Below are 288358 nucleotides of genomic sequence, written 5' to 3'. Positions count from 1 at the left end.
ATTTATGACTAAAGGTGGCGCTACTGAGCCCCTCACCACGCCTGTTTCTGAAACTTTGCACATGTCTACGGGCTAATAAATGTGATGTGTCTGTCGAGTTTCATCCAATTTCAAGTATGTTAAGAGTCTCAAAAGCATCAAAAAAGAATATTAAAGTTTGAAGCGTTGCCATGGCAACAGTATTAAAGATATCAAAAATCCTTTCACAGGTCTACATCTGCCGTGTGTTTACATTATACACATAAAGTTTGAAGCAAATCTGGTAAAAATAAGAGGGTGATTTCAAAGCATTTTGAAAGTGACACACTTCCTGCTGCCAGTTGGTGGCGCTATAACTTTGACTCACAATAGTCACATCAATGTGATCGGCCTCTGACCACGAACACACTGCTGAAGTTTTATCAAGATCAGCCAATGTATGCAGAAGTTATAATACACTTCCTGTTTATCTTTTCTCGCTATAAATTCGTTTCATCGCCACGGCCAAACCGTTCGAGATATCAAAAATCCGTCCGCAATTTAGCATCCTCAATGTCTTGACTTCATGCACACAGAGTTTTGAGGCGAATGGATGAATTTCCTAGGAGGAGTACATCAAATTCCACAGCATGCGTTTTCCAAACAACCCATAATAGCCGACTTCCTGTTGGGCTGGCGTAAAACTTAGAGCACGAAAGTTGTTCAGCCCAATAAGATCTATATGTGTACCGAGTTTCATATTAATTCATGCAAGTGTGTTTGGTATATGGACCAAGTTTTCGGACCGCACTCGGACCCCATTCAAGGGGGCGCTGTCGAGCCCCCCTGCCACGCCCAGGTACCATCTTCAGCCCGGCCCTAATGGCCGCAGCTTCTGACCTGTGTGCAAAGTTTCATGAGTTTTTGAGCACGTTAAAGGCCCCAAAAGCCCCCGAACCCTTGAACAATAATAATAATAATAATAATAATAATAATCCTAACGAAAACAATAGGGCCTTCGCCCTTTCAGGGCTTGGGCCCTAATAATAATCCTAACGAAAACAATAGGGCCTTCGCCCTTTCAGGGCTTGGGCCCTAATAATAAATATAGCTGCGAGCAGTGATTGCGGGCCCAAGCCGGTGGCACCGCCACCCTGGTGCCTTAGTGTAGGCACCGGGGTGGCGGTACCGCCGGCTTTGGCCCTCCATCGCTGCTCGCAGCTATATTTATATATATATATATATATTATACAAACATATATATGTATATATATATATATATATATATATATATATACAGTGAGGCAAATAAGTATTTGAACACCCTGCTATTTTGCAAGTTCTCCCACTTGGAAATCATGGAGGGGTCTGAAATTGTCATAGTAGGTGCATGTCCACTGTGAGAGACATAATCTAAAAAAAAAAATCCAGAAATCACAATGTATGATTTTTTAACTATTTATTTGTATGATACAGCTGCAAATAAGTATTTGAACACCTGAGAAAATCAATGTTAATATTTGGTACAGTAGCATTTGTTTGCAATTACAGAGGTCAAACGTTTCCTGTAGTTTTTCACCAGGTTTGCACACACTGCAGGAGGGATTTTGGCCCACTCCTCCACACAGATCTTCTCTAGATCAGTCAGGTTTCTGGGCTGTCGCTGAGAAACACGGAGTTTGAGCTCCCGCCAAAGATTCTCTATTGGGTTTAGGTCTGGAGACTGGCTAGGCCACGCCAGAACCTTGATATGCTTCTTACAGAGCCACTCCTTGGTTATCCTGGCTGTGTGCTTCGGGTCATTGTCATGTTGGAAGACCCAGCCTCAACCCGTCTTCAATGCTCTAACTGAGGGAAGGAGGTTGTTCCCCAAAATCTTGCAATACATGGCCCCGGTCATCCTCTCCTTAATACAGTGCAGTCGCCCTGTCCCATGTGCAGAAAAACACCCCCAAAGCATGATGCTACCACCCCCATGCTTCACAGTAGGGATGGTGTTCTTGGGATTGTACTCATCATTCTTCTTCCTCCAAACACGTTTAGTGGAATTATGACCAAAAAGTTCTATTTTGGTCTCATCTGACCACATGACTTTCTCCCATGACTCCTCTGGATCATCCAAATGGTCATTGGCAAACTTAAGATGGGCCTTGACATGTGCTGGTTTAAGCAGGGGAACCTTCCGTGCCATGCATGATTTCAAACCATGACGTCTTAGTGTATTACCAACAGTAACCTTGGAAACGGTGGTCCCAGCTCTTTTCAGGTCATTGACCAGCTCCTCCCGTGTAGTTCTGGGCTGATTTCTCACCTTTCTTAGGATCATTGAGACCCCACGAGGTGAGATCTTGCATGGAGCCCCAGTCCGAGGGAGATTGACAGTCATGTTTAGCTTCTTCCATTTTCTAATGATTGCTTCAACAGTGGACCTTTTTTCACCAAGCTGCTTGGCAATTTCCCCGTAGCCCTTTCCAGCCTTGTGGAGGTGTACAATTTTGTCTCTAGTGTCTTTGGACAGCTCTTTGGTCTTGGCCATGTTAGTAGTTGGATTCTTACTGATTGTATGGGGTGGACAGGTGTCTTTATGCAGCTAATGACCTCAAACAGGTGCATCTAATTTAGGATAATAAATGGAGTGGAGGTGGACATTTTAAAGGCAGACTAACAGGTCTTTGAGGGTCAGAATTCTAGCTGATAGACAGGTGTTCAAATACTTATTTGCAGCTGTATCATACAAATAAATAGTTAAAAAATCATATATTGTGATTTCTGGATTTTTTTTTTTTAGATTATGTCTCTCACAGTGGACATGCACCTACGATGACAATTTCAGACCCCTCCATGATTTCCAAGTGGGAAAACTTGCAAAATAGCAGGGTGTTCAAATACTTATTTTCCTCACTGTATATATATATATACCGTTCAAAAGTTTGGGGTCAGGAAGATTTTTAATGTTTTTAGGAGAACTCTCTTCTGCTCACCAAGGCTGCATTTATTTGATTAAAAATACAAACAAAAACAGTAATATTGTGAAATATTATTCCAATTTAAAACAGCTGTTTTCTATTTTAAAATATTTTACACTGTAATTAATTTATGTGATCAAAGCTGAGTTTTCAGCATCATTACTCCCGTCTTCAGTGTCACATGATCCTTCAGAAATCATTCTAATATGATGATTGATGGTCAATAAATATTAATTATTATTTTCAATGTTGAAAACAGTTGTGTACAGATTTTTTTTCAAAATGCGTTGATGAATGTAAAGTTCAAAAGAACAGCATTTATTTCAAATATAATTTTTTTAAACATTATAAATGTCTGTACTGTAACTTTTGATCAGTTTAACTCATTCTCGATGAATAAAAGTATCGATTTATTTTATTTCTTTCCCCCAAAATTAAAATTAAAATTATTACTGACCCCAAACTTCTGAACGGTAGTGTTTAATGTTACAAAAGCTTTAGATTTCAGATAAATGCTGTTCTTTTGAACTTTCTATTCATCAAAGACTGTACACAACTGTTTTCGACATTTAAAATAATAATGAATGTTTCTTGAGCATCAATCATCAGATTAGAATAATTTCTGAAGGATCATGTGACAGTGACGACTGGAGTAATGATGCTGAAAACTCAGCTTTGATCACAGGAATAAATAACAGTTTAAAATATATTAAAATAGAAAGCAGCTGTTTTAAATTGGAATACTATTTTACAATATTACTGTTTTTGTTTGTATTTTTAATCAAATAAATGCAGCCTTGGTGAGCAGAAGAAACTTCGCTTAAAAATCTTACTGACCCCAAATTTTTGAACAGTAGTGTATATATATTATATAAAAATGTAAGGGATAAGACACAGATAATTTTACTTGCCTGACCTGATTAGAATAATGAAAAAACTTAAATGAAAAAATAACTTGGGAATCACTAAAACGAGGGCGCGATTGAACAGTGGACACATAAAAACATACTCTGTCATTTTGTTCAGAACATCATTCAAACTGCAAAGTGTTAACTTATATTTTTGTACAGTAGCAATAAAACACAACATTGTGCTTTTTTAAAATACATTCAAGCAATCCGCCCCGAAAATGAAACTAAAATGCTCACGGCTGCACAGGCATTCATAATGGTGCGCGTCCTCAGCGAGGAACGAGCAGAACAGAGTCAACGTTTTTTAGGTCATTCCTCCTTCCATAGGAATTTATTGAAAAAGCTCGCTCTGCTCCGCACCATTATCAATGTCAGTGCGGACGAACATATTTTACTTTCGTTTTTAAGTTAGCTATTAAAAAGCCCCCAGCGGTGTCACACGTCAGTTAACCGGTGGTAAAATATTCTCACCGTCACATACCTAGTATATTTTTATATAGATATAATAGGCCTACCTGATTTTGAACACAAGAGGGCAGTATAGCACTATGTTTGACTTTATTTATTTATTGTTTAGACTAAACAACCATTCTGGCAGTTTTTAAACTTAAACTTCATTCTTAAATTGAAAAAAAAGAATAAAATGAGTTAAGTTCTGATATTTGTATACTTTTATATAGTAATAAATGGTGTATAATTACATTTTTAGAATATATGAGCCTTTTAGTGGTTCCTTTTTTGACATTACTTTAATCCCTCGCCATAGCAAAACCGTTTGAGATATTTATTATCCGTTCACAATTTAGCATCATTAATATATTTTTATCACGTTGAAAAAGTTTGGTGGGAATAAAATAAACCACTTAGATAAAGGTGGCTAAAAATTCAAAGGCTGATTTTGCAAAAAAATCCACATTCAGACCAAAATATCTGACTTCCTGATGGTCACAGCTAATGACTTTAAATTAGAAAGTTATCCGGGTCGATGAGATCAATATAGGAACTGAGTTTTTTTTACTGTAGTTAAAAATAACCCCCCCACTCTTGATGAGAACAATACACATACCAAGTTTTGTTGCTGTTGATAAAACTAACCCCCCCACTTATGACTAAAGGTGGCGCTACTGAGCCCCTCACCACGCCTGTTTCTGAAACTTTGCACATGTCTACGGGCTAATAAATGTGATGTGTCTGTCGAGTTTCATCCAATTTCAAGTATGTTAAGAGTCTCAAAAGCATAAAAAAAGAATATTAAAGTTTGAAGTGTTGCCATGGCAACAGTATTAAAGATATCAAAAATCCTTTCACAGGTCTACATCTGCCGTGTGTTTACATTATACACATAAAGTTTGAAGCAAATCGGGTAAAAATAAGAGGGTGACTTCAAAGCATTTTGAAAGTGACACACTTCCTGCTGCCAGTTGGTGGCGCTATAACTTTGAATCACAATAGTTACATCCATCTGATCAGCCTCTTACCACGAACACACTGCTGAAGTTTCATCAAGATCAGTTAATGTATGCAGAAGTTATTCCACTTCGTGTTTCTCTTTTCTCGCCATAAATTCGATTCCTCGCCACGGCCAAACCGTTCGAGATATCAAAAATCCGTCCGCAATTTAGCATCCTCAAAGTCTTGACTTCATGCACACCGAGTTTGGAGGGGACACAGTGAATTTTCTTGGAGGAGTACTTCGCATTCCACAGGAAGCGTTTTCCAAACAACCAATAATAGCCGACTTCCTGTTGGGCTGGCGTAAAACTTGACAGGGGGAAAGTTGTTCGGCCCGATGAGATCTATATGTGTACCGAGTTTCAAATTAATTAATGCAAGCGTGTTTGATCTATGGACCAAGTTTTGGGACCCCGTTCAAGGGGGCGCTGTTGAGCCCCCCTGCCACGCCCGGGTACCAGCTTCAGCCCGTCCCTGATGGCACGGGGTTCTGACTTGTGTGCAAAGTTTCAAGAGTTTTTGAGCACGTTAAGGACCCCAAAAGCCCCTGAAACCTTGATTAACAATATAAAAGCAATAGTCAAATCCCCCCCCCCCCCCCCTCCCCTCACACACACAGAGACACAGAGAGAGGGAGAGAAAATTCTTCAGAAAATCCACATTCAAACCAAAATATCTCTCTTCCTGTTGGTCGGAGGTAGTTAATGTCAATTAGAAAGTTGTCCGTCTTGATGAGAACAATACACATACCAAGTTTTGTTGCTGTTGATAAAACTAACCCCCCCACTTATGACTAAAGGTGGCGCTACTGAGCCCCTCACCACGCCTGTTTCTGAAACTTTGCACATGTCTACGGGCTAATAAATGTGATGTGTCTGTCGAGTTTCATCCAATTTCAAGTATGTTAAGAGTCTCAAAAGCATAAAAAAAGAATATTAAAGTTTGAAGTGTTGCCATGGCAACAGTATTAAAGATATCAAAAATCCTTTCACAGGTCTACATCTGCCGTGTGTTTACATTATACACATAAAGTTTGAAGCAAATCGGGTAAAAATAAGAGGGTGACTTCAAAGCATTTTGAAAGTGACACACTTCCTGCTGCCAGTTGGTGGCGCTATAACTTTGACTCACAATAGTTACATCCATGTGATCGGCCTCTTACAATGAACACACTGCTGAAGTTTAATCAAGATCATTTAATGTATGCAGAAGTTATAATACACTTCCTGTGTCCCATTATTCGCCATAAATTCGTTTCCTCGCCACGGCCAAACCGTTCGAGATATCAAAAATCCCCTGGCAATTTTTCATCCTCAATGTCTTGACTTCATGCACACCGAGTTTGGTGCCGACCGGGTGAATTCCCTAGGAGAAGTGTTTCAAATTCCTAAGCATGCGTTTCCAAACAACCCTAAATAGTCGACTTCCTTTTGGGCTGGCGTAAAACTTAGAGCATGAAAGTTGTTCGGCCCGATGAGATCTTTATGTGTACCGAATTTCATATTATTACATGCAAGCGTGTTTGATTTATGGACCAAGTTTTCGGACCCCGTTCCAGGGGGCGCTGTCGAGCCCCCCTGCCACGCCCGTGTCCCAGCTTCAGCCCGGCCCTGATGGCCGCGGGTTCTGACCCGTGTGCAAAGTTTCAAGAGTTTTTGAGCATGTTAAGGGCCCCAAAAATGCCCGAATAGTCGTAAGAAAAATAATAATAAATATAGCTGCGAGCAGCGATTACGGGCCCAAGCCGGTGGCACCGCAACCCCGGTGCCTTTAGTTACCTAAAGGCACCGGGGTGGCGGTAACGCCGGCTTTGGCCCTCCATCGCTGCTCGCAGCTATATTTATATATATATATATATATATATATATATATATATATATTTATTATATATATATATATATATATATATATATATATATATATATATATATATATATTATACAAACACATATATATATATATATATATATATATATATATATTATACAAACATATATATATACCGTTCAAAAGTTTGGGGTAAGGAAGATTTTCAATGTTTTTAGGAGAAGTCTCTTCTGCTCACCAAGGCTGCATTTATTTGATTAAAAATACAAACAAAAACAGTAATATTGTGAAATATTATTCCAATTTAAAACAGCTGTTTTCTATTATCAAATATTTTACACTGTAATTAATTTATGTGATCAAAGCTGAGTTTTCAGCATCATTACTCCCGTCTTCAGTGTCACATGATCCTTCAGAAACCATTCTAATATGATGATTGATGGTCAATAAATATTAATTATTATTTTCAATGTTGAAAACAGTTGTGTACAGATTTTTTTTCAAAATGCGTTGATGAATGTAAAGTTCAAAAGAACAGCATTTATTTCAAATATAATTTTTTTTAACATTATAAATGTCTGTACTGTAACTTTTTATCAGTTTAACTCATTCTCGATGAATAAAAGTATTGATTTATTTATTTCTTTCCCCCAAAAATAAAATTAAAATTATTACTGACCCCAAACTTCTGAACGGTAGTGTTTAATGTTACAAAAGCTTTAGATTTCAGATAAATGCTGTTCTTTTGAACTTTCTATTCATCAAAGACTGTACACAACTGTTTTCGACATTTAAAATAATAATGAATGTTTCTTGAGCATCAATCATCATATTAGAATAATTTCTGAAGGATCATGTGACAGTGACGACTGGAATAATGATGCTGAAAACTCAGCTTTGATCACAGGAATAAATAACAGTTTAAAATATATTAAAATAGAAAGCAGCTGTTTTAAATTGGAATACTATTTTACAATATTACTGTTTTTGTTTGTATTTTTAATCAAACAAATGCAGCCTTGGTGAGCAGAAGAAACTTAGCTTAAAAATCTTACTGACGCCAAATTTTTGAACAGTAGTGTATTATATATTTATATAATTATATAAAAATGTAAGGGATAAGACAGATCATTTTACTTGCCTGACCTGATTAGAACAATGAAAAAAACTTAAATGAAAAAATAACTTGGGAATCACTAAAACGAGGGCGCGATTGAACAGTGGACACATAAAAACATACTCTGTCATTTTGTTCAGAACATCATTCAAACTGCAAAGTGGTAACTTATATTTTTGTACAGTCGCAATAAAACACAACATTGTGCTTTTTTTAAATACATTCAAGCAATCCGCCCCGAAAATGAAACTAAAATGCTCACGGCTGCACAGGCATTCATAATGGTGCGCGTCCTCAGCGAGGAACGAGCAGAACAGAGTCAACGTTTCTTAGGTCATTCCTCCTTCCATAGGAATTTATTGAAAACGCTCGCTCTGCTCCGCACCATTATCAATGTCCGTGCGGACGAACATATTTTACTTTCGTTTTTAAGTTAGCGATTAAAAAGCCCCCAGCAGTGTCACACGTCAGTTAACCGGTGGTAAAATATTCTCACCGTCACATACCTAGTATATTTTTATATAGATATAATAGGCCTACCTGATTTTGAACACAAGAGGGCAGTATAGCACTATGTTTGACTTTATTTATTTATTGTTTAGACTAAACAACCATTCTGGCAGTTTTTAAACTTAAACTTCATTCTTAAATTGAAAAAAAAAAGAATAAAATGAGTTAAGTTCTGATATTTGTATACTTTTATGTAGTAATAAATGGTGTATAATTACATTTTTAGAATATATGAGCCTTTTAGTGTTTACTTTTTTGACATTACTTTAATCCCTCGCCATAGCAAAACCGTTTGAGATATTTATTATCCGTTCACAATTTAGCATCATTAATATATTTTTATCATGTTGAAAAAGTTTGGTGGGAATAAAATAACCACTTAGATAAAGGTGGCTAAAAATTCAGAGGCTGATTTTGCAAAAAAATCCACATTCAGACCAAAATATCTGACTTCCTGATGGTCAGAGCTAATGACTTTAAATTAGAAAGTTGTCCGGGTCGATGAGATCAATATATGAACTGAGTTTTTTTTACTGGAGTTAAAACTAACCCCCCCACTTTTGTCAAAAGCATGTTGAAAGTGACAAACTTCCTGCTGCCAGTTGGTGGCGCTATAACTTTGAATCACAATAGTTACATCCATCTGATCGGCCTCTTACCACGAACACACTGCTGAAGTTTCATCAAGATCAGTTAATGTATGCAGAAGTTATTCCACTTCGTGTTTCTCTTTTCTCGCCATAAATTCGATTCCTCGCCACGGCCAAACCGTTCGAGATATCAAAAATCCGTCCGCAATTTATCATCCTCAAAGTCTTGACTACATGCACACCGAGTTTGGAGGGGACACGGTGAATTTTCTAGGAGGAGTACTTCGCATTCCACAGGAAGCGTTTTCCAAACAACCAATAATAGCCGACTTCCTGTTGGGCTGGCGTAAAACTTGACCGGGGGAAAGTTGTTCGGCCCGATGAGATCTATATGTGTACCGAGTTTCATATTAATTCATGCAAGCGTGTTTGATCTATGGACCAAGTTTTGGGACCCCGTTCAAGGGGGCGCTGTTGAGCCCCCCTGCCACGCCCGGGTACCAGCTTCAGCCTGTCCCTGATGGCAGGGGGTTCTGACTTGTGTGCAAAGTTTCAAGAGTTTTTGAGCACGTTAAGGACCCCAAAAGCCCCTGAAACCTTGATTAACAATATAAAAGCAATAGTCAAATTCCCCCCTCCCCTCTCACACACAGAGACACAGAGAGAGGGAGAGAAAATTCTTCAGAAAATCCACATTCAAACCAAAATATCTCTCTTCCTGTTGGTTGGAGGTAGTTAATGTCAATTAGAAAGTTGTCCGTCTTGATGAGAACAATACACATACCAAGTTTTGTTGCTGTTGATAAAACTAACCCCCCCCACTTATGACTAAAGGTGGCGCTACTGAGCCCCTCACCACGCCCGTTTCTGAAACTTTGCACATGTCTACTGGCTAATAAATGTGATGTGTCTGTCGAGTTTCATGCAATTTCAAGTATGTTAAGAGTCTCAAAAGCATCAAAAAAGAATATTAAAGTTTGAAGCGTTGCCATGGCAACATTATTAAAGATATCAAAAATCCTTTCACAGGTCTACATCTGCCGTGTGTTTACATTATACACATAAAGTTTGAAGCAAATTGGGTAAAAATAAGAGGGTGATTTTAAAGCATTTTGAAAGGGACACACTTCCTGCTGCCAGTTGGTGGCGCTTTAACTTAGACTCACAGTAGTCACATCCATGTGATCGGCCTCTTACAACGAACACACTGCTGAAGTTTCATCAAGATCAGTTAATGTATGCAGAAGTTATAACACACTTCCTGTTTCCATTATTCGCCATAAATTCGTGTCCTCGCCACGGCCAAACCGTTCGAGATATCAAAAATCCGTCCGCAATTTAGCATCCTCAATGTCTTGACTTCATGCTGACTGAGTTTGGAGGTGATTGGATGAATTCCCTAGGAGGAGTACATTAAATTCCACAGCATGCGTTTCCAAACATCCCATAATAGCCAACTTCCTGTTGGGCTGGCGTAAAACTTAGAGCACGAAAGTTGTTCGGCCCGATGAGATCTATATGTGTTCCGAGTTTCATATTATTACATGCAAGTGTGTTTGATTTATGGACAAGTGTTCGGATTCCGTACCAGGGGGCGCTGTTGAGCCCCCCTGCCACGCCCGGGTACCAGCTTCAGCCCGGCCCTAATGGCCACGGGTTCTGACATGCGTGCAAAGTTTCATGAGTTTTTGAGCACGTTAAAGGCCCCAAAAGCCCCCGAACCCTTGAAGAACAATAATAATAAATATAGCTGCGAGCAGCGATGGCGGGCCCAAGCCGGTGGCACCGCCACCCTGGTGCCTTTAGTTACACTAAAGCCACCGGGGTGGCGGTGTCACCGGCTTGGGCCCTCCATCGCTGCTCGCAGCTATATTTATATATATATATATATATATATATATATGTATATGTAACAAAAAAAATATTATATATACATTATATATGTAACAAAAAATAAATAAATAAATAAATATATAAATATATATATATATATATATATATATATATATATATATATATATATATATATATATATATATATATATATATATTTTTTTTTTTTTTTTTTTTTTTTTTTGGACATTCGTTTTTGGACATTCATCATATTGCATTGGTTTTCATTTCTTGTCTTCAAACCAAGCACTAATCTGTTTATTTTTAAGTCACACATTCTCCATTGATTAAAAAAGACAATCAAATGTATTTTTTAATGGTAGTATTATTTTATACAGAAATAAATTATTTATAATTCAGATGAGAATAAAGTTAGTGTTAATTAAAATTGTAAGGAAAACAAATATATTGATCTAAAATCTACTATCATTTGCTGCAAATAGGTTGACTATTTATATTTATTATTATATTTTATTACGGCTGTAATGAACCGGCTGCGATGTCAAGATTGCAATGCTGGAATGCACAGTGTGTGTGTGTGTGTGTGTGTGTGTGTGTGAGGCGTGGGCGCGATCGAACAGTGGAAACATAAAAACATAGGCTACTCCGTCGGTTTGTTCATACAGGACATCATTTAAACTGCACTGTGTTTACTTATATTTATGTACACTCGCAATAAAACACAACATTGTGCTTTTGTAAAAAAACATTCAAGCAATCCCACCCCCGAAATGGCGCTATTTTTTAAATGAAACTAAAATGCTCACGGCTGCATGGGCAATAACACGTCTACAGCGAGGAATGAGCAGAACAGAGTGAATGTTTTTTAGTTCATTCCTACTGGACGTCCGTATTTCACTTTCGCTCATCATATACTCACCCTCATGTTGTTTTAATCCTTTATGAATTTCTTTCTTCTGCTGAACAGAAAGGAAGATATTTAGGAGAATGTCAGTAACCAGACAGTTTCTGATCCCATTGACTTCCATAGTAGGAAAAAAATGTATACTATGGAAGTCAATGAGACCAGAAACTGTCTGGTTACTGACATTCTTCTAAATATCTTCCTTTCTGTTCAGCAGAAGAAAGAAATTAATAAAGGATTGAAACAACATGAGGGTGAGTATATGATGACAGAATTTTCAATTTAAAGTGGAGTATCCCTTTAAGTTAGCGATTTAAAAGCCCCCGCCGCGGTGTCACACATCGATTAACCAGTGGGAAAAAATTCTCAGTCACATCGCTATTATATTTATATATAAATACAATATACAATGGGCCTACCTGATTTTGAACACAAGAGGGCAGTATAGCCCTATGTATGACTTTTTTTTTTTACTAAATAGTGCATTCTGGCTGATTTTAAACTTGTACATAATTCTTGAATTGAAAAAAACTGAATAAACCCAAAACTAGTTCTGTTTCAGTTTAGTTCTGATATTTGTATAATTTTATATAAAAATAAATGGTGTATAATTAAATTTTAAGAAGATATGAGATGTTTTCTGATTCCTTTTTTGACATTATTTTAATCCCTCGCCATGTCAAAACCGTTTGAAATATTTAATATCCGTTCACAATTTAGCATCTTTAATGTATTTTCATCGTGTTAAAAAAGTTTGGTGTGAATAAAAAAAAAAAAACACTTAGCAGGAGTGGGTAAAAAGCAGAGGCCGAATTTGCAAATTAATCCACATTCAAACCAAAATATCTGACTTCCTATTGGTCGAAGCTAATAACTGTATATTAGAAAGTTGTCCGGCTCGATGAGACCAATGTACGTACTGATTTTTGTAACTGTGGGTAAAACTAACCCCCCCACTTTTGTCAAAAGTATTTTGAAAGTGACACACTTCCTGCTGCCAGTTGGTGGCGCTATAACTTTGACTTACAATAGTTACATCCATCTGATCGGCCTCTTACCACGAACACACTGGTGAAGTTTCATCAAGATCAGTTAATGTATGCAGAAGTTATACCACTTCGTGTTTCTCTTTTCTCGCCATAAATTCGTTTCCTCGCCACGGCCAAACCGTTCGAGATATCAAAAATCCGTCCGCAATTTAGAATCCTCAATGTCTTGACTTCATGCACACCGAGTTTGGTGGGGATTGGATGAATTCTCTAGGAGGAGTACTTCGCATTCCACAGCAAGCGTTTTCCAAACAACCCATAATAGCCGACTTCCTGTTGGGCTGGCGTAAAACTTGACCGGGGGAAAGTTGTTCGGCCCGATGAGATCTATATGTGTACCGAGTTTCATATTAATTAATGCAAGCGTGTTTGATCTATGGACCAAGTTTTGGGACCCCGTTCAAGGGGGCGCTGTTGAGCCCCCCTGCCACGCCCGGGTACCAGCTTCAGCCCGTCCCTGATGGCAGGGGGTTCTGACTTGTGTGCAAAGTTTCAAGAGTTTTTGAGCACGTTAAGGACCCCAAAAGCCCCTGAAACCTTGATTAACAATATAAAAGCAATAGTCAAATTCCCCCCTCCCCTCTCACACACAGAGACACAGAGAGAGGGAGAGAAAATTCTTCAGAAAATCCACATTCAAACCAAAATATCTCTCTTCCTGTTGGTCGGAGGTAGTTAATGTCAATTAGAAAGTTGTCCGTCTTGATGAGAACAATACACATACCAAGTTTTGTTGCTGTTGATAAAACTAACCCCCCCCACTTATGACTAAAGGTGGCGCTACTGAGCCCCTCACCACGCCCGTTTCTGAAACTTTGCACATGTCTACGGGCTAATAAATGTGATGTGTCTGTCGAGTTTCATCCAATTTCAAGTATGTTAAGAGTCTCAAAAGCATCAAAAAAGAATATTAAAGTTTGAAGCGTTGCCACGGCAACAGTATTAAAGATATCAAAAATCCTTTCACAAGTCTACATCTGCCGTGTGTTTACATTATACACATAAAGTTTGAAGCAAATCGGGTAAAAATAAGAGGGTGATTTCAAAGCATTTTGAAAGTGACACACTTCCTGCTGCCAGTTGGTGGCGCTATAACTTTGACTCACAATAGTCACATCCATGTGATCGGCCTCTTACAACGAACACACTGCGGAAGTTTCATCAAGATCAGTTAATGTATGCAGAAGTTATAACACACTTCCTGTTTATCTTTTCTCGCTATAAATTCGTTTCATCGCCTTGGCCAAACCGTTCGAGATATCAAAAATCCGTCCGCAATTTAGCATCCTCAATGTCTTGACTTCATGCTGACCGAGTTTGGTGTGGATCGGATCAATTCCCTAGGAGGAGTACATTAAATTCCACAGCATGCGTTTTTCAAACAACCCATAATAGCTGACTTCCTGTTGGGCAGAGCTAATAACTTAGAGTGCGAAAGTTGTTCGGCCCGATGAGATCTATATGTGTACCGAGTTTCATACTAATACGTTCTTGTATGTGTCCAAGATTTAAGATTGTGTTCTAGGGGGCGCTGTTGAGCCCCCCTGCCACGCCCGGGTACCAGCTTCAGCCCGGCCCTAATGGCCGCGGGTTCTGACCTGCGTGCAAAGTTTCATGAGTTTTTGAGCACGTTAAAGGCCCCAAAAGCCCCCGAACCCTTGAAGAACAATAATAATAATAATAATCCTAACGAAAACAATAGGGCCTTCGCCCCTTCAGGGCTTGGGCCCTAATAATAATAATAATAATAATCCTAACGAAAACAATAGGGCCTTCGCCCTTTCAGGGCTTGGGCCCTAATAATCCTACCGAAAACAATAGGGCCTTCGCCCTTTCAGGGCTTGGGCCCTAATAATCCTACCGGAAACAATAGGGCCTTCGCCCTTTCAGGGCTTGGGCCCTAATAATCCTTAGAAGAACAATAGGGCTCTGCGCCCTTTCAGGGCTTGGGCCCTAAATATAGCTGCGAGCAGCGATTACGGGCCCAAGCCGGTGGCACCGCAACCCCGGTGCCTTTAGGTGGCGGTACCGCCGGCTTTGGCCCTCCATCGCTGCTCGCAGCTATATTTATATATATATATATATATATATATATATATATATATATATATATATATATACATACATACATACACACACATACATATATATATATATATATATATATATATATATATATATATATGTATATGTATATGTATGTATATATATATATATATATATATATATATATATATATATACATACATACATACATACATATATATGTATATATATATATATATATATATATATATATATATACCGTTCAAAAGTTTGGGGTCAGGAAGATTTTTAATGTTTTTAGGAGAAGTCTCTTCTCCTCACCAAGGCTGCATTTATTGATTAAAAATACAAACAAAAACAGTAATATTGTGAAATATTATTCCAATTTAAAACAGCTGTTTTCAATTTTAAAATATTTTACATAGTAATTCATTTCTGTGATCAAAGTTGAGTTTTCAGCATCATTACTCCAGTCTTCAGTGTCACATGATCCTTCAGAAATCATACTAATATGATGATTGATGCTCAATAAATATTCATTATTATTTTCAATGTTGAAAACAGTTGTGTACAGATTTTTTTTTTTTTAAATGCTTTGATGAATGTAAAGTTCAAAAGAACAGCATATATTTCAAATATATATATATATTTTTTAACATTATAAATGTCTTTACTGTAACTGTTGATCAGTTTAACTCATCCTTCATAAATAAAAGTACTGATTTATTTTATTTCTTCCCCCAAAAATAAAATTTTAATTATTACTAACCCAAAACTTTTGAGCGGTAGTGTTTAACGTTACAAAAGCTTTAGATTTCAGATAAATGCTGTTCTTTTGAACTTTCTATTCATCAAAGACTGTAAACAACTGTTTTCGACATTTAAAATAATAATGAATGTTTCTTGAGTATCAATCATCATATTAGAATAATTTCTGAAGGATCATGTGACAGTGACGACTGGAGTAATGATGCTGAAAACTCAGCTTTGATCACAGGAATAAATAACAGTTTAAAATATATTAAAATAGAAAGCAGCTGTTTTAAATTGGAATAATATTTTACAATATTACTGTTTTTGTTTGTATTTTTAATCAAATAAATGCAGCCTTGGTGAGCAGAAGAAACTTCTCTGTTATGTGCGCGCCACAGACTGCACGCACGTCCGCTTAGAGTTCCGCCTTTTGCCTTCCGTCAATATTACGTTATTAGAAAAAAATTTTTTTACAGAATCTATTTTTTGACATTTGTGAATCGATTCAGAATCGTCCACGTCCGCATCGCGATGCATCTAAGAATAATTTTTTTCTCCCACCCCTAGATTTCATACAACAGGTTAATAAACAGTTACAATTAAGTCACTTACATTTTAGATGCAATGTTGACTGTTTTTGTTCTGTTTCAGCAGCGAAAATAGTTAAACAAAGATCACGGCAGAACGTGCTCACGTGTTTTCTCATAACTGAACGATTCAGCATTTTTAACGAATCGGTTGACTCAAAGATTGAATGATCAATCCATAAACATCTGTCTTAATCATGATCGACTCATTCGAACGAATCGTTTGAACGAATGAATCAATGACTCGCTTATTAAGATGGATGCCTGGCGACACCTAATGGCGGTTTAGTGTTGTTTAAAAGCATCATTCTTTCCCACATGTGTGTGATTTGTGTGTGCAACATTATCATTATTTTTCTTTCACTATTATATTAGCGATTTAAAAGCACCCACTCGTGTCACACGTCGATTAACCGGTGGGAAAATATCCTCAGACACATACCTAATAAATGTATATTTAAATACAATATTGGCCTACCTGGTAAAAAGTTTTATATACTATTTTGATGTCCTTTTGGACACAAGAGGGCAGTATAGCCCTATGTTTGCTTTTTTGTTGAACCAAATAGCACTAAATAGCCTGTTTTTAACTTTTTCATTCTTCTTGAATTGCAAAAACAGAATAAAATGGGTTTAGTTGTGATATTTGTATACTTTTATATAGAAATAAATGGTATATAATTACATTTTTAGAAGATTTTTACTTTAATCCCTCGCCATAGCAAAACCGTTTGAGATATTTATTATCCATTCACAATTTAGCATATTTAATGTATTTTCATCATGTTGAAAAAGTTTGGTACGAATAAAATAAATAGTTTAAGAGGAGTGGCTTAAAATTCAGAGGCTGATTTTGCAAAAAAATTCACATTCAGACCAAAATATCTGACTTCCTGATGGCCAGAGCTATTGAATGTAAATAAGAAAGTTGTCCGGCTTGATGAGAACAATATACAAACTATTTTTTCTTTACTGTAGTTAAAAGTAACCCCCCCACTTTTGTCAAAAGCATGTTGAAAGTGACACACTTCCTGCTGCCAGTTGGTGGTGCTATAACTTTGACTCACAATAACTACATCCATCTGATCGGCCTCTTACCACGAACACACTACTGAAGTTTCATCAAGATCAGTTAATGTATGCAGAAGTTATTCCACTTCCGAGTTTCTCTTTTCTCGCCATAAATTCGATTCCTCGCCACAGCCAAACCGTTCGAGATATCAAAAATCCGTCCGCAATTTAGCATCCTCAAAGTCTTGACTACATGCACACCGAGTTTGAAGGGGACACGGAGAATTTTCTAGGAGGAGTATTTCACATTCCACAGCAAGCGTTTTCCAAACAACCCATAATAGCCAACTTCCTGTTGGGCTGGCGTAAAACTTGACCGGGGTAAAGTTGTTCGGCCCGATGAGATCTATATGTGTACCGAGTTTCATATTAATTCATGCGAGCGTGTTTGATATATGGATCAAGTTTTAGAACCCCGTTCAAGGGGGCGCTGTTGAGCCCCCCAGCCACGCCCGGGTACCAGCTTCAGCCCGGCCCTGATGGCCGTGGGTTCTGACCTGTGTGCAAAGTTTCAAGAGTTTTTGAGCACGTTAAGGACCCCAAAAGCCCCTGAAACCTTGATTAACAATATAAAAGCAATAGTCAAATCCCCCCTCCCCTCACACACACACAGACACAGAGAGAGGGAGAGAAAATTCTTCAGAAAATCCACATTCAAACCAAAATATCTCTCTTCCTGTTGGTCGGAGATGGTTAATGTCAATTAGAAAGTTGTCCGTCTTGATGAGAACAATACACATACCAAGTTTTGTTGCTGTTGATAAAACTAACCGCCCCATTTATGACTAAAGGTGGCGCTACTGAGCCCCTCACCACGCCCGTTTCTGAAACTTTGCACATGTCTACGGGCTAATAAATGTGATGTGTCTGTCGAGTTTCATCCAATTTCAAGTATGTTAAGAGTCTCAAAAGCATCAAAAAAGAATATTAAAGTTTGAAGCGTTGCCATGGCAACAGTATTAAAGATATCAAAAATTCTTTCACAGGTCTACATCTGCCGTGTGTTTACATTATACACATAAAGTTTGAAGCAAATCGGGTAAAAATAAGAGGGTGATTTCAAAGCATTTTAAAAGTGACACACTTCCTGCTGCCAGTTGGTGGCGCTATAACTTTGACTCACAATAGTCACATCAATGTGATCGGCCTCTGACCACGAACACACTGCTGAAGTTTTATCAAGATCAGTCAATGTATGCAGAATTTATAATACACTTCCTGTGTCCCATTATTCGCCATAAATTTGTTTCCTCGCCTTGGCCAAACCGTTCGAGATATCAAAAATCCGTCCGCAATTTATCATCCTCAATGTCTTGACTTCATGCACACCGAGTTTTGAGGCGAATGGATGAATTTCCTAGGAGGAGTACATCAAATTCCACAGCATGCGTTTTCCAAACAACCCTTAATAGCCGACTTCCTGTTGGGCTGGCGTAAAACTTAGAGCACGAAAGTTGTTCAGCCCAATAAGATCTATATGTGTACCGAGTTTCATATTAATTCATGCAAGAGTGTTTGGTATATGGACCAAGTTTTCGGACCGCACTCGGACCCAATTCAAGGGGGCGCTGTCGAGCCCCCCTGCCACGCCCAGGTACCATCTTCAGCCCGGCCCTAATGGCCGCAGCTTCTGACCTGTGTGCAAAGTTTCATGAGTTTTTGAGCACGTTAAAGGCCCCAAAAGCCCCCGAACCCTTGAACAATAATAATAATAATAATAATAATAAATATAGCTGCGAGCAGCGATTACGGGCCCAAGCCGGTGGCACCGCAACCCCGGTGCCTTTAGTTACCTAAAGGCACCGGGGTGGCGGTACCGCCGGCTTTGGCCCTCCATCGCTGCTCGCAGCTATATTTATATATATATATATATATATATATATATATATACATACATACATACATACACACACATACATATATATGTATATATATATATATATATATATATATATATATATATATATATATATATATATATATTATTGTTCAAAAGTTTGGGGTCAGTAAGATTTTTAATGTTTTTAGGAGAAGTCTCTTCTGCTCACCAAGGCTGCATTTATTGATTAAAAATACAAACAAAAACAGTAATATTGTGAAATATTATTCCAATTTAAAACAGCTGTTTTCAATTTTAAAATATTTTACATAGTAATTCATTTCTGTGATCAAAGTTGAGTTTTCAGCATCATTACTCCAGTCTTCAGTGTCACATGATCCTTCAGAAATCATACTAATATGATGATTGATGCTCAATAAATATTCATTATTATTTTCAATGTTGAAAACAGTTGTGTACAGATTTTTTTTTTTCAAAATGCTTTGATGAATGTAAAGTTCAAAAGAACAGCATATATTTCAAATATTTATATTTTTAACATTATAAATGTCTTTACTGTAACTGTTGATCAGTTTAACTCATCCTTCATAAATAAAAGTACTGATTTATTTTATTTCTTTCCCCCAAAAATAAAATTTTAATTATTACTAACCACAAACTTTTGAGCGGTAGTGTTTAACGTTACAAAAGCTTTAGATTTCAGATAAATGCTGTTCTTTTGAACTTTCTATTCATCAAAGACTGTACACAACTGTTTTCGACATTTAAAATAATAATGAATGTTTCTTGAGTATCAATCATCATATTAGAATAATTTCTGAAGGATCATGTGACAGTGACGACTGGAGTAATGATGCTGAAAACTCAGCTTTGATCACAGGAATAAATAACAGTTTAAAATATATTAAAATAGAAAGCAGCTGTTTTAAATTGGAATACTATTTTACAATATTACTGTTTTTGTTTGTATTTTTAATCAAATAAATGCAGCCTTGGTGAGCAGAAGAAACTTTTCTGTTATGTGCGCGCCACAGACTGCACGCACGTCCGCTTAGAGTTCCGCCTTTTGCCTTCCGTCAATATTACGTTATTAGAAAAATATTTTTTTAGAGAATCGATTTTTTGACATTTGTGAATCGATTCAGAATCGTCCACGTCCGCATCGCGATGCATCTAAGAATCAATTTTTTCTCCCACCCCTAGATTTCATACAACAGGTTAATAAACAGTTACAATTAAGTCACTTACATTTTAGATGCAATGTTGACTGTTTTTGTTCTGTTTCAGCAGCGAAAATAGTTAAACAAAGATCACGGCAGAACCATCACGCATCACGTGTTTTCTCATAACTGAACGATTCAGCATTTTTAACGAATCGGTTGACTCAAAGATTGAATGATCAATCCATAAACATCTGTCTTAATCATGATCGACTCATTCGAACGAATCGTTTGAACGAATGAATCAATGACTCGCTTATTAAGATGGATGCCTGGCGACACCTAATGGCGGTTTAGTGTTGTTTAAAAGCATCATTCTTTCCCACATGTGTGTGATTTGTGTGTGCAACATTATCATTATTTTTCTTTCACTATTATATTAGCGATTTAAAAGCACCCACTCGTGTCACACGTCGATTAACTGGTGGGAAAATATCCTCAGACACATACCTAATAAATGTATATTTAAATACAATATTGGCCTACCTGGTAAAAAGTTTTATATACTATTTTGATGTCCTTTTGGACACAAGAGGGCAGTATAGCCCTATGTTTGCTTTTTTGTTGAACCAAATAGCACTAAATAGCCTGTTTTTAACTTTTTCATTCTTCTTGAATTGCAAAAACAGAATAAAATGGGTTTAGTTGTGATATTTGTATACTTTTATATAGAAATAAATGGTATATAATTACATTTTTAGAAGATTTTTACTTTAATCCCTCGCCATAGCAAAACCGTTTGAGATATTTATTATCCATTCACAATTTAGCATATTTAATGTAGCTTCATCATGTTGAAAAAGTTTGGTACGAATAAAATAAATAGTTTAAGAGGAGTGGCTAAAAATTCAGAGGCTGATTTTGCAAAAAAATTCACATTCAGACCAAAATATCTGACTTCCTGATGGCCAGAGCTATTGAATGTAAATTAGAAAGTTGTCCGGCTTGATGAGAACAATATACAAACTATTTTTTCTTTACTGTAGTTAAAAGTAACCCCCCCACTTTTGTCAAAAGCATGTTGAAAGTGACACACTTCCTGCTGCCAGTTGGTGGCGCTATAACTTTGACTCACAATAGCTACATCCATCTGATCGGCCTCTTACCACGAACACACTGCTGAAGTTTCATCAAGATCAGTTAATGTATGCAGAAGTTATTCCACTTCTGTGTTTCTCTTTTCTCGCCATAAATTCGATTCCTCGCCACAGCCAAACCGTTCGAGATATCAAAAATCCGTCCGCAATTTAGCATCCTCAAAGTCTTGACTACATGCACACCGAGTTTGAAGGGGACACGGTGAATTTTCTAGGAGGAGTATTTCACATTCCACAGCAAGCGTTTTCCAAACAACCCATAATAGCCGACTTCCTGTTGGGCTGGCGTAAAACTTGACCGGGGTAAAGTTGTTCGGCCCGATGAGATCTATATGTGTACCGAGTTTCATATTAATTCATGCGAGCGTGTTTGATATATGGATCAAGTTTTAGAACCCCGTTCAAGGGGGCGCTGTTGAGCCCCCCAGCCACGCCCGGGTACCAGCTTCAGCCCGGCCCTGATGGCCGTGGGTTCTGACCTGTGTGCAAAGTTTCAAGAGTTTTTGAGCACGTTAAGGACCCCAAAAGCCCCTGAAACCTTGATTAACAATATAAAAGCAATAGTCAAATCCCCCCCTCCCCTCACACACACACAGACACAGAGAGAGGGAGAGAAAATTCTTCAGAAAATCCACATTCAAACCAAAATATCTCTCTTCCTGTTGGTCGGAGATGGTTCATGTAAATTAGAAAGTTGTCCGTCTTGATGAGAACAATACACATACCAAGTTTTGTGATTCTAGGAAAAACTAAACCCCCATTTTTGACTAAAGGTGGCGCTACTGAGCCATTCCACCACCCCCGTTTCTGAAACTTTGCACATGTCTACTGGCTAATAAATGTGATGTGTCTGTTGAGTTTCATGCAATTTCAAGTATGTTAAGAGTCTCAAAAGCATCAAAAAAGAATATTAAAGTTTGATGCGTTGCCATGGCAACAGTATCTAAGATATCAATAATCCTTTCACAGGTTTACATCTGCCGTGTGTCTACATTGTACACATAAAGTTTGAAGCAAATCGGGTAAAAATAAGACACTGATTTCAAAGCATTTTGAAAGTGATGTACTTCCTGCTGCCTGTTGGTGGCGCTATAACTTTGACTCACAATAGTCACATCTGTGCGATCGGCCTCTTACAACGAACACACTGCTGAAGTTTCATCAAGATCAGTTAATGTATGCAGAAGTTCTAACACACTTCCTGTTTCATTTTTTCGCCATAAATTTGTTTCCTCGCCACGGCCAAACCGTTCGAGATATCAAAAATCCGTCCGCAATTTAGCATCCTCAATGTCTTGACTTCATGCACACCGAGTTTGGAGGCGAATCGATGAATTCCCTAGGAGGAGTACATTAAATTCCACAGCATGCGTTTCCAAACAACGCTAAATAGCCAACTTCCTGTTTGGCTGGCGTAAAACTTAGAGCACGAAAGTTGTTCGGCCGGATGAGATCTATATGTGTACCGAGTTTCATATTATTACATGCAAGCGTGTTTGATTTATGGACACGTGTTCGGATCCCGTTCCAGGGGGCGCTGTCGAGCCCCCCTGCCACGCCCGGGTACCAGCTTCAGTCCGGCCCTGATGGCCGCGGGTTCTGACGTGTGTGCAAAATTTCAAGAGTTTTCGAGCATGTTAAGAGCCCCAAAAGTGCCCGAAAGGTTGACAAAATAATAATAATAATAATAATAATAATAATAAATATAGCTGCGAGCAGCGATTGCGGGCCCAAGCCGGTGGCACCGCCACCCCGGTGCCTTTAGTTACCTAAAGGCACCGGGGATGGCGGTGCCACCGGCTTTGGCCCTCCATCGCTGCTCGCAGCTATATTTATATATATATATATATACACACACACACACACACACACATATATATATATATATATATATGTATATAAATATCTATATATATACATATATATATATGTATATAAATATATATATATATATATATATATATATATATATATATACTTATATATATACGTATATATATATATAAAAATATAAGACAGAAAATTTTACTTGTCTTACCTTATTCTGATTTTATGATACACCCAAAATATTCCACAACAAATCCTTTAAATTTAATGTAAAAATAAAAACGAAAGTAAGCAGTGTTGGTCTCACGTAACCCTCTCATTAGAATCAAAATGTTTCAATATTTGCGATGTATTTGGATGCTAAACTATTCTTTATTATAGGCTTTGTACTTCACTCGTGTTCCAATATCGATGGAAAAAATCATCCTCTTCACACGCGCAAAAATGTTCTTGGAAACATCACAGTGGAGCTCTGCTTACTGTGAATGGTACAGATTGTACTACTGACTATTTAAACAGAGCAGTGTAATTCGTTTATGTTAGGTTGACTATTTTTATTATTATATTGTATTAGGGCTATAATGAACAGGCTGCGATGTCAAGATTGCAATTCTGGAATGTGTGTGTGTGTGTGACGCGGTTGCGGTTGAACAGTGGACACAAAAACATAAATAAAATGTTTTAGTTAATTCCTACATCCATAGGAATAAATTGAAAATGCTCGCTCTACTCCGCACCATTATCAATGTCTGTGCGGACGTCTGTATTTTACTAGTATATAGTATACTATAGTTAGCGATTTAAAAGCGCTCAGTGGTGTCACACGTCGATTAACCGGTGGGAAAATGTTATCACAGTCACATCCCTAATATATTTATATATAAATACAATAGGCCTACCTGAAAGAGAATTTTACTTGCCCGACCAGAGTATAGCCTGATTAGAACGTCAATAACAAAAAAATAACTTGGGAATCACTAAAACAAGAGATTATTCTAATTTCATTACATTCATTTTAGATTAGATTAGATTAGATTCAACTTTATTGTCATTACACAAGTACAGGTACAAGGCAACGGAATGCAGTTTAGGTCTAACCAGAAGTGCAATAGCAGCAAGTGCAGGATATACAGTGGTTCCATAAGTGCAGAACATGGATATGTACTGAATAAATATAGAGTTGAATACTATTATAAACAAAAATTTACAGATAGATTGTCCTATGAATATAATATACAGATAACTATTACTGTGAACAGAGTTTACAGCTAGATATGTACTGAATATAATAATATACAGATGGCTATTACTATAAACAGAATGTTTACAGATAGATATGTACTGAATATAATATACAGATGGCTGTTACTATAAACAGAATTTTACAGATAGATATGTACTATGAATATATATACAGATGGCTGTTACTATAAACAGAATGTGAGCATAATATACAGATGGCTATTACTATAAACAGAATTTAACAAATAGATATATGTATAAGTTAGGCTAATGAGCAGTATAACAATGGATTTAAAGTAGTGCAAATAAAGTTTGGACAGAAGCTATCCGAGTGAAAGTGCAGTGGAAAGTAATTGCATATTACAGTTAAGGTACGATATTGCAATGTATATATAAACAGTCGGTACTGTAAATAAACAGTCGGCAGTGCAAATTGAGCATATTCCAGTCAAGGTAGTAGTGCAAGATGCATATGTAAACAGTTGTTACTGTAATAACAGTCAGCAGTGCAAATGAACATTATAGTATTGCAAATAACAAAAATTTTAAGTTGCAATCAGCAGTTAATAATAAATGTATTACTGATCAATGGTAACAAGGTTGCACTGCTGAGGCTCATGCTGCTTCTCCAGGAGAATTGTAAACAAATGAGCGCAGCACACAAAAAAGCAACCCAGTTAACAACATACTGACTATAAAAATTACAAATATGGAGTTTTTATATATTTTATAACATATGATAGAGTTAAGCAACCTCACTTGACAAGTAGGCAACTATTTCCTGAATACAATCACGATTGAAACTGTGACATTGATTTCATACAACAGGTTAATAAACAGTTACAATTAAGTCACTTACATTTTAGATGCAATATTGACTGTTTTTGTTCTGTTTCAGCAGCAAAAATAGTTAAACAAAGATCACAGCAACTTGTTTTCTCATTACTGAATGATTCAGCATTTTGAAACGAATCGCTTGACTCAAAGATTCAATGGTCAATCCATAAACATCTGTCTCAATCATGAATGACTCAGTCATTGGAACGAATCATTTGAACGAATGAATCAATGACTCGCTCATTAAGATGGTCGCCTGGCGACACCTAATGGCGGTTTAGTGTTATGTTTAAAAGTATCATTCTTTCCAACGTGCACCATTATCAATGTCCGTGCGGACGTCCGTTTTTTTACTTTCACTTTTATATTAGCGATTTAAAAGCACCCACTCGTGTCACACGTCGATTAACCGGTGGGAAAATATCCTCAGACACATACCTAATAAATGTATATTTAAATACAATATTGGCCTACCTGGTAAAAAGTTTTATATACTATTTTGATGTCCTTTTGGACACAAGAGGGCAGTATAGCCCTATGTTTGCTTTTTTGTTGAACCAAATAGCACTAAATAGCCTGTTTTTAACTTTTTCATTCTTCTTGAATTGCAAAAACAGAATAAAATGGGTTTAGTTGTGATATTTGTATACTTTTATATAGAAATAAATGGTATATAATTACATTTTTAGAAGATTTTTAGTGTTTCCTTTTTGGACATTAATCCCTCGCCATAGCAAAACCGTTTGAGATATTTATTATCCATTCACAACTTAGCATATATAATGTAGTTTCATCATGTTGAAAAAGTTTGGTACGAATAAAATAAATAGTTTAAGAGGAGTGGCTAAAAATTCAGAGGCTGATTTTGCAAAAAAATTCACATTCAGACCAAAATATCTGACTTCCTGATGGCCAGAGCTATTGAATGTAAATTAGAAAGTTGTCCGGCTTGATGAGTACAATATAGAAACTATTTTTTCTTTACTGTAGTTAAAAGTAACCCCCCCACTTTTGTCAAAAGCATGTTGAAAGTGACACACTTCCTGCTGCCAGTTGGTGGCGCTATAACTTTGACTCACAATAGCTACATCCATCTGATCGGCCTCTTACCACGAACACACTGCTGAAGTTTCATCAAGATCAGTTAATGTATGCAGAAGTTATTCCACTTCCGTGTTTCTCTTTTCTCGCCATAAATTCGATTCCTCGCCACAGCCAAACCGTTCGAGATATCAAAAATCCGTCCGCAATTTAGCATCCTCAAAGTCTTGACTACATGCACACCGAGTTTGAAGGGGACACGGTGAATTTTCTAGGAGGAGTATTTCACATTCCACAGCAAGCGTTTTCCAAACAACCCATAATAGCCGACTTCCTGTTGGGCTGGCGTAAAACTTGACCGGGGTAAAGTTGTTCGGCCCGATGAGATCTATATGTGTACCGAGTTTCATATTAATTCATGCGAGCGTGTTTGATATATGGATCAAGTTTTAGAACCCCGTTCAAGGGGGCGCTGTTGAGCCCCCCAGCCACGCCCGGGTACCAGCTTCAGCCCGGCCCTGATGGCCGTGGGTTCTGACTTGTGTGCAAAGTTTCAAGAGTTTTTGAGCACGTTAAGGACCCCAAAAGCCCCTGAAACCTTGATTAACAATATAAAAGCAATAGTCAAATCCCCCCTCCCCTCACACACACACAGACACAGAGAGAGGGAGAGAAACTTCTTCAGAAAATCCACATTCAAACCAAAATATCTCTCTTCCTGTTGGTCGGAGATGGTTAATGTCAATTAGAAAGTTGTCCGTCTTGATGAGAACAATACACATACCAAGTTTTGTTGCTGTTGATAAAACTAACCGCCCCATTTATGACTAAAGGTGGCGCTACTGAGCCCCTCACCACGCCCGTTTCTGAAACTTTGCACATGTCTACGGGCTAATAAATGTGATGTGTCTGTCGAGTTTCATCCAATTTCAAGTATGTTAAGAGTCTCAAAAGCATCAAAAAAGAATATTAAAGTTTGAAGCGTTGCCATGGCAACAGTATTAAAGATATCAAAAATTCTTTCACAGGTCTACATCTGCCGTGTGTTTACATTATACACATAAAGTTTGAAGCAAATCGGGTAAAAATAAGAGGGTGATTTCAAAGCATTTTGAAAGTGACACACTTCCTGCTGCCAGTTGGTGGCGCTATAACTTTGACTCACAATAGTCACATCAATGTGATCGGCTTCTGACCACGAACACACTGCTGAAGTTTTATTAAGATCAGTTAATGTATGCAGAATTTATAATACACTTCCTGTGTCCCATTATTCGCCATAAATTCGTTTCCTCGCCTTGGCCAAACCATTCGAGATATCAAAAATCCGTCCGCAATTTATAATCCTCAATGTCTTGACTTCATGCACACCGAGTTTTGAGGCGAATGGATGAATTTCCTAGGAGGAGTACATCAAATTCCACAGCATGCGTTTTCCAAACAACCCATAATAGCCGACTTCCTGTTGGGCTGGCGTAAAACTTAGAGCACGAAAGTTGTTCAGCCCAATAAGATCTATATGTGTACCGAGTTTCATATTAATTCATGCAAGAGTGTTTGGTATATGGACCAAGTTTTCGGACCGCACTCGGACCCCATTCAAGGGGGCGCTGTCGAGCCCCCCTGCCACGCCCAGGTACCATCTTCAGCCCGGCCCTAATGGCCGCAGCTTCTGACCTGTGTGCAAAGTTTCATGAGTTTTTGAGCACGTTAAAGGCCCCAAAAGCCCCCGAACCCTTGAACAATAATAATAATAATAATAATAATAATAATCCTAACGAAAACAATAGGGCCTTCGCCCTTTCAGGGCTTGGGCCCTAAATATAGCTGCGAGCAGCGATTGCGGGCCCAAGCCGGTGGCACCGCCACCCCGGTGCCTTTAGTTACCTAAAGGCACCGGGGATGGCGGTGCCACCGGCTTTGGCCCTCCATCGCTGCTCGCAGCTATATTTATATATATATATATATATATATATATACACACACACACACACACACACACATATATATATATATATATATATATATATATATATATGTATATAAATATCTATATATATACATATATATATATATATGTATATAAATATCTATATATATACACACACACTCACACACACACACACACATATATATATATATATATATGTATATAAATATCTATATATATATACATATATATTAGGGATGGGCATTCGATTAAATTTTCTTAGTCGATCGTCGGGAGAATTAACGATCGACTATCGATTAATCATTAATATTTTTATATTGAAATTCATTATTTCTTTAACTTTTTATAAATTAAAAATGCAATGAAAATACAAAAATAGCCTACAGTTTGTTTGTCCTCGATGAGATCTTTATTACAAGAAGATCAACTTGTGGCAGTGAAACTGGACGTTCGGTAGACTTGAAGATATGCCCTGCGGTGCTCTAAAACAGCGGAACCTGCAGCTGCGAGCCGGCGTTCTTAAACAGAGACCCATGGCCACTTCATCCGTTTTCTGTGATCGGATAGCTATCCGATCGTGAAAAGACCAAATGTAAATGCCCTCCGAAACGCATTCGAGACGGATTTAAATCCGATCGCTCAAACCACTTCAGGAGGAGATCTGAGACGCATTCCAGACGAAACTGGACAAGTGTAAATGCATCTGGTTGTTGAAACCACATATGTAAATTTGACTTATCCCAAAAATGCTAAGAAATAAACGTGTGAGAGCGTGTTATAGGCTATATGTCATGTTATAGCCAGATATGACGACGCTACTTCAACACGCATCACCACAGATGAGCATCTATCAAGCCAACGTGCAAACTATCGCAAATCAAAGTGAAAGCCATTCATCAACACACAATCATCTTCATTAAAAGTAAAGAACCGAAATGATCTTACCAGGGCTGTTGCCGCAATATCTTGTTGCGGTCTTTGATTTAGACATTTTCGCTGATGATCAATAAAATGCAGCTCGTTGCTTTCGGTGACGTGCAACAATTTAAATATGCATATAGCGCGGGAATTCAAGATCGGATTTATATCCGTTTTGCAAAAACACATTTATGTGACCAGGTGTGGCCTAAATGGAATCGTTTTGATAATTCAGATAGCTATCCGATCTGAGAAAACGCATGACGTTCCCATAGAACTTCTGCACCAGTCTGATTTCTGTTGAGAAAGATAAGCATGTTGACATGATCTGGGATCAGACGCGACCGCAACCTGGTGACAGCCAGTCCAGCCGCCGAAAACACCCGCTCTGAGGGGACTGACGTTGCCGGGATGCACAGGTAGCTCCGCGCTAAAATTAATTCCATTGCTTCAAGACTCACACTCTACGCAACGCAACCTGCATTAGTTTAATCGATAACAAATAAACGTGATCGACGAAATTCTTAACGATCAATTATCGATCGTCGATTAATCATGCCCATCCCTAATATATATATATGTATATAAATATCTATATATACACACACACACACACACACACACATATATATATATATATATATATATATATATATATATATATATATATATATATATATATATATACTTATATATATACGTATATATATATATATATAAATATAAGACAGAAAATTTTACTTGTCTTACCTTATTCTGATTTTATGATACACCCAAAATATTCCACAACAAATCCTTTAAATTTAATGTAAAAATAAAAACGAAAGTAAGCAGTGTTGGTCTCACGTAACCCTCTCATTAGAATCAAAATGTTTCAATATTTGCGATGTATTTGGATGCTAAACTATTCTTTATTATAGGCTTTGTACTTCACTCGTGTTCCAATATCGATGGAAAAAATCATCCTCTTCACACGCGCAAAAATGTTCTTGGAAACATCACAGTGGAGCTCTGCTTACTGTGAATGGTACAGATTGTACTACTGACTATTTAAACAGAGCAGTGTAATTCGTTTATGTTAGGTTGACTATTTTTATTATTATATTGTATTAGGGCTATAATGAACAGGCTGCGATGTCAAGATTGCAATTCTGGAATGTGTGTGTGTGTGTGTGACGCGGTTGCGGTTGAACAGTGGACACAAAAACATAAATAAAATGTTTTAGTTAATTCCTACATCCATAGGAATAAATTGAAAATGCTCGCTCTACTCCGCACCATTATCAATGTCTGTGCGGACGTCTGTATTTTACTAGTATATAGTATACTATAGTTAGCGATTTAAAAGCGCTCAGTGGTGTCACACGTCGATTAACCGGTGCCCGGTGGGAAAATGTTATCACAGTCACATCCCTAATATATTTATATATAAATACAATAGGCCTACCTGAAAGAGAATTTTACTTGCCCGACCAGAGTATAGCCTGATTAGAACGTCAATAACAAAAAAATAACTTGGGAATCACTAAAACGAGAGATTATTCTAATTTCATTACATTCATTTTAAGTTGCAATCAGCAGTTAATAATAAATGTATTACTGATCAATGGTAACAAGGTTGCACTGCTGAGGCTCATGCTGCTTCTCCAGGAGAATTGTAAACAAATGAGCGCAGCACACAAAAAAGCAACCCAGTTAACAACATACTGACTATAAAAATTACAAATATGGAGTTTTTATATATTTTATAACATATGATAGAGTTAAGCAACCTCACTTGACAAGTAGGCAACTATTTCCTGAATACAATCACGATTGAAACTGTGACATTGATTTCATACAACAGGTTAATAAACAGTTACAATTAAGTCACTTACATTTTAGATGCAATATTGACTGTTTTTGTTCTGTTTCAGCAGCAAAAATAGTTAAACAAAGATCACAGCAACTTGTTTTCTCATTACTGAATGATTCAGCATTTTGAAACGAATCGCTTGACTCAAAGATTCAATGGTCAATCCATAAACATCTGTCTCAATCATGAATGACTCAGTCACTGGAACGAATCATTTGAACGAATGAATCAATGACTCGCTCATTAAGATGGTCGCCTGGCGACACCTAATGGCGGTTTAGTGTTATGTTTAAAAGTATCATTCTTTCCAACGTGCACCATTATCAAAGTCCGTGCGGACGTCCGTTTTTTTACTTTCACTTTTATATTAGCGATTTAAAAGCACCCACTCGTGTCACACGTCGATTAACCGGTGGGAAAATATCCTCAGACACATACCTAATAAATGTATATTTAAATACAATATTGGCCTACCTGGTAAAAAGTTTTATATACTATTTTGATGTCCTTTTGGACACAAGAGGGCAGTATAGCCCTATGTTTGCTTTTTTGTTGAACCAAATAGCACTAAATAGCCTGTTTTTAACTTTTTCATTCTTCTTGAATTGCAAAAACAGAATAAAATGGGTTTAGTTGTGATATTTGTATACTTTTATATAGAAATAAATGGTATATAATTACATTTTTAGAAGATTTTTAGTGTTTCCTTTTTGGACATTAATCCCTCGCCATAGCAAAACCGTTTGAGATATTTATTATCCATTCACAACTTAGCATATATAATGTAGTTTCATCATGTTGAAAAAGTTTGGTACGAATAAAATAAATAGTTTAAGAGGAGTGGCTAAAAATTCAGAGGCTGATTTTGCAAAAAAATTCACATTCAGACCAAAATATCTGACTTCCTGATGGCCAGAGCTATTGAATGTAAATTAGAAAGTTGTCCGGCTTGATGAGAACAATATAAAAACTATTTTTTCTTTACTGTAGTTAAAACTAACCCCCCCACTTTTGTCTAAAGCATGTTGAAAGTGACACACTTCCTGCTGCCAGTTGGTGGCGCTATAACTTTGACTCACAATAGCTACATCCATCTGATCGGCCTCTTACCACGAACACACTGCTGAAGTTTCATCAAGATCAGTTAATGTATGCAGAAGTTATTCCACTTCCGTGTTTCTCTTTTCTCGCCATAAATTCGATTCCTCGCCACAGCCAAACCGTTCGAGATATCAAAAATCCGTCCGCAATTTAGCATCCTCAAAGTCTTGACTACATGCACACCGAGTTTGAAGGGGACACGGTGAATTTTCTAGGAGGAGTATTTCACATTCCACAGCAAGCGTTTTCCAAACAACCCATAATAGCCGACTTCCTGTTGGGCTGGCGTAAAACTTGACCGGGGTAAAGTTGTTCGGCCCGATGAGATCTATATGTGTACCGAGTTTCATATTAATTCATGCGAGCGTGTTTGATATATGGATCAAGTTTTAGAACCCCGTTCAAGGGGGCGCTGTTGAGCCCCCCAGCCACGCCCGGGTACCAGCTTCAGCCCGGCCCTGATGGCCGTGGGTTTTGACCTGTGTGCAAAGTTTCAAGAGTTTTTGAGCACGTTAAGGACCCCAAAAGCCCCTGAAACCTTGATTAACAATATAAAAGCAAGAGTCAAATCCCCCCCTCCCCTCACACACACACAGACACAGAGAGAGGGAGAGAAAATTCTTCAGAAAATCCACATTCAAACCAAAATATCTCTCTTCCTGTTGGTCGGAGATGGTTCATGTAAATTAGAAAGTTGTCCGTCTTGATGAGAACAATACACATACCAAGTTTTGTGATTCTAGGAAAAACTAAGCCCCCATTTTTGACTAAAGGTGGCGCTACTGAGCCATTCCACCACGCCCGTTTCTGAAACTTTGCACATGTCTACTGGCTAATAAATGTGATGTGTCTGTTGAGTTTCATGCAATTTCAAGTATGTTAAGAGTCTCAAAAGCATCAAAAAAGAATATTAAAGTTTGATGCGTTGCCACGGTAACAGTATCTAAGATATCAATAATCCTTTCACAGGTTTACATCTGCCGTGTGTCTACATTGTACACATAAAGTTTGAAGCAAATCGGGTAAAAATAAGACACTGATTTCAAAGCATTTTGAAAGTGACATATTCCTGCTGCCAGTTGGTGGCGCTATAACTTTGACTCACAATAGTCACATCCATGTGATCGGCCTCTTACCACGAACACACTGCTGAAGTTTCATCAAGATCAGTTAATGTATGCAGAAGTTATAACACACTTCCTGTTTCATTTTTTCGCCATAAATTTGTTTCCTCGCCACGGCCAAACCGTTCGAGATATCAAAAATCCGTCCGCAATTTAGCATCCTCAATGTCTTGACTTCATGCACACCGAGTTTGGAGGCGAATCGATGAATTCCCTAGGAGGAGTACATTAAATTCCACAGCATGCGTTTCCAAACAACGCTAAATAGCCAACTTCCTGTTTGGCTGGCGTAAAACTTAGAGCACGAAAGTTGTTCGGCCCGATGAGATCTATATGTGTACCGAGTTTCATATTATTACATGCAAGCGTGTTTGATTTATGGACACGTGTTCGGATCCCGTTCCAGGGGGCGCTGTCGAGCCCCCCTGCCACGCCCGGGTACCAGCTTCAGTCCGGACCTGATGGCCGCGGGTTCTGACGTGTGTGCAAAATTTCAAGAGTTTTCGAGCATGTTAAGAGCCCCAAAAGTGCCCGAAAGGTTGACAAAATAATAATAATAATAATAAATATAGCTGCGAGCAGCGATTGCGGGCCCAAGCCGGTGGCACCGCCACCCCGGTGCCTTTAGTTACCTAAAGGCACCGGGGATGGCGGTGCCACCGGCTTTGGCCCTCCATCGCTGCTCGCAGCTATATTTATATATATATATATATACACACACACACACACACACATATATATATATATATATATATATATATATGTATATAAATATCTATATATATACATATATATATATGTATATAAATATATATATATATATATATATATATATATATATATATACTTATATATATACGTATATATATATATAAAAATATAAGACAGAAAATTTTACTTGTCTTACCTTATTCTGATTTTATGATACACCCAAAATATTCCACAACAAATCCTTTAAATTTAATGTAAAAATAAAAACGAAAGTAAGCAGTGTTGGTCTCACGTAACCCTCTCATTAGAATCAAAATGTTTCAATATTTGCGATGTATTTGGATGCTAAACTATTCTTTATTATAGGCTTTGTACTTCACTCGTGTTCCAATATCGATGGAAAAAATCATCCTCTTCACACGCGCAAAAATGTTCTTGGAAACATCACAGTGGAGCTCTGCTTACTGTGAATGGTACAGATTGTACTACTGACTATTTAAACAGAGCAGTGTAATTCGTTTATGTTAGGTTGACTATTTTTATTATTATATTGTATTAGGGCTATAATGAACAGGCTGCGATGTCAAGATTGCAATTCTGGAATGTGTGTGTGTGTGTGACGCGGTTGCGGTTGAACAGTGGACACAAAAACATAAATAAAATGTTTTAGTTAATTCCTACATCCATAGGAATAAATTGAAAATGCTCGCTCTACTCCGCACCATTATCAATGTCTGTGCGGACGTCTGTATTTTACTAGTATATAGTATACTATAGTTAGCGATTTAAAAGCGCTCAGTGGTGTCACACGTCGATTAACCGGTGGGAAAATGTTATCACAGTCACATCCCTAATATATTTATATATAAATACAATAGGCCTACCTGAAAGAGAATTTTACTTGCCCGACCAGAGTATAGCCTGATTAGAACGTCAATAACAAAAAAATAACTTGGGAATCACTAAAACAAGAGATTATTCTAATTTCATTACATTCATTTTAGATTAGATTAGATTAGATTCAACTTTATTGTCATTACACAAGTACAGGTACAAGGCAACGGAATGCAGTTTAGGTCTAACCAGAAGTGCAATAGCAGCAAGTGCAGGATATACAGTGGTTCCATAAGTGCAGAACATGGATATGTACTGAATAAATATAGAGTTGAATACTATTATAAACAAAAATTTACAGATAGATTGTCCTATGAATATAATATACAGATAACTATTACTGTGAACAGAGTTTACAGCTAGATATGTACTGAATATAATAATATACAGATGGCTATTACTATAAACAGAATGTTTACAGATAGATATGTACTGAATATAATATACAGATGGCTGTTACTATAAACAGAATTTTACAGATAGATATGTACTATGAATATATATACAGATGGCTGTTACTATAAACAGAATGTGAGCATAATATACAGATGGCTATTACTATAAACAGAATTTAACAAATAGATATATGTATAAGTTAGGCTAATGAGCAGTATAACAATGGATTTAAAGTAGTGCAAATAAAGTTTGGACAGAAGCTATCCGAGTGAAAGTGCAGTGGAAAGTAATTGCATATTACAGTTAAGGTACGATATTGCAATGTATATATAAACAGTCGGTACTGTAAATAAACAGTCGGCAGTGCAAATTGAGCATATTCCAGTCAAGGTAGTAGTGCAAGATGCATATGTAAACAGTTGTTACTGTAATAACAGTCAGCAGTGCAAATGAACATTATAGTATTGCAAATAACAAAAATTTTAAGTTGCAATCAGCAGTTAATAATAAATGTATTACTGATCAATGGTAACAAGGTTGCACTGCTGAGGCTCATGCTGCTTCTCCAGGAGAATTGTAAACAAATGAGCGCAGCACACAAAAAAGCAACCCAGTTAACAACATACTGACTATAAAAATTACAAATATGGAGTTTTTATATATTTTATAACATATGATAGAGTTAAGCAACCTCACTTGACAAGTAGGCAACTATTTCCTGAATACAATCACGATTGAAACTGTGACATTGATTTCATACAACAGGTTAATAAACAGTTACAATTAAGTCACTTACATTTTAGATGCAATATTGACTGTTTTTGTTCTGTTTCAGCAGCAAAAATAGTTAAACAAAGATCACAGCAACTTGTTTTCTCATTACTGAATGATTCAGCATTTTGAAACGAATCGCTTGACTCAAAGATTCAATGGTCAATCCATAAACATCTGTCTCAATCATGAATGACTCAGTCATTGGAACGAATCATTTGAACGAATGAATCAATGACTCGCTCATTAAGATGGTCGCCTGGCGACACCTAATGGCGGTTTAGTGTTATGTTTAAAAGTATCATTCTTTCCAACGTGCACCATTATCAATGTCCGTGCGGACGTCCGTTTTTTTACTTTCACTTTTATATTAGCGATTTAAAAGCACCCACTCGTGTCACACGTCGATTAACCGGTGGGAAAATATCCTCAGACACATACCTAATAAATGTATATTTAAATACAATATTGGCCTACCTGGTAAAAAGTTTTATATACTATTTTGATGTCCTTTTGGACACAAGAGGGCAGTATAGCCCTATGTTTGCTTTTTTGTTGAACCAAATAGCACTAAATAGCCTGTTTTTAACTTTTTCATTCTTCTTGAATTGCAAAAACAGAATAAAATGGGTTTAGTTGTGATATTTGTATACTTTTATATAGAAATAAATGGTATATAATTACATTTTTAGAAGATTTTTAGTGTTTCCTTTTTGGACATTAATCCCTCGCCATAGCAAAACCGTTTGAGATATTTATTATCCATTCACAACTTAGCATATATAATGTAGTTTCATCATGTTGAAAAAGTTTGGTACGAATAAAATAAATAGTTTAAGAGGAGTGGCTAAAAATTCAGAGGCTGATTTTGCAAAAAAATTCACATTCAGACCAAAATATCTGACTTCCTGATGGCCAGAGCTATTGAATGTAAATTAGAAAGTTGTCCGGCTTGATGAGAACAATATAAAAACTATTTTTTCTTTACTGTAGTTAAAACTAACCCCCCCACTTTTGTCTAAAGCATGTTGAAAGTGACACACTTCCTGCTGCCAGTTGGTGGCGCTATAACTTTGACTCACAATAGCTACATCCATCTGATCGGCCTCTTACCACGAACACACTGCTGAAGTTTCATCAAGATCAGTTAATGTATGCAGAAGTTATTCCACTTCCGTGTTTCTCTTTTCTCGCCATAAATTCGATTCCTCGCCACAGCCAAACCGTTCGAGATATCAAAAATCCGTCCGCAATTTAGCATCCTCAAAGTCTTGACTACATGCACACCGAGTTTGAAGGGGACACGGTGAATTTTCTAGGAGGAGTATTTCACATTCCACAGCAAGCGTTTTCCAAACAACCCATAATAGCCGACTTCCTGTTGGGCTGGCGTAAAACTTGACCGGGGTAAAGTTGTTCGGCCCGATGAGATCTATATGTGTACCGAGTTTCATATTAATTCATGCGAGCGTGTTTGATATATGGATCAAGTTTTAGAACCCCGTTCAAGGGGGCGCTGTTGAGCCCCCCAGCCACGCCCGGGTACCAGCTTCAGCCCGGCCCTGATGGCCGTGGGTTTTGACCTGTGTGCAAAGTTTCAAGAGTTTTTGAGCACGTTAAGGACCCCAAAAGCCCCTGAAACCTTGATTAACAATATAAAAGCAATAGTCAAATCCCCCCCTCCCCTCACACACACACAGACACAGAGAGAGGGAGAGAAAATTCTTCAGAAAATCCACATTCAAACCAAAATATCTCTCTTCCTGTTGGTCGGAGATGGTTCATGTAAATTAGAAAGTTGTCCGTCTTGATGAGAACAATACACATACCAAGTTTTGTGATTCTAGGAAAAACTAAGCCCCCATTTTTGACTAAAGGTGGCGCTACTGAGCCATTCCACCACGCCCGTTTCTGAAACTTTGCACATGTCTACTGGCTAATAAATGTGATGTGTCTGTTGAGTTTCATGCAATTTCAAGTATGTTAAGAGTCTCAAAAGCATCAAAAAAGAATATTAAAGTTTGATGCGTTGCCACGGTAACAGTATCTAAGATATCAATAATCCTTTCACAGGTTTACATCTGCCGTGTGTCTACATTGTACACATAAAGTTTGAAGCAAATCGGGTAAAAATAAGACACTGATTTCAAAGCATTTTGAAAGTGACATATTCCTGCTGCCAGTTGGTGGCGCTATAACTTTGACTCACAATAGTCACATCCATGTGATCGGCCTCTTACCACGAACACACTGCTGAAGTTTCATCAAGATCAGTTAATGTATGCAGAAGTTATAACACACTTCCTGTTTCATTTTTTCGCCATAAATTTGTTTCCTCGCCACGGCCAAACCGTTCGAGATATCAAAAATCCGTCCGCAATTTAGCATCCTCAATGTCTTGACTTCATGCACACCGAGTTTGGAGGCGAATCGATGAATTCCCTAGGAGGAGTACATTAAATTCCACAGCATGCGTTTCCAAACAACGCTAAATAGCCAACTTCCTGTTTGGCTGGCGTAAAACTTAGAGCACGAAAGTTGTTCGGCCCGATGAGATCTATATGTGTACCGAGTTTCATATTATTACATGCAAGCGTGTTTGATTTATGGACACGTGTTCGGATCCCGTTCCAGGGGGCGCTGTCGAGCCCCCCTGCCACGCCCGGGTACCAGCTTCAGTCCGGACCTGATGGCCGCGGGTTCTGACGTGTGTGCAAAATTTCAAGAGTTTTCGAGCATGTTAAGAGCCCCAAAAGTGCCCGAAAGGTTGACAAAATAATAATAATAATAATAAATATAGCTGCGAGCAGCGATTGCGGGCCCAAGCCGGTGGCACCGCCACCCCGGTGCCTTTAGTTACCTAAAGGCACCGGGGATGGCGGTGCCACCGGCTTTGGCCCTCCATCGCTGCTCGCAGCTATATTTATATATATATATATATACACACACACACACACACACATATATATATATATATATATATATATATATGTATATAAATATCTATATATATACATATATATATATGTATATAAATATATATATATATATATATATATATATATATATACTTATATATATACGTATATATATATATAAAAATATAAGACAGAAAATTTTACTTGTCTTACCTTATTCTGATTTTATGATACACCCAAAATATTCCACAACAAATCCTTTAAATTTAATGTAAAAATAAAAACGAAAGTAAGCAGTGTTGGTCTCACGTAACCCTCTCATTAGAATCAAAATGTTTCAATATTTGCGATGTATTTGGATGCTAAACTATTCTTTATTATAGGCTTTGTACTTCACTCGTGTTCCAATATCGATGGAAAAAATCATCCTCTTCACACGCGCAAAAATGTTCTTGGAAACATCACAGTGGAGCTCTGCTTACTGTGAATGGTACAGATTGTACTACTGACTATTTAAACAGAGCAGTGTAATTCGTTTATGTTAGGTTGACTATTTTTATTATTATATTGTATTAGGGCTATAATGAACAGGCTGCGATGTCAAGATTGCAATTCTGGAATGTGTGTGTGTGTGTGACGCGGTTGCGGTTGAACAGTGGACACAAAAACATAAATAAAATGTTTTAGTTAATTCCTACATCCATAGGAATAAATTGAAAATGCTCGCTCTACTCCGCACCATTATCAATGTCTGTGCGGACGTCTGTATTTTACTAGTATATAGTATACTATAGTTAGCGATTTAAAAGCGCTCAGTGGTGTCACACGTCGATTAACCGGTGGGAAAATGTTATCACAGTCACATCCCTAATATATTTATATATAAATACAATAGGCCTACCTGAAAGAGAATTTTACTTGCCCGACCAGAGTATAGCCTGATTAGAACGTCAATAACAAAAAAATAACTTGGGAATCACTAAAACAAGAGATTATTCTAATTTCATTACATTCATTTTAGATTAGATTAGATTAGATTCAACTTTATTGTCATTACACAAGTACAGGTACAAGGCAACGGAATGCAGTTTAGGTCTAACCAGAAGTGCAATAGCAGCAAGTGCAGGATATACAGTGGTTCCATAAGTGCAGAACATGGATATGTACTGAATAAATATAGAGTTGAATACTATTATAAACAAAAATTTACAGATAGATTGTCCTATGAATATAATATACAGATAACTATTACTGTGAACAGAGTTTACAGCTAGATATGTACTGAATATAATAATATACAGATGGCTATTACTATAAACAGAATGTTTACAGATAGATATGTACTGAATATAATATACAGATGGCTGTTACTATAAACAGAATTTTACAGATAGATATGTACTATGAATATATATACAGATGGCTGTTACTATAAACAGAATGTGAGCATAATATACAGATGGCTATTACTATAAACAGAATTTAACAAATAGATATATGTATAAGTTAGGCTAATGAGCAGTATAACAATGGATTTAAAGTAGTGCAAATAAAGTTTGGACAGAAGCTATCCGAGTGAAAGTGCAGTGGAAAGTAATTGCATATTACAGTTAAGGTACGATATTGCAATGTATATATAAACAGTCGGTACTGTAAATAAACAGTCGGCAGTGCAAATTGAGCATATTCCAGTCAAGGTAGTAGTGCAAGATGCATATGTAAACAGTTGTTACTGTAATAACAGTCAGCAGTGCAAATGAACATTATAGTATTGCAAATAACAAAAATTTTAAGTTGCAATCAGCAGTTAATAATAAATGTATTACTGATCAATGGTAACAAGGTTGCACTGCTGAGGCTCATGCTGCTTCTCCAGGAGAATTGTAAACAAATGAGCGCAGCACACAAAAAAGCAACCCAGTTAACAACATACTGACTATAAAAATTACAAATATGGAGTTTTTATATATTTTATAACATATGATAGAGTTAAGCAACCTCACTTGACAAGTAGGCAACTATTTCCTGAATACAATCACGATTGAAACTGTGACATTGATTTCATACAACAGGTTAATAAACAGTTACAATTAAGTCACTTACATTTTAGATGCAATATTGACTGTTTTTGTTCTGTTTCAGCAGCAAAAATAGTTAAACAAAGATCACAGCAACTTGTTTTCTCATTACTGAATGATTCAGCATTTTGAAACGAATCGCTTGACTCAAAGATTCAATGGTCAATCCATAAACATCTGTCTCAATCATGAATGACTCAGTCATTGGAACGAATCATTTGAACGAATGAATCAATGACTCGCTCATTAAGATGGTCGCCTGGCGACACCTAATGGCGGTTTAGTGTTATGTTTAAAAGTATCATTCTTTCCAACGTGCACCATTATCAATGTCCGTGCGGACGTCCGTTTTTTTACTTTCACTTTTATATTAGCGATTTAAAAGCACCCACTCGTGTCACACGTCGATTAACCGGTGGGAAAATATCCTCAGACACATACCTAATAAATGTATATTTAAATACAATATTGGCCTACCTGGTAAAAAGTTTTATATACTATTTTGATGTCCTTTTGGACACAAGAGGGCAGTATAGCCCTATGTTTGCTTTTTTGTTGAACCAAATAGCACTAAATAGCCTGTTTTTAACTTTTTCATTCTTCTTGAATTGCAAAAACAGAATAAAATGGGTTTAGTTGTGATATTTGTATACTTTTATATAGAAATAAATGGTATATAATTACATTTTTAGAAGATTTTTAGTGTTTCCTTTTTGGACATTAATCCCTCGCCATAGCAAAACCGTTTGAGATATTTATTATCCATTCACAACTTAGCATATATAATGTAGTTTCATCATGTTGAAAAAGTTTGGTACGAATAAAATAAATAGTTTAAGAGGAGTGGCTAAAAATTCAGAGGCTGATTTTGCAAAAAAATTCACATTCAGACCAAAATATCTGACTTCCTGATGGCCAGAGCTATTGAATGTAAATTAGAAAGTTGTCCGGCTTGATGAGAACAATATAAAAACTATTTTTTCTTTACTGTAGTTAAAACTAACCCCCCCACTTTTGTCTAAAGCATGTTGAAAGTGACACACTTCCTGCTGCCAGTTGGTGGCGCTATAACTTTGACTCACAATAGCTACATCCATCTGATCGGCCTCTTACCACGAACACACTGCTGAAGTTTCATCAAGATCAGTTAATGTATGCAGAAGTTATTCCACTTCCGTGTTTCTCTTTTCTCGCCATAAATTCGATTCCTCGCCACAGCCAAACCGTTCGAGATATCAAAAATCCGTCCGCAATTTAGCATCCTCAAAGTCTTGACTACATGCACACCGAGTTTGAAGGGGACACGGTGAATTTTCTAGGAGGAGTATTTCACATTCCACAGCAAGCGTTTTCCAAACAACCCATAATAGCCGACTTCCTGTTGGGCTGGCGTAAAACTTGACCGGGGTAAAGTTGTTCGGCCCGATGAGATCTATATGTGTACCGAGTTTCATATTAATTCATGCGAGCGTGTTTGATATATGGATCAAGTTTTAGAACCCCGTTCAAGGGGGCGCTGTTGAGCCCCCCAGCCACGCCCGGGTACCAGCTTCAGCCCGGCCCTGATGGCCGTGGGTTTTGACCTGTGTGCAAAGTTTCAAGAGTTTTTGAGCACGTTAAGGACCCCAAAAGCCCCTGAAACCTTGATTAACAATATAAAAGCAATAGTCAAATCCCCCCCTCCCCTCACACACACACAGACACAGAGAGAGGGAGAGAAAATTCTTCAGAAAATCCACATTCAAACCAAAATATCTCTCTTCCTGTTGGTCGGAGATGGTTCATGTAAATTAGAAAGTTGTCCGTCTTGATGAGAACAATACACATACCAAGTTTTGTGATTCTAGGAAAAACTAAGCCCCCATTTTTGACTAAAGGTGGCGCTACTGAGCCATTCCACCACGCCCGTTTCTGAAACTTTGCACATGTCTACTGGCTAATAAATGTGATGTGTCTGTTGAGTTTCATGCAATTTCAAGTATGTTAAGAGTCTCAAAAGCATCAAAAAAGAATATTAAAGTTTGATGCGTTGCCACGGTAACAGTATCTAAGATATCAATAATCCTTTCACAGGTTTACATCTGCCGTGTGTCTACATTGTACACATAAAGTTTGAAGCAAATCGGGTAAAAATAAGACACTGATTTCAAAGCATTTTGAAAGTGACATATTCCTGCTGCCAGTTGGTGGCGCTATAACTTTGACTCACAATAGTCACATCCATGTGATCGGCCTCTTACCACGAACACACTGCTGAAGTTTCATCAAGATCAGTTAATGTATGCAGAAGTTATAACACACTTCCTGTTTCATTTTTTCGCCATAAATTTGTTTCCTCGCCACGGCCAAACCGTTCGAGATATCAAAAATCCGTCCGCAATTTAGCATCCTCAATGTCTTGACTTCATGCACACCGAGTTTGGAGGCGAATCGATGAATTCCCTAGGAGGAGTACATTAAATTCCACAGCATGCGTTTCCAAACAACGCTAAATAGCCAACTTCCTGTTTGGCTGGCGTAAAACTTAGAGCACGAAAGTTGTTCGGCCCGATGAGATCTATATGTGTACCGAGTTTCATATTATTACATGCAAGCGTGTTTGATTTATGGACACGTGTTCGGATCCCGTTCCAGGGGGCGCTGTCGAGCCCCCCTGCCACGCCCGGGTACCAGCTTCAGTCCGGACCTGATGGCCGCGGGTTCTGACGTGTGTGCAAAATTTCAAGAGTTTTCGAGCATGTTAAGAGCCCCAAAAGTGCCCGAAAGGTTGACAAAATAATAATAATAATAATAAATATAGCTGCGAGCAGCGATTACGGGCCCAAGCCGGTGGCACCGCAACCCCGGTGCCTTTAGTTACCTAAAGGCACCGGGGTGGCGGTACCGCCGGCTTTGGCCCTCCATCGCTGCTCGCAGCTATATTTATATATTTATATATTTATATATATATATATATATATATATATATATATATATATATATATATATATATATATATATTATACAAACATATATAATATTATACAAACATATATATATATATATATATATATATATATATATATATATATATATATATATATATATATATATATATATATATACCGTTCAAAAGTTTGGGGTAAGGAAGATTTTTAATGTTTTTAGGAGAAGTCTCTTCTGCTCACCAAGGCTGCATTTATTTGATTAAAAATACAAACAAAAACAGTAATATTGTGAAATATTATTCCAATTTAAAACAGCTGTTTTCTATTTTAAAATATTTTACACTGTAATTAATTTATGTGATCAAAGCTGAGTTTTCAGCATCATTACTCCCGTCTTCAGTGTCACATGATCCTTCAGAAACCATTCTAATATGATGATTGATGGTCAATAAATATTAATTATTATTTTCAATGTTGAAAACAGTTGTGTACAGATTTTTTTTCAAAATGCGTTGATGAATGTAAAGTTCAAAAGAACAGCATTTATTTCAAATATATATATTTTTTAACATTATAAATGTCTGTACTGTAACTGTTGATCAGTTTAACTCATCCTTCATAAATAAAAGTACTGATTTATTTTATTTCTTTCCCCCATAATTAAAATTAAAATTATTATTGACCCCAAACTTCTGAACGGTAGTGTTTAATGTTACAAAAGCTTTAGATTTCAGATAAATGCTGTTCTTTTGAACTTTCTATTCATCAAAGACTGTACACAACTGTTTTCGACATTTAAAATAATAATGAATGTTTCTTGAGCATCAATCATCATATTAGAATAATTTCTCAAGGATCATGTGACAGTGACGACTGGAGTAATGATGCTGAAAACTCAGCTTTGATCACAGGAATAAATAACAGTTTAAAATATATTAAAATAGAAAGCAGCTGTTTTAAATTGGAATACTATTTTACAATATTACTGTTTTTGTTTGTATTTTTAATCAAATAAATGCAGCCTTGGTGAGCAGAAGAAACTTCTCTGTTATGTGCGCGCCACAGACTGCACGCACGTCCGCTTAGAGTTCCGCCTTTTGCCTTCCGTCAATATTACGTTATTAGAAAAATATTTTTTTAGAGAATCGATTTTTTGACATTTGTGAATCGATTCAGAATCGTCCACGTCCGCATCGCGATGCATCTAAGAATCAATTTTTTCTCCCACCCCTAGATTTCATACAACAGGTTAATAAACAGTTACAATTAAGTCACTTACATTTTAGATGCAATGTTGACTGTTTTTGTTCTGTTTCAGCAGCGAAAATAGTTAAACAAAGATCACGGCAGAACCATCACGCATCACGTGTTTTCTCATAGCTGAACGATTCAGCATTTTTAACAAATCGGTTGACTCAAAGATTGATCAATCCATAAACATCTGTCTTAATCATGATCGACTCATTCGAACGAATCGTTTGAACGAATGAATCAATGACTCGCTTATTAAGATGGATGCCTGGCGACACCTAATGGCGGTTTAGTGTTGTTTAAAAGCATCATTCTTTCCCACATGTGTGTGATTTGTGTGTGCAACATTATCATTATTTTTCTTTCACTATTATATTAGCGATTTAAAAGCACCCACTCGTGTCACACGTCGATTAACCGGTGGGAAAATATCCTCAGACACATACCTAATAAATGTATATTTAAATACAATATTGGCCTACCTGGTAAAAAGTTTTATATACTATTTTGATGTCCTTTTGGACACAAGAGGGCAGTATAGCCCTATGTTTGCTTTTTTGTTGAACCAAATAGCACTAAATAGCCTGTTTTTAACTTTTTCATTCTTCTTGAATTGCAAAAACAGAATAAAATGGGTTTAGTTGTGATATTTGTATACTTTTATATAGAAATAAATGGTATATAATTACATTTTTAGAAGATTTTTACTTTAATCCCTCGCCATAGCAAAACCGTTTGAGATATTTATTATCCATTCACAATTTAGCATATTTAATGTAGTTTCATCATGTTGAAAAAGTTTGGTACGAATAAAATAAATAGTTTAAGAGGAGTGGCTAAAAATTCAGAGGCTGATTTTGCAAAAAAATTCACATTCAGACCAAAATATTTGACTTCCTGATGGCCAGAGCTATTGAATGTAAATTAGAAAGTTGTCCGGCTTGATGAGAACAATATAGAAACAATTTTTTCTTTACTGTAGTTAAAAGTAACCCCCCCACTTTTGTCAAAAGCATGTTGAAAGTGACACACTTCCTGCTGCCAGTTGGTGGCGCTATAACTTTGACTCACAATAGCTACATCCATCTGATCGGCCTCTTACCACGATCACACTGCTGAAGTTTCATCAAGATCAGTTAATGTATGCAGAAGTTATTCCACTTCCGTGTTTCTCTTTTCTCGCCATAAATTCGATTCCTCGCCACAGCCAAACCGTTCGAGATATCAAAAATCTGTCCGCAATTTAGCATCCTCAAAGTCTTGACTACATGCCCACCGAGTTTGAAGGGGACACGGTGAATTTTCTAGGAGGAGTATTTCACATTCCACAGCAAGCGTTTTCCAAACAACCCATAATAGCCGACTTCCTGTTGGGCTGGGGTAAAACTTGACCGGGGTAAAGTTGTTCAGCCCGATGAGATCTATATGTGTACCGAGTTTCATATTAATTCATGCGAGCGTGTTTGATATATGGATCAAGTTTTAGAACCCCGTTCAAGGGGGCGCTGTTGAGCCCCCCAGCCACGCCCGGGTACCAGCTTCAGCCCGGCCCTGATGGCCGTGCGTTCTGACCTGTGTGCAAAGTTTCAAGAGTTTTTGAGCACGTTAAGGACCCCAAAAGCCCCTGAAACCTTGATTAACAATATAAAAGCAATAGTCAAATCCCCCCCTCCCCTCACACACACACAGACACAGAGAGAGGGAGAGAAAATTCTTCAGAAAATCCACATTCAAACCAAAATATCTCTCTTCCTGTTGGTCAGAGATGGTTCATGTAAATTAGAAAGTTGTCCGTCTTGATGAGAACAATACACATACCAAGTTTTGTGATTCTAGGAAAAACTAAACCCCCATTTTTGACTAAAGGTGGCGCTACTGAGCCATTCCACCACCCCCGTTTCTGAAACTTTGCACATGTCTACTGGCTAATAAATGTGATGTGTCTGTTGAGTTTCATGCAATTTCAAGTATGTTAAGAGTCTCAAAAGCATCAAAAAAGAATATTAAAGTTTGATGCGTTGCCACGGCAACAGTATCTAAGATATCAATAATCCTTTCACAGGTTTACATCTGCCGTGTGTCTACATTGTACACATAAAGTTTGAAGCAAATCGGGTAAAAATAAGACACTGATTTCAAAGCATTTTGAAAGTGATGTACTTCCTGCTGCCTGTTGGTGGCGCTATAACTTTGACTCACAATAGTCACATCTGTGCGATCGGCCTCTTACAACGAACACACTGCTGAAGTTTCATCAAGATCAGTTAATGTATGCAGAAGTTATAACACACTTCCTGTTTCATTTTTTCGCCATAAATTTGTTTCCTCGCCACGGCCAAACCGTTCGAGATATCAAAAATCCGTCCGCAATTTAGCATCCTCAATGTCTTGACTTCATGCACACCGAGCTTGGAGGCGAATCGATGAATTCCCTAGGAGGAGTACATTAAATTCCACAGCATGCGTTTCCAAACAACGCTAAATAGCCAACTTCCTGTTTGGCTGGCGTAAAACTTAGAGCATGAAAGTTGTTCGGCCCGATGAGATCTATATGTGTACCGAGTTTCATATCATTACATGCAAGTGTGTTTGATTTATGGACAAGTGTTCGGATCCCGTTCCAGGGGGCGCTGTTGAGCCCCGCTGCCACGCCCGGGTACCAGCTTCAGCCCGGCCCTGATGGCCGCAGGTTCTGACCTGTGTGCAAAGTTTCAAGAGTTTTCGAGCACGTTAAGGGCCCCAAAAGCCCCTGAAACCTTGAAACACACTGAAATCAATTGGAAATTCCCTCCCACCCCTCACACACACAGAGACAGAGAGAGAGAGAGAGAAAATTCTCCAAAAAATCACATTCAAACCAAAATATCTGACTTCCTGTTGCTCTCAGCTAATAAGTGTGAATTAGAAAGTTGTCCGGTTTAATGAGAACAATATACATAGCGAGTTTAGTGACTCTATGTAAAACTAAGCCCCCATTTTTGACTAAAGGTGGCGCTACTGAGCCCCTCACCACGCCCGTTTCTGAAACTTTGCACATGTCTACTGGCTAATAAATGTGATGTGTCTGTCGAGTTTCATGCAATTTCAAGTATGTTAAGAGTCTCAAAAGCATCAAAAAAGAATATTAAAGTTTGATGCGTTGCCACGGCAACAGTATCTAAGATATCAATAATCCTTTCACAGGTTTACATCTGCCGTGTGTCTACATTGTACACATAAAGTTTGAAGCAAATCGGGTAAAAATAAGAGGGTGATTTCAAAGCATTTTGAAAGTGACATATTCCTGCTGCCAGTTGGTGGCGCTATAACTTTGACTCACAATAGTCACATCTGTGCGATCGGCCTCTTACAACGAACACACTGCTGAAGTTTCATCAAGATCAGTTAATGTATGCAGAAGTTATAACACACTTCCTGTTTCATTTTTTCGCCATAAATTTGTTTCCTCGCCACGGCCAAACCGTTCGAGATATCAAAAATCCGTCCGCAATTTAGCATCCTCAATGTTTTGACTTCATGCACACCGAGTTTGGAGGCGAATCGATGAATTCCCTAGGAGGAGTACATTAAATTCCACAGCATGCGTTTCCAAACAACGCTAAATAGCCAACTTCCTGTTTGGCTGGCGTAAAACTTAGAGCATGAAAGTTGTTCGGCCCGATGAGATCTATATGTGTACCGAGTTTCATATTATTACATGCAAGCGTGTTTGATTTATGGACACGTGTTCGGATCCCGTTCCAGGGGGCGCTGTCGAGCCCCCCTGCCACGCCCGGGTACCAGCTTCAGTCCGGACCTGATGGCCGCGGGTTCTGACGTGTGTGCAAAATTTCAAGAGTTTTCGAGCATGTTAAGAGCCCCAAAAGTGCCCGAAAGGTTGACAAAATAATAATAATAATAATAATAATAATAATAATAAATAATCCTACCGGAAACAATAGGGCCTTCGCCCTTTCAGGGCTTGGGCCCTAATAATATAGCTGCGAGCAGCGATTACGGGCCCAAGCCGGTGGCACCGCAACCCCGGTGCCTTTAGTTACCTAAAGGCACCGGGGTGGCGGTACCGCCGGCTTTGGCCCTCCATCGCTGCTCGCAGCTATATTTATATATATATATATATATATATATATATATATATATATATATACCGTTCAAAAGTTTGGGGTAAGGAAGATTTTTAATGTTTTTAGGAGAAGTCTCTTCTGCTCACTAAGGCTGCATTTATTTGATTAAAAATACAAACAAAAACAGTAATATTGTGAAATATTATTCCAATTTAAAACAGCTGTTTTCTATTTTAAAATATTTTACACTGTAATTAATTTATGTGATCAAAGCTGAGTTTTCAGCATCATTACTCCCGTCTTCAGTGTCACATGATCCTTCAGAAACCATTCTAATATGATGATTGATGGTCAATAAATATGAATTATTATTTTCAATGTTGAAAACAGTTGTGTACAGATTTTTTTTCAAAATGCGTTGATGAATGTAAAGTTCAAAAGAACAGCATTTATTTCAAATATAATTTTTTTTAACATTATGAATGTCTGTACTGTAACTTTTTATAAGTTTAACTCATTCTCGATGAATAAAAGTATTGATTTATTTTATTTCTTTCCCCCAAAAATAAAATTCAAATTATTACTGACCCCAAACTTCTGAACGGTAGTGTTTAATGTTACAAAAGCTTTAGATTTCAGATAAATGCTGTTCTTTTGAACTTTCTATTCATCAAAGACTGTACATAACTGTTTTCGACATTTAAAATAATAATGAATGTTTCTTGAGCATCAATCATCATATTAGAATAATTTCTGAAGGATCATGTGACAGTGACGACTGGAATAATGATGCTGAAAACTCAGCTTTGATCACAGGAATAAATAACAGTTTAAAATATATTAAAATAGAAAGCAGCTGTTTTAAATTGGAATACTATTTTACAATATTACTGTTTTTGTTTGTATTTTTGATCAAATAAATGCAGCCTTGGTGAGCAGAAGAAACTTAGCTTAAAAATCTTACTGACGCCAAATTTTTGAACAGTAGTGTATTATATATTTATATAATTATATAAAAATGTAAGGGATAAGACACAGATAATTTTACTTGCCTGACCTGATTAGAACAATGAAAAAAACTTAAATGAAAAAATAACTTGGGAATCACTAAAACGAGGGCGCGATTGAACAGTGGACACATAAAAACATACTCTGTCATTTTGTTCAGAACATCATTCAAACTGCAAAGTGTTAACTTATATTTTTGTACAGTGGCAATAAAACACAACATTGTGCTTTTTTTAAATACATTCAAGCAATCCGCCCCGAAAATGAAACTAAAATGCTCACGGCTGCACAGGCATTCATAATGGTGCGCGTCCTCAGCGAGGAATGAGCAGAACAGAGTCAACGTTTCTTAGGTCATTCCTCCTTCCATAGGAATTTATTGAAAACGCTCGCTCTGCTCCGCACCATTATCAATGTCCGTGCGGACGAACATATTTTACTTTCGTTTTTAAGTTAGCGATTAAAAAGCCCCCAGCAGTGTCACACGTCAGTTAACCGGTGGTAAAATATTCTCACCGTCACATACCTAGTATATTTTTATATAGATATAATAGGCCTACCTGATTTTGAACACAAGAGGGCAGTATAGCACTATGTTTGACTTTATTTATTTATTGTTTAGACTAAACAACCATTCTGGCAGTTTTTAAACTTAAACTTCATTCTTAAATTGAAAAAAAAGTATAAAATGAGTTAAGTTCTGATATTTGTATACTTTTATATAGTAATAAATGGTGTATAATTAAATTTTTAGAATATATGAGCCTTTTAGTGGTTCCTTTTTTGACATTACTTTAATCCCTCGCCATAGCAAGACCGTTTGAGATATTTATTATCCGTTCACAATTTAGCATCATTAATATATTTTTATCATGTTGAAAAAGTTTGGTGGGAATAAAATAACCACTTAGATAAAGGTGGCTAAAAATTCAGAGGCTGATTTTGCAAAAAAATCCACATTCAGACCAAAATATCTGACTTCCTGATGGTCAGAGCTAATGACTTTAAATTAGAAAGTTATCCGGGTCGATGAGATCAATATATGAACTGAGTTTTTTTTAACTTATTTAAAACTAACCCCCCCACTTTTGTCAAAAGCATGTTGAAAGTGATACACTTCCTGCTGCCAGTTGGTGGCGCTATAACTTTGAATCACAATAGTTACATCCATCTGATCGGCCTCTTACCACGAACACACTGCTGAAGTTTCATCAAGATCAGTTAATGTATGCAGAAGTTATTCCACTTCGTGTTTCTCTTTTCTCGCCATAAATTCGATTCCTCGCCACGGCCAAACCGTTCGAGATATCAAAAATCCGTCCGCAATTTAGCATCCTCAAAGTCTTGACTACATGCACACCGAGTTTGGAGGGGACACGGTGAATTTTCTAGGAGGAGTACTTCGCATTCCACAGGAAGCGTTTTCCAAACAACCAATAATTGCCGACTTCCTGTTGGGCTGGCGTAAAACTTGACCGGGGGAAAGTTGTTCGGCCCGATGAGATCTATATGTGTACCGAGTTTCATATTAATTCATGCAAGCGTGTTTGATCTATGGACCAAGTTTTGGGACCCCGTTCAAGGGGGCGCTGTTGAGCCCCCCAGCCACGCCCGGGTACCAGCTTCAGCCTGTCCCTGATGGCAGGGGGTTCTGACTTGTGTGCAAAGTTTCAAGAGTTTTTGAGCACGTTAAGGACCCCAAAAGCCCCTGAAACCTTGATTAACAATATAAAAGCAATAGTCAAATTCCCCCCTCCCCTCTCACACACAGAGACACAGAGAGAGGGAGAGAAAATTCTTCAGAAAATCCACATTCAAACCAAAATATCTCTCTTCCTGTTGGTCGGAGGTAGTTAATGTCAATTAGAAAGTTGTCCGTCTTGATGAGAACAATACACATACCAAGTTTTGTTGCTGTTGATAAAACTAAACCCCCCACTTATGACTAAAGGTGGCGCTACTGAGCCCCTCACCACGCCCGTTTCTGAAACTTTGCACATGTCTACTGGCTAATAAATGTGATGTGTCTGTCGAGTTTCATCCAATTTCAAGTATGTTAAGAGTCTCAAAAGCATCAAAAAAGAATATTAAAGTTTGAAGCGTTGCCACGGCACCAGTATTAAAGATATCAAAAATCCTTTCACAGGTCTACATCTGCCGTGTGTTTACATTATACACATAAAGTTTGAAGCAAATCGGGTAAAAATAAGAGGGTGATTTCAAAGCATTTTGAAAGGGACACACTTCCTGCTGCCAGTTGGTGGCGCTATAACTTTGACTCACAATAGTCACATCCATGTGATCGGCCTCTGACAACGAACACACTGTTGAAGTTTCATCAAGATCAGTTTATGTATGCAGAAGTTATAACACACTTCCTATTTCCATTATTCGCCATAAATTCGTTTCCTCGCCACGGCCAAACCGTTCGAGATATCAAAAATCCCCTGGCAATTTTTCATCCTCAATGTCTTGACTTCATGCTGACCGAGTTTGGAGCCGATTGGATGAATTCCCTAGGAGGAGTACATTAAATTCCACAGCATGCGTTTCCAAACAACCCATAATAGCCGACTTCCTGTTGGGCTGGCGTAAAACTTAGAGCACGAAAGTTGTTCGGCCCGATGAGATCCATATGTGTACCGAGTTTCATATTATTACATGCAAGCGTGTCTGATTTACGGACAAGTGTTCGGATCCCATTCCAGGGGGCGCTGTCGAGCCCCCCTGCCACGCCCGGGTACCAGCTTCAGCCCGGCCCTGTTGGCCGCGCGTTCTGACCCGTGTGCAAAGTTTCAAGAGTTTTCGAGCATGTTAAGGACCCCAAAAGTGCCCGAGAAGTAGAAAAAAATAATAATAATAATAACAAATAATCCTACCGAAAACAATAGGGCCTTCGCCCTTTCAGGGCTTGGGCCCTAAAAATATAGCTGCGAGCAGCGATTACGGGCCCAAGCCGGTGGCACCGCAACCCCGGTGCCTTTAGTTACCTAAAGGCACCGGGGTGGCGGTACCGCCGGCTTTGGCCCTCCATCGCTGCTCGCAGCTATATTTATTTATATATATATATATATATATATATATATATATATATATATATATATACATACATACATACACACACATACATATATATGTATGTATATATATATATATATATATATATATATATATATATTATATTATTGTTCAAAAGTTTGGGGTCAGTAAGATTTTTAATGTTTTTAGGAGAAGTCTCTTCTGCTCACCAAGGCTGCATTTATTGATTAAAAATACAAACAAAAACAGTAATATTGTGAAATATTATTCCAATTTAAAACAGCTGTTTTCAATTTTAAAATATTTTACATAGTAATTCATTTCTGTGATCAAAGTTGAGTTTTCAGCATAATTGCTCCAGTCTTCAGTGTCACATGATCCTTCAGAAATCATACTAATATGATGATTGATGCTCAATAAATATTCATTATTATTTTCAATGTTGAAAACATTTGTGTACAGATTTTTTTTTTTTTCAAAATGCTTTGATGAATGTAAAGTTCAAAAGAACAGCATATATTTCAAATATATATATTTTTAACATTATAAATGTCTTTACTGTAACTGTTGATCAGTTTAACTCATCCTTCATAAATAAAAGTACTGATTTATTTTATTTCTTTCCCCCAAAAATAAAATTTTAATTATTACTAACCACAAACTTCTGAACGGTAGTGTTTAACGTTACAAAAGCTTTAGATTTCAGATAAATGCTGTTCTTTTGAACTTTCTATTCATCAAAGACTGTACACAACTGTTTTCGACATTTAAAATAATAATGAATGTTTCTTGAGTATCAATCATCATATTAGAATAATTTCTGAAGGATCATGTGACAGTGACAACTGGAGTAATGGTGCTGAAAACTCAGCTTTGATCACAGGAATAAATAACAGTTTAAAATATATTAAAATAGAAAGCAGCTGTTTTAAATTGGAATACTATTTTACAATATTACTGTTTTTGTTTGTATTTTTAATCAAATAAATGCAGCCTTGGTGAGCAGAAGAAACTTCTCTGTTATGTGCGCGCCACAGACTGCACGCACGTCCGCTTAGAGTTCCGCCTTTTGCCTTCCGTCAATATTACGTTATTAGAAAAATATTTTTTTAGAGAATCGATTTTTTGACATTTGTGAATCGATTCAGAATCGTCCACGTCCGCATCGCGATGCATCTAAGAATCAATTTTTTCTCCCACCCCTAGATTTCATACAACAGGTTAATAAACAGTTACAATTAAGTCACTTACATTTTAGATGCAATGTTGACTGTTTTTGTTCTGTTTCAGCAGCGAAAATAGTTAAACAAAGATCACAGCAACTTGTTTTCTCATTACTGAATGATTCAGCATTTTGAAACGAATCGCTTGACTCAAAGATTCAATGGTCAATCCATAAACATCTGTCTCAATCATGAATGACTCAGTCATTGGAACGAATCATTTGAACGAATGAATCAATGACTCGCTCATTAAGATGGTCGCCTGGCGACACCTAATGGCGGTTTAGTGTTATGTTTAAAAGTATCATTCTTTCCAACGTGCACCATTATCAATGTCCGTGCGGACGTCCGTTTTTTTACTTTCACTTTTATATTAGCGATTTAAAAGCACCCACTCGTGTCACACGTCGATTAACCGGTGGGAAAATATCCTCAGACACATACCTAATAAATGTATATTTAAATACAATATTGGCCTACCTGGTAAAAAGTTTTATATACTATTTTGATGTCCTTTTGGACACAAGAGGGCAGTATAGCCCTATGTTTGCTTTTTTGTTGAACCAAATAGCACTAAATAGCCTGTTTTTAACTTTTTCATTCTTCTTGAATTGCAAAAACAGAATAAAATGGGTTTAGTTGTGATATTTGTATACTTTTATATAGAAATAAATGGTATATAATTACATTTTTAGAAGATTTTTAGTGTTTCCTTTTTGGACATTAATCCCTCGCCATAGCAAAACCGTTTGAGATATTTATTATCCATTCACAACTTAGCATATTTAATGTAGTTTCATCATGTTGAAAAAGTTTGGTACGAATAAAATAAATAGTTTAAGAGGAGTGGCTAAAAATTCAGAGGCTGATTTTGCAAAAAAATTCACATTCAGACCAAAATATCTGACTTCCTGATGGCCAGAGCTATTGAATGTAAATTAGAAAGTTGTCCGGCTTGATGAGAACAATATAAAAACTATTTTTTCTTTACTGTAGTTAAAACTAACCCCCCCACTTTTGTCTAAAGCATGTTGAAAGTGACACACTTCCTGCTGCCAGTTGGTGGCGCTATAACTTTGACTCACAATAGCTACATCCATCTGATCGGCCTCTTACCACGAACACACTGCTGAAGTTTCATCAAGATCAGTTAATGTATGCAGAAGTTATTCCACTTCCGTGTTTCTCTTTTCTCGCCATAAATTCGATTCCTCGCCACAGCCAAACCGTTCGAGATATCAAAAATCCGTCCGCAATTTAGCATCCTCAAAGTCTTGACTACATGCACACCGAGTTTGAAGGGGACACGGTGAATTTTCTAGGAGGAGTATTTCACATTCCACAGCAAGCGTTTTCCAAACAACCCATAATAGCCGACTTCCTGTTGGGCTGGCGTAAAACTTGACCGGGGTAAAGTTGTTCGGCCCGATGAGATCTATATGTGTACCGAGTTTCATATTAATTCATGCGAGCGTGTTTGATATATGGATCAAGTTTTAGAACCCCGTTCAAGGGGGCGCTGTTGAGCCCCCCAGCCACGCCCGGGTACCAGCTTCAGCCCAGCCCTGATGGCCGTGGGTTTTGACCTGTGTGCAAAGTTTCAAGAGTTTTTGAGCACGTTAAGGACCCCAAAGCCCCTGAAACCTTGATTAACAATATAAAAGCAAGAGTCAAATCCCCCCCTCCCCTCACACACACACAGACACAGAGAGAGGGAGAGAAAATTCTTCAGAAAATCCACATTCAAACCAAAATATCTCTCTTCCTGTTGGTCAGAGATGGTTCATGTAAATTAGAAAGTTGTCCGTCTTGATGAGAACAATACACATACCAAGTTTTGTGATTCTAGGAAAAACTAAGCCCCCATTTTTGACTAAAGGTGGCGCTACTGAGCCATTCCACCATGTCCGTTTCTGAAACTTTGCACATGTCTACTGGCTAATAAATGTGATGTGTCTGTTGAGTTTCATGCAATTTCAAGTATGTTAAGAGTCTCAAAAGCATCAAAAATGAATATTAAAGTTTGATGCGTTGCCACGGTAACAGTATCTAAGATATCAATAATCCTTTCACAGGTCTACATCTGCCGTGTGTTTACATTATACACATAAAGTTTGAAGCAAATCGGGTAAAAATAAGAGGGTGATTTCAAAGCATTTTGAAAGTGACACACTTCCTGCTGCCAGTTGGTGGCGCTATAACTTTGACTCACAATAGTCACATCAATGTGATCGGCCTCTGACCACGAACACACTGCTGAAGTTTTATCAAGATCAGTCAATGTATGCAGAAGTTATAATACACTTCCTGTGTCCCATTATTCGCCATAAATTCGTTTCCTGGCCTCGGCCAAACCGTTCGAGATATCAAAAATCCGTCCGCAATTTATCATCCTCAATGTCTTGACTTCATGCACACCGAGTTTGGAGGCGAATGGATGCATTTCCTAGGAGGAGTACATCAAATTCCACAGCATGCGTTTTCCAAACAACCCATAATAGCCGACTTCCTGTTGGGCTGGCGTAAAACTTAGAGCACGAAAGTTGTTCAGCCCAATAAGATCTATATGTGTACCGAGTTTCATATTAATTAATGCAAGAGTGTTTGGTATATGGACCAAGTTTTCGGACCGCACTCGGACCCCATTCAAGGGGGCGCTGTCGAGCCCCCCTGCCACGCCCAGGTACCATCTTCAGCCCGGCCCTAATGGCCGCAGCTTCTGACCTGTGTGCAAAGTTTCATGAGTTTTTGAGCACGTTAAAGGCCCCAAAAGCCCCCGAACCCTTGAAGAACAATAATAATAATAAATATAGCTGCGAGCAGCGATTACGGGCCCAAGCCGGTGGCACCGCAACCCCCGGTGCCTTTAGTTACCTAAAGGCACCGGGGTGGCGGTACCGCCGGCTTTGGCCCTCCATCGCTGCTCGCAGCTATATTTATATATATATATATATATATATATACATACATACACACACATACATATATATATATATATATATATATATATATATATATATATATTATTGTTCAAAAGTTTGGGGTCAGTAAGATTTTTAATGTTTTTAGGAGAAGTCTCTTCTGCTCACCAAGGCTGCATTTATTGATTAAAAATACAAACAAAAACAGTAATATTGTGAAATATTATTCCAATTTAAAACAGCTGTTTTCAATTTTTAAATATTTTACATAGTAATTCATTTCTGTGATCAAAGTTGAGTTTTCAGCATCATTACTCCAGTCTTCAGTGTCACATGATCCTTCAGAAATCATACTAATATGATGATTTATGCTCAATAAATATTCATTATTATTTTCAATATTGAAAACAGTTGTGTACAGATTTTTTTTTTTCAAAATGCTTTGATGAATGTAAAGTTCAAAAGAACAGCATATATTTCAAATATATATATTTTTAACATTATAAATTTCTTTACTGTAACTGTTGATCAGTTTAACTCATCCTTCATAAATAAAAGTACTGATTTATTTTATTTCTTTCCCCCAAAAATAAAATTTTAATTATTACTAACCACAAACTTTTGAGCGGTACGTGTTTAACGTTACAAAAGCTTTAGATTTCAGATAAATGCTGTTCTTTTGAACTTTCTATTCATCAAAGACTGTACACAACTGTTTTCGACATTTAAAATAATAATGAATGTTTCTTGAGTATCAATCATCATATTAGAATAATTTCTGAAGGATCATGTGACAGTGACGACTGGAGTAATGATGCTGAAAACTCAGCTTTGATCACAGGAATAAATAACAGTTTAAAATATATTAAAATAGAAAGCAGCTGTTTTAAATTGGAATACTATTTTACAATATTACTGTTTTTGTTTGTATTTTTAATCAAATAAATGCAGCCTTGGTGAGCAGAAGAAACTTCTCTGTTATGTGCGCGCCACAGACTGCACGCACGTCCGCTTAGAGTTCCGCCTTTTGCCTTCCGTCAATATTACGTTATTAGAAAAATATTTTTTTAGAGAATCGATTTTTTGACATTTGTGAATCGATTCAGAATCGTCCACGTCCGCATCGCGATGCATCTAAGAATCAATTTTTTCTCCCACCCCTAGATTTCATACAACAGGTTAATAAACAGTTACAATTAAGTCACTTACATTATAGATGCAATGTTGACTGTTTTTGTTCTGTTTCAGCAGCGAAAATAGTTAAACAAAGATCCCGGCAGAACCATCACGCATCACGTGTTTTCTCATAACTGAACGATTCAGCATTTTTAACGAATCGGTTGACTCAAAGATTGAATGATCAATCCATAAACATCTGTCTTAATCATGATCGACTCAGTCGAACGAATCGTTTGAACGAATGAATCAATGACTCGCTTATTAAGATGGATGCCTGGCGACACCTAATGGCGGTTTAGTGTTGTTTAAAAGCATCATTCTTTCCCACATGTGTGTGATTTGTGTGTGCAACATTATCATTATTTTTCTTTCACTATTATATTAGCGATTTAAAAGCACCCACTCGTGTCACACGTCAATTAACCGGTGGGAAAATATCCTCAGACACATACCTAATAAATGTATATTTAAATACAATATTGGCCTACCTGGTAAAAAGTTTTATATACTATTTTGATGTCCTTTTGGACACAAGAGGGCAGTATAGCCCTATGTTTGCTTTTTTGTTGAACCAAATAGCACTAAATAGCCTGTTTTTAACTTTTTCATTCTTCTTGAATTGCAAAAACAGAATAAAATGGGTTTAGTTGTGATATTTGTATACTTTTATATAGAAATAAATGGTATATAATTACATTTTTAGAAGATTTTTACTTTAATCCCTCGCCATAGCAAAACCGTTTGAGATATTTATTATCCATTCACAATTTAGCATATTTAATGTAGTTTCATCATGTTGAAAAAGTTTGGTACGAATAAAATAAATAGTTTAAGAGGAGTGGCTAAAAATTCAGAGGCTGATTTTGCAAAAAAATCCACATTCAGACCAAAATATCTGACTTCCTGATGGCCAGAGCTATTGAATGTAAATTAGAAAGTTGTCCGGCATGATGAGAACAATATACAAACTATTTTTTCTTTACTGTAGTTAAAAGTAACCCCCCCACTTTTGTCAAAAGCATGTTGAAAGTGACACACTTCCTGCTGCCAGTTGGTGGCGCTATAACTTTGACTCACAATAGCTACATCCATCTGATCGGCCTCTTACCACGAACACACTGCTGAAGTTTCATCAAGATCAGTTAATGTATGCAGAAGTTATTCCACTTCCGTGTTTCTCTTTTATCGCCATAAATTCGATTCCTCGCCACAGCCAAACCGTTCGAGATATCAAAAATCCGTCCGCAATTTAGCATCCTCAAAGTCTTGACTACATGCACACCGAGTTTGAAGGGGACACGGTGAATTTTCTAGGAGGAGTATTTCACATTCCACAGCAAGCGTTTTCCAAACAACCCATAATAGCCGACTTCCTGTTGGGCTGGCGTAAAACTTGACCGGGGTAAAGTTGTTCGGCCCGATGAGATCTATATGTGTACCGAGTTTCATATTAATTCATGCGAGCGTGTTTGATATATGGATCAAGTTTTAGAACCCCGTTCAAGGGGGCGCTGTTGAGCCCCCCAGCCACGCCCGGGTACCAGCTTCAGCCCGGCCCTGATGGCCGTGGGTTCTGAACTGTGTGCAAAGTTTCAAGAGTTTTTGAGCATGTTAAGGACCCCAAAAGCCCCTGAAACCTTGATTAACAATATAAAAGCAATAGTCAAATGCCCCCCCTCCCCTCACACACACACAGAGAGAGGGAGAGAAAATTCTTCAGAAAATCCACATTCAAACCAAAATATCTCTCTTCCTGTTGGTCGGAGATGGTTAATGTCAATTAGAAAGTTGTCCGTCTTGATGAGAACAATACACATACCAAGTTTTGTTGCTGTTGATAAAACTAACCGCCCCATTTATGACTAAAGGTGGCGCTACTGAGCCCCTCACCACGCCCGTTTCTGAAACTTTGCACATGTCTACGGGCTAATAAATGTGATGTGTCTGTCGAGTTTCATCCAATTTCAAGCATGTTAAGAGTCTCAAAAGCATCCAAAAAGAAAATTAAAGTTTGATGCGTTGCCACGGCAACAGTATCTAAGATATCAATAATCCTTTCACAGGTCTACATCTGCCGTGTGTTTACATTATACAGATAAAGTTTGAAGCAAATCGGGTAAAAATAAGAGGGTGATTTCAAAGCATTTTGAAAGTGACACACTTCTTGCTGCCAGTTGGTGGCGCTATAATTTTGACTCACAATAGTCACATCAATGTGATCAGCCTCTGACCACGAACACACTGCTGAAGTTTTATCAAGATCCGTCAATGTATGCAGAAGTTATAATACACTTCCTGTGTCCCATTATTCGCCATAAATTTGTTTCCTCGCCACAGCCAAACCGTTCGAGATATCAAAAATCCCCTGGCAATTTTTCATCCTCAATGTCTTGACTTCATGCACACAGAGTTTGGTGCTGACCGGGTGAATTCCCTAAGAGAAGTGTTTCAAATTCCTAAGCATGCGTTTCCAAACAACCCTAAATAGTCGACTTCCTGTTGGGCTGGCGTAAAACTTAGAGCATGAAAGTTGTGCGGCCCGATGAGATCTATATGTGTACCGAGTTTCATATTATTACATGCAAGCGTGTTTGATTTATGGACCAAGTTTTCGGACCCTGTTCCAGGGGGCGCTGTCGAGCCCCCCTGCCACGCCCGGGTACCAGCTTCAGCCCGGCCCTGATGGCCGCGGGTTCTGACTCGTGTGCAAAGTTTCAAGAGTTTTTGAGCATGTTAAGGGCCCCAAAAATGCCTAAATAGTCGTAAGAAAAATAATAATAAATATAGCTGCGAGCAGCGATTGCGGGCCCAAGCCGGTGGCACCGCCACCCCGGTGCCTTTAGTTACCTAAAGGCACCGGGGATGGCGGTGCCACCGGCTTTGGCCCTCCATCGCTGCTCGCAGCTATATTTTTATATATATATATATATATATATATATATATATATACACACACACACACACACACACACACACACATATATATATATATATATATATATATATATATATATATATATATATATATATTTATAAGACAGAAAATATTACTTGTATTACCTTATTCTGATTTTATGATACACTCAAAATATTCCACAACAAATCCTTTAAATTTAATGTAAAAATAAAAACGAAAGTAAGCAGTGTTGGTCTCACGTAACCCTCTCATTAGAATCAAAATGTTTCAATTTTTGCGATGTATTTGGATGCTAAACTATTCTTTATTATAGGCTTTGTACTTCACTCGTGTTCCAATATCGATGGAAAAAATCATCCTCTTCACACGCGCAAAAATGTGCTTGGAAACATCACAGTGGAGCTCTGCTTACTGTGAATGGTACAGATTGTACTACTGACTATTTAAACAGAGCAGTGTAATTCGTTTATGTTAGGTTGACTATTTTTATTATTATATTGTATTAGGGCTATAATGAATGTCAAGATTGCAATTCTGGAATGTGTGTGTGACGCGGTTGCGGTTGAACAGTGGACACAAAAACATAAATAAAATGTTTTAGTTAATTCCTACATCCATAGGAATACATTGAAAATGCTCGCTCTACTCCGCACCATTATCAATGTCTGTGCGGACGTCTGTATTTTATTAGTATATAGTATACTATAGTTAGCGATTTAAAAGCCCTCAGCGGTGTCACATGTCGATTAACCGGTGGGAAAATTTTATCACAGTCACATCCCTAATATATTTATATATAAATACAATAGGCCTACCTGAAAGAGAATTTTACTTGCCCGACCAAAGTATAGCCTGATTAGAACGTCAATAACAAAAAAATAACTTGGGAATCACTAAAACGAGAGATTATTCTAATTTCATTACATTCATTTTAAGTTGCAATCAGCAGTTAATAATAAATGTATTACTGATCAATGGTAACAAGGTTGCACTGCTGAGGCTCATGCTGCTTCTCCAGGAGAATTGTAAACAAATGAGCGCAGCACACAAAAAAGCAACCCAGTTAACAACATACTGACTATAAAAATTACAAATATGGAGTTTTTATATATTTTATAACATATGATAGAGTTAAGCAACCTCACTTGACGAGTAGGCAACTATTTCCTGAATACAATCATGATTGAAACTGTGACATTGATTTCATACAACAGGTTAATAAACAGTTACAATTAAGTCACTTACATTTTAGATGCAATATTGACTGTTTTTGTTCTGTTTCAGCAGCAAAAATAGTTAAACAAAGATCACAGCAACTTGTTTTCTCATTACTGAATGATTCAGCATTTTGAAACGAATCGCTTGACTCAAAGATTCAATGGTCAATCCATAAACATCTGTCTCAATCATGAATGACTCAGTCATTGGAATGAATCGTTTGAACGAATGAATCAATGACTCGCTCATTAAGATGGTCGCCTGGCGACACCTAATGGCGGTTTAGTGTTATGTTTAAAAGTATCATTCTTTCCAACGTGCACCATTATCAATGTCCGTGCGGACGTCCGTTTTTTTACTTTCACTTTTATATTAGCGATTTAAAAGCACCCGCTCGTGTCACACGTCGCTTAACCGATGGGAAAATATCCTCACAGTCATATACCTAATAAATTTATATTTAAATACAATAGGCCTACCTAGTAAAACGTTTTATATACTATTTTGATATCCTTTTGGACACAAGAGGGCAGTATAGCCCTATGTTTGCTTTTTTGTTGAAACAAATAGCACTAAATAGCCTGTTTTTAACTTTTTCATACTTTTTGAATTGCAAAAACAGAATAAAATAGGTTTAGTTCTAATATTTGTATAATTTTATATAAAAATAAATGGTGTATAATTAAATTTTAAGAATATATGAGATGTTTTCTGATTCCTTTTTTGGCATTATTTTAATCCCTCGCCATGTCAAAACCGTTTGAAATATTTAATATCCGTTCACAATTTAGCATCTTTAATGTATTTTCATCATGTTGAAAAAGTTTGGTGTGAATAAATAAACCACTTAGCAGGAGTGGGTAAAAATTCAGAGGCTGAATTTGCAAATAAATCCACATTCAAACCAAAATATCTGACTTCCTGTTGTTCAGAGCTAATAACTGTATATTAGAAAGTTGACCGGCTCGATGAGACCAATGTACGTACTGATTTTTAAAACTGTGGGTAAAACTAACCCCCCCACTTTTGTCAAAAGCATTTTGAAAGTGACACACTTCCTGCTGCCAGTTGGTGGCGCTATAACTTTGACTCACAATAGTTACATCCATCTGATCGGCCTCTTACCACGAACACACTGGTGAAGTTTCATCAAGATCCGTTAATGTATGCAGAAGTTATTCCACTTCGTGTTTCTCTTTTCTCGCCATAAATTCGTTTCCTCGCCACGGCCAAACCGTTCGAGATATCAAAAATCCGTCCGCAATTTAGCATCCTCAATGTCTTGACTTCATGCACACCGAGTTTGGTGGGGATTGGATGAATTCTCTAGGAGGAGTACTTCGCATTCCACAGCAAGCGTTCTCCAAACAACCCATAATTGCCGACTTCCTGTTGGGCTGGCGTAAAACTTAGAGCACGAAAGTTGTTCAGCCCGATGTGATCTATATGTGTACCGAGTTTCATATCATTACATGCAAGTGTGTTTGATTTATGGACAAGTGTTCGGATCCCGTTCCAGGGGGCGCTGTTGAGCCCCCCTGCCACGCCCGGGTACCAGCTTCAGCCCGGCCCTGATGGCCGCAGGTTCTGACCTGTGTGCAAAGTTTCAAGAGTTTTCGAGCACGTTAAAGGCCCCAAAAGCCCCTGAAACCTTGAAAAACAGGAATTTTAAACAAATCTCACTCAAAAGACAAATCCCCCCACCCCTCACACACACAAAGACGCAGAGGCAGAGAGAGAGAGGGAGAGAATTCTACAAAAAATCACATTCAAACCAAAATATCTCACTTCCTGTTGGTCACAGCTTATGACTATAAATTAGAAAGTTGTCCGGCTTGATGAGAACAATATACATAACGATTTTTGTGACTCTACTTAAAACTAAGCCCCCATTTTTGACTAAAGGTGGCGCTACTGATCCCCTCACCACGCCCGTTTCTGAAACTTTGCACATGTCTACCGGCTAATAAATGTGATGTGTCTGTCGAGTTTCATCCAATTTCAAGTATGTTTAGAGTCTCAAAAGCATCTGAAAAGAATATTAAAGTTTGATGCGTTGCCACGGCAACAGTATTTAAGATATCAATAAACCTTTCACAGTTCTACATCTGCCAAGTGTCTACATTATACACATAAAGTTTGAAGCAAATCGGGTAAAAATAAGAGGGTGATTTCAAAGCATTTTGAAAGTGACACACTTCCTGCTGCCAGTTGGTGGCGCTATAACTTTGACTCACAATAGTCACATCCATGTGATCGGCCTCTTACAACGAACACACTGTGGAAGTTTCATCAAGATCAGTTAATGTATGCAGAAGTTATAACACACTTCCTGTTTATCTTTTCTCGCTATAATTTCGTTTCATCGCCACGGCCAAACCGTTTGAGATATCAAAAATCCGTCCGCAATTTAGCATCCTCAATGTCTTGACTTCATGCTGACCGAGTTTGGTGTGGATCGGATCAATTCCCTAGGAGGAGTACATTAAATTCCACAGCATGCGTTTTTCAAACAACCCATAATAGCTGACTTCCTGTTGGGCAGAGCTAATAACGTAGAGTGCGAAAGTTGTTCGGCCCGATGAGATCTATATGTGTACCGAGTTTCATACTAATACGTTCTTGTATGTGTCCAAGATTTAAGATTGTGTTCTAGGGGGCGCTGTTGAGCCCCCCTGCCACGCCCGGGTACCAGCTTCAGCCCGGCCCTAATGGCCGCAGGTTCTGACCTGCGTGCAAAGTTTCATGAGTTTTTGAGCACGTTAAAGGCCCCAAAAGCCCCCGAACCCTTGAAGAACAATAATAATAAATATAGCTGCGAGCAGCGATTACGGGCCCAAGCCGGTGGCACCGCAACCCCGGTGCCTTTAGTTACCTAAAGGCACCGGGGTGGCGGTACCGCCGGCTTTGGCCCTCCATCGCTGCTCGCAGCTATATTTATATATATATATATTATTGTTCAAAAGTTTGGGGTCAGTAAGATTTTTAATGTTTTTAGGAGAAGTCTCTTCTGCTCACCAAGGCTGCATTTATTGATTAAAAATACAAACAAAAACAGTAATATTGTGAAATATTATTCCAATTTAAAACAGCTGTTTTCAATTTAAAAATATTTTACATAGTAATTCATTTCTGTGATCAAAGTTGAGTTTTCAGCATCATTACTCCAGTCTTCAGTGTCACATGATCCTTCAGAAATCATACTAATATGATGATTGATGCTCAATAAATATTCATTATTATTTTCAATGTTGAAAACAGTTGTGTACAGATTTTTTTTTTTTTCAAAATGCTTTGATGAATGTAAAGTTCAAAAGAACAGCATATATTTCAAATATATATATTTTTAACATTATAAATGTCTTTACTGTAACTGTTGATCAGTTTAACTCATCCTTCATAAATAAAAGTACTGATTTATTTTATTTCTTTCCCCCAAAAATAAAATTTTAATTATTACTAACCACAAACTTTTGAGCGGCAGTGTTTACCGTTACAAAAGCTTTAGATTTCAGATAAATGCTGTTCTTTTGAACTTTACATTCATCAAAGACTGTACACAACTGTTTTCGACATTTAAAATAATAATGAATGTTTCTTGAGTATCAATCATCATATTAGAATAATTTCTGAAGGATCATGTGACAGTGACGACTGGAGTAATGATGCTGAAAACTCAGCTTTGATCACAGGAATAAATAACAGTTTAAAATATATTAAAATAGAAAGCAGCTGTTTTAAATTGGAATACTATTTTACAATATTACTGTTTTTGTTTGTATTTTTAATCAAATAAATGCAGCCTTGGTGAGCAGAAGAAACTTCTCTGTTATGTGCGCGCCACAGACTGCACGCACGTCCGCTTAGAGTTCCGCCTTTTGCCTTCCGTCAATATTACGTTATTAGAAAAATATTTTTTTAGAGAATCGATTTTTTGACATTTGTGAATCGATTCAGAATCGTCCACGTCCGCATCGCGATGCATCTAAGAATAAATTTTTTCTCCCACCCCTAGATTTCATACAACAGGTTAATAAACAGTTACAATTAAGTCACTTACATTTTAGATGCAATGTTGACTGTTTTTGTTCTGTTTCAGCAGCGAAAATAGTTAAACAAAGATCACGGCAGAACCATCACGCATCACGTGTTTTCTCATAACTGAACGATTCAGCATTTTTAACGAATCGGTTGACTCAAAGATTGAATGATCAATCCATAAACATCTGTCTTAATCATGATCGACTCATTCGAACGAATCGTTTGAACGAATGAATCAATGACTCGCTTATTAAGATGGATGCCTGGCGACACCTAATGGCGGTTTAGTGTTGTTTAAAAGCATCATTCTTTCCCACATGTGTGTGATTTGTGTGTGCAACATTATCATTATTTTTCTTTCACTATTATATTAGCGATTTAAAAGCACCCACTCGTGTCACACGTCGATTAACCGGTGGGAAAATATCCTCAGACACATACCTAATAAATGTATATTTAAATACAATATTGGCCTACCTGGCAAAAAGTTTTATATACTATTTTGATGTCCTTTTGGACACAAGAGGGCAGTATAGCCCTATGTTTGCTTTTTTGTTGAACCAAATAGCACTAAATAGCCTGTTTTTAACTTTTTCATTCTTCTTGAATTGCAAAAACAGAATAAAATGGGTTTAGTTGTGATATTTGTATACTTTTATATAGAAATAAATGGTATATAATTACATTTTTAGAAGATTTTTACTTTAATCCCTCGCCATAGCAAAACCGTTTGAGATATTTATTATCCATTCACAATTTAGCATATTTAATGTAGTTTCATCATGTTGAAAAAGTTTGGTACGAATAAAATAAATAGTTTAAGAGGAGTGGCTAAAAATTCAGAGGCTGATTTTGCAAAAAAATTCACATTCAGACCAAAATATCTGACTTCCTGATGGCCAGAGCTATTGAATGTAAATTAGAAAGTTGTCCGGCTTGATGAGAACAATATAGAAACTATTTTTTCTTTACTGTAGTTAAAAGTAACCCCCCCACTTTTGTCAAAAGCATGTTGAAAGTGACACACTTCCTGCTGCCAGTTGGTGGCGCTATAACTTTGACTCACAATAGCTACATCCATCTGATCGGCCTCTTACCACGAACACACTGCTGAAGTTTCATCAAGATCAGTTAATGTATGCAGAAGTTATTCCACTTCCGTGTTTCTCTTTTCTCGCCATAAATTCGATTCCTCGCCACAGCCAAACCGTTCGAGATATCAAAAATCCGTCCGCAATTTAGCATCCTCAAAGTCTTGACTACATGCACACCGAGTTTGAAGGGGACACGGTGAATTTTCTAGGAGGAGTATTTCACATTCCACAGCAAGCGTTTTCCAAACAACCCATAATAGCCGACTTCCTGTTGGGCTGGCGTAAAACTTGACCGGGGTAAAGTTGTTCGGCCCGATGAGATCTATATGTGTACCGAGTTTCATATTAATTCATGCGAGCGTGTTTGATATATGGATCAAGTTTTAGAACCCCGTTCAAGGGGGCGCTGTTGAGCCCCCCAGCCACGCCCGGGTACCAGCTTCAGCCCGGCCCTGATGGCCGTGGGTTCTGACCTGTGTGCAAAGTTTCAAGAGTTTTTGAGCACGTTAAGGACCCCAAAAGCCCCTGAAACCTTGATTAACAATATAAAAGCAATAGTCAAATCCCCCCCTCCCCTCACACACACACAGACACAGAGAGAGGGAGAGAAAATTCTTCAGAAAATCCACATTCAAACCAAAATATCTCTCTTCCTGTTGGTCGGAGATGGTTCATGTAAATTAGAAAGTTGTCCGTCTTGATGAGAACAATACACATACCAAGTTTTGTGATTCTAGGAAAAACTAAGCCCCCATTTTTGACTAAAGGTGGCGCTACTGAGCCATTCCACCACGCCCGTTTCTGAAACTTAGCACATGTCTACTGGCTAATAAATGTGATGTGTCTGTTGAGTTTCATGCAATTTCAAATATGTTAAGAGTCTCAAAAGCATCAAAAAAGAATATTAAAGTTTGATGCGTTGCCACGGCAACAGTATCTAAGATATCAATAATCCTTTCACAGGTTTACATCTGCCGTGTGTCTACATTGTACACATAAAGTTTGAAGCAAATCGGGTAAAAATAAGACACTGATTTCAAAGCATTTTGAAAGTGATGTACTTCCTGCTGCCTGTTGGTGGCGCTATAACTTTGACTCACAATAGTCACATCTGTGCGATCGGCCTCTTACAACGAACACACTGCTGAAGTTTCATCAAGATCAGTTAATGTATGCAGAAGTTATAACACACTTCCTGTTTCATTTTTTCGCCATAAATTTGTTTCCTCGCCACGGCCAAACCGTTCGAGATATCAAAAATCCGTCCGCAATTTAGCATCCTCAATGTCTTGACTTCATGCACACCGAGTTTGGAGGCGAATCGATGAATTCCCTAGGAGGAGTACATTAAATTCCACAGCATGCGTTTCCAAACAACGCTAAATAGCCAACTTCCTGTTTGGCTGGCGTAAAACTTAGAGCACGAAAGTTGTTCGGCCCGATGAGATCTACATGTGTACCGAGTTTCATATTATTACATGCAAGCGTGTTTGATTTATGGACACGTGTTCGGATCCCGTTCCAGGGGGCGCTGTCGAGCCCCCCTGCCACGCCCGGGTACCAGTTTCAGTCCGGCCCTGATGGCCGCGGGTTCTGACGTGTGTGCAAAATTTCAAGAGTTTTCGAGCATGTTAAGAGCCCCAAAAGTGCCCGAAAGGTTGACAAAATAATAATAATAATAATAAATATAGCTGCGAGCAGCGATTACGGGCCCAAGCCGGTGGCACCGCAACCCCGGTGCCTTTAGTTACCTAAAGGCACCGGGGTGGCGGTACCGCCGGCTTTGGCCCTCCATCGCTGCTCGCAGCTATATTTATATATATATATATATATATATATATACATACATACATACATACATACACACACACACACACACACACACACATACATATATATGTATATGTATATATATATATATATATATATATATATATATACATACATACATACACACACATACATATATATGTATATGTATATATATATATATATATTAGGGCTGTCAATCGATTAAAATTTTTAATCGCGATTAATCGCATGATTGTCATGAGTTAACTCGCGATTAATCGCATTTAATCGCACATTTTTTATTTGTTCTAAATATACCTTAAATTAATACTTTTCAAGTTTGTAATACTCTAATCAATGTGGGCATGGATAAATATAGACGCTTTATGCAAATGTATGTTTATTATTGAAACCATAGTCAATATAGCATGAAGACGAGACATGTTTCAAAGGCCATAGATGTTTTTCAAAGAACTTGTTCATGTCTATTAGACACATGTAGAAAGAACAAAGAAATACCAGGTTCCCATTACTTCTCTTTCTTTGCACTGAGCAATTAACACAAACATGTTTAGATTTTTGCATGACAGGGCAGCTCTTCTGAAAATGCTAAATGTACATTTAGCATTTATTATTACATTGTAGTTTGTCTCTCTCTGTGCCCATTTTGATAAAGCTAAATTCTCAATAAATTCTCAATAAAACGTATATTTTACTGTTTCTGTTGTCAAACAACGGAATGAATTTGAAATGGTGACTGAAACGCGACCAAATAAACATAACCAGCTCTCCCTTCCAAGACGTTAATCTGCACAAAAATTCTGATAATCGAGCCGTCGTCTGGTGAAATCAAATACACATAAGCTAAAGACAATATCCGTGCTCTGATTTCGGCTATTTGTAAAATTAGAGAACAACATAATATCTGTGTTTAACTGAATTAAAGCGCTGCTCCTCCGCGTGAGACGCAGAGAGAGAGAGAGAGAGAGAGAGAGAGAGAGAGAGAGAGAGAGAGAGAGAGAGAGGCGCGCGCGCGTGCTGAGAGAGCAGTACCGGCGATTCTCAGAAACTAAATAAGGTTTGGGCGCTTTGTTGAAGGGAAAAAAATCGCTAAAGGGGTCTGCAATGTCGCTAAGTTGCCAACACTGTGTATGTCCATTTCTCCAACTAGGGGTTGGGTCACGGGTCAAACAGAAAATACGCGCTGCGTTAATCGTCCGTTAAAAAAATTAGTGCCGTTAATATGATTTTGCGTTAACGCGTCATTAACGCGCTAACTTTGACAGCCCTAATATATATATATATATATATATATATATATATATATATATATATATATATATATATTATTGTTCAAAAGTTCGGGGTCAGTAAGATTTTTAATGTTTTTAGGAGAAGTCTCTTCTGCTCACCAAGGCTGCATTTATTGATTAAAAATACAAACAAAAGCAGTAATATTGTGAAATATTATTCCAATTTAAAACAGCTGTTTTCAATTTTAAAATATTTTACATAGTAATTCATTTCTGTGATCAAAGTTGAGTTTTCAGCATCATTACTCCAGTCTTCAGTGTCACATGATCCTTCAGAAATCATACTAATATGATGATTGATGGTCAATAAATATTAATTATTATTTTCAATGTTGAAAACAGTTGTGTACAGATTTTTTTTTTCAAAATGCTTTGATGAATGTAAAGTTCAAAAGAACAGCATATATTTCAAATATATATATTTTTAACATTATAAATGTCTTTACTGTAACTGTTGATCAGTTTAACTCATCCTTCATAAATAAAAGTACTGATTTATTTTATTTCTTTCCCCCAAAAATAAAATTGTAATTATTACTAACCCAAAACTTTTGAGCGGTAGTGTTTAACGTTACAAAAGCTTTAGATTTCAGATAAATGCTGTTCTTTTGAACTTTCTATTCATCAAAGACTGTACACAACTGTTTTCGACATTTAAAATAATAATGAATGTTTCTTGAGTATCAATCATCATATAAGAATAATTTCTGAAGGATCATGTGACAGTGACGACTGGAGTAATGATGCTGAAAACTCAGCTTTGATCACAGGAATAAATAACAGTTTAAAATATATTAAAATAGAAAGCAGCTGTTTTAAATTGGAATAATATTTTACAATATTACTGTTTTTGTTTGTATTTTTAATCAAATAAATGCAGCCTTGGTGAGCAGAAGAAACTTCTCTGTTATGTGTGCGCCACAGACTGCACGCACGTCCGCTTAGAGTTCCGCCTTTTGCCTTCCGTCAATATTACGTTATTAGAAAAAATATTTTTTTAGAGAATCGATTTTTTGACATTTGTGAATCGATTCAGAATCGTCCACGTCCGCATCGCGATGCATCTAAGAATCAATTTTTTCTCCCACCCCTAGATTTCATACAACAGGTTAATAAACAGTTACAATTAAGTCACTTACATTTTAGATGCAATGTTGACTGTTTTTGTTCTGTTTCAGCAGCGAAAATAGTTAAACAAAGATCACGGCAGAACCATCACGCATCACGTGTTTTCTCATAACTGAACGATTCAGCATTTTTAACGAATCGGTTGACTCAAAGATTGAATGATCAATCCATAAACATCTGTCTTAATCATGATCGACTCATTCGAACGAATCGTTTGAACGAATGAATCAATGACTCGCTTATTAAGATGGATGCCTGGCGACACCTAATGGCGGTTTAGTGTTGTTTAAAAGCATCATTCTTTCCCACATGTGTGTGATTTGTGTGTGCAACATTATCATTATTTTTCTTTTACTATTATATTAGCGATTTAAAAGCACCCACTCGTGTCACACGTCGATTAACCGGTGGGAAAATATCCTCAGACACATACCTAATAAATGTATATTTAAATACAATATTGGCCTACCTGGTAAAACGTTTTATATACTATTTTGATGTCCTTTTGGACACAAGAGGGCAGTATAGCCCTATGTTTGCTTTTTTGTTGAACCAAATAGCACTAAATAGCCTGTTTTTAACTTTTTCATTCTTCTTGAATTGCAAAAACAGAATAAAATGGGTTTAGTTGTGATATTTGTATACTTTTATATAGAAATAAATGGTATATAATTACATTTTTAGAAGATTTTTACTTTAATCCCTTTCCATAGCAAAACCGTTTGAGATATTTATTATCCATTCACAATTTAGCATATTTAATGTAGTTTCATCATGTTGAAAAAGTTTGGTACGAATAAAATAAATAGTTTAAGAGGAGTGGCTAAAAATTCAGAGGCTGATTTTGCAAAAAAATTCACATTCAGACCAAAATATCTGACTTCCTGATGGCCAGAGCTATTGAATGTACATTAGAAAGTTGTCCGGCTTGATGAGAACAATATAGAAACTATTTTTTCTTTACTGTAGTTAAAAGTAACCCCCCCACTTTTGTCAAAAGCATGTTGAAAGTGACACACTTCCTGCTGCCAGTTGGTGGCGCTATAACTTTGACTCACAATAGCTACATCCATCTGATCGGCCTCTTACCACGAACACACTGCTGAAGTTTCATCAAGATCAGTTAATGTATGCAGAAGTTATTCCACTTCCGTGTTTCTCTTTTCTCGCCATAAATTCGATTCCTCGCCACAGCCAAACCGTTCGAGATATCAAAAATCCGTCCGCAATTTAGCATCCTCAAAGTCTTGACTACATGCACACCGAGTTTGAAGGGGACACGGTGAATTTTCTAGGAGGAGTATTTCACATTCCACAGCAAGCGTTTTCCAAACAACCCATAATAGCCGACTTCCTGTTGGGCTGGCGTAAAACTTGACCGGGGGAAAGTTGTTCGGCCCGATGAGATCTATATGTGTACCGAATTTCATATTAATTCATGCAAGCGTGTTTGATCTATGGACCAAGTTTTGGGACCCCGTTCAAGGGGGCACTGTTGAGCCCCCCTGCCACGCCCGGGTACCAGCTTCAGCCTGTCCCTGATGGCAGGGGGTTCTGACTTGTGTGCAAAGTTTCAAGAGTTTTTGAGCACGTTAAGGACCCCAAAAGCCCCTGAAACCTTGATTAACAATATAAAAGCAATAGTCAAATTCCCCCCTCCCCTCTCACACACAGAGACACAGAGAGAGGGAGAGAAAATTCTTCAGAAAATCCACATTCAAACCAAAATATCTCTCTTCCTGTTGGTTGGAGGTAGTTAATGTCAATTAGAAAGTTGTCCGTCTTGATGAGAACAATACACATACCAAGTTTTGTTGCTGTTGATAAAACTAACCCCCCCCACTTATGACTAAAGGTGGCGCTACTGAGCCCCTCACCACGCCCGTTTCTGAAACTTTGCACATGTCTACTGGCTAATAAATGTGATGTGTCTGTCGAGTTTCATGCAATTTCAAGTATGTTAAGAGTCTCAAAAGCATCAAAAAAGAATATTAAAGTTTGAAGCGTTGCCATGGCAACATTATTAAAGATATCAAAAATCCTTTCACAGGTCTACATCTGCCGTGTGTTTACATTATACACATAAAGTTTGAAGCAAATTGGGTAAAAATAAGAGGGTGATTTTAAAGCATTTTGAAAGGGACACACTTCCTGCTGCCAGTTGGTGGCGCTTTAACTTAGACTCACAGTAGTCACATCCATGTGATCGGCCTCTTACAACGAACACACTGCTGAAGTTTCATCAAGATCAGTTAATGTATGCAGAAGTTATAACACACTTCCTGTTTCCATTATTCGCCATAAATTCGTGTCCTCGCCACGGCCAAACCGTTCGAGATATCAAAAATCCGTCCGCAATTTAGCATCCTCAATGTCTTGACTTCATGCTGACTGAGTTTGGAGGTGATTGGATGAATTCCCTAGGAGGAGTACATTAAATTCCACAGCATGCGTTTCCAAACATCCCATAATAGCCAACTTCCTGTTGGGCTGGCGTAAAACTTAGAGCACGAAAGTTGTTCGGCCCGATGAGATCTATATGTGTTCCGAGTTTCATATTATTACATGCAAGTGTGTTTGATTTATGGACAAGTGTTCGGATTCCGTACCAGGGGGCGCTGTTGAGCCCCCCTGCCACGCCCGGGTACCAGCTTCAGCCTGGCCCTAATGGCCGCGGGTTCTGACATGCGTGCAAAGTTTCATGAGTTTTTGAGCACGTTAAAGGCCCCAAAAGCCCCCGAACCCTTGAAGAACAATAATAATAATAATAATAAATATAGCTGCGAGCAGCGATTGCGGGCCCAAGCCGGTGGCACCGCCACCCCGGTGCCTTTAGTTACCTAAAGGCACCGGGGATGGCGGTGCCACCGGCTTTGGCCCTCCATCGCTGCTCGCAGCTATATTTATATATATATATATATATATATATATATATATATATACACACACACACACACATATATATATATATATATATATATATATATATATATATTTATAAGACAGAAAATATTACTTGTATTACCTTATTCTGATTTTATGATACACTCAAAATATTCCACAACAAATCCTTTAAATTTAATGTAAAAATAAAAACGAAAGTAAGCAGTGTTGGTCTCACGTAACCCTCTCATTGGAATCAAAATGTTTCAATTTTTGCGATGTATTTGGATGCTAAACTATTCTTTATTATAGGCTTTGTACTTCACTCGTGTTCCAATATCGATGGAAAAAATCATCCTCTTCACGCGCGCAAAAATGTGCTTGGAAACATCACAGTGGAGCTCTGCTTACTGTGAATGGTACAGATTGTACTACTGACTATTTAAACAGAGCAGTGTAATTCGTTTATGTTAGGTTGACTATTTTTATTATTATATTGTATTAGGGCTATAATGAATGTCAAGATTGCAATTCTGGAATGTGTGTGTGACGCGGTTGCGGTTGAACAGTGGACACAAAAACATAAATAAAATGTTTTAGTTAATTCCTACATCCATAGGAATACATTGAAAATGCTCGCTCTACTCCGCACCATTATCAATGTCTGTGCGGACATCTGTATTTTACTAGTATATAGTATACTATAGTTAGCGATTTAAAAGCCCTCAGCGGTGTCACATGTCGATTAACCGGTGGGAAAATGTTATCACAGTCACATCCCTAATATATTTATATATAAATACAATAGGCCTACCTGAAAGAGAATTTTACTTGCGCGACCAAAGTATAGCCTGATGAGAACGTCAATAACAAAAAAATAACTTGGGAATCACTAAAACGAGAGATTATTCTAATTTAATTACATTCATTTTAAGTTGCAATCAGCAGTTAATAATAAATGTATTACTGATCAATGGTAACAAGGTTGCACTGCTGAGGCTCATGCTGCTTCTCCAGGAGAATTGTAAACAAATGAGCGCAGCACACAAAAAAGCAACCCAGTTAACAACATACTGACTATAAAAATTACAAATATGGAGTTTTTATATATTTTATAACATATGATAGAGTTAAGCAACCTCACTTGACGAGTAGGCAACTATTTCCTGAATACAATCACAATTGAAACTGTGACATTGATTTCATACAACAGGTTAATAAACAGTTACAATTAAGTCACTTACATTTTAGATGCAATATTGACTGTTTTTGTTCTGTTTCAGCAGCAAAAATAGTTAAACAAAGATCACAGCAACTTGTTTTCTCATTACTGAATGATTCAGCATTTTGAAACGAATCGCTTGACTCAAAGATTCAATGGTCAATCCATAAACATCTGTCTCAATCATGAATGACTCAGTCATTGGAATGAATCGTTTGAACGAATGAATCAATGACTCGCTCATTAAGATGGTCGCCTGGCGACACCTAATGGCGGTTTAGTGTTATGTTTAAAAGTATCATTCTTTCCAACGTGCACCATTATCAATGTCCGTGCGGACGTCCGTTTTTTTACTTTCACTTTTATATTAGCGATTTAAAAGCACCCGCTCGTGTCACACGTCGCTTAACCGATGGGAAAATATCCTCACAGTCATATACCTAATACATTTATATTTAAATACAATAGGCCTACCTAGTAAAACGTTTTATATACTATTTTGATATCCTTTTGGACACAAGAGGGCAGTATAGCCCTATGTTTGCTTTTTTGTTGAAACAAATAGCACTAAATAGCCTGTTTTTAACTTTTTCATACTTCTTGAATTGCAAAAACAGAATAAAATAGGTTTAGTTCTAATATTTGTATTATTTTATATAAAAATAAATGGTGTATAATTAAATTTTAAGAATATATGAGATGTTTTCTGATTCCTTTTTTGACATTATTTTAATCCCTCGCCATGTCAAAACCGTTTGAGATATTCAATATCCGTTCTCAATTTAGCATCTTTAATGTATTTTCATCATGTTGAAAAAGTTTGGTGTGAATAAAAAAAAAAAACACTTAGCAGGAGTGGGTAAAAAGCAGAGGCTGAATTTGCAAATAAATCCACATTCAAACCAAAATATCTGACTTCCTGTTGGTCCAAGCTAATGACCTCAAATTAGAAAGTTGTCCAGCTCGATGAGACCAATATACTTACTGATTTTTGTAATTGTGGGTAAACCTAACCCCCCCACTTTTGTCAAAAACATTTTGAAAGTGACACACTTCCTGCTGCCAGTTGGTGGCGCTATAACTTTGACTCACAATAGTTACATCCATCTGATCGGCCTCTTACCACGAACACACTGGTGAAGTTTCATCAAGATCCGTTAATGTATGCAGAAGTTATACCACTTCGTGTTTCTCTTTTCTCGCCATAAATTCGTTTCCTCGCCACGGCCAAACCGTTCGAGATATCAAAAATCCGTCCGCAATTTAGAATCCTCAATGTCTTGACTTCATGCACACCGAGTTTGGTGGGGATTGGATGAATTCTCTAGGAGGAGTACTTCGCATTCCACAGCAAGCGTTCTCCAAACAACCCATAATTGCCGACTTCCTGTTGGGCTGGCGTAAAACTTAGAGCACGAAAGTTGTTCAGCCCGATGTGATCTATATGTGTACCGAGTTTCATATCATTACATGCAAGTGTGTTTGATTTATGGACAAGTGTTCGGATCCCATTCCAGGGGGCGCTGTTGAGCCCCCCTGCCACGCCCGGGTACCAGCTTCAGCCCGGCCCTGATGGCCGCGGGGTCTGACCTGTGTGCAAAGTTTCAAGAGTTTTCGAGCACGTTAAAGGCCCCAAAAGCCCCTGAAACCTTGAAAAACAGGAATTTTAAACAAATCTCACTCAAAAGACAAATCCCCCCACCCCTCACACACACAGAGACGCAGAGGCAGAGAGAGAGAGGGAGAGAATTCTACAAAAAATCACATTCAAACCAAAATATCTCACTTCCTGTTGGTCACAGCTTATGACTATAAATTAGAAAGTTGTCCGGCTTGATGAGAACAATATACATAACGATTTTTGTGACTCTACTTAAAACTAAGCCCCCATTTTTGACTAAAGGTGGCGCTACTGAGCCCCTCACCACGCCCGTTTCTGAAACTTTGCACATGTCTACTGGCTAATAAATGTGATGTGTCTGTCGAGTTTCATCCAATTTCAAGTATGTTAAGAGTCTCAAAAGCATCAAAAAAGAATATTAAAGTTTGAAGCGTTGCCACGGCAACAGTATTAAAGATATCAAAAATCCTTTCACAAGTCTACATCTGCCGTGTGTTTACATTATACACATAAAGTTTGAAGCAAATCGGGTAAAAATAAGAGGGTGATTTCAAAGCATTTTGAAAGTGACACACTTCCTGCTGCCAGTTGGTGGCGCTATAACTTTGACTCACAATAGTCACATCCATGTGATCGGCCTCTTACAACGAACACACTGCGGAAGTTTCATCAAGATCAGTTAATGTATGCAGAAGTTATAACACACTTCCTGTTTATCTTTTCTCGCTATAAATTCGTTTCATCGCCACGGCCAAACCGTTCGAGATATCAAAAATCCGTCCGCAATTTAGCATCCTCAATGGCTTGACTTCATGCTGACCGAGTTTGGTGTGGATCGGATCAATTCCCTCGGAGGAGTACATTAAATTCCACAGCATGCGTTTTTCAAACAACCCATAATAGCTGACTTCCTGTTGGGCAGAGCTAATAACTTAGAGTGCGAAAGTTGTTCGGCCCGATGAGATCTATATGTGTACCGAGTTTCATACTAATACGTTCTTGTATGTGTCCAAGATTTAAGATTGTGTTCTAGGGGGCGCTGTTGAGCCCCCCTGCCACGCCCGGGTACCAGCTTCAGCCCGGCCCTAATGGCCGCGGGTTCTGACCTGCGTGCAAAGTTTCATGAGTTTTTGAGCACGTTAAAGGCCCCAAAAGCCCCCGAACCCTTGAAGAACAATAATAATAATAAATATAGCTGCGAGCAGCGATTACGGGCCCAAGCCGGTGGCACCGCAACCCCGGTGCCTTTAGTTACCTAAAGGCACCGGGGTGGCGGTAACGCCGGCTTTGGCCCTCCATCGCTGCTCGCAGCTATATTTATATATATATATATATATATATATATATATATATATATTTATTATATATATATATATATATATATATATATATATATATATATATATATATATATATATTATACAAACACATATATATATATATATATATATATATATATATATATTATACAAACATATATATATACCGTTCAAAAGTTTGGGGTAAGGAAGATTTTCAATGTTTTTAGGAGAAGTCTCTTCTGCTCACCAAGGCTGCATTTATTTGATTAAAAATACAAACAAAAACAGTAATATTGTGAAATATTATTCCAATTTAAAACAGCTGTTTTCTATTATCAAATATTTTACACTGTAATTAATTTATGTGATCAAAGCTGAGTTTTCAGCATCATTACTCCCGTCTTCAGTGTCACATGATCCTTCAGAAACCATTCTAATATGATGATTGATGGTCAATAAATATTAATTATTATTTTCAATGTTGAAAACAGTTGTGTACAGATTTTTTTTCAAAATGCGTTGATGAATGTAAAGTTCAAAAGAACAGCATTTATTTCAAATATAATTTTTTTTAACATTATAAATGTCTGTACTGTAACTTTTTATCAGTTTAACTCATTCTCGATGAATAAAAGTATTGATTTATTTATTTCTTTCCCCCAAAAATAAAATTAAAATTATTACTGACCCCAAACTTCTGAACGGTAGTGTTTAATGTTACAAAAGCTTTAGATTTCAGATAAATGCTGTTCTTTTGAACTTTCTATTCATCAAAGACTGTACACAACTGTTTTCGACATTTAAAATAATAATGAATGTTTCTTGAGCATCAGTCATCATATTAGAATAATTTCTGAAGGATCATGTGACAGTGACGACTGGAATAATGATGCTGAAAACTCAGCTTTGATCACAGGAATAAATAACAGTTTAAAATATATTAAAATAGAAAGCAGCTGTTTTAAATTGGAATACTATTTTACAATATTACTGTTTTTGTTTGTATTTTTAATCAAACAAATGCAGCCTTGGTGAGCAGAAGAAACTTAGCTTAAAAATCTTACTGACGCCAAATTTTTGAACAGTAGTGTATTATATATTTATATAATTATATAAAAATGTAAGGGATAAGACAGATCATTTTACTTGCCTGACCTGATTAGAACAATGAAAAAAACTTAAATGAAAAAATAACTTGGGAATCACTAAAACGAGGGCGCGATTGAACAGTGGACACATAAAAACATACTCTGTCATTTTGTTCAGAACATCATTCAAACTGCAAAGTGGTAACTTATATTTTTGTACAGTCGCAATAAAACACAACATTGTGCTTTTTTTAAATACATTCAAGCAATCCGCCCCGAAAATGAAACTAAAATGCTCACGGCTGCACAGGCATTCATAATGGTGCGCGTCCTCAGCGAGGAACGAGCAGAACAGAGTCAACGTTTCTTAGGTCATTCCTCCTTCCATAGGAATTTATTGAAAACGCTCGCTCTGCTCCGCACCATTATCAATGTCCGTGCGGACGAACATATTTTACTTTCGTTTTTAAGTTAGCGATTAAAAAGCCCCCAGCAGTGTCACACGTCAGTTAACCGGTGGTAAAATATTCTCACCGTCACATACCTAGTATATTTTTATATAGATATAATAGGCCTACCTGATTTTGAACACAAGAGGGCAGTATAGCACTATGTTTGACTTTATTTATTTATTGTTTAGACTAAACAACCATTCTGGCAGTTTTTAAACTTAAACTTCATTCTTAAATTGAAAAAAAAAAGAATAAAATGAGTTAAGTTCTGATATTTGTATACTTTTATGTAGTAATAAATGGTGTATAATTACATTTTTAGAATATATGAGCCTTTTAGTGTTTACTTTTTTGACATTACTTTAATCCCTCGCCATAGCAAAACCGTTTGAGATATTTATTATCCGTTCACAATTTAGCATCATTAATATATTTTTATCATGTTGAAAAAGTTTGGTGGGAATAAAATAACCACTTAGATAAAGGTGGCTAAAAATTCAGAGGCTGATTTTGCAAAAAAATCCACATTCAGACCAAAATATCTGACTTCCTGATGGTCAGAGCTAATGACTTTAAATTAGAAAGTTGTCCGGGTCGATGAGATCAATATATGAACTGAGTTTTTTTTACTGGAGTTAAAACTAACCCCCCCACTTTTGTCAAAAGCATGTTGAAAGTGACAAACTTCCTGCTGCCAGTTGGTGGCGCTATAACTTTGAATCACAATAGTTACATCCATCTGATCGGCCTCTTACCACGAACACACTGCTGAAGTTTCATCAAGATCAGTTAATGTATGCAGAAGTTATTCCACTTCGTGTTTCTCTTTTCTCGCCATAAATTCGATTCCTCGCCACGGCCAAACCGTTCGAGATATCAAAAATCCGTCCGCAATTTATCATCCTCAAAGTCTTGACTACATGCACACCGAGTTTGGAGGGGACACGGTGAATTTTCTAGGAGGAGTACTTCGCATTCCACAGGAAGCGTTTTCCAAACAACCAATAATAGCCGACTTCCTGTTGGGCTGGCGTAAAACTTGACCGGGGGAAAGTTGTTCGGCCCGATGAGATCTATATGTGTACCGAGTTTCATATTAATTCATGCAAGCGTGTTTGATCTATGGACCAAGTTTTGGGACCCCGTTCAAGGGGGCGCTGTTGAGCCCCCCTGCCACGCCCGGGTACCAGCTTCAGCCTGTCCCTGATGGCAGGGGGTTCTGACTTGTGTGCAAAGTTTCAAGAGTTTTTGAGCACGTTAAGGACCCCAAAAGCCCCTGAAACCTTGATTAACAATATAAAAGCAATAGTCAAATTCCCCCCTCCCCTCTCACACACAGAGACACAGAGAGAGGGAGAGAAAATTCTTCAGAAAATCCACATTCAAACCAAAATATCTCTCTTCCTGTTGGTTGGAGGTAGTTAATGTCAATTAGAAAGTTGTCCGTCTTGATGAGAACAATACACATACCAAGTTTTGTTGCTGTTGATAAAACTAACCCCCCCCACTTATGACTAAAGGTGGCGCTACTGAGCCCCTCACCACGCCCGTTTCTGAAACTTTGCACATGTCTACTGGCTAATAAATGTGATGTGTCTGTCGAGTTTCATGCAATTTCAAGTATGTTAAGAGTCTCAAAAGCATCAAAAAAGAATATTAAAGTTTGAAGCGTTGCCATGGCAACATTATTAAAGATATCAAAAATCCTTTCACAGGTCTACATCTGCCGTGTGTTTACATTATACACATAAAGTTTGAAGCAAATTGGGTAAAAATAAGAGGGTGATTTTAAAGCATTTTGAAAGGGACACACTTCCTGCTGCCAGTTGGTGGCGCTTTAACTTAGACTCACAGTAGTCACATCCATGTGATCGGCCTCTTACAACGAACACACTGCTGAAGTTTCATCAAGATCAGTTAATGTATGCAGAAGTTATAACACACTTCCTGTTTCCATTATTCGCCATAAATTCGTGTCCTCGCCACGGCCAAACCGTTCGAGATATCAAAAATCCGTCCGCAATTTAGCATCCTCAATGTCTTGACTTCATGCTGACTGAGTTTGGAGGTGATTGGATGAATTCCCTAGGAGGAGTACATTAAATTCCACAGCATGCGTTTCCAAACATCCCATAATAGCCAACTTCCTGTTGGGCTGGCGTAAAACTTAGAGCACGAAAGTTGTTCGGCCCGATGAGATCTATATGTGTTCCGAGTTTCATATTATTACATGCAAGTGTGTTTGATTTATGGACAAGTGTTCGGATTCCGTACCAGGGGGCGCTGTTGAGCCCCCCTGCCACGCCCGGGTACCAGCTTCAGCCCGGCCCTAATGGCCACGGGTTCTGACATGCGTGCAAAGTTTCATGAGTTTTTGAGCACGTTAAAGGCCCCAAAAGCCCCCGAACCCTTGAAGAACAATAATAATAATAATAATAATAATAATAATCCTAACGAAAACAATAGGGCCTTCGCCCTTTCAGGGCTTGGGCCCTAATAATAATCCTAACGAAAACAATAGGGCCTTCGCCCCTTCAGGGCTTGGGCCCTAATAATAATAATCCTAACGAAAACAATAGGGCCTTCGCCCTTTCAGGGCTTGGGCCCTAATAATAATAATAATAATAATAAATAATCCTACCGGAAACAATAGGGCCTTCGCCCTTTCAGGGCTTGGGCCCTAATAATAATCCTAACGAAAACAATAGGGCCTTCGCCCCTTCAGGGCTTGGGCCCTAATAATCCTACCGAAAACAATAGGGCCTTCGCCCTTTCAGGGCTTGGGCCCTAATAATAATAATAATAATAATAATCCTAACGAAAACAATAGGGCCTTCGCCCTTTCAGGGCTTGGGCCCTAATAAATAATCCTACCGGAAACAATAGGGCCTTCGCCCTTTCAGGGCTTGGGCCCTAATAAATAATCCTACCGGAAACAATAGGGCCTTCGCCCTTTCAGGGCTTGGGCCCTAATAATCCTAACGAAAACAATAGGGCCTTCGCCCTTTCAGGGCTTGGGCCCTAATAATAATAATCCTACCGAAAACAATAGGGCCTTCGCCCTTTCAGGGCTTGGGCCCTAATAAAGAATCAATAAAGAATCAAAACAAATAAAGTCTCGCTTGTCACGGGACTCAAACTGCGTCAGAAAAAGCCGACTTCTTACGTCTTATTATGATGAACTATTACATAGGAAGGTAACATAATATAAGCGGTCATTAATGTACAAATCATTCAAAAGTAGCTATTAGTAAAACCTATTCTTTAGTTCATTATGGGAAGGGATCGGCTCAACGTGTGTCTCACGCTCACAAGCGGATAGTCACATTATCACACGTTAATAACATGTTTAATAACATTATGCATTGCTGCTGCTGCCCCAAATATTACACGCCATAAAAGCACACTTCATAAATCACCTACTCTATTCACCTGCATTTTATTCTAAAACATGAATTATTGCAAAACGCCGGTTCCTGAAATGGACAGACGCGGTTCGCAAAATCAAACGAATTTCCAGTTATTATTATCAGCATTGCAAATCAGGTTTACAATAATAAACCTGGGACTTTCCCCAGCATAAATGTATTTATTTCCCAGCCAGCAATGACATGTGAGGCCCAGATGAGGGCTTAATGGGCGGCAAATGTGGGCCCCATTGCACCGGGATCCACATTGGGGCAAGCCGTGGAAGCCCAGACGTACTAAAAGTGGGACCTGTCAGACCCATTTGGGCCCCACATGTCATTGCTGGCTGGGTGGTGACTAGCGTGACTTGAAATGTATTGAGTTACAATTACACTGTAAAAAATAAAATCGTAAAAAAACGGTCAATGACTGTCAGCTGCAGCTGTCAAACAAAAACCGTAAAAATAAAGTAAATTAAATGAGTGCAAAATACTTTTACAGAAATCTTCATAAATCTTTTTTAACAGAAACACACAGTTAAAACACAGTTATTTCACATTTATTTTCAGATTTTTTTTACTGAAAAACATGCAGTATATCATCAGTGTTTCTCTGCTCATCCTGGACTGAAGCTCAGGCTCTACTCTTCAACACAATGGTGACACACGAAACACACCATACAGAAACACTTTAAACCCCAACAGAACATTAAACACTAACAGATCTCTCAGGATCTCAGCATCTTCACTTATTACAATCCAGACTTTATTTCTTTCATACTAACATTCTTATTGAGAATTAACAGAGGTTTAGAAGTTGAAGTTTTATTGAAAAGAATAAAGTTTGATGTCACCATGATGGAGATCAGTGTTTGCTTTAGTTGGGCTCTTGACCTTTTAGTGTTGTTCTTGACCCCTAAGTATCAGGTAAGCATCCATTTTCAACCTTCTACTAAAAAGGTAAACTGGTAATACAAACATTCATATATAGCATGTATAATATGTATTCATTACCTCAGTAATAATATAAAATATACATGGGCAACATAAATACATTATTAAAGACAATTTTGGCCGTTTCCCCCTCCCCACACATAAACACTAGAATGGTCCAGCCGGAAGACGATTCACGCATGCGCAGCACGGGCAGGCTACGATTTAAAAACGTTTATGAATCGCCGCCGGTGTTTTGACCTTTTTCACTTGCCGTACTGACGGCATATCAACAAGGAAAGACGACACCCGCAAGACACTTCACAGCACAAACAAAGACACTTACAAACAGATATGCAGATAAGTAAATAAAGGTGTTATAATTTAAATTGTCTGGTGTGTGTGTGATTTTTGAAACATGGTTTGATAGCGGGAATATTAGAGGGATAATGACTGTGTGTGCGTGTGTGCAAAACTATCGGTAGCACAAACCCAAGTGTGCACCCGAGGGAAAGGCTACGAGCGGAAAATGAGTAACTTAATGTGTAGACTTATATGTGAATGGGAGTGCAAGTGTAACCACCCCAATAGCATAGAGTGAACTACAGGTTCTCTACTGGACCAATGATTTTCTGTGGCTCAACAACCAAGGAAAACACTCAAGTACACAATTTCTTAGATATAAATTTAACAATTTTATTTTTGGACAAGCATAATAGTAAAACCCAGGGGGGGACAGCAGGTTGATGCAATGACAGGTACGATTATAATCATGTATTTGTAATTAATGATAACATTTAATCAATAAGCTTAAAGAGAAATAAAGCATCAATCAAACAGGACAATATATTCAGCACGAGGTTACCAAGGTTGTTAAATACATGCATTAAATCAATTCATGTGATCACCCATAACACGCATAATTTCATTGCACTGCAAACCTCATATAAAGTTGTATAAATCACTTAAATACCACACCAATAAATACACACCAAATATCAGGACATACCATCAATACCACTCACGCTAAATACATAGACGTCGTCAATAGCTGTACAGTATAAGAGTCATATGGGAGGTAACCTGCTCTCCTACCCCCTTACGCACACGCACTCACTTTACACACAAATGGCGCTGGGGGACCGGTAATCACACACATAAGTAAGGCCTCCCCAGCGAACATAGCACTACCAAGACACACATCAATAACCTTAAAAATGAGAGTGTACTGCTGGCTTCCTTACCCGCTACCGGACGTGGGTTCACGCATTCAAGGAAATCGATGGCGGCCGCCAAACTTTACGGGGAAAAGCCCCAACAAAATATCCCTCCCAGTCACACGCGTCTATCTCCAACCCACGTCCCGGCACGGCAGCCTCGGCAAAGAACTCAGCAGCACGCACAAAACCCTCCCAAACAACAAATTCATCATACCTTTATGGCTTTGATCCCTGATTGATAATGAAACACAGGTGTTTCTCTTCCCCGACACATCATGAGGAAAACACTGTGGACGCTACTAGCGTTGCCACTCCCCTTATTTGGGGACGAGCAGCTTACATCCGCCCCCCCTACTCTAAATGTGTCCGCACATTCCCACTCGAATACTTCACATTCTATAACGTTGAGGCAACAGGCCTTTCGTGGCCCGAGTGGACCGTCTTGAACATTCGACCTGTGAAGCAGGTGAACATGAGGGATTTCCCCCCTGTGCAGTCTGTAATGTTACTTCATCAGTGTCCATATTACGGGTTGCTTCATCAATGTCCATATTACGGGCAGTCTCTCCGTCCTTTTGTGTGGGTACTGGCAGACCTGTAAGACCGCCCCCCACCCAAGGATACATACACCAATTACTGTTCATAGGATTGACATCAGAATTAGAATGCAATACCTCTACTTCTTCCTCCTCTGAGGGCAAGGAAATTTCAAACTTACATGGGCTTAACATATTGCGATGCAACACTCTCTCGCCACCATCACCCCTTTCCTTCTTAACCACATAAACAGGTATATCTTGATTAGGTTGTGACGCCACTATGTATATATTACATTCCCATTTATCATCCAATTTACCCTGTCCCCTGGCCCTCTTATTCAATACCATAACTCTCTGACCCACCAACAAAGGTTCCCACTTGACCCTACGGTCAAACCCCTTCTTTTGATGCACTTGAGCCTTCTGAATGTATTTTCTGGCTTGATTATAGGCAGTCACTAGTCTTTCATGGTGGTGGTGCACCCAGCTACCTGTTGTGCCTGAGAATTCATCTCCCCGGCCCAGCATCACATCAATGGGCAATTTCGCATGACGGCCAAACATTAGAAAATAAGGGGTATACCCTGTAGAGGAATGGGGTGAATTATTGTATGCCTGTACCAACTCTGCCACATACTGATCCCAGTTCTCCTTCTGGTCGTCCCTTAATGTCCCCAGCATACTCAGCAGTGTCCGATTAAAACGCTCACATTGTCCATTTCCTGCTGGGTGATAGGGCGTTGTGTGAGACTTACTGATGTTGTACAACGAACATAATTCTTTGATGACTTTTGATTCAAAATTGGGGCCCTGGTCAGAGTGCAGCTGATCAAACCCCCCAAAAGGCTGTATAAAATGTCCCCACAACACCCTTGCGGTAGTCACTGCTGTTTGGTCCAAAGTTGGCACTGCAACTGCATAACGAGTGAAGTGATCCATCATTACTAGAATATTGCACATTCCACTGCGTGAAGTCTCCAGTGACAGGAAGTCGACAGAAACAATCTGCAGAGGATATTCTGATTGTATAGATACAAGGGGAGCACTCACTTTATTAACTGGAGTCTTATGCAGATTGCAACGAGCACATTGGAGGCACCACTTCTCCACTCCTCGCGCCAGTCCTGGCCAAAAGAAACGTCGGCGTGCCAAGCCCAGGGTCTTTTCCATTCCAAGGTGTCCTGCGTGGTCATGCACCCATCCCAGGACTTGATTCTGCAGACACTGAGGTACAATCACTTGTTTCCATGTGTCAAATGTCTTTGGATCACATACCTCCCTGCACAACAGCCCCTGATCCACACAGAGGCGGGCCCACTGTCGCAGCAGCACTTGAGTGGGCCGGTCTTCAGCTGCTCGCTCTTTTGGAACTGGCCCTCTTCCTCTGTCCATATAGACCCACAGTCGTGACACCACTGGACAATTCCGCTGTGCCCTCACCCACTCGGCCAGTAAGCTGGGGCCAACTCTGTCTTTATTTATTTGTGTCCCTGCCTCCATCTTCTGACCCTCCTCCAGTACGACATCTTCAACCACTGGAACAAAAGCATGGACACAGGCACGAACCACTTCAGATGCTACATATCCAGCCTCACCACATGGGGCCATCCCATCCTCTGTCGTCCTGACAGTAGTCTCATTCACAGGCCACCTGGAGAGGGCATCAGCATTTCCATTTGTCCGCCCCGGTCTATATCGCACCTCAAACTGAAATCCTGCGAGCTGGGCCGCCCATCGCTGCTCCACTGCACCCAAATTTGCTGTATTCAAATGAGCCAGTGGGTTGTTATCTGTGAACACAGTAAAGGGAGACACAGCAAGATATTCCCGAAACTTTTCTACTATAGCCCATTTCAAGGCCAACAGTTCTAATTTAAATGAGCTATAGTTTTTATCGTTTCTTTCAGTTGGACGGAGACTTCTGCTTGCATAGGAGATCACTCTCTCCCTTCCGTCTTGTATCTGTGCCAGTACTGCCCCCAAGCCTGTCTGACTGGCATCAGTATACAACAAAAATGGCAACTGAAAATCTGCATAAGCCAGTATGGGTGCTTGTAGAAGAGAGTCCTTTAATTTCTTAAATGCCAGGTCCTGTTCCTCACCCCATGCCCAGCAGTTTTGTTTACCTATGGCCGGTCGGATGCGTCGTTTTGATGTCCCCCACATCATAGAATTCAGGGGTGCTGCGATATGGGCAAAGTTTTTTATAAAGCGTCTATAGTACCCTGCTAAGCCCAGGAAAGCACGCAGCTGGGTAATATTCTGAGGAGTTGCCCAGGCCTCCACTGCTCGCAACTTCTCAGGGTCTGGTGACACCCCTCCTTCTGCAATCACATGGCCTAAGTAATGCACTTCAGGCTGGAAAAGAAAGCACTTAGTAGGTTTAACTTTCAGGCCAAAGTTCTCCAGGCGGCTGAAAACCAAATCCAGATGGGCAATGTGGGCCTCAAAAGAAGGGGAAAAGACAATTATATCATCCAAATAGAGCAACAATGTTTCGAAATTTTGGTCACCCAGGCAACTTTCAACCAGTCTCTGAAATGTTCCTGGAGCATTGCATAGCCCCATCGGCATCCGATTAAATTCATATAACCCCATAGGTGTCACAAAGGCGGTCTTCTCCTTATCAGCTGGATGCACCCCCACCTGCCAGTACCCATGTGCTAGATCTAATGTTGAAAAAACTCTAGATTGCTTCAATGAAGCCAATGATTCTTCAATTCTGGGGAGGGGGTACGAGTCTTTATGTGTAACACCATTCAACCTCCTGTAGTCTACACAGAAACGAAGGGTGCCGTCCTTCTTTCTGACGAGCACTACAGGCGCTGCCCAGGGGCTATAACTCTCCCTAATAATACCATTTTCCAGCATGTTACTCAAAAGTCCCCTCACTTCTTGATACAATTTTGGTGGAATCCTATTATACCGTTCTCTAATTGGAGCTGCATCGCCTGTTGGTATCACATGCAACACCCTATCAGTGTACCCATAATCCTCCTCATGTTCTGAGAAGACCTTCTGATGCTTGGATAACAATTTGGAAATCATCCCTTGTTGTTCAGTACTAAATTGTAGTGGGTCTAATGGGACAGTCACCGACCGAAACACCTGTTCTTGTTCTACATCCTGCACTCTATTCTGCCTTACCCCCACCTCCACTGTCTCATCATCCAACGATCTTAACTCTACATCTCCTTGCCGACTTGGACACAACTCAACCTCAAAAATCTGCCCTATTCGACAGCGCTGAAAAAGAGTCACTGGGGCTGTAGAAAGATTTAAAATTCGGACCATAACTTTACCCTTTGAAACTGTGCTCAGTGATCTAGCTACCAATAACTGACCCGGCAATACATCTTGACAAGGTTCTACTAAACCCACATAATCCTTCCTATCAGGTCGTAAACGTGCACATGCCTCTATCACTACCTCTGACTGTGCTGGTATTGTCTTTCGTTTTCCCTGCGACCAGTAAATTGAACTTATCTGTCCTGACTCATCAGCAAACTTTAACAGATCTTCACACACCGAAAACATCTGATGCCACACCTTAACCTGCACTTCACCTTCTGCCCCTACACAACCATCCCCAGTCTGCGTCATCAGAAAATCTCTACACTCCTTAATCACATTCATGCCAATTAGTCCTGGGTACAATGATCCATTTGAGTCTTTAACAATCAGCACTCCCCTTTTTGGTATAACTTTCCCACATATATTCAAATCCACCTCAATATATCCAATATACGGAATCGTTAACCCATTAGCAGCTACCAAATTGAACTTTTGAATTGGTGGGTACATTGTTGATCCTCTAGTCTCAAAATATTTTTTAAAATAGCTTTCGGTCAATGTAGTCACTTGTGAACCTGTATCAATCAAGCAAGGCGTTTTAACCCCCTGTATCACCACTTCCACAACTGGACATTGTCCTATTAAATGATCTTTCTTTTCTGATTGGCCACTACTCAATGTACCCACTGATTGGGCCTGTACAGTGGGTTCTAAAAGTTTAAAGGCCTCTGTGCTCCCTCTGCAACTCCACAACGTCTTTCAATATGCCCAACTTGTTTACAACGTCGGCAGATAGGTCTTCCCTGATGGTCAAATTGATCTGAACTTCTTCGACCCCTCCTTACCTCATACCTAGATCTTGCAGTATCACTACTTGGCAATAAGTGCTGAACTCCTTCACGAACTTCCTTAATCATTCCAGCAACCATTTCCTTTATTTCTCCTTTTAACTGCAAAAAGACCTCCTGTTTAATCTCCTCTACCAATTTTGTTGTATCGGGGGCTGGTTTTAACTGTACTGTTGCAGCTACTGCTTGCCTTACCTCCCCAAACTCCTCTGCTCGTAGAATTGCTTCTTGTTTAACTTCTACAAAAGAACTATCAGGAGCTGCCCTAACCATACCCCGAAGTTCCCTACGCAATCCTGCATCACAGAGTCCCAAAATAAATTGGTCACGTAAAACATTACCCATAATGGTGCCGTCGCCCCTATTCTCCAACCGATTACTCAATTCTTGAAGTGCCAAGGCAAACTGCCTAACATTCTCAGCTGTCCTTTGTTTACGAGTAAAAAATTGGGCACGAAGGGTTGCAAGGGGGACAATATCTCCATAAATGCTTTTCAAAAATGACAATATCTGATCAGCTGTCGTACGCTGTGCTGTTGGCAAAGCTAACACTTCCCTCTTTGCTTCCCCATCAAGATTACTTATTATAGCAGAAACCTTTTGCACCTCAGAAAAAGGGTATATATTAAACGTTGATGTCTGCATATTATACCAATCCTGAAAATTATTCCCCTGTACCATTTGATCTCCATTAAATTTTTGACACCAAGGTGTCCCCATCATCATTGGAAACATAAACATATTTGCATTTGTTGCTTGATTCTGAGCCGTATCAGGTGAACCCTCTACTCTCTGCTGCCCCTCACTAGATGTAGAAGGTAACTGTACTGATGGTTGTGCAGTTGACATTTTCCTGGTTATTGCCCACAGTCCAGACTGCCAAAACTACGCCAATAAATACACACCAAATATCAGGACATACCATCAATACCACTCACGCTAAATACATAGACGTCGTCAATAGCTGTACAGTATAAGAGTCATATGGGAGGTAACCTGCTCTCCTACCCCCTTACGCACACGCACTCACTTTACACACAAATGGCGCTGGGGGACCGGTAATCACACACATAAGTAAGGCCTCCCCAGCGAACATAGCACTACCAAGACACACATCAATAACCTTAAAAATGAGAGTGTACTGCTGGCTTCCTTACCCGCTACCGGACGTGGGTTCACGCATTCAAGGAAATCGATGGCGGCCGCCAAACTTTACGGGGAAAAGCCCCAACAAAATATCCCTCCCAGTCACACGCGTCTATCTCCAACCCACGTCCCGGCACGGCAGCCTCGGCAAAGAACTCAGCAGCACGCACAAAACCCTCCCAAACAACAAATTCATCATACCTTTATGGCTTTGATCCCTGATTGATAATGAAACACAGGTGTTTCTCTTCCCCGACACATCATGAGGAAAACACTGTGGACGCTACTAGCGTTGCCACTCCCCTTATTTGGGGACGAGCAGCTTACACAAGTGCTGTCGCAGCCGGTGAGAGAGAGCTCTGTCACATACACATAACTTAATTTCTGAGCTTATTTGGTTTGGTTTCTTTGTATGTTCTGATTCCTTGGGTTGTTATGACTCTGTGGATAGACTCCCCCCAAAGAGTAGTAGCCTACATCTAAGATTTTTGAGTTGCCCTGTGATGTTTTACAGGTTACTGATGTTTGGCGCTTTTTACATCCTCATCCTAAGGAATATACATGGACAAATAATGCTCTTTCTCGTAAATCAAGAATTGATTTTTGGCTCCTATCTATTAATGCAGTCCAATTTGTATTGGATACTCCTTTATCAGATCACAAATTAATTTTAATTTCTTTAATTGGCAATTCAAATAGTTGTAAAAATTTTTAATAATAAGTTACTTTCAGATATAAAATTTGTAGATGGTGTTAACAAAATTTCTTCTATTCTGGTCGATGAATCTATGAATCCTATCCAAAGATGGTAATTTTTTAAATTTAAAGTTAGACAATTGGCAATGCGTCGAGGTAAAGAACTTAAAAGAGTTAATTCCCAAAGATGTCAAGTTCTTCTTATTGAACTTGATAAATTATTGTCCAAGGAAAATCTTAATACTGAAGAGGAAACATATCTATCTAATTTGCGAAATGAAATAGATGATCTTTATCTTGATTTAGCCAAAGGTGCATTCATAAGATCCAGGGCTAAATGGTTAGAAATGGGAGAGAAAAATACCAGCTATTTCTTTTCTTTGGAAAAAAGAAATATAAAAAGAAATTCTGTAATGGCTTTAAAAATTGATGAAAGCATTAACAAAAACCCCTCTGAAATAAATAATTATGTATATTCTTTTTTTAATAAATTATATAGTTCGAATTATAATGTAAATTATGTGAATTCCTTTATACAAAAAAATCAAACATTACATTCCAAGAATTTCAAATGAGTTTAAAACAATTTGCGAAAAGGACCTTACTTTAACTGAACTAACCAATGCAATGCAGTCTATGAAGAAAGTTAAATCTCCGGGCTCAGACGGCCTAACTATTGAATTTTATGCACATTTTTGGGAAACTATCAAGAGACCTCTACTTAAAATGTATAATGATTGTATTATTAATGAAGAATTAAGTACATCTATGAAACAAGGGCTCATCACCCTAATACCAAAACCAGGTAAAGATCTTCTCTCACTTGACAATTGGAGGCCAATCACATTACTAAATTTAGATTACAAAATTATTTCATTAGTCTTTGCCAAAAGACTAAAAACAGGTTTGTCTGATATAATTAATGAAACACAAACAGGTTTTATGCCTAAACGACATATAAGTTGTAATATCAGACTATTAGATCTCATAGATTATGCACATCATATCAATTCAGATGCAATCATATTGTTCCTAGACTTCTACAAAGCGTTCGATACCATTGAACATAAATTTCTATTTTTGACACTAGAATTGTTTGGCTTTGGAGAGAAATTTATCAAATTTGTTAAAATGATATATAAGGATATTAATAGCTCGGTTCTTTTACAATTTGATACCTCTACTAGATTTCCTATTAATAGGGGAGTGAGGCAAGGTTGTGGAATTTCTCCTTTCTTGTTTGTGTTAGTTGTGGAATTACTCTCTCTGAGTGTTCGCAATAATCCTGATATTAAAGGGGTGTCCATTTTTGACCGTGAGATCAAAATTTCACAACTTGCGGATGATACAACCCTGTTTTTAGAGAATACAAATCAGGTTGATAAGGCTCTTGAAACAATTAATGCATTCTCAGAGGCTTCTGGTTTAAATTTAAATATTCCTAAATGTGAAATTCTGTGTTTATTTGAATCTCATGGAATTTCTATGAATAATATACCCATTAAAGATAGTGTGAAATATCTTGGTATTCATATTTCTAAAAAAATATCTCTTAGACAAGATATGAATTTTCTCCCTAACATTAAAAAAGCTAAATTAATATTTAACAATTGGCTTCAAAGAGATTTATCTTTTCTTGGTAGAGTTCTTTTAATAAAAGCTGAAGGTCTAGCTCGCTTTATTTATCCATCCTTTTCATTGTTTGTCCATGAGAATACCTGTAAACAGATTAATAGTTTATTGTTTAAGTTTTTTTGGAAAAACAAACATCAGCATCTGAAGAAACAGGTTTTATGTGGTAAAAAAGCTGAGGGAGGTTTTGAAATGCTTGATTTTTTTTATGTTAATAATACTTTTAAATTGAATTGGGTAAAGAGTTGTGTCAATTCGCCAGAGTCTATTTGGTATTTTATCCCACATAATATCTATAAAAAATTGGGAGGGCTTAAGTTTTTGCTCACCTGTAATTTTTCTCCTTCTAAGCTTCCTATAAAGCTTTCTAAATTCCACGAACAGGCTCTTTTGGCATGGAAACTTTGCTTTGTTCACAATTTTTCCCCACATAAAGTTAAGCTATGGAACAATGAATCTATACTTACTAAGAACAAGTCGATTTTTCTTAAGAATTGGCATGAAAAAGGTATTGATTATCTTTGTGATTTGTTAGATCCACAAGGGAATGTTTATTCTTATTATGATTTCATGTCTAAATATAATTTCCCTGTTATTCATAAGGAATTTCTTACAATGGTAAAAGCTATACCAAATGGACTTGTTCATCTAATGAAATGTCATTTATCATTTGAAGAGATTGTAAAGAGTGAACAGAAATTTATGATTGAAGATAAGAGTATTTACGACCCAAAATGTAATAATACAATTTTAAGAAATGTGTTTCAGTCAAGAAAACGAATTACCCCGAGGGGGAAATTTTTTTGGAATTCTTTGATCGATAATATTAATTGGAATAAAGCATGGCTTTTGCCTTACAAATTGTGTATCCCCAACAAGGTGAAAGAACTACATTTAAGAATTTTACATAATATTTATCCCACCAACAAACTCACATCTAAATTTGGTAATGGTAACTTGAATTGTAATTTCTGTAAAAGTAGTATTGAGTCAATTGATCATCTTTTTTTTAATTGCTCCCTTGTTAAAGAATTTTGGTTGGAACTGTCAAAACTCCTTGTTTCAAAGCTAAAATTAGATATTGAATTTGTATTGGGTGATGTAATTTGTTATTTTTCTCATTGTAGTCATAAAATAGAATATATTGGAAACATATTTATTTTATTAGCAAAATGTTTTATACATAAGTGTAAGTTTTCTCTTAAAGTACCCAAATTATATAATTTTTTATGTGAATTTAACTACTTTATTAAGACGTTGAAAAAAATTAACAACAAAAAAAGTGTCAAATTTTTTAAATTATATGATCTTTTATTGAGTGAAATGTAATTGGATTAATACGTTTTTTTTTGTATTGTCTTCCTTCTTTGTTTTGTCATCCACTGCCATTTCATTGTTATGAATGTTCAATTGTATTATTATTTGTTATTTGATTGTTCAACTGCAATAAAAAAAAAAAAAAAAAACATAAAAAAATATTGAACTACACGTAGCTAAAAGTCAAAATAACAATTATACATGCAACCCCAGAGAACTGTGGACATGTACAAATGTATCTGAATGCATTTTTAGGAAATGTTCTGTGTTACATATTTTTACCGATTTATGCCGTCCTACCGCGACTATTTTTGGCCAGGGACACGACGTTGCCGTCGGACCGATGTTTGCTGGGCTTTTTCCAAGGCTCATCAAAATTGTGGCTTGACTTGATACACAGTCTAATGGTCTAATTCTAACAAAATCCAAATTTTAAATATCCTTTGCTGTAGCAATTGTATGGGCCTTATGCGTACACTTCCTATTTGAGCCAGTGCAGATTGATGATAAATGAGCAAAGTTATTTCAGAGCAAGATCGCCCTGAGTGTAAAGCCAAACATGATTGGTTGTAGCAAGAACGTGCTACGATTGGCCAGCTCAATGTGGCCGTTATCTGATTGGCTTGAGTAAACGGTGGGTGGAGTCCACTTTGTGGATTTCTCTGCACAAGGACGCTAGAAGTGTTTCAAAATCCACAAATGCGTGAGGGGATTCACAAACGCACAAGAAGAGATTCACAAATGCATGCAGCGATTTGCAAATGCACAGAAAGCAGTTCACAAATAAATGCCAGGCAGAGTTGTGTTTGTAAAATAATAAAACATTTGTAAAAAAAATTATTTGCAAATCTCATTTCATTTATTTGTGAATTTGATATTTTTTTTGTGGATTTCCTTACATTTATTTGTGGATCTTAATCAATTTATTTGTGAATTTGATATATTTTTTTTGTGAATATATATATATATATATATATATATATATATATATATTATGCCTTTACTACCTTTAGTAACTGGAGTCACTTCAGTTCTATGGGACATTCTACCAGAAACGTACATTTCCACTTTAAAAAATCTTGGGGAAAAAAATATATTTTTCTTAAAGGAGCTGTATGTAAGAAATCTATTTCAATTAATCATAAAATGGCCCTGATGTGTTACTAGACATTAAGAAATCATGTTCATTTCAAATACTTATATCACTGACAACAGTAGTCCGGCCAGGATATTGTCATTTAAAAAGTGGACCTGCAGCCCTCAACTGATGTTGATGTTGTCATCTTGTGTTTTGGCCTGAAGCGCCACCCTCCATCTATCTACCAATCACGAAGTCAGTAGTGTTTCGGGATCCGGGTTGCCAGCTTTGCTCTAACCTACTCTAGTCGGATAAAAATGTCTAACGTTACTAAATCAAAAAGACCTCGTTATAATTCAGAAATTCGTTGTGACAAAGTCCGAAATAAAACCAGAATTTGTATTGGAGATGCTTTTGAAAGATGGAGACGGCTGAAAACGGAGAAGAATTTGAACACAGACGCCAACGTTGCTAATTTTCTCCTGGACAGGTAAGATTCATCTATGCTTGGCTAACTTGTACTTGATGTAAATGCACATTTCATATATTCATGACATAACAAAGTTATGCATGTTCGTGCAAAGTAACGTAACATTAGCTCACATGGACGTATCCTAACATTTGAAATGCATTATAGGAGCCCGTTTCTCTGTCATTATGCTGAGACGCTGAGGAAAACAACATTAGCACGCCCATTATGGCAATTTGAAACGTAATTGAGACAGAAGCCTAACTTTACCTCAGAAAAAATGATTCGTCATTCGTTCTTCAAGTACAGTATATCGTGGACTAACTAGTTACAAATGCTGCAAGTTGACCTGTATGACCATTGCTTATGTAATTTAGTTACTCTAACAATATTTTCTAATGGGACTGAAAACAACCCTGTGATAGCCATTGGTGGTATTGAATTTGTCCCGCGTTATAATTGCTGTGGCAAATATTTGGTTATTTGTTAGCCTACTTATGACAAAAACTTTAGTACTTAAATCGTGATTTTTTTTTTTCGTATTGAAAAATAAGGAAGTTTTATTTTGTTGTTTATGTTTTTTTTTTCTTTGTTTTACTATTATCCTTTTTTTCTCAGATTTTTTTCAATTGTAATTGTATTTATATCAAATCAAATTAAATATCAAATCAAAAACGCTTATCTCTTCAGCTATTATGGCCCCAGCAATCTTTACGATTATATTTAACTAATGACAATTAGTAAAAAAATTTAAATACATAGTTACTTATCAAAATATCTCTCATGAAGCATAAACACAATTAACAGAAAAAAAAACTTACTGTGTACGTCTCGTCGTCACTTGCCATTGGAAGCTCATTGAAGCGGCCTACGTTTCTGCTGAATCCTGCAGCTTATCTGGCAACCTCGAGTCAGGGGGTAGGGGGAGGGGATACACCGCTCTACAGTCATTTGAAAGTGATTGCAGTACCAGTTTTGGCCACAATCCTACATACAGTTCCTTTAAAAACAGATATGAAAACTAATAATGCATAGGCAAAATGCAGCGAAGTTTAAGAGAAGAATGAAAATCGAATCTATTCTGTTCTATTCTATTAATAAACCATGAGTAAAAATGTGTATAAAGAATGAGAGTAAATGTTCAGAAATTATTATGTTTTTAACTATGTTGTATAGCTGTGTTTCTGGCATGTTTTGGTGTCATACTAAAAAAAATGGTTTATTTTTACTTCTTAACAAATGCTGTTATTTTATATGAAAAAGGTAATAATTGTATTTTATTGACAAAATATTTTAGTTTGACTATATTTTTGATTAGATCAGATAGCATAAATCTGTCATATGGTCATGCAATGAACCCCTCCTGTGGGGCATGTTGTCACATTTCACTTCCATTATTTCAGGGTAAATCAAGAATAAAATATACACTGTATTAATAACCACATAACTGTACATGTGTGAAATTAATGTGGTGAAAAATAAATACCCCAAATGAATTTACACAAATCTGAGAAAGTATAGGCTAAAAGTGTAAGGTTGTGCCCCGCTCTACAGAGTACACGCTCCTTTAACTTATTTCAGTGTTGATTGACAGAACGGTTATATTTTTCTATATAAAATGATCAATAAAGTGATATTTTTCCATTAAGTCCATTTTCCATAAACCTGGTTAAACCTCTTTACATATATCTAGAGGTTTACGACAGTAATAAGTCAGCTGCTCAGAAGGATCAGAAGCGGTGTATTTATCATGAAAATCCAGTTTTAAACAACATGAGAATAATTGAATGAGGACAGAATAATAATTTTGGGGTGAACAGTCGATTGAAAGCCAAACTAGTAGTTTTGCACCCTTTAAAGGGATAGTTCGGAGACCTATAGGGTCCTTTGCACCATGACCTCGAGTCAAAAGTCTGTATTCAAACCCGCCGTCAGTCTGAATCTCTGCACATGTTTTATTGAGTCTGTTCATGTTTCAGTGCTGAAAACAGGAGAGAAATGTTTTAAAGAACCAATTGACTGCAGTTTATTAATACTGTGTTGTAGAACAAACATTCACACAAAATGTGTAGTGATGTGCATTTAAACCAGTGAATATTACCCCTTAAAATATGAAGTATGAAAATATGAAAATATTTAAACCAGAAACGGAACCTCTGTCGATTTTTTTTTTTTTTTTTTTTTTTAATGAAATATTTTCTTCCGGAAACTCGTTGGGCTTCAGCGCGTGTTATATAGACTATGACATCAGGACCATGTAGCTTTTCTGAAATGAGATTTGCTCTAAAGAAGGATGAAAGGAGGCTGGGCCCGGTTTCCCACAGCGTTCTTATCTCTAAGTAGTTCTTAACCTAGTACTTAAGTTCTCTCTTAACCTTAATGCACGGTTCCCGACATGTTCGTACGCTAAGTATATCTTCTGTAAGTCACACTTTCGTAAGGTTGGTCCAGACCATTCGTAAGCTCTCTCTTAGCGTTGTTTGCAAGTCAAACTATGGTATGTTGACAATGTTGTGGCTCAACAATGATTTTATGCTATATATAATGATATATATACTAATAAAAAAAATGTCCGCAATGGATAAAGGACTATTTATGAAGTTGACTTTATTTGTTATTAGAACTAAAATGGTGCTAATTAGCCTTGGCTATTTTCTAATGTCATTAAAGCATTAATGATTGTCAATCTATAATTGGCATTCACTTTTGATAATTATAATCTGGCAAACAATTTGCCTCTAATTGCTACACTACTACACTATAACACTACACTACACTACATTACACTACATTACACTACACTACACTACACTACACCAAATTACACTACACTACACTACACTACACTACATTACACTACACTACACTACACTACACTACACTACACCACATTACACCACACTACACTACATTACACTACACCACATTACACCACACTACATTACACTATACTACACTACACTACACTACACTACACTACACTACAAGTTAAAGAAAAACCTTTATCATATTCAATATCTGTAGAGAACAGGCCTCAAAACATAAGAATATCTGTGAGTGATCAGCCCTGTTAAATACCCTTATATGGGCAATGTATCCCCCAGGATACAGGCATTCAATGTCTGATAATCAAAGTTGTGAGAAGATTATTTAAAAAATATCCACAAGAACATGTAAAACTATCCTTAAAAAACTATTTTCTAAAACAAAATCACTCTAAAATATCATAATCGTGAAAAATATAAAAACACTTCCCTCATAGCCAGTGTCTTTGTCCACGTATGCTGCCATTTTGGATTTTGATACAAATATTTGGAATGTTGGCATAAAGTCACATGACCTGATTACATGACCCATCACCCCATCAGTGTTTCTCATCAACTGCAACCACATAATGCCCCTCCCCCCATGGCCCTTCCCCCCACAGCCTGTTAAATGACTGTATCCCCCAAGATACAGAAACTCTTTAAGGGTTAATGTTGACAAAGGAGCGTACACGTTAGAATTTCTGCATCAAAAATTGACATATGCCCAAATGACCACGTCTCATGATTCATCTTCATTCATTTATAGGGCATTGAACGCAGGTCACATGGTTGTCAGAGGATTCCCTTTCCACTGCTTTGCCTCATGCATAGCTTTACGTCAAACACACAGATAATGTACATTACAAACTAATGTCTTTACGCAGCCTCTTCAAATGAGACTTTATATCTGAATGTGCACTTAGAATGACACTGTTTAATTTCCTTCTGGATAAATAAGGTATCTCATAGATAGAGCATAATTACATAATTTTTAGAAGTCGTTAAACCCATGTAAAGAAGCTGCACAAGTGGCACAACGGGATAAGGAGGGTGGATGATTAGCGAGGGATACCCGGTTCGTCTACCCGTCACAACATATTGTGTGAACATATTACTGACAATTTAACCATTTAATTAATAGGCTATATTTTACTGATAACTTACACTATGTTAAAATAAAAGTTACTGGACTAATTTGAGGAATGTTTCATTTGGATAGAACGTGTTGTCTTTCTTAACGCTGTAATGCACCGTGTGAAGTGTAAAATCGATTCCTGAGCAATCGATGCCAACTAATTCAGCACCTTCACTTGGGACAGCGCCTTTGTTAAGTTGAACTTAAGCGGCAGCGATTTAAGAAGCTTCCAAGAGACACTTCGGGGAACACACTTAAAAACATAAACTACTTTGGTAAGATATATCTTTCGAGTCTTCTTAGCAGGCTAAGAGTGAGCGTTATCGGGAAACCGGGCCCAGATCATTAGAGATGAGAAACTCCCAATAAACGCAATGCGCGAGTAAGGGCCGCGCCACGACTTGTCAGTTCTTCGTGAACTTCTGGGAGGAACGGTTCAGATCGCCCACTCGTCCAGGTGGCTCGTTCAGGACATGCCCAGCGAGACCGAGCTCCTCGGCGGCTTTCGACAGGACGCGGATAATCTCTGGGTCCAGTCCATTTCTGGCGTTCTTTAGATGGCAAGGGAGCGGGGCCATCCAAAAGCGAAGCGACACTGCGCGTGGCAGTGCGCTCGACAGTGCGTCAGAGAGAGACTCGAGTGTGTCCGTGAACGCGCTCGACAGTGTGCTAGAGAGACCGAGTGCGTCTATGGTCTGCGCGCGAGTGAGACCGAGTGTGTCCGACCATTAGTAAATTGTATATAGTTAGGCTATATAGGGGAGCGCGGGGCACAACCTAACGCGGGGTTAGTAACACACTTGTTTTAAATACTTCCGCACATGCTTGGATGACGAAACTTTGTGTATTTACTAGTTGCCATATCAACACTAAATAGATAAACAAATTACGCCAAAAACATTTTTTTTGGAAGATATCCATAGACATTTATTAAACCATAAATTTCTTACTTAAGTTAATTTTCCATGTCTATTTTTTGTGTTTATTTAAAATAAGGCAAATCTGATATTATTTTAATCTCCAAGATGTTATTTAACAGTTGAGATAGTTATTTAATGTTTCGCTAACTAGCAGAAGACACTAGCCGGGTTTAAATCCCAGTTGTGCAGGTGGGGGCATGTTGTCACACTGCGTTACAATGTGCCCCTATTAGAAATATGCTATTATATTCTATACTTTTATTAATTTTATTGAGAAAACGTGAGAAAAAGGTGAATAAAGACTGAGAGTCAATGCTCAGAAATTACTAATTATTTATTTGTTTTGAATATCTGTGTTTTCATGTGTTCGTAGTCAAAACTCAAAAATGAGTTTATATTTTAATTATTAAAAATTGCCATTATTTTATATGAAAAAGTTTTTTTAATTGTATTTTATTTAGAAAATATTTTAGTTTGTTTTGTATTTTTTTTTTTATTAGATCAGATAACATTTTAAGCTGTCATATGGTCATGTTACAGTGTACCCCACACATGTTAACTATGGGGCATGTTGTCACATTTCACTTCCATTCTTTCGGGGTATATTAAGAAAAAAGTATATACTGTAATAATAAAACAAAAACACATAATTGTACTAGACATGTGGGAAATTAATGTGGGAAAAAATAAATACTCTGAACCATAAGTAGATTTACACAAACTGAGAAAGTCAAAAAGCGTTACTTTGTGCCCGCTCTCCCCTATATAATTACTATATAAGAGGCATGTCAGTTCGATAAATGGACAACAAAATAAAAACAACAATTAAATTCTTACCACTGAATTAGCAGGATGTAGCCTACTTCTCTCTTTTGGTCTGTAAACAAAAACTTCTCGGTTAACAGAATGCTTTCTCGCCCAATTAGGCCTACGTGTCAAACCTCTCTGAAATCACACCATTTCATACTTATAACTTATTATTCAATAAACCAAACTCCAGTGTTACTCGTCCCTAAACAGAACCACAGTGTATTGTAAATATTCTCTGGAAAGTGACCATCAATTATCATACAAAACTTCTAATTTTCAATTTCACGGTCACTAAGAGGAACAAAAATGTTCGATGTGACCTGGGCCACTTTTACTAAAACGGCTATAACTTGTGAACGGAAAGAGATATTTTCGCTACACCCGGCCGGAACACATGTTCATGAGCTCAATCTGAGGTCACATGAAAAAAAAAATGAAATCGCAACGATTGGCGACGTTATAACAGAAAAAAAAAATCATTAAAATGGCTACAACTATCATTTTCATTACTTTGCTTAGAACTGGTAGCAAACTTATTGGATTATGAATATTAAGCCAGTGCTGCATTTTTCTGTAGATGAATAACCTTTGCATCTTTTCCAAGCTATAGGAAAATCCTTTTTAAATAGCCTACTGATATTAACGATGTGAAAAAAAACAAAACATTTCTTCTCTTAATTTATCAACTTTATTTATTTATTTCATATGGTTTAAAAAGTTAAAAACGAGTCACCTGTATCTGTAAAAGAAGGAATTTGACTTGATTTCCTATCCATTATTTCATTGAGTGTACTCCACATTTTTTACAATCATATTCACATTCATTAATTTAATTTTGTCAAACATTATTTTCTTTATCCTATTAATTTGAGTTTCTTGATTTCTTAATTTGCAATAGACGTCCCAATCCTCCAGGTTCCCAGTTCTGTTTGCTGGACCCTTTGCCACATCTCACTCAAACATGTTTTTCAAATCCAAGGTGCCCTAATATTATATAACTGCTGATTATCATTAATTACAAATACATGGTCAGTTGAATTGTGACTGTCATGATTGCATCAACCTGCTGTCCCCCCTGAGTTTTAATAGTATTATGGTACAAAAATAAAAAAAATTACATTTGTATCTAACGAATTTTGAGTACTTGTGAGTTTCTTTGGTTATTGAGCCCACATAAGATCATTGGTCTAGTAGAGAACCTGTAAATCACCCTTATTAGTCTTATTAGTTGTGGCTAGCTGACATAAGTTGTGGCTGGCGCGACATCAACGTTAGGGGCAGCTGCCGCTCAACCAGTCACTATTGGGGCGGACTGGCTGGCTGTCTTGCGGGGTGGGTTGGTTGACTGTTAAGAGGGGCTGGATTGGTCATTGAAAAATGACCCATGATGTTGATGCAGACCTCTGTCTCTGAAGCCTTTAACTGCTGAGATTCCTGCACTGAATGAGGATCATTACATCTGACCTTCATCTGTGACCTAGAGATGCACCAGATAAAACTTCATTATAGTCTCAACTGTAGGTTAACACATTATCCATCCATTTCAGCTCTTAAATGTTGATGTGATTTATTTCAATCTTTCTTTCTCTTAGTATGAGATTCACTCCATTATACTTATCACTTTGCAGATGCTTTTATCCGAGTGACTAACACTGCATTTATACTGCATTCAAAAAGCACATTTGATTCATTCATGCAAATGTAATGGAGTGAATCTCAAACTGAGAGAAAGAAAGACTGGGAATTAAACCCATGATCATCATCTAGTGTTGAGCTACAGGATTCACTCACCTGTTGTCTGCATCATCATCAGTCTGACAGATGAACCACCCTTTTCTCTGAAGACATCTGACAACACACTGAATCTGATTATTACATATTATTATATCATTTTTAGATGGTTAAGATACTGCAATCTGATGATGGAGTTGAATATGATGACATGAACTCTTGAGATTTACTGACTGAACTGAGATCAGTCTGGACTCACCTGAAGATTTTTTTTACGCAAAATGAAACAAATCAAGAGCAGAATGATGAGGAGAAGAGCAGAAATCCACCAGAACTGATCTATACAAGCCATACACAAACAACAAAATAATACAATCAGCTGAACTTAATGAAATCCACGTTGCAACGTGATCTCACGAGAATACGTGTATTTTTACATAAAGTGTACGTTCTACCATACGTACATTTATTTACGTTTTATACACACATAAAGTATAATACTGACGTATTTACAGCACTAAAACGTATAAAATGTACGTATTGACAGCACAAAAACGTCATTTATTTACGTATAAACAACTTTACCGACGTACAAATTTGAAGGTAGGCTATTCCTATTTAACTTATGCATATTCAAATCGTGGCATGTATGTTTTGACTATTGCATTCAATTGTCTTATTATCAATTACATTTTCAGTCTCTTTTAGCCTCTTAGGGTGGAAACTTTTTGCATGGAGGAGGGTATTTCTGTCTGTTGGTTTTCTATATAAAGATGTATGTAAGGTACCTTGACTGTCTTTATATATAAAAAGATCTAGGAAGTTTATACTTTCTTTACTGTAACAAAGATCCAGCTTAATATTTGGACTCGTACTGTTCAGAAACCTGTGAAAAGCTTGTAGTTCATTTTCAGATCCTGACCAAACTAGACAGATATCATCAATATATCTTCCCCACCAAACAATGTGGCTTAAGAAATGGTTCCTATCATTACTGAACACAAAATCTTCTTCCCATATAGATAGAGGCCAGCATAAGAGGGGCTAACAAGCCCCCATAGCACAACCTTTGATCTGTTTGAACAATTTATCTTGGAATATGAATACATTATTGGTTAAAGACCATCGCGTCAAAACTAGTAGAAAATCATTAGGAGGCATTTCAGACTCCGGTCGAGCATTCATAAAAAATCTTAGTGCTGACAAACCCTGTTCATGATCACTGGTTGTATATAGTGACTCAACATCCATAGTGGCTAGAATTATATCTCTATCAATATTTTTCAGTTCCTCAATCTTATTCAAAACATCTGTAGTATCCTGTAGATATGCAGGTAATGAGGACAAAAGAGGTTTGATAAAATAATCCACATATTTTGATATTGGCTCAATAAGACTCTCATTGCCTGATATAACAGGTCTTGAGGGTTCTCCACAGATTTATGTATCTTAGGAAGCATATAAAATGAAGCCATACGTGGATTTTCATTATATAGAAACTCACTTTCATTGTTTGTAATCCAACCCTTTTCCTTAGCCTCCCTGAGTATCTATTTTAAATCTTCTTTAAGAGACTCTAGAGGCTGATAAAATTCAATATTAAAGAGCTGACGATGAGCTTCTTTTATATACATATCTTTGCTCCAAACCACAATAGCGCCACCCTTATCTGCTTTTTTAATAACAATAGCATCATCCTTTAAAGTGCCTTGGAGTTTTCTAAGGTTTAAAATCTACTCTACCCTTTCCAAAGAGCACCTCTACTAGGATAAGTGAATCCGGGAAGCGCTCCTGTTCTACATGTTTTAAGTAAATAAATATACTTTAATCTGAACAGGTGAATGACAACAACTTGACATTTTAAACACAAATCTAAATTATTCTAGTGTGATGGTCTAAATAATTTACAATACCTCAAGAAGCATGTCCCTGATCTTTCTGATTCTTTCTCCTTTAGCTCCTCCCTTTAATAAGGCCAGGTCCATCAGTTTTGGAGTAGACTTGTCAAGTTTGGCCATAAAGGTTTGGCCTTCAAGACTTACAGTGGTTATTCTCTTGAATTCTTCATTTATCTGTATAAAACAGGAATGGTAGAACATTTCATATGTAACATCAAATTACATGTAATATGTTCTTAATATGATTTTCTGTACTGAAACTGTAACAATAGCTGTCTGAAGATGGGGAAAACAATCAAAACTCTAGTCAAAAGAACTCTACTCTACTCTAGGAAATACCTTTAATTTCCACATCACTGTGTTGATCTGTGTTGGCTGAACTTACAAACATTTTTATTATGTCTTCCTGGAAGTCCATCAAGTGAGGAGTATGTTACAGGCTTCTGTGGGAAGCAAATGTACCATAAATATTAGTGCTGAAATTGCAGTTCTGAAATGCATAACAACAGTGACCAAAATCCAGAATATCTCTTTCTGCAGGTTGTACTAACCCAAAAACACACTGTATATATAAAAAAAACTGCCTAGAGATCAAAAGTCTGTTGATGTTGATCAAACAGCAAACTGCCTACAATAAAACTTGAATCATATCTGTGTGAATGACGACAGATTTTTTCAAATGTGTCTGTGCATTACATTTTTTTCCTATTTACAGCACAAATGAAATTCCCTCTCTGGCTGAGCACATTTTTCAATGAAACCGTTTTTACGTTCTTATCCACTGCTATCCTGGTCAAATTACACTGCTAATATCAACTGTATTACCAGGTGTAGCTAAACCTCTATAGTTAAATGGAGATAATTTATTTGTAAATTAAATAAAACTCAGATTACTCACCTTGAAATGTCCTTTGTGTCATACTGGTCAGCCTAAAACATGTCTGAAAAGTTGGTGTGGAAAAATTAAGTTATCAAGCCAATTTCATTGGGTTGCTACAACGTAAATATTGTTTTAAACTAATCAACACATATATTTATGTTTAAATTACATACATTATTAAGTTGATGTAATTGTCAACATTATTCTGTCATGACAACTCATTAAAATAATGCTGGCAACTTAAAAGGTTTAATCAAATTAACAATTTAGAATTTTTAATTTATAACAATGTATTAAATTATGTAGTGGTAACAGATCCCTTGAATTATTTTTAAATTGTTTCGTTGTTGTAAAACTCAAGTTTGTTCGCTAAAACTGATTGCAGAGACCGATTGGAAAGTCCCTTAACAGGGAAGGTCCCCCTTAGGTCCGCTTTATGTTCAATGACGTCAGCATTTGTCGTTCCGATCGTTCTTTAATATAACTTTTGCAACATTTACTCGTCTAAATGACCGTCTCACTCAACATATTGTGTATTTATTTTTATAAGCCTACAACATTTTTTGCATAGGCTAATGCATTTGTATAGCTTATTGTTGGGTTCTTGTTGTGTTTTTATCTTTTATAATTTTAATAGGCTTCAGCACTTCGGTACTACAAGGGCGCCATAAAGGGGTGTGGAAGGTTAGGACGATTCTAAAGGCTCTTTCACACCGGATGCGTAACGAAAAAGCGAATAGTTCGTGTGCGAATAGTTCGCGTCAAAACCCATCACATGAGCCGCGTAAACACGGTCTCTATCTCTCTTTGACGATTAGCTTTCTATCCCAAATGTAGTTTACCCTGCTAGCCTACACAGCACAGGACTATACAACAACTAAAACTATCACACAACATACTCACAGTCGTGATAACCGAGTTGGTTGGCAATGTTACGCCACACATTGTCCTTGTAGTATGCGTTTGGCTGAAGCCTTTTCTGTCGCCGCAAAAGGAAAAAAAATCGACATCGAAACGAAAAAAATAAACATCGTTTTTTCGCCGCAGCTCATTCGCGTTCGGTGTGAAAGCACTCATTACACAAACAGCTGATCAAAAAATAAAACCATCGCGCGAATTATTCGTGCGTCAATTTCGCGTCCAGTGTGAAAGGGCCTTAAGGGCCCAGGCTGATTTAGGGCCCAGAAGAGCAGACCCCCTTTTTCTTTTCTTATTTATTTTCTCTTTTTTTATACATACATTAAATGTGCTAGCCAGGGCCCCTCATGCACTAGGTGTGTATTTTGTCCGTGTTGACCATAGATTTAATATTTAAAAAACAAGTAATGTATTTACTGTTTCAGTCACACCCCTCCCCCTCATGCTAGGATGAATGCTAGCGTCTCTTTTTTTTCTTTTTTTTTTATTATTTTTTTATTTATTGCAATATTAACAAACAAAACAAGTCGATACATACAAGAAATATAAACAATCTTTCAAGACAAAAGAGAAATTATGGTTCAGAATACATCAAAGAGGAAATATAAAATACTTTTAAATCTATTCAACAATATTCTTAAAAGAAAAAGAGAGAAGAGAAGGAAAAATAAATGAAAAGGAGAGGGCACAAACAAACAAACAAACAAACAAAAAACATTAAGGAAGAATATTAAACATGGCACAAATTCTGGATGTTTTCATTGCTTTCTTGTTAACAGAAGTTGAAATTGTATTTAAAGGTCCCGTTCTGCGTGATCCCATGTTTCAAACTTTAGTTAGAGTGTAATGTTGCTGTTAGAGCATAAATAATATCTGTAAAATTATAAAGCTCAAAGTTCAATGCCAAGCGAGATATTTTATTTAACAGAAGTTGACTACATAAAACGGCTCGATTGGACTACATCCCTCTACTTCCTTCATTAGTGACATCACCAGAACCATGTTTAGACTAACCTCCGCCCACAGGAATGCTCCCTCAACTCTACTGGCTACTTGCGCACTTCTTATAACTTAGGCTACTGTGTTTACTCAGCTCTTACGGTGATTTTCTGAAGTAAAACTGACGCTTCATCTTTTGTGTGATGTACAATAAACTTTATTAAACTCATCAGTACATGTTTGATCATCATTCGGACCTGGTCCGAAACAGCAGACTTGTAGGCTGTTAATATAATGGATACATAGCCTACAAGCAGATGACAATACGTTATAATAACCGTAATTAAACTACTAAACCACACCTGTTTCATCTCTATACAGCACTCTGACTCTGTAGGCATTATTGTCCGACTCGAAATGAATGCCGTTACTGAGAGTTTCTGATATTATCATCATTCCATGAGATGAATTTGTCCTGAGAGACTGAGCGCGAGCTCATGAAGCTCCGCCCCCTGTGTCGTCCAGCAGCAGCTTATTTGCATTTAAAGGGCACACACTGAAACAGCTCGTTTTTCTGAGCCCCAAAAAATGACAATTTAAACATGCTGTAAAAAATGATCTGTTGGGTATTTTGAGCTCAAACTTCACATACACACTCTGGGGACATCAGAGACTTATTTTACATCTTGTGAAAAGGGGCATAATACGGGACCTTTAAATACATCTTCAATTCTTCTTTGAAAAAGCTAAAGTGGGGTTTACTTTTCATATATTTACATTTATGGCTATGAAACTTTCCAATATATAAAAGAAGGTTTATACAACAACTTGCATTTATTAGACTCTTGTCTTTGACATAAAACCCCAAAAGAATGTGTCTATAGAAAAGTTACAAAAAACCTTTTGGACAATCAGAGCATCAATATTATTCCAGAAAGACAGAGCAAAAGGAGATTCCCAAAACAAGTGATCAACAGTTTCAGAAGAGGCTTCACAAAAAGAGCAGGAAGTATATTGATCACTTCTAAATTTCTTTAAAAAGCATTTAACTCTATAAAATATTTGAATAATTTTATAGGATATTTCTGTAACTTTATTTGTTAGAAAGAATTTCTGAGGAAGTGACCAAACATATGACCATTTAATATCATCAAAAAGGTTATTCCAATAAGAAATGGAGGAAGGAATTGAAGTAACAGGGTCCAAAAATAATGACCTGATTTTATAGTTTGATTTATGCATTGAAAAACAAATAGAACCAACCACAGTGGATTCAGGGCTAGGGGGATAAACAGAAGTCACTGTATTGTTTCTAAACAGCATTCAGATTTCCAAAGAGATGGCCTTGAAAACTATATTAAATTCTTTTCTAGATACTGGGAATTGGTATCCTGAAACAAAATCGGAATAATTAAATAAATTACCTTCACTATATCAAATAGCTGGTTTACTAACATCACTCCATTATTGAACCAGTTTTCAAGAAATAAAGATTTCCTCTTATGTAGAATATTACAGTTGTTCCAAATTTGAAAAATTGTGTGGCGAGAAATTATGCTTGTAAATAAGTCTCCAAGTCATAAGCATCTGCTGATGATAATTGGAAAGTTTAATGCTATAGCGTCTCTTGCTTATTGCACTCGCTATAATGCAGCGCAGACAGTGACACACGCAGGGTGTTGGCATGCCACATCAAGTCAGGGCATCAAAACGGAAAGAAAAGAAGGAAAGAGAAGACAACGCCGAAGTCGACAGTAGGCTATGTCACACAGTTTTTCAAAAAGAAAGGTAGCTTGCCCAGCCCTATTCCTGTATTCCAAAACTTTCAGAATTACTTATTTTTGTTGCTACATGACCTGCTTTTATCTAGCTAGCTAAGTAAAATAATTACTGAATTATGATTTACATCCAACACTAAGTAATAACATATATGCTGTTCTGTCTCCGGGACGGGTTATCATGTCTCGTAGACACAGATTCAGCGGCTGCTGCACACCCACGTCCCCCGTCGATCTCACGGGAAAACGTACCAATTCTACGAGGTGGCTAATTTGTACGAATTCATACGACCTCACTCGTCGTTGTTTGTTTGTTTATTTATTCAATTGTCGTAACCGCAGCAAATTAAACCATGATACGCCGTTTTTCGTTTACATTTAATTTATTTAGCCTATTGTTTAATACAAAGGTTTTACTAGTGTAATAGGACTTTTTTTTTTATCATGCATAACGCAAACGTTGGATGACCGTGTTTCATTTTGTTGAATTAGCCTATAATTGGCTACCCTAAGTTTATTTATTTTATTTTTTATTGTTTGATTAATTAATGATATACAATACACACACACACACACATATATATATATATACAATTCCGGTGTAGCGCAGTGCTAAAAAGCATTTAAGTTATCTAAGTGCTAAATAACTTAATTACATAAAGTTCATAATTGCACATTATGACTAAATAAATTATCTTATAGATATACAAAAATTAGAATTTAGAAGTAAGCTCAGGAAACAAATTTATTGTAGTTCATCTCCATTCTATTCATTTTGGGTAAAGGAAAGGGATTATGGGAGTTGCAGTTTAATAGCCTAATTGTTTTTGTTTCAAGTATGGGCTGAAATTTATTTTAAGAGTTTTTGTTTAAAGGATTTCATTGGTAAAGTGAAAAGTATAATGTAACATGTAATATTTCGATGTTTGGTGGTAAAATATATTTTATTGTATGACTTTTGTATGCTGGGAATGACGTGAGGTGAAAGGTCGCAAACCGGGGAGGAGAGCGACTGAATAGCTGAGGAGAAGTTGCATCGATGACTCGCTCAGTGCTTTAGTGATTAAACTGTAAAATAGAACGTGACAAACGTTGTATATTTGCCAGTTGGATTTTGTTTATGTTTTGTGCACATAATCGGACTGATTAGTGAACTTGGAAACCGAAGACTTTGTAGTTATTGACGTTTGCCAAAGTTAACATCTCGCCGCCGAGAGGATGCCTGTTGAGTGAGTGATTTCCAGTCCATGGACATCGCGTGTGAGAGACTGCCTGCCCGTGACGGTGCGGTAATTCGACGGAAGATAATTCTCACTTGGGATTAAGGTATCTTTAATTGTTTCTCTTGCTCCAAAGGGAGTGAAGGGGTCATTTTGTTTGGCCACACCGAACACAAGCGTCGCTCCAGGCCTGCAACGGTTAGGTTTTAGCTCATTTGCCGGCTAGGTGGGTGAATCACGTGTGAGTGAGTGAGTGAGTGAGTGAGTGTGTGTGTGTGTGTGTGTGTGTGTGTGTGTGTGTGTGTGTGTGTGTGTGTGTTTTGATGTTGATGTTGATGTGTTATGTACTGTATTTTAGCCTACTGTTGAATGTTAGCTAAAGTGAGGTTAATGTAGCCTTCAAGTTTCTAAGCTCCTATTACATTTTGAGGCTATTGAGGTAGGCCCTACATGTAGGCTAACCTTTTGATTTCTTTTACATTTTGAGGATAATTCAAACTTGAGGTTTGAGGTGATTTAATTTTATTCAAGAAGCTTAATATGTATTTGTTGAATACTTTTCTTCATTTAATACACTTGTATATTATTATTTTTATTTGTATTTTGTTTATATTGAGAATTCATTCTTTTGGTGAATTTCATATTTTATTTATTCCGTAAACACTATTTTTATTTAACATTTTAATAACTGAGTCCTGAGTATTCATTGAGTGTATATCGTTGAGTAATAGATTTAATAGGTAAAGTAGTTTCTAGTAGTTTCACCTTTTAAGTTGAATTACTGAAATAAATGAACTTTTGCACAGTATTCAAATTTTTCGAGTTTCACCTGTATTTTTCAAAAATAGATATATTTTTTTGAAAATGAACTTAAGTACAATTATTTTTTTCATTTTTAAAAGTGTGTTAAAAGTTGTAACATGAAAATATAAAAGCGCTTATAGAATACTTTTAATTTAAACAGTATTTTTGTTGTTAGTATATTTGCATATGTATAATAGCCTAGTATTGAAAAAAAGGAATATATTTCAAATACTTAAGTATACTTTTTTCACTATTGCAAATTTACGCAAAAAAAATATATGAACAGCTGAAACACGCAGAAAAGCGCATTTAAACGGCCTTATCGTGTTAAGAAGTTAGAGGACACAACAACGCTTTCTGACTTTATCAGTTTGTGTAAATTTTTTAGTATTTATTAACGAGATTAATCATAACCAAGTCCCAATCAAACAAGAAATATCAGGGCGTGAAAAAAAGATCAGAACAAGGATTTATTTCACCAGATTATCAGTCACCTTAAGGCTATTGAGCGCTTTATAGAATAGAGATTGATAACTCATACAACTTGTAAAGTCAATCAAATAAAAAGGCATTACAAGTTTATTTAGTAGTTGATAGCTTATGTTTTAGTAGTTTAATTTTTTGTTTTTATGCTGGATAGGTCTATAGATATCCCCCATTTAGCATTGTATGTTTTGAGGTTATTTTTTAATTAGTCAGATGTTAGATAATTATATAGTTTTAAAAAAAATATTGTTTATCCTTATTATTATTTTATGGGGCTATCAGTAAATTAGCCTAATTATAATCAACACCTGCAAGTGTAGCTAGGCTACTGTACACTTTGAAGAGTACAAATTACAGAAGGTTACGTTAATTCAACTTTATTAAAACTAACTGCATGGTAATCATGTGAAAAAAAAAAAAAAACTAAATAAATGAATATACAAATTTATTTGAAGTAGATGAGAACAGTTAGGCCTAATAATGAACAAAACTGGTTCTGGCAGACAGCCAAAAGCCGGACGATAAAGTTCCAGGGAACATCCACACACCCAGAGGAGCAAAGAAACGAATAAATAGCAGACTAATTAAATGAAAAACTAAACAGTGCGAGCGAAGCTACGTCACATTAGAAAATTAAGTTGTTTTAATAATTACGTATATTATTTAGCTGAGGGGTAAATAAAACTAAAATACTCACGTATCCTTGGCTGCTCGATGAAGAACGAGACAACACATGAGCCCAACGGGCGGCTGAAATTTAAAAGGCTGATTTTCGCGCTTCAGGGCAGTGATGAGTAGGCTACATTATGTAGTCCAGTGGTTGTCAAGACACCGTTGACACAACCTTAAAGGGATACTCCACTTTTTTCGGAAATAAGCTCATTTTACATCTCCCCCAGAGTTAAACAGTTGAGTTTTACCGTTTTAGAATCCATTCAGCCGAACTCCGGGTCTGACGGTACCACTTTTAGCATAGCTTAGCACAGATCATTGATTCTGATGAGTCCAGTAGCATTTCTTTCAAAATGACCAAAGAGTTTCAATATTTTTCCTATTTAAAACTTGACTCTTCTGTAGTTAAACCGTGTACTAAGATCGACGGAAAATGAAAAGTTGCGATTTTCTAAGCCCATATGGCTAGGAACTACTCTCATTCCAGCGTAATAATCAAGGAACTGTGCGGCTGTACCATGAGTGCAGCAGGCGTAATGATATGACGCAGCGCCTGAAAATAGTCCCCAGCTCGGTAACTTCTTCCAACGTGACCGGGACTAAGTTTGTCTAACCTATTAGACCTATTTTCAGGCGCTGCGTCATATCATTACGCCTGCTGCACTCATGGTACAGCCGCACAGTTCCTTGATTATTACGCTGGAATGAGAGTAGTTCCTAGTCATATAGGCTTAGAAAATCGCAACTTTTCATTTTCCGTCGATCTTAGTACACGGTTTAACTACAGAAGAGTCAAGTTTTAAATAGGAAAAATATTGAAACTCTTTGGTCATTTTGAAAGAAATGCTACTGGACTCATCAGAATCAATGATCTGTGCTAAGCTATGCTAAAAGTGGTACCGTCAGACCCGGAGTTCGGCTGAATGGATTCTAAAACGGTAAAACTCAACTGTTTAACTCTGGGGGAGATGTAAAATGAGCATATTTCCGAAAAAAGTGGAGTATCCCTTTAAGCAATGGCACAACAAAACACATTTACGTTGTGGCAACGTCTCTGGCAGTTGCATTTCTGCTATGGCAACGTCGCTGTCTACGTGCTTGCAACATGACGCAATATCCCCCATTTAGCATTTTATGTTTTGAGGTTAATTTTTAATTAGTCATGTTAAATAATTATATACTTTTAAAATATTGTTTATATCATTATTATTATTTATGGGCCTAATTCATTATAATCGACACCTAATAGTCACCCATTTCTGCCTTTATGTAGCCTACAGCTTTTTGAGGTGATGATAAACATGTTTTGTTGTAGCCTATTGTTTGTTTCTTCTCTTCACATGAAAAAAAAAAGCAAACTGTTGTATCAGATGTCCTCTCGTCATGGTGTCATGCAATATGGTTTTAAGAGGAATGGGAAGGTCTAATTGCAGCCAGAATATTTTAAGTTTTTCAGCGTTGTAAAAATAATACACAAATAAATAAAACGAAACATAATACATTAAAATTATAATGGAAGTTAAACTTAAAGCACCATCGTACAGCAGAGTAGTCACGTGGTGCGTCATTCTCTCCAGGATGTGCTGCAGGGAAAATAAACATTTAATCATGGATGCTCATTATGTATTTGTAGCCTACTTATCATTTTGATACTAGGGGGCTAATAAAGCGAATATAGACACTTACAGCATGTGTTGCCTTCATTATAAGGCTTATATAAGGCTTTTAATTTTTTGCGGCTCCAGACAGATGTTTTTTTTTTTTTTTTTTTTGGCCAATATGGCTCTTTCAACATTTTGGGTTGCCGACCCCTGGGTTAAAGCCAGGGGCACGTTCAAGTTCAAAACGGTGTGCAACGTTTTGCTACGGTTTCCGGGTTGAACGTCATGTTTCCTGGAGACGGCGTGCACCGGTGTGCAACAGGGTTTGAGATACGTCTTCTCTTGTTTGGTGGGTGTGTCAGAACTGCAGTCCAATCAGCAGCAACATGTATATAAAGCACTCGCATTAAAGTGAACTCGCACAATGGGTTCAAGGAAAGTAATTTACAAATGTGTTCGATGCAGCTCGGTATAAAAAACAACTGGGGATATTAGAAGACATGTTTGTCGTAAGTTTTATTGTAAAAATATAGGATATCAACATAATGATGTAGTTGTTTATATTTTTAGCTTCATTGCAAGTGTATGACATTTGGTATAGAAATAAACAATGGTAATTAAGTGCTTTTCCTAAAAATGAGAAAGAAAATACAGGGTATTTAAAACAGTATGAACTACAAATAAAGTCAGTATGTGAGGCTAAATAGATGTGTTTTAGTCTGAATTAGGTAAGATGTGTGCTTCCATTTCAGTTTCAGCAAATCCCTTCACTCGATTGGGATGTTCTCTTTTGTTCTGGGCGGCAAGTGCAGTAACTGTAACATCGGGCATATTTTGTAGTATTAAACACATTTATACCGACTTCATCAGGCTCAGAAAATTCTAAACGAAGAACACAAAGAATGGCCTTCTCAGCTGCCATAGTTGCAACTCTTGCGTCATCAGAACAGTGTGTTCAACGCATCACCGTTTCTGTTTAAAAAACGTTGTGCAACGTTTTGTCGGGGCTGAACGCAGCCCAGGTTCAAAATAATTTGTTCATTGTTTAATTAGATAATGCCTAATTTGCATATTTAAACATTAAATTACAGAAAACATACATGTTTTTCTCATCTTAATGTAGACAATCAACTGGGAAAGTTTCATGGTGATATCTGCTAGTTAAAAAATTTACCCTATTCACCTATCTCACCTTAAGGGAAATTTTACTTATTTTTTGCATAAATATGCTTGTAACCAATTGCTTTAATATATAATTGTACTGTAATCACTTATCTATCATGCAAATATGTTAATTAGAAAATTACATGGCCCAAACATGTATCTGGCACCAGTATTCCTGGTCTAGGAGGAATACAAAGGAGTAATGGTCATTTTAAGGGTCCTGACGGCCGCCATTTTGAAGATGGGGCCTTTCTTAGAGTCAAACTTTGGTAAACTTTTAGTATGTTTTTTAAGTACATCTGATACTACTGTAAACCACTGAGAAACCTTTTGTTAGAATTTTTTTGGGGTCAAGCCATATTTGCAGCTGACTAATGATGCGTTTTTGTGTTACAACATTGCAGACAGTAGGCATCATGATAAGTGACAAATTAAAAGATATACAACAATGGTCACTAATTTGAAATTCCTCCACACTCAGTTTAGCAATGGTTAGGCCACAAGAGAAGACCAAATCTAATGTGTGACCTTTTTTATGCGTGGGGCCAGAAACGTGCTGTACAAAATTAAACGAGTCCATGGTAGTCAACAATTCAGCTGCAATCAAACAAGTGGGATCATCAATATGCAGATTAAAGTCCCCAAGGACTAAAACGCGATCTAGTTTTATGATAGACATTAAAAACTAAAAAATTAAAATGTGCCCGGAGGTCGGTAAACTAAAACACAGTAATAGGGGTGTGTTTTCCCAACCTTACACATCTGCATCTCAAAGGAGTCGAACGAAGCTGTGTCCGTCAAACTGCAGCAGAAAGAGTCACGAAAGACCAGCGCAAGACCGCCTCCACGTCGCGCGAGCCGAGGAGTCCCAAACTTGGAGCAGTCCGGGGGGCATAGTTCTTTAAGATGAAAGTGTTCGTTCTCCCGCTGCCAAGTCTCCGTAATAAACATAAAATCCAAGTTCTCCTTAGTGAAATGGTCATTCAGAGTAAAAGCCTTGTTTGCAATGGAGCGCGCGTTGATAAGTGCAATCCTGGTAGAGCGCGTGCGTGACAAGGGCTGTCCTGGGGCAGGCTGGATGGCATGATCCGTCCGACAGGTAGCCGGACACTTAAGTGTCCTCCATAATACGCTTGCCTTCGATGAATCCAAACGGGCCCCTGAAGCCTGCAGCCTTTCCTTCCTTTCTGGCCTGGTCGATTTTGGGCCAGAGAGCCTGTCTGGAACGCCAGTCCTCTTGAGTCAGATCTTCAGTAAAACGAATCCCCTCTTCTTTGCAGATTGGAGAAGTTTTTGTTCGCCTCCAGATGTCATCTCTCACTGCTCGTCTCACAAATAAAATGATTATTTGTCGTTGCCGGTTGTCCATCATTCTTCCCACTCTGTGGACAACGTCGACCGCTTCATCCATCTTTACCGCCAGGTCCGGTGCAATCCTGCGAAGAAGCTCCACCACCTCCGCTCTTATGTTTTCATTGGCCGTTTCTTTTTCCCCTTTGATGCACAGGCACCACCGTCTTTTGTATCTGTCATTGTTCAATACCCGACCCCTCATGTCTTCATTTTCTTTAGTCAGTGTCTCCACTTTCTTTTCCAGGAGTTTTATTTTCGTTTTACACTCTTTTAGCTCTTCTGCTTTGAACTGCACCGATTTAGCAATAGAAGCTAGAATGGAGCTGTGCTGTTGCAACTGCGTGCTAAATTCTCCCATGCGGTCGTCTACACGTTGACCGAGAGAGTTGATAGCATTCAGTATAGTCTCGGTGTTTGTTTCTTCTTGAGACATACCTTTCGTTTTCTTCTCCAGGTGTGTTATTTCAGGGGTTTCCGCTGGGGTTGTCGGCCCTCGTTTGTTCTTGCTAACGTTAGCCATACCTGCATAGTCGTGTTCACACGTCTTCACACAGCTTTCAAATGGGAGACTTTTTTGCGCCGGAGGCTTTCCGCTGTTGTGTTTCTTCATTTTCGTGCTGAGAACTGGACAAATGGCAGTTAATAGTGGATTTTTTTTTTTTTAAATTAACTATAACATCGGGACTTCTCGAGGAGCTCAGTGAGATGCGACTGCACGGACCACCATCTTACCGGAACCTCATTATTTTGAAGGTACCCCCGGGCGCGATATTTTTTTTCCCAGGATGGTAGGGGAAGACTCATGAATATTAATTAGGTAAGTCATCCCTGATTGGTCTGATGACCTACCCCTAACACCACCCCTAAACCTACCCGCCACTGGGGGTCTGATGACCTACCTCTAACCCCGCCCTAAACCTGCCCGTCACTGGGGTTGAGACCAATCAGGGATGACTTACCTAATTAATATTCATGAGTCTTCCCCTATCATCCAGGGAAAAAAAATATCGCCCCCCGGGCGCCGCCATTGGCTAGCTAGCGGACCCCCACCTGCTGTTAGCATCCCATTGACTCCCATTCATTTTGGCGTCACTTTGACAGCGAATAACTTCACATCTGAGGCGTTTAAAGACTCCATTTGTCCATTATTTATTTATAAAGAAACATGAAAATGTATAAAAGGCTTCATTACCTTGTATCTTACGTTATGGCCCCGTAAAAGCAATTTCTGTAAAAATAGGCTAACGATTGCGTCATAGCCACGCGACTCTCTGTCGCACAGTAGGAAATTACCGTATGGACAGGAGGAGAAGCTCGCGGGCAATCGGGAGGACGTCGAGGCAAAATGACACAATAATTAATCAGAACACCTAGCAAGAGTTTCTCCTGCTCCAAGATCATGGACAGCTCCTACTCACACTCTCCATCTCTGCAAGTTTCGGAAGGGAATGATTCAGATTTCTCTTGGCACAGCTACTAGAAGACAGACGAGTTGCTCACGTCACATCACATCTACGTCGTCAAGCTCAGTTTGAGTCTGCGCAGTACACTCGACCATCAGGAAGTAAGAGTTTCTAATTGGCTTCACTTTGTCTCCATTGAATCCAAAGGGGTCGCTGTGTCCATTTCTTTTACTGTCTATGTGATGAACAGCCCACCATTACGCAGTTATATCAGCTCAGCAATCATGTCGTGCTCAAACACCAAAACAGAGACAAAATGTAACTTTCCGCTTTTATTTGATCTTTTGTAATTCTAATGAGAATAAATTGGTGCTCAACTATTTTGCAAACACGTCCTTACCTCAGACTCATCGTATAGGCTACTGTTTTACTTTCAATTTCGCACGCGTTATGAAATGTGTCGTTTACCTCCTCGTTGTTATAAAGATTTATGTATTTTAATGTTTATTTTCCATAATTGCAGTTAAATATCACCCAAGGATCGCTGCATTTGTATGATGGCTAAATACACAATGTCAAATTATTTCAAAACAGATAATTAGGTTTCAAATCTGGACATTTCACATCTGATTAATATTAACCCCGAGTTACATGTACAGGGTTATAGAGCCTATTGTTTAGGGGAAATCACAATGATTGTTCTGCAGCTGCTAGTGAAAAATAACGAAGACCCGTGGAGCAAAATATATCACCAAAAATTTGTAACATGATTAAGTAATATGATGTAAAAGTTGAGCAGGAAAAGAGATAACCGCTCTTTTTGCATTTCCCTGAGTTTCTCAGAGACTGTTTTTATTGGAAAGCCAATATTTTTAATATCATATACCAACATCTGTCAGCTACCCACCAACACTGCTGCAACGTGTACATATGATAACAAATGTACAATATATACTAGAATAGACAAAGTCAAATGTTGCAACTGTCCCAATTACAGGGGACAGTTGCATACGGTATATATATTATACATATACATATACATATATATATATATATATATATATATATATATAAATATAATCTAAATCAGCACTCAAGGCTATTAAAGTCCCTAAAGGCAATTCTAAAAAGAAAAATTCTGAACACATTATAAATGTTAGAAATGTGTTGCTAAAACATTACAAAGACTGTGAACTGTGAAGTACTGAATTGTGGAGTTAGACCGTTAAGCAGTTTTCACCATTGCTGTGTTCAGGATTTTTTTGGGCGGGGTTAAACAATGGCAGAGTAATACACATCAGATGTTTTTTCCACAAGTTAACCAAACGCTCACTTAAGACACAACAGATTATGTTTGTGTGAATACTAGAGCCAACACAGATATTTTGTGATTCTGTGTATATGTTGGGGGTGTAAAGATACACTCAGCTCACAATTCGATACACATCACGATATTTTGAACAAAATATTTTTTGTAACTGAAATTCCAATAACAGATTTATTTACAAAACATTAACAATTTTCAATAACTTCATGGTATATACAACGTATAAAGAATTTACAATATTTCAAGAATTAATTGAAGCTTCTGTAGGTAAATTAAAAATTGAATAGGTGTGTCACTGAACAATAAAACTGAATTGAACAATGAAATTAGAATTAGGAGCTGAAATCTAAAAGAGGACAGGTAAAACAATGGTGACACCAGAATAAAAAAAATATTCATGATTCTATACATGAAAATACAGAATTATACTATGCATAGCCTATAAATATTGTAAGCCATTTTTTTTAGCAGCCAGACATTTTAGCAGAGATTTATGGAAGCTTGTTTCCGCCACAAAATAAAAAAAATAAAAGATAATTGCGACTTTTTATCTCACAATTGCGAGTTTACATCTCGCAATTCTGACTTTATTTCTCAGAATTGCGAGATATAAAGTCAGAATTGCGTGAAATAAAGTCAGAATTCTGAGATATAAAGTCAGAATTGCGTGATATAAAGTCAGCATTCTGAGATTTAAAGTCAGAATGCTGAGATATAAAGTCAGAATTGCGTGATATAAAGTCGCAATTGCGAGAAAAAAAGTCAGAATTCTGACTTTATAACACGCAATTCTGACTTTATATCTCAGAATTCTGACTTTATAACACGCAATTGCGACTTTAAAACACGCAATTCTGACTTTATATCTCGCAATTCTGAGAAATAAAGTCAGAATTGCGAGATGTAAACTCGCAATTGTGAGATAAAAAGTCGCAATTATCTTTTATTTTTTTTTATTTTGTGGCGGAAACAAGCTTCCATAGAGATTTATAGTCCAGGGGTCCGAAAGTAAAAGTCCATAAAGTATCATCTTAGTCATCTGATCACTCAGTCATCTGATTTCACAGGTGATTGGAACAAAATACTGAGGAGGACTTTTACTTTCTGAACCTGGACTTTACACATCTGCATTTTGGCATTGTCAGGACCCACAAATATTGACACTGCATTATTATAGATTATATTCAACATTAAATATAGTAGTGTAATGTAGTAGGCTACTGTTTACCGAAACTGTAACCTTTCTTTTTTTTCTAATGCAGTACTTGCGCTTTCAATTCAGGCATTTGTTGAATCTCTTTTACACAGACAAGTCCCATGCACAAGTCCCCTCGAAAAATTTGAATATCGTGCAAAAGTTATCATTTTGATGATTATGACTATACAGCTTATGAAAACACCCATTTCAAAATCTCAGAAAATTAGAATATTACATGAAATCAATTAAAAAAAAAAGATTTTAAATATAGAAATGTCGGCCCTCTGAAAAGTATGATCATGCATAAATATATTTGTTTCACCTTTTAATTTGAACTACAAGAACTTTTGCATGATATTCAAATTTTTCGAGATTCACCTGTATACATGATAAAAATAAAACGCTTTGAATCATCATTCTACCAAAACTAAAACTGTGATATGGTACGTTAAATTATGCTTTCATATACAAGTGCCTCTTTAATTGATGTTAGAGCGTTCACTTTGAGAAGAGCCGCTCCAGCGCGTATCTGCTCTTCAGATGATCAATCACAGTTCTAATCACAAGAAAGCCTGTCAGAATGACTATTCCCAAACTATAAATGGTTAGTTCATCGAAATATTTCAATTCTCTCTTCATTTACTCTCTCATGTTGTTTTCGCACGTCACACAAGCATTTGAACGTCCGTGTTTAATACAATATGCTCGTCGTTGTAAATCTGTTCATCATATAAAAGCCATAGGGTCTTTTCAGAAGACTTGTTTATTTTTAGATCACTCGATTGATTCTTTTTACCATGTCTTTTATGACATTATTTTAGATCTTTTAAGATTTTGGGGAAATTACTAAATGGAGGTACAGAAATCACTCATATTTCATAGAAAAAAACCTCTTCATTTATGTTTGGAAGTTGAATGAAAATGATATAGGTTTTGAAACAACATGAGGGTGAGTACATGATGACAGATTTGACATTTTTGGGTGAATTACACCTTATAAATGCAGTAAGCTGAGCCTTGGATAAAACTAACTCTATATCACGAATCATGTCGTTTACATCAATGATATAATGATGTATTGTTGTGAACTCTGGTTCAATGGCATCTCTTGCTGTCCCAATTTCATTCTTCTCTTTTTACTTCCTATCTCTCAACTCCAGTTTTTCCTCATTCTGCCTCCTCTCATTGCCGGCAGCTCCAGCACTGGCAGCTCCAGCACCGGCAGCTACCAAAACAATCGGTGCAATGACAGCTCTAGCCAGAGAAGACACAGCAGCTCCAAGAGCAGAAAAATTAAAATACTTGGAAAAAAATGATGAAAATCCACTCTGTCTCTCTTCTTTAGATCCTTCTGCATCAGATTTCACTTGACATTCTAACCCTGAGGGATTCTCGGAGGGGGCAGAGGAGGACATAAGTGCAGTCTCTTCATGCCTTTGTTTCACCCCCTGTTTTGTCTGTCTTTCCTCTCGTCTGAATCTCTGAGCATCTTCATACATCTCATTACTGTAATATCCTCCTCCATTCTCCTCTATCATTGTGTCAATCTTCTGCAGTAGATCATTCACCTGATCTCTGTTATTCATATCTCTATTGTTGAAGACGTGAAATCTGCCTCCACACTGATCAACTAGATCTCTTAATCTACAGTTCTCCTCAATGAGTTTATCTACTGTCTCTCCATCTATCTGATCTCCATGAGTGAAGAGAATGATGGAGTATTTTAACACTTCTTCACCAAACATCATCTCAATGATTTGAGCAACTTGCAGCTCCTGATCAGTGATCCTCATACTCAAAGGAATCACAATGAGAAAAGCGTGCGGTCCAGGACTGGATAAATACGCACTTCTCATCATCTCGGTCATGAAAGCTTCAGGGTTCATCTGTGTGTCAAAGAATGGAGGAGTATCAACTACAGACACTTTCCTGCCTGAAACAGTGACATGAGCTTCTGAACATTCACTGGTTACTGATCTCTTTCCTTTATCAGATCTAAACTCTCTCTGTCCCAGTATTGTGTTTCCAGCTGCACTCTTCCCAACACCAGTTTTACCCAGAAGAACAATCCGTCTGGATGAGAGACTGGAAGCAGGAATATCCTGGATGTTAACACTTTTTGGCACTGTATGAAAAAAGACAACAAATCAGGATAACTTTTTTTTAGAGCCATTCTCACTGCTGGTTTGTTTTTATTATTAAGCCACTCTTTTTATTTATTTTTTAAAAAGTTCTTCCTTACTGTTCATATTAAACATTAATATTTTATGAATTAATTAATGAATTCTAATTCCTTTATGTCTAATTTGAACATGCCCATAACATTGTAGTTAAAACAGACTTACTGTTCTTTAAGTTGTTCTGCAAAACTTTAGCTATCAGAGATTTCACTTGGACTCTCTCTCCTTTTGTCTGGTTGTTGAACACATGGAATCTGCCCTCATATTTCTGAGTAAGTTTCTTCAAGAATTCAGTCTCACTGATGAGTTGATTTATGCTCTTATTTTCTTCCTCCAGTTCGTCTCCTCTGGTGAAGAGAATCCAGGTGTTTTTGATGTGTTTTTCTCCCAGCAGCTCCTCAATCTTCTCCACAATTTCTTGATCTTCTGCAGTGAATATTTCAGCTTTGATGACCAGCAGAAACACACAGAGACCTGATTCACATCTCTGAAGAACCTCTTCATACTTCAGAAGCTCTTCCTTGCTCTCTGTACCAGAAAATCCTGGTGTGTCATAAACAGTGATTGGTAATCCACAAACGCGACCAGTTTCAGCTGCAAAATACTGAGCAACTGGTTTGTAACTTCTCTTTGATTTAAAAGTTTCATGTCCCAGTATTGTGTTTCCTGATGCACTTTTCCCAGCTCCGGTTCTTCCCAGCAACACCAAATTTAAACACAGATTTGCCATAATGTTTGTTCCCTCCCTTTTTACTCCATAGCCTATAAACAAAAATGAACATGGTGTAAGAAGGAAAAAAATAACAATAAATGTAACACATGAAACCATGGAAACTAATAATAGCACATTTTATAATACATCCTATAAACGTTAGCATTTTCAATTCTGTAAGTAACGTGCAGTTTGGATCTAACATGTTAAAAATTCTTCAAAACCGAATCAAGCACTTCTGTTCAAAGTTGGTACATTTAGTCAATTATATATTTTACTATATTTAGTTATATTTTTTAATAATTCAGTTCACCCATGGATCACTTGTGAAACCGTCACTGACCACCATTGTTTCCCTACCAGATGTCTTCTCTTAAAGACCCACTCCGATGAAAATCATGTTTTTCTAGGTGTTAACATGTTCTTGTGGCATTTTTCTGATGTTAGAGGACATATCTTGAGAAAAATAAGCTCAAAGTTGTATTTCTGAGTATTTCTGTCGTCTCCGCACCAACGGCTCCGCCCACAACGCAGAGGCGAATTGCTAATGAGCTACTGCCGCTCTGCTGAAGCGAAGTCCCAGAAAACGGCACAGGTTTTGTGATTTTGGCTAAAAATGGCATAATCATCATTTAAAGACCACTGAGAATGTTTAAAAATAGCTCAAAATATGATCGGAGTGGGACTTTAAATACCACAGCCATTTTCATGGCCTACAGTAATGTACTAATGAATCAGACGTTTTTTAAATTAGAGAGATGCTCTAATTTCTGGTACAATTTAAGAAACAAAGAACTAATGTACTATTGTGGTTTATTTGTCACATACAAATACTAATATTAAAATACTGCAAATCCACGCTGTGCTGATTATAAAGTAGACATATATTTATAATTAAGTTTTGTGTATACTATAGTATTAATAAAAACTATGAAGACAAACCATCATCAGTCTAGTGAAAATGTAACTCTTTAAATGTCATGTCCAAACGGTGTCCAAACTTAGTAACTTTTTTTCAAACCAATTTTTTTCTAACCATGCATTTACACTGCAATTACAACAGCATCAATAATGTTATGAGATTAATAATTTAAATATAATAATTTTAATATAGAAAAAATGAGATACTACAAAATAATTTATTGTATTTTTAATTATGAAATTAAAACCGCCTGTAGGTGGCGGAAAATCTCTGTCTTAATGAAAGAGTCATAGAAGCATTCATTCAACTGATTCGTTCAAAACGGCAGATTAATTCTGGAACTAAGCAACTGGGTCACTGAATCACAAAACCCAGTTCAACTTCTCCTTCAGAGATGTGTAACTCTTAACTCTTTTTCTGCGGCTTTTTTGGAACTATTGTCATTGGAGAAATATAGGAGAAAATATTTAGAGAATATTGACAATATTATGTCTAAAATGTCATATCACAATATTTACTCTTTGTTTACTGAACTGTTGTATAGAATCATTATCACATTTGCAATCACGTCAATATTTTGGAAATATTTTTAAATATGTTATATATAAAAATAACTCATACTAGGGCCATTTTTCACCATATCTTGCATTTTGGGTGAATTATAATTCTTTCTGGCATGCTTGCGGTTTTGACCACTATTCTCTCTAGATTTAACGTTTGTCAAATTAACTATAACAAACAGGCCATAGCTTACTTTTAGAGGTGGTGAATGAAGTTTGAGGTTAAGATGGTCGTGTTCGATATCCCGGACAAGTTATTATGCATATAGCAAATATCCTTTTACAAATATGGTCAATTTCTAAGTGTTTATATCCAAAAATAATTTTCTTAATTTATCAAGCAATTCTCAAGTCCTCAAATTTGCGACTCAGTCAAGTCATGTGACTCGAGTCTCCCATCTCTGTTAATTTATCTCCATTTACATGCTTCTCCTTTATCAAATTTGTTAAATTTTTATTTAGAATAAAATATAGAATATTTGTTTTGTTTGTATTATGCTAAAGTTAAATGTTTTGCATAAGACATCTATGTACAGCATGCATAGTTTAATTTTTGTTATCTAGTCCTTACAGTTTCTAATTTTTCTCACTTCCAATATTTTGCAGTGTCATGTTTAACAGCCCAGTGTGTAATAACTGACCAAAATTGAAGACTACTAACACAGAATCAGGGCTCCAATCTTGACCAGCAACAAATATGTTCACATCTGGACAACTTCTTTACAATGAATGTGGTTTCATCTCTGAAAAATGAAATCTATAAATCTATCGCACTTTTGTGTCAAATTGACTTACTGTCAGGCTGATCAGCAGCTGAAGTTATGGCCACTGCAAAACACAACAGAAATACAGTGAACATCATTACCTCGACTAAACATTCAAATGTATTAGAATTTAGAACATTATTATTTAAAATGATTCAGAAGATATTTAATCAGAGAGTACAAAAACTAACAACATCTTTCAAGAAACAGTATTTCCTATTTAAAGCTGCAGTCCGGCACTTTTTTTGGGTTAAAAAATATCCAAAATACATGTTTGAGAAAGTACATAACCAGCCAGAGTTCAAAACTCTCTGCTTGCCGTAGCTCGATTCAAAACGGTAAGCTTGTAATAATGATTTTAATTCCAGTGGTACTGGTGGAAATTCTTCAGCGGGAAATTCGAGCATGTCTTTGCGTCATTACGACACTTCTGTACACATAGAGAAGGAGTTTCGGCTATGAGGATATATTGCGTGTGAGGATGCTGGAGGTGGAGATTTATAGCCTTTTCTCACAGCACTTGATATCATTAAACTTATTAATTTGATGGCGGATTCAGAAAGATTCAAACGACAATCACCAGTGACAACTGAGATTCACCCGATGTAAAATGAAAAAGACTTTGGACTTTAGAATGACTAACGTTACAGAAAAAAAAAAGAGACGCAACGCAGGCCACGCGAAAACAAGGATAATATCTGAAGGGCATTAAATGTAATCACGCAATGCTGATGTTGTTAACATTAACAATTTGACAAGCGATCGTTAGATTTAATCAGCGCGATTTACTGCAATGCTTTTTTTCCCCTTAGTTGGTCAGAACAAAAGTGGATGTTACTCACTTGTTCAGTGTCATTTTCCGGTGAAAATTCTTATATTGGTCATACTTCCAAAAAGTATAATCTGTGATTCTGAATGACAGTATATCCACAACGACGCAGTGATTGACAGCCACACTGTCTCCTCAAAACATTGTGTTCATCCGCGCTGTTCAGTGTCGAAGCGCGACCCACGTACAGTTAATAATTCTGTGAATAACTGCAATTGCAGATTTCGAACAGAGATGGCGACAAAGAGGAAAAACGCCGGACTGCAGCTTTAATTAATTCATAAGTCATTTTTAATCACTTCTATTCTGTTTTCTGCACTAATCTCAAATCATACTACAACACAAGACATACACATCATTATCTTTAACAGCGTGATTTTACACTCCTTGCGAGAAAAACGAACAAACACTGAACAACAATGAACTGCTCATCTTTGTTGTATTAAACAGCATAACAGATCAATAATCTGGTAAGTGTAGGCCTGTCACAGCAGAGACACTGTACTTTCATCATTTGGACTTACGGTTGGGACGATCGTTTTCCAGACTATTTCTGCGGCGCCCTACAAAATACAAAAATACAAACACAAACTGTTTGTTAGTGCATCCATTGAACATTAGACATCAGAACCAAGAGGTATGATATTTTACTGATGAATAAATAATATCATGACAGAGAATAACACAAATATCCCAAATGATTCATATGTGTCTGCTAGTTATGTTTGCATTTATTGCATAGTTTTGTTGATTTTTGGTCTTAGTTCACTCAAAAATTGTAATTAGCCCATGATTTACTCCCCGTCAGGCCATCCTAGGTGTATATGACATTCTTCTTTCAGATGAACAGTCAAAGTTTTATTAAAAATATACTGGCTCTTCCAGGCCTTATAATTGCAGTGAATGGGGCTCAAGTTTTTCAAGCCCAAAAAAGTGCATCCATCCATTATAAAAGTAATCCATATGACTAATAGATTAATAAAGGCCTTCTGAAGTGAAGCAAGTGGATATTTGAAATATCCATATTTATAACTTTATAAACTATAATAACAAGCTTTCAACGGCCATACGCATGTCGACATACGGCCAAAGCGTAACTTACCCACTGTGTATGATGTAGCGTAGGCGTGAAAAGCCTTATGCTACGTCTTATGTTATACAGTACATCACGTAAGTTACACGTATGGATGGATGGATGCACTTTTTTTGGGGCTACAAAATCTCGAGCCCCATTCACCACCATTATAAAGCCTGGAAAAGGACATTTTTAATATAGCTCTGATTGTGTTCATCAGGAAGAACATGATCATATACACCTATGATGACTTGAGGGTGAGTAAATCATGGGATAATTTTCATTTTTGGGTGAACTATCCCTTTATGGCATTATTTTTCTGAAAGGCAATATATATTTTTATAAAGAACATCCGCCATCAGAGTGTAAAATTAACTTTAAAAGTTAAGGAATCTTACACTGGTTCATACCATACTGTATGCGCTAGTATATGATCATATCAGACAAAAAAAAATGCATGAGCACGGGGGTTCTCGAGAGAAATCGCAGATTATACGCAAATTTAAGGAGCTGCAGTGACATTACATGTCACCTCCTAATGTCATGTCTCTTTACATGTACAGTATGTGTGTTAATGCACACTGAGATCCAGAAAATCACTGGCAGTGTGAAGGAACCAAAACCAAATGATCCAGGGAAACATTATCAGTGTATTTTCAGGAATCTCTGTCTAAAAGAGGCGTATGTGACCTGCAAAGAAGCATCATGCCCATTCTTACTACCTTTGCCCTCTGAATGGATTTTGAATGCAACTTTCAAAATGGGATGCATGAATCAATACTAGTATTTCTGTCCGTTTAGCCTCATCTAGACTATCAGTCAAAAACTGAATGCATATCCAACTGGAATCTGATCATATTCAGCTAATATGAACAACAATAACAACAAAAGAAATCACATGAATGCATTTCAAGCTACATACGTGTGGTTTAAACAGCACAAGTTTTTGTGCTGTTTACCTTGGATTTACCTCAGAAGAAGAATGCGATTTGAAGATGAGAGATTTTTACAGTAAGGAATTGCCACTCATAATAGTAAGCATGTTATTGCTAGTAGCCTATGAGTGTTTACTCTAATATGGTGATTATTATAATGTTTAGACCCATGTTTAATGTTAAATACTGTGTTTGTGGATATCTGCTCAAAAGTAGATATAATGTGGTAAGGCTAACAATAATGTTTCATAGTTTGAAGCGGCTCGATCGCTTCAGTATGTTCTCTGCACGCACAGTGAGTTTGAGTCAATCACGAAAAACAAAACGCGCCAAACATCAGGCTTCATGTTTTTACTCCATCTCATTTCATAACGAATGGAAACATTTGAAGTAACATATGATAATCTATATATTTTTTCTCTAGTGTAGTATTACTGAAGTGTTCATTTTTAACTAGTTATAGGTGTTATAGGCACAAAGGTGTGTGACTGTTCAAGTATTAATACGAAGTGACCGTTCTCGAAAGGGAACAGTTAGTGTTTATTGTTATTGTTCTATTTAAAATAAAAGCTATATATAGCCTTTTTTTATTATTCATTAAAGAGTCCTGAAAAATCCTGTAGTTTCCAACAATGATAATAAATCATCACAATAGAATGATTTCTGAAGGATCATGTGACACTGGTAGTGAAAATATGCTGAAAATTCAGCTTTGATCACAGGTATAAATTAGCATAAGATACTTTTTTTCCCAAAATATTAAAAATAGTAATGTTTCCCAACTTTTGACCTTTACTACACAATACTACATACAACAGTTTTAACCTTTTCATACTATTCTGCATTTTTAGAAAGTGAAAAGTCCAGATTTAAAGCCTGACTTCAAATCTTTGCAATTGCTTTTATTCAAGGGATCTTCTAAAATCATTAAAATTATATAAGACAACACGAAGTGTAAGTAACGATGAAGGAAAGCTAATAAATGAAGGCCCTTTTCAGATTAGGAGGTAAACAGCTTTCCTCGCTGAAATCGAAAGTAAAACAGAACGAAGACTCTGGAGAAAATACACACGTATGCTTATCTGTGCTTAGTTAACGCATTTATTTTTAACAAAGTTAGAGTTAAATTGGTCTTAAAGGCAGAAAGTTACCTGTTGTGGCGCTTAAGGAAGCCATGGTGTATATGCGTCACTCGCGCTGGTAATGGCGAATCTCTCCGCGAGCGCTGCGATGATGCGATCACCAGAAAACAGAAACAAGCGAAAATAAAGTAATAAGAATCAATTCTGGCATATACATTCTGCGTGAGATATAGCGGAGTTGTGTCAAATTAATATGATTGTATGTCGTGACCTAATATCTTTTTTTATTTTTTTATTTTTTATCAAAGACAGAACAAGTTCATTAGCTAATATCCTCCATCTTGCGTTTTTGCAGTTGACTTTTGGGGGGTGGTACTACGGAGCCCCTGAAGGGACAATTTCTTCTTCTTCTTCTTCTTCTGATTTTGAATGGCGGTTGGCAAACAACTTTTAATGTGCATTACCGCCACCTTCTGACATGGAATGTGGATCAAAATAGCCTACTTTACTCACTACTAATTAAATAAATAAATACGTAAAAATCATTAGTCAAAAAATTATTAATATTTATACATTATCATTCACATCATTAGTAATAACATTTTAATAACAACTAAACTCATATCCTTCTAATGAGCCCAGTTTTTTCCAAAAAAAACTAAACATTGCTATATCTACCCCACATGCCCTGAACTCAGTTGTAATATTTCCTTCATTTTAAATCGATTTTTTTTTTCTTTACTTAGTCTAACTTCAAGTTATCCTTTCCTGCTTATACCTACGACAATTAATAATTATGTTCTAATGTTTCATTCCTGTTACATGCTCACACAACCCAGTTTCATGTTTCCCTATTATTTTAAGCATACTATTTAATCCAGTATGCTCAAATCTCATTCTCTAAATAATGTCCTCTTCCTTTTTATTTCTATTATTGTCTCTCATTCCTCCTACCTTCTTCTGGATACTGTAGAACTTTCTCGCTTTTGTTTCCATATTCCACTCTTCCTGCCACTTCTTTCTCATTCTGCTTTGATTATGTTTTTAACCTCCGCCTTACTATAACTTATTTCCATATCTGCCTCTATTTTTTTGTAGCATTTTTTGCATATTTGTTTGACAATTCATCTCCAACTACTCCTATATGGGCTGGAATCCAGATGAATTTTACTATTACTCCTGCTTTATTGATCCTGTTACAGTTTGGGTTATTTCCATCATAATATCCTGTCTTGCTTCTGACTGCATGTTCTTGAAACTGGTTAGCGCACTACTTGAGTCTGACCCTATTAACACTTTGTTTGGCTTACTATTTTCTACCCACTCAAGTGCTAAGAGAATGGCCAACATTTCTCCTGTAAACACTGACAATTTATCATTAACTCTTTTATTTAACATGACATTTATTTCTGGTATAATGAACGCAGCTCCTACTCTACATCTGTTTTTGATGCATCAGTAGGCTATATATTTTAATAAACAGAATCATTTTCCTATAAATATCTACTAACCTGAATCCTGTCAATACTTCTCTCTTTTTTTTCCACTCTAAAAGGTGCCTGAAGGGACAATGGTGAAGAAACGCGGTTATAAGGGGTTATTTGAGCAATACAAATGCACAAATAACTCCGGATGTTATGCTATACTGTCAGAAATACAAGGCTGATACAAGGATTCTAATGCAAAATCTAGCAAAAATAAAAATGCTATTTTTAGGCTACTAGGAGATATTTTACAAAATAACTCGGGAAATGAATATATAGTTTCATTTTTCAGTATCTTAAAATAAATAATTTGTGGGACAGGATTTTTATATATATATATATATATATATATATATATATATATAATGAATATGTCATTTTAATCCACACTCCATACCAGTCGGTGGCGGTAATACACCATTTCGTTGTTTGTCAACCGCCAACAAAATTTCAAAAAGAAGAAGACGACTTGCTGTTCTTCTTCCCATAGATTATGCTTCTTCCGGTGATCGCGTTTGAGGAAGTCGCCATTTTACAACTGCGCTGTAATCGGCTGTGACGCTGTCCATCATGTTTTCCGCAAGCGCCACAACGTAGACAAAAGGTAACTTTCTGTCTTTATTTTACGGTTATTTTGATCATAATAATTATACTGACAATAATTTGTGCTTATCTGTTTAGGGCACACAAGTGTCTTTACCACAGAACCTTCGTACTGTTTTACTTTCGATTTGCGTTGGCTAGGCCTTGTGTTTGTGTTTAAATCTGAACATGGGCTACTTTAAAGTTATTACGTTGTGTAGGCAAATTTATATCGTCAGTAACTGTATTTAAGATATCACGCCCATTGAGCAAAGGGACGTACAAATTATTATTATTATTAAGTACTATTTTTTTTTTTTTAGTAATTCTGAGCCTTTGGGCTTACCATGAGAAATTGTGATGCGAACTCGACACACGCTTTGAAGCTTCAATGTCATTTGTAACATCACTAGATCACAACACTTTAACGCGCTTAAAACAAAAGAACGCAACATGAAATTCGACTCCGCTGCACAACCAAGCAAGGCAAAAGAGGGAGAAATAACCGTACGAAGTCACTTGTTTATTGTCATTTTCACTCCTGTGTGACATGGGAAGAAACAGTGTAAAACATTTACCAATACCAGAACTTAAGGGATTAGTTCACACAAAAATCATCATCCTGTCATCATTAATTCAGAGGGAGGGATAGAAAAATCTCATGTTTCATAAATATGTTCGAAGATGAACAGAAGTCATTCAGGTTTGAAATTACACGAGGATGAGTCGATGATAACAGGATTTCAATTTATGTGAACTACTGTATCCCTTTAACACAATGACCTGTGGACACTTGAAACAAGTACAACACTGATTACAATAAATACACGCAAATAAAAGATAACAAGTGAGGGCTTATTAAGTGTAAATAAATGAGAAAAGAATAGAACATGTATTGTCAAAGCAATGTCTAAGAATTATTTTAGCATGCAAGGACAAACACAGAATTGCTGTCATGATTGTAGTTAACCAATCGGCCACCAGAGGTTCATCGCTCAACTAATAATCACAGCCAGATTCATCACTCTTTTGTTATTATTTTATGCTTAAACTAAAGTTTATTTCACAGGACAGTTTGCAGCTAATTTGTCTGTATGCGTATATTTTTTATTTTATTTAAAGTGGCACAAGTCTTGTCTTGTTTCCTGTATCATCATTGCATTCTCAAATAAGTCTGTTGACATATTTGCTTCAAAGTAATTTATTTGAGTTTCTTGTAATCATATGTACACAAACTCCTGCAAATTGCACTGTATATGTCAGACATTATTATTAATATTATATTTCATGTTTCCTGTTTCTAGTGATCACAGTGGAGAGATTCACCATTACTGATCTGCTATAAATCTTAATCATGTCGTCCTCAAGTGCCACACCAGAGACACGAGGTAACTTTATTCCTTATAATTAATCTGATATTAACTGCATATTTTAGTTTTACTTTTGTAGTTTATCAAAGTAACTACTTTTATTTTGGCTTTCTTACTTTACTTTCTTACTTTACTCCATTTTGTATTATTATGAATTACATTTTTAGTAAATTCGATGATGAACAGCCATTAAAACGGTATCGTTTTCAAAGTTTGCGTTCTCAGGTCACCAAAACCCTGTTGTTGTGTAAATGCCATTAAAAGTTTTCTGGTTTCAGTTGAAAACGGTGTCGTGTAAGCCCTAAGTTAATAACTAAAGATTTTTACAAAGGAAGTGAATCAATAAAAAATATACTTAAACTGGATAATAACTTTATTCTAGAGCTACTGTAAAGCCAAAATAATCTGTAATTTCCTATTATCACTGTAAAGCTGCTTTGAAACCATCTATATTGTTTAAGGTGACTCAAATTATTGTATTTTCTTTTTTTGTAGGTAGAAGAGGAAGCTTTGATTTAGATTTTCCAAATAGTAAGTAACATTATACTCATAATATAAGCATTTGTTTGCTTAATGTACTTTGTCTATAGCAGATTAGCTCATTTTCTCTTTTTCAGTGTCGATGAGGATGGTTGTGGTGGGAAGGACTGGAGCAGGGAAAAGCTCTTCTGGAAACACAATCCTGGATAGAAAAGCCTTCAGAGCAGTAAAAAGTTCTTCATCTGTAACCAAAGAGTGCTGGAAAGAGACTGGAGAAGTGGCTGGAAGAGAAATCACTCTGGTAGATACGCCTGGTCTGTTTGACACTGATGTCCAAGAGGAGCTTCTGAAACAGGAGATCAGCAAGTGTATAAACATGACGGCACCTGGACCTCACGCCATCATCCTGGTCATTCCGCTCGGCCCGTTTACGAAAGAAGAGAGACTGTCAGTGGAGAAGATCAGAGCCATATTTGGAGAAGAAGCAGATAAACACACACTCATCCTCTTCACACACGGTGATGAACTGACCAGCACTATTGAAGATTACGTCGATGGAGCCAGTGAAAACCTGAAAGAAATCCTGAGACGCTGTGGAGGAAGATATCACGTGTTCGATAATAAAAACATTGAAGATCGTACGCAAGTTGTGGACTTCCTAGAGAAGGTAGATGACATGGTCACTGCTAATGGAGGAGGATTTTACACCAGTGACTCTTACCAGGACGTGGAGCTCAAGCTGAAAAAGAAAGAGGAGGATCTGAAGAAGATGTACGAGAAGAAACTACAAGAGAAAGAGAGAGAACTGGAGTTAAAGTTTGCTGAAGAGAAGAGAAATCTGGAGGAGAGAATAAAGACAGCATCCGAGCAAGCAAAAGAAAGAAAGATTAAAGAGTTGGAACGACTGAATCGGAGGAAGAAGATTGAAATGATTGAGTACATGCGTTATTATGAAGCGAAGCTGAGAGAGGTCAAAGAGGAGGCAGAACGGACACGCATTGAAGATGGAAAGTTGACGGAGATCGTTTGCAGCTTACAAAGTTTCCAACTTTAATCATTCTATTGCTGTACCAACTGTATTTGATGAACACTTGAATTGCCTTTATCAAAGGTTTGCTTCAAATCATGTTTTTAATGTTATGTTGTTTATATGTCTATCTGGTGTTTTTAATATGCTTAAACACAACCCATGTGCAAATTCATCAGTCAACACAATTGCTGAGTAGTTTGCCTTAAGACAGTCTCAAAAATGCGGTGTTTATATATAATTTTTTTATTATTCTTTTTTTATTATATGTACATATATATTACTAATAATGTGAAGTAATTACCTTTGCATCAAATTACAAGAAACATGTTAACGCTGCTGTGGATGTTTTTCTAATAAAGCGGCTGATGTCTTTCTCTCTTCTGAGTCTGTCTACCATTATCAATCTCTATCCATGTTTTTCCTCTTTTTGAAAAACTAATGTGGGGGTTTCTTTTGCTATTTGAGCAAATGGGAACACAAAAAAAAAATATTTAATGTAGTTTCTCATTCACCGCTATAGAAGTTTACCTAAGTATGACAACTTCTGCTTCTGAGAAACCTGGAAATGTGAATAGTGTCTATTCCCATATCGTGTCCATCGTTGTAGAGATCAATACATTAAACACATTACCATTCTGATACATCGACGTGTAGACAAGCCTGTTTAATTCACTCTTCCACTTCTTCTGAATCAGTTTGTGGTTCAAACATATGGCTGGATTAAACCAGTATTTCATGAAGTTTCCTCCTTCAGTTCACTGAATAAAAGTGGAGCAAGTCCAAGCTGGTGTGATTGAGTTAAGTGGGGCTAATTAAGTTACATTCGAGCCATTTTGAATACATAAAGACTTTTTTTTATTTTTATGTCATTTTGATGATCAAATATGTGTTGTAAGAGACAAAATTAGTGACTGCAGGCTTTTAACATGATGATATCATCAGAGACTGATGATGAAAGACTAGACAAAATCCACAGATTGATGAATTAGTATTGTTTCAATAAATTAACATTCAGACAAGCGTCCAAACATGCACAGCTGAGTAATGAGGACTTGCATAATTATACGAAATTGTGTGTAATAAAATAAAATGAATAAAAATAAAATATGACAAAGTACTGAATTGTATGTCACTTTGACAGTGGAGATTTTTTATGAATTTTAAGAAGATGATGACCAGTTTTATAAAGATTATCTGGCAGCTGATGGTTTTCTCAACACATCCCACATTTCACTAACTTTTAATTCTGATCGTATGATTCACGATTCAATTCTAATTGCTGTATATTTGAACCACATGTCGTAAAAAAAAATCATGATGGTTGTGAGAAATAATAATAAACATTGAATGATACTAATAAACACTGAACTCTGAACCTGCCTGATAATAAATCATGATGCAATCTAATTTAATAACTGTTTTGTTGAAAATGGAATGCTAACATTTTACATACATTATAAAACTTAATCAGTTGGCAGACTATACTATTTTTTGGAGAAAACCTCGCAGGTCCTGTTGGTTTACTTTTGTTTTACTCTGTTGTCATTCAGTTCAACAGCCCAGTAGGGGGCGAAATATTCATAAAATGTGACACCAACTCGCCAATAAACCGAAGAAGGAGAAGAGCAGAGGAGCGGAAGAGAAATGAGACTGGAGCCGCACGACGTAGATACTTTTTGTTTTATTCTCGCACGAGGTATGGTTTAACAACATTTTATTACAAGATCAGAGGTTTTGGCTTGTAAAAATTGATTAACAGAGAACTGCTGGTGTTCTGTAAATGTGTGCTAACGTTATACCTTCTCAGGATTATGTACTGCTAGCAGTAAAAACAGTCATAATTCAAGTTAAAACATAAAAATTAGCACATGTCGTGGGAAAAAAGCTTTCGTATTTACTGTTATCCCAGCAAACATGCCAGTGTGGGCCCACTGTGGGTAAGTGTGGGTTTTCTGTGGGACAGTGTGGGCAAGGGCAAACCCTTTCGGGCCCCATGTGGGCTTTCTGTGGGCAAGCCCACTGTGGGACTGCCCACAGAAAACCCACACGGGCCCCCAGTGGGTTAGCCCATGTGGGGCCCATAGCAGTTTTGCCCATTTGGGCCCCCATTAGGATTTACTGTGGGCAAGCCCACTGTGGGACTGCCCACAGAAAACCCACACGGGCCCCCAGTGAGTTAGCCCATGTGGGGCCCATAGCAGTTTTGCCCATTTGGGCCCCCATTAGGATTTACTGTGGGCAACCCACCGTGGGACTGCCCACAGAAAACCCACACGGGCCCCCAGTGGGTTAGCCCATGTGGGGCCCATAGCAGTTTTGCCCATTTGGGCCCCCATTAGGATTTACTGTGGGCAACCCACCGTGGGACTGCCCACAGAAAACCCACACGGGCCCCCAGTGGGTTAGCCCATGCGGGGCCCATAGCAGTTTTACCCATTTGGGCCCCCATTAGGATTTACTGTGGGCAACCCACTGTGGGACTGCCCACAGAAAACCCACACGGGCCCCCAGTGGGTTAGCCCATGCGGGGCCCATAGCAGTTTTACCCATTTGGGCCCCCATTAGGATTTACTGTGGGCAACCCACTGTGGGACTGCCCACAGAAAACCCACACAGGCCCCCAGTGGGTTAGCCCATGCAGGGCCCATAGCTGTTTTTCACTGTGGGGCCACCATGAGGGTTTACTGTGGGCAACCCACCATAACAGTACAGTTAAATCATTGTTTTAAGATTAGAAGCTCAGGGTAAATCAAACTATTTTAACGATCCTGTAAAATGTCATAAATGTTATTTCATTCAACAGTCAATCCCATACTTAACTAAAACTGCACACAGTCAACAAGATAGCAAGACAAGTACTATCGTTACCTGTTTGCTTGTTGCAGCTGTTCCCAGACAGACGGATAAAGTCAGACAGACCACCCAGTTAACACAGAACATTCCCCTAAGGTTAGTATTGGTAGGGGCACATTCTTTTTTGGTTTTATTTTTATGTAACCATAAAATAATGTTCCCAGAACGTTGCTGGGTGGTTACTTTTAAATAACCTAAAAATAACTTATAGAGAATGTTTCCTAATGGTTATTTTTAAGTTATTATTTTGCAACCATAAAATAACGTTCCCAGAACGTTGCAGGGTGGTTATTTTTTGAATAACCTTTATAGAGAACGTTCCCTAATGGATATTTTTAAGTTATAATGTTGCATAATTGATCTCACTGAGGTTATAATTAAACAGGTTTTATTAAAATAGGAACAAATGGAACAAACCAAAGTTTTCAAGATATTTTATCTGATTATCAAATAATTCCCTCCATCAATTCTATGTTTATGTAAATGCTGCGTGACTTTTACGTGTTTTAATGGGCGCTCGCGCTGAACATTCGAGCCGCATTTGAACTGGAGCGGAGGCCGTTACCATGGAAACGGGACGACAGCTCAACTGACACAAGCAGTAACTCCGTCTCTCACTGTTGTTTTCACTACTTTCAGGTAAGCTTAGTCCCCAAACTTACACAAATAGTACATACAAATGCTTTTGACACATTCTTTCATGTAAATGACACGCTTCCGTTGAATATTTACTTTATAGAAATGATTTAGTGTCTTCAGGAAAAGTCCGCTAGCATCTCTCATCCGTTAAGTTAACAGTAGCAGCTAACTGTTACTAGCTAGAGGCAGGTTAACTTGTGCTGTAATTTAGGCTTTTAATCACATTGTATGTGTACAGTATATGAGAGATTTTGATAGTATTGTAAAGGTTTTGCTGGCAATTTCCAAATGTGTGAATGAAAGTAAACTAGTGCTAATTTATTTAACTTAAAAATATTCACTGGACGGTTAATTCATTGATTTCACGTGACGTCACATGGAACGCCCACCTGGAGGGCAAATTAAAGGAGTGTTATAATGCCAGTTGTGCCTAGTATTAACATACAATACAGTAGCCTAGTTTGAACCAGTTTAAGATTCCTATTAATTAATTTTATACTCGTATGGCCAACTCTCTCATTATTAATAAATGGTAACACTTTATAATAAGGTTTCATTTTGTTAGCTTTAGTTAACATGAACCAACAATTAGTGAACAATTACTTCTACAGCATTTATTAATCTTAAAGTTAAGATCAACATTAAATACTGTATTTGAAATGTTGTTTGTCCTCTCTCTTTTCAGTATTTATTGCAATCTAATCCTGATTGCAGAATTGAGCTCCAACCCCAGTTAAGCAGACCTGAACCAGTTGATCGAGGTCTTCAGGATCAGCAGACACTACAGACAGGCTGGAGCTAAACTCCTCCATGACCAGGACTGGACACCACTGCTGTAAGTGATCGATCTAGTCATGTTCCGAACATTTTGCAGAGGACCACTGTCCTGCAGACTTTAGCACCAGCCCTGGTCCAGCACGCCTGGACAAGCTAATCAAGCTCTTTTGGTTAAAAGAGCAAGTGAGATTGATCAGGTCTGAACATAAACTGCAAGACAGTGCACTTCGAGGACCAGAGATTGACTATTAATTAGTCAATAATCACTGATGAAAAAATAATAATTTTTATTTGTATAGATTTATGTAATATTTGACTAATATTCAGTTGTCTTCTCTCTTTTTTCCTTAATTGTGATGTGTCTCAAACAGCTAAATAATAAACCCAAAAGAGCCACTCAGGCACAGGTCACTCTTTTTCTGTGTAAGTACTCGTTTGACCGTCAGACACATTCCCTCTATTTTTGGGTAATAAAAATAACATATTCAGGCTGCAAGTTAAATCTATCAATGATTTATTGATAAAGACATTAAAAGGTTTGTTCTTCATGTTGTTCCAAACATGTATTATTTACTTTTTTCTGTGGAATGCAAAAGAAGATATTTTGAATTATGTTTAATCTGTTTTGTACAATGAAAATCCCATTGGATCCCATTGACTTTTTGAGTCATTTTTCAAAATATCATCTTCCACAGAAGAAATCATGCAGGTTTGGAACGACATGAGTGTGAGTACAAAGTGACAAAATTATTCTTTACGTTGTGTTGATAATTTTAGTAAACTGTTCTCATGCTCTTATTTCATCATGCCCTCAGTTGGTTCACTCTCTGTATGTTTCTCTTTCAACAACACCGCCTAAATTTGTTTTTAATAATAATAAACACCTGTAACTATTTTTCCGGAACTCAAATTATTCTCAGGTTTCTCCAGTCATATATAAATTAGGCTACACTTGGAACAACCCTTGTTTTTGTTTTTTTGTAAAAAAATGTGTTAACATTTCAATTGTTGTTGTTTTTTTCTCACGTTAGAGAAAAAACTGACACAAAAAACAGCCAGGCCGCAGCATCCGAAGGGGTTGATCCTGATCCTGTTAAATCATAATGCAAGAGACTGGGATGGTGGAAGGAGCAGAAGAACCAGAGGACTTGAGGACTCTGAAGACAAAAGACTCAAAATCTATTTAAAATAAATGCTGCTCTTTTGACAGTTCTGTTCAAACGTTCCTAATTTTTTTTCCACGATTTACATGCTGACGACTGGATGCTGGCTACTGTAATAAATTATTAACATAATTTTTTAACATCCCAGGAATAATTACTTTGTAAAATAGATTAAAACAGAAAACAGTTATTTTAAGTTGCAACAATATTTCAGAATATTGCTCTTTTTAATGTATTTATTAAATAAATGCAGCTTTGATGAGATGAAGGGATTTCTTTCAAAAGTATTTAAAAAAAATTACTGACCCCAAACTTTTGAACGGTAATGTATTGTGTATATATATATATATATATATTTTTTTTACATGACTGTGAATAAATAAAATTATTATTTGAAACATATAACTTATAATGTACTATTTCAACAAGTGCAATTATTTTGCATGTATTGTGGCAAATGCTAAGTACAACCAAACTAATCTTGTTGTTTGTTAAGGCCACAGGTATATTACAATACATCTTTGCATTGTCCACAGTATGCCCACACTTTTCCCAGTGTACCCACAGTATGCCCACACTTTTTACAGTGTTCCCACAGTATGCCCACACTTAACCCAATGTACCCACAGTATACCCACACTTTGCCCACAGCGTGGGCTTGCTGTGGGCCCACAACTGGTCCCAATGGGGGCCCACTCTACTTAGTGTGGGCCAGCCCACAGTCAGCCCACACTTTGGGCTGTCCCGATGGGGCCCTACCTGGGCCCCATAGTGTGGGGCCCACATGTGCCCCGCATTTTACGCTGGTATCTGGGCCCACAGTGGGCTGCCCACAGTGGTCCCACACGGGTCCCTAAGGGGTTTGCTGTGGGCCCACAACTGGCCCCAATGGGGGCCCACTCTACTTAGTGTGGGCTAGCCCACAGTCAGCCCACACTTTGGGCTGTCCCGATGGGGCCCCACCTGGGCCCCATAGTGTGGGGCCCACATGTGCCCCGCATTTCACGCCGGTATCTGGGCCCACAGTGGGCTGCCCGCAAGGGCCCCATTCGGGCCCCAAAGGAGCATGTTTGCTGGGATGTTGATGCGCATTTCGATAATAAATTATAGTTGGTCAATAGAGTTCCGTCGAATACTAATTCAAGCGATAGGCCTAGTAAAAAATAAAAACAAAAGTTGAACCGGTCGAGACATTGCTAAGACCAGGACAATATCACATAACGAGCCGTATAATATGATATTAACTCTAAAATAATGTTTATATAGCAAGTTAATTGCACTAACAATTGCATGCGTTCGCTTTCAGGTTTTTGCTAACTTCACTTGCATCACTGTAAATGGCTGAAATGAATGTAGGCCTAGGTCTGAATTTGGTATTACTGGGAAAAACTGCAGCTGGGAAAAGTTCATCAGGAAACACAATACTGGGACGAGAAGCTTTCATCTCAAAGAAAAGCTCTAGATCTGTCACACAAGATGTTGCTGTTGAATCTGGAACTGTTGATGGGTTTCCAGTCACTGTTTATGACACACCAGGATTATTTGATACAGAGCTGAGTGATGATGAGATTCAGCAGAAATATGAAGAGCTTCTTCAGAGATGTGAATCGGATCTCTCTGTGTTTCTGCTGGTCATGAAAGCCGACAGATTCACTAAAGAAGAGAGAGAAACTGTGGAGAAGATTGAGGAGCTGTTAGGAGAAGAACGCTTGGAGAAAACCTGGATTCTCTTCACCAGAGGAGACGAACTGGAGGAAGAAAACACAACTATAAAAGAGTTCATCGATGACACTGAACCACTGAAGAAACTCGTTCAGAAATATGATCAGAGATATCATGTGTTCAACAACAAGAAAAATAATAAGTTACAAGTTAAAATGCTGCTTGCAAAAATACTTAAGCCATACTTAGACACAATAAGTGAGTCTTTTATACTAATAATAAATATTCATGGACATATTTATTCTTTGAATTTAAAAAGGTTTTTTTTTTTCTTTATCATGTAGTAGAAGATCCTGAAGAGATCCGTAAGCTGAATCCACTGATGAGGAAGATACCAGACAACATTGAACCAGACACTCCATTCTCCAGTCCCTCATCCAGGCGTATTGTTCTTCTGGGTAAAACTGGTGTTGGGAAGAGTGCAGCTGGAAACACAATACTGGGACAGAAAGAGTTTATATCTCTGATGAGAACTAAATCAGTAACCCGTGAATCCTCAGTGAAACACGCCACTGTATCAGGCAGATCTGTGTCTGTAGTTGATACTCCTGGATTATTCGACACACAGATGAAAACTGAAGAGTTAGTGACGGAGATAGCCAGAAGTGTTTATATATCCAGTCCAGGACCGCACGCTTTTATCATCATGTTTCCTGTGAATATGAGATTCACTGAACAGGAGCAACAGATTCCTCAGAAGATTGAGATGATGTTTGGTGAAGAAGTGTTAAAATACTCCATCATTCTCTTCACTCATGGAGATCTGCTGAGAGGAAAGCCCATAGAGAAACTCATTGAGGAGAACAGTAGATTAAGAGATCTAGTTGATCAGTGTGGAGGCAGATTTCACGTCTTCAACAATGAAGATGAGAATAACAGAGATCAGGTGAATGATCTACTGCAGAAGATTGACACAATGATAGAGCAGAATGGAGGAGGACACTTCAGTAATGAGATGATTGAAGATGCTCAGAGACTCAGACAAGAGGAAGAAGAGAAGAGACAGAGAGAGGAAGAGGAGAGAAAGCAACAAGAGGAGAAACAAAGACAAGATGAAGAAAAGAGGAGACAAGAGGAGATTGAGAGAAGAATGAGAGCAGAGATTGAAGCTCAGCTGAAGTCTGAACGAGAAAGACTAGCAACAAGACAGAGAGAGGATGAGGATAGAAAACAACATGAGAAGAAAAGACGAGATGAGAATGAGAGAGAGATAAAGGTGATAGGGGATAGAATCAGAGCAGAGATGGAAGATAAACTAAAGCAGAGAAAAAAAGAGAACAAAACAACAGAGGAAAAAGATAGAGCAAGCTCAGAACATAAAAAAGATGATAAAAAAGAGACTGGATTTGTTGCATTTCTATCCAAGTACAAGGACCATATTTTAGCATGTGCAGTTCTGGGGGGAGGGGTTGTTGCTGCAGCTGGTTTAGCAGGTGCTGGCATTCAAAAACGTAAAGAGGATAAACAAAGACGAGATGAAGAAAAGAGACAAGAGGAGATTGAAGAACAGAGGGAACAAGAGGAGATTGAGAGAGTGGTAAAGGAGACAGAGGACAAAGCTAGAGCAGAGTTTGAAGCTCATCTGAAGTATGAACAAGAACAACTAGTAGAAACGAGACAGAGAGAGGATGAAGATATAAAACAACAAGAGAAACAAAGACTAGATGAGATTGTTGCACTGTAAACCTGAATAAGTTGGCAGAACTCAAGGCAATCAATTGCCTCAAATTTTTAAGTAAAGAAATTAAAATTCTGAGTAAGCAGAACTGGCAGACTTTTATTTTGTACTTACATATTTTAATTGTTCTTAACTTGAAATGTTTGAGGACATTAATTCATTCATTTAACTTACACTTTCATGTGTTCTCAATGTGATCACTATTTTTAGTATAAATTTATCTAGTATTAACAAGCTAGTTTAATAACATACTTATTTGTCAACATGTTAACATTAGTATGTTATACATACACTCTAAAAAATGCTGGGTTATTTTTAAACCCAAATGCTGGGTTGAGCATTTTGACTACGTTGCTGGGTTATTTTCCCCGTAATCAGCTGACAATAACCCAGCAATTGGGTTTGTTTTGGAAACTTTGACCCAGCGCTTACCTCTACGCGCGCTTTTGTCATCACAAATCACAACGTCAACAGGAGGACGAGAGGTTCAAGCAGGAGCGAGTGTAACTTAAAGGTGAGTAACGTTAACACTGTTTTATTCAAACTATCCTAACGTTAAGTTGTCGGCAAATCAATAAGAAGTTATGTTGAAATTAACTGTGAATTATTGACGACAGACCCTTACATTATTTAACGCTTAATGCTCTAACTGTTAGTCTAGATTTTGCGTCTGTCGAACTAGCAACCGTTAGGCTACGTTACACATAATATTCATCATTTTTACATGGTCTGTCATCAATTATTCCACTTATAACACGGTCACACAATGTCTAAATACAGTTCTTGTTGTTTTATCTCCAGAAATTGTGCGCGCTGGCGTCTTGTACTTGAAACATAACGTGACTGACTGACTCGGTGTTGGATTGCAGTGTCACTGGCTAGTGGCTAGCGGCTGCACAAGCTAAAGAAGCTGTAAGTCTACCTATTATTTATCTGTTTTTGTTCGTCATTTTCGAAAAGTAGCTTTACATAAATATTTTATTATGTTGCATCATGTTCTCTGTGTTTGGGTGCGTGGGCCTTAGTTAAAATTGGCTAAAAACCAGCTCTGTAGAAAGTCATCGTCCAGCTTGTACAATTTTCATAAAAAACGGTTGCTATTCTGAAGTCAGTTCAGTGTCGCTTCATTTCCGTTCAAAAACTGTAAAGATGCTCAATTGTGAAGATGCTCTGATATGGTCTGTGCAATCAAATCAATAATATTGTTGAATATTAAGTGCAGTTAGTGCACCTAACTAAGCAAGACAGAGACAACATTGGCAAGGAACCCACACTCCATCAGGTGACAGAATGGAGAGAAAAAAAAAACTTAGGAGAAACCAGGCTTATGTATTAAATAATATACAATTTATTATTTTGGTTTGTCATGCAATTTGGTACACAATCATTAAACTAATTATGATGATCATTGAATGGTGCATTTTTTTTTTTTTTAACTGACAGGAAGAATAAACATTAACAACATTTATTTTTTATTTTTACTATCTTGAAACTGCAATCAAATAAATCATTGGGTGCCTCAGGCAATCATTATATGAACAGATTAATACATTGGAATGAATACATTCTATGAAATATCTACAGGGGATTTTATAAAATATTTTTGAATTATCCACAAAATTAAAATTTCTTCTATTTACAGTCTTGTGAATTGTAGGTAATTAAGCTGTTAAAAAACATTTTCTCTATTTATTTTATTTTTTAATTAGGTAATGATTCATATATAAAAAAAATGTAAGCACAAAAATACATTTTAATGGCAGCTGGCAGTACTAAAAAGACTTGTTAGCACTGCCAGCTAACTTTGTAAATATATTACTAATCAGATGTTTCCTTCTGTTCTTTTACAGCAATGGACATTTTTGATCAACAAAAACTCATCAACTGGAATCTTGAGTGCCTCACTGAGAAATTTGCTGGTAAATATGTGATGAACAATTTTGAATTTCAAATTCTCTTTCTTTGTAGATAATCTTTTTTTTCACAGTTGCATCCGGTGCCAGACCTACCACTTAACCAAGTTTGCTACACCATTCACAATAAGATCAAAAACAAGAATGGCCAATTTACTTGTCCAAAGTACACACATGACACATGACAAGGCTTAAAGGGATAGTTCACTTAGAAATAAAATGTTGGTATGTTTTAGCTCACCTCAAGGGCATCCAAGATGTAGGTGTCTTTGTTTTTACAGTAGTTTCAATTTTGAACTTTTAAAAAGTCCATCGTAAGTACACATTGATGGCCTAAGACACGAATTGAGCAGTTTGTGTGAGAAAACGAACAGTATTTATAGCGTTTTACCTCTTGTACACCACCCCGTCCAAGTGATCTGAGGGCGCGCACGCGTTCTGGCTTGTGCGCAAGTGCCGGAAGTGATCTCTCGCGCGTGTACGTCACTCATTGTTTACACAATGTTTCCGGCACTTGCACTGACTAATCCAGAACGCGCACACACCAGGAAGCGTGCGCGCCCTCAGATCACTTGGACGTGGTTGAAGAGGTAAAAACGCTATAAATACTGTTCGTTTTCTCACGCAAACCGCTCGTTTCGTGTCTTAGGCCATCAATGTGTACTTATGATGGGGAATTATTTAATTTGGACTTCTCTGTGCATGCTCTTTCAGATAGTGACCATAGACCTGCATTATATGACTGACAGACAAGAACGGTTTGACCTAAAAATATCTAAATTGAAACTACTGCGGAAACAAAGACACCTACATCTTGGATGCCCTTGAGGTGAGCTAAAACACACCAAAATTTAATTTCAAAGTGAACTACTGTATCCCTTTACTGTCAAACCCATAGGGTGAATTTAAATTACTTATATTGTAGGGCTGGCATAGGATACCACTTCTGTGCCTAGTCTATGTCAGTGTAATTTCATATAGCCTTGTTTGTTTGTGTTATCTTCCTTTTAGATGAGCAGATAGATGATGACAGCTTCCTGTTGCTGGATGAGAACACAATTGCAACACTCATCCCCGAAATTGTGCAGTTAAAATTCAAAGAGATCCTTTAGCTATTTTTTTTCTTTAAAGGACAAGTTCGGTATTTTACACTTATAGCCCTGTTTTCAGATCGTTTCAAATAGAAAAGCATCTTTTGCAGCAATTTTTGTGTGAGCATATCAGCGAACACCCCTGACCACTCGGTGAGTTTCACGTCTTTGTAAACGAAAGTTTAATGTGTTTTAGGAAGGATTGTTCCAGTGCACATATGCAGCCATTGTGGAGGTGGGGGCTGCTACCACAGAAACCGAAAATTCTCGGGCCAGCAGCATGTGTCCAAATTTCAATCTTAACCGTTCTATTTCATCAGAAACGATCTGAAAACAGGGCTTTAAGTGTAAAATACCGAACTTGTCCTTTAACTTAGGGTGAAAACACTGCCTGTTACACAAAATTCAAGTATACCGTTTTCACGTGTCTCCCATTTGTGCTACACAAGACTAATTGAATGTTTATTTAAATTACCGGTAATTGCAATGATATATTAATGTTTTTCTATTGTATCTTTGTGTTAAGAGAATCAATCTATTTTATACGCAGAGTTTTCACGTGTCTCGCATTTTTGCTGCACAGGACTAATTGAATGTTTATTTAAATGAATTGCAATGATATATATTGTTTTTTTTTATTGTATCTTTGTGTGAAGAAAAACTTTATGTTGCAGTTGACTAATTGTTGATTACACATGAATGTATTTATGATTATATTAATTTCCTGTAATAAACTTTAATTGAATCAATATACAGTAGTGTTATTTTATTAATATTATTTTACAATTTTTGTAAAAAAAAAAAATATATATATATTATTATCATCATCTAAAATGAATAATCTGTAACATGGGGTTGTTTGACCCAGCACTGATTAAAAAACAACCCAGCAAATGGGTTAAAGTATAAAAACCCAACCTGCTGGGTCAAAATAACCCAGCATGTGTTCTGTTCAATATTTACCCAGCGCTGGGTTGCCAAATAACCCAAATTGGGTTGTTTTTAACCCAGCATTTTTTAGAGTGTATATATATATATATATATATATATATATATATATATATATATGGTTAAGTACAGAATAAAGAGCAGTTTCATTCATTTAGCATATTGTGTTTTGAGTTTAGTTTTCTTCTGAGCCCAACAGCACAGACTTTTCTTTTCAGTCGTAGTTGGCACATGACTGACCCTCAAAGTTGAAATATGGTTGAAATAATGTCTTTGTTTTAACGTTGTCACAATGTAACGTTTAATATAACATTTAATGCTAAACAGTTAAAAAGTTTATTTTATTTTTCACAAAATCTGTATGTTGAATCAATGTCATGTCTTCAAGAAATACAACTTTTTAATTATTATTATTTCTAATTATTATTTTGTTATTATTTTAGCATTGTATGATATTTTGATCAAAATAGCTTTAGGCACACACACAAAATTGTAAGTCCAAAAAAAATCACACAAAGCAAAAAGGTTTACTTCACTTCACAGAGTGAAGATTGAGATTGAAATTATATCCATTATTATTATTATTGTTAATAATATAAGGATTACATTTTAACATAAATTTTGATTTCTGATGTGCTTACCATGCAGGATTGCATTTTTATTCACACACTGTCATAAAAACACTTTTTGAGCCTTCAAATAAAACTAAACACACATTTCTTTAAAAAAGACGCTGAAACAATTGCTATTGGTTGTTCCACATTTGGTTGACTGGCATCTACATAACTGCCAATGACAACTATGGCCTTTTTACTGGTCATGTTTGAAAATCTATAACATGTGTATCACAATGTATCATGAAGAGCAAAATAAAATGAAACAAAACAACAACAACAACAACAACAAAACATCTTATAATGTTTTAGTGTTACCAGGTCTTGCAAATATTTGTTTGCATACATTCAAATAGATGGGAGTTGAATAAAAAAAGAATATCTTAATCTTAATATTCTAGCTTAATATTTTAGCTGAATATATTTTAATGTATTTTAATGAGTTAAATGTACCTCAAATACACTCAGACATACACACACAAGAAGCACAAAGTAAGGAAACACCATGAAAAGACAAGAGTGACACATCTGCAACTATGCAGGATGGCATGGTGCAAGCCAAGCATAAAAGTCACAAGACTGTGTTTTCCTCCGTTCCTGTGTACAATGTATGTGGTTTAGAGTATATAAACCTCAGAAAAAGCATGTTTAGTGTGTTCATTTTTTGATATTCATCTCTAGACAGAGGATTCTCACTCGATTCTTATTTTTGCCTGCTGCTATTTCATAACCTGAGAAGCTCAAGACGAGAACAGGTTATCTTTATCAGATTGCTTGTGTGAACTGCTTAGAAGTAAGTTATTCTTGTACATCCATTCTCTGGGACTCAATGGATTATCTGAAGAATCATAATCTGTAACCTTCTGATTATTTGCTAACAAGTTTTTTGATTATTGTGTAACCAAGTATATTTCTCTTTTGTTTAAATAAACTTTTATTTCATTAAAAGACAAGTATTCTTTTCGTCATACTTCAGCTGTAAAAAGAAAGTTCAATAGCAATAGGCACTTGTATATCTTCACCTGACCAGGACAACAAAGATCCAGGAAGCTTTCACCAGAGGGTAAGCATGAAAGATCATTTGAGTCAATGTTTGTTATTGTTGTATATGGTGTTAAGGGACATACCTTACGCCCGTTTCACACATCCTCCGTGTGCAGTGTGTACACAGTAAAACATTTCAAGTCTGTTGAACTTAGAAACGAAAGTTCACCTACTGCCTTAAAAACATTAACTTAACCAGCTCAACTTAAACATATTCTTTGTTTCAACTCAAAATTTGTTACTTTGTCAAATGTTGTTTCAACTTGATTCTCCAAGTTAAGACAACTTAGGTTACATTATTGAAAACTCATAATCAACAAATCATTTGCTCAAAAATATTTTTATTGTAAAAAGTTCAATGTTGCATAAATTTAACATTGGTTTTATGATACAATTCATGTCAGGAAAACAGGTTCTAAGTAAGGTATTATTATTAAACAGTTGCATTGTTACCTAGAACTTCACAACTATTTCATCTTTCACATACTTTCTTATACAAAGAGTATTTGCAGTTGTAAATGACAACACCAGCAGTTGTTTTAGTTTAAAACACTTAGAATCAGCTAAACTTAGAAATGCCAAAACACTTTAAGAACAATTCCATGTTGTTTCTACTCTTGCAGAGCAACTGTGTTAATAAAAATATTAAAGAACAGAATGCAAAGTAACATTAAGTGTCCCCTCAGCAAAAGCTTCAGAAATGCTCAAAATTAACAACCTTGTATTAAAAACACATTTATGCTTCTGATATTTTTCAGCAGTACTTGGGTTTTACTTGAAATGGTCGGTAATATCAAATTTGAACAGTGTCAACTGAAGACAAAGACTGCAAATGTAACATGTTCCCTCCGATGTATGGTTTGAGACCAGTCTATAAATGATATCTCAGCAGTTTGTTTCGAAGTCCATGTATCTTGGGAGAACAGTGGTCAGTTTTAATGGTAACACTTTACTTGAAGGGGTGTGTATAAGACTGACATGACTTTACCAAGACAACATAAATTGTCATAAATATGTTATAAACATGACATAGCAGATTAACCATCAAACTTAAGAAACCACTTAGCTTTATGGGTTAAGATTTCATTAAACTGTCAGGTGATTGGCTTTGACATTGGCTGTCATGAGGCCATTATAACTGTGTCATGAATGTTTTTATTGACCTCAACTACAGTGGTACGCATTTAATTTGTCATTATATTTATGACAGGTTGTGTTCTCTTAGTAAAGTCAAGTTGTCATGACAAAGACACTGACAGGTTATTATGATGTATTGGTTTATGTCAAGTTGTCATAACAAAGACATCTCGTACAATGTCATATTTGCATTAAAAACGTCATAATTGAGTGAATGACACTTAATGACAGTTGTCATAAACATGCATAAAACCTCCTTCATATTTATGACATCTGCCACGACATGATTATGAAGGTGTCATGTCAGTCTTATGCACACCCCTTCAAGTAAAATGTTACCAGTTACTTATAAAGCATGACAGCCTCTATATGTGAGACAGCCTCTCCCTTGTTTGATGGTCCAAGCCTGCCACCTGCTGACGAAGCTTGTGAACTGACAACTCTTGAACTTTATATTGACTTTTGATATTGTATGTAGAACAATTGTTATAGGAAAAATAAAATAGCCTACTAATAATTGATATAAAAAGAACCAACTTGCCATAAGTCTCTGCTTTATGAAAGAGTTGAGCTGAACTAAACCACGGAGAAGTCTTTCGACTGAATTGTGAGTATGGACATTTAAATACTTATTATTTAGAACGAATTCGACTTACTTTACCTTAACCTGAGAATAATTAAAATAAGGTAGAAGGTGTGAAATTTTAAGAACCATAGAGATAATTAAATTGAACACCATAAAACAACATAAAACATGATATTAGAGTTTGGATAAATATTAGGTACATGTTTATTTAAAATTTTATTTAAAAAATAATCTAACCTAATGCTGTAAATATATGAGCCCAATCTGCTGATATTATTAAATGTTAAAAATAACTAATTAAATTAAATATAATGCAGTTTTTGTTATAATAACAATTATTTAATGACATAAGTAAAAATATAATAAACATGTTTTTCATAACTCCATGTAGGACGTTTCTGTACAATGTAAGCACTGTGGCAGTAGCCTAGTAATGCAATATTTAGAAAATGTAGGCTACTCTTGAAACTCAAGTACTTTTAAAAACAAGTAGGCTACTTTAGTACTTTTACTTAAGTAGACATCTGACTGTATACTTTTACGTGTACTTGAGTAAAATTTAGGAAGGGTATCTGTACTTTTACTCAAGTAATGAAGCTGTGTACTCTGCCCGCCTCTGAGTAAACATGATTTAACTTAATTCTCTCCCCCATACATCCATGTTTATATCATGTGACTTTCTGTTCTTCTTCCGGTGATCGGCGATCACGTTTGAGGAAGTCGCCATTTTACAACTGCGCATTTGTCGGCTGTGCATCATGTTGTCCTCAAGCGCCTCAAAATAGACAACAGGTAACTTTCTGTCTTTATTTAAGATATTTTTTTTATCATTATAATTATACTGACAATAATTTGTGTCCCATTTAATTTGTCTCTTTACTCTTCAGCACAGAACCTTCGTACTGGTTTACTTTCGATTTGCGTTGTCTAGGGCTATAGGCATAGAGTTTACATCATTATAATTTTTTTTTAAATGCAACGAAATATATACAAATATTTGTACATGTACACCTCTCAACAAGTAGAAATAACATAGTAAGAATATGTGAAATAAACAAAGTAGGTCATGCCAGTGGTAAAATTACAACAATTTAAAGTAGCAAAAAGCTTCATAGGTCTTTCTTGCTTTTTTGTTCTTAATTTGATCTAATGTAGTGCCATATCACAGATTATTTGGCATTGCCACAAAATTCACATATGTTTTCAATATTCAAATGGAAACGTTCAAGCAACTCCTTGACAGGGCAAATTCTGTGTACAATTTTATAGGATAACTCTCTAATTGTATTATTAATAAAAAAACGTATTTGTTATTGACCATACTCTTTTCCAGTTTTAGTAGACCAAAACATTGTTGAACAAGGCAAATAATTTGTTTAAAAAATATTTATAATATATATGTTACTGCATTTATCTATAAATATATATTTATCCCTAATAAATATTGTATCACTACAAAACTGGTTTGACCTAGTGTTTACATCTGAAAATGGGGTGCATTAAAGTTAGTAGGTTGTGTAGGCAAATTTAAATCGTCAGTAAAGGGCTGGGCGATATGACCTAAAGAGAATACCCACTAGCCCAGAGGGATGTTAAAGAGAATAACGATTTTCATTCAAACAAGTCAACGTAAACCACACATTTGAGCCGGGCACAGTTCACTCTTCTAGCAGTGGATCAGACACCTGACCTGTGAGATCAAAGGTGATATTGCAGGATTTACACTCATGCGCAGGGTTGATGGTTAACTGGATGTCATATAGGCTATATAAGACAGACAGACTGCGAGTAAAAAACGGCCGCCCCACCACAAACAGCCGCTACTATCTCACAGCAGTCAATGCATCGCATTTATGGCAAATAACATCACAAAACCATGGTGATGGGAATAAATGTATTATCTTATGAACTAAAAAACTTGAAATCGACATAAAAAGAGCATATAAGTCTCATATTAAACCAATCCTAAATTACTTTTAGATTAGCCTACTTGTATATTAGCCTATTATAACACTTTCAATGTTATGCAAAGCAAACAGATTGTTTTAGGTTAATTTTCAAACCAAATGGTTGTCTGTGTGATCTCAATCTTGGGGAGAATTATACGAGTTTGTGACCAGTTGGTGAGCAATTCCTAACAGAATGAATGAATGGGTGTGAATGTGGATATTGGCTGGGTTAGCCTAGATGCCACGATCTTGGCGTCTACTGTTGCCACGCAATGACAAAAGTCGTGAGTCATGAGAAGTGGTCAAAAGTGACCATGTGTGGAAAAATTATTTGCAACTCGCTCATTTTTCATGTTAATCGGAGCAATCAGCTTAGGCTACTTCATTCATTTACTCTATTTTCTAACTCAGTAGCTGTCAAATGTTACCCGTTGTCGAATTGCTGCTGTGTCATGATGAATGAATGGAATATCATGTAAGACAATGCGGAGTGATAAATAACAGTGAGCGTTCAGACTAGGGATGTCCTGGATAGGCTACATGCTCTAAAGTATGTATATGTATCAACATATTTGAATACTGTATATTTTTATTTTATTTTTTATTTTTATTTATTTACTTATTTTTTCTTCTTCCTTGTTTTTTCTTTTTCTTCTTTTTTTTTGCACTATATGACTTAACTATATTTTGTCTACCTTGTATTTTTTTTGTGCCATTGCCTGGAATAAATGAATAAAAAAAAAAAAAAAAAAAAAAAAAAAAAAGTGAGAGAGGCGGGCAAAGGTAAACCTGATGTAACTGTCCTGACAGGAGACTCTCCTGAACCATTGGCTCAGGAGCAACTGCTGCTGTCTCTCCCTCATCAGGCTCAAGATTAGCGCTACTGCACTATTGCCACACTGTTTTGTACTTTGTAACGTCGGTCTAAGGACTTAACTTCTTTTCTTTTTTTTCTAGCTTCACCCAACCGCCTTTATCTTTAGAATTTAAGATACCGTTGTATTTATTAATTTATTTTTATTTATACATTTCTTATTGATTGATTTATTAGACAATATTGAAACAGAAAAATTTGTACAAAGAGGGATAATACATCATTTCAAAAACTGTCGAGGATAAGATGCACAAAAAACCCAAAGGCTTATTTCCATTATGGTCCTCTATGTTTACAAAATGTAATAGATCATGATGGAGAGAAATCACCATCAAGTTCAGCATCTGACACTACATCACTTTTAAATTAATAAAAACCACACTTTCAACTTTTATCTGCTTTATACAATAAGGTAAATTAGTCCAGGCTATAGCACTATAGAAAGTCCCCATTAAACCCTTAGGATTAGTTCACCCCAAAATCAAAATTTCCTGGTAATTTACTCACCCCAATGCCATCCAAGATGTTCATGTCTTTCTTTCCTCAGTGGGAAAGAAATTCAGTTTTTTGAGGTCAAGTGTAAGTAGCCTACCGCCCCATTGTTTACTAGCGTGGAGGAGGAGGATCGTTCAAAATGTATTGTATGTTGAATGACATATTTATGTCTTTGTGTCAGTTTATTGTGTAAAATAGTAATTTTGTGTGCGTATCCTGGACGTTTAATGAATGTTTAATGATGTCACCCATGACCTTTCCAACGTGATGACATCATGCCCAGCGCGTCCCAGTCCAGCACAAGACCAACAATTGTGGTTAAAAAGTATAAAAAAGAGTGATGGATTCGCTAGATAAAGCCCTATTCCTCAGCTGAGATCGAGGAGAGACAGTCCATGTGTGGAGAAAAATCCTGAAACATTTTCCTCAAAAAACTAAATTTCTTTTCCACCAAAGAAAGAAAGACATGAACATCTTGGATGGCATTGGGGCGAGTAAATTGTCAGGAAATTTTCATTTTGAGGTGAACTAATCCTAAATCTACAAGGATAAATGTCAGTGTCACTCCTCCTTGTGGAATGACTATGCACTTTTTTCATGATAGATTACCTGATAGATATTCATGTACATGATAATCTATCAGGTACCTTGGAACACTTTTCTTTATTTTTTTAAACGCCAACACCAATTTAAGAAATGTTACCCTTCTTTCAACTGTTTACCATCTTCCCAACCATTATGCTCTCCACACTCCTCTCCAGTAGGTGGCGGGAATGCACAGTTTAAGTTGGTCTGCCAACTGCCATTAAACACAAGAAGAAGAAGTTGTTTCCTGGTTCCGGTGATCGCAGCGCTCGCGGAGAGATTCGCCATTATTAGCGCGAGTGGCGCAGATACATCTGAACTGAACCATGGCCTCCTCGAGCGCCACAACAGAGAAAGCAGGTAACTTTCTGCCTTTAAGAACAATTAGAGACTAACTTTCTGCCTTTAAGAACAATTCGAGACTAACTTTGGGCAAAATAAATGCATTAACTAAGCACAGATAAGTGTGCGTTTTCTCCAGTCTTCGTTCTGTTTTACTTTCGATTTCAGCGAGGAAAGCTTTACCTCCGAATCTGAAAAGAGCCTGCATTTATTAGCTTTCCTTCATCGTTACTTACACTTCGTGTTGTCAGTTACATAATTTTAGTGTCTTTAGAAGGTCCATTAAAAGCAATTGCAAAGATTTGACAAAACAAATGACCGAGTAGAGTAGCTTTAAATCGGGACTTTTCACTTGTTAAAAATGCTGAATACTAGTAGTAAAATGTTAAAAACTGTTGTATTGAATATTGTATATACAGTACTGGTCAAACGTTTGAAAATATTACTATTTTTATTATTTTCTTCAAGTCAAAGAAAGTCAGTTATGCTCATCAAGCCTGCATCAGCGTTGATCACAGGAATAAATTATATTTTAAAGTATATTAAAATAGAAAACAATTATTTGAAATTGAAATAATATTACTTTTTTGTTCTTCTGTATTTTCTGTATGATCAATAAATAAATGCAGCCTTGGTGAGGAGAAGAGACTTAAAATGGCGTTGTCATAGTCAGAATGTGAGTCTGATACTGCTACATTGGGCTGTGATTATGGGGTGTGTTAGCCTGGCTAACGTCAGACCAATAGAATCGCGCTGCGAGCAAGGCAGTATGGGGAAACCCAGGCTAGGGGTGTGTTTGAACTGAACCAGGAAATAAAATGCTTCTGCACTCAATTAGATAGACCAACAACCAGTCAGAGCAACGGAGCATAATACATTACAGAACAATGAACATGTGGGGAAACATAGAAAAAAGATTCTCCCTAATGAGAATTTATTTTATTATAATTCATATAAAATTTGTTCTATAATACAGGATCAAAGCTTTTTTTTATTGGAGTTTTTTTTAAGTGAATACAATAATAACTAAATCATAAGCAAATACTTTGCAGTTAGGTTTGAATTTAAGGTATCTTGCTCTGTGAATATGGTATTTGCCCATCAAATAAAAAAACTAGAAAATATATGTAGTTGTCAACAGAACTCAACTGCACGCACGCTGGAAGAAGTAGTAGAAGAAGATGTAAAAATAGTTTAAGAATACACAGATGGAGTACTTACCAACACTAGGGATGCTCATTTCATTTTCCTGACCGACAACCGCAAATCGTTATCCGAGTATTAAACAAGCGGCAACATTCTGATCTGAAAAATGCCTACCCAGAAGTGCGAAAAACTGCAATATATCGAAAATCCGCTAGAGGAAGGTCCCAAAAGGGAGCAGATGTCCATAGCCCCCATGTTAAAATGTCCGTTTTCACAGCATAAATTCATGTTTTTACAGGTTGGTCCCATGGACTTTTATTGTATTTTTCGATAGCTTCCGAGTGCCTGACAACCACGAGGGCTGTGAATTTTTTCTAACTCGTTAGTTTAGATCGTATTTAGATATAAAATGTATGACAATAAGGGCGTGGTTAACTTTGATTGACAGCTTGATTGACAGCTGACAAGGCAGCGCCACGGAGAATGACAACACAAGAAGCGCCATTTTTTAATACAGTTGACATATAATACTACTGTTTCTGTATCATGAAATGTAGTTTTAAGAGTTTTTCAGGCGAGAATGTACTTGTTTAAAGCTCAAATCTGTGATTTATTTATAAAGATTTATGAAAATTATATCAGTTGTGAGATCCAGCGATCACCAGCTCAGCGCGATGTACGCCACCTGGAACAGCCTTTCGTCAGCTGGACGTTCTAAAGGGTTTGTCGCCAATGCCGCCGCGGACTCTGGCGTCTCTGTAGTCATTAAACATGAGATATAATTCGTCTTGAGTATATATAACGGCCGATTTTTGGTCTCGTAACGTAAATCTATTAATTTGTTCCCTGGGCAATCGTTTTGGCTGAGGGGAAGTTTCAAAACTTTATAAGCTATTTAACTGTACCGTTGTATGGTTAGACTAACATTAGATCGAGCACTGACTTTTTAATTGTTTGCTTTATTTGTATAGCTTCTTGTAACTTTTACCTTTTACTTTTATAGTGGCTAATTGATAAAACTGAAATTTAACCCTCTGAGGTCTGAGCTGTTTTCTGGACCCTGGAGGTGTTCTGACATGCTCTGACATTTCTGGTTATTTCTGTTTCTTGTGACATTTTCATAGGGCTGGTCCGAATACCATTTTTTGAGCTTCGAAGCTTCGATAGGAATTAACATCGAATATTCAAAGCTTCGGAGGGAGGGGGCTGAACTATTTTTCTCTCTAATAAAGGCAGGAATCTCTATGCGTCTGTCTGTTTGCATTTAGATTATTTATCTTGCATTTAGAACCGTTCATCCAATCGACTTCACGAGTGTAGTGTCACATTTGGTGCAATATAGACACGCGAGACGTGACACGTTCAGAATTAATAAACTTTTAATACAGAACAGCGCGAGCGGGAAGCGCGCGCGCCTCACGCGCAGGACTTATATGCTCCGAGAACGGACACTGCACTAGTGATACAAAACACAGCCTAATATTTTTCTGAGTAACAAATAACTCTCAAATCAGAAATCAGCAGCACAGTAATTACTGACACAGTAAAGGGTAGGCTAATATATTGTTTCTATTCTATTTCCACAATGTCAAAGCAACGCAGCTTATAGCCTACAAGCTCAGGCATGCACTTCTGCCCATAAACTCCGCTGTTCTGCGCTCTAAAATAAGAGTATTGTATTTCGCCCAAAAAATGCTAAAAAATAACCGTGTGAAAGCGTGTTTTAGGCTATATCATGTTATAGCCAGATATGACGACGCTTACAGCACGCGTCACCGCAGATCAGCATCTATTCATCAAGCCAACGTGCAAACTATCGCAAACCAAAGTGAAAGTGGGTCGCAGATGCTTTAACACACAATCAACTTCATTAAAAGTAAAGAACCGAAATGATCTTACCAGGGCTCTTGCCGCTCTCTTATTGCGGTCTTTGATTTACAAATTTTAGCTGACGATCAGTAAAATGCATGCAGCTTATCTGTTGCTGGTGACGTGCACTCCATTACATCTGCCTATAGCACGGGATTTGAAGTTCGGATTCATATCCGTTTTGCAAAAACACATTTATGTGTTCATTGTTCATATTGATAAATCAGAGAGAGCTATCCATCTGAGAAAACGCATGACAGCCCCATTCAAGCGCGAATGGGAACCATTTCTAGGGGGATGCCAGGTGTGTAAAAAAAAAAAAAATTAAAACGAATATTCGAATGTCAAATTTGAAAATCGAATACCAACCCACCGAACGAATATTCGAATACTCGAATATTCTGGTACAGCCCTACATTTTCATGGCTAAAGTCTAATTACACTGTATTCAGCACAAACTCTGCTACAATAATATATCAACAGCATGTATGTAAAAAGTTTGTAGTTTTGAGATAATGACATTTATGCGTGGTTTGTGAAAATACAAAAAAAAAATCTCACTGAAATAAGGCCATGAAACCCATACTGATTATTTCTTCACAAGACTTTTGAAAATTGTATCACGTAGCCTAGAATATTTGCTCTAAAACTATGTGAAAATCACCCCGACTGCTCATTCAGATAAGACAATATATTGATTTAAAAATTTTACGATGTGTTTTGTGCGAGAAAGCTCTATGCGAGAGCTCATTAATATGTAAGCTTTTCTCACCTGAGAAAGACAAAGAACCTCCCCTAACGGCCCTATTAGGAGCTATCAGGCCATTCTGGGCAACCTTGCACAAAGAATGAGGAGATTTAAAAAATAATGGCTTTTAAATTGTTTGGATTTATTTACAACAAAGCATCGTCCAAAGATACACAACAAGTGCCAAAAAGCTCTTATTGAAAACAATGATCCAAAGACAGAGACCTTTGTGCCATTCCTAAAAACATTGTACATACCTTTCATTTCCAAGGTGTTTGATTTTCACTTTACCATCTTCATGTACAGAGACTCATGTGAATGTTGAAGTCAGCAGGACTCCGTGGCATCTGGACCCTGAAAAAAAAAAAAGTGAACATGCTGATATCAAGAGAAAGGCCTGCACGATTTTGGGAATACATTTTACATTTTTCTGGTTAAAATTGCTTTTTAAAATTCACAGAACACACACACACACACACACACACACACACACACACACACAAATGTTTCCAACAAGATATAATGAACAGTGAACACCAGGTTTGTTGTGCCTTGTAGGCATAAGCTATGCGCAGTGCTGGATAAAATAATAATAACCTATAACAGTATAAATCTTCCAAAAGATTTCAGTAACAACTAAGCTAGAGAAAAATATATTGATTATCATGTTACTTCAAATGTTTCCATTCGTGTTCCATATGAAATGAGATAATAGTAAAAACATGAAGCTGTTTGCTTTTCAAACACAATCGCGATCCAAAATATGATACATTCAAACGCGATCGCGCTGCAAAATAAGATACATTCAAACACGATCGCGCTCAAATATAAAACATTATGGTTACCATATACATATCTACGTTTGAGCAGATATCCACAAACACAGTAACAGTAAACACGGGTCTAAATATTATAATAATCACCATCTAGCAACAGTTCAACTGCAATGTGAAATTTATGCAACATTAGCAAACTAATATGTAAGAATTTCTTACCGTATCTTTCTTGTCTTCAAATCGCGTTCTTCTTCTGATGTAAATCCAATGTAAGCTCAGGCACTGTTTCCAAACTCGACGAAAAGTGAAGTGAAGTGTTTTGTTGTTGAGGTAATGAGGGCGTTCGCGTTCCATGTGGAGATTTGCATGTGAATCTCTTTTGCGCGAGTGGGCGTGGTAAATTAAAAAATAATTAGGAAGCGTTTGAGAAGCTGGACATCTTGTTGGTTTTATACAAATTACTTAAACAGAGAATATTTGTTTTCAGTTTGAATCTGATCGTTTAAAAGTACACACTTAAATGTTTATAAAGATATATGGCTCATAAATGTGTGACAAGTATTCGCTGAGTTTTGTTTCAGTTTATAGACGTGCTCAAGAAAAAAAAGTTCACCGCGACGGAGAGGCAGAACGCACACCCTGTTTATTTTCTTTATTTTACAAAAGCACAATGTTTTGATTTGATTGTAAGTGGACACATACAAAAGTAGAAATATCACAGATTCTTTTTTTATATTTCTTTTTTCTGTATGACCATAAATGACGGAGTAATTTAAGTTTATAGTGCTACAATGTGGATAAAATCCAGCAAAACGCGCCGGCGCGTTTGTCGACCTCAGAGGGTTAACAGGCTTATTAAAGGCACACTATGCAAGAATTGTACCTTAACCCTTAGAGGTCGGAGATCACGCCGGCGTGATCTGGTCACTTTTTTCCTTATGAGTTGAATTGAGACCCTAAATACTCTTTTGACTTTGGTTTTACAAAACAAGTTTCATACATCAATCAATTCTGTTAAATGTGTATTATTTTTGTGTATGCTCACAATAAAAACAAAGTGTTGTGCTTTTTGCCAAATAAAGAAAAATAAACACTAAGCGAGTTCTGCCTTCTCTCTGTCCGTGTAGTCCATTCTGAAACGCGTCCGAAAATAAACTGTAGCTCAGCGAATACTCAGTCAAACAGGCAATCAGACACACAGGCATGAAGCTTGAATTCTCTTCTTTTAAATGAAGTAATTTATATAAAAAACAAATATTCTCATCTTGTGAAATCTGTATTAAAAGAGAGCGATTCCAGTCGACCTCATTAGAGCTAATTCAGATGTAATGTGACTCCGCCCACGGAGAGCGCGTGCTATTCAAACGCAAATGGCTGAGGCAATCCACGCAATCCTGTGAATGTCCTCATATCATATCGCAGCGCTGTGAGGAATAATGAGGAATACGAGGAATACGAGCTGAGGAATAATAATAATAATAAGTAAGCTAGTAAGTTTTTCCTTCTCGGTTTTCTGTTTATGAATGAATGAACGGCATAGATGCGCGCTGTTTACCACAGCTAGCAAAAAAACAGTATTACGTGACAGTTCTCCATTATGGACGCGAGCGCTCTAAAAAAACACTAAAAGACTTTCAAACTTTCACAGAGACCTCAAAACAGAAAGTACAAATCCTTTCTTTAAAGCGAATTTCGTTTTGTATCAATTGTATCTTAATTTTAATATTTTTTTCATTAACAAATTTTCTGGATTTAAAGTAAATATAGGCTAGCTATACTGAGATGAGTAAACATTGACTGAAATTTGTTGAAATAAAATGTAGGCTATTTGTATAAGCAACGTAAACTGCAAATTAACATTTATATGCCCTAATATTTCATGAAAACAACGTTACAGTCAGGCGAAATATGAAAGACAACATTTTGTTTAGTAGATTTGGGTACAGTTTTTACTGTAGAATATACTGCCTCGTCAAATAAGCTTTTGTTTAGCAATTTCTATATATAAAATAGTAGGGGTGTAACGGTTCACAAAATTCACGGTTCGGTTCGATACGATACACTTGTGTCACGGTTCGGTACGGTTCGGTTCGATACGTTTTCCATACAGCAAAAATAAATAAATGCCAGAGAAATTTCCTTGAATTATTTTTTTATTATTATTATTTTATTTAATGAAACCAACATCATAAAGTATTTTTTTATTTATTTTCTTTGTTAATAATGTACTAATGGAGCTATACTTGACTCTTATTATGAGCATATAAAACAAAACAGCTCCTTGGACAAAATGAAATGTAATATTGTATAAACAAAGGTTTATTTTAGTTCAGAATCAGATTAACATTTGAGGGCAGCAATTGTATTCATAATGTCAAATTAAAACCGACTTAATGTTACTTGAAAGCATTATAGCCTGACAAACTTCCATACCTTGCCGTTAGTGTTACTACAGTAAATCCACGGTGAATGTTGCTGATCTGTGGACATCGTCCAGTTCATTCATTCATTCATGGCACGATGTTTCTTCCCATGGTTTCCACATCAGCGCTGTTTAATCCGTTAATAACAGAGATATGTGAATGTTTCTCACTAGATCACGCAGTGATGTTATTACTTAAGTGGCGAATTCAAAAAGCATTTGAAATTCAAACGCTTTCTTTACTGGTCTGGATCTCTTAAGTTAGGGCTCGCGAGTCCCGCTTCACAGTTGATGTTGTGGTCACGGCAGCCTCTATGATCACGCTTGCCACCCGCGACGCGCCTTCATTTGAAATAAAGAAATTTTGGTCGGCAGAAAAAATGGTCCAACGAACCGTTCGGTACGCAGTGCGTACCGAAAACCGAACCGAAAGCCTCGTACCGAACGGTTCGATACGAATACGCGTATCGTTACACCCCTATAAAATAGCCTACTATTTTTGTCAAAAATAAAGTCATCAACTAAGATGTTAGCTGTTCCAATGTTGGCTATATTCAAAGTAATGAATACATAGATAAAATGTAGGCCTATAATCTTTTTTTTTTTTTTTTACAAAGAAAGAGTACACTTGAAATATTGTTGAAATTGTAATAATTGTTGTTGTAACCTTTTTAATAAAATAGCAAAACATATTTACAAGATAGATGTAAGCAAAATCTTAAATGGTCAATTTAAGTCTTCTTCTAAATATTTTTTGTCCTTTCATTGTGGCTCAGTCAGTTTCACACCTGAGTGAATGGCTCATCATTATGCAGTAAACCACTCCTCGTTCACGCCCCCCTCGCATATTGGCTTTTCCAAGCAAAACCTGTTTTACATCAATTTAAATCAATGTATGGTTTTATGTGAACAATAAAGCAAGACTATTTTCACATAATTTTGAAGAAAAAACACTAGGGAAGGACATCAATTAGTCAAAAGTCTTATTGACACATATTTAGTATGTGTTTTGTGGCCTTATTTAAGAAACTAGTTTTTAGTTTTTTCAATAACCATGCATAAACATTATTCTCTCAAAAATGAAAACATGTACATACATCTGGCTCACATATTATGGTAGTCCTGTTTGTGCTAAATAGAGTGTAATTTTTTTTTTGCCATTGATATGTTTATAAGCAACTGAAAAAAGCACAAATGTCAGGGCATGTCAGAACATCTCAAGGACCCCAAAAACACCCCAGACTCCAGAGGGTTAATATAACAGCTTCAAAGTCATTGCGGTGGTCAACAAACTCATAGTAGGGTAAATCCTCCTGGTAGTAAAGCTTGGGGGGGACACCGCTGGAAAAACCAGCAATGCAAGTTTGAGAGGAGCACCCCCGACAAATCTCGCGAGAATTTGCTTCACGACAATGAAGCACGAAGACACTTGCGTGCATTTCAGACGTGATACTCAACAATGAAAAAACCAAGGAAAATGCGGTCGGAAGAGATAGGAAAAGGAAAAGAGAATCTGACCACGTGACGTCAAGTTCGCGCGAATGACTCGAATTGAGCATCTGGCGCGTTAAGCGCGAATGATTTTATAGTGCTATTTGTGCACTCACGCGTTTGACGCGAATTCGCGTCTGCCGCCCGAGTTGAAAAATCTGAACTTCTGCGTCAATTCGCGCCACGTTAACCAATCAGGAGCCTGCTTGCATGCTGCTGTCACATGGTGAAGTGACAGTTTGTAATGTTATTTTATGTTTGGCCTCAATAAATTATTTTGTAATATGACTAAAATGCACAACAAAGCAAATCTTTCACATAAAAACTCCATTTCAATATAGAGATACTCATTTTGTATTGAATGCTATTTATTCCATATCTATTCTAGATTATATGAAAGATTATTAATCTACTGTAAAGACAACAAACACAATTTAGTGTATGAAAACTTTTTTTTTTTTAAATCACAGGACAGGTTTCACTTTTGGAGGCTGGCTCCATTTATTATCAAAACAAAAATAAATGACAGATTTGGTGCATGAGAGGGTGAACCTCGCGCCGGGCTGTACAGCGCGGGCTCGTCATGCAGCGACCACTCGAGGCCGAGGCTTTATACGGCCTACGCTGTCCTCGTCAGCGTCCTCACCGTTAGGTCCACCAAACCTTCCTCCTGGAGCAAATTGTGAAACTCCTAAAACCCTCCGGAGGGTTTAGTGGACCTGAGTACAGTGACGATGTCCCCTACGCAGCTGTTTCTGCTCTCCAGAGCATATACGAGCGGTGACTCTCTCGATTAATGCTAATGCTAATGCTCGATAAACATCTAAAAAAGATGGCCGCCAACAGGTTACGAAACTTTCGCCCCCTGATGCGTTTTACGCGTGATGCGCGTAAATTTCGCTTCAAACTTTTGATTTTACGCGCGTCAATTTCGCTCTTGACACGCGAATGCACACAAAGTGGTCAAGCGTATAAATAGACGCGGCAGGCGCGAATTTGACGCGCTATTCACGTCCGATGTGAACGCACAGTAATAAATCTCTTATTTGTAAACTTGTTTGCGTTCTATGTTGTATGTTGTTGCGCTTGCTTGTAAGTTAGTATGTCATTTTTTTACGATGCTGTTCATTCATCCACTTTTGATAATTAGACCAGTCCAATTTATCAGAGCTGTTATCACAATTGCTAACAAACACTCGTTTCTCTTAGTTGGTTTTTCCGTTATGTTTTATTGCCTAGCTTGCCACACAAGCTAGTTTGCCAGCTGAACTCATGTGTTGTGAGGTGTATTTATCACGTAGTCCTTTGTCTGGTTCCGATTTCTTATGGCGTGTGTACTGTGCTTATACAAACTTCATCTGACTAACAGTGAACTTCCCGACTGTAACTTAACTTTACTTGAAATTGTGTTTTTTTTATGAGTATTAAACAGAGAAAATCAAATAAAAAGAGACTCCCGTGGTTTAATGAATCCCTTTGGGACACAATGAAAGCGAGAGATAAAGCTCTCAATGTTTCTCTTTAAACTAAATTAACCACTGATTTTATTACATTTATAAATCTTTGAGAAAAAAGTTACCATGCTGCTTCGAAAAGCAAAAGCATTTTTATTCTAAACTTAATCGAAGAGGCAAAAGGTAATTGTAAAAATCTGTGGAGGAGCATGGATAAACTATTGGGAAGGGAAAAATATATCAGGAGCAATTACAGCTCAAAATCAATGGAATAGTTCAAAATGAGAGCTCTATTCTGGCTAAACACTGCAATGATTATTTCTTGGATTCTATGTTAGACCTGGCGGAGACTTTCCCTGAAGTGAACTGCTGCCAAGATGATCATGGGGATGGCAATGCGTCTTACTGTAGGTTGCAGACTATAGATGAAGATAAAATTTCCAAAATAATAGCAAATTTAAAAAATAGTAAAGCAAATGATATATTTGGACTTGATACATCCCTTCTAAAAGAACACAAAATTACTCTAACTCCTGTACTAACAATAGCTGTGAATCAATCTATAATTGAAAACATTTTTCCTTTGGCGTTGAAAAAAGCAGTAGTCAAGTCGATTTTCAAGTCAGGAGACAAGCTCTGTGTATCAAACTATCGACCTATTAGTATCCTACCAGCCATCTCCAAGATCTTTGAGAAGGTGGTGGCAGAGCAGCTAGTGGAGCATCTCGACCACACTGATGCATTACATCCCTGCCAGTTTGGGTTCAGGAAAAGATACTCCACATAGTCTGCGTGCTGCTACTTACTAGAAAACATCAAATCCAGTCTTGATGGTGGAGGTGTGGTATGGGCGGTCTTTCTGGACTTGAGAAAGGCCTTCGATACAGTTAATCACCAGCTTCTCATCAGCAAATTATCTGATTTTTCTCTTGACACAAATACAATAGCATGGATTCGATCTTACCTTAATGACAGACAACAATGTGTTGCGGTCGATAATACAAAATCACCCTTAAGATCTTGCAGCATGGGAGTGCCACAAGGTTCCATTCTGGGCCCCCTGCTGTTTACACTATACATAAATGACCTGCCAACTGTGTGTAAGAGCAAAATTACTATGTATGCTGATGATACGGTGCTATATGCACATGGTAAAACTGCGGAAGAAGTCGCTCAAAAACTGACCAAAGAGATGAAGAAAGTTTCTTTGTGGCTGAAAAACTTAAATCTAGATAAGACTGTTTCTATGTTTTTTACAAATTGTTATAAAATACAAAATTGCCCTAAGATCTTAATTGATGGACAAATCATTTCAAATCCAGATCAGGTAAAATATTTAGGTGTCATATTGGAACCAAATTTAGGCTTTTAAAAGCGCACAAAAAAGTTATCAAATACAATCAAATTTAATATGGCACAGTTCAGATACATTTGAAATTCCCTTACAATCGAGGCCTCAGGAGCCTATCTTAATGCAATGATTGTTCCACACTTTCTTTATTGTATGACAAGTTGGTCACAGGCTTGTAAATCTGCCCTCAGGCCACTTGAGTCATTATATGTTCTCTAAAGATTTACGATAAGAAAGGCAGACGATTCCATCACTGGCATATTCTTGTAAAATACAAATTGCTCAGCTTTGAAAATCTGATAATCCACACAAATCTGTGTTTGATGTATAAGATCCTCCATGACACCGCTGCTCCTCCACTAAAAGAGTTTATATCTTTGGGCTCTAAAACAACAGCTTGAGCCACTAGATCTACAGTGCGAGGCGAATGCAGGATCCCTAAACGCAGGACAGCATTTGGAAACTATGCTTTTTCATGTGTGGCTGCTCGTCAGTGGAATATGTTGCCTATAGAGCTGATAAGAAGCACAAACTCTTACACGTTCTCACGTCTGGCAAAGAAATGGCTTTTGTCAAATCAAATCTGCACCCACATGTGACCGATGTTGTGCATGTGAGGACACCTTTTTTTTTTTTTTTTTTTTGGTCAGTGTAAATTCCATTATTCATGTATGTATGATGTATTATGTAGTATTGTATTATAACATCAGCCTGCCCAGGGACTACGGGTGGAAATTAGCTCTTGAGCTAAAACCTGGTACTATGCATCTCTCCCCTTGAGGTTAATGTTTATTGTACGCTGTCCCTGTTTCTCTAAATAAAAAAAAAAAATTAAATTTGATGTGGTCCCAATCGCCTGAGGGATATCAGACGACGCTGTTGACGATTATCATGAGAACAGTTGTCAATATCTCACATAATTATCAGGACATAAATAAGCCTAGAGGTTGTAAATAGTGTAAATGAGCACAATTTGCAAACTATTATGATAAATTGCAATAATCATGTCTCATGATATCATAACGGCCAATGTTATGAAATACTGCGACGTAGCCCACATTTAACTTTATTGATGTCAGACTATACTATAGGCTATAGGCTATTTACTTGTGATTTAGCTGCAATCATGTAAAAGCCAGCAAACGCGGTAGGCTACTTTATTATTAAAAAGTAGCCTAGTCTAACACTTGACATAAAATCATTATTATCCTATTACCATCATCAGTAGTTCAGTAGACTATGCAGTATGCAGTAGCCTAATATTTGTATGAAATCGTGAAACATTATCTGGTCAATATCTTCGGAGTCTATCTGTGCCTGTTCGTTGCCCGCTGCTTCTTACGACAGTGCAAGTATTCCACAGCGACACTAGGGGTCGCGGTTTGACAAAAACATTATAGAGCATAAAACAAGACTTGCATTGTTGATACAAAAGTGTTGTTGTGTTGAATGTTTTTGTGTTACTGTCTTTAAACTATTAACTTTTGGCCCCAATATTTGAGTACAAATGTTATACATTCGTTGTATTTGGTTGTGTTACGGCCATTAATCTCTTTTAGCTTGTTTAAGGCAGACCAAAAGACAAGGACCGAACATATCAAAAACCATAGACGACTGGTAGCGTTTCAGACGTCAGTCACGCCATGAACTTTTTAATGAGAGAGATAAAGGCACCTCAAGAGATGAACAATCAAGATTAACCAAAAATAACACGGGTAGTACACAGGTAGGGCAACTAAAAGAAAAACAGGTACCATTAACTACACCTAGTTAACCAGAAGAGATCTTACCTAACTCCCAAAAAGAAGATAAATAGGTGAGTCTTCCGGGCAACTGCTTCCCTCGCTGTTCTAACTAAATAATAAAAAGTGAACTAAAAGTAACCCCGGTACCTGGTATCAAATTAACAAACTAAAGTCAAAATACAGTCATCACAAGATCGCTCCAGCATGCCGAGAAGAGGCGATGAGTGATCTTCGCCATGAGGCGAGAAACCCCCAGCTGACAACGATGAGCGAGCGAGAGAGAGCCGTTGCCGCTTAAATAGCAGGAACCCCCATGACGTCACTCCACTTCCACATCTCATGACTCCACCTACAAACTCACATAAAGAGAAATCACACACCAACGTTTCGATATACACACCCACGTAACAGATTGTAATTGATCCATTGGTAGATAAAATTATACAGAGAGAATCAGATCTCCAATAAAATGTTTATATATAATGTGTTTTAGTATTAGATCTTAAATTTATCAACAAATGCCAAACTGTAAAATATGTAATATTTTTCATTACTCTATCAAAAATAATTCTGTTATTCAATATGGCACTTAACTTAAACATCAGATTACAGATACAAAATCACTTCAGTGACTGTTTGGCTCATTAACTTCCTAAGATACGTAATAACTGCTCATTGTGTTGTTGTTTTTTCTTGTAGAATGCACAAGAGACAAAAGTCCATTGGGTGATCGTCCCAACAGTAAGTAAAAAAGAAAAAAATATTTTTTTCAGTATTATATAATAATATAATTGTACAACTGCTATTTGATAACATTGTATGTGTGTTTTGAATGTTTCAGTGAGTGATCTGAGGATTGTTCTGCTGGGGAAGACCTCATCAGAAAACAACATAGTGGGAAATATAATCTTAGATAAATATGTGTTTGGAAAAAAATCATCTCCTGATGTAGAGAAGTTAAGTGAAAAAGTGGAGGGGAGGAACATCACGGTCATCAGCACAACTCACCTGCTCAAATCAACTCTCTTACAATCACAAATAGCACAGAAAGTATCAGCAGTGTCTCGTTCAGAACCTCATGTGATCATACTGGTGCTGCAGCATAAGGACTTTACTAAGAAGAATAGAGAAAGATTAACTTCAGTGTTGAACAGCTTTGGTGAGAAGGCGATGAAGCGCACAATCCTTCTCACTACTGATGATGAGAAACAGAAATCTGAAAATGAATATATTCAACAAATAACTAAAGAATGTGGAGGATGTCTTCAACTTAAAAACACACAACACTCTCAAATACTTCAGAAAGTGGATGAAATAATCACTCGTGAATTTAAGACAAAACGAGGATCATCAGTGACACAAGAAGACAGGAGATCTGAAGACAGAAGACAAAAAGAGATAGAAGAAGAAAATAGTTCTCGGAAGCTTGACAGTAAGTCAATTGTCAGCAATAGTTAAGAATATTCTCAGAGAAAAATTTTACTTTCAATTTTGTCTGATTTTAAAGGTATACCTAATTGTGATCATTTAAAAAAAAAAGCAAAATTATTTAACAAACAAAAGTTATGGGCCTTGATTGAGAATTTGTTAGCAAGTGAAAACTAAAAGCAACTGAAACAATTTGCATAATATAAAACCAAAATGTTTTTCATTCAGTGAGAGTAATGCATTTATAATTAAGTTGGCTTGAGAGAGCCAACATATTGAAATCCTATTTAAACTTATTAAGTTGGCTTGAGAGAGCCAACTTACTGAAATCCTATTTAAACTTATTATTATTATTAAGTTGGCTTGAGAGAGCCAACATATTGAAATCCTATTTAAACTTATTATTAAGTTGGCTTGAGAGAGCCAACATATTGAAATCCTATTTAAACTTATTATTATTATTATTATTATTATTATTATTATTCTTACTAAAAAATCTGACTCAAACTCCTCCTAGAGCTTTAACTCTACATACTCCAAAATCGGCTCAGACACTCAAACAGATCTGACTCGGTGTGCTCTATCTTTTCAGACTGATCGGACTTACGGTTTTCCTAAAAATGACGATCAAAACTCGGAAAAACTCCCATTGACTTAACATTGGGCATTCTAAAAAAATTCAAACTCACCAACCGACAAAAATTTAAATCTAAATCCCTTGAAAACTAATTCAAACTGCCATTCTATATATATTAGCCAATGAAACTCATTTAAACTAATAAACTCTAATCTCATACACTTATAAACTAATTAACTTAAATTTAATAACTAATTAACTAATAAACTCATGAATTCATAGACTTATGAACTCTTAAACTCATAAATTAATAAATTCTGAACTCTAAACTCATTTAAACTTATAAACTCTAAACTCAAAAACTTGTACACTTATAAACTCTAAACTCATAAACTCTGAGTGTGTGTGTGTGTGTGTGTGTGTGTGTCTGAGTGAGTGTGTGAGCGAGGTAGTCTGTGTGTGTGTGTGTGTGTGTGTGTGTGTGTGTGTGTGTGTGTGTGTGTGTTTGTTTGTATCTATCTAACTTATTTATATATCTATCATAAACTTCAAACTACTTTAAACTACTTTAAACTTCAAACCAATTTAAACTTCTTAAGTTTAAAGCTCCCAGCTCCCAAGCAACTCCATAGCAACCAAACTTGAGTACCCTAGCAACCGTTTTGCAAGACCTATATCTCTGTATCAGAACATCGTATAGAGATGAGGTTTGGCTCTTTTGACTCATGCTAGCAAACAGCACTTCCAACATGCTACATATGCTAGCAGTGAATAGCTACATGCTAATAGCGATTAGTTAAGTGTTAAATCATGCCAAGATCATGCTAAGAACTCTATAAAAACTCCATAGTAACCATCTGTGATAACTACCAACCACCTAGTAACACCATATCAACCGCCCTGAATACCATAGCAACCCCCCAGAACACCCTAGCAACCGCCTAGCAACCACCCAAAAGACCCTAGCAACCACCCAGAACACCGTAGCAACCACCCAAAAGACCCTAGCAACCACCCAAAAGACCCTAGCAACCGCCTAGCAACCACCCAAAAGACCCTAGCAACCACCCAAAAGACCCTAGCAACCGCCTAGCAACCACCCAAAAGACCCTAGCAACCACCCAAAAGACCCTAGCAACCACCCAGAATACCCTAGCAACCACCCAAAACAGCCTAGCAACCACCCAGAACACCCTGGCCACCACCTAGCAACCACCCAGAATACCTTAGCAACGCCTAGCAACACCATTGCAACCACCCATAACACCCTAGCAACTGCCTAGCAACCACCCAGAACACCCTAGCAACCACCCAAAATACCCTAGCAACCGCCTAGCAACCACCCAAAACCGCCTAGCAACCACCCAAAACACCCTAGCAACCGCCTAGCAACCACCCAAAATACCCTAGCAACCACCCAAAAGACCCTAGCAACCACCCAAAATATCCTAGCAACCACCCAGAACACCCTAGCAACCGCCTAGCAACCACACAAAAGACCCTGGCAACCGCCTAGCAACCACCCAAAACACCCTAGCAACCACCCAAAACACCCTAGCAACCACCCAAAATACCCTAGCAACCGCCTAGCAACCACCCAGAATACCGTAGCAACCGCCTAGCAACACCATAGCGACCACCCATAACATCCTAACAACCGCCTAGCAAAAAACGTTCCGGTCCAAACTTTCTCAAGCCAACTTAAAGTTTGTCTCGACGAACTTTCGCATCTAGTTATTATTATTCTTCTTACCAAAAAATTCCACTCAATCTCCTCCTAGAGCTTTAACTCTACATACTCCAAACTCGGCTCAGACACTCAAACTGTTCTGACTCGAGTTGCTTTATCTTTTCAGACTGATCGGACTTACGGTTTTCCTACAAATGATGATCAAAACTCGGAAAAACTCCCATTGACTTGCATTGGGGAGTTCTAAAAAATTCAAATCCAGATTCAAACTGACCAACCGACAAAAATTCAAATCTAAATACCTTGAAGACTAAACCAAACTGCCGTTCTATATATATTAGCCAATGAAACTCATTTAAACTAATAAACTCTAATCTCATACATTTATAAACTAATTAACTTAAATTTAATAACTAATTAACTAATAAACTCATGAATTCATAGACTTATGAACTCTTATACTCATAAATTAATAAACTCTGAACTCTAAACTCATTTAAACTTATAAACTCTAAACTCAAAAACTCATACACTTATAAACTCATCAATTTATACACTTATAAACTCTAAACTCATAAACTCTGAGAGTGTGTGTGTGTGTGTGTGTGTGTGTGTGTGTGTGTGTGTGTGTGTCTGAGTGAGTGTGTGAGCGAGGTAGTCTGAGTGAGTGTGTGTGTGTGTGTGTGTGTGTGTGTATCTATATAACTTATTTATCTATCTATCTCTCTCATAAACTTCAAACTACTTTAAACTTTAAACCAATTTAAACTTCTTAAGTTTAAAGCTCCCAGCTCCCAAGCAACTCCATAGCAACCAAACTTGAGTACCCTAGCAACCGTTTTGCAAGACCTATATCTCTGTATCAGAACATCGTATAGAGATGAGTTTTGGCTCTTTTGACTCATGCTAGCAAACAGCACTTCCAACATGCTACACATGCTAGCAGTGAATAGCTACATGCTAATAGCAATTAGTTAAGTGTTAAATCATGCCAAGATCATGCTAAGAACTCTATAAAAACTCCATAGTAACCATCTGTGACAACTACCAACCACCTAGTAACACCATATCAACCGCCCTGAATACCATAGCAACCACCCAGAACACCCTAGCAACCACCCAAAAGACCCTAGCAACCACCGAAAATATCCTAGCAACCGCCTAGCAACCACCCAAAAGACCCTAGCAACCACCAAAAATATCCTAGCAACCGCCTAGCAACCACCCAAAAGACCCTAGCAACTACCCAAAAGACCCTAGCAACCACCCAGAACACCCTAGCAACCACCTTAAATACCCTAGCAACCACCCAAAAGACCCTAGCAACCACCCAAAATATCCTAGCAACCACCCAAAACACCCTAGCAACCGCCTAGCAACCACCCAAAAGACCCTAGCAACCACTCAGAACACCCTAGTAACCACCCAAAATACCCTAGCAACCACCCAAAAGACCCTAGCAACCACCCAAAACACCCTAGCAACCGCCTAGCAACCACCCAAAAGACCCTAGCAACCACCCAAAACATCCTAGCAACCACCCAAAACACCCTAGCAACCGCCTAGCAACCACCCAAAAGACCCTAGCAACCGCCTAGCAACCACCCAAAAGACCCTAGCAACCACCTAAAATATCCTAGCAACCGCCTAGCAACCACCCAGAATACCCTAGCAACCACCCAGAAAACCCTAGCAACCGCCTAGCAACCACACAGAATACCCTAGCAACCACCTAGAACACCCTAGCAACCACCCAAAAGACCTTAGCAACCACCTAGCAACCACCCAGAACACCCTAGAAACCGCCCAGAATACCCTAGCAACACCATAGCAACCACCCATAACATCCTAGCAACCGCCTAGCAAAAAACGTTCTGCTCCAAACTTTCTCAAGCCAACTTAAAGTTTGTCTCGACGAACTTTCGCATCTAGTTAAGTTGGCTTGAGAGAGCCAACATATTGAAATCCTATTTAAACTTATTATTATTATTATTCTTCTTACCAAAAAATTCCACTCAATCTCCTCCTAGAGCTTTAACTCTACATACTCCAAACTCGGCTCAGACACTCAAACTGTTCTGACTCGAGTTGCTTTATCTTTTCAGACTGATCGGACTTACGGTTTTCCTACAAATGACGATCAAAACTCGGAAAAACTCCCATTGACTTAACATTGGGCATTCTAAAAAAATTCAAACTCACCAACCGACAAAAATTTAAATCTAAATCCCTTGAAAACTAATTCAAACTGCCATTCTATATATATTAGCCAATGAAACTCATTTAAACTAATAAACTCTAATCTCATACACTTATAAACTAATTAACTTAAATTTAATAACTAATTAACTAATAAACTCATGAATTCATAGACTTATGAACTCTTAAACTCATAAATTAATAAATTCTGAACTCTAAACTCATTTAAACTTATAAACTCTAAACTCAAAAACTTGTACACTTATAAACTCTAAACTCAAACTCTGAGTGTGTGTGTGTGTGTGTGTCTGAGTGAGTGTGTGAGCGAGGTAGTCTGTGTGAGTGTGTGTGTGTGTGTGTGTGTGTGTGTGTGTTTGTTTGTATCTATCTAACTTATTTATATATCTATCATAAACTTCAAACTACTTTAAACTACTTTAAACTTCAAACCAATTTAAACTTCTTAAGTTTAAAGCTCCCAGCTCCCAAGCAACTCCATAGCAACCAAACTTGAGTACCCTAGCAACCGTTTTGCAAGACCTATATCTCTGTATCAGAACATCGTATAGAGATGAGGTTTGGCTCTTTTGACTCATGCTAGCAAACAGCACTTCCAACATGCTACATATGCTAGCAGTGAATAGCTACATGCTAATAGCGATTAGTTAAGTGTTAAATCATGCCAAGATCATGCTAAGAACTCTATAAAAACTCCATAGTAACCATCTGTGATAACTACCAACCACCTAGTAACACCATATCAACCGCCCTGAATACCATAGCAACCCCCCAGAACACCCTAGCAACCGCCTAGCAACCACCCAAAAGACCCTAGCAACCACCCAGAACACCGTAGCAACCACCCAAAATACCCTAGCAACCACCCAAAAGACCCTAGCAACCGCCTAGCAACCACCCAAAAGACCCTAGCAACCACCCAGAACACCGTAGCAACCACCCAAAAGACCCTAGCAACCACCCAAAATACCCTAGCAACCACCCAAAACACCCTAGCAACCACCTAGCAACCATCCAAAAGACCCTAGCAACCACCCAGAACACCCTAGCAACCACCCAAAAGACCCTAGCAACCACCCAAAATACCCTAGCAACCACCCAAAACACCCTAGCAACCACCTAGCAACCACCCAAAAGACCCTAGCAACCACCCAAAATATCCTAGCAACCACCCAAAACACCCTAGCAACCGCCTAGCAACCACCCAAAAGACCCTAGCAACCACCCAAAATATCCTAGCAACCACCCAAAAAACCCTAGCAACCGCCTAGCAACCACCCAAAAGACCCTAGCAACCACCCAAAACACCCTAGCAACTGCCTAGCAACCACTCAAAAGACCCTAGCAACCACCCAAAAGACCCTAGCAACCACCCAAAACACCCTAGCAACCACCCAAAACACCCTAGCAACTGCCTAGCAACCACCCAAAAGACCCTAGCAACCACCCAAAACATCCTAGCAACCACCCAAAACACCCTAGCAACTGCCTAGCAACCACTCAAAAGACCCTAGCAACCACCCAAAAGACCCTAGCAACCACCCAGAAAACCCTAGCAACCGCCTAGCAACCACCCAGAATACCCTAGCAACCACCTAGAACACCCTAGCAACCACCCAAAATACCCTAGCAACCACCCAAAAGACCTTAGCAACCACCCAGGACACCCTAGCAACCACCTAGCAACCACCCAGAACACCCTAGCAACCGCCCAAAATACCCTAAAAAATACATTAGGAACCACCCAGAACACCCTAGCAACCTTTGCGGCCCAAACTTTCTCAAGCCAACTTAAAGTTTGTCTCGACGAACTTTCGCATCTAGTTATTATTATTATTCTTCTGTTAAAAACTGTTGACTCAAACTCGTCCTAGAGCTTTAACTCTACATACTCCAAACTCGGCTCACACACTCAAACTGATCTGAAGTTAGTTGCTTTATCTTTTCAGACTGATCGGACTTACGGTTTTCCTACAAATGACGATCAAAACTCGGAAAAACTCCCATTGACTTAACATTGGGCATTCTAAAAAAATTCAAACTCACCAACCGACAAAAATTTAAATCTAAATCCCTTGAAAACTAATTCAAACTGCCATTCTATATATATTAGCCAATGAAACTCATTTAAACTAATAAACTCTAATCTCATACACTTATAAACTAATTAACTTAAATTTAATAACTAATTAACTAATAAACTCATGAATTCATAGACTTATGAACTCTTAAACTCATAAATTAATACATTCTGAACTCTAAACTCATTTAAACTTATAAACTCTAAACTCAAAAACTTGTACACTTATAAACTCTAAACTCATAAACTCTGAGTGTGTGTGTGTGTGTGTGTGTGTGTGTGTGTGTGTGTGTGTGTGTGTGTGTCTGAGTGAGTGTGTGAGCGAGGTAGTCTGTGTGAGTGTGTGTGTGTGTGTGTGTGTGTGTGTGTGTTTGTTTGTTTGTTTGTATCTATCTAACTTATTTATATATCTATCATAAACTTCAAACTACTTTAAACTACTTTAAACTTCAAACCAATTTAAACTTCTTAAGTTTAAAGCTCCCAGCTCCCAAGCAACTCCATAGCAACCAAACTTGAGTACCCTAGCAACCGTTTTGCAAGACCTATATCTCTGTATCAGAACATCGTATAGAGATGAGGTTTGGCTCTTTTGACTCATGCTAGCAAACAGCACTTCCAACATGCTACATATGCTAGCAGTGAATAGCTACATGCTAATAGCGATTAGTTAAGTGTTAAATCATGCCAAGATCATGCTAAGAACTCTATAAAAACTCCATAGTAACCATCTGTGATAACTACCAACCACCTAGTAACACCATATCAACCGCCCTGAATACCATAGCAACCCCCCAGAACACCCTAGCAACCGCCTAGCAACCACCCAAAAGACCCTAGCAACCACCCAGAACACCGTAGCAACCACCCAAAAGACCCTAGCAACCACCCAAAAGACCCTAGCAACCGCCTAGCAACCACCCAAAAGACCCTAGCAACCACCCAGAACACCGTAGCAACCACCCAAAAGACCCTAGCAACCACCCAAAAGACCCTAGCAACCGCCTAGCAACCACCCAAAAGACCCTAGCAACCACCCAGAATACCCTAGCAACCACCCAAAACAGCCTAGCAACCACCCAGAACACCCTGGCCACCACCTAGCAACCACCCAGAATACCTTAGCAACGCCTAGCAACACCATAGCAACCACCCATAACACCCTAGCAACTGCCTAGCAACCACCCAGAACACCCTAGCAACCACCCAAAATACCCTAGCAACCGCCTAGCAACCACCCAAAACCGCCTAGCAACCACCCAAAACACCCTAGCAACCGCCTAGCAACCACCCAAAATACCCTAGCAACCACCCAAAAGACCCTAGCAACCACCCAAAATATCCTAGCAACCACCCAGAACACCCTAGCAACCGCCTAGCAACCACACAAAAGACCCTGGCAACCGCCTAGCAACCACCCAAAACACCCTAGCAACCACCCAAAACACCCTAGCAACCACCCAAAATACCCTAGCAACCGCCTAGCAACCACCCAGAATACCTTAGCAACCGCCTAGCAACACCATAGCGACCACCCATAACATCCTAACAACCGCCTAGCAAAAAACTTTCCGGTCCAAACTTTCTCAAGCCAACTTAAAGTTTGTCTCGACGAACTTTCGCATCTAGTTAAGTTGGCTTGAGAAAGCCAACATATTGAAATCCTATTTAAACTTATTATTATTCTTCTTCTGACCGGAAAAAAAACTATATGTATCTCCTCCTAGAGCTTTAACTCTACATACTCCAAACTCGGCACAGACACTCAGACTGATCTGACTCGGTGTGCTCTATCTTTTCAGACTGATCGGACTTACGGTTTTCCTAAAAATGATGATCAAAACTCGAAAAAACTCATTCAAAAACTCCATTGACTTACATTGGGGAGTTCTAAAAAATTCAAACCGACAAAAATTTAAATCTAAACACCTTGAAGACTAAACCAAACTGCCGTTCTATATACTATATGAGCCATTGAGACTCATTTAAACTAATAAACTCTAAACTATAAACACTTATAAACTAATTAACTTATAAACTCATGAATTCATAAACTTATGAACTCTTAAACTCATAAATTAATAAACTCTGAACTCTTAATCTCATTTAAACTTATAAACTCTAAACTGATTTAAACTTATAAACTCAAAACTCAAGAACTCATACACTTATAAACTCTAAACTCAGACACACACACTGAGTTTATGAGTGAGTGTGTGAGCGAGTTAGTGTGTGTGTGTGTGTGTGTGTGTGTGTGTGTGTGTGTCTATCTAACTTATTTATCTATCTGTCAAACTTCAAACTACTGTAAACTACTGTAAACTTCAAACCACTATAAACTTTCTTAAGTTTAAATCTTCCAGCTCCCAAGCAACTCCATAGCAACCAAACTCGAGTACCCTAGCAACCGTTTTGTAAGACCTATATCTCTGTATCAGAACATCGTATAGAGATGAGGTTTGGCTCTTTTGACTCATGCTAGCAAACAGCACTTCCAACATACTACACATGCTAGCAGTAAATAGCTACATGCTAATAGTGATTAGTTAAGTGTTAAATCATGCCAAGATCATGCTAAGAACTCTATAAAAACTCCATAGTAACCATCAGTGACAACTACCAGCCACCTATTAACACCATATCAACCGCCCTGAATTCCTTAGCAACCGCCTAGCAACACCATAGCAACCACCCATAACACCCTAGCAACCGCCTATCAACCACCCAGAACAGCCTAGCAATCACCCATAACACCCTAGCAACCGCCTAGCAACCACCCTAGCAACCACCCAGAAGACCCTAGCAACCACCCAAAACATCCTAGCAACCGCCTAGCAACCACCCAAAACACCCTAGCAACCACCCAGAACACCCTAGCAACACCCTAGAAACCACCCAGAATACCCTAGCAACCGCCTAGCAACCACCCAAAACACCCTAGCAACCACCCAAAACACCATAGCAACCACCCAGAATACCCTAGCAACTGCCTAGCAACCACCCAAAAGACCCTAGCAACCACCCAAAACACCCTAGCAACCACCCAGAATACCCTAGCAACCGCCTAGCAACCACCCAAAACACCCTAGCAACCACCCAAAATACCCTAGCAACCGCCTAGCAACCACCCAAAAGACCCTAGCAACCGCCTAGCAACCACCCAAAAGACCCTAGCAACCACCCAAAATATCCTAGCAACCGCCTAGCAACCACCCAAAACACCCTAGCAACCACTCAAAACACCCTAGCAACCACCCAAAAACCCTAGCAACCACCCAAAAGACCCTAGCAACCACCTAGCAACCACCAAACACACCCTAGCAACCACCCAGAATACCCTAGCAACCGCCTAGCAACCACCCAAAATACCCTAGCAACCGCCTAGCAACACCATAGCGACCACCCATAACATCCTAGCAACCGCCTAGCAAAAAAACGTTCTGGTCCAAACTTTCTCAAGCCAACTTAAAGTTTGTCTCGACGAACTTTCGCATCTAGTTAAGTTGGCTTGAGAGAGCCAACTTACTGAAATCCTATTTAAACTTATTATTATTATTATTATTATTATTCTTCTGTTAAAAACTGTTGACTCAAACTCGTCCTAGAGCTTTAACTCTACATACTCCAAACTCGGCTCACACACTCAAACTGATCTGAAGTTAGTTGCTTTATCTTTTCAGACTGATCGGACTTACGGTTTTCCTACAAATGACGATCAAAACTCGGAAAAACTCCCATTGACTTAACATTGGGCATTCTAAAAAAATTCAAACTCACCAACCGACAAAAATTTAAATCTAAATCCCTTGAAAACTAATTCAAACTGCCATTCTATATATATTAGCCAATGAAACTCATTTAAACTAATAAACTCTAATCTCATACACTTATAAACTAATTAACTTAAATTTAATAACTAATTAACTAATAAACTCATGAATTCATAGACTTATGAACTCTTAAACTCATAAATTAATACATTCTGAACTCTAAACTCATTTAAACTTATAAACTCTAAACTCAAAAACTTGTACACTTATAAACTCTAAACTCATAAACTCTGAGTGTGTGTGTGTGTGTGTGTCTGAGTGAGTGTGTGAGCGAGGTAGTCTGTGTGAGTGTGTGTGTGTGTGTGTGTGTGTGTGTGTGTGTGTGTTTGTTTGTTTGTATCTATCTAACTTATTTATATATCTATCATAAACTTCAAACTACTTTAAACTACTTTAAACTTCAAACCAATTTAAACTTCTTAAGTTTAAAGCTCCCAGCTCCCAAGCAACTCCATAGCAACCAAACTTGAGTACCCTAGCAACCGTTTTGCAAGACCTATATCTCTGTATCAGAACATCGTATAGAGATGAGGTTTGGCTCTTTTGACTCATGCTAGCAAACAGCACTTCCAACATGCTACATATGCTAGCAGTGAATAGCTACATGCTAATAGCGATTAGTTAAGTGTTAAATCATGCCAAGATCATGCTAAGAACTCTATAAAAACTCCATAGTAACCATCTGTGATAACTACCAACCACCTAGTAACACCATATCAACCGCCCTGAATACCATAGCAACCCCCCAGAACACCCTAGCAACCGCCTAGCAACCACCCAAAAGACCCTAGCAACCACCCAGAACACCGTAGCAACCACCCAAAAGACCCTAGCAACCACCCAAAAGACCCTAGCAACCGCCTAGCAACCACCCAAAAGACCCTAGCAACCACCCAGAACACCGTAGCAACCACCCAAAAGACCCTAGCAACCACCCAAAAGACCCTAGCAACCGCCTAGCAACCACCCAAAAGACCCTAGCAACCACCCAGAATACCCTAGCAACCACCCAAAACAGCCTAGCAACCACCCAGAACACCCTGGCCACCACCTAGCAACCACCCAGAATACCTTAGCAACGCCTAGCAACACCATAGCAACCACCCATAACACCCTAGCAACTGCCTAGCAACCACCCAGAACACCCTAGCAACCACCCAAAATACCCTAGCAACCGCCTAGCAACCACCCAAAACCGCCTAGCAACCACCCAAAACACCCTAGCAACGCCTAGCAACACCATAGCAACCACCCATAACACCCTAGCAACTGCCTAGCAACCACCCAGAACACCCTAGCAACCACCCAAAATACCCTAGCAACCGCCTAGCAACCACCCAAAACCGCCTAGCAACCACCCAAAACACCCTAGCAACCGCCTAGCAACCACCCAAAATACCCTAGCAACCACCCAAAAGACCCTAGCAACCACCCAAAATATCCTAGCAACCACCCAGAACACCCTAGCAACCGCCTAGCAACCACACAAAAGACCCTGGCAACCGCCTAGCAACCACCCAAAACACCCTAGCAACCACCCAAAATACCCTAGCAACCGCCTAGCAACCACCCAGAATACCTTAGCAACCGCCTAGCAACACCATAGCGACCACCCATAACATCCTAACAACCGCCTAGCAAAAAACTTTCCGGTCCAAACTTTCTCAAGCCAACTTAAAGTTTGTCTCGACGAACTTTCGCATCTAGTTAAGTTGGCTTGAGAAAGCCAACATATTGAAATCCTATTTAAACTTATTATTATTCTTCTTCTGACCGGAAAAAAAACTATATGTATCTCCTCCTAGAGCTTTAACTCTACATACTCCAAACTCGGCACAGACACTCAGACTGATCTGACTCGGTGTGCTCTATCTTTTCAGACTGATCGGACTTACGGTTTTCCTAAAAATGATGATCAAAACTCGAAAAAACTCATTCAAAAACTCCATTGACTTACATTGGGGAGTTCTAAAAAATTCAAACCGACAAAAATTTAAATCTAAACACCTTGAAGACTAAACCAAACTGCCGTTCTATATACTATATGAGCCATTGAGACTCATTTAAACTAATAAACTCTAAACTATAAACACTTATAAACTAATTAACTTATAAACTCATGAATTCATAAACTTATGAACTCTTAAACTCATAAATTAATAAACTCTGAACTCTTAATCTCATTTAAACTTATAAACTCTAAACTGATTTAAACTTATAAACTCAAAACTCAAGAACTCATACACTTATAAACTCTAAACTCAGACACACACACTGAGTTTATGAGTGAGTGTGTGAGCGAGTTAGTGTGTGTGTGTGTGTGTGTGTGTGTGTGTGTGTGTGTCTATCTAACTTATTTATCTATCTGTCAAACTTCAAACTACTGTAAACTACTGTAAACTTCAAACCACTATAAACTTTCTTAAGTTTAAATCTTCCAGCTCCCAAGCAACTCCATAGCAACCAAACTCGAGTACCCTAGCAACCGTTTTGTAAGACCTATATCTCTGTATCAGAACATCGTATAGAGATGAGGTTTGGCTCTTTTGACTCATGCTAGCAAACAGCACTTCCAACATACTACACATGCTAGCAGTAAATAGCTACATGCTAATAGTGATTAGTTAAGTGTTAAATCATGCCAAGATCATGCTAAGAACTCTATAAAAACTCCATAGTAACCATCAGTGACAACTACCAGCCACCTATTAACACCATATCAACCGCCCTGAATTCCTTAGCAACCGCCTAGCAACACCATAGCAACCACCCATAACACCCTAGCAACCGCCTATCAACCACCCAGAACAGCCTAGCAATCACCCATAACACCCTAGCAACCGCCTAGCAACCACCCTAGCAACCACCCAGAAGACCCTAGCAACCACCCAAAACATCCTAGCAACCGCCTAGCAACCACCCAAAACACCCTAGCAACCACCCAGAACACCCTAGCAACACCCTAGAAACCACCCAGAATACCCTAGCAACCGCCTAGCAACCACCCAAAACACCCTAGCAACCACCCAAAACACCATAGCAACCACCCAGAATACCCTAGCAACTGCCTAGCAACCACCCAAAAGACCCTAGCAACCACCCAAAACACCCTAGCAACCACCCAGAATACCCTAGCAACCGCCTAGCAACCACCCAAAACACCCTAGCAACCACCCAAAATACCCTAGCAACCGCCTAGCAACCACCCAAAAGACCCTAGCAACCGCCTAGCAACCACCCAAAAGACCCTAGCAACCACCCAAAATATCCTAGCAACCGCCTAGCAACCACCCAAAACACCCTAGCAACCACTCAAAACACCCTAGCAACCACCCAAAAACCCTAGCAACCACCCAAAAGACCCTAGCAACCACCTAGCAACCACCAAACACACCCTAGCAACCACCCAGAATACCCTAGCAACCGCCTAGCAACCACCCAAAATACCCTAGCAACCGCCTAGCAACACCATAGCGACCACCCATAACATCCTAGCAACCGCCTAGCAAAAAAACGTTCTGGTCCAAACTTTCTCAAGCCAACTTAAAGTTTGTCTCGACGAACTTTCGCATCTAGTTAAGTTGGCTTGAGAGAGCCAACTTACTGAAATCCTATTTAAACTTATTATTATTATTATTATTATTATTCTTCTGTTAAAAACTGTTGACTCAAACTCGTCCTAGAGCTTTAACTCTACATACTCCAAACTCGGCTCACACACTCAAACTGATCTGAAGTTAGTTGCTTTATCTTTTCAGACTGATCGGACTTACGGTTTTCCTACAAATGACGATCAAAACTCGGAAAAACTCCCATTGACTTAACATTGGGCATTCTAAAAAAATTCAAACTCACCAACCGACAAAAATTTAAATCTAAATCCCTTGAAAACTAATTCAAACTGCCATTCTATATATATTAGCCAATGAAACTCATTTAAACTAATAAACTCTAATCTCATACACTTATAAACTAATTAACTTAAATTTAATAACTAATTAACTAATAAACTCATGAATTCATAGACTTATGAACTCTTAAACTCATAAATTAATACATTCTGAACTCTAAACTCATTTAAACTTATAAACTCTAAACTCAAAAACTTGTACACTTATAAACTCTAAACTCATAAACTCTGAGTGTGTGTGTGTGTGTGTGTCTGAGTGAGTGTGTGAGCGAGGTAGTCTGTGTGAGTGTGTGTGTGTGTGTGTGTGTGTGTGTGTGTGTGTGTTTGTTTGTTTGTATCTATCTAACTTATTTATATATCTATCATAAACTTCAAACTACTTTAAACTACTTTAAACTTCAAACCAATTTAAACTTCTTAAGTTTAAAGCTCCCAGCTCCCAAGCAACTCCATAGCAACCAAACTTGAGTACCCTAGCAACCGTTTTGCAAGACCTATATCTCTGTATCAGAACATCGTATAGAGATGAGGTTTGGCTCTTTTGACTCATGCTAGCAAACAGCACTTCCAACATGCTACATATGCTAGCAGTGAATAGCTACATGCTAATAGCGATTAGTTAAGTGTTAAATCATGCCAAGATCATGCTAAGAACTCTATAAAAACTCCATAGTAACCATCTGTGATAACTACCAACCACCTAGTAACACCATATCAACCGCCCTGAATACCATAGCAACCCCCCAGAACACCCTAGCAACCGCCTAGCAACCACCCAAAAGACCCTAGCAACCACCCAGAACACCGTAGCAACCACCCAAAAGACCCTAGCAACCACCCAAAAGACCCTAGCAACCGCCTAGCAACCACCCAAAAGACCCTAGCAACCACCCAGAACACCGTAGCAACCACCCAAAAGACCCTAGCAACCACCCAAAAGACCCTAGCAACCGCCTAGCAACCACCCAAAAGACCCTAGCAACCACCCAGAATACCCTAGCAACCACCCAAAACAGCCTAGCAACCACCCAGAACACCCTGGCCACCACCTAGCAACCACCCAGAATACCTTAGCAACGCCTAGCAACACCATAGCAACCACCCATAACACCCTAGCAACTGCCTAGCAACCACCCAGAACACCCTAGCAACCACCCAAAATACCCTAGCAACCGCCTAGCAACCACCCAAAACCGCCTAGCAACCACCCAAAACACCCTAGCAACGCCTAGCAACACCATAGCAACCACCCATAACACCCTAGCAACTGCCTAGCAACCACCCAGAACACCCTAGCAACCACCCAAAATACCCTAGCAACCGCCTAGCAACCACCCAAAACCGCCTAGCAACCACCCAAAACACCCTAGCAACCGCCTAGCAACCACCCAAAATACCCTAGCAACCACCCAAAAGACCCTAGCAACCACCCAAAATATCCTAGCAACCACCCAGAACACCCTAGCAACCGCCTAGCAACCACACAAAAGACCCTGGCAACCGCCTAGCAACCACCCAAAACACCCTAGCAACCACCCAAAATACCCTAGCAACCGCCTAGCAACCACCCAGAATACCTTAGCAACCGCCTAGCAACACCATAGCGACCACCCATAACATCCTAACAACCGCCTAGCAAAAAACTTTCCGGTCCAAACTTTCTCAAGCCAACTTAAAGTTTGTCTCGACGAACTTTCGCATCTAGTTATTATTATTATTCTTCTTACCAAAAAATTCCACTCAATCTCCTCCTAGAGCTTTAACTCTACATACTCCAAACTCGGCTCAGACACTCAAACTGTTCTGACTCGAGTTGCTTTATCTTTTCAGACTGATCGGACTTACGGTTTTCCTACAAATGATGATCAAAACTCGGAAAAACTCCCATTGACTTGCATTGGGGAGTTCTAAAAAATTAAAATCCAGATTCAAACTGACCAACCGACAAAAATTCAAATCTAAATACCTTGAAGACTAAACCAAACTGCCGTTCTATATATATTAGCCAATGAAACTCATTTAAACTAATAAACTCTAATCTCATACATTTATAAACTAATTAACTTAAATTTAATAACTAATTAACTAATAAACTCATGAATTCATAGACTTATGAACTCTTATACTCATAAATTAATAAACTCTGAACTCTAAACTCATTTAAACTTATAAACTCTAAACTCAAAAACTCATACACTTATAAACTCATCAGTTTATACACTTATAAACTCTAAACTCATAAACTCTGAGTGTGTGTGTGTGTGTGTCTGAGTGAGTGTGTGAGCGAGGTAGTCTGTGTGAGTGAGTGTGTGTGTGTGTGTGTGTGTGTGTGTGTGTGTATCTATCTAACTTATTTATCTATCTATCTCTCTGTCATAAACTTCAAACTACTTTAAACTTTAAACCAATTTAAACTTCTTAAGTTTAAAGCTCCCAGCTCCCAAGCAACTCCATAGCAACCAAACTTGAGTACCCTAGCAACCATTTTGCAAGACCTATATCTCTGTATCAGAACATCGTATAGAGATGAGGTTTGGCTCTTTTGACTCATGCTAGCAAACAGCACTTCCAACATGCTACATATGCTAGCAGTGAATAGCTACATGCTAATAGCGATTAGTTAAGTGTTAAATCATGCCAAGATCATGCTAAGAACTCTATAAAAACTCCATAGTAACCATCTGTGACAACTACCAACCACCTAGTAACACCATATCAACCGCCCTGAATACCATAGCAACCCCCCAGAACACCCTAGCAACCGCCTAGCAACCACCCAAAAGACCCTAGCAACCACCCAGAACACCGTAGCAACCACCCAAAAGACCCTAGCAACCACCCAGAAACCCTAGCAACCGCCTAGCAACCACCCAAAACACCCTAGCAACCGCCTAGCAACCACCCAAAACACCCTAGCAACCGCCTAGCAACCACCCAAAAGACCCTAGCAACCACCCAAAATATCCTAGCAACCACCCAAAATATCCTAGCAACTGCCTAGCAACCACCCAAAAGACCCTAGCAACCACCAGAAATATCCTAGCAACCGCCTAGCAACCACCCAGAATATCCTAGCAACCACCCAAAACCGCCTAGCAACAACCCAGAACACCCTAGCAACCGCCTAGCAACCACCCAAAAGACCCTAGCAACCGCCTAGCAACCACCCAGAACACCCTAGCAACCACCCAAAAGACCCTAGCAACCACCCAAAATACCCTAGCAACCGCCTAGCAACCACCCAAAAGACCCTAGCAACCATCCAAAAGACCCTAGCAACCGCCTAGCAACCACCCAAAACACCCTAGCAACCACCCAAAACACCCTAGCAACCGCCTAGCAACCACCCAAAAGACCCTAGCAACCACCCAAAACAGCCTAGCAACCACCCAGAACACCTTAGCCACCACCTAGCAACCACCCAGAATACCTTAGCAACGCCTAGCAACACCATAGCAACCACCCATAACACCCTTGCAACTGCCTAGCAACCACCCAGAACACCCTAGCAACCACCCAAAATATCCTAGCAACCACCCAAAACACCCTAGCAACCGCCTAGCAACCACCCAAAAGACCCTAGCAACCGCCTAGCAACCACCCAAAAGACCCTAGCAACCACCAAAAATATCCTAGCAACCACCCAGAACACCCTAGCAACCACCCAGAACACCCTAGCAACCACCCAAAATACCCTAGCAACCGCCTAGCAACCACCCAAAATACCTTAGCAACCGCCTAGCAACACCATAGCGACCATCCATAACATCCTAACAACCGCCTAGCAAAAAACTTTCCGGTCCAAACTTTCTCAAGCCAACTTAAAGTTTGTCTCGACGAACTTTCGCATCTAGTTAGGATATATTGTTTAAATAGACTAAAATACTTTATGAAGTTTTGCTTAGTAAAAGGATCCTGATTTAAGAATGTTGTGGTATGTTTATTTTAAATGGATTTAGAAAAGTCCTTTTTGCAGTCTAGTATCTTATTTTCCTTATTTTCCTACAGTTACTAGATACAGATACCAAAGTATAGCTTGTCTGGATTATGAACTCCATATTTGGGAAGAATATACAATAGGTTGGGGGATAAAACTTGTTTGTGTACATACAATCTTTCCCAACTCAACACAGGCTCTAACATCTCAAAAATTGCTAAATGGGCTGTCGGTGTGCTTCTAGGATACAATCTTTATTTTAAGACCTCTGTTCTTCATGTAAAACATCTGATGTACACTTATTTTACAGTAATGCCTATATTGTTTGTTTAATCTAAATACCACAGTAATCACAGTCACTCAGGTGATCAGCAAAAAGCAGTCATGAACTGCTTGTTCTTGAGAGTGGATGCAATCAGGGCTAAATTTTCCACTAAGCAAAATGATGTAGACTTTTCAACGTCTGTCACAAGTCGTATGTTGAAAAGACATCCACTGAGGAGCCAGAATGAAAGTTTTTATGACATCTTTTTTTGACGTGTTCTGCACGTCCGATATAGACATTCATGCATTCAAATGTGGCCATTGTGGACATATTTTCAACATTATTTATGGTCTCATTTAGACAATTTATACTGTTTCTGGACCAAATAAACACTCTCAGGATGCATTAAATTAAAACTCATGTTTAATTCAATGTAATTTCCTTTTGTAATTGCAAAGCAACTCACAGACAGTTTGTGTTTGTACAAAAATCATGAACATAAAAGACACATCTGTAAATCACACAGATCTGAAGGAAAGACTTTCTGGCTCAGACACTTGTGCTGAACTTAATCACAGACATAAAATACAGATACTTTGACTATTTCTGTCAGACGTCTACAGAAATAGTCGAAGTATCAGTATTTTATATCTGTGATTAAATTCAGCACAAGTGGCTCATTGGGAAACACTGTCTGAGCCAGAAAGACAAACACACACTGTGGACGCTCCTCAGTGGACGTCTTTTCAACGTTCGACTTTTGTGACAAAGACGTTGAAAAGACGTCTTTTGGACATAATTTTGCTTAGTGTGCAGCTTCATTTATTACTAACCAGATTGACGTTATTTCTGTAACAAAAAGGTGCTGAATAAATGGTAAAATACTTCAATTGCTGTAATGTCTTATGTCTCTCTTTTTCTTTCAGTGTCAAATACAATATCCAGTTCTGAAATGAAAAAGCTGACCCTTGTGCTGTGTGGATATGATGTAGAACTGAAAACCTCTATGTCAAAACTTTTACTGGAGAAAAAGAGACCCATATCAACTCAACAAGAGTCCAGATCAGTGCATGTGTGGAGTGAAGTGGAGAATCATGGTCGTGTGATCAGTCTGGTGGAGCTTCCAGCTCTCAATCAGCTCTCAGAGGAGGAAGTGATGCGTCAGACTCTCCGCTGTGTGTCTCTCTGTGATCCTGGAGTTCATGTTTTCCTCTTCATTGTTCCTGTTGGTCCACTGTCTGATGGAGACAACGCAGAAATGGAGAAGATCCAGAAGATATTTTACTCCAGAGAGCATTTCATGGTGCTCTTCACCTCATATAGTACTAAACTACGTGCAGAAGATTTTATGAAACACAGCCCAGATTCTCAGAGGTTAATCGGTCTCTGTGGAGGTCAGTACAGAATGATGGGGTTAAAGGAGCCCGAAAACTCAAGACAGATCCCAGAACTGCTGGATTATATAGAGGACATGAAGACCGAACCATATTCACTTCAGATGTATGTGAAAGCTCAAGAAAACAGAGTCAGACGTGAAACAGAGGAGAAATATAAAGAAGAACTGAAGAGAATGGAGGATGAAATGAAAGAGAAAAAGCAGACGATTCAGTTAGAGGGTGAGTGGTTTTTACTTTTAAAGTCCCTCATTTTTTTGTATCTTTATTTAGTTTTATGTTTGAAAAAAGTATTACATTGATAGCAGTAAAATATCTAGGAGCTTAATGGAGCGGATTTTATGATGTGATATGATTATTTATCCTATGATTGTATGAATTTAGCTTTCAGAAAAAAGGTTTGAAAGTTGAACATTGCATGTGATATAGGTCCTTTATAAGGTACGTGACATTGGACTATAAGTCCTCAAATTCAAAATGGCGTCTGCACTGACAATCGGCCCTCGTGTTGTTTGCCGTGATCATGCTCTGCCACACATGGCCAGCTCTGGCTGACAAGGATATATGAAATTGCCGACTGGAGGCCAGCAGTGCCAGCTTGAGGACACATTCAGGCCAAGATCGCTTGCTATGTGGTGTAGTGCAACATCTTAGACTGTTCTGGTGTTAAAAAATAAAAGTAATCACTTGATTTTTATGCATCTTATACTATTTCTTAGTCCATTAATGGTATTCATTTTGTGGTTGTTAGTTATTGTTGTTTATCTTTTTTTGTAAAACAATCTATTTTATTAAATGTGTCTTGTGTTGCTGCCCCTTAAATAATAAAGGAAGGAGTGATCTAACACTCACACTTTCGTTTTCAGAAACCGCTACATTAGTGGTGCTCCTGTATGAGGTCTAGGGATGGCGAAAACTAAAAAAATTCTTGACCGACCACGAGCCTCATTAACCGGTTGAAACCGGTTAATCGATTAGTTTAAAATATGCTACTACGCTATTTGACATAACAGCCATTTCGAGCCGCGCCTGCAATTTCGCAACTCTGTCGCATCTCTCTGCCGCTCTGCCTCCCGCTCACACACACACACACACACTGCTCGTGCCCTTCCACTCACGTCACGTTTTTTTAAATCCCCTACAGCGCGAAACATGAGTCCCGCAAACGCGGCGCCGGGGAGCTTGAAAGTAATCGGAGGACAAATGGCTCCTTAGTTTCGAAATGGTTTGGGTACAAGGTGATCGCGTTGAAAATAAAGGCGTTTGTCTAGCGTTAGAAGCTCATTTGAAACATTGCCGCGGCTAAGAAAATTACAGCTCCGAAGAGACGCCGCTTTAGATTGAGGTAGTGCTAACAATAATAAAGAAAGATGATGATCATCATCACCTTACATCATAGATGATGTGCTTCTACTGTATTTAAGCACTGTCTCACACAAGTTGCAACTTACATCTGTGTCATTCTTTTTGGTGAAATGGTCTCACACACTACTTTTCTTTGCACGCTTCATCCTGTCGTCTGCCCTGGCTCTAACCTCGAGTGTTTTAGCCTGTAGCCTTTACTTTCTATATGCAAACCTTGTGAGCGTGCGAACCCAAACGCTGTGACCTCGCGCCAAATGTTTTTATTGGTTTATTAAGTACAAACAGGCGAGTTATGAAAAATTGAGTGTGAGGGATTTGTTCACTTCACACAAAAATATTTTTGAATGAGATGGCTAACTGTAGTAGCGTTTAGCCCACTGTCTATAATAGCCTAATTTAGAGATCACTTTTTTTTTTTAACCGACTACCGACAACTTTGATCGGTTAAAGTTGATACGGTCAACCATCGGCCAAACAGTCATCGGTTAACATCCCTAATGAGGTCAAGTACTACAAACGTTTTTTCAATTATCCAACAGAAAAGTTTGATTTTGATGAAGACACTGAGCCTGTTGCTGATAAATCCATTACAATAATCTCTTTAATGTAAAGTAAATCAAAGGCTTTAGTCAATTCTTAATATTCAGTGCTGTTAATGTAAAACAATACAGTTAACCTGTTAACCGTTGCCAGAGCGCGGGCGCACTGAAGCGGTTTTATTTATATATAGTTCAAAGTTACTATCAGATTTAATGTTATACCTTGACAAACTATACATCATTAAAAAGATATAAGACTCAAGTTTCAGAATTTGACCACTATTGTATTCTGAGAAACTTATAGCGACAGTTATTTCTTAATTTGTGTCAGGAGTTATGAAATGAAAAAATGAGTCGATACCTTAGATATGAATTATGCGCGTCAGCCGCTTTCATTCATAAAAAAACTCCCGTGCCGTCGTCATGACAGCGATACACAAAACAACGTCCTTCTAGGCTTTAGCTCAAAAATGTGCAGATTTGGAGAAATATTGATATATTCTCATAGTTTTACATCAGATTTCTATAGACAGGAATAATATTTATTGAATTTATACCCAAATGCGTCGATGTAATCATTATGAGCGTTTGCATACTCTGTTAATGTGTTTTCAATTCATACCAATAGCCTGAGGGCGCCCTCGCCGCCCTGTGCACAGTATTAGAACATGAAGAAGTGCCATAATCATGTGACAATCCAGGACGCCTCGAACACACACACAGCTAACAAGAGATCGCGCTGTAACTATGGCTGTAACATGCAGATACAGACATTTTGAAGACAATAAACATGTTTGCTATGATATTTGAGTTACCTGTGTTTTTCAATCCATGCCAGGTATTTCCATAATAATAGATTATATGTATAATGTAATGCTAATCTATATAGAATCGTTGTGCAGAACACTGTCCAATAGTATATTTTCTGTCTGATTTTTTATCTGAAGCCAAATTAGATCACAGAAAATTATTTAAAATACTCGATTTGCTTTATAAAGTAAGTTTATAAGCACAAACATGGTTTTAATCTCATAAATTGTCGTGTATTGATGGTGTGCTAAGCTAACATGCTAGCTAGCCCTAGGTGCACCTGCCACCTAGAAGTTATATTTTTATTATTTTTTGAATGCTTACTGAAATGTTTCTTTATTCAAGAAATGCATTAGATATAGTTTAAAATGTAAATGTGAACTTTGAGAAAAGAAATTAATGACTGAAACCATATGAATAGCCTGTGAATAGCCAGTCGTTAGTAACTATAATGCAGACAAAAGAAATGCATATTTAGAGCCATAACCAGGCTGGAGAGGTGTGAATGTGTGCAGGGGGAGACTGAGACTGAATGGGGCTCGTTTGCACCACAAAACAATAAAGACAATATACTGGATAGATGGTTAGAAGATGGCAATAAACATCAGTAGCATTTTAGCATCAAATCAAAATAAAGTCACATGACATGGTCTTGAAAAACATTTCACTAAATACAGAGTTTTGGACTTATTATCTTAAGATTTTAAACATAAAATGTTTAGACATGTGGCATTAGCTGTAGTGCATTTCTAGATTGCTCCAGTGCCAACTTCAATTTTATTTTCATGAAAATGATAAAAAATCATTTCTAATAACTTTACAAAACTTTGAAGCTATTTATAACAATTTTTGTCATTATGACAATAATTAATTCTACATTTACAATAAACTGCCAGGTGTCAGCTTTCAAATGAGATCATACTTGTGCTTTTAGTACAAAGGGTTCATGAACTGTATCTGTTTCAGTTTGGGTATGTCATTTCTTGGGATTTTTCAAAAGTGGGGTTGCAGCTTAACAGGTTAATAAAAAGACTAATTATCGATATCAGTGGATGAAGTATTAAAGTAATGTCAGGTTATATCTCAGGTTGGCAGGGCACTGTTTTGATGTCTCTTGTGTCTCTGTTTCAGTGAGAGATCTGAGGATTGTTCTGCTGGGAAAGAATGTGTCAGAAAACAGTCGAGTGGGAAACCTAATCTTGGGGACCAATGCGTTTGACAGTGAAGCTCCTTTAGTTAAGAGGAATCTCCAGCTGTACAGTCAGAAAGTCGGAGGAAGAGTGAAGGACAGACATGTGATGGTCATCAACAGTCCTCAGCTGCTCCAGACACACATCTCACATCATCAGATCACACAGCACGTGAGAGAGTGTGTGTCTCTGTGTAATCCAGGACCTCATGCCTTCATACTCGTACTGCAGTATAATGACTTCACTGAGGAGGACATGAGAAGAGTCAAACAAGTGCTGAAAGAATTCAGTGAAGAAGCGATTAAACACACCATTGTGCTCACGACTGACGGAAAGTCATACAGAACAATAATTAGTTCTTATTTTGAGAATAAATCGATTAATCAGTTAATTCAGGAGTGTGGAGGAGGACAACTGCAGCTCGATGAAAGAAACCCAGAATGGTGTTCTGAGATTTTCAAGAGTGTTGATAAGATACTCAAGGAAAACCAGGAAGATTATCTCACATGTGACATATATGAAGATGTTAAAGAATCATCGGTGGATAAAGAGCAGAGCAGCTCAGAGGATTCAGTCAGATCAGAGGAAGAAAACGAGGAGCATTATCATGAAGATGATGGAAAACCAGAAGAAAGGCAGAGAGAGAGAAGTGATGAAGGTGTTCAAGGTATTTTTTTTTTGTAAGTTTTCAGAAATTAGTTTCTACACAGCAAAAACTCCAGTTAAATTAACTCTCGTGGGAGTGTAAAGTGTTAAAATGAGTGTTAAATGAAAACTGAAGAGTGTTAGTTAAGCCTTATTCGCACGGAACATCATCCATCTCCATATAACCATTCTTTTTCTTTAATTTTTTTTTTTTTTTTTTGCTCTTCTGATGGTTTTCAGTTTTCTCTTTCTGCAAATTGCACATGGTGTATAGTGATATGACCCAGCATCCAAAAAAGTATCAAAACACTCCAACACAGCCTCCATTCTTCGTGAAAGATGGATAAAAAGGGCCACAGGAAACAAAAACTGTGTTATTTGGATTAAAACTAAATCGTATATGCAAGTAAAACATGAACTGTTACCAGATTTATGTTTAACGAGTAGTTCCCTATATTATTACAGGACATTCGCAGGTCAAGAACTTCAAACATCTAAAGCGTATGCCTTCGAAAACCATCTCCTCAGACAGCGCGTGAATACTGAATAGAAGTCTTTCACGTCTTGCGCTTGTACAGACGAATTCACACAAAACTATGTAAAAACACCTGTCTTGGCGAGTATCCTAGTTAACAAAGTCAGTTATATCTCAAATGAACGTAGACAGTATATTCAAATGGAGTCCGTGCGTTCAGTCTTAACCCTCTGATGTGTTTTTGGGGCCCTTGATGTTTTGATATGCCCTGACATTTGTGCTTATTTCAGATACTTATAACATACCATTGGCCAACATGAAATTTTGCTGTATTCAGCACAAACTCTGCTACAATAATATGAGAGCAAAATGGAGTTACATGTTTGCATTTTATAGAAAAAATATATTATGCGTGGTTAGTAGGGGTGGCACGGTACATGAAAAAACATCCGAACCGTTCGGTTCGCTTGTCTCGGTTCAGAGTAGGGATCGACCGATATGGATTTTTTAGTGCCGATACCGATTTTTTTTCATCAGCCTTAGCCGATGACCGATACGGGCTGCCGATTTTCTTGGGCCGATATTTGGAGCCGATACTGCTTTTGCTCACTCAATATAAATCATAAAAATGACACAATGATGATAACAAATGTTACAAGTCTCAATTTAAAAAAGGAACATTTATTGAACTTAAAAAAACAAAACAATATTTGACAAATATTAAAAACATGTGAGGTAGAACAAGTAAAAAAAAGTTCAGTGCTAAAATTCTGAAAATAAATATTTAAGCATGAATAAAATAATTACACTATTGCACACAGTAGCAACAAGCAAGCAGCATAATAAACGTCTGTCTTTGCTATGCAGTCATGAACTGCGCTCTCCATGATGACATGGAGGAAGGATTAATTTATTTCCTGCCCTTTACGACTACATATATTTATGGAGATGAGAAATAAAAACCCGCCCTGTCCAGCTATGATCAGCTGTTCGGCCGAGCTTTCGATGCTGTCGTATTATTCCACCACGCTTGCGGCATTCTGAAAAGTTGAGATGTTATCATCGCGATGCGGCGCGGACGCGCTTCCATTATGAGCACGCAATGTCAATGAGCACGCCTACATTTGAAATAACGAACTTGAGCGCGCAAAAGACGCGATATGTGAACAGGCCCTAAAAAATTTAGATGTTTTCATCTCACCACGGCATAGGAGCGCCTGGACAAACGAGCGCGCTGCATCGCATGCGTGTCGCAACCGCGTCGCTTCTTTTATGAGCACACGTCCAAACCTCAGCCAGGTGGTCGCTGAATAAAACTCCCAAAAATATCACGGAACAACGTCGGCATTATTAAATCCTATGACCAGTGTTTGTAACAGCTGCCGTATACATATGGATAGCCTCAAACTTAGCTATTTGCAGCTCCCTAAATACAATGACAAGCAGTTTTATAGATGAGGCATTCGCGTTTTCCATTTGGACCCACAAACTTGCTTAGTTGCACGCACATATAGAGCAACTGTTTCCACTTTTAAAGTGTATGGCAATATTTCAGCTAAGTCAAACAGTTAAAAGATGCTTTGAAAGTTTAAAACTTGCCGTTGTCTTGAAGAGGCTTTCCAGCACTCTGCTAGTGTGGGAGGGGCAGTGCATGGGCTGCACGTGAACTGCAGTGTCTCCAGCAACACAGAACTGCCTGCAGACGCCTGTCTGTAAATAATGCCGGGAAAAAACTATCGGCGAACGCAGCAGCCGCGTATCGGCCAATGCCGATAAACGTCAAACCCGCAAATATCGGCCCGATTTATCGGCCGACCGATATATCGGTCGATCACTAGTTCAGAGCGTGTGTGCGTCGCACGGTTCGACCGGTTCAACGCATGCGCAATGTAGCCTCGTACCTATGTGACCGCAGAGTCTCCAACACGGAGGTAGCTCGCCAAGGGGCTGTTCACATATCACCCGTTTGATATTTATTAATAATAAAAGATAAGCTAACGTGCATTGTAAATGTCAGTAAATAGTTTTTTTGATAAAAATTATTTAAAGGCTGAAATATGTGAGGTTTATCTTTTTATAAAACCTTTTGCCAACTTTATTTGAACTTGTGCATGTTAGATAACATGTTGCAAAATACTCCTTTAAAATCTGGCCATCATTTTTAATGTTATTATTTTAATGTTTATGTAAATAAAAAGTGCATATTAATGCTAATTTTATTTGTTATTTGCTGGTTTTCGACATAAATCTTAATTCAGGATTCTGTGATAATAACCGTGATAATTTTGGTCGGTCACTACAATCATGAAATTCAATTTTCATGCTATTTCATCTCTAGTTATTATGAACTAAAATCAACTATAATTGCGTGTTTTTACAGTATAATATGCAAAGTACAATTTTAAATAAAATAATAAATTTCTGATTCTGTTCTTTTCTCTGACACTTAAGTGTGACATATGGCAAGTGGGAGAGATAAGGTTGAAGGATGCGCTTCTCTCTTGCTGTATCACAATCTCACCTAGCTTTCCTCAAAATTTGTGCATGATTACATATAAAAAAATTGTAATACTGTATCCTAAATTGTGGATAATTCAGCTATATATCATATGCTGAAGTACATTTCTGGAGTGTTCTAGATTAAAAGAGAAAATAATAACAAGAACCGTTCAGAACCTAAAACCGTGATACGAACCAAACCGTGGGTTTTGTGAACCGTGCCACCCCTAGTGGTTAGTAAGTTTTAGGGAAAAAATTGTCACCACGATAAGGCCATATAACACACAGTGAATGTTGTCCACAAGACTTTTGCATTACCATTCTTGTAAGCTGTAATTTTTACTACAAAATGATGTGCATTCTGACCACTCTTTCACAAACAACAATATATGTGATTTAAACTTTGTAAGTCAGTTTTTGTGTCAGCACTGCTTTATGCGTAAGCGTGTTGATGGCCATGAATATTAATGTGATTCACACCAGGGGAGACAAAAGACACTCCCCCAATTGGCTATAATGCCTCATCAAGGTGCTGTGAGGTAACCTGAACAAAGAATGATGAACTAAGAATGATTCACTGATGAATAAAAAGTTAAAAAGAACAACATTTATTCAAAATAGAAATCTTTCCTTACAATGGAAAGACTTAAATTCATTACATTTACTAAAATACAAAAAAAAAAATGACCCCAAACGTTTGATTTTTTTAAATGAAAAAAAAATATTTGTATTCAATGAATCCTGAAAAAACTATCTCAGGCTATATAGACATAACCTATATATAACTGTATAAGCTTTATGGACCTACACATAGTATAAGTCAACTGACTTTACATAAAATTGAAGACATACTTGAATTTACACATTAAACCACATGTTGTGGTACAGAAGATGTACATATGGAGAGACAAGAGTATTACAGAAGGCAGGTGGTTTGTAAAGCACACTCACCCACCTCTGCGTAAGCTACTCGCTCATAGTGTTGCAGCTGCTCATGCAAGAAAAATGGCCCAGATGGAGGGGAGAGGGACACCGATGATTTTGCAGCCTGATGGTTAGTGGAAGACTCCACTAGAATAGACTCATGGGCGAATGTGAGTCAACAGAGCTCAGTTGCGGTCCAGTTTCTCGTGCAAGAAGGAATCTCAGAGTCTGTGGAAACATGTCAACATCAGCCTCTGTTTTCCATGACAGAAAGGGCTCCCTGTTGCTTGCCAGCTTGTTTGCCTTGGCTCTCTTCGGGACAGGTGCTTGGACATGTTCATGGTCACGTCTGTATAAAAAAAAAATTTAATAAAAACGTGAGCATGCTGATAACACAATCAAAGAACGTACTCAGTTACTAAAGTAACCTCGATTCTCTATAGAAGAGAGTACTGCGTAAGTATCTTACGCTATGGGGAAAATCCCTTTTCCACGAGATATTGAAGCCAAAAATTATCCTTTAATTTTGCATTAATGTAAAACGCGTTGCGGCAGCATGCAGACATAGGCAAGACAGCTCGCGCACCTATCTTCTAGAGAGAACTGAGGTTACGTTAGTAACCGAGTACATTCTCTTACGAGAGGTCTCTCGTACTGTGTAAGTATCTTATGCTATGGGGAACACAGTGCATGCTGGGATCTAATACCAACAAACCCAAAGGCGAAAACACCTGGGGTTCTTTCAGTACATAATCACCAAGTGAACTCACAGAGAGTCCTGGAAAGAGGAGGGGGTGAAGCCACTCTTTCCCACATACAGCAGCGTCAGAGACGCGAAGTGCTTAACATCATATCATACAGACAGGGCGGGACTCGGCCTGAACTGATGAGGAAAAATGCGGGTCTTATGCAATTTGCCCGCAACAATTTATGGTCGATCAGTGGGCAGCGCCCAGTGGTCTCAGCATTCTGAATCGATAGCCCCCGAAGCAGACAACACTGATTCGTCTAGACCGACAACAGCCTGGCCTGTAAAGCGGGAACCTCTAGGTTATAAAACCTTATGAATGTAGACGGGGAGGCCCAGCCTGCCGCCATACATATGTCTTGCAAGGCAATCCCACTGGACCAAGCCCACGATGAGGCCATGCCCCTCCTGGAGTGCGCAACGGGCACTGCAAGCTCTTGGTAGTGTATGCTAGCGCTATAGCATCAACTATCCACCTGGATAGGCTCTGTTTCGATGCAGCCAGTCCCTTGGAACGCCCGCTGAACGAAACAAATAGTTGCTCTGTCTGTCTGAAGGCAGACGAGCGAGACACATAAGCTCTTAGCTAGGGCTGGGCGATAAAACGATAACGATATGTTTCGCGATAGACACGTAATCAATATCAATAAAAAATGCGTTCGATAAAACGTTCGATAATTTTTTTTTTTTTCGTCGGAAGAAACCAGCAAAGCAAGTTTGATTGCATGAACAAAGGCACTCACTCTCTAGTAACTAGATAAAACAGGAAAAGTCAGCTCGCCTGACTTAAAGTCTGACCGTAGTCAGACCAATGTCATCTGCAGATTATGCAAGACCGTCGTCAGTTTCTCTGTTATTCGCGTGCTGATGCGCTGTTCTAGCGTGTGCGTTTCTCAGCGCATACATGTGAAGCTCACATGCACTAAAAGCCTGTCTACCAGCGCCTGAATACTAAGTGAAAGCAAACTTGAGAAAATTGAGAGAAAATCTGCTTGTCAAATGCGTGATTAATAGACGCGTCGCGCGCAGCTCTTAAAGAGACAGTAGTAATAGTAAACACGCTGCCGCTTGTCCTTAAAGGGATAGTTCACCCAAAAATAAAAATTATCTCATTATTTACGCACTCTAATGTTGTTCCAAACCTGTATTAATTGCCTTCTAATATTTTCTAATATTAATATTTTGAAGAATGTGGGTATCCAAACAGTAGCTGGTCCCCATTGACTTCCATAGGAGAAAAATATACTATGGAAGTCACTGGGGTACATCAACTGTTGGTCATTCTTCCAAATAACTTTTATTTTCAACAGAAGAAAGAAACTTATTCGAGTTTAAAACAACGTGAGAGAGTAAATTATGAAAATTAGAATTTTTAGGAGAACTATCCCTTTAATGTTAATAAAACAACAAAATGTAAAGAGAAACTAATAACTTTATTGACTAATTGACTAATAACTTTATTAATAGCTTTAATAAGTATCAATGTATAATTTATAGAAAATAGAAAGAAATAGATTTATAGAATTTATAGAAAGAAATCGTAATATTATATTTTTGCCATATCGCCCACCCCTTTATAAAGCATTTCTTACGTATTCTTTAATTTTGCACCTTAATGTTAAGAGATAATTGTTAAGTGTTCATTGTGATTTTAGACTTTTGAGTTTTCCATGGTCGTGTTGACATTTCTGCCTTTATAACTGATGGGATTATAATCAGAGGTAGGTTAAGTTTAAAATAAAAAAATCTTTAAATGTAATATATTTGTCTCCTGGACTGGTCCTTATTTTAAATATGTTATAAAAAAATTCAATAATTATCGATATCGACCGATATGAAACACTTATATCGTGATACAGTTTTCAGCCATATCGCCCAGCCCTACTCTTAGCGCCCTGACTGGACAAGGAAAGCTTGCGTCTCCCTCCTCGTCAGAGACCAGCAGGGCTGACAGGGAAATGACCTGAGCCCTAAACGGTGTGTTGAGGGATTTTGGAACATAACCATGCCTAGGTTTGAGTGTGACTCTCGAGTCATTTGGCCCAAATTCCATGCACGTCACGCTCACGGAGAGCGCGTGTAAGTCACCTATGCACTTCACTGAAGCGAGAGCCAGAAGAAACACTGTCTTGAAAGACAAGTGTTTAAAATCAATCGTTTGGATAGGCTCGAATGGGTCACCTTTCATGGCCTCCAACACCGTAGAAAGGTCCCACACAGGGCATGAGGGAGGTCTGGGAGGATTCAGCCTCCTAGCTCGCCTAAGGAAGCGGATGACTAAATCGTTCCTTCCTATTGACTGACCGAGCGTTGTTCTAGAAAACGCTGCTATAGCCGCCACATAAACTTTGAGCGTGGAAGGGGTCCTGCCCTTATACAGCAGCTCCTGTAGGAAGGAGAGAACCTCCGTCACCCCACAGTTGAAGGGTGAAAAACCCCGAGCTGTGCACCAGCCGGAAAACACTGACCATTTCGAGGAATAGAGCCGACGAATAGACGGGGCCCTAGCCTGAGTGATAGTGTTTAACACTCCCTCTGGGAGGTCAGTGGGTACCCGTTGATGGTCCATACATGAAGGGACCACAGCTCCGGGTGAGGATGCCAAATCGAGCCCTTGGCCTGAGAGAGGAGGTCCCTCCTCACTGGCACTGGCCACGGGGCAGTGTCTGCTAGCTGCATCAGAACTGGGAACCATGGTTGGTTGTTCCAGAGCGGCGCTACGAGCAGCACTGAGCATCCCTCTTCCCTGATCCGTTCTATCACCTGGGGCAGGAGAGAGACGGGGGGAAAAGCATAGAGCGGGCAGCGCGGCCACACTTGAGCCAGCGCGTTCCTGCTCTTGGAGAAAAATTCTGGACAGTAAGCGTTTTCGTGAGACGCGAACAGGTCCACTTTCGCTCTGCCAAACTTCTCCCACTGCAGTTCGACTGTGTGCGGGTGTAGAGACCATTCGCCTGCCGGAACGTTGTTCCTGGACAGTCTGTCTGGTCCCAAATTCTGGAGCCCAGCACATGCACTGCTTTCAGCGAACGCAGGTTGCGCTGAGCCCACAACAGAAGGCGTTCCGCCAACCTGTGTAGGTTTTGGGATCTGAGACCGCCCTGATGATTTATGTAGAACACCACCGACATGTTGTCCGAGCAAACCAAAACGTGGTGACCCCTTATCAGGGGACAAAAACGCGTCAGCGCGTTGTCCACTGCCAACATCTCCAGGCAGTTTATATGCTGAAGCTTTTCCCGTTCTGACCACTGGCCGGAGAACGGTCTGCCCTCGAGCAGCGCTCCCCATCCCGAGGTTGATGCGTCCGTAGACACCACTTTCACCCTCTAAGAAATCCCCAGGCTTACACCTGATTGGTACCAGTCGTTTGCTTTCTAAGGTTTCAGAGCTGTGATGCATGTCTGATTGACCTTGAGATGAAGCAGACCAGACGTCCATGCTCGGCGCGGTACTCACGCTTTCAACCAGAACTGCAGCGGGCGCATACTGAGCAAGCCCAGCTGAAGAACTGATGATGCTGAGGCCATGAGACCCAGCATTTTCTGGAATTTCCTGAGCGGGACGGACGCGCCGCAGCGGAAAGAGCTCGCTGCGCGCTGAATGTCCAGTGCACGCTGCGGTGACAGTCGCGCTATCATAGACAGCGAGTCCAGTTCTGTGCCTGTTCTGTTCTTTCTGGTTGTGAGCATTTTGAACCGGCGTTTCGCCAATGCCTTGTTCAGATGTCTTAAATCTAGTATGGGTCTGAGACCCCCGTCTTTCTTCGGCACCAGGAAGTATCTGCTGTACAGCCCCCCTTCGCTCTGAGCTTGAGATAAAGGCTCTATTGCCCCTTTGCTCAACAGTTTCGATATTTCGGCTCGAAGTAGGTGTGCTACTTCTGTTTTCACCGTGGTTTCGACGCGTGCCGCATAGAGGTGAGGGTGTCGACAGAACTGAAGCGAATAGCCTCTCTTTATAATGTCTAGCACCCATTCCGAAACCCCGGGAAGCGCTGCCCATGCATCTGCATGGATGGCTAGGGGTTGAATGCGAAGCGCGCTCTGGTCGCTCGGCGACAGAGGAGCTTCGGTGTGCTGTAACATAAGCGTTATGCTCGCGACATTCGAGGCGGGGGGCACGCTGATCACAGCGGGCAGATTGCCCGAGCTCGACCCGATCCCTGCGGTGGTCGACCGAGGGAGGGAGGGATGGGCGAGTCCCGTGGGACTTGCTATGTCTGTGAGTGAATGTGGGCGCGGAATAGCGGGCACATTTACTGCATCGAGTGCATTGTCTGCCTAAGCAGAGTGAATGCACACTGGTTTCGTTTTTACAGAAACCGTGAGACATGCAGAACATAGTGTTTGTGGGCACTGGGCAATGGGCACATTTACTATGTTTGATGCGCAATCGATCTGGGTCAATTTTTATGAGCGCAAGCCCCCTGTAGTGGGCTGTGCTTGTGTGTAGGGATGAGCACTGGGCAGTGGGCATTTTTTCTACACTCATAGCACCATCGGCCGTGGCCGGGACACCAGCAAATGAGATTTATCTGGGTAGCCGTAAAAACGGCATTTGTGTGCAGGCAAGCGGGCAGCTGTTCCGGCTTGTTTACTGCAGAATACACTGGAACAGTCACTTCTTCGGGCCCGTCGGCGCTGCAAGGAGGCGGGCGGGGGGCGGAGGCTGTGGCTGTGAGCTCCGAGCAGGCGGTTTTGCACGGCCCGCTGCGGAACTGGAGTGCTTCGGTAAGAAGTGCTTCATGGCCTGTGACGCTTTCTGCACCTCAGCGAATCTCTCCACAAAGTCGTTGACAGAAGATCCAAAGAGGCCAGCAGAAGAAAGCGGGGCGTCGAGAAACGCGGTGCGCTCAGACTCAGACATCTCCGAGAGCGTCAACCTTAAGTGTCTCTTAGCGACAGTGAGAGAGGCCATGCTCCGTCCTATGGCCTGTGCAGCAGACTTAGTAGCGCGGAGAGGGAGGTCCGTGGGACTCCTTAAGTCTGGCACGCAAATTGCTTCTGGTCCTGGAAAATTTGCAGGGTGGCCATCGTGTGCAGTGCTGACGCAGCCTGCCCAGCGGCGGAGAAAGCGCGGCCGAGCAGGGTTGACGTCGTCCGGCAGGCTTTAGAGGGTAGCACCGGCTTAGCATGCCGTCCAGCAGAGGGCGGGCAAAGGTGGGCCGCTATCGCCTCTTCGACCGGCGGGAGCGAATGGTATCCTCTGTTTTTGGCATCGTCAACAGCGGAGAATGCCAGTGAAACAGAAGAGCGCGTTCGAGCCGAAAAGGGGGCGTTCCAAGCCTTGGCGACTTCTTCGTGTAACTCAGGAAGAAAGGGTGCCGGTTTGGACTCAGGCGAAGCACGCTCCCCAGGAAGGAAGAATCCATCCAGCCGGTTGTGAGAGGGCAGCTCAGGCATTGACCACTCGAGGCCGAGGCTCGCCGTGGTCTGTGCGAGTATACGCATCAGCTCCGTCTTGATGCTTGCTCTTTTGCTTGACGGTTCACGAGCAGAGGGCGCGAGATCCACAGAGCTCGCCCAATCCTCACTGCCCGACGCCAGAAGAGAGCAAGTATCATCCTCCCCAGACGCGGCTTTCTCGTCAGCATCAACAACAGAAGAGGCGGCAGACCACGGCCGCTGTCCGTCAGGAAGTGACTCAATCGAAGCCGGTGAAGCAAGCGGGCGAACCGGAAAGCTTTGGCGGACTGGAGAAGGACCCGCTGAGCACGGCGCTTTTTACGGCGCGGCAACACAGTGGGCGGAGGTGCAGACTCAGAGAAAACTGCCAGGCGAGTCCTCAGTCACCATAGGCAGTAGCTCACAGTGAGGGCAGCCGCCGTCAGCGAGCGCGAGAGCTGCATGATCTTCACCCAGGCAGGAAACGCAGATAACATGGCGGTCCCCGTCGCTGAGTGAGGCTCTGCACGAGCCGCAGGAAGGCATCTTTAGAAAGACGCTAGCTCTTTTAGAGAGTGTGTGTGTGTCGCGCCGGCGAACACACACACACACACAGAACAGAGAGTGAAAGGATATAGGCGCCGGATAGCGCAGCGGGAACGGCAGTAGAAGGCGGCGTGGCCAGCAACTTCAGAAATGGCTCGTCCCGCTGAGAGGCTTCTTCAGACGACGCGGCTTCTCTCTCCGGATCCAGCGATGCGAGAGCTTCGCTGAAGAGATGAAAAATCAGATATCAGCTGCCTCCGAGCCTTATTTATAGGCCTAAGCCACGCCCGTTTCGGCGGGAGGTGACGCAGTGGGTGCGAAGCGCCCTCATTGGATATGACGTCACGATAGGCCTCGCTCGATAGGCTGATGCAGTTGCCGCAGAGCAGCCAATAGGCGAGCGAGCTGTCTCGCCTATGTCTGCATGCTGCCGCAACACGTTTTACATTAATACAAAATTAAAGGATAATTTTTGGCTTCAATATCTCGCGGAAAAGGGATTTTCCCCATCGCGTAAGATACTTACGCAGTACGAGAGACCTCTCGTAAGAGAACTGTATTATCATTATCAATCACTAATGGCCATGGATAAAAAAAGACAACGTTTTTGTAATTTCACACAAGAATAGGTAGGCTACTTGTATATTATGACGATGTAAACACAATTAGGCTACATTTCATCAGTAAAGTATTACTGTGCATTTACTCAGTATGATTCTCGATCGCACAGAGAACTGAACGACACCTGCGGCCTCTGCGAGGTGCGAGCCACATTCCTAAAAAGCAAAACAAACAAAAAAACAACTGTTAATACATTATCCAATGTAAACTGATGGGAGGAGAAATATCTATTGATGGACCATAGACCGCGTCACTGCGAGTATCTGTTGATGGGCCGACACACGCAATGAATGTTCGCGAACAATACATCACTACATTACAAACATTTACACCTGTGTTCACAAACATCTGTGCATAAGGCAGTATTTGATACGCAGTGTCATATGCTAACCAAAACCGAATATAAAAAAAATATAACCAAAATATATCATGTATATAGACAGCCCATCACATGTTTTACCGGAGGCTGAAATATATTTGCACTACATCACATTACAGAGATATTCGCAAACAAGCTAGATTACGCATAAGGCAGTATTTTAGTATGATAATCTGTGTCGTAGGCTAATCAAAACAGTGATATATATTTTTATACAAATATGTTTCAAGAGTAGCCTAATATTACATTAAAAAAGTTTACACTTGAGCATACACGAATGTTAGGGATATTGTAAGGCAATCGTTCCTGTAAGATGTCAAAAGATAGCCAAAACTAGGCACAATATAGTCTGAAAATTCATATGAGTTCTATATTATCAGAAAAGGAATTATATAACACTAAACAACTTACTCTGAACTTGTATCCTCGGCGGGATCAATTCGCTCTTCAAAATGCAGCCGTTTGTCGTCTGGTGTTGCAATCTTCTTCATCTGAGGAAAAGGTGAATTCTTCCTCGCTGTCCAAAATCATCTGAAGGGCGTCTTTACCGGAGAAGTGAGCCATCCTCAAAACGCGATGAACTATCAGTGAATCTCTGATGAAGAAACTGCGCGTTTTATGGCATTGATCGGGGGCGTGCGCGATGCATAGATCACCTAAACTATTACCATGTGAAAGCGCGGGGGGGCGTGGCCGCCTCAGCTCATTAAAGTTAATGAAGGGAGAACGAAAAAACTGTGCCTCTCCTTGGTTTCAAATGGATTACATAAACTGAGAATATTTTTTTTTAAATATAAATTACTTTGACAAGTATTCGCTTAGTTACAGTTCATTTTCGGACACGTTTTAGAATGGACTTTACTGACAGAGAAGGCAGAACTCGCATCATGTTTATTTTTCCTTATTTGGCGAAAAGCACAACACTTTGTTTTTATTGTGAGTATACACAAAAAAAATAGACACTTAACAGGATCGAATAATGTACAACACTGACCTGTATGACACAAATCGACAGAGTTATAGTTAGTCTCTTTTGCACTGATAAGAAAAAAAGCGTGACTATCGCGCTGGCAACCCCAGAGGGTTAAAGGGGCAACAATTTAATAAACCTGCTGCTGTGTTTTAATGTTAATCAAACAAAGGACAAATAAATTACTCACTACTCTTTGACTAAATAGATAAAAAAAATATGCAGTGTTTTTTTCACATTCGATTAATTTATTTAACCCCCTGAGGTCGGCTATCGCGCCGGCGCGATAGGCTCGTTTTTTTCCGTATGAGTGCAAAAAAATAATAAAATAAAAATATTAATTTTTATCTTATATGCTTGTGTTATACATCAATCTATCCTGTTAAGTGTGTATTATTTTTGTGTACACTCACAATAAAAACAAAGTGTTGTGCTTTTCGCCAAATAAAGAAAAATAAACACGAAGCGAGTTCTGCCTTCTCTCTGTCCGTGTAGTCCATTCTGAAACGCGTCCGAAAATGAATCATAACTCAGCGAATACTTCTCACACAGGCACGTGAGATATGTCTTTATGAAGCTTGAAATCTCCTCTTTTAAATGAAGTAATTTATATAAAAAACAAATGTTTTCAACTCATGTAATCCGTTTGAAAGCAAGGAGAGGTACCGTTTTTCCTTCTGCCTCATTATCTCTATAATCAGCTGCGGCCGCCCCGCCCCCGGCGCGATTCACATGTAAATAGTTAGATGATCTAGTATGCAGCGCACCCGCCCCCCGATCAATGCCATAAAAGGTTTCTTCATTAGACTTACTGATAGTTCATCGCGTTTTGAGTATGACACGCTTCTCCGGTAATAAAGACGCCCTTCAGATGAGGACGGCGAGGAAGAATGCACCTTTTCCTCAGAGGAAGATTGTAACTCAGACGACGAACGGCAACATTTTGAAGAGCGACTTCCGCCGAGAACACAATTTCGGAGTAAGTTTTACTTAAAAGTCTTTTGTCTTTTATTTTTCGTGTTCGCATTTATGAGGAAAAAACAATATTAGCCTACGTGACAGTTCTCCATTATGGACGCGAGCGCTCTAAAAAAATCACTAAAAGACTTTCAAACTTTCACAGAGACCTCAAAACAGAAAGTACAAATCCTTTCTTTAAAACGAATTTCGTTTTGTATCAATTGTATCTTACTTTTAATAATTTTTTCATTAACAAATTTCCTGGATTTAAAATGCAAATTAACATTTATATTTCTTATAATAAAAATGAAAGACCTATGTTACAGACATATGAAAGACAACATTTCGTTGATTAGTTTTGGATAGATTATACATTTTTAATGTAAAATATCTGCCACCTCAAATAAGCTTTTGTTTGCCAATATTTGCTTATGTTAAATATAATATGTTTTGTCAAAAATAAAGTTATCAAATAATCAATCAAATCCTTAACTTTGAAATATGTATGATAAAATGTATACTTTAGTTTTTACAAAGAAAGATTACACTTGAATTGTTTGTTGTAATTGTAACCTTTTTAATAAAAAAATATATTTACAAGGTAGATGTAAACAAACTATTAAAAGGTAAATATAAGCCTTTTCTTTAAATAACTTTTATTGTGTTTTATTATTGACAAATTTGGGGAGAGCATAAATATTCCAAAACTGAAAATACAGTATGAGAATTAACTGCACAATTACTAGACATGTTTTCCTTGGATATTATAGGCCAAATTGCAAGCACAATATGAGGAAAAATAAAAAATAATTGAGATGCTTCCAACTGTTGCTCTTGAATTCTTGTGGCTCAGTGACTCACCTGAATGAATGGCTAATTAGGTATGCGGGCCCCATTGTCTCCTCAGGTGTGAACTACTACATATACATGACCGTTGACGCCCACTCCGCATATGGCCTTTCCAAACAGAAAGTGCTTTGCAAAATTCAAATCAATGTATTGTGTTATGTGAATGATAAGGCAGGGTGATTTTCACTTCATTTTGAAGAAAAAACACTAGGCGATGACATCTTTTAGACAAAAGTCTTATTGGCACATATTTAGAATGTGTTTTATGGCCTTATTTCAGAAACTTTAGTTTTTAGTTTTTTCAATAACCACGCATAAACATTATTCTCTCAAAAATGCAGACATGTACATTCTTGTTGCTCACATTTCATGGTAGCCCTGTTTGTGCTAAATAGTGTGTAAATTTTTTTTTGCCATTAATATGTTTATAAGCAACTGAAAAAAGCAAAAATATCAGGGCATGTCAGAACATCTCAAGGACCCCAAAAACACCTTAGACCCCAGAGGGTTAAAGCTACAGTCCAGCGTTTTTCCTCTTTGTCGCCATCTCTCTTCGAAATCTGCAATTGCAGTTATTAGCGGAATTATTAACTGTGCGTGGGTTGTGCTTCAACACTGCACAGCGCGGATGAACACAATGTATTGAGGAGAATGTGCGGCTGTCAATCACCGCGTCGTTGTGGATAATGGCATTCAGAAAGAATCACAGATTATACTTTTTGGAAGTATGAACAATTTAAGAATGTTCACCGGAAAATGACACCTGAACAAGTAAGAAACATCCACTTTTGTTCTGACCAACTAAGGGGAAAAAAGCACTGCAGTAAATCACGCTGATTAAATCTAACGATCACTTGTCATATCATGTAAAACCGTGCAAACTATACTTTGTTCCTCAAATTGTTAATGTTAACAACATCAGCATTGCGTGACTACATTTAATGCCCTTCAGGTATTATCCTTGTTTTCGCGTGGCCCGCGTTGCAGTGTCTTTTTTTCTGTAGCCAATCCGAAGTCCAAAGTCTTTTTCATTTTACAACCGGTGAATCTCCAGTTGTCACTGGTGATTGTCGTTTGAACCTTTCTGGATCCGCCATCAAATTACTAGACCCAGCTCAATGGAATCTAGTTCTGGTTCAGAATCAGCAGTAGGTGGATTTCTGTTTCACCTCAACAGTTTCGTCAGTGACAGGCTGTGAACGCTGGCCAGGCGGAATCACACACATAACAACGGGAGAAACTGCAGGCACTGGAACAGGTAAGTCCACCACAGTTGTGACACGGGTAGGAGGGGAGCTGGAGTTGTCAGGCAAGTAAGGTAAGAACAGTTCTTGCAGATCAAGGCAGCAATAGGTCTCGGTGGAGAGTTCTGATGGGGCGATCTGGCTTGATTCTGTATACCGGAAGAGTGCCGGCTTTCTTCTGGATAACATACACATCCAGCTCCCATCTGTCCCCGGGTTTGTGCTTGCCTCCTAATTTGACATTCCTGACCAGAACTCTGTCCCCAACAGGGAGTTCTGAAGCTGTGACTTGCTTGTCGAATCTAAGCTTGTTTCTCCCCATAACCTTTTCTGAATTCTCGGTCGCAATCCTGTAGCTTTCTTCAAGATGGAACTTTAGCTTTTCAACATACTGTGAATGAGATGTAGATGTTTTCTCAGACACATGCAGCCCAAAAGCCAAATCATCAGGAAGGTGGGGTTGTCGACCGAACATAAGTTCATATGGGGAGTATCCAGTGACGTCATTTCGAGTACAGTTGTAAGCGTGTACAAGCGGCTTGACGAAATCTTTCCAGTGAGTTTTATCCTGATCTTGCAGAGTGCCCAACATGTTTAGAAGTGTTCGATTGAATCGTTCCACAGGGTTGCCGCAAGGATGGTAAGGTGTGGTCCTGGTTTTGTGGATTCTAGCCATTTGACAGAGCTCTTTGATGGTATGTGATTCGAAATTGCGCCCTTGATCGCTATGGAGCCGCTCAGGGATTCCATAATGAAACAGGTAGTTGTCCCATAGGGCTTTTGCGGCTGTCTTGGCTCGTTGATTCAGGGTAGGCACTGCTAAGGCGTATTTTGTGAAATGCTCCGTTATGACAAGGACATATTTTGTGTTACTCCGATCTGGTTCTATAGACAAAAAGTCCATATAGACAAGTTCTAGAGGTCTTGATGTTCTGATGTTGACAAGGGGTGCAGCTTTTTCTGGTTGTGCTTTCCTCCGGATGCATCGCTCACATCTTTTGATCTTGTTACAGACATCAACTGACATGCGTGGCCAGAAGAAACAGGATCTGAAAAGGTCCAATGTTCTCTCTGTGCCCAAATGGCCCATTTGATTGTGAAGCTGTAAGAAGACATCAGGCCGATACTCCTCTGGAAGGACAAGTTGGTAAGTGGGCTCACCTCTGATATACCTCCTTCTGACGAGAACATTATTATGGAGCTCCAGACATGTAAGCTCTTGCAGGAATAATGGCAGATCGGGGAGCTGTTCCCTCAGGGATGGCGGCAGAGTTTCTCCTCTCTCCAACTGAACAATGATGTGCTGAAGGACTGGATCGGCTCTGTCAGCGGTAGTGGAGAGCGTTTGCACAAGAGCAGCAACTTGGTCTTGGTCGGGTGAGCTGTACACCAGTTGTCTGTCACATACAGCTTGGACTGAATGCTGGAATGGATGGATCCTCAAGGTGTTGTTCTGTGAACTTCAGTATTCTCTCTTTCTCCTTCTGGGATAGGGCATCTTCTGATAGTCCAGCATGAGGTCGCCGGGAGAGTCCGTCAGCATCAGCGTTCAACTTCCCGGCTCGATAGACAATCTTGAATGTAAAAGTCGAAAGGGCGGAGAGCCATCGGTAGCTGGTAGCATCCAGTTTTGCAGAAGTCAACAAATAAGTTAATGGATTGCTATCAGTGACTACAGTGAAATCCAACCCGTACAAGTAGTCAGTGAATTTCTCAGTAACTGCCCATTTGAGCGCCAAAAACTCAAGTTTGCTTTCACTGCGTGACAGGCCTCTGCTAGCGTATGCAACCACCCGGTTTCGTCCATCGTGCTCTTGATACAATACCGCACCAACACCAGTAGAGCTTGCGTCTGTATGTAAGATGTAGGGTTTCCTTGGATCAGCAAAGGCAAGGACCGGGGCTGTCATGAGCTTCTTGATTATCTCCTCGAAGGCTTGCTGGCAAGCAGGGGTCCAACGGTCAGCAAAAAGTTATTTTGGATTCAGATACTGTTGCAACTTCCCTACCTGCTTGGACCTTTTCAGGCTGGGCGGATATCCAGAAGTTAAATCATTGAGGGGTCTAATGATGGAAGAATACCCCTGCACAAACTGCCGGTAGTACCCTGCAAAACCAAAGAATGATCTGAGTTCTTTGAGGTTTTGAGGGACAGGCCAGGACGTTAATGTGGCAATCTTGTCAGGATCTGTCTTCATACCATCGCTGGAAACGACATGCCCAAGGTAGTGAACTGATGTTTGGATGAAGACACATTTTTCAACGTATAACTTCAGTCCGAACTCTTTCAGGCGTTGGAGCACTTTCCTCAGACGTTGCTCGTGCTCTTCCAGTGTTGGTGCAAACACAAGCAGATCATCAGTGAACACCAGCGCTTCTTTCAAATTCAAATCCCCCATGCACCTCTCCATGAGGCGTTGAAAGGTGCTTGGGGCATTCATCACCCCTTGAGGCATGCGGTTGAATTTATAAAATCCAAGTGGACATACGAATGCTGTCTTGCTCTTGTCGCGTTCCTCCATCTCTATCTGATAGTACCCAGATTTCAAGTCCAGTGTAGAGAACCATGTGGAGCCAGCGAGTGCTGAAAATGTGTCTTTCAGCTTTGACAGTGTGTACACATCCTTGATTGTCTGTGCATTCAACCGTCGATAATCGATACAGAGCCGCATCGTACCATTTTTCTTCCGCACCACAACTATCGGGGAAGCAAAGGGTGAGTTAGATTCACGTATAACACCAGACTGCAATAGTTCTTGAATGTGCTTACGAACAGCATCCACATCTTGAGGGTGTATCGGTCATGGTCGTTGCTTGAAAGCAGTTGGATCGGAAAGCTTTTTTTTAATTTTTTTATTTTTTTTATTAAGGACCATGTACAATTTCTAACATAAATGTTGCCATTTGATGCATTGTACCAGAGTTAGCCGCAGGCTAATTTACATCTGCAGTCCGATTGCTTGATGTCATGCTTAACCTTGGCCGTGCGACCAAAATTGAATTCATGCTTTGCAAACAAGTCAAGTCAAGTCATCTTCATTTATATAGCGCTTTTAACAATGTAGATTGTTTCAAAGCAGCTTTACAGAGATAAGCGTATAATTTAAGGTAACAGAGATTGTTTCGGCTTTACAGCAGAGTTAAGTTATTTCCATCTAAAGTTAGTTTTGATTGATTTGCTTCCGTCGCAATGATCATTTGTTATTAAATTAGGGGCCGCTAAGACGACACCATTCCCTCTACACAGACTTTAAACGCGAACCTGTGAGAAACACTGATGGCATTCACATGAGCATTTAGAATGGGTTCTATAGTTATGTGCGTTTGAATATATACAGGTTTGGAATTTCCTACAAGCCAAGCCTAAACAAAGTACTTGTCTTTCCCTATAAATTTTGATAAAGAATTTTATTTTATTTTGTTGCTTTGGGGTAGGAACGCGAAACGGATTTTCCCGACAACGCCTTATCTGTAGAGTGGTAGTGGGATCCTCCATAGGGAGAGACTAGTTGGCACTTCAGCACTGCGTTGTCATCGGTCCAGGCGAAGGTCCTTCGTCAGATCTGGATACGGCCTGGATCCGGCAGGCTGCAGGAAAACCTCGGGATAAACACAGACACTAAAATTAGCGTAGATGCCATTCTTCTCATGATGTAACGAGTACATCAGGATTTTTGGGAAGTGTTCCCGGTTCCGGCTGACCTAATCTATGCAGCCTAACATTAAATTATAGAAGTCTATAATGTATTATGTGAAAGCTAGGTCAAAGAGATGTGTCTTTAATCTGGCTTTGAACTGACAGAGTGTGTCTGCTTCCCGGACAATGGTAGGAAGACTGTTCCAGAGTTTTGGTGCTAAATAGGAAAAGGATCTACCGCCAGCAGTCGATTTTGATATTCTAGGTATTATCAACTGGCCGGAATTTTGAGATCGCAATAGACGTGACGGACTATAATGCGTTAAGAGCTCGCTCAAGTACTGCGGAGCTAAACCATTTAGTGCTTTGTAAGTGATCAGCAATATTTTAAAATTGATGCGATGTTTAATAGGGAGCCAATGCAGTTTTGACAGAACCGGGCTAATATGGTCATACTTCCTGGTTCTGGTAAGAACTCGAGCTGCTGCGTTTTGAACCAGCTGTAATTTGTTTATTAAGCGTGCAGGACAACCACCCAGTAGAGCATTACAATAATCTAGCCTTGAGGTCATGAACGCATGAACTAATTGTTCCGCATTTGTCAATGAGAGCATATGGCGTAATTTAGATATATTTTTAAGATGGAAAAAATCAGTTTTACAGATACTAGACACGTGACTTTCAAATGAAAGATTGGTATCAAAGAGCACACCCAGGTTCCTAACCGACGACAAAGACTTAACAGAGCAGCCATCGAGTGTTAGACAGTATTCTATATTATTACGTGAGGAAGTTTTTTGTCCAATAATTAGAAACTCTGTTTTTTCAGAATTTAGAAGTAGGAAATTACAAGTCATCCAATTTTTTATATCCGCTATGCATTCCGTTAATTTTGTGAATTGATAAGTTTCGTTAGGTTTTGAAGAAATATAGAGCTGAGTATCATCGGCATAACAGTGAAAGCTAATGCCATGTTTCCTAATGATATCTCCTAAGGGTAGCATGTACAGAGTGAACAGCAACGGTCCTAGTACTGAGCCTTGTGGTACGCCATACTGAACTTGTGATCGATGAGACATCTCATCATTTACTGCTACAAACTGATAACGGTCAGATAAGTATGATTTAAACCATGCTAGTGCAATTCCCGTAATGCCAACATAATGTTCTAATCTATTTAAAAGAACGTTGTGGTCAATGGTGTCAAACGCAGCACTAAGATCGAGTAACACTAATAGAGAGATACAACCACGATCGGATGATAAGAGCAAATCATTTGTGACTCTAACGAGAGCTGTCTCGGTACTATGGTACGGTCTAAATCCTGACTGGAAATCCTCGCAGATATCATTTCTTTCAAGAAAGGAACACAGTTGTGAGGATACTGCCTTTTCTAATATCTTTGACAGAAAAGGTAGATTCGAGATCGGCCTGTAATTGACTAATTCTGTAGGATCAAGTTGCGTTTTTTTAACAAGCGGTTTAATCATAGCCAGCTTAAAGTTTTTTGGTACGTATCCTAGAGACAAAGACGAATTAATGATATTAAGAAGAGGATCTATGACCTCTGGAAGTATTTCTTTCAGTAGCTTAGTCGGTATAGGGTCTAACATACATGTTGTAGATTTAGATGATTTAATGAGTTTAGTAAATTCTTCCTCTCCTATAGCAACGAATGAATCAAATTTTTCCTCAGGGAGACTACAATGCACTGCCTGATGCGATACTGTAGTAGACGGTTGCATAGTTATAATTTTGTCCCTGATATTATCAATCTTATAAGTGAAGAAGTTCATAAAGTCATTACTGCTGTGTTGCTTGGAAACTTCTGGGCTTGAAGCTTTATTTTTCGTTAGTTTAGCCACCGTTTCAAATAAATACCTAGGATTATGTTTATTTTCTTCTAATAGGGTTGAAAAATAAGCAGATCTAGCAGCTTTTAAAGCCTCTCTGTAAGCAATAGAGCTCTCCTTCCATGAAATGCGAAATACCTCTAGTTTTGTTTTCTTCCAGTTGCGCTCCATTTTTCTAGCTGCTCTCTTAAGGGCCCGAGTGTGCTCATTGTACCACGGCGTTGGACTATTTTCTTTAATCTTCTTTAAGCGCAACGGAGCAACTGTGTCTAAAGTGCTGGAAAAGAGAGAGTTAAACGTTTCTGTTGTAATATCTAGTTCTTCTAAGCTATCTGAGATGCTTAGATGATGAAACTGATTAGGAAGATTATTAATAAAGCAATCTTTAGTAGCAGAAGTGATAGGTCCCACATATTTGAAACACGGAGTCGGCTTTGCAGCCTTGGCTAAATGCAAATTACACGAGACTAGGTAATGATCTGAGATGTCATCGCTCTGCTGCAGAATTTCAACGGCATCAACATCTATTCCGTGTGATAATATTAGATCTAGAGTATGATTACGACGATGAGTGGGTCCTGACACGTGTTGTCTAACTCCAATTGAATTTACAATGTCTTTAAATGCCAATCCCAATGCATCTTTTTCATTATCGATGTGTATATTAAAATCACCAACAATTAGTACTTTATCTGCAGTCAAAATGAATTCTGATAGAAAGTCCGCAAATTCTTTGATAAAGTCTGTATGGTGCCCTGGTGGCCTGTATACAGTAGCCAGCACAAATCTCAAACGTGATTTATCGTTTACACTATATATTTTTACATTAAGCACCAATGCTTCAAAAGAATTATATTTAAAACTTGATTTCTTAGTGGTTTTGAAACTATTACTATAAATTACAGCAACACCACCCCCTTTGCGTTTCGGACGAGGCTCATGTTTATAACAGTAATCTTGCGGGGTTGATTCATTTAAAGTAATGTAATCGTTTGGTTTTAGCCAGGTTTCTGTCAAACACAGCACATCTAGGTTATTATCTGAAATCATATCGTTAACAACGAGTGCTTTTGAAGTAAGCGATCGAATATTCAGCAACCCAAGCTTTAGCATTTGCTCATCTGTAATATAGCTGTTTTTTATTTGTTGAACATCAATTAAATTTTTAACCTTAGATGGGTTTAAACGTTTTTTGGATTTCCAAATTCGGGGAACAGACACAGTCTCTATATGATGATAGCTAGGTGAAAGAGGCTCTATGTGATAGGATTTATCTGACCTTGGTGACGCGAGGCCGCTAGCAGACGGTCGGTTTAGCCAGTCTGTCTGCTTCCTGACCTGAGCCCCAGATTGTCATGTTTGAGCTCTAAGACTATGAGCCATATTACTAGAGAGAAGAGCAGCACCATCCCAGGAGGGATGAATACCATCTCTTTTCAACAGGTCAGGTTTGCCCCAAAAACTTTTCCAATTGTCTATGAATTCTATATTATTAAGCGGACACCACCTAGACAGCCAACCGTTAAGCGAACATAATCTACTAACTATCTCATCACTCCTGCGAACAGGAAGGGGGCCAGAGCAAATTACAGTCCTTGACATCGTACTTGCAAGTTCACACACCTCTTTAATATTAATTTTGGTGATCTCCGACTGGCGGAGTCGAACATCATTAGTGCCGACATGAATAATGATCTTAGAGAATTTACGATTAGCATTAGCCAGCACTTTTAAATTTGCTTTGATGTCAGGCGCTCTGGCTCCCGGCAAACATGTGACTATGGTGGTTGGTGTCTCTATTTTCACGTTCCGTGTGATAGAATCGCCAATAACTAGGGCACAATCATTCTCAGTGGGTGTTTCACTGAGCGGGGCAAATTGATTTGTTATGGTAATCGGAACAGAAGAGTGGTTTTTAGATCCGCGACTAGAGCGATCCCTCACTGTCACCCATTTGCCCGGCTGCGCAGGCTCTACTTCAGCCGGAACCACGCCATGTAAAGTGTTCACTATTCTATGCGCATCCAAAACATCTAAAGCACTAGCACTCTTACTATCCTCAATTAAAGTTTGGATGCGTGTTTCTAATTCTGAAATCTTCTCTGTCAACCTAACTGTCTCCTTACATTTATCACATATAAATCCTATATTGTCGACAGAGAAGGCTATACTAAACATGTGACATGAAGTGCAAGTGACAATAACAGGACAAGACATTACTCACCGTGTTTGTTGACTGATTCTTACTCACCTGAGCTTTTTATGAACTCAAAGGCGCGGACGCGCGAGAGAAAAATAAATAAATAAAAATAGCTGAGCGCACGGGCAAACACACCTCAGGCATACTGTCGAGCATTGTTGTTACATGTTGCTTCCATTCAGTTGAGAGTGGCGACTCTCCGAATTTGCAGTTCAGCTTAGTCGGAATTGGCGGAAGGTTTACGCACACTTTGTTCTTTTTGAAGGATGGTCTGGATGGCACTTAACTCTGCGATGGCTACTCTGGTAGGAATCACAACGTCGTGGTCCAATTCGTTGGTGATTACCACTGGCAGATGGACAGGTTGGACTGGAGGTAGGTCGACAAGACTAGATTTCACCATTAAACCACAGAGTAGAGAGAAAGAGGTTGGATGTTGGATGAGCACTTCTTTCTCACCTTGCAGAAATGGACAAATGGCATATGCGTCCAGCACAACAGTCTTCCGTGCAGGAATGGTCTGTGGGGTGGTGGACAGCATCTTCAAAACGCCCTGATAGTCATCGGTTGTTAGCTTGCGTCTTATCTCCAGAATCTTGCGCACCGCCTTATATCCAATCCAAAAGGCACAGGATGAAACTCAGAGCGTGATAGATAGTGCTGGTCGTAGACAACATCTAGAGTGTTGGTGCCAATCAGAACAGGGGGCTGTGTCGTTCACAGGTCCGGTACTACCAAGGCCAGGGTATCAATGTCCATCTCTTCCCCTATGAACTCAGGTGGGAAAGTCAAACAGAGTTCCACATACCCGAAGTAAGGCACACATTGTCCATTGGCACCCTCTACCTCCAACAGATTAGTCAACGGCTTTATTTCGTGGTCTGAGAGGTAGGTGTTGTAAAAGGAATGTGAAACTGTAGTGACTTGGGACCCCATGTCAAAAAGGCAATGGAAGGTGGTCCCCTTAACCTTAACCTCGCCGGTGCTTCTTGTACCCACCCAACCCCTTTGTCAATGGGCAACGTGGTGATGAATACTTAACGTGGGGACATTCATTGGTTGCAGCTCCCGCTTGTCCCTCAGCAGAAGCTGCTTCTAGTTTGATGGCTTCTGCTTTTCCCAGGATTGCTGCTTGCATTTGAGCTGGCAGCGTTTCTCTTCCACCTGACTGGGATTTGGCTGACTGGAACAGTTGGGGGCTCTGTGACCATCCTGCCTGCACTGGAAACAAAATCAAGACTTTGGCCTGTTGGCTCCTTGACCAAGTTTTGGGTTCTTTTTGTTAGACTGGGTGTCTGGTTTAGCAGAGTTCTGAGCCAACAAGGCGGACATCTGGCTCTGAAGTCGCAACATCTGTTTTTTCAGTTCTTCAAAAGCGCTTTTGTCTGAGGTATGGTCACATGCACTAGTTCTATGAGTTTACAGTTTTGCATGATGCCTCACTGCCGGAATGTGCTTCTTCATTAGTGTCTCTTTTGCCAACTGCCTGTCTTCAGTTCTGAGCATAAACAACAGCTCTGAGAAGGGAGGTGGTTGGTCTCTTTTCTGTTCCAATTGCAACTTATCACGCTGTTGTCCCAGCACCCTCTGCAAAATTGCTTCAGCAAGTATCTGTCAAATTCAGCAGCTGGAATACCACCACGCTTAATCACGCCAGGTATGAAGATGGTTGTTTTCCCTGGTCTTGTAGAATATTCAGATATTTGGCAAACAGCTCCCCCCCATCTTCAACTGTGGCATAAGCGGAGTCGAGCACATGCAGAAAGGTAGCAGGCAGAACGTTGCAGAAACTAGCAGGCAGAACATTGGGTCCAAAACTTTTCACCAGGTCTGCAGCTGGAGGGAGTAAACTTTCCAGTATGCGCCTTGTGATGTGTACTGGTGCTAGACTTGGATCTGCATTCAAAAGTTCAATTTGTGACCTCCAGGACTCGTAATTTACTTCATGCTGTGGTTTTGGAAGTTTTCCTGAGAAGGTGCGTAGTCGGAATGAAGACATGGGCTGAAAGTTAACATCGTCTCTGCGCACAATGTGTTCAACTACCACCCTTTGGATCTCAGGAGGATTCAGTTCATTGCCAGAGAGTGAGCTTCTTGGGCCAATGTCCCTAGCTGGGGTTGGTCAAGGTCGAGGTCCTTGCTGTGCAACCGAGGAACGACTCCCATGTGGTAAGGGAAGAGTAAATAACTGCAGTTGATGGGTCTCCGTAGCAGTTCCAAGCACCTCAACAGTGTCCTCTTCCTCCTCCTCCATCTCTATCTCTACTTCATCATATTTATCTTTCTCTCTCACCAGTGGCTGCTATTCCCAAATGTGAACTTATTTGGTCAAACATTCCTTTCAGAACATTGTTGAATGACTGGCCACTCTGTCAGGAGATACGTTTCAACTCTTGCAGGTAATCAGGAGACGGGATTGCCTCCACTGTGGCTGCGGAGGCGTACTCACTCCTGAGTAATTTAATAATAAAATCGGCAGATTGAGCTGAAAAAAGTATAAGGCAGTTTCGGTTCTAGCTGTGCTAAAGCTGCTGCATTAATAAATTCAACGGTCAGGTTTTTGTGAAGTGGACTCTCACGCTCGGTAACGGTAAACGACTGTTTAATTTCACCGTAGCTACGTAAGTGATCAATGATTTCATCATCTGCTTCGGTGTTTGTCACACCACTAATAATGACAGAATTAGCTACATTGATACCAGTTTTCTTAAAGATATCCATATTCCCACCTGATTACTATTGTTCCTATGTAATAAACCGGTAATTACACAATGACACAAGTACAGACATTCACAATATCAGGCTCCTGGCTGGCTCGCCAAAATATGTAACAGACTAGGCAGTTGACTGCGGATGCTACTTGGCAACAGAAGATGGATCGTCACGGAGCCTGGGTGGTGAATGAGTACACCGGAGTCATAGATTTTAGTATGAGTGTGTGTATTCAGAAAAAAAATAAAAAATAAAACATAACATGAATAGGGTGCCTTCAATGACGCATACAAAACACAATTCTGCTTAAAGTTCTATTCAATGGCAGGTTGATGTGCAGCCGTCGGTTCTAGCTGTGCTAAAGATGCTGCATTAATAAATTCAATGGTCAGGTTTTTGTAAAGTGGACTCTCACGTTCGGTAACGGTAAACGACTGTTTAATTTCACTGTAGCTACATAAGTGATCAATGATTTCATCATCTGCTTCGGTGTTTGTCACACCACTAATAATGACAGAATTAGCTACATTGATACCAGTTTTCTTAAAGATATCCATATTCCCACCTGATTACTATTGTTCCTATGTAATAAACCGGTAATTACACAATGACACAAGTACAGACATTCTCAATATCAGGCTCCTGGCTGGCTCGCCAAAATATGTAACACTTACAGACTAGGCAGTTGACTGCGGATGCTACTTGGCAACAGAAGATGGATCGTCACGGAGCCTGGGTGGTGAATGAGTACACCGGAGTCATAGATTTTAGTATGAGTGTGTGTATTCAGAAAAAAATTAAAAATAAAACATAACATGAACAGGGTGCCTTCAATGACGCATACATTGGGGGAGAGGAAGGAGAGGGGAGGGGAAAAAAACCCAACCACAATGTATACCACGGCTGAGACAGAGTCCGGTCAGATGTCAGTTAATTACGGGTTGAGCAATAATAATCCAGGTAGGGAAAAAGGTTCAGTTGCGGTGGATGTGTGGTTCGCTTATCATACCATGTATAGGTCCGAGTTCTTTTAGCTCCCCATCTCAATTGGAGTCCTTGAGTTGGGATGGTCGAGAATTCAAGAGTCCATAAATGAAGAATGGGGATTGGTTGGTCCAGAAAAAAAACCTGATAATCATTCCACATCTGCCAGATGTGGGCCGGATCTGGGCAGACACAATGTTGCTATCTGGGTAATCAATTGAATGATGTGTTAAACATTTTTTGAAAGTCTCTTAATGTTTTTCAGTGTCAGAAAGTGTCTTTGGAAAACAGAAGCTGAACCTGGTGCTATGTGGAAGTGATGGATCACTTGCAGTCTCTGTGTCCAAACTTTTACAATGGAAAAAGTTAAATCCTTCACATCAGAAGGCAAGCAGTGAAGAGAGTTTGAAGAGAGAGGAGACTATACATGGTCGTGTGATCAGTCTGGTGGAGTTTCCAGCTCTCAATCAGCTCTCAGAGGAGGAAGTGATGCGTCAGACTCTCCACTGTTTGTCTCTCTGTGATCCTGGAGTTCATGTTTTCCTCCTCATTGTTCCTGTTGGCCCTATGACTGATGAAGATAAAGCAGAAATTGAGAAGATCCAGAAGATATTTTACTCCAGAGAGCATTTCATGGTGCTCTTCATCTCAGACCTTTCTGTTGAAGATCCAGTGACAGAGTTTGTCAAATCCAATGCAGATTCTCAGAGATTAATCGATCTCTGTGGAGGTCAGTACAGAGTGATGGGGTTAAAGGAGCCTGAAAACTCAAGACAGATCCCAGAACTACTGGATTATATAGAGAACATGAAGACTAAACCATATTCAGCACATATGTATGTGAAAGCTCAAGAGAACAAAGTCAGGCATGAACTGGAGGAACAACATAAAGAAGAACTGAAGAGAATGGAAAAAGAAATTCAAGAGTTACAAGAGAAGATTCAATCAGACGGTGAGTGGATATTTAATTGAGCATGAGATTGTCTTTGAAGTGCTACAGGTGCTTATTTATCAAAACTGAAACATTACAAATGTATGAATGGTTGTGATTAGAAATAAAGACAATACAACAATTTAAAAATAAATTATAAAATGATCAGCTGTAAATATTTGTAACTTGACATGACAAATTTGCACACTCCCATAGAAAAAAAAAAAAAAAAAGAGATCTCTTTAACATCTCAAATGTTTCTCCAAGACAGAAATGAGGTTACATTTAAAGGGCACCTATTATGCCCATTTTTACAAGATGTAATATTGGTCTTGGGTGTCCCCAGAATGTATTTGTGAAGTTTCAGCACAAAATTCCCCACAGTTAATTTATTATAACCATTTGAAAATGTCATTTTTGGGGCCTGTTTTAAAAAGGTGTTTTTGTGTGTACCACTTTAAATGTAAATGAGCTGCATATCCCCGCCCTGCTGCTGGACCCAGATGATGAAGAGAGTCTGGCACAGAATAAACACGAATGAGAATGGACTAAACGTCTCGGAAAGGTTATTTGATACATTTATGTACTTATAGAGTTTTAATCGCGTCCCCTTTGCAGTTACAGTATGGATGTGCAACACACACACACAAACAAATTGTGATAACTTTTGCGCAATTTTTTGAAAATACACACACGCTTATGTGGCAATTATGAGAAGATGGCTAACGTTACAGAACCAGAAACAAATGCTGCAGGGAGATAGACGTTTATACTGTCTATGGAGATAGAGGTATTCATTTTACATTTTTTATTGCTGCAAAAAATAATGTACGTGACATAAAACTGTCTGACGTTGTTTGTTGAGACATCCTATGACGACGACAATAAATAGCTTTTTTGTTGAACTGGCTGACATCGATTGAAATGACTATTTGCTCAAAAATGATAAAATACACTTACTTCTGGAGGTGACGTTGGATCACGAACTGTAGGCAACGATCCACACTTGAGAATTAACTTTAACCCTCATTCACTAGACAGTCAGTCAGAAAATGATTCTTGTATTTAGGAAGTTTAAGTGGTGCCTTTTCTTCATAAATAAAATCCATCCGCTGCGTTTTCAGTGGCTCTGATGTCAGTGAAGACTAGTATGTCCATTCTTACATCCCACAACAGAACACCTACACTTCTTAGGAGACATTACCGGCTGTCGAAACAATGGCAATGGTGTGCAGAACAGATCACCGAGGGCGGGGTCTATGCCAAAACCAGATGTCAATCAAATCATGTCGGTGGGGCTTAGCTCAATTCTACGTCACAGTGAGGGAAATCTAGAACAGCTCGTTCTGAGACAGTGCTTGTGATTTATTGAGATAGTAAAAAAACTACTGGGTGGATTTTTATCATTCTAGGGTGGTTTTGCTCACACACTGCCAACACACATTTATGTTCAAACACCATGTAAAAGTGAATTTTGCATAATAGGTGCCCTTTAAAATCAAATGGAGACTTTTGCTTGAGTCTCCGGCTTCTCACACTTGTCTTCTGACAAGAACTCTTAACACTCTCATCTGTCTCCTTAAAAGTGTAAGGTGATTAGGAATGCTCATTTCAGTTAATTTTCCCGACCGACAGCCGCAAATCGTTATCCGAGTGTTAATCGTTAACTGATAAGATGGTAACACTTTACAATAAGGTTCATTAGTTAACTACCTTAGTTTGCATGAGCTAAGAATGAACAATACTTCTTCAGCATTTATTACTGTTAGTTAATATTAATTTCAACATTTACGAATATGTTATTAAAATCAAAGGTTGTATTAGTTAAGTAAGGGATAATGTAGAGCGAGGCGGTTGTTATAGCGAATACAACCCCGACAGGCTGATCGGGACCCCGAAGCGGAATAAATCAATAATTTGACACAAAATATTGATTTTAAAAAGGAGTTTATTGATTTAAAAACTATTTATATTGCTTCCGCTAAAGAAAATAGTCTGTTCCGTCTCTACGGTTAGAATCCTGCGTCCATGGCAACGCTCCGTTTTTCATGGCAACGGATGGTGTTATACTTAGCAGCAACAGTTATCAAGAAATAGCACACTGCATTCTACATTAGAATTCAACCAAGCCATGAAATAACATTAGTTCATGCACTGTGAACTAACATGAACAAACAATGAACAGCTGTATTTTTATAACATTTTTTTCCCTTTATTTCATTCATTTTAAAACAAATGCAACAACAGCATTTAACATGAATGAAAAGGAGCAGAAAGAAGTATAAACTTATAATGTCTGCCCCCTATCAACACAAAGTCATTTCCAGTTCCAGTTCATTTGAGCTGTCTCATGCAGCCGTCTCTTTTTCTAGGACAACAAAACACAAAATACATCAATAAAGTTGATCTTCTACTCCGCAGTATTATATTTCTGCAACATTGATAATTTAACATACTACTTAAACACAAATGAACTTTGTTTTAAATTTACAATCAAGACTGTTCCACAAAATGACTCCTTTGATTGTGACACATTTTTCCTTTACAGCCGATTAGAACCTGGGTTTTGTAAAAACCTCAGTACCTTTTAATTCATATCTGCTTTTTCTCTTAGTGAATCTATTTTGCAAATTGTTTGGTAAACTTTCCAGATGAGCTTTATACATGGTTTTTAGAAGGTTATACTCTAGTTTTTAGTTGTATAAATAAAGGATTAGTTGGATCTCTGTATCCACTTCCACAGGTAACTCTAATCGCTCTTTTCTGTAAAAGTAAAATTGAGTTTTCAAGCACGTTAAGAGCCCCAAATTTCCTAAGGTGCATTTCAAATTCCACAGCGTGCGTTTCCAAACAACCCTAAATAGCTGACTTCCTGTTGGGCTGGTGTAAAAAGTAAATGCACGAAGGATATATGAACCGATGAGATCTATATGTGTACCGAGTTTCATAATATTACATGCAAGCATGTTTGATTTATGGACCAAGTTTTCTGACCCCATTTTAGGGGGTGCTGTCAAACCCCCCCTTCCACGCCCGGGTACCAGCTTCAGCCCGTTTCAAGAGTTTTCAAACACGTTAAGTAGCAAAAAATAAATAAGCAAAAGTAGCAAAAAATAGATAATTATATATATATATATATATATATATATATATATATATATATATATATATATATATATATATATATATATATATATTAGGGCTGTCAAAGTTAGCGCGTTAACGCGTTAACGCAAAATCATATTAACGGCACTAATTTTTTTAACGCGCGATTAACGCAGCGCATATTTTCTGTTTGACCCGTGGCCCAACCCCTAGTTGGAGAAATGGAGATACACAGTGTTGCCAACTTAGCGACATTGCAGACCCCTTTAGCGATTTTTTTCCCTTCAAAAAAGTGCCCAAACCTTATTTAGTTTCTGAGAATCTAACGTTACCGGTACCGCCGGTACTGCTCTCTCAGCACGCGCGCGCACCTCTCTCTCGCTCGCTCGCTCGCTCTCTCTCTCTCTGCGTCTCGCGCGGAGGAGCAGCGCTTTAATTCAGTTAAGCACAGATATTATGTTGCTTCTCTAATTTTACAAGTATAGCCGAAATCAGAGCACGGATATTGTCTTTATCTTATGTGTATTTGATTTCATCAGACGACGGCTCGATTATCAAAAATTTTGTGCAGATTAATTTAACATCTTGGAAGGGAGAGCTGGTTATGTCTTAATGGGTCGCGTTTCAGTCACCATTTCAAATTCATTCCGTTGTTTGACAACAGAAACAGTAAAATATACCAATGAAAACAGTTTTATTGAGAATTTAGCTTCATCAAAATGGGCACAGAGAGAGACAAACTACAATGTAATAATAAATAATAAATTTACATTTAGCATTTTCAGAAGAGCTGCCCTGTCATGCAAAAATCTAAACATGTTTGTGTTAATTGCTCAGTGCAAAGAAAGAGAAGTAATGGTAACCTGGTATTTCTTTGTTCTTTCTACATGCATGTCTCGTCCTTATGCTCTATATTGACTATGGTTTCAATAATAAACATACATTTGCATAAAGCATCTATATTTATCCATGCTCACGTTGATAAGAGTAATACAAACTTGAAAAGTATTAATTTAAGGTACATTTAGAACAAATAAAAAAATGTGCGATTAAATGCGATTAATCGCGAGTTAACTCATGACAATCATGCGATTAATCGCGATTAAAAATTTTAATCGATTGACAGCCCTAATATATATATATATATATATGAGTTTCCGCTATATCAGAGTTTCCGCTAGAAAAAAATGGTGCCGGTCAAAGTGACCGGCAGAGGTTTCGTTTTCCGGACATTTTGATGAAATGCCGGTCAAATATCGCCTCTTAATTAGTCAAGTTGAGGAAAACTGGAGGAAGGCTATGTAACTTAAAAAATGACATAATCAGGCCGAATGCAGCATGTTTATTAGCCTAACTTTCAAATAAAAAAACGGAAAAAAAACATGAACGTCCGATTGGCGTCAATCAACGCCAATTGTTTTTACTATGGTTTCACATTCATAGTTTAACAAACCAATCCCCCTTCCCCACATAGAATATCTGAAGCCTATTGTTTTTACTCAAGCGAACTTCCCAGTGTCTCTCCACAACTTGCAATGCACATATGCCGCGTAACCTTGTCCTCCGCAAGGCGACTTCGCTGCTTCGTCTTGATCTGATTCTGCAGCGAGAACCCCCTCTCTGCAGGAACACTCGAGACCCATTTTCTACTATGGTTTGTACGTTTCTTCATTCGGATCTATTTGCGATCCATTCCATTCTAAACAAACAACGCAGTTTATATGGTTCGTCCTTGTTTCATTATTCAGTAAGATAATAATTAATAAATGCGCGCATAATTATCAGTGAACTTGATAAATGTTGCAGATATGTTTTGCTATGCATGCACAAACAAATGCCTTTCAACTTATGTGTGCAAAATTCCGAATAAAAAGAATGTGCAGCAATTTGTACAAATAGAGAGTCTAGGTCTACTATATGTGTTGTAGCCATTAAATAAGTTCATTTAGTTTAATATTTGTTAAAATATTATAATGTTATTTTTTAATTTTGTTTTTAATTATGTTGATTATGAAAAGTGAACCGCACGAGTAGGATAGGATGCGCAATATCGAGAGACATGGAGCGGTTCAGACATGATTTTGACCACTTAAAGGGCACCTATTATGCAAAATTCACTTTTACATGGTGTTTGAACATAAATGTGTGTTGGCAGTGTGTGAGCAAAACCACCCTAGAATGATAAAAATCCACCCAGTAGTTTTGTTACTATCTCAATAAATCATAAGCACTGTCTCAGAACACCCTGTTCTAGATTTCCCTCACTGTGACGTAGAAATGAGCTAAGCCCCACCGACGTGATTTGATTGACATCTGGTTTTGGCATAGACCCCGCCCTCGGTGATCTGCATCCTCCATTGTTTCAACGACAGCCGGTAATGTCTCCTAAGAAGTGTAGGTGTTCTGTTGTGGGATGTAAGAATGGACATACTAGTCTTCACTGACATCAGAGCCACCGAAAACGCAGCGGATGGATTTTATTTATGAAGAAAAGGCACCACTTAAACTTCCTAAATACGAGATTAATTTTCTGACTGACTGTTTAGTGAACGAGGGTCAAAGTTAATCCTCAAGTGTGGATCGTTGCCTACAGTTCGCGATCCAACGTCACCTCCAGAAAAAGTAAGTGTATTTTATGATTTTTGAGCAAATAGTCATTTCAATCGATGTCAGCCAGTTCAACAACAAATGCGTCTAAAGCTATTAATTGTCGTCGTCATAGGATGTCTCAACAAACAACGTCAGACAGTTTTATGTCACGTAGGCATTTTTTTGCAGCATTTACAAATGTAAATAAATTAAGGTCTGCTCCATCTCCATAGACAGTAGGCTATATAAACGTCTATCTCCCTCCCCTTAAGAAATAAATAAATAAATCGTTTGTACTTAGCAAACATTATCACAGTAGTGTGTGTGTGTGTAGTTTCAAAAAATTGCGCGAACGTTATCACAGTTCGTGTGTGTGTGTGTGTGTGTGTGTGTGTTGCACATCCATAATGGCAAAGGGGACGCGATTAAAACTTTGTAAGTACATAAATGTATCAAATAACCATTCCGAGACGTTTAGTCCATTCTCATTCGTGTTTATTCTGTGCCGGACTCTCTTCATCATCTAGGTCCAGCAGCAGGGCGGGGATATGCAGCTCATTTACATTTAAAGTGGTACACACAAAACAGCACTTTTTAAAACAGGCCCCAAAAATGACATTTTCAAATGGTTATAATAAATTAACTGTGGGGTATTTTGTGCTGAAACTTCACAAATGCATTCTGGGGACACCCAAGACCAATATTACATCTTCTAAAAAGGGGCATAATAGGTGCCCTTTAATTAAGTTTGGTTTTGTAGAAAGACTTTTTTGAAGTGAATTTCGTTTTGTATAAATTGTATCTTAATTTTAATATTTTTTTATCAACCAATTGTCTGTATTTAATAAATAATAAGCAGAAATATAAGAAATATAGCAGATGATAGGCCTAATCATGGAGGCGCCTGCGTGGTCACTTGCATTGCTCGTGAACTGGAGCGCATCTCATCCTAACTTAACGAAACTCAGCGTAGGCCTCACAGACATGAAATATATCTTAAGAAAGCTTGAAATGTCTTTTTTAACAATTTAAAACGAAAAGAAACAGGCTACTCTCTGATTATGTAATCTATGATGTGCATTTCTCTATAGGCGCGTTCATAAGGAGATGGCGATCGTTAACTTCATCTTTACAGCTGTTGTTGCTGTTAATAAACTAAAAATAATAAGCCTATAATTTTATTAAACAATAAATTAAATGAAATTGTAATTGTATTAAAAAAGCAACAAAAAAGTTTAAGGTTTTTTTTTTTTTTTTTACGCATTAAATTCAGGTAGGCTACTGAGTCACTGTCCTCAGTGCCCAGAAAAGTGCTGAAACGGAGATGAAGGGGAACCCGTTTTTATTTATTTTTTTATTTTTTGGCTTATTTTAACTGGCCCATCCAGTTTTCTGGAGGCCCACCTACAATCAAAATCCTGGCGCCGCTAGTGCTTCGCAGCGGTCTGATATCAAGAAATAACAGACCGCATTCCACATTGGAATTCAACCAAGCCATGTAATAATGTTTAATAACTTTCAAACGGTAGAGCCTGTTTCTTTATAGGTCGGTGTATTTTTCCTTTATACATTTTAGGCTTATTCTCAAATTCAGATTGTGTTAGGGGGGCGGGATTATAAGGCAATTTTAATCGGACAATTTGACCGGAGAGATTTAATTTTGTCGGACATTTAATTTTTTTTCCGGCCAATGTCCGGTAATTACCGGACAACGGAAACCCTATATATATATATATAAAGCCGGTGTCACCGCCACCCTGGTGCCCTTAGGATTACTGTGCATGACGGGCAATAAAGTAACCCCTTATTGAATGTCGAAAAGTCTGCTGTAGAGCTTGCATCAGTGTGGGCTCTGCAAAAGTGCGCATCGAGGGCACATATCAACCACAAAGTACGCGTGAGCACCCTTCTGAAACCCAAAATGAAAAATGAGACACCCTACGGTCTCATGGACTTAACGGACACATGAAATCAGCAGCCATTGTAAGTACACAAGACCGAAAATTCATATGAAGCGTGCCATTTGGGACAGGGCCTATGACCGTGAACCACAATAGCCACATCTATGAGATCATTTAAATATAGAATAATTTTTAAGGTCATAGGATGTCATAGTTCACTATATTTTGCAGCACTTAAATGTGTAAATCCAGAAGCACAGTATTTATCTAGAGGTCTTTGTACAGGTTTATTAATGTAATTATATTTTACGCTTGTGTTCCTCTGATATACAATGGAAGTAAATTTTAATGTTTAACATGGGTGTATTCATAACACATAGCATATGATATAATATCTTAAGATTATTCATCATTAAGTACATCATTACAAATTAAGAAAGTAAATTTATTTATATATTTTTTTAGTAGCTAATATAATAAGCAATACACTGCGAAGAATAGAATTGATCAGGCCTTTCTAGGGTAACAGCCCTATAGTGTCTTATTATTCTAAATAATTGAATTTATTGATCAAATTTTAAAAATTTAAAATGAAAGATGAAGCATACATGAATACATTATTTACAATCTTAGTTTAATATTACCCCCTACCGCCGATTTGATGTGTGTGCCCGCGAAAGCGTGCGTGCGCACGGGCATTCATAATGTCCACGGCGAGGAGCAAGCAGAACAGAGTGATTTTTTTTTTTTTTTTTTTTTTTTTTTTTTTTCATTAGTACTTCTATAGGAATTAATTGAAAATGCTCGCTCTGCTTCACTTTGCTCTGCTTTTCTGTTCTCAAGGATTCATCCAACCCTGTTTAAAAATAGTCCAATACTGCCCTCTAGTTGAAATACTATATTCAATCGTTTTCATGTCTTGCCCTCAAACGTATCTGTTTAATCTGCTTCGGTTTAAATGCTATTTCATGCATACTGAGTTTTTTACATTGTTAAAGAGTTGGATTCCCATGCTAAACATGGACAAAGTTTAAAAAATTAAATTGTACGTTTGAAGGAGTATTTCTGTGCCAAAAATTGTCCTTCCGGTTTGTCACAAGTTTCGGAAAGTTTTTTTCGAGTATGGGTCTGTGTCACGTTAGATGGGGCGGAATTTCCTTATATGGGTCCTAAGGGCACTTCTCTGCGGGCGCGCGCGCACTCGTAGACCAGAGAGAGAGAGAGAGAGAGAGCGAAAGCAGTACGTTACCTCATCAAAGCGCTCTGCTCATCTTTTGGGAGATCAATGTCACCAAAGAAGTGTTTTTTTGGTTGCCAGGGCAAGACAACCCTGCACAGATTCCTAAAGAACCCAGCGCTAAGGGACAAGTGGATGGAGTTTGTTTTTTCAGAGACTGTTTGTTTTTGTGCAAGACTGTTTGTTCCCTGCATTTCGACGATGATTGTTTTATAAACAAAGCCCAGATCGACGGATTTGCAGATCGTCTAAAGGCTGATTTATACTTCTGTGTCGGACCTACGCCGGAGCCTTTACGCTGTAGGCAACGCGTTGGTTTTCATTTATACTTCTGCGTCATTGTCCGCGTTCACGCGCAGAGGGAGCATGTGAAACCCGAGGGAGCGGTCCTAGCAGACCAATCACAGCGCTTGCGTCCGCGTAGAGTTGACGCGTGGTTACATTTTTGGAGAGGTGCACGTCAGGGTACGCCGAAGGGTACGCACGCTACACACAGCCTACGACGTAGCTACGGCGTAAGTTCGACGCAGAAGTATAAATTGGGCTTAATGCTTAGGATCGAGCAGTCACAATGATAAAGGTTCGCGGTCGCAGGCGGTGAGTAAAACTGCTTCAAATGTCTCTGTATGTTGTTAGCTCGGTTAGCACGGCCCGCCGTGCCCGTGCTCGGTTATATATATATATATATATATATATATATATAAGCTAGGGCTGGGGGAATTAACGCGTTAATTTTTGCGATTAATTTGAAATGTTTAACGCGTTAAAAAAAATAACGCAGCACCTTTTTTTTGCCTCGTTTTAATGATTTCCTGTTACGTCTGCTATTAAACAGGCTGAAATATGCCGTCCCCCCGTGTTCGGCGATCAGGTTTCATTCTCGCGCAGGGAGAGCGGGTCTTTTCCGCTCGGTATGTGCGTCGCGTTCTGTGCTCCGCGCGTGTGTGTGTGTGTGTGTGTGTGTGTGTGTGTGTGTGTGTGTGTGTGTGTGTGTGTGTGTGTGTGTGTGTGTGTGTGTGTGTGTGTTGGCGCGCTCTGTCGTTAACGGCCCAGCAGCGGCGTGCTCTCCGTTCCGTGTGTGTGTGTGTGTCGGCGGCTCTGTCGTTAACGGCCCAAAGGCTTCAATCATGTACCAAGCACTGGAAAAGTAAAGTCCACTCAAATGACGTGAAATTTCTCTGTAGACTTCTGTTTGCTGAGCTCAGCTGGTATAGTCACAACAATGGTAAAATGACCTGCTCTGATCACATGCTCTGGTAATAATAGCTTTGTAGGACTATATTTTGTTTTGATAATTAGTAAAAAAAAAAAAAAAAAATAATAATCTGTTAAATTGATTATGTTGATTGATTATTGAAAAAGAATAATATATTGATATATTGATGTTTAATATTTTAATATAGGGCTATTTTCTGTTCCTTTTTTTTTTTTCCTGTGTTGTTTAATTAGGTGATTCTAAGTTTAAATATTGATGATTACAAGCTTGGGGGAAACGCAATTAATTGCAATTAATTACAGAAAATGTGCAATTAATTAGTTAATTTTTTTTAATCGATTCCCAGCCCTAATATAAGCACATTACTTTTAAATCCATTCAGCTTCAATTACCAAACATACAATCTTAATTTTATTTAAAGCAAACAATAAATTTAAAAGATATGAGTATATGCATATTTTGTAATTTAAAAAAATATATATCCAAAAATTGTTATGCAAAAAGACAAGGCCTTAGATATTTATTTATCCTTTAATGCAGAACAAATGAATTAAATGGTTAAACTCTTGTCACTGTAGCAAACAGTCAGACAGACACACACACACAGAGAGAGAGACTGTGGGAGTGAGGGGGAGGGGAAGGACAGACAGAGGGAGAGAAGTTTTGAAACTAAAAAAGAACATCCTAACTTTGACAGTAGTCTTTGATAATGTTTAAATATACATAAAAATGCAATAAATGTATGGCATTTCTGCAGTTTAAACCATTGTTTAACAGCAATAAAAACATGTATCCAACCCTATTTATACATAGAATAAAACACTAGATGCCGCAATATACCGATTTTTCATAGACTTTTTCAGTTTACTTTTTGACATGACTTTAATCCCTCGCCATAGCAAACAAATTTGAGATATTCAATATCCGCCACCCCGGTGCCTTTAGATTTACTGTGCATGACAGGCAATATTGTAACCCCGCATTGACTGTCGAGAAGTCTGCTGTCGAGCTTGCATCAGTGTGGGCTCTGCAAAAGTGTGCATCGAGGGCACATATCAACCACAAAGTACACGTGAGCACCCTTCTGAAACCCAAAATGAAAAATGAGAGATTTAGAATAATTTTTAAGGTCATAGGATGTCATAGGTTACTATATTTTGCAACACTTTTTTATTTTATTTATTTTATTTAATTTATTTATAAAGGGACCATGCACAGTTTTTTACATAAAATTTCCATTTAATGTATTGTACAGGATTTAGCCAAAGGCTATTTTTCATCCGTAGTCCCCCAGGCAGGTCAACACTAACATAACATTACACAGACAATACCTATGTTCACATACAATAAAAAGTACATACATACACACATACTGTCAGGGCAATAAAAAAAAACATAAATAAATAAATCAGTCAATCAATTTAACTACAACAATCTCAATGGTTACATAATTGGTTCAATTTAAAAAAAGATTTTAACTTCAATTTAAAAAGACCATGAGCTTTACACCCTTTTATGTCCTCTGGTAGGGCATTCCACTGATTAGTGGTTTCACTGCGAAAGATGATAGTCCAAATGTGGAACGACGAAAGGGAACCAGACAATTACTCATATGCGATAGTCTGGTAGATCTCACAGAGGTTTCACAGAGAAAATGAATAAAGTCACATAATACAGAAGGAGCCAGACCGTTTAGGATTTTTTGAACCATACACAACCTTGAATAAAGTCTAAAATTGTCAAAGTTTAAAAAATTATATTTCTCTATGATCCTACAAGAATGAAAATGGTTAGGTTTTTTATCAAAAAAATTTAACCCTCTGAGGTCTGAGCTGTTGTCTGGGCCCTGGAGGTGTTCTGACATGCTCTGACATTTCTGGTTATTTCTGTTACTTGTGACATTTTCATGGCTAAAGTCTAATTACACTGAATTCAGCACAAACTCTGCTACAATAATATATCAGCACCATGTATGTAAAAGTTTGTAGTTTTGAGATGATGACATTTATGCATGGTTTGTGAAAATACAAAAAAAATTCTCACTGAAGTAAGGCCATGAAACCCATACTGATTATTTCTTCACAAGACTTTAGAAAATTGTATCACGTAGCCTAGAATATTTGCTCTAAAACTGTGAAAATCACCCTGACTGCTCATTCAGATAAGACAATATATTGATTTAAAATTTTTACGACGTGTTTTGTGTGAAAAAGCTTTATGTGGAGGTCATTAATATGTAAGCTTTTCACACCTGAGAAAGACAAAGACCCTCCCCTAACGGCCCTATTAGGAGCTATCAGGCCCTATCATTCTGGGAAACCTTGCACAATACTGTAAATGAGGAGATTTAAAGGAGCATTGCGTAGGTTCTGAAATTTCTAACGGTTACTGACACCAGTGGCCGTTAGAGGAACTGCAGCCAGTCTCATGCTCGTTCTCCGTGCGCACACGCGTCGCTCATACGAGCACGACCACATCAACCAGGGTTGCCGCAGCAACCACTGACGGCTCATAGAGATTCACCAGCATAATGTTTGAGGTAAGAAAACACCATTTGAAAACACTACCGATTGCCGCTGCTTACTAATAATGGCTGCCGTGCCGTACGGATGTAAGCCCAAGTAGACAAGAACGCGCATGACGTCACATTTTGTGAATTTTCGCGCCGATTCGGGCCCGACTCCTCCACACACAATTGAGCCTACAGGCTGTTAGAGGCAACCGTGGTGGACAGTCAAGGTGTCATTCTTTTTATTACATCATGGTTGGCCCATACATGTACAAATGAAAACTCTATCTTAAAGATTTTTTTAAGTAAAAACCTCCACATAGCTCCTTTAAAAAAAGAATGGCTTTTAAATTGTTTGGATTTATTTACGACACAACATAGTCCAAAGATACACAACAAATGCCAAAAAAGCACTTATTGAAAACAATGATCCAGAGACAGAGACCTTTGTTCCATTCCTAAAAACATTGTACATACCTTTCATTTCCAAGGTGTTTGATTTTCACTTTACCATCTTCATGTACAGAGACTCATGTGAATGTTGAAGTCAGCAGGACTCAGTGGCATCTGGGCCCTGAAAAAAAAAAGTGAACATACTGATATCAAGAGAAAGGCCTGCACGATTTTGGGAATAAATTTTAGATTTTTCTGGTTAAAATTGCTTTTTAAAATTCACAGAATACACACACACACACACACAAATGTTTCCAACAATATATAATATAATGAACACCAGGTTTGTTGTGCCTTGTAGGCATAAGCTATGCGCAGGCAAAAACTAAGCTAGAGAAAAATATATTGATTATCATGTTACTTCAAATGTTTCCATTCCTTATGATGATATGAAATGAGATAATAGTAAAAACATGAAGCCGTTTGCTTTTCAAACGCGATCGCGATCCAAAATATGATCCATTCAAACGCGATCACTATCCAAAATATGATACATTCAATCGCAATCCAAAATATGATACATTCAAACGCGATCACGATCCAAAATATGATACATTCAAACGCGATCGCGCTGCAAAATATGATGCATTCAAACGCGATCACGATCCAAAATGATACATTCAAACGCGATCGTGCTCAAATATAGAACATTATGGTTACCAGATACATATCTACGTTTGAGCAGATATCCACAAACACAGTAACCGTAAGCACGGGTCTAAATATTATAATATTCACCATATATCTAGCAACAGTTCAACTGCAATGTAAAATTTATGCAACAATAGCAAAACTAATATGTAAGAATTTCTTACCTTACATCTTTTTTTGTCTTCAAATCGCGTTCTTCTTCTTCTGATGTAAATCCAATGTAAGCTCAGGCGCGTCTTTCAAACTCGACGAAAAGTGAAGTGAAGTGTTTTGGTGTTTTGTTGTTGAGGTAATGAGCGCGATCGCGTTTCATGTGGAGATTTGCATGTGAATTTCTTTTGCGCGAGTGGGCGTGGCCAAATTAATTCTAATGAGCAAGCGTTTGAGAAGCTGGACATCTTGTTGGTTTTATACAAATTACTTAAACAGAGAATATTTGTTTTCGTTTTGAATCCGATCATTTAAAAGTACACACTTAAATGTTTATAAAGGTAAATTGGCTCATAAATGTGTTACAAGTATTCGCTGAGTTTTGTTTCAGTTTATAGACGTGCTCAAGAAAAAAAAGTTCACTGCGACGGAGAGGCAGAACGCACACCCTGTTTATCTTCTTTATTTTACAATAGCACAATGTTTTGATTTGATTGTAAGTGAACACATACAAAAGTAGAAATATCACAGATTCTTTTTTTTTATATTTCTTTTTTCGGTATGACCATAAATGACGGAGTAATTTAAGTTTATAGTGCTACAATGTGGAGAAAATCCAGCAAAACGCGCCGGCCCGTTTGCCGACCTCAGAGGGTTAATGTCTGTTTATTTAGAGATTTTAAAGGTTTAATAACAGTTTCACCAGCTTGACCCCAACATGTCAAACAGTAAGACATGTGAGAAAAGATTGTAGCATGCATAAGAGCCTTAGCTACATCAAAAGAAAGACATTGTCTAATTTGTCTAAAATTTGCCATATTATGTTTAATATTCCTAGCCATTTTCTTTACATGTTTTTTAAAACTGAGATTTGAGTCCAATATTATACCAAGATAATTGAGCTCATTTACTATTTCTATCTTTTCACCATTAATAAATATATCAACATCAGGAGATTTAACGTTTGTTTTTGAGAATAAAATTCCTTTTGTTTTGGTGATATTTAACCCCCTGAGGTCGACGGTATCGGCGGCGATACCAGCTCACTTTTTTTATCAGTGTAAAAGAAACTCATAAATACTCTGTTGACTTTGATTTTTCATAAGAGTTTCGTACATCAATCGATTCTGTTAAATGTGTATTATTTTTGTGTATACTCACAATAAAAACAAAGTGTGGTGCTTTTCGCCAAATAAAGAAAAATAAACACGAAGCGAGTTCTGCCTTCTCTCTGTCAGTGTAGTCCATTCTGAAACGTGCCCGAAAATGAACTAACTCAGCGAATACTTCTCACACAGACACGTGAGATATGTCTTTATCAGTGTTGTGGGTAACGCGTTACAAAGTAACGCGTTAGAGTACTCTAATTACCTTTTTCGTGAAATGTGTAACTTAACGCGTTAGTTTCGTGCGTTAAGTAATCAGTAACTTCGTTATTTTTTTTAAAAAAGTAATCCGTTATTTTAAGGAAAGGAAAATCCCGACTGCAGCCTGCTTTTTGTCAGATCTACTGTGCCACCTGCGGATGTATCAGCGGAGCCGAAGCGCTGTGATCGTAAAGTCAATGGCTGTGATACGTCTGTGCCCTGCGCCTGACCCCTGTGTGTGTGTATGTGTGTTTTCGAACTCCCGGCAAGATGGCAGAGAGGACAGCGTTTGGATTATGGAAGTACGCACATTATTTTCAATTTGTCAACGAAAAGGAAAAGAACATAACGGTAAAATGCAAAATTTAGGCTTGTGACACTTTAATAATAATTAGTTCGGCTATTAAGCGATTTGTCATTTGCCTGTGTGGCAGTGAAGGATTTAATTCGGTTTGTAATCATTTTTGTTTGACAGGCAGCTGTTAATTTCTGTTAGATCGTTGACTGGTTGTTCATTTCTAAATGGATTTAAATCTGCTAGCCTGTTTACCTCAGGTTGTGTTTACAAGTAAGCACACTTGATGCACTTTGATAACTGCATTAGAGTTAAAGAAAAAATCAGGAGTTATCTTGTATGGTGCTCATATACAGTAGCCTAGGCTACCCGGGCTGGGTAGGTGCAAATTTTGATCAATATGTTCTGTGATAATAAATAAACAAAACGCCATGTGGAATAGCCTATTGCTGACTGTCTTTCCTGTTATTGTTATCCTGCAGTGTTAATTTAGTCGGATGACTGACGTTATTCATTGTCAGGAGTCACGACTTCTAGGTGCATTTAAAGGGGCCGGGGGTTGTGTCTGGCAATTAAGCTGCAGCATGTGTGAGCCGCTGCAAACGGCTTTTAATTTTTGGTAACGCATGAGTACTCTAACGCGTTACTTTTATGAATAGATAACGCTGTAACATAACTGATTACTTTTAATCGATGGTAACGTTGTAACCTAATTAACTACTTTCCAAAGTAACTATACCCAACACTGGTCTTTATGAAGCTTGAAATCTCTTCTTTTAAATGAAGTAATTTATATAAAAAACAAATGTTTTCAACTCATGTAATCCGTTTGAAAGCAAGGAGAGGTACCGTTTTTCCTTCTGCCTCATTATCTCTATAATCAGCTGCGGCCGCCCCGCCCCCGGCGCGATTCACATGGTAAATAGTTTAGGTGATCTAGTATGCATCGCATTTTGAGTATTGAGTATGGCACGCTTTTCCGGTAAAGACGCCCTTCAGATGATTCTGAACAGCGAGGAAGAATGCACCTTTTCCTCAGAGGAAGACTGTAACTCAGACGACAAACGGCAGCATTTTGAAGAGCGAATTCCGCCGAGGACACAATTTCGGAGTAAGTTTTACTTAAAAGTCTTTTGTCTTTTATTTTTCGTGTTCGCATTTATGAGGAAAAAACAATATTACGTGACAGTTCTCCATTATGGACGCGAGCGCTCTGAAAGCAGCACTAAAAGACTTTCAAACTTTCACAGAGACCTCAAAACAGAAAGTACAAATCCTTTCTTTAAAACGAATTTCGTTTTGTATCAATTGTATCTTAATTTTAATAATTTTTTCATTAACAAATTTCCTGGATTTAAAGTAAATATAGGCTAGCAATCACAACATAAGGTGCTTGAACTGGAGTTCATCATTAACCAGACCGTAGCCTACTCGCCTCGCATGTCTAAAAATGTGAAATATATTTACAGAAAGCTGGTTCTAAACAAAACCATCCAAAACAAAAAAACTATGTAGCCTAATAAATGTGCATTTCTCCAGTGCGTTTACTGCGAAGATCGCGAGTCAATAGCCTATGGTCAACTTCATCTTTGCCAGAAGTTAATAAACAATTAAAATGTCTTATTGCAATATTTTACATATTCATAATCATTACTTTTGGTGGATCTTTGAGGCAGCTTTTTAGGTTTATGGCGTTTTGGAAAAGAGCTCTTCACGTACAAACACCGTTTCACCAGGGCACAGCGGCCCTTCAGCACATCAGGTGTGAACTACTAAATATGCATGATCGTTTACGCCCCATCCGCATGTTGGCTTTCCAAACTAAAAGTGTTTCACAAAACTTAAATCAATGTATCGTTTTATGTGAATGATTAGGCAGGATGATTTTCACATCATTTTGAAGAAAAAACTCTAGGCGAGGACATCCATTAGTCAAAAGTCTTATTGACACATATTTAATGTGTTTTGTGGCCTTATTTCAGAAACTTTAGTTTTTAGTTTTTTCAATAACCATGCATAAACATTATTCTCTCAAAAATGAAAACATGTACATACACGTGGCTCACATATTACGGTAGCCCTGTTTGTGCTATATAGAGTGAATTTACACCTTTGCCATTAATATGTTTATAAGCAACTGAAAAAAGCACAAATGTCAGGGCATGTCAGAACATCTCAAGGGCCCCAAAAACAACCCAGACCCCAGAGGGTTAAGCTAAGACATTGCTGTTCCAGCCACTATGTAATCTTTTCTGTAATAGCTTTTAACTTCTCAGCTGCTGATTCTGCTGTTTTCGCGTGTGTAAAAATAACAGTATCATCAGCATACATTTGTACTTGTATCCCTTCACACTGTTGTGGAAGATCATTCATATACAAACTAAATGGTAAGGGACCTAGTACTGATCCTTGGGGTACACCCGTTGTATAATACAAATCACAGGACTTAACCCCTTTAATTTTTACACATTGTTCTCTATATAATAAGTATGAGGATACCCATGCTAAAGCTTCAGGTGAAATTGAAATGTAGACAATTTAGAAAGGAGAACTGTATGATTAACGGTATCAAAGGCTTTACATAAATCTAAAAATATAGCCCCAACAAATCCTCCTTTATCAACTTCAGATTGTATTTGCTCTATTAAATGTAAAGTAGCTGTTTCGGTAGAATGATTTACTCTGAAACCAAACTGCATACAATGTAGGCCAAACTCAATGGTGTTAAGATAGGATGTCAGCTGTTCAAGAACGATCTTCTCTGCAACCTTTGAGAGTACTGGCAGTATGCTTATGGTTCTGTAGTTACTAACTTCATAATGATCTCCAGATTTAAAAATAGGAGTAACAATGGCTTTTTTCCAAGCAGCAGGAAAAACGCTACCTTCAAATGACAAATTAATTAAATGAGTGATGACCGGGGTTAAACTATCTTTGTGAGTTTTAATAAACATAGTATCCAAATGATGAGCATCTTTACATATAGAATTTTTCAATGAGCTAATAACTTTATTAACTTGCGTTTCAGTTGTCTTGTGTAAATTACACAATCCAGAAGCACAGTATTTATCTGGAGGTCTTTGTACAGGTTTATTAATGTAATTATATTTTACGCTTGTGTTCCTATGATATACAATGGAAGTAAATTTTAATGTTCAACATGGGTGTATTCACAACACATAGCATACGATATAATATCTTAAGATTATTCATCATTATGTTAAGTACATCATTACAAATTAAGAAAGTAAATTTATTTATATATTTTTTAGTAGCTAATATAATACACTGCGAGGAATCGAATTGATCAGGCCTTCCTAGGGTAACAGTCCTATAGTGTCTTATTCTAAATAATTGATTTTATTGATCAAATTTTAAAAATGAAAGATGAAGCATGCATTAATATTATTTACTATTACGCCCTACCTTTGATTTGCATGCGTGCGTGCGTGCACACAGGCATTCATAACAATGCCCACAGCGAGCAAAACAGAGTGATTTTTTTTCAGATCATTAGTACTTCTAAAGGAATTAATTGAAAACGCTCGCTCTGATTCACTTTGCTCTGCTTTTCTTTAAAACACTGTTCTCACGGATTCATCCAACCCTGATTAAAAATAGTCCAATACTGCCCTCTTTTGGAAATACTATATATTCAATCGTTTTCAGATTAAACATATGTTTGATCTGCTTCAGTTTAAGTTGATTTTAAAAGAAACTCAAACTTTTTTAATGATAATATTATTTTATACAGAATAAATTATGTATAATGCAGAGGAGACTAAAAAAAAAATATATCCAAAAATATTTATGCAAAAAGACAAGGCCTTTGATATTTATTTATCTTTTAATGCAGAACAAATTAATGAATTGGTTAAACTCTTGTCATTGTAGCAGACAGTCAGCCACACACAAACACACACACACACACATAAACACACACACACAGAGAAAGTGAGACTGTGGGAGTGAGGGGGAGGGGAAGGACAGACAGAGGGAGATACATTTTGAAACTAAAAAAAGAACATCCTAACTTTGACAGAAAGTAGTCTTTGATAATGTTTAAATGTACATTAAAATGCAATGTGGATAAAATGTATTAAATGTACCATAAATGTATGGCATTTCTGCAGTTTAAAACATTGTTTAACAGCAATAAAAACATATATCCAACCCCATTTATACATAGTATAAAGCACTAGATGGCGCAATATACCTATTTTTAATAGACTCTTTCTCCAGAAAGTCCACATTCAAACCAAAAATATCTAATTTTCTGTTGGTCGGAGCTAATGACTGTAAATTAGAAAGTTTTCCGGCTCGAGGAGAAGAATATACGTACCAAGTTTTGTGACTGTAGACAAAATAAACCCCCACTTTTGCACTTTTGTCAAAAGGTGGCGCTACTGAGCCCCTCCACCATGCCCGTTTCTGAAACTTTGCACATGTCTAGCATCCAAAAAGAATATTACAGGGCCCGGCCCTGATGGCCGCGGGTTCTGACTAGGGCTGTACTCAACCAAAGAAAATCTTGGTCGACTGAAGTCCTAAAGGTTTCGACTAAAAACGACGTTAGAAAAAAAACGTTAAATTAATTAGCTGGGCACTGTGCGCAGTACTTGGTAGCCTTGTTGTCCGCCTAAATGAATTATAAATAAACATAAAAAACTAGTAGGCTATTTGCAGTATTAAATCGTTTTTGACGTAATTAATTTGCACTGAAATGAGTCTGACACACGAGGCTGTCGGCTGACAGCGTTGCATCACGTGCACCTGCGCAATATCATAGCCTATGATTTCCGAAAATAGTACTATGTTGTCACCTAGTGATATCATGACAAGAACTTTAGAGGAATATGCAACATAATTTAGACAACTGTTTCTGTCATATGTATTATAATAACTGACAGACACTATAATTTCAGCCGCTCTGTGCAGCTCGCACAGAGTGAGGCTGAACCTATTTTTTACAGTCTATGGGCTGAACATAGGAGCTCAGCTTCGCGACTGAGATACGAATAGACTATTAACTTAAAGCTTTTACTCTTAAACACAAAAGGCACGTCCACTTTAATAAAAAAAATATTTATTAAACAAACCAGATCAAGTAATATTCAGCAAACCTTCTAGTGGCCTACTTTCTTCAATCTGTCCGTCTTCTCCGGTGAGTTGGGCTAATCCAAAAGAAGTGAAAACAAGGGGGGTGTTCTAAAGACAGACTGTTACCTGTGAAACAGGGGTGCTCTGAAAACACCCCCATTAGCAATTAGTGCTTTCCACCTGATGAAATGAATGCGCCAAAACTGATGAAATGAACGTGGCAAAACTGATTACCGGTAAATGAACGCGACAAAACTAATAAAATGAACGCGGCAAAAAATCGACCAATCAGAATTTTGGTCGAGCCAGAACGTATCGACCAAATAATCGTCTAATCGACTGGGAGAATACAGCCCTAGTTCTGACCCGTGTGCAAAGTTTCAAGAGTTTTCGAGCACGTTAAGAGCCCCAAATTTCCTAGGACGAGTATTTCAAATTCCACAGCGTGCATTTCCAAACAACCCTAAATAGCCGACTTCCTGCTGGGCTGGCGTAAAAAGTAAATGCACGAAGGATATATGAAATGATGAGATCTATATGTGTACCGAGTTTCAAAATATTACATGAAAGCATGTTTGATTTATGGACCAAGATTTTGGACCTCTTCAAGGGGGCGCTGCCGAGCCCCCCTGCCACGCCCGTTTCTGAAACTTTGCACATGTCTACTGGCTAATAAATGTGATGTGTCTGTCGAGTTTCATGCAATTTCAAGCATGCTAAGAGTCTCAAAAGCATCCAAAAAGAATATTAAAGTTTGATGCGTTGCCAAAAAACGCGCTGTGAATGGTGCCTAACGTGACATTAGCCTAATCCAAAATATTTCCCCATGTGGCTCTTTCCTCCTTTCTTGTCAACAAGTGGATTCAGAGCCACCGCATCAGCAGCGCCGCCGGTCACCATGTCTCAGTGCTTTTATGAAGAGGACGCAACTTCATGCACATCAAGTACCGGGTTTGAGAAAACCTGGTACCGTGACGTTTACATTTTTTTTAGTACCGACTTGGTACCAAAGTACTGGGTCTTTGACAAAACTATATATATATATATATATATATATATATATATATATATATATATATATATATATATATATATATATATATAAAAGCCGGTGGCACCCCCACCCCGGTGCCTTTACAGGTTACTGTGCACAACGGACAAAAACGTAACCTCGCATTGACTGTCGAGAAGTCTGCTGTAGAGCTTGCATTAGTGTGGGCTTTGCAAAAGTGCGCATCGAGGGCACATATCAACCACAAAGTTCGCGTGAGCACCCTTCTGAAACCCAAAGTGAAAAATGAGACACCCTACGGTCTCATGGACTTAACGGACACATGAAATCAGCAGCAATTGTAAGTACACAAGGCCGAAAGTTCATATGAAGTGTGCCATTTGGGACAGAAGAATTTTAAAGTTTGATGCGTTGCCATGGCAACATTATTTAAGATATCAATAATTCTTTCACAGAATTATTTGTGAAAGATCACCACCAAATCCGATTGGTGGTGATCGGATTTATTTCCTAGGAGGAGTATTTCAAATTCCACAGTGCACGTTTCCAAGCAACCCTAAATAGCGGAGTTCCTGTTTGGCTGGCGTACGACTTAGAGCACGAAAGTTGCAAGCATCTTTGATTTTTGGACCAAGTTTTCTGACCCCATTCCAGGGGGTGCTGTCCGGCCCCAGCCACGTCCGGGTACCAGCTTCAGCCCGGACCTGTTGGCCACGGATTCTGACCTGTGTGCAAAGTTTCAAGAGTTTTCGAGCATGTTAAGAACCTCAAAAGTGCCCAAAAAGCAAAAAATTATAATAATAAAAAATAAATAAAATACTAAGGAAAACAATAGGGCCTTCGCCTTTTCAAGGATTGGGCCCTAATAATAATAATCCTTAGGAAAACAATAGGGCCTGTTACGAAGAGTTCATAACTGTTACCACTGGTGTGGCCCACTCACTGTACTGCATTGGTGAAATCACTCCCATCTCTGTTAAACGTGTCAATTCAGCCTCCACTTTTGGTCGAATGGCATAAGGTACTATCCGTGGCTGGTAGAATGAGTAATTTTTGCCTCAATTCCTTTCATGGTGCCTAGTACTTTTCCAAAAAGTGGGAGTGACGTTTTAACACATTCTCCATAGTGTCTGTGACTCCATGCTTGACTGTTTTTATGTTTTGCCAATTTAGTTTTATAGCTCTCAGCCATTCTCTTCCAAACAATGGTGGTGCATCACTGTTAACAACATACAGAGGTAATCGTTCAACTTGTTCAACTTCACCGCTACACTAATAATCCCTACTGGCGCTAGTGCTTCACCAGTGTATGTTTTTAAGATTGTCAGCTGGCTGCGGTGGAATATGCTGCAAGTTACTGTCATATTTTCCTTTTGAAATCAATGATACTGCAGCGCCTGTATCCAATTCCATTTCAATTATTTTCCCTTCAATTTCTGGCGTTATACAAATATGTGCCAGTTGCTCACTTCTAGTCACCATATACAGTGACATTTCCTTTTCAGTGTCTAGTACTGGACTCACCACTTTTTCCACATGTGTCCAAATGATGCACCTGTCTTTTATCAACTTTACTATGTCGATTACTTGACTTAAACTTACTCTCGTGCATTCTTTCTCTCTCAAAGTTCTGTTTATTTCTGCACACTCGTCCGATGTGGCCTTTCTTTCCACATGAATGGCAGGCTTGGTCCTTGTACCAGCAGTCCTCATCCGTGTGGTTCATTTTTCCACATCTCTTACAATTACGTCACTGTTTGGGCGAGGAAATTGCATTCACTTTAAGGGAACTGCTGAGCTGCTGTGCTTCGCGGGCAACAGCTATCTCTACTGCTTTTTGAAAAGTAAGCGCAGCCTCTGTGAGAAGTCGCTTTTGTATCGCCTCGTTGTTTAATCCACAAACGAATCTATCTCATAGGGCATCTTGCAAATGTGTACCGAAGTCACAATGTTCCGAGATTTGTTTTAATACTGCTACGTACTGTGCAACGGTCTCCCCTTCCTGTTGATTGCGTTTGTGGAAACGGAAACATTCCGCTATTATGAGGGGCTTCGGCGAATAGTGTTCACTTAATGTTGTTGCAATCTCCTGATATGTTCCTTCTCCTGGTTTAGCAGGCGCAATCAAGTTATGTAGAAGGCTGTACGTTTTAGTGCTCATAACACTTAACAGCACTGGTACTAGTTTTTCCTCGTTGATATCATTTGCCTTTGTGAAGTGGTCAAACCGTTCAATATATGTTGTCCACTGTTCGATGGCCTCGTCAAAAGCATCAATATGCCTGATAGTCGCCATCCTGAATTGGCCAACTGTTCGGTTGTTACTAATATCTTCTGCAACACTGTGCCCTCTTCATATTTGTCAGCAAGTACACTCGTTTACGTTAATCTTCTCCGTTAAAGTCAATATTTCCACTTCTCGTCGCCAATTTTGTTGTGTTTATCAGAATATCATTATATTCTGAGGAGCTATAGATAACACAATGAAACTAAGTGCGTTTAGAACTGACTTCTTTTACTGTTTCAATGTAGGTATACATGGTTACACAGCGCCATCTACAGCATAGGAAAACAACTGCAGGATAACTCAGTTACCAACACTAAATGCATAAGTTATTTAATCAAAAAGGGAGTAAAAATAAAAAGTAAGTAGTAATACATAAATTCTTACATGATTCCAGGTGCTGAAGGTGAATCAGATGATCAGGAGTGTCTGAGGATTGTGCTGATCGGGAGGACAGGAAATGGAAAGAGTGCAACAGGAAACACTATTCTGGGAAGAAAAGAGTTTGTGAGTCAATCAAACACAGATTCAGTGACAACTGTGTGTGAAAAGAGAGTTGGTGAAGTTGATGGTCGATCAGTAACTGTTGTTGATACTCCAGGACTCTTTGACACAACACTGTCAAATGATCATGTGGTGGAAGAAATAATGAAATGTATTTCACTGTCTTCACCTGGACCTCATGTGTTTGTCATTGTGTTGAGTGTGGGAAGATTCATCCAGGTGGAATCAGACACTATAGATCTGATAAAGAAGATCTTTGGCCCAAAATCTGCTCAGTTCAGCATCGTTCTGTTCACTAGAGGAGACGATCTTGAGGATGAATCTATAGAGGATTATGTGAAGAGAAGTAAGTCTGCTGAACTGAAGAAACTGATCAGAGATTGTGGAAACAGATTCCTGGTGTTCAATAACAGAGAAAAACAAGACAGAACGCAACTGACTCAACTGTTGAACATGATAGAAGAAGTGAAAAACAGTAATGAGGGTCGATACTTCACTAACAGCATGTTTGAGGAGGCAGAGATGTCCATTAAAAAGAGAATGGAGGAAATAATGAAGGAAAGAGAGAGAGAAATTCAGGCTCAGAGAGAAGAATTACAAGCCAAATATGAGATGGACATGAAAATCATGACGAAGAGACTCGAGGAAGAGAAACAAAGAGCAGATGAGGAGAGAAAGAAAATGGAGAATCAAATCAGAGAAAAAGAAGAAAAACTCAGAAAAGAGTTTGAAGAGAAAGAGAAAACAGAACAGAGGAAACGAGAGATTGAAAACCAGAAACGATCAGAAGAAGAAAATGAGCAAAGAGCTGAATATCATCAAAAAATAGAAGAGGTGAAGAGAGAGATTGAAAATCAGAGATTACAGTATGAAATACAGCAAAAAGAAAGAGAAGAAGAAGATAGAAAGAGAGAAGAAAAATACAGACAAGATGAAGAAAAGATAAAAAATGAACAAGAACAAATTATAGCAGAATTAAAGATGAAACAAGAAGGAGGAACTAAAAAGAGAGAATCTGAGGAGAAAAGGAGGAAGAAAGAAGAAGAGGAAGAGAGACAGAGATGGGAGAGAAAAATAAAAGAGGCTGAAAATGACAGAGAAGAGACAAAAGAGGAAATTAAACGCCAGCAGAGAGAATGGGAGGATGAAAAGAAACGACAGATGAGAGAACGAGAAGAAGAAGAAAGAAAGAGAAAAGAGAGACATGAGGAACAACTGAGAGAAAAACAAGAAGAACTGGAGAAAATGAGAAAGAGATTTGAAAGAGAGAGAGAAGAAGAAAGTCAGAAAATAGAGGACGAGAGACAGAAACAGAGAAGAGAAAGAGAAGCCAAAGAGAGAGAATATGAAGAAAAGAAAACTGAAATGAAAAGATATTATGAACGACTAGAACAAGAGAGAAAAAAGGAGTGGGAGAGAATAAAACGAGAAGATGATGAGAGACGAGAAGAAGAGAAAAAGAGATGGAAGAAAACAATTGAAGATCTGAAACAAGAACAAGAAGAAGAGATCAAGAGAAGAGAAAAAGAAGAGAAGGAGAGAAAAGAAAAAGAGGAGAAAGAGAGAAATGAAATGAAACAGAAACATGGAGAGGAAATAAAAATCATAAAGAAGAAACACGAGGATGAAGCCAGAAAACAAGCAGAAGAACTGAATGATTTCAGTGAGAGAAAAGAGCAGCACGTTCAGGAGCTCAAAGAGAAGCTTAAAGAACGTCAAGAACAACATGACTTACTGGAAAAACTCTATAAATATCTGCAGGTCCAGAAAGGAGAAGAAATAAAAGAGCTGCAAGAGCAGAAAGAAAAAGAAAAAAAAGAGCTGCAAGAGCAGAAAGAAAAAGAAAAAAAAGAGCTGCAAGAGCAGAAAGAAAAAGAAAAAAAAGAGCTACTAGACCAGAAAGAAAAAGAAAGAAAAGTGCTACTAGACCAGAAAGAAAAAGAAAGAAAAGCGCTACTAGACCATAAAGAAAAAGAAAGAAAAGAGCTACTAGAAGAAATTGAAAGACAGAAAAATAAAAAAAAATGTGTTATTCAGTGATTTTCAAAGCATATGAATTTTAAAATAATAATGTAATTTTCTTTCAGTCTGGCTCATCGCATCCATTATTATGGGCCAGATCTCGTAAAGTATGAATGCGATCCGGACATCTGCCATGTTGATGTTAGTAGTATTATACACGATTGATGGTCCTATAATTGATGATTAATGGTCCTATAATGAATGATGATTAATGGTCCTATAATTAATGATGATTAATGGTCCTATAATTAATGATGATTAATGGTCCTATAATTAATGATGATTAATAGTCCTATAATTAATGATGATTAATGGTCCTATAATTAATGATGATTAATGGTCCTATAATTAATGATGATTAATAGTCCTATAATTAATGATTAATGGTCCTATAATTAATGATGATTGATGGTCTTATAATTGACCTTGGACTCTTGACCTTTCCCCCGGTCATGCCCTGGGGTTGACCTCTCCAGATGGGTGTCACCTTTGTCCTTGTGTATAATTGGTTAATAGACTCTAAAAAAGTGCAGGGTTAAAAAATAACCCAACCTTAACCACACGGCTGGGTCACTATTGGACAGAACACGCGCTGGGTTGGTTTGACCAAATGCTGGGTTTTACCATTTAACCCATATTTCTGGGTCATTCATTTGACCCAACCAGTGGGTGAAATGAACCATCTTGCTGGGTTAAGTCTTACTCATGTGCTGGGTTATTTCCTGTCTCATTGCCCTAATAAATTGGTAACAAATATTTGTTATATTACGAATGTAAAATAATTATTGTCTCTGTAATACAATAAACCAGATGGCCACTGTATATGTGATTTCAATCTCATATATATATATATATATATATATATATATATATATATATATATATATATATATATATATATATATATATATATATACATTCAACCAAGTTGGTCCCCACCTGTTGATTACACAAGTAAAGTCCCCTTTGTTTATATAGCGCTTTTTACAATACAGATTGTATCAAAGCAGCTTCACATTGATAACATGAAAATAATACAACAAAGTTTGTTTCTAGAAGAAAATTGCGTCATCGTCCACCTTAAGTAAGGCAGATCAATAATATTGTTTGTTGTGTTGCTAGATTCTAATATGAAATCTTCTGATAAATCCCTTCAATTGGAACCTCTCCTGACAGTGTCTCAAAAGTAACTGACAAAATTGAAATATCTATGGACGATCTTTTAGTTATCTTTTAGCACGACTCCAGAAAGGCCACGCCAGAGAACTTCATAAAGCTAAGAAAACGGAGAAGAGGAAGAAGGACCCAACATCCACAGAACAAGCTGACATATCAAAGCCAACAAATTGTGAGGATTTTAAGGCAGATAGAGAAATTGCATAAAAGATTACTTAGTATTACAAGGGGAGTTATGTTAGAGAATCAGTTTAAATGTCCGAATTGTGAAATATCCTGTTTACAGGAGAAGTTTGAATTACTTGATCCAAACTTGCCCTGTGAAAAGGTATTATAGTTTAAATGTCCTTGCTTGCAAAAGAAGCTTGCAGCACTGGAAGCATGTTGCAAGCTTGCTTTGCAACCACAGTGTTTGTGGTTTCCTTTGATCTCTCTGAGTGAGTTCAGTGGAACAACAGGTGTTAAGGCCATGCCTGCTTACTTGACCTTTTAGCACGGTTTAAGAAGATAGAAAGAGACCTCCTCACAGTTAGAGATGAGGCGAGAAGCGAGCTTTGGTTTTAACACCTGCAGGCCAAGAAACGGTCAAAATGTATATTAAGCTTTTTAGCATAGGTGGCACATATGAGATAACCTATACACGCATGCTTATTGCATAATAGCTTTAGGGTCATGGAATATTCCAGACCAGATATTTTACCATTTTAAGAATTGCTTTAATGTAAGGGACAGCCCTAAAAGCCAAAGACGGCCCCTATCAAACCATATAAAAGGTTTTGTGTCCAGTTGTTCGGGGCCGCACTTCGAGGTGAAGACCTATACACATTTCTGTTATTTTTCCTTTTTGAATTTATTGTCTTTGTATTGTTCTGAAACCTTTTTAAGTAAAACAAAGCCAATTTTTGGTGATTCGAAAAACTTTTAAAATAAGTCTCAGAGTGATTTTTTCCTAGAGATATCTTTACTTAGTTGTAGTTTAGATATTAATACTAAGCAAACGCCCAGTGAAACGGACCCCGGATTGAACTGGATTGGACACCGCCGAGGACCCTGAAGCCATTTATAGCATCTTTAACCGGCAGGTAAGGGCAATCTATGATTGTAATAGGTTTATTGGGAATGTTGTAGATGGACTCAGATGTTACAGCGGTATAGAAACACAACATGTTGAATGTTAAATGTCCCCAACTAAGCAAGCCAAAAGGTAAGGCAACAGCGGCAAAGAAACAAAACTCCCATCAGGTGACAGAATGGAGAAAAAAATGGTGTGCGGCTGTGAGGAAGAAAAAAACACTTTGACACTTTCCAAAAACTGTTGCCCCCCCTCACCCCACCCCTCACGTTAGTGCTGTCAACGTAAACGTATGCGATTAATTTTTGTTCAGCTTTAACGTGTTAAAATATTTATCGCAGCGTCCATTCTTTCTGTCATCCTTTGGGTTATATGATCATGCTCTCCTTCACGCAAATGTTTTAAACTATCAATGCGCGAGAAGACAAAAGAGAACGCGCTGTTAGTGAATGAATGCCCTCCTGAAACACACACACAAAAAAAGGATGCGCGCCAGTATTGCAGTAATAATAATGTAAATAGACTTCTGTTCCTCACATTAAGCTATGGAATGGCTTCAGATGACTTTGTGAAATTATAATCAGACCCTCGTCACCCAAACTCACGTGAAAAAGAGGCGCAGAAAAGCGAGCTGTTTGCATCCCTATTTAACTAAAAATACTCAGCACCATGAGTTTGTTGATCATATATTTTATCCTTTTTCAAACTGCCATAAACTAACAAACGGCCAGGTTAAGATTAGCTGATCTAACGTTACACTTCTGTAATGCATTTAATACAAATACAACATATTAACAACTTTACTCACAGTCACCTCTTTCCTTCTTTGCTTTAACTATAATATTTGCACAAAACGTCCACCAACTTCTGAATAGAAAAAACCCTGCAGATCCAATTTAAGCAGTCCCTCTAGGGTTACATTTGTGTTCCGTGTTGCCACTGTCTAATAACGGATGTGAAAAACAACGATAGCAAAAAATAGTTTTGTAAAAATTATTTCACACTCCACATTTAGGGGGGCCACAAGGGGGTCCAAGCTTGTTGTCACAGGGGCACTGGCCCCCCTCTAGAACCGCCACTGCATTTATTATGGGTTTAAGTGAGGATTGTTTTAAGTTCACTTAAATTAAAAGTTATATTTTTTAAGCCTAATGTTTCAAATTTTGGAAAAATAAATTTTCATCGAGACATAAGTAGCTATATCAGTGATCAGTACTGCTCTTCATTCTTAAAAATATGCCATTAACATGCTTGAAAATAATAAATGGTGCCGGTATTTTTAAACTGAATTATAGTACTAGTAATAAAAGAGTAATTTGGACTAATATTATCAACATTTAGGCATTAAAAGTCAAAATATGACTATTGTTGATAGTGTCTTTAACATTAGAACTCACTAACCCACAAAGCTGCTTGTCTTGACTGGCAGCGCTGATGACCTCGCTTAGATGTCACACTATAGACCCCTTCAATGTTTGTAAACATCGAACGTCTAGGTTGGGTGAGCGCGCAGCATGGGGTCAGAAAAATGGTGCGGCTAATAGACCGGCATATTGTGTCAAAGGTATGCACTGTTGCCATCACAGGAACGGGAACAGAACCATAATAAATTTGTTTTAGCTAATGGCGATTGTCTGCCTGATTAGAGTCCTGCACGGGTTCGGTTCAAATTTTGCTCAAACGGGTGAAAAATATCCAACTGTGTCGGGTCGGACACGGGGGAAACACGGGTCTAAACACGGGTTTAAAACAATCACATGCAAACGTAAAAATATATTAATATTTTTAGGAACACGTCTACAAAATTATGCCTGTATTTCAAGTTGATAAAAAATATTCAAAATCCACATCAGTTTATTTGCCCACGCGCCACGCCCTCCCAGGATCTTTCACTTTTAAAAATGCATCATAACCGCGCGCGCGATCTGCTTGCAGTCGTCAAGATGGATGCTGAGGAGTTGAAGGATAACTAGTGGAGATTTTAAAGTTGTCGACAGTCATCAAAAATCAAGTCCAGTGTGTGGGAGAAATTTGGAGTTATCTGAACAAATGTGAACGGCTTATTTGCTGCATGCATTTTCGTGTTGGACAGCCGCAAATGTGGAACTTCATCGCCAAGGAACCACACAGATAACTGTGGTAACAAGCAAGCAGTTCTGTCGAACAGTATTTTTTCAAATTTAACACTGTTAAGTATGTGTTTTTTTTATATATATAATAAACGGGCAGACTGGGACAATGCTACTATCAAAGATGCTCGTGTTTGTAGTGCTATTGTGTTATTGACAGTTATTGTGACAACAACGGTATAGTTAAGCCCTGGTAAGTAAACAAATGTTTTCTGTAAACTGTAGACTGGTTTAATAGTTAGGTGAAGTTCGATATCTGGCATTAATTGTGACCTGTGTCATGCTACTTAGCAGATAGCAGTAGCCTATCTATCTGAACCATAGACTGTAAAAAGAATAGATCTGAACAGATGTCGTCTATTTTTTTTTTTTTAAACGGATGAGATCCTGCAGGAACCTTGAAAAACTTGACTCCACAACTGGTGTGATTTTCACAGTCCACGACGCAACAAGTAGGCATTTTTTCTTGACGAGAAATTCTCTGGTTAACACACAATTCAATGGGATGGAATGAAAAACTTTCTGACCCCGACATGCGCACTGCGACCTTAGAATTTTCCTATGACGTCGACCGTGAAGGGGTCTATAAAATGAAAGATGACATGCATGGTAGTGTAAGTCTACATTTTTAAAGTTTTAAATATTGACATTCATTCAACTAAACGGGTATAATTTTCTCCTCAAAACTGCCCAGCTAGCAGGGAACGTTCTCAGAACGTTGGCTAACATTCCCTACAAGTTTGGTTAATGTTTTAAAGAAAACATTTAAATGTAAGGTTCAAAGAATGTATTAAGGATGTTTTCTCATTTCAAATAATGTAAATGTAAACTAAGATATAACGTTTTAACTGTTACACTTTGAGGATGTTTTGGGAATGTTATCCTACACAGCAAAAACTTGTGTTAAATGAACTCTCCTGGGAGTTTATTTGACTCCACACTCAAAGGGTTAAAGTGTTAAACTATGAGTGTTAAATGAACACGAAATAGTGTTAAAGTTAATGAGATAATTAAGTGATTAATTGAGTGATGATTGATCATTATTGAAGACACCTGATGTTAACAAGCAGAATCACTGAAGGAGAAAACTGCTATTTTTAAGTCACCATTATAGAGATCAGTATTTGCTTTAGTTGGGTTCCTGACCCTTACATAGTTAATTTTAGATTTTGTTTGGCTGTTGTGACTTAGTTATAACTGCCATATGAACAAAGAGAAAAGGTGATCAGATATCGTTGGTTATGTTTTGACAATCATAATTTTGACCAAAATCACCATACTCATTTAGAGCCAAATCTCTGACTTAGATTTATATTGTTTATTACATCACCACAATGATTCTATAGCATAAGAGCCAGAATGCTCAATATTTTCCAAACCATTTCTTAAAAGTCGTTTTGACAAAAAAAACAAAAAAACATTTTGTTTAGGCACAAACAGACATCAAGATTGTGTATGAATCTCAACAATGGTGACAAATAGTCCATGGGCCAGACCAGATATTGGTACCATCTGGGTGGGCAAAACCTTACCTGTACTAAATTGTTTATGGGGTTAATATAAGTTCATTTTAATGTGATAACCTTGCCACAGTCCCAGCTTTTTATACTTTTTTTTAGAATTGGTAATTTTCCTACTTTTATGTATTAGAATTATTTTTGAAAAATACACAAACGTCCAATACCACAATAACAGTGATCTAATATTAATACCAAGCAAACTAAAATATTTGTAAATATTAACAGGCATAATGAAGTCGATATCTTTGAATTTACACTTATATTTTGTTGTTTTGAGCTGTAAAAAATATAAAAGAAAAGAAAAATAACACATGTATTGTCGACTCTACTGTCTACCATTGGAAAGTCATAAAATGTACATACGATTTGTTCTTAATTTTTGTATAATATATTTCAATAAGTTTTGTTTTCAGGTTCATGTGGAATGTATTAGGTAACAGCTTTGTAACACAAGAAAATAAGAAACGTTGAATTTCAGGTAGATATTACCACATACAGTGGGTATGAAAAGTATTCATACCCCCTGTAAATATGATCAAAAATAAATCTTTCATTCAAAAAAATTGATCATTCGTTAAAAAAATTGGCAAAATTCTAACCTTTCATTAAAGTAAAAGAATTCAAATTGGGGGGTGGGGGGTGGGGAATCACATTATGAAAATGTGATAAATGTGAAATAAATGTTTTTCTCCAAAACACGTTGGCCACAATTATTCATACCCTTTTAGTAAATACCTTTTGCAACCTCCTTTTGCCAAGATAACAGCTCTGAGTTTTCTCCTATAATGCCTGATGAGTTTGGAGAACACCTGACAAGAGATCAGCGACCATTCCTTCGCTCATGGCAGATGCTTCATTTTGTGCTCCCTAACACATTTTTGTGTTGATTTTGATGTTTGTTTTGGATCGTTTTCCTAATGGAAGATCCGACCACGGCCCATTATAAGATTTCTAGCAGAAGGCATCAGGTTTTGATTTTTTATCTGTTGATATTTGATAGAATCCACAATGCCATGTATCTGAATAAGAAATCCAGGACCTCCAGCAGAAAAATAGGCCCACAACATTAAAGATCCAGTGGTATATTAAATTGTACACATGGGGTAATTTTTATCCTTGTGTGCACCAAACCCATCTAGCGTGTTTGCTGCCAAAAAGCTCTTTTTTAATTTCATCTGACCACAGAAGCCTGTGCCGTTTGAAGTTCCAGTCGTGTCTGACAACTGAATACAGTGAGGAAAATAAGTATTTGAACACCCTGCTATTTTGCAAGTTCTCCCACTTGGAAATCATGGAGGGGTCTGAAATTGTCATCGTAGGTGCATGTCCACTGTGAGAGACAATCTAAAAAAAAAAAATCCAGAAATCACAATATATGATTTTTTTAACTATTTATTTGTATGATACAGCTGCAAATAAGTATTTGAACACCTGTCTATCAGCTAGAATTCTGACCCTCAAAGACCTGTTAGTTTGCCTTTAAAATGTCCACCTCCACTCCATTTATTATCCTAAATTAGATGCACCTGTTTGAGGTCGTTAGCTGCATAAAGACACCTGTCCACCCCATACAATCAGTAAGAATCCAACTACTAACATGGCCAAGACCAAAGAGCTGTACAAAGACACGAGAGACAAAATTGTACACCTCCACAAGGCTGGAAAGGGCTACGGGGAAATTGCCAAGCAGCTTGGTGAAAAAAGGTCCACTGTTGGAGCAATCATTAGAAAATGGAAGAAGCTAAACATGACTGTCAATCTCCCTCGGACTGGGGCTCCATGCAAGATCTCACCTCGTGGGGTCTCAATGATCCTAAGAAAGGTGAGAAATCAGCCCAGAACTACACGGGAGGAGCTGGTCAATGACCTGAAAAGAGCTGGGACCACCGTTTCCAAGGTTACTGTTGGTAATACACTAAGACGTCATGGTTTGAAATCATGCATGGCACGGAAGGTTCCCCTGCTGAAACCAGCACATGTCAAGGCTCGTCTTAAGTTTGCCAATGACCATTTGGATGATCCAGAGGAGTCATGTAAGAAAGTCATGTGGTCAGATGAGACCAAAATAAAACTTTTTGGTCATAATTCCACTAAACGTGTTTGGAGGATAAGAATGATGAGTACCATCCCAAGAACACCATCCCTACTGTGAAGCATGGGGGTGGTAGCATCATGCTTTGGGGGTGTTTTTCTGCACATGGGACAGGGCGACTGCACTGTATTAAGGAGAGGATGACCGGGGCCATGTATTGCGAGATTTTGGGGAACAACCTCCTTCCCTCAGTTAGAGCATTGAAGATGGGTCGAGGCTGGGTCTTCCAACATGACAATGACCCGAAGCACACAGCCAGGATAACCAAGGAGTGGCTCTGTAAGAAGCATATCAAGGTTCTGGAGTGGCCTAGCCAGTCTCCAGACCTAAACCCAATAGAGAATCTTTGGAGGGAGCTCAAACTCCGTGTTTCTCAGCGACAGCCCAGAAACCTGACCCTAGCTAACAAGGATGGGTCTCTACGCAAGACCAACAAGGCAGCTTTGGCCAGAGAGTTGGAGAAGAGCGTGTCCCCAGCTGAGGAAATCCCAGAGCCATCAACAATCGCCATTGATGGAATGAGCCTGTTACAGAAACTGAAGGACCAAGACAATTCCTTTGCGCAGTTGGCTGTCTCAGCTCTGGACAAAGAGCTGCATGAAGGGGGGGAGAGCCAGCGTATAGATGTTGTCTTTGATGTGTACAAGGACATCTATTACACGGAACGTGAAAATAGAGACACCAGCCACCATAGTCACGTTTGCCTGGAGCCAGAGCGCCTGACATCAAAGCAAATTTAAAAGTGCTGCTTATGCTAATCGTTTTTTCTAAAATTATTTTCTAAAATTATTATTCACGTCAGCACTAATGATGTTCGACTCTGCCAGTCGGAGATCACCAAAATTAATATTAAAGAGGTGTGTGAACTCGCAAGTACGATGTCAGGTACTGTAATTTGCTCTGGCCCCCTTCCTGTTCGCAGGAGTGATGAGATAGTTAGCAGATTGTCATCACTCAATGGTTGGCTGTCTAAATGGTGTCCGCAAAATAATATAGAGTTCATAGACAATTGGAAAAGATTTTTTGGGCAAACCTGACTAGTGTTGAAAAGAGATGGTATTCATCCCTCCTGGGATGGTGCTGCTCTTCTCTCTAGTAATATGGCTCATAGTCTTAGAGCTCAAACATGACAATCTGGGGTTCAGGTCAGGAAGCAGACAGACTGGCTAAACCGACCGTCTGCTAGCTGTCTCACGTCACCAAGGTCAGATAAATCCCATCACATAGAGCCTCTTTCACCTATTATCATCATATAGAGACTGTGTCTGTTCCCCGAATTAGGAAATACAAAAAACTCCCAAACCCATCTAAGGGTAAAATATTTATTGATGTTCAACAAATAAAAAAACACAGATATAATACAATTGAGCAAATGATAAAGCTCGGTTTGATGAATATTCGAATATTGCTGAATATTCGATCCCTTACTTCAAAAGCACTTATTGTTAATGATATGATTACAGACTATAACCTAGATGTGCTGTGTTTGACAAAAACCTGGCTAAAACCAAACGATTTCATTACTTTAAATGAGTCCACCCCGCAAGATTACTGTTATAAACATGAGCCTCATCTGAAAGGCAAAGGGGGTGGTGTTGCTGTAATTTATAATAATACTTTCAAAATTACTAGTTTCAAATATAATTCTTTTGAAGTGTTGGTGCTTAATGTAACAACATCGAGTGTAAATGATAAATCACGTTTGAATTTGTGCTGGCTAATGTAAACAGGCCACCAGGACACCATACAGACTTTATCAAAGAATTTGAGAACTTTCTATCAGAGTTAATACTGGCTGCAGATATAATCCTAATTGTTGGTGATTTTAATATACATGTAGATAACGAAAAAAATGCATTGGGATTGGCATTTAAAGATATTCTTAACTCTATTGGAGTTAGATAACACGTGTCAGGACCTACTCATTCTCGTAATCATACTCTAGATCTAATACTATCACATGGAATCAGTGTTGATGCCGTTGAAATTCTGCAGCAGAGCGATGATATCTCAGATCATTATCTAGTCTCGTGTAAACTTCATTTAGCCAAGGTTGCAAAGCTGATTCCGTGTTTCAAATATGTTAGAACTATCACTTCTGCCACTAAAGATTGCTTTATTAATAATCTTTCTGATCAGTTTCAACATCTCAGCATCCCAGATAGCTTAGAAGAACTTGATATTGCGACAGAAACTTTTAACTCACTTTAATTAATAATATATATATTAAAAAATTAAATATTCAAAACTAAACTAAAACTTCAAACTAAATTCAAAACCTTTTGTCAAATTATTTATTTATTTAAAATTTAAATTTTGGTAAAATGCAGCCTTGCTTAGTAAAAATCTACCCTGACCTCAAACATTTGAACCAAAAAAAAATATTTTAAACGTTCATCAACATAATAACTGTCTTGTATGGCATAGTGTATATTTGTACATAGTTTGTTGATCACACATGGTGATGGGTTTAGGTGATGTCATCTCAATGGGTGTCTTAAAGACCTACCCCATTAATATGTATCGTACAGTGGCAGGATCCAAGTTATGTTAAATACCCGCATTGATTTTTCCTCCAGAAATGCATAACATTCAGCCTAACAAATCCTAACAAAGCAAAATATCTGGTGAAAATGAATGATTAAGCTAATAATGCTAATTATGCTAATCATGCAAATTGCTCAACATAATTATGCAAATTATGCAAATTAGCATCCAGCAGTTTCTGTATGGGGACCCATACTTCACATTCCTGCAATAAAACTTTGGTGTACTCAACATTTCCGGGTTCACCTAGTTGGCTACTAGACTATTTCATGACATTGGGGTATTACGGTTTGACATGCTAAAACTCCCAAATTTACCAATTTTTAGCAATTTATTTTGGAATTATTGCCTTTATCTCATTATTTCACTAATTTGGAACCTACTTTATTTGTGATGAATGAACCACTTGATGAATTATCAACTGGATGAACCAGATTATTTCCATGGAAGGTACTTTTGCCATTTTTTCCGCTTACAGGGGTCAGTCACTTCAAGCGGTCATAACCACTACTAAGCTGCCAGTTGGCAAGGGTTATCATGTCAAAACATTATCTAGGGATGCATATGATGTAAAAAATCGCAACTAGAATTTGCCCACCCAGATGGTACCAATACGTGAAATTTTGGGTCTTGGCCCAAGGACTAAAACAAAAAAAAAATAATTAGGAAAAGGAAATGACCAAGACAATTCAGATCATAATTTATTCATACTGGAATGCATGATGGGATCCATGAATGAGTTTTGATTGGTGGCACCCAGAATGCACTGCAACATGCTTTATTATTGTCACCATTGCTGAGATTTACAGGCTGAATCTTGATGTCTGTGTGTCTAAATATATATATTTTTAATCTTTAGAACAAAACTTTTAAGAAATATTTTTTATTCTTTAGTAATTGTTACAAATCATATACTGTAGAATAACAGGGCTGCTGTAATCAACATGGTATACCGAACTCTCCTAATGTATTTAGTGATTCAGGTCAAACGATGATTACGTCAAAATATAACCAACAACACCTGATCACATTTCTCTTTGTTCATCTGACAGTTATAATCAGTTACAGCAGCCAAACAAAATTCAAAAATTAGTAGTTTAAGGGTCAAGAGCCCATCTAAAGCAAACACTGATCTCCATAATGGTGACTTAAAATTACAGTTTTCTCCTTCAGTGATTCTGCTCGTTAACATCAGGTGTTCATAAATAATGCTCAATCATCGCTCAGTTGTTCACTTAATTATCTCATTAACTTTAACACTCTTCAGTGTTCATTTAACACTCATAGTTTAACACTTTAACCCTTTGAGTGTGGAGTCAAATAAACTCCCAGGAGAGTTCATTTAACACAAGTTTTTGCTGTGTAGGATAACATTCCCAAAACATCCTCAAAGTGTAACAGTTAAAACGTTATATCTTAGTTTACATTTAACCTTATAGAAACATTATTTGAAATGAGAAAACATCCTTAAAACATTCTTTGAACCTTACCTTCAAATGTTTTCTTTAAAACATTAACCAAACTTGTAGGGAATGTTAGCCAACGTTCTGAGAACGTTCCCTGCTAGCTGGGGAGGCACTTATGATCACTGGAGTCTGGCCCGTAGAACTAAACGATATAACATCTTTTAGATGGTCTAAACAGGGATTCAAGTATTTAGGAGTTACCATTACACCCAGACTTTCACAGTTGTATCAAGCAAACTATAATAAGCTAATTAATACCCTTAAAAATTATCTATTAAGGTGGGAAGTGCTGCCACTTTCGCTGTTTGGTAGGATTGAGACAATAAGAATGAACATTTTGCCAAGATTGCTCTTTTTATTTCAATCCCTCCCAGTATGGATTCCTGCAACTACATTAAATATGATAGAAAAACTCATATCAAAGTTCATATGGCAGAATAAACGACCCAGAATAAAATTAAAAACATTGACTTTAGGAAAAGACAGAGGAGGGCTACGTCTCCCTAATTTAAGATACTATTATTGGGCTGCCCAACTAGTATCGATAGTGGCATGGATCAACAACGATGTTGAAACAGGATGGGTTAGTATAGAACAGAGCTCTGATCCAAATGCCCATTTATCAATACTAGCTTTTATGTCAATCTCAGAAAAAGATGAAAATAACAAATAAATGGGTTAAGCAAAGTCTGAGAGTGTGGACAACAGTTCAGAAAAAACTGAAAGGAGTGGCAACCTTATCAAGGGCTATGTCCATAGCAGATAACCCAGATAGTCCTTGGGCCAAGACCCAAAATTTCACGTATTGGTACCATCTGGGTGGGCAAATTCTAGTTGCGATTTTTTACATCATATGCATCCCTAGATAATGTTTTGACATGATAACCCTTGCCAACTGGCAGCTTAGTAGTGGTTATGACCGCTTGAAGTGACTGACCCCTGTAAGCGGAAAAAATGGCAAAAGTACCTTCCATGGAAATAATCTGGTTCATCCAGTTGATAATTCATCAAGTGGTTCATTCATCACAAATAAAGTAGGTTCCAAATTAGTGAAATAATGAGATAAAGGCAATAATTCCAAAATAAATTGCTAAAAATTGGTAAATTTGGGAGTTTTAGCATGTCAAACCGTAATACCCCAATGTCATGAAATAGTCTAGTAGCCAACTAGGTGAACCCGGAAATGTTGAGTACACCAAAGTTTTATTGCAGGAATGTGAAGTATGGGTCCCCATACAGAAACTGCTGGATGCTAATTTGCATAATTTGCATAATTATGTTGAGCAATTTGCATGATTAGCATAATTAGCATTATTAGCTTAATCATTCATTTTCACCAGATATTTTGCTTTGTTAGGATTTGTTAGGCTGAATGTTATGCATTTCTGGAGGAAAAATCAATGCGGGTATTTAACATAACTTGGATCCTGCCACTGTACGATACATATTAATGGGGTAGGTCTTTAAGACACCCATTGAGATGACATCACCTAAACCCATCACCATGTGTGATCAACAAACTATGTACAAATATACACTATGCCATACAAGACAGTTATTATGTTGATGAACGTTTAAAATATTTTTTTTTGGTTCAAATGTTTGAGGTCAGGGTAGATTTTTACTAAGCAAGGCTGCATTTTACCAAAATTTAAATTTTAAATAAATAAATAATTTGACAAAAGGTTTTGAATTTAGTTTGAAGTTTTAGTTTAGTTTTGAATATTTAATTTTTTAATATATATATTATTAATTAAAGTGAGTTAAAAGTTTCTGTCGCAATATCAAGTTCTTCTAAGCTATCTGGGATGCTGAGATGTTGAAACTGATCAGAAAGATTATTAATAAAGCAATCTTTAGTGGCAGAAGTGATAGTTCTAACATATTTGAAACACGGAATCAGCTTTGCAACCTTGGCTAAATGAAGTTTACATGAGACTAGATAATGATCTGAGATATCATCGCTCTGCTGCAGAATTTCAACGGCATCAACACTGATTCCATGTGATAGTATTAGATCTAGAGTATGATTACGAGAATGAGTAGGTCCTGACACGTGTTATCTAACTCCAATAGAGTTAAGAATATCTTTAAATGCCAATCCCAATGCATTTTTTTCGTTATCTACATGTATATTAAAATCACCAACAATTAGGATTATATCTGCAGCCAGTATTAACTCTGATAGAAAGTTCTCAAATTCTTTGATAAAGTCTGTATGGTGTCCTGGTGGCCTGTTTACATTAGCCAGCACAAATTCAAACGTGATTTATCATTTACACTCGATGTTGTTACATTAAGCACCAACACTTCAAAAGAATTATATTTGAAACTAGTAATTTTGAAAGTATTATTATAAATTACAGCAACACCACCCCCTTTGCCTTTCAGATGAGGCTCATGTTTATAACAGTAATCTTGCGGGGTGGACTCATTTAAAGTAATGAAATCGTTTGGTTTTAGCCAGGTTTTTGTCAAACACAGCACATCTAGGTTATAGTCTGTAATCATATCATTAACAATAAGTGCTTTTGAAGTAAGGGATCGAATATTCAGCAATATTCGAATATTCATCAAACCGAGCTTTATCATTTGCTCAATTGTATTATATCTGTGTTTTTTTATTTGTTGAACATCAATAAATATTTTACCCTTAGATGGGTTTGGGAGTTTTTTGTATTTCCTAATTCGGGGAACAGACACAGTCTCTATATGATGATAATAGGTGAAAGAGGCTCTATGTGATGGGATTTATCTGACCTTGGTGACGTGAGACAGCTAGCAGACGGTCGGTTTAGCCAGTCTGTCTGCTTCCTGACCTGAACCCCAGATTGTCATGTTTGAGCTCTAAGACTATGAGCCATATTACTAGAGAGAAGAGCAGCACCATCCCAGGAGGGATGAATACCATCTCTTTTCAACACTAGTCAGGTTTGCCCAAAAAATCTTTTCCAATTGTCTATGAACTCTATATTATTTTGCGGACACCATTTAGACAGCCAACCATTGAGTGATGACAATCTGCTAACTATCTCATCACTCCTGCGAACAGGAAGGGGGCCAGAGCAAATTACAGTACCTGACATCGTACTTGCGAGTTCACACACCTCTTTAACGTTAATTTTGGTGATCTCCGACTGGCAGAGTCGAACATCATTAGTGCTGACGTGAATAATAATTTTAGAAAATAATTTTAGAAAAAACGATTAGCATAAGCAGCACTTTTAAATTTGCTTTGATGTCAGGCGCTCTGGCTCCAGGCAAACGTGACTATGGTGGCTGGTGTCTCTATTTTCACGTTCCGTGTAATAGATGTCCTTGTACACATCAAAGACAACATCTATACGCTGGCTCTCCCCCCCTTCATGCAGCTCTTTGTCCAGAGCTGAGACAGCCAACTGCGCAAAGGAATTGTCTTGGTCCTTCAGTTTCTGTAACAGGCTCATTCCATCAATGGCGATTGTTGATGGCTCTGGGATTTCCTCAGCTGGGGACACGCTCTTCTCCAACTCTCTGGCCAAAGCTGCCTTGTTGGTCTTGCGTAGAGACCCATCCTTGTTAGCTAGGGCCCAAGGCAGAGGATGAGCCAAGACGTCACTCATGTGTAGTTGTAGGCTCTGTGCCACCAAGATCACGTGACCAAAGAGGTTTCTTTTGGCCTACAATACTACCTGCTTGGCTTGCTCCTGGCTGTGTTGCTTCTTCTTGATCTCTGAGAATGTTTTTAATTTTTTTCTTGTTGTAGAAAAGTATCACTCTTGTTTCCAGATATTCTGTCTTGAAATTTTGGTAAACCTCTTCTCTAATCTTCTTGGCCTCAAGAGTTCATTTGCCACATCAGGTGGGGCTACAGTTACAATTGACAGACTGACTAACTCTTCTTGTTCTGGACTGAACGGATTCTGCCAGCAATTTTCCAGGAGATCAAAGATGGACTGGACAATCTGCCTCATCTCTTCTGAACCTGGGCGGCTGTAGTTCTGGATGATTCAGCAGAGAATCACCCCAACCGACCATCTCTCTCAGCTTTCTTAGGTATGCGCTGCGGTACTCTGCTGTCAGGTAGTACTTCGGGAAGCCCTTTGTTCCTCCTGCTGTCTGTGTGTCCTTGTTGATGGTCTCCTCAGTGGTCTGGTTGACTGCATCCACTGGAAGAAACAACTTAACGTAGCATCACAAAATATGCAAGTGTAGGTGAAGGCCTGTTGGTTTGCAAGTTTGTGCACAAAGCTAAAATATCACAATGGATCCAATGTCCGTGACTGTTTGCCGAATGACCGCGAGCTGTCCGGTAGTTAATCTTTTAGATTGACATCGGAGCTGTTTATTTTATGGTTAGAAAACGGCATAATATAATAGCAATGAAGGTTGTGACCAAGATAAACAAGATTTTGGAATAAAATGGGGTTTCTGGGCATACAGCATACAGGAAAGTATTCATACCCCCGGTAAATATGATCAAAAATGGCTGTAAAAAATAAATCTTTCATTAAAAAAATTGGATCTTTCGTTCAAAAAATTGGCAAAAATCTAACCTTTCATTGAAGTAAAAGAATTGAAAATCCCCATTTTGACCATCAGGGCAATAATTAAGAAGTTATAATCAAGTAAAAATGTTACAAATCTGCCAGGAAGAGGACGTGTGTCTATATTATCTTAATGCACAGTGAGGAGGATGGTTTGAGTGGCCAAAGACTCTTCAAGGATCATAGATGGAGAATTGCAGAGATTAGTTGAGTCTTGGGGTCAGAAAGCCTATAAAAAAATCAACCCCTACATCCCCACGTGTTGTTTGGGAGGGTTACAAGAAAAATGCTCCTCGCTCCTCCAAGAACAAACTCCAGCATACAGTGAGAAAAATAAGTATTTGAACACCCTGCTATTTTGCAAGTTCTCCCACTTAGAAATCATGGAGGGGTCTGAAATTGTCATCGTAGGTGCATGTCCACTGTGAGAGACATAATCTAAAAATAAAAATCCAGAAATCACAATGTATGATTTTTTAACTATTTATGTGTATGATACAGCTGCAAATAAGTATTTGAACACCTGAGAAAATCAATGCTAATATTTGGTACAGTAGCCTTTGTTTGCAATTACAGAGGTCAAACGTTTCCTGTAGTTTTTCACCAGGTTTGCACACACTGCAGGAGGGATTTTGGCCCACTCCTCCACACAGATCTTCTCTAGATCAGTCAGGTTTCTGGGCTGTCGCTGAGAAACACGGAGTTTGAGCTCCCTCCAAAGATTCTCTATTGGGTTTAGGTCTGGAGACTGGCTAGGCCACTCCAGAACCTTGATATGCTTCTTACAGAGCCACTCCTTGGTTATCCTGGCTGTGTGCTTCGGGTCATTGTCATGTTGGAAGACCCAGCCTCGACCCATCTTCAATGCTCTAACTGAGGGAAGGAGGTTGTTCCCCAAAATCTCGCAATACATGGCCCCGGTCATCCTCTCCTTAATACAGTGCAGTCGCCCTGTCCCATGTGCAGAAAAACACCCCCAAAGCATGATGCTACCACCCCCATGCTTCACAGTAGGGATGGTGTTCTTGGGATGGTACTCATCATTCTTATCCTCCAAACACGTTTAGTGGAATTATGACCAAAAAGTTTTATTTTGGTCTCATCTGACCACATGACTTTCTTACATGACTCCTCTGGATCATCCAAATGGTCATTGGCAAACTTAAGACGAGCCTTGACATGTGCTGGTTTCAGCAGGGGAACCTTCCGTGCCATGCATGATTTCAAACCATGACGTCTTAGTGTATTACCAACAGTAACCTTGGAAACGGTGGTCCCAGCTCTTTTCAGGTCATTGACCAGCTCCTCCCGTGTAGTTCTGGGCTGATTTCTCACCTTTCTTAGGATCATTGAGACCCCACGAGGTGAGATCTTGCATGGAGCCCCAGTCCGAGGGAGATTGACAGTCATGTTTAGCTTCTTCCATTTTCTAATGATTGCTCCAACAGTGGACCTTTTTTCACCAAGCTGCTTGGCAATTTCCCCGTAGCCCTTTCCAGCCTTGTGGAGGTGTACAATTTTGTCTCTCGTGTCTTTGTACAGCTCTTTGGTCTTGGCCATGTTAGTAGTTGGATTCTTACTGATTGTATGGGGTGGACAGGTGTCTTTATGCAGCTAACGACCTCAAACAGGTGCATCTAATTTAGGATAATAAATGGAGTGGAGGTGGACATTTTAAAGGCAAACTAACAGGTCTTTGAGGGTCAGAATTCTAGCTGATAGACAGGTGTTCAAATACTTATTTGCAGCTGTATCATACAAATAAATAGTTAAAAAAATCATATATTGTGATTTCTGGATTTTTTTTTTTTAGATTGTCTCTCACAGTGGACATGCACCTACGATGACAATTTCAGACCCCTCCATGATTTCCAAGTGGGAGAACTTGCAAAATAGCAGGGTGTTCAAATACTTATTTTCCTCACTGTATTCAGTTGTCAGACACGACTGGAACTTCAAACGGCACAGGCTTCTGTGGTCAGATGAAATTAAAAAAGAGCTTTTTGGCAGCAAACACGCTAGATGGGTTTGGTGCACACAAGGATAAAAATTACCCCATGTGTACAATTTAATATACCACTGGATCTTTAATGTTGTGGGCCTATTTTTCTGCTGGAGGTCCTGGATTTCTTATTCAGATACATGGCATTGTGGATTCTATCAAATATCAACAGATAAAAAATCAAAACCTGATGCCTTCTGCTAGAAATCTTATAATGGGCCGTGGTCGGATCTTCCATTAGGAAAACGATCCAAAACAAACATCAAAATCAACACAAAAATGTGTTAGGGAGCACAAAATGAAGCATCTGCCATGAGCGAAGGAATGGTCGCTGATCTCTTGTCAGGTGTTCTCCAAACTCATCAGGCATTATAGGAGAAAACTCAGAGCTGTTATCTTGGCAAAAGGAGGTTGCAAAAGGTATTTACTAAAAGGGTATGAATAATTGTGGCCAACGTGTTTTGGAGAAAAACATTTATTTCACATTTATCACATTTTCATAATGTGATTCCCCACCCCCCACCCCCCAATTTGAATTCTTTTACTTTAATGAAAGGTTAGAATTTTGCCAATTTTTTTAACGAATGATCAATTTTTTTGAATGAAAGATTTATTTTTGATCATATTTACAGGGGGTATGAATACTTTTCATACCCACTGTATGTGGTAATATCTACCTGAAATTCAACGTTTCTTATTTTCTTGTGTTACAAAGCTGTTACCTAATACATTCCACATGAACCTGAAAACAAAACTTATTGAAATATATTATACAAAAATTAAGAACAAATCGTATGTACATTTTATGACTTTCCAATGGTAGACAGTAGAGTCGACAATACATGTGTTATTTTTCTTTTCTTTTATATTTTTTACAGCTCAAAACAACAAAATATAAGTGTAAATTCAAAGATATCGACTTCATTATGCCTGTTAATATTTACAAATATTTTAGTTTGCTTGGTATTAATATTAGATCACTGTTATTGTGGTATTGGACGTTTGTGTATTTTTCAAAAATAATTCTAATACATAAAAGTAGGAAAATTACCAATTCTAAAAAAAAGTATAAAAAGCTGGGACTGTGGCAAGGTTATCACATTAAAATGAACTTATATTAACCCCATAAACAATTTAGTACAGGTAAGGTTTTGCCCACCCAGATGGTACCAATATCTGGTCTGGCCCATGGACTAAGAGTTTCTACCCTCTAGGTTGGATGCTTTTTTTAAAAGATGGACTGAGAACCCAGCAAACACATTTACGTTGTGGCAACGTCTGTGGCACGTTGCATTTCTGCTATAGCAACGTCGCTGTCTACGTGCTTGCAACATTGTAACAACGTAGAATTGTAAGACGTGACAGGGCTGTAGCAACGTTGTTGCGCGACATTCAGCAACTGACAGACGACGTTCTGACAATATTTTTATATGGTGTATTTTGTTAGATAATTATATACTTTTTATTGTTTATTGTTTATCTATATTATTTAATGGGGCTATCAACACCTGCAAGTGTAGCCTACACTTTGAAGAGTAAAAATGACAGAAGGTTTCGTTATTTCAACTTTATTAAAACTGCATATAATCAAATTGCACTACCAAAAGTCATACATTTGTGAAAAAAAGAAATAAACGAATATACAAATTCATTTTAAGTAGGCCTATATAATAAATAAAACATCAGAACATTTAATGAACAAAACCGGGTCTGTATGGCGGACAGTATCCGAAAGCAGGTGTCACCGAGGAAACATCCACAAATCCAGAGGAGCAAAGAAACAAATTATATCATAGAAGCAAAACTAAATAGCGGAAAAATCAAACGAAAATCTAAACAGTGCGAGCGATGCTACATTAATCACATTAGAAATTAAAGTTGTAGGTTGTGTTTGATAGCTGAGGTAGGCTAATAGGCTGCTACTCACGTATCCTTGCTCGATGATGAATGAGAACACAAGAGCCCAACAACAGGTGGTTGGAATTTAAAATGCTGATTTTCGCGCTTCAGGGCAGTGATGAGTACATTATGTAGTCCAGTGGTTGTCAAGACACCGTTGGCACAACCTTAAGCAATGGCCCTGAACGGTGGTTTAATATCAACATTGTGACAACGCTGTAACAACCTTCACCACACAACGTAGTTATAGCAACCTTTTGGCCATGTTGCTAAAACGTTGTTAGAAAGTTGGCTACGTTGTGCCAACGTTCTGTGTTTGCTGGGAAGGGTCTTACCATGATTGATCAGCTTTTTGACGGAAGTATATTGCGCTCTTTCTCTGATCTTAAAAGAAAAGTTTATGTTATCATCGAATAATTTTTTCAGATACCTAGGGACTGTTCATTTTTTATTTAAGGGGCCACCGGAGGAGTTTTGAGATCTGTAGTCAAAAAATACATGACCCTCCCTTCGCCAGCAATAAATTTTTCTATGACCCTCCAAAATGATTGTGAAAAAAGGCATGACCCTCCCCGATAATTTATTGATTAGCCTACTTCTGTACTGGTTTGCGCTTGGCAAAGATGTTCAGATAGCCATTGTTTTTTTTTTTACAACCATAAACTCTTGCTTTCTCATCTTACTAGGGCTGTAACGATAGACCAAACCTATGATTCGGTTCGTATCACGATTTTTTATTTTAGATTAGAAAAAAATCATGTTTTCGGTGCTGATGCGGTGTGACTCGATCAACATGTGGGTGGCGCTGCCAACAAAGCATCTAAAAGCTGTCACAAAGAACCAGCAAAAGTAATGATTATGAATATGTCAAAAATAGCAAGGAGACGTTTTAATTGTTTATAATAAACAAGTGTTTTCTGTGTCGACTGCAAAGATGAAGTTGACAATGCGTCGTGATCTTCGCAGAACGCGCCAGAGAGAAATGCACATTTCTTACATAAGAGAACAATCTGTTTTCTTTCGTTTTGCATTGTTCTGTTTAAAAGTAGACATTCCAAGCTTTCTATATATTTCTCAGGTCTGTGAGGCAAGTAGCATACCTTACGCTGAGATTCGGTTCATTTATGAGACAAGAGTCCAGTTCACTCGCCGGCGCCTCTGTGTCATGAGTATCTATTTTCGATTATATTTACTTATTATTTATTAAATCCAGGCAATTGGTTGATGAAACATTGATTAAAATTTTGATAAAATTAATTAAAAACGAAATTCACTTTAAAGACAGGCTTTGTGCTTTCTGTTTGACGTCTCTGTGATTTTTTTTAAAGTCACTTTCAGAGCAGTCATGTCCGTAATGGAGAACTGTCACACCCTTAATATTTTTTTTTTTTTTTTTTTTCACATAAATGCGAACACGAAAAATAAAATAAAAAGAATATTTTATGTTCTGTGGAGGCCGACCCTTCTTCATCCGGTGGGTATATATATTTTGGTTTGCGCAGTGTTCATATAATTACTAAAAAATATTTTGCCACCTAAAAGTTCAATTTTTTGTGTCACGTCACATGTGTATTTCCCTCATATTAAATATAAAACGCATAGACTGATATTTTTCTAATGTCTTGACTCCTTTATTAAGGGAGTATGGATATTAACAGACGTTTCAATATATTGGTATTAAATGCATTTTCTGAGAATTTATATTTCAAGTTTTGACTGCAAATGTCACGTCTATAACGCTGGAATTGCCCAATTTTAACGAATTTATCCTCAACTAGTTTTTTGGTGTAGGTCTACGTATTTTATTATGTTAACTTAAATAATACTAATAGTAATTTAAAGATGTGGTAGCCCTACATCTTACACATCACACTCCACTCTTATGGTGGCAATTTCAGTATATTTACTCTGCAGTTCTGGCGCCTCAGTCCCAATACTGTAAAACTCGACGTACATTCACATCACACATTTTAATGCAGCGGTAGAGTTACAATCACAGGACACTATGCACTTATTCGCAATCACAAAAGTTCATTATTTGCTTGTGCTTTAAAGCTTTGCCGGGTAAACATTTCATTGGCGTTCTGTTCTGACATGATGTGCCAAACTGGATTTTTGTTGGGTCAGACCCATCTGATATAGATGGGGGGCTGATACCGCGAGAGCAACATGGAGCTACATGTAAAAGATATACAGCAAACAAGCCACTTTGAAATGTTGCTGTTTTCATGAATATAAAAGTTTGGTGACCCTCCCCGTAGACTAAAAAAAGTTGGATGACCCTCCCCTCAACAAAGAATAAAAAGACATGACCCTCCCCTATTTTCCTTCGGTGGCCCTTTCCATAAATACAGAACGGTCCCTTACAAATAAGAAACTATAGACCCTTTTACTGTTTGTACACAATGATGATGTACAGTGCAATGCATACAGTGAGGAAAATAAGTATATGAACACCCTGCTATTTTGCATGTTCTCCCACTTGGAAATCATGGAGGGGTCTGAAATTGTCATCATAGGTGCATGTCCACTGTGAGAGACATAATCTAAAAAAAAAATCCAGAAATCACAATATATGATTTTTTAACTATTTATTTGTATGATGCAGCTGCAAATAAGTATTTGAACACCTGTCTATCAGCTAGAATTCTGACCCTCAAAGACCTGTTAGTCTGCCTTTAAAATGTCCACCTCCACTCCATTTATTATCCTAAATTAGATGCACCTGTTTGAGGTCGTTACCTGCATAAAGACACCTGTCCACCCCATACAATCAGTAAGAATCCAACTACTAACATGGCCAAGACCAAAGAGCTGTCCAAAGACACTAGAGACAAAATTGTACACCTCCACAAGGCTGGAAAGGGCTACGGGGAAATTGCCAAGCAGCTTGGTGAAAAAAGGTCCACTGTTGGAGCAATCATTAGAAAATGGAAGAAGCTAAACATGACTGTCAATCTCCCTCGGACTGGGGCTCCATGCAAGATCTCACCTCGTGGGGTCTCAATGATCCTAAGAAAGGTGAGAAATCAGCCCAGAACTACACAGGAGGAGCTGGTCAATGACCTGAAAAAGCTGGGACGACCGTTTCCAAGGTTACCGTTGGTAATACACTAAGATGTCATGGTTTGAAATCATGCATGGCACGGAAGGTTGCCCTGCTTAAACCAGCACATGTCAAGGCCCGTCTTAAGTTTGCCAATGACCATTTGGATGATCCAGAGGAGTCAAATATAACTTTTTGGTCATAATTCCACTAAACGTGTTTGGAGGAAGAAGAATGATGAGTACCATCCCAAGAACACCATCCCTACTGTGAAGCATGGGGGTGGTAGCATCATGCTTTGGGGGTGTTTTTCTGCACATGGGACAGGGCGACTGCACTGTATTAAGGAAAGGATGACCGGGGCCATGTATTGTGAGATTTTGGGGAACAACCTCCTTCCCTCAGTTAGAGCATTGAAGATGGGTCGAGGCTAGGTCTTCCAACATGACAATGACCCGAAGCACACAGCCAGGATAACCAAGGAGTGGCTCTGTAAGAAGCATATCAAGGTTCTGGCGTGGCCTAGCCAGTCTCCAGACCTAAACCCAATAGAGAATCTTTGGAGGGAGCTCAAACTCCGTGTTTCTCAGCGACAGCCCAGAAACCTGACTGATCTAGAGAAGATCTGTGTGGAGGAGTGGGCCAAAATCCCTCCTGCAGTGTGTGCAAACCTGGTGAAAAACTACAGGAAACGTTTGACCTCTGTAATTGCAAACAAAGGCTACTGTACCAAATATTAGCATTGATTTTCTCAGGTGTTCAAATACTTATTTGCAGCTGTATCATACAAATAAATAGTTAAAAAATCATACATTGTGATTTCTGGATTTTTTTTTTTAGATTATGTCTCTCACAGTGGACATGCACCTACGATGACAATTTCAGACCCCTCCATGATTTATAAGTGGGAGAACTTGCAAAATAGCAGGGTGTTCAAATACTTATTTTCCTCACTGTAAGTGAATACACCCATGCTAAAGTTGACTAAAAAGAGGAATAAAAAATCATATTTTGGAAATTGAACTTAATGCCTTAATTTAAAAAAATTAGGAAAAATCCAACCTTTAAGGACACCAATTTTCTTTGTGAATGAATAATGTATCGTAAATAAATACATGTTCTTCCTTAAAATACATGGTGCCTAAGTGAGTACACCCCTATGTTAAATTCCCATAGAGGCAGGCAGATTTTTATTTTTAAGTATTTTTTTTTATTATTATTTTTAGGATACTATGCATCCTGATAAAGTTCCCTTGGCCTTTGGAATTAAAATAGCCCCACATCATCACATAGCATTCACCATACCTAGAGATTGGCATGGTTTTATTTCAGTTAGCCTAATAGCTGCTTTGATTTGCATTGAGAGATGATCTTATGGAAAGTACCCCATGCCAATCTCTAGGTATGGTGAATGCTATGTGATGATGTGGGGCTATTTTAATTCCAAAGGCCAAGGGAACTTTATCAGGATGCATAGTATCCTAAAAAAAAAAATAAAAAAAAAAAAATACTTAAAAATAAAAATCTGCCTGCCTCTATGGGAATTTAACATAGGGGTGTACTCACTTATGCACCATGTATTTTAAGGAAGAACATTTATTTATTTACGATACATTATTCATTCACAAAGAAAATTGGTGTCCTTAAAGGTTGGATTTTTCCTAATTTTTTTAATTAAGGCATTAAGTTCAATTTCCAAAATATGATTTTTTATTCCTCTTTTTACTCAACTTTAGCATGGGTGTATTCACTTATGCATTGCACTGTAGCAACGTATGTGCGCGCATATTGGCAACGGAAGTATGGCAAGAATCAGCACCGTGTCAAGCTACGCGAGCGGAGTAAGCAACACAGACAGAGAAAGTTATTTCAAAAAGTTGACTCTTATCAAATGGTATCCGGCTACCAGATCCGTGTACTATAGTGGAGTGGATAGAAGACGTTAGCAGATGGCCAAATATACAGTGGCCAGATATATATGGAATATCAATTAGTGCAACCGTAAATGCAACAACCAGACATTTTGATGCTGGGAAACCGTTTTGATAAACTTTCGGAGTTGCTAACACGTTAGAGCCAGTGGGGAACAACACCACTTCCGTTGCCAAAATGCGCGCGCAACTATTTGATCACGTGGGCTGTAAAAGGGTCTATATTACACATCATAAGGAAAGGGAAATAATTAAGAAAGTCCCGACTAATGTGGAACAGTATTTCATTGATATAAAGAAACAACACCCACTACATAAAAAACATATGTCACACATATACAGCAGACTACTGTGACAATTTAAGGGAGCGCATTAAGATCTTGCGAAGAGCTGAATGTCATCGTAGGGACAGGAAGCGACGAATGAAGGAGAGAACAGATTTCACCAAGAATCCTTTCAAATATCTGTCGAAACTTCTGGGCGACGTAAGATCAGGGGAGTTGAAAGCAACAAAAGAGGAGGTGGAGGAGCACCTTCGACAGGTCCGTAGTGACCCCAGAAGGGAGGACAGCCTGGAGGAGATGGTGAAACTCATAAAACCAACAGAACCAGCTATCCCTTTTAGAGCTGAGGAACCGAGCTGGCAGGAGGTGAACACCTTTCTCAGGAAGGCCAGAGCAAAATCAGCCCCAGGGCCAAATGGCATTTCATATAAGGTGTATAAGTATTGCGAAAGGCTCAAGAGGCGACTTTGGAAGCTACTGAGAGTTGCATGGAAGAAGGACTTCCTTGCTGATAGTTGGCTGGTCGCTGAGGGATGCTTCATCCCTAAGGAAGAAAACTCTATAGGGATTAAGCAATTCCGTACCATCTCACTCCTTAATGTCGAAGGAAAGATTTTTCTTGGGATTCTGGCGAAGAGACTAACTGCCTTTATGATGGACAATGGGTACATGGACACGTTTGTCCAAAAAGGGGGAGTTCCAGGGGTGGCAGGCTGTCTTGAGCACACCAGCATAATCACCAAGACTATCGAAGATGCGAAGAAGAACCGTGGTGATCTGGCAGTTCTGTGGCTGGATTTAACAAATGCATTTGGGACGATACCCCATAAGCTGGTGGATATGACGTTAAAGACCTACCATGTCCCAGAGCGATTCCAGAAGCTCTTGCAGCATTACTATGACAACTTCAACATGCGCTTCTCTTGTGGAGACTTTACCACAGAATGGCAGAGGCTAGAGGTGGGCATTGTCACTGGATGCACAATCTCAGTGATTTTATTTTCAGCAGCGATGAACCTTCTCGTTAAATCAGCAGAGAAGTTGCGTCGAGGCGCAGTGTTGGCAAGTGGCATCCAGCAGGTACCTATAAGAGCATTTATGGACGACCTCACCATCACGGCAAAATCAGTACCTGAAGGGAGATGGATCTTGAAGGATCTGGTTGAACTCACTGATTGGGCAAGAATGGATTTCAAACCAGAAAAGTCCAGAAGCCTGGTATTGAGGAAGGGGCGCATCCAGGACCGGTTCCGCTTCAGGATCAAAGATACCGTCATCCCAACTGTCCAAGAGAGACCGGTGAAGAGTTTGGGGAAATGGTACAGGGCAGACCTCAATGATAAGCAGAGTGTGAGGGAGATGATTATACAAGTAGATACCTGGATGACATCTCTAGGGAAGAGTGGCCTACCCGGCAAGTATAAGGCCTGGGGTTACCAACACGGGGTACTTCCTAGGCTACTCTGGCCTCTGCTTGTTTACGAGGTACCTGTCTCTACCGTCGAGGGATTGGAGAGGAAGATTAACACCTATTTGAGGAGGTGGCTGGGCGTCCCAAGAAGCTTCTGCTCCATTGGCTTGTATAGCACAGGCAGCAAACTGCAGCTGCCAGTGACATCAGTGGTCGAGGAGTATAAAGCGACAAAGACACGCCAGGCCATGATGTTGCGAGATAGCAAGGACGAAAGAGTACGCCAAGCAGGTATTGTGGTCAGGACAGGTCGTAAATGGTCAGCCAGCAGAGCACTGACGGAGGCTGAGGATCGACTGCATCATGCTGACATCGTTGGGACAGTAGCTCTGGGCAGGCTTGGACTGGGTTGCTCCACCAGGAAAAGCTGGAAAAAAGCTGACTCAAAAGAGCGTTGCGGCATGGTGCAGAGGGAGGTCCGTAAAGCAGAGGAGGAAACCCGGCATGTTAAAGCTGTTGCCATGAAAAAACAGGGCAGCTGGACAAGGTGGGAGGGCGTACGAGAAAGGGCCCTGACGTGGCAGGATATCCGGACTATGGAAGGACGTCGGATAAAGTTCTTGATGAGTTCTGTCTATGATGTCCTGCCTACTCCATCAAACCTCCATATTTGGGGGATGGCAGAGAACCCCAGTTGCACGCTGTGTGGAAAGACAGCCAATCTTGAGCACGTCCTTTCAGCATGCCGGTCAAGTTTGGCAGACGGGAAATTCCGGTGGCATCACGATAAAAAAAATCGTAAACAACTTTCTGATGGGCACCACTTTATCCATTTTGTCAGGACAGGGGAGAGCACCGCAGCGGTACGGAGGAGCAGAGGGGTCCTGGCCTCAGCAAATGACTGGGAGATGCGTGCAGACCTGAAGAAGCAGCTCAAATTCCCAGAGGAGATAGCATTCACTAGCCTCAGACCAGATATTGTACTCTGGTCCAGAGGTACCAAGCAGGTGGTGCTCATAGAGTTAACAGTACCCTGGGAAGAGAGGATGGAGGAGGCACATGAGCGTAAGCTAAAAAAATATCAAGGCCTTATCCTCGAGAGCCAGCAAAAAGGATGGAAGGCCTGGAATCTACCAGTAGAGGTCGGCTGCAGAGGTTTTGCTGGACAGTCGCTCTGGAGAACACTTGGATTGTTGGGGATTGAAGGGATGGCCAGGAAACGGCTGATAGGCAAGGTCACTGAACAGGCGGAAACTGCATCAAATTGGATTTGGATACAGCGGGAGGTGCGGTGGCAGAGCAAACCTGTTAAAGGTCTAAAAACAGCATAGAGTTGGGTGGTGGTCAGCAGGGGTAGATCCAGGACGCTGGATCTGCTGTCGAGCCCTCCCGAGGTGTTATGGGCTTAAATTGACGAAACATCAAGGAAGGGGGGTGCCCATCTGATGACCGGCTGTAGCCACCAAACTCTTTTAGTGTTGAGAGATGTAGCCAAGCCTTGAGCGGGCCCAGGGAGAAGGATGGTGCTTGGAAGGAGGAGAGAAGGAGAGGAGAGAGCGATGCCACTGGCTCACAGATGGGGCAGGGCAGAGTACCTGTAAAGGTGGGCCAGCTGCGATGATCACATCGTTTTTGCATATGCTGGATTCAACAGATAATACGTTCCATATAAAGACAAAGTGGGAGTTTGAAATGAAGGATCACATAGAGGATGAGACTTGGGTAAACATATGTACTGGATGCCATAAAGGCATCAACAGTCATAACTGGAAGGAGTTTGACTGGAAAACAAAAATTAGGTTTTTCAGAACACCACAGGTTATATCAAAATTTGGGGATAATCCAGAAGCAGAGAAATGTTGGAGGGAGTGTGGGAAGGTAGGAGACCACATACACATATTTTGGGAATGCCCATAATTTGTTACATTTTGGCAAGGGGTTAAGGATGAGATTATGAAAATTATCTTCCTTTTACTCCCTTGTATTTTTTGCTTGAAGGAATACCCCAAGATTTTTGTAGTCAAAGCCAGAGATATATTCTGCATGTCCTCCTACTAAGTGCACGAAAAACCATTACAATTAATTGGATGAAACCACACCCACCAAAAAATGAGTCAATGGAGAGAAAAACGTATATCTATTTATAGAATGGAATATATGACTGCCCGACTCCAATTGAAACTGGACACTTTCATACAAAGGTGGACATCTTACTAATATAAATTGAGGCATTGAGGGTGAACTGAACTGATTGGTGTGAAATAAATATGTATATAATAATAATAATAATAATAATATATGTGTGTTTGTTTTTGTTTAGTTTTCCCTTTCACTTTACTATTGTATAGTGTTGTATGTATTTTCTTTGTATTTGGGCCACCGTGGTTGTCAAGGAATATTTAGTTCATTGTTGTAATTTGTTAAAATGTATTAAAAAAATAATGCTTGGATTGTTGTTTGTTGATCAGTCCCTTGAAATTTCTGCTGCTAATAATACTCAGGTTCCCCTTGATGGATGGGCAGAGATTGATCTTCAGATATGTAGCCAGCATCATGGGCGTGTGACAATCAGAGTGCCACTGCTTATCAGTCGTGACTGCAACTACCCTCTTTTAGGTAGTAATGTCATTGCGGAGATTATCAAAGCAAACATTGATCAGGAAGATAATGTTGAGGTAACTGAAATACTAAAAGAAGCTTTGAGTGTCAGTGACAGCACCATGGAAGCATTAGTCTCCACTCTCCAGACCATTAGACCCGTGGAGATGCCACAGTGTAATGTACCTTGGCAAGAAAGGTGTAAATATCCCTGCAGACAAGATCCGTGAAGTCCAGTGTAGAATTCGAGGATGGCACAATGGAGGTACGATGATGTTTCCTAGCCCTGAGGATCATTGCCTGGAGGGTCTAGAATTGTTCCCAGCTTTAGTTGATGTCCCTGTTGGCTCATCCAAGCGCATTAAAGTTCCGATTCAAAACTCAACGAAACATGGCATCTATCTTGCGAAGAAAACCCTTCTTGGTACTCTTGAAGATATCATTAATCTTAAACCAATCTTACATTCCTCCATAAACTGTGAGCCAACACCTCAGAATACAGCCCACTTGTGTTCAGCTCAATTGTGTACTCGTGAGCAGACTTTGAGAAACAGTAAAGAAATGCATAAAACCACACAAGACAAATGGCATCCTTCTGTTGACTTGTCTCATTTATCTGAGGAAGAGCAAGAGATTGCGAAATGTATGTTATTCGACCAGTCAGATGTCTTTGCCAAAGATGACACCGATATTGGTTACATTTCTGACTTACAACTCAAAATCTACTTAAAAGATAATACACCAGTCCAAAAGTCCTACAACGCAGTCCCAAAACCCTTGTATAGAGAGGTTAAGGAATATGTTCAAAAGCTGCTATATCATGGATGGATTAGGAAGTCTGTATCACCTTATTCCTCCCCCGTGGTCTGCGTAAGAAAAAAAGATATGAGCCTACACCTTTGTGTTGACTTTTGGGGACTAAACAGTAAAACTATCCCCGATCGTCACCCCCTTCCACGTATTCAGGATATATTAGATAGCCTGGGAGGTTACTCTTGGTTTTCCATACTTGACCAGGGCAGTGCATATCACCAGGGCTTTGGCGAGGAGAATTCTAGGCACCTGACAGCTTTCAGCACGCCTTGGGGATTGTATGAGTGGATCTGTCTTCCTTTTGGCCTTTCCAATGCACCAGCGGCTTTCCAAAGGTGTATGGAAAGGTGTATTGAGTGGTCTGAGGGATGAATGCTGTTTTCCCTACTTAGACGATATTCTTTGCTTTTCTAAAATCTTTCAGGACCACGTCAAAGATTTGAAGCAAGTTTTTTGCCACTTACGGGAGCATGGTGTAAAATTACAACCAAAGAAGTGTGAATTATTTAAACGTCAAGTGAGGTATGTTGGGCGCCTAGTTACAAGTGAGGGCATTCAAGTCGATGCCAAAGACTTGGAAGCAGTGCTGCAATGGAAGGAGCGGGAACCAAAGAATGTTGGAGAAGTAAGAGCTCTGCTGGGATTTTTGGGCTACTATCGGTCCTTCATTCAGGATTTTTTCAGAATAGCCAGGCCACTGTTTAAGCTTCAAGAGTCGTGATGAGTCTGGAGAGAACCCTGTAAAAACTAGGACAACTAAGCAAAGTATAAAAAAGGGTCAGCTGCCGTCCAAGACACCAGTCCAGTGGACCCCTGTACACCGTGCTGTGGTTGATTGCCTTGTTGACATGTTGACCACCTTTCCTATCTTGGCATACCCAGACTTTAATTTACCTTTTGTTCTTCACACCGACGCATCCAATGAAGGTCTGGGGGCTGTACTCTATCAGGAACAAGGCGGTAAACTACGATTTATCGCCTATGGCTCGAGGACACTCACACCCGCTGAGAAGAATTACCACCTCCATTCTAACAAGCTTGAGTTCCTTGCCTTAAAGTGGGTCATCTGCGATAAATTCCGAGATTACCTTTACTATGCCCCCACGTTCACCGTATTCACTGATAATAATCCCCTTACCTATATCCGGAATACTGCCAAGTTAAGTGCTGTTGGACATCGTTGGGTGGGTGAATTGGCCGACTTTCACTTCACCATAAAATATAGAGCAGGCAAGACAAACACTGACGCTGACACCCTATCACGGTTCCCAGTGAAGCTTCAGGACCACATCAGAGAGTACTCTGAGGTTTTACCTCCAGATGTTGTGTCAGCCATATGGCAGGGAGATAAAGCCAAGAGAGAAAGAGAAGTACCATGGGTTGCAGCCCTTCAGCTGGGCTCCAGTGATGATAATCTGCTTCCGGCCAGTATACCCTTGTTTCCTCCAGAAGACATTTGAGCTGCCCAAAAAGGAGATAATTCCATCGGTGACGTAATTGCATTGAAAGAGAGAGGATGGAACCCCAATGACAAAGACAAGAGACAAATGGGACTCACTACACAACGGCTAATACACGAATGGAACAATCTTTGACTTGACCAGGGAATTTTATATAGACAGACAGGACAACACAGACTGCTGGTCCTCCCTGACTCTCTAAAGTCTCTTGTGCTCAAACACCTTCATGACGACATGGGGCATGTCGGGGCTGACAAAGTTACCCACCTGGCAAGACAAAGGTTTTATTTGGCCTTTCATGCAGCGTGACATAGAAGATTATGTCATCCGCCAGTGCCCATGTATTAAGCAAAAGCAGCCTACTGTTCCTGAAAAGGCACCAATGGGCTCAATTACAACTAGTGTACCATTTGAGCTACTGTCGGTTGATTATCTGCATCTTGAACCGAGTAAGGGTGGCTACGAGTATATCTTGGTTCTAGTAGACCACTTCGCCCAGGCCTACCCAATGCGGAACGAATCTGGAAAAACGGCTGCTGAAAAGATTTTCTATGACTTTATACCACGCTTTGGGTATCCACAAAAGCTTCACCATGATCAGGGCCGCGAATTTGAGAATAACTTATTCCAACGGCTTCAGCAACTGGCTGGCATTACCCATTCTCGAACGACCCCCTATCATCCACAGGGGAACCCTGTTGAGTCCCTGAATAGAACACTTCTTCAGATGCTATGAACACTGTCAGAGGAAAAGAAATCTGAATGGAAAGACCACTTACCACACATAGTGCATGCATACAATTGTTCGAGGCATGAAGACACAGGGTATTCGCCATTCTTTCTCCTCTTTGGAAGAGCCCCACAGTTGCCCATCGATTTGCTCTTTAACCTGGAACCTGAGCCACAAACTGAAACCCGTCAGGAATATGCGCAGAAGTGGGCTGCCCGGATGCAGGAGGCATACAAGATCGCCTCTGAAAATAGTAAAAGTAGCTCTGCAAAAGGAAAAAAATACTGATCGTGGTGTCAGAGGAATTGTGCTTCAGCCAGGTGATCGTGTCCTTGTCCGCAACCTATCAGAGAGAGGTGGACCCGGCAAACTCCGTCCTTACTGGGAGAACAAGATTCACCGCGTTGAGAAGATGGGAGTTGGTCCTGTGTATCGAATTCAAGCCGAAACCGGTGATCGCACTCTTTGTGTCCTTCACTGTAATCTCCTTTTGCCGGTGAATGATCTGCCACTTGAACATAATGGACAGGACAATCAGACACGGAAACAACAAAGGCAAAGACAACACCACAAGAACAGCCGACATCACAGGTCTGATACCTTAGAGAACGAATCCAGTGATTCAGGGGAAGAGGAAGAATATGCATGTAATCCCATACCAGTCCCGGTATATGAAAGGGGGAAAGTCATTCTCAAACAGTCCCATCATGAGCCAGACAGTGATCTACGAGTAGCGGCGCCAGAGTTTCACCCGGAACACCTCAGAGCTGAGCCAGATAACCCTCAACCATATGAGTAACATACCCGGTTTGTGACTCCAGAATCACTGCAAGCAATGGATGACCTGTTACCATCCCTGGAACCTCAGGAACAATTAGATGACTGCATAGCTGGAAGAAGTCATGAGGATACTGACCTGGGAGTAGAGCCGTTTGCACAGCCAGTGAATGGGGAAGACGTTACCCTGCGGAGGTCTGCACGTGCAGTAAAGCCAAAGGAGGGGTTCACATATAATCAAATGGGACAACCTACATACCATGGAGACCAGGAGCGAATGCAATGCATGCCTGCGTAATGTACCCTATTCATACTTACCCTGTCATACCTGATGCTTGCCACTATCCTTCACCACTTGTGTGGACATATTAGACTTAAGACAGGACAAGTGATGCAGGACTGTTGACATTCAAATACTTACCTGTCCTTTCATCAGACTGATAACTCTCTAAAAGACTTTATTCTATTCTGTTGGGTTAGTTATGGATGCCCGGAGGCATCTCTAAAAGCAGGGGAGAGTGTAAAGGGTGTTATAAAATGTGTTATCAAATAATTAATTGAGAACCGACACCCCCCTATTTTAATGTGAACACCAATAAAATGTCAGTTCATCGCCACACCAGCAAATGGCGCCTGATCGCTCCTGAGAAGCACACTATAGAGACTAGCTTTCTCCCGGGTGCGATTTCAGAAGTAAACTGACACGCCAAGGGAACGACACTCATTTCGTCTGTCTCTTTTATTGTTTCACAGTATTTTCATTGGTGCACAGTGCTTCACTGCCTGTGTGTCCTTTGCTGCCAGCCCAGATATCCCCTAGGTCTGAGGCCGGTAACAGTTGCACTAAACAAAGTATCAATTTAGTCTAACATTCTCAAACAGAAAGACAATCGCTTAAATTCTTAATAGTCATATATTCCTATTAACACTGAATATTGACGGCTCTCAAAGAAACGTCTTCACCTAAAACATACGTTTCAACATACAAAATGTGAAACAGTGACATCTGCTATCTGAACAAGATGATTAAATGTAGTGGAGTAAACCATTTGCAGACTTTTGTGTATTTATTATAAACGGTGCTTCTCACCCTCTTTTCTTGATTTGGTCTTTTGAATCTTGCATGGATGTTTTGGACCTGTGTGATTCCTGTATAAATATTATGTTTTAAAAGTTAGTCCATAGTTTTTACAAGAGTGTGGAACTTTGCTTGACTATGGTGTGACAAAATATGTTGGTGTGTTATATGCCCAAAGATTTAGGCACAACTATTTACACACAAATACTAGGAGAATATCTAACTGTATATTGTAGATTGTGAACATTCCATTACCTGTTTATTTGAGATCAGAGAACATCCTTAGCTCATACATCTCTTGATCATGAATGTTGAAGTTAAAAATAAAGGTATTAGTTAATAACAAACAAAAACTTTAAATCAACATGAAGCCATAATATTAATAAATAAAATATGGTATAATTACAGTTTGAAAATAACTTCCATTATGTTATTTTAGTAAAGCTATACCTGGATCATCCCAATACAAAGTGTTGCATTTGTGGGTGAGACCTCACAAAGATTACACCAATATTGCATTGCATGTTTGTGTAGCCGGCGCGGTCTGCACTTCGCCGACTACTGCGTTGTGTTCTGGTGCACTGATGACAGGACACTGACTTTCCTCAAGGCACTTTATTCGGCTCAACTGTTAAGTTTCAAAGAGAGCAAAAATGCAGAATTCGATCCTCGAATCAGAATCAGCCTCTCTCAATCACGTAGAATGCAGACTCAACATTTAATCACATTCAAAAATCAGAAAATAAAATACAAAAGAAAAATTAAACATATCACATTAGGCTCATATATATAATGTGTATGTGTCATATTGCATGTTATCTCTGTTCACCACTCTGGGCTTTTAGCTCTTACATTAATATTATGCAACATGAAATAAACTATCTTTTCAATAGTTAATACATACATACATACAGTAATATGCGCGAAGCAACACGTACATGCTTTACATCTGGGCTTTTCAGTGCCATTGAACATTAATCAATACAAGAAAACTTTTTAAATGAACACATTATATTCATAACCTGGTATTGGGAGTACATACCGGTTAAGTTTCAAAGAGAGCAAAAATGCAGAATTCGATCCTCGAATCAGAATCAGCCTAACATAAGAAAAAGGACAACTGAAACGTGGCCTGTGACACAAGAGGATAGAATGACGATCGCTAACATACAGCTAAACAAAACACGAGGGAGCTATGTTGGCAATTTCTCAAACTCTCAAAACAGCAAAATTCTCGACACATCTCGATTAAATGTAAGTGCACTCATCATAAATTACACATACAAGTTACCATGTGCACTGAAACTAAAGTTTTAACAGGTGATCTCTCAATTTTTACATTGCGCTGACGCGAACACATACCTCTCTCAATCACGTAGAATGCAGACTGAGAAAAGAACGCGAAAATTCAGTATATGACCTCACATCCAATAGAGGGCGCACATACACAAAAAATAACTCTCCCAATACTATAAGCTACCATGACATAACTGAACAATACAGTATTTTGGTGAAATAAACTCACAAACAATAGAAAATAAAAGATAAAATGTTGCGAAAATATTTGTCATTCTTTGACCTGTTACATTTGCACTATGCCTGAAACTTAGTAATCAACGTGCATGTCCTAAGTCTATAAAATAAAAAGTTAATGGTATTGCGTCAGAACACAACAGATGAAGATATGTTTGTGTAGCAAATTAGCTGCAAATGTAAGCAATTTGCTTACACAAAGCAAATGTCTTTGTCTTGGATTATTTCCAATCTTAGAATAGCCAGTACAGCCTATAAGGCTCTGTGGTAAACAAAGACACGTGTGTGCCCTAAATAGATGAGCACAAATCATTCTCAGTATAATTACTATGATCACAAATAATCTTAAAATAAATACAGAAAGTTACCTTTTGTTTCTGTGGTGGCGCCTAAAGACGCCATGATGCACAAACTGTGCAGTGTGTAGCTGGGGGTGTGTAGCCAAACTACAGATATGAGCTTCAGACACGGACAACTTTACGTGTGACATTAACAGTGTTGGGGAAGTTACTTTTAAAAAGTAGTGTTTGCTCGTTACTCGTTACTTTTTAAAAAAAGTAATCCGTTACTTTACTTAGTTACCCCATTTGGAAAGTAACTTTTTACGTTACTCGTTACTATTACGTTACTTTTATGTTGCTTGACTTTGGGCAGAACCCAATATCTGTTACTAAATATGTAGACATAAAGTTATACAATGGAGGACATAACAGGTAATTATTTTGTGCTCTTTATTATAAAAAATAGTATCAATTTCGAAAGAAAAAAAGTCCTTCTCATTGGCGCTGCTGTGTGCGGCAACTTTTATTCTCAGCCGGCTCTGCATCATGGGGTAGAGTGCGACACTCCGCGATGAGCAGCGCGCCCGCACCACTTCTCTCCGCTCCGCTCCCCCTATCCACTGAACTTTAAATTTCGGCAACAGCCAATAAAGCGCTCCTGCTCTCTAACACCGGTGCGAATCGCGTCTTGATAGCATAGGACAAAATGATATAGAAGACATAAGCTTAGTTTTCAGACATACGACTCACTCTAAGGGAGTAGGAGAAAAAAAAGGAGATTTTGAGAGAAAAAATATATATTTTGTTTAAAAGTACACATATTCAAGCTTTCTATATATTTCTCAGGTCTGTGAGACAAGTATAGCTTATCTGAGTTTCGGTTCATTTACAGTATGGAGACGAGCTCCAGTTCACGCGCTGGTGCCGTCATGATTATTTTGCATGCCATATTTACTTATTTATTAAATTCAGGCAATCAATTGGTTGGTAAAACATTGATTAAAATTAAGATACAATTAATACACAACGAAATTCGTTTTAAAGAAAGTCTTTCTACAAAAACGAACTTAATAAAGTGGTCTAAATCATGTCTGCCCACTCCATTTATCTCCCGTTTTTCTTTAATTTACTTCTTATTAAATTCAGGCAATTGATTGATAAAACATTGATTAAAATTAAGATACAATTAATACAAAACGAAATTCACTTTAAATACAGGTTTTCTACAAAAACAAACTTAATAAAGTGGTCAAAATCATGTCTCCACACAAAATGTTTATTTAATTTAATTTAAACATAAATAACTAAATCGTTTTCTTCAGTTCTCAACAGTTCTCTTCTCTCAAGCGCGCAGCTGCGGCAGTGTCGCTGTCAAATATATCCATGGGTAAAAGTAACGTTGCGCCGAATTGAAAAAGGAACTACGTTTTCTTACCAAATTTTTAGTAGTAACGCGTTACACTACTTTTTACCCGAAAAAGTAGTTACGTTACTGTAACGCGTTACTTTGTAACGTGTTACACACAACACTGGACATTAACAAGACTTTATTAACGAGACTAAACAGTTAAACTACTCTAACATACACATACATGCATACAGTTTACCAAGGGAAAGAGAGCTGAAGCAGAATACGGGAAAGGAAGAAGTTATAGCATT

At 38.4% G+C, this 288358-nt stretch overlaps 4 protein-coding genes across 11 annotated transcripts; 3 read left to right on the top strand and 1 right to left on the bottom strand.

The window, feature by feature from the left end:
• The first annotated feature begins 112479 nt into the window (after positions 1–112479).
• Positions 112480–137360, top strand: LOC311302839 (GTPase IMAP family member 7-like). Its single transcript, XM_084428922.1, has 5 exons — positions 112480–112938; positions 133754–133867; positions 135150–135233; positions 135711–135746; positions 135833–137360. Exons 3-5 carry the CDS (start codon positions 135200–135202, stop codon positions 136747–136749), a joined length of 987 nt encoding a protein of 328 aa, XP_084285048.1. The 5' UTR covers positions 112480–112938; positions 133754–133867; positions 135150–135199; the 3' UTR covers positions 136750–137360.
• Positions 121313–132161, bottom strand: LOC311302713 (GTPase IMAP family member 8-like). 2 transcript variants are annotated; one of them, XR_014629657.1, is made up of 6 exons: positions 131849–132161; positions 129212–129250; positions 127890–127922; positions 125066–125662; positions 123480–124845; positions 121313–122022 (listed from the first exon to the last, which is right to left on the bottom strand). XR_014629657.1 is itself a non-coding variant. In XM_084428726.1 (5 exons), the coding sequence occupies exons 1-5, from the start codon at positions 131871–131873 to the stop codon at positions 123857–123859; spliced, it is 1683 nt and encodes a 560-aa protein (XP_084284852.1). In that variant the 5' UTR covers positions 131874–132161; the 3' UTR covers positions 122552–123856. The 2 variants fall into 2 exon arrangements, 1 of the variants encoding a protein (XP_084284852.1); XM_084428726.1 differs by lacking the exon at positions 121313–122022 and having other exon boundaries at positions 122552–124845.
• A 954-nt stretch (positions 137361–138314) lies between the features above and the next one.
• Positions 138315–149250, top strand: LOC311302676 (GTPase IMAP family member 8-like). Of its 6 annotated transcripts, none has more exons than XM_084428687.1 (6): positions 138315–138421; positions 139611–139674; positions 143464–144077; positions 144164–146469; positions 147408–147476; positions 148482–149250. In XM_084428687.1, exons 3-4 carry the CDS (start codon positions 143495–143497, stop codon positions 145561–145563), a joined length of 1983 nt encoding a protein of 660 aa, XP_084284813.1. In that variant the 5' UTR covers positions 138315–138421; positions 139611–139674; positions 143464–143494; the 3' UTR covers positions 145564–146469; positions 147408–147476; positions 148482–149250. The 6 variants fall into 6 exon arrangements, with proteins under 6 accessions (XP_084284813.1, XP_084284811.1, XP_084284810.1 ...); XM_084428685.1 differs by lacking the exon at positions 139611–139674 and having other exon boundaries at positions 138332–138421; positions 144164–146071; positions 146359–146469; XM_084428684.1 differs by lacking the exon at positions 139611–139674 and adding an exon at positions 148185–148299 and having other exon boundaries at positions 138332–138421.
• A 4332-nt stretch (positions 149251–153582) lies between these two features.
• On the top strand, positions 153583–256778 carry LOC311302589 (uncharacterized protein). 2 transcript variants are annotated; one of them, XM_084428577.1, is made up of 8 exons: positions 153583–153682; positions 156970–157153; positions 170837–170878; positions 170979–171569; positions 190998–191687; positions 195311–196036; positions 223268–223954; positions 248200–256778. In XM_084428577.1, the coding sequence occupies exons 2-8, from the start codon at positions 157120–157122 to the stop codon at positions 250344–250346; spliced, it is 4917 nt and encodes a 1638-aa protein (XP_084284703.1). In that variant the 5' UTR covers positions 153583–153682; positions 156970–157119; the 3' UTR covers positions 250347–256778. The 2 variants fall into 2 exon arrangements, with proteins under 2 accessions (XP_084284703.1, XP_084284704.1); XM_084428578.1 differs by having other exon boundaries at positions 153665–153682; positions 156973–157153.
• The last annotated feature ends 31580 nt before the right edge of the window (positions 256779–288358 follow it).

The sequence above is a fragment of the Rutilus rutilus genome (genome assembly GCF_951802725.1).
Source record: "Rutilus rutilus genome assembly, chromosome: 1".
NCBI classification, from domain to species: domain Eukaryota; kingdom Metazoa; phylum Chordata; class Actinopteri; order Cypriniformes; family Leuciscidae; genus Rutilus; species Rutilus rutilus.
This window is presented reverse-complemented; position numbering and strand designations above follow the sequence as displayed.

Coding starts and splice junctions, on each gene's coding strand:
- LOC311302676 (XM_084428687.1), top strand. CDS start 143,495: ATGGCTGAAATGAATGTAGGCCTAGGTCTGAATTTGGTATTACTGGGA. Junction 144,078..144,163: donor GCCATACTTAGACACAATAA/GTGAGTCTTTTA, acceptor TTTATCATGTAG/TAGAAGATCCTGAAGAGATC.
- LOC311302839 (XM_084428922.1), top strand. CDS start 135,200: ATGTCGTCCTCAAGTGCCACACCAGAGACACGAG. Junction 135,234..135,710: donor TGCCACACCAGAGACACGAG/GTAACTTTATTC, acceptor CTTTTTTTGTAG/GTAGAAGAGGAAGCTTTGAT. Junction 135,747..135,832: donor TGATTTAGATTTTCCAAATA/GTAAGTAACATT, acceptor TCTCTTTTTCAG/TGTCGATGAGGATGGTTGTG.
- LOC311302589 (XM_084428577.1), top strand. CDS start 157,120: ATGGCCTCCTCGAGCGCCACAACAGAGAAAGCAG. Junction 171,570..190,997: donor TAGTTCTCGGAAGCTTGACA/GTAAGTCAATTG, acceptor TTTTTCTTTCAG/TGTCAAATACAATATCCAGT. Junction 191,688..195,310: donor GCAGACGATTCAGTTAGAGG/GTGAGTGGTTTT, acceptor TCTCTGTTTCAG/TGAGAGATCTGAGGATTGTT.
- LOC311302713 (XM_084428726.1), bottom strand. CDS start 131,873: ATGGCTTCCTTAAGCGCCACAACAG. Junction 127,923..129,211: donor GGAAAACGATCGTCCCAACC/GTAAGTCCAAAT, acceptor TGTGTTTTGCAG/TGGCCATAACTTCAGCTGCT. Junction 125,663..127,889: donor AGCTGCTGATCAGCCTGACA/GTAAGTCAATTT, acceptor TTTTGTTTATAG/GCTATGGAGTAAAAAGGGAG.